Source organism: Staurois parvus, unplaced genomic scaffold (genome assembly GCF_062004578.1).
Source record: "Staurois parvus isolate SC_StPar_1 unplaced genomic scaffold, SC_StPar_1.0 ptg000176l, whole genome shotgun sequence".
Lineage (NCBI taxonomy): Eukaryota > Metazoa > Chordata > Amphibia > Anura > Ranidae > Staurois > Staurois parvus.
In genome coordinates, this window is record NW_028317972.1 from 3370629 (window position 1) to 3658986 (window position 288358).

At 43.6% G+C, this 288358-nt stretch overlaps 4 protein-coding genes and 2 pseudogenes across 4 annotated transcripts; 3 read left to right on the forward strand and 3 right to left on the reverse strand.

Moving 5' to 3' along the window:
- Positions 1 to 4122: 4122 nt before the first annotated feature.
- On the forward strand, positions 4123 to 32890 carry SURF4 (surfeit 4). The gene is made up of 6 exons (XM_089677063.1): positions 4123 to 4277; positions 22496 to 22682; positions 26441 to 26517; positions 26928 to 26971; positions 29543 to 29729; positions 31747 to 32890. The coding sequence occupies exons 1-6, from the start codon at positions 4230 to 4232 to the stop codon at positions 32011 to 32013; spliced, it is 810 nt and encodes a 269-aa protein (XP_089533189.1). The 5' UTR covers positions 4123 to 4229; the 3' UTR covers positions 32014 to 32890.
- Positions 32891 to 33747: 857 nt separating this feature from the next.
- Positions 33748 to 53000, forward strand: LOC149462351 (uncharacterized; annotated as a pseudogene).
- Positions 53001 to 64951: 11951 nt separating this feature from the next.
- Positions 64952 to 127214, forward strand: LOC149462352 (beta-1,4-galactosyltransferase galt-1-like). Its single transcript, XM_089677065.1, has 2 exons — positions 64952 to 65065; positions 125548 to 127214. Exon 2 carries the CDS (start codon positions 125607 to 125609, stop codon positions 126969 to 126971), a length of 1365 nt encoding a protein of 454 aa, XP_089533191.1. The 5' UTR covers positions 64952 to 65065; positions 125548 to 125606; the 3' UTR covers positions 126972 to 127214.
- LOC149462353 (uncharacterized) lies at positions 101370 to 102010 on the reverse strand (annotated as a pseudogene).
- Positions 127215 to 154532: 27318 nt separating the features above from the next.
- Positions 154533 to 156290, reverse strand: LOC149462354 (beta-1,4-galactosyltransferase galt-1-like). Its single transcript, XM_089677072.1, has one exon. The coding sequence runs from the start codon at positions 156177 to 156179 to the stop codon at positions 155007 to 155009; it is 1173 nt and encodes a 390-aa protein (XP_089533198.1). The 5' UTR covers positions 156180 to 156290; the 3' UTR covers positions 154533 to 155006.
- A 98816-nt stretch (positions 156291 to 255106) lies between these two features.
- On the reverse strand, positions 255107 to 265356 carry LOC149462355 (uncharacterized). The gene is made up of 2 exons (XM_089677073.1): positions 265161 to 265356; positions 255107 to 256710 (listed from the first exon to the last, which is right to left on the reverse strand). Exon 2 carries the CDS (start codon positions 256695 to 256697, stop codon positions 255396 to 255398), a length of 1302 nt encoding a protein of 433 aa, XP_089533199.1. The 5' UTR covers positions 256698 to 256710; positions 265161 to 265356; the 3' UTR covers positions 255107 to 255395.
- Between the last annotated feature and the right edge of the window lie 23002 nt (positions 265357 to 288358).

Consider the following 288358-nt stretch of genomic DNA (forward strand, 5'->3'; position numbering starts at 1 on the left):
CCTTGGACTTCGTGGCTTGGTTTATGCTCTGACATGTACTGTTAACTGTGGGACCTTACATAGACAGGTTTATGCCTTTCGTAATCATGTCCAATCAACTAAATTTCCCACAGGTGGACTCCAGTCAACTTGTGGAAACATCTCAAGGATGACCAGTGGGAACAGGATGCACCAGAGCTCAATTTTGAGTGTCATGGCAAAGGCTGTGAATACTTAGGTACATGTGTTTTTTTTTCCAATTTTTATTTTTAATAAATTGCAAGATTTCAAAACAAACTTCTTTCATGTTGTCATTATGGGGTATTGTTTGTAGAATGTTGAGAAAAAAAATGAATTTAATAAATTTTGGAATAAGGCTGTAACATAACAAAATGTGGCAAAAGTTAAGCGCTGTGAATACTTTCTGGATGCACTGCATATATGTAAAGAGCAGGGGTGGACTGACCATTTGGAAACTCGGGCACTGCCTGAGGGCCCGAGGTCAGTAGGGGGCCCCATGAGATGCCCCAGTACCTTTTTCATAGGTTTTTTTGAGTTTCGGCAAGGACACAGGAGCCCCATGAGTTGTCAGTCCGCCCCTGGTAAAGAGCACTATATAAGTACCTGTAATAATATTATACTTACCTGATCCTCCCTGTATAAGACCTGTCCCTCTAGCTCCTGAACCCCCACGTTCTACCAGTCTTGAGAAGTGGACTGTCCCTGACGTCATCAAGCCCAGCGCAGACTCCACAGACCTGCTTTAGATGATGATAACGTCAGGAACATTCCACCACTGGGAAATGACATTTGCCGGTAGAATGGAAGATCAGGGGAGTATAACTACCCCTTCCCGGACAAAATGAGCAGTTAACCCTTGCAGTGTGGGCACAGCCCCACTGCAAGCTGAAACTTTTCTTTAACCAGACTTGGACAATAAATATACTTTCCCTGCTATCCCCGCTCCATCCCCAACACACACACACACACACACCTAGGAGACCACCCTAGGAAAAAATCCACACATGATGCTGAGCCTCCATGACTGAAATAAAAATAAATCCAATGTATGGAAGGGACAGGCTAGGGACAGTAAGGATTTGAAGAGCTATATAATCCTGGACAGCCTTCAGCTAGAAGATTAGGTGGGCTCTGCCTGACTTGCTGCAGCTTCCTTTTACACACAGGGTCCGTCTTTCAGTTTTACAGGTGGACCTGATTGGATGGCCCATTCAACCCTATGGGCTGCTGGGTGTAAACGGACTTATGTCCGTTTACACCCACCTATCTTCGGGTCTGAGAGGTGAGGTCCACTAAAAGCAAACGGAAGGCGATCAGTCCACTTCAGTTTAAGTGGGTTGGATTGGAAGGTCATTGGGTGTAAATGGACAGGGGAGCTAGTTTACCGTTGGCTGCCTATAGAGCAGAGTGGACTCTGTCATGTCCACTTTACATAAACTGAGCGGACATGGACCTGTCATCCACCCGCTCTGCTGTGATCAGCAGACAGATCCCATGCTGATCAATCGGAGGCCACACTGTGTGAAAGGGGCCTAAGGCTGGAGTCCAGCTTTAATGTATGAAAAGTCGTACACAGGGGTGGACTGACAACTCATGGGGCCCGTGTCCTTGCCCAACCTCAAAAAAGCCTATGAAAAAGGTACCAGGGGCATCTCATGGGGCCCCCTACTGACCCAGGGCCCTCGGGCAGTGCCCGAGTTTCCAAATGGTCAGTCCGTCCCTGGGCATACAATACAGTGCGCTGTTATCCACTGTGAATGAGCTTTAAAGCCAACATGTTCTTAAATGCTCTCCTCATTAGAGCCACATATTCACCTTTCCTTAACCGCTTAACCACCACTGTATAGCAGATATACTGCTACATGGCAGCACAGGTGCACAAAATTAAGTATACAGTATGTGATTTTGCATTTCTGGGGGCGCACGCAAGCACCTTACCCGTGCCGCCATTCGCAGCCGTGGATGTCAATCACCAGGTCCCGACCGGTGATTAACTGCCAGTGCCCAATGATTACGGACAATCATCGAAGGGGAGGAGGACTGTTTTGTTTACAAACAGTATTCCTCCCTGTCAGCTCGGCACACTACTCAGGATGACTGTGCACAGCACAGTCATACTGATCAGTGTGCTTACAATAAAGCACACACCCCCGCCCCCTAGTAAAACACTCCCTACACACCATTAACCCTTTGATCGCCCCTCACATTAACCCCTTCCTGCCCAGTGTCAGTGCTGTCTTTTAGCACTAATCACTGTATTGATGTCACTGGGGATGTCAGTGACACCAAGTTAATCCCCCCCAGTGTCAGAATGCCCGCCACAGTCTTGCTAAAAGTCGCTGATTGCTGCCATTACTAGTAGGGAAAAAAAATCCCAGTATCTATACCGCCATTTGTAAATGCTATTTCACGTAAACCAAATAATTTACACATATTGGGATTTTTTTTTTTTAGCAAAGACATGTAGTAGAATACATTTTGGCCTAAGTTCATGACGAAATTTGTTTTTTTTTTTTTACTGGACATGTTTAATAGCAAAAAGTCAAAAATATTGTTTTTTTTCTCAAAATTGTAGGTCTTTTTTTGCTTATAGCGCAAAAAATAAAAAAGCACAGGTGATTAAATACCACCAAAAGAAAGCTCCATTTGTGAGAAAAAAAGGACGTAAATTTAATTTGGGCGCGCTGTTGCATGACCACGCAATTGTCAAAGTAACGCAATGCTGTAACGCAAAAAATGGCCTGGTCAGGAAGGGGGGTAAATCCTCTGGAGTGCAAGTGGTTAAAGATGTTCTGTGCTGACAGAATCAGCAAGTAATGACAACACAAATAGTTATTTTTGATCCAATAAAAGCTTACTTGAACAACCTCCTTTTATAGACAGCTCTGCCTGTCTGTTGGTCTTCTCTTCCTGCAACTTCCTGGATTCCCAGCATGCTTTGCAGCTTCTCCTTTAGGCCTTGTTCACACCATACATGCAGAAAAACTGATGGAATATGATTTCACTTGCAGAGACATCAGTTCACACCAGTTTTCAAGTGCGCCTCAATGAGTTTTCTACACGTTGCAGATTCCTGCTCAGAAAAAATCCACAGGTGATACCAGTGTTGTGGTGTGAACAGGGCACATAGAGAACAATGGATCTTGTTGTGCCCTTGCAGAACGCATGCAGAAAAAGTGACGTCTCTGCACCATGGTGTGAATGAGCCCTCACGGTTTACTTTCAAATCCTGTATAATAATAATTTACAATGACTACATATCCCATGGTACCTTGCTGCCTACAAACTGATTTCTGTGCTGACTCCGCCTCCTGAAACTCCTCCTCCTGCGTTATATGAAACTATTAAAATAGTTTTTCACATTTTAAAATGGGGTGTCTCAAGACTGTCCATAATTTTAAAGGGTGTTGTGAATGAAAAAAGGTTGAGAAACACTGATCTAAGTGACCATAAATACACGTAATACATGATGATTTATGTGTGTAAACGGACAGGATGCCAGAGAAAAGTCCTCTTTACACAGATACCACTTCCTGGCCAAAATGCTGGGCTGCCATTTCATTTTATGGTTCAAGACTTCTAAAGTCTTGCTCATATTTTACAAGCGCCCCCCATCCTCATCCAGTACCTCCTATACCTCTTCCAGTACCCCTTGTACTCCATGCAGTACCTCCTATAACTCTTCCAATATCCCATCCAGTGCCCCCTGCACATCTTCCAGGACCCCATGCAGTACCCCTGTAATCCATTCAGTACCCCCTGCACCTCTTATAGTACCCGCTGTACCCTGTCCAGTACCCTTTGTACTGCTTCCAGTACACCCATAAACAGTACACACTCATCTTCCTTCAAGCTTCGTATACATCCTTTCCTTAGCATATACCCCTCCCATGTACCCCTGCTCTCAGTGTATACCCCTCTCTTCTCCCCTCCCATACACAGTGTATGCCCTTTCATCTCGTATACAAAGTATGCACTCCTCCCCTCAGCCTCTAATCTCTCCTCTCACTAGAACTCCCTCCCCTCAGTGTACGCCCCGCCTTTCCTATCCTCATTTTATCTCCTAGATATCTCCCAGATACCTCCTCTTCCAGGCCACGCCCATCTCCCCAGCCTACTCCGTCCTCGCTCCTCCCCGGCCCCGCCCTCGGTGGGTCTGATACGTGGCAGGCGGTGGAGCGGGTCGCTTTGCGGAGGGGGCGGGGCTGTGCCGCCACTCATCTCTCATCATGGGACAGAACGACATGATGGGTGCTGCCGAGGACTTCGCCGACCAGGTGAGACAGAGGGGACCGGGACCCCCCGGGGTTCTCCATGTAACCTCCACGTGTAATCGGGATTCTCGTGGCCGCCCCACCTGATCGCCGGGAGAATTGATAGCCCTGGCTGGGTCACCTCAGGGTGGGCTCCATCTCCCACCATTGGGGCCCCCAGACTATGTACACACCTGTATAATGGGGGCCCTACTGCACGCCGTGTATATGGGCTACGCCTGTGTACCGAGGGGGCCCACGATCCCTAAACCGAGCAGTCCATGGGCCCTCACATGTCTTCTATACCCTGGGGCCCCTACTACATTCCCTGCTCCCCCCCCCACATATCCTCTGTGCACTGGGGCCCCTACTACATTCCCTGCTCCCCCCCACTTATCCTCTGTGCACTGGGGCCCCTACTACATTCCCTGCTCCCCCCCCCACATATCCTCTGTGCACTGGGGCCCCTACTACATTCCCTGCTCCCCCCCCCCCACACACACACACACACACACACACACACATATCCTCTGTGCACTGGGGCCCCTACTACATTCCCTGCTTTCCCCCCCCCCCCCCACACACATATCCTCTGTGCACTGGGGCCCCTACTACATTCCCTGCTCCCCTCCCCCCCCCCCCCCACATATCCTCTGTGCACTAGGGCCCCTACTACTTCCCCCCCCCCCCCACATGTCCTCTGTACACTGGGGCCCCAACTATATTCCCTGCTCCCCCCCCCCCACATGTCATCTGTACACTGGGGCCCCACTACATTCCCTGGGCCCTCACACCTATAATCCATACACAGGACCCCTCAATACATTCCCTGGGCCCTCACATGACATCTGTACACTGGGATCCCACTACATTCCCTGGGCCCTCACATGTCATCTGTACACTGGGGCCCCACTACATTCCCTGGGCCCTCACACCTATAATCCATACACAGGACCCCTCAATACATTCCCTGGGCCCTCACATGACATCTGTACACTGGGATCCCACTGCACTCCCCGGGCCCTCACATGACAGCTGCACACTGGGGCCCCACTACATTCCCCGGGCCCTCACGTGACAGCTGTACACTGGGGCCCCACTACACTCCCCGGGCCCTCACGTGACAGCTGTACACTGGGGCCCCACTACACTCCCCGGGCCCTCACGTGACAGCTGTACACTGGACCCCCACTACATTCCCCGGGCCCTCACATCTATAATCCGTACACTGGGAATCATAGTCCATGCGCTGGATGCACATATTTTGATGCCCAGACTGAAGTGACTGCACATGTAATGTGACCCTTGGTATCTGCTCTGAGTCCATGATTGGCTGAGTTCATGTATTGCTGGTTCTCCACTGAGTGGACAGATCTGCTGTACATAAAGTCACTCTGACTGACACTTCACACAATGATCGCTGTCATGTCTACCAGCCAGTGTGGGGCCCCTGTGCCATCAGCCACCTGACAATGGGACTGGCCTGGACCGGGTGGGCATCTCGGTCTTATGTCCTGTCTATAGGGGTGTGTTGGCAGTGTGGGTCCCCCAAATGGTGTCACTGCTCTGTGTTCAGGGACTTTTATGTGCTGGACTACCCTGACACTACGGTGCCCTGAAAGGCCAATCTACGGCCATTGTGATGACAGACCAGGGAAGCAGAAGAACTGAATCGTGATGGAGGTGCTAAGAGGGAAAGGCTGACTAAAGTTTTCGAGAGAGATGGGCACACGTAGGAATGTTCTAGAGAGATGGGCACTCATGAGAAGGGCTAGGTGAGGCTATAGAGCAATGGGCACATATGGGAATGGTGAGTGAGGTTATAGAAGGACAGATACATGAGAAGTAAAAAGCCTTCTGGGTGCAGCTTTCCCCTCAGCCCCCCCTTATATTTACCTGAGCTCCATCTCAATCCACCAATGTGCATGAGAGCTGGTCTCATTTCTCCTCATTTTCTCATACAGCAGCAGGAGCCATTGTCTCATTCTGCTGTTAGTCACAACCAATGAGGATAGAGCAGGGGCCAAGCCACTCTGTGAGGGAATGGACTATGTCCATTCAGAGGAGGATGGCTCAGGAGTGAGCTTGCTTGAGTGCCCTCATAGCAAGAGTCTTGCTATTGGGGGCACCCAGAACAGGGGAGGAGCCAGGAGTGCTAGCGGGGGATCCAAAAAGAAGAGGATCAGGGCTGCTCTCTGCAATACCATTGCACAGAGCAGGTAAGTATAACACGTTTATTTATTTGTTTTTTTTTAAATCACAACCTTTTGAATCACTTTAACCTCTTGTTCACATCTGTGCGGGTGGTGCTGCTGCGGAACCCACACAAATACCTGCTGCACCACCCCTGCAGAAGAATGCAGGACCCGCAGGCGGGTCCCATTAGTTCTAATGGCACGCCGCCTGCACTGGAAATTGCAACCGTAATGCTGGGACTTATTTCCTGCATGTCCCGGAATACTTGAGTCCATTCCCCCCCCCCCCAACCTTGGCTGGGAGTCAATGGCTCCTGCTGCTGTGAGTTGAATCCTGTGAGCAGAGAGCTGGAGTGGGGCCAAACCATGCACCGTGTGTGTCAATGGACACACATAGCCCAGCTTGAGAGCATGCATGTCTGTTCCCATAGCAAGCTGAACGCTGTGGGGGCGGACACAGGAGAGAAGGAGCAGGGAGCTCCAGAGGGGACCCTAGAAGAGGGGGCTGGGGCTAACTGGGTGCAATACCATTATACAGAACAGGTAAGTATAACATTTATTATTTTAAAAAAGGAAAATTGAATATAGAAACACTTTAGGTTATAGAGAGATGGGCACACATGAGAATGGCTGGGTGAGGTTATAGCAGGACAGGCAGTTGCATAATTTTAAGGCAGAAAGTAAAGTTGTTTAGCAATTGGCACAGCATTCTAGTGACGGGTGCAGGAAAAACGAGTTTATTCGTTAGAAGCAGGATCGGCTTCTCTAATGTGGTTGTTTTTAGGGATCACCTAATGGTAGACAGAGTAGGAGATGGCTGGACAGATTGGGGTAAGGGGTTCCAGAGGATGGGAGAGGCTCTGGAGAAGTCCTGGAGGTAAGCATTGGAAGAGTTGATGAGGGAGTTAGAGAGCAGCAGGTCTTGTGAGGACCAGAGTGGTTTGGTTGGTACTTTGAGACTAGGTTAGTGATGTAGCTGGGGGCAGTGTTGTGGATGGCTTTGTGAGGTGTTAGTATTTTTAATTGTATTCCTTGGGTGAGCGGGAGCCAGTGAGGGATTGGCAGAGTGGGGTAGTGGACACTGAGTGGTTGTCAGGTGGGTGAGTCTGGCATCAGCATTAAAGTGGGTCTAAAGACTCAAGGTGTTTTGTACCTTCATGCATTCTATGCACGAAGGCAAAAAACCTTCTGTGTGCAGTGGCTCCCCCCCAATCCTCCTTACCTGATCTCCCTCCGATCCAGCGATGTTCATCATATCCTCGAGAGAGTCTTATGGACCCATAGAGCAGTGGCTCGGGAGCGAGCATGCAGCGGTGCCCCCAGGGCATGGGGCTTTCTCTGGGGTCATTGCTCAAGGGTGAAGAGCCAGGAATCTGGTGGGGAGATGCAAAGAGAAGAGAATCATGGCTGCTCTGTGCAAAACTACTGCACAGAGCAGGTAAGTATAAACATGTTTGTTATTTCGAAAAAAATAAAGTATCACTTTAATGATGGACTAAAGGGGAACAGCTTGTGTAAGGGCTTATGTGCACTGCAGCTGCTAAACTGACGTTTAAGAGCAGTTGAGTGTTTTTTTTCAGCCCCACTACCCCAAAGCTGACCTGGCCTGGTATGGTTCAGGAGGGGGTGGTTGCTCGCTTGCCCCCCCCCCCCTTTCCTGACCTGCTGGCCTGCATGCTCAGATAAGGGTCCGGTATGGATGTGGGGGGAACCCCAAGCTTTTTTTTTTTTTAACTAAATTTTGGAGTGGGGCTTCCCCTCAAAATCCATACCAGACCTGAAGAGCTTGATATGGATGGAGGGGGGACCCCACACCATTTTTTTATTTTATAATTGCCGGCAACTTTTTTTGGGGGGAATCCCTCTTGACAGCGGAAACATTCGCGCATGCTGACGGTTTTAGCCTACAATTTCTAGCAGTCAGTTTCCAGTGGTCAGAATTGTTTTTCAAACACCCTGTGTACATGAGCCCCAAAGGTAAGCCAATGAGGAGGGAGTTGCAGCCAAGATATAACCAGGGAGTGAATTAGCTTTGTGATGTCATTGGTTAGGAAGCAGCATACTTTGGAGCTGTTGCGGCAGATGATTTGAACAGTGGTTGGATGTGGGGCTGAAAGGAGAGCTCAGAGTCCAGGATTACACCCAACAACTTGACGTGTGGGGACGGACTGACAGTTGTGCCATCAACAGTTGGGTGAAGGGGCGAGTGGGGGAAGAATTGTTGGGGTCAAATACCACATGAATTTTTGAGTTAAAATAACTTGTGGTATTTATTTCAAAAGTAGTCAATTCACTAAAAAAAAGTGTTATTTACCCAATGTGTTCATAATTGTTTTTGTATTTTTACATGTTATCTCAGAAGACATAAATGTACACAGAAATGTGAAACTGAAAACCTTCTAGTGTGTTTTTATTCACAGCACCATCTTCCCCTGGTGAAATGTTACAATTTATTTCCATTCCTGAGCTCAGGGGAGAGCATTTCCACACTGATACATTGTATACTTTTCATTTACTTTGTATTTTGCTAAAATACCGACTGCCTACTGGTAGGTGATACATAACGACTCTGTCCTCGATTTCAAACTGCTCTGCTGAAATGACATCACAGAACTGCATGTTCAGGTGCCATTCATTTTAATGGCACCTGAAAACAGTGCGGTTCTGACACGATTGTCTCGCTGCAATCGCCGCAAACCACATCACGGAAAGCATGTTGCCCAAAAGAAGTTCCTGACCTTCTGTCTGCGATTCAAAACACCCAAGTGTGAATGTAGCCTTAGTAAAGTGACTTTAATTTCTTTTTTTTTTCCCGGTATTTAACTCGCATTCAATATTTTACTTTGATCAATTGACTTTTGTTATCTCACACGATATTTCTTAGAAATAGATCACGTGACCTTCATAACCTTTGGTAACCTTTAGTGAACTGACCCCATTGTGAGCTACGTTTTGAGGAAACAGTGTGACATCTACAGGTGAAACTCGAAAAATTAGAATATCATGCAAAAGTTCATTTATTTCAGTAATGCAACTTAAAAAGTGAAACGAATATATGAGAGAGACTCATTACATGCAAAGCAAGATAGTTCAAGCTGTGATTTGTCATAATTGTGATGATTATGGCTTAGAGCTCATGAAAACCCCAAATCCACAATCTCAGAAAATTATAATATTACATGCAATCAATAAAACAAGGATTGTACATAGAACAATATCGGACCTCTGAAAAGTATAAGCATGCATATGTACTCAGTACTTGGTTTGGGCCCCTTTTGCAGCAATTACTGCCTCAATGCGACGTGGCATGGAAGCTATCAACCTGTGGCACTGCTGAGGTGTTATGGAAGACCAGGATGCTTCAATAGCAGCCTGCAGCTCTTCTGTATTGTTCGGTCTCATGTCTCTCATCTTTCTCTTGGCAATGCCCCATAGATTCTCTATGGGGTCCAGGTCAGGCGAGTTTGCTGGCCAATCAAGCACAGTAATCCCACGGTCATTGAACCAGGTTTTGGTGCTTTTGGCAGTGTGAGCAGGTGCCAAGTCCTGCTGAAAAATGAAGTCAGCATCCCCATAAAGCTTGTCTGTGGAAGGAAGCATGAAGTGCTCCAAAATCTCCTGGTAGACGGCTGCGTTGACCCTGGACTTAATGAAGCACAGTGGACCAACACCAGCAGATTACATGGATCCCCAAATCAACACAGACTGTGGAAACTTCACACTGGACTTCAAGCATCTTGCAGTGTGTGCCTCTCCATTCTTCCTGCATACTCTGGGTCCTTGGTTTCCAAATGAGATGCAAAAGTTGCTCTCATCAGAAAAGAGGACTTTGGACCACTGAGCAACAGACCAGGTCTGTTTTTCTTTAGCCCAGGTAAGACGCTTCTGACATTGTTTGTTGTTCAGGAGCGTCTTGACAAGAGGAATACGACATTTGAAGCCCATGTCCAGGATCCGTCTGTGTGTGGTGGCTCTTGATGCACTGACTCCAGCCTCAGTCCACTCCTTGTGAAAGTCCCCAACACTTTTGAATGGCCTTTTCCTGACAATCCTCTTCAGGCTGCGGTCATCCCTGCTGTTTGTGCACCTTTTTCTTCCACACTTTTCCCTTCCACATAACTTTCTATTAATGTGCTGTGATACAGCACTTTGGGAACATCCAACTTCTTTTGCAATTACCTTTTGAGGTTTTCCCTCCTTATGGAGGGTGTCAATGATGGTTTTCTACACAACTGTCAGGTCAGCAGTCTTTCCCATGATTGTGATTCCTACTGAACCAGACTGAGAGACCATTTAAAGGCTCAGGAACCCTTTGCAGGCGTTATGGCTTAATTAGCTGATTAGAGTGGGACACTTTGAGCCTAGAATATTGCACCTTTTCACAATATTCTCATTTTCTAAAATTGTGGATTTGGGGTTTTCATGAGCTGTAAGCCATAATCATCACAATTATGACAAATCACGGCTTGAACTATCTTGCTTTGCATGTAATGAGTCTATCTCATATATTAGTTTCACCTTTTAAGTTACATTACTGAAATAAATGAACTTTTGCACAATATTCAAATTTTTTCGAGTTTCACCTGTATATTGATCAGTCTGTTTATCTTTTATTTATTTCAGGTATATTCACATCTGTCCCTAACCCTCAAGGAGCGTACAATCTAAGGTCTCTGACATTCATACATACACATACTAGGACCAATTTAGACAGGATCCAATTAACCTACCAGCAGGTCTTTGGAGTGTGGGAGGAAACCGGAGTACCCGGAGGAAACACAAGCACAGGGAGAACATGCAAACTCCAGACAGGTGGTGCCATGGTTGGGATTTGAACCAACAACCCTAGTGCTGCCAGGTGGAAGTGCTAACCATTTAGCCACTGTGCTGCCTATTAGTAAATTGGTGATGTGTGATGGTACTGATTGGGTGAACTGAGGGGTAGAAAGTTCGATTTGGGTGTCATCAGTGTAGACATGGTTATAAAATAAGTATTGTTGTGGTAAATGAGTGTATGAATTATAGAGACTCCTTCACTATTACATATGCTAGTGATGGTGTGAAATGTGATGTTTTCCTCTTGGGGTGGAGTAGCCCTAACTTGCCTGTGCCTGTTACAGTGGAGTCGTCTGCCATTCTCTGTTGTGCACTATGGCTCCTATGTTAGCTGCTGCCAGAGATGCTGAGATTGTTACCAACATAGGGAAACGCCTCTACACATGTACACCTATGGCAGCTGATCACCTCCTCTCATTGTTTTCAAACAGCACTTGAGGAATCTAATTAAGATGGTGTGGTGTGCAGTGCTGGAGGTAATTCAGGTCACTAGGACACCTAAAATGTACAGTTGGAAATTTAACTTTTTAGTTTGGGTAAATGACTCCTTAAAGTGAAACTTGAGGCCAGAATTAAAGCTGGGCGAACAGGCAGGCATTGTAATGTAGAAGAGACATACTTTGCGTTACTTACCTCCCTGTCCACCCTTGTACAGTGAGCTGCGCACATGCAACTCACTGTACAAATTTTTGGCAATGCCCATTCTAACTGAACTTTTGCGCATGCGCGACATCCCCAACCAGCCAGTCACAGTGGCTGGCGGTCAAGACTCGAGCATCCACCCAGAGATGTCAGTAGCCAGGTGGGGAGGTCAGGAACGGCACATCACTGGAGCCGAGGTGAGTATAGTTCTGCTTTAACAAATGACCCTTATGAAAATAAAGCCTAGTACACTGAGAAAATCAGGCTAATGATCATCTGATTTTCCACGAAGGTGCATAATCGTGATGTAACAAACAATGGATTCATTTATACGAAAATTCTCGGCTTACGTAGACAAATTTTTTTTGTTATTGTTTTTTTGTGACCTCTGTGCATAATCATGATGTAACAAACAATGGATTCATTTATTCGAAAATTCTCAGCTTACGTAGACAAATGTTTTTTGTTTTGTTTTTTGACCTCTATCTTGATGCCAGCTTCTTCCAGGTCGTTCTTTGCTTCTGATCATACACATTTTTTAAAATTGGAATATTTCTGTATGACTACTATAGACATTGAGCGACAATCGGACATTGTGTTACGTAAAATAAAAATTTTCTAGCTTGCACCTTTTTTGTTTTTTTACTCAGTGGAATCAGCTGACGAAAGCACTGTACTAACAAACCGATAATCAGACGATCTTTCCTCGTATGGAAATTATCGTACAATATTATTATCGTGTGTACGGACCTCAAGACTGGTAGGGTGATCCTACTATCTGGCCAGTATGTCCTGATACCAATCTCCTAAAGAACCACAATCCCCCAATGCTATTTGTAAAAGAGGTCAGGGACTGATTTCTAATTGAGTTAGAAACTCATGCTGCAGAACATATGTAGGCTATTATTGCTGCTGTCATAAAATTCTAGTTGTTTGGCTGCAGATCCATTGGCTTTCATATATTGTTGCTCACTGGGATCCAATATGCAGATCAGTGATTCTGACTCGGCTATATGCTTGTTTTAGGTTGGAGAAAGCCAGAAAACTTTGTATGCAAAGTTTACCGATTGGTTCCTGGGGGGTTCCCCATGATGCTTAGGCATTCCACATGTTCCTGTGGCAGGAAGTCCTCCACCATGTGTAAGCTCCAAGTCACCAATTGGAACTTACAGAGGACTATCTCTTCTGGCTCTCCATGTCCAAATGTATCATCAAAGGGAAGACAACTAGAAGCTTTGGCAAATTTCAGGCTTTCATTAAACCCTTTTCAGTGTAACTTTGGGTAGGGTGTCCAGTAACTTAAGACAACATTATGGCACATTGGAAAATGTTCATGAAAGTGTGGTTTGTCTCGTTCAGTTTGGAGAGAATCTTCCCATTGTGTGATTGTCTGACGATTAGACTAATTTGTGTGTACACATTGAATTCACCATAGTGGATGGTTGCAGTATTTAAGCTGGCCATACAATCCGTAATTTTAGTCTGGTTCCTAATGAATATGCTGCATTGCATCCATTTCTCGCAGGCAAACCCTTTCAGAAATTCAACAAAGAGTGGCTTTTTGGTGGTTAATTTTCTTATCACTAAATATTTATTTTTTATCTTTGCTGACTGGAGGCAGATGTTCTCTATGGCGGTTTCCTGGAAACGGCACTGACTCACTGTGTCTTTACAGGGCACTAATGAGCGAAGGAGAGCTGTTTTCTGGTTTTTAAGCAAAAACCAGTTAATTTGATTGTTGAATGTTTGTATTCTACTGGGAAAAAGGAAAAAAAAATATTCATTTAGGTCCTTTTTGTTTAGAGGTTAGAAAGGGTTACTGGTGGATAAACTATTAAGTACATGCTATAAAGCTATATTTTATTAATTTTTGATATTTTATGTAACGATATTGTGTTTCATAGATTAATTTATATGTTACAATCTAGTATGTACTCTCCTGCTTGGATATGTCTCTTGATGTATTTAATGTTTAAGATTGTATATTCCACTAATTGCCATGTATATTTATTTCTGCACACTAGATGGCAGTGTGTATACAAATTCCTCCTTTTTTACATATAATTTGTTGATTTTGAGCAGTAACCTTGGAATCTGATCTGGACAATTAAATTTATTTACATGATTTTCATTCATAAATTTATGGCCATACACAATTTGGCCAGTTACTAGTAGTGCACCAAAATGAAAATTCTGGTGCTGAAAACGAAAATTCAAAATACATTTGGGCGAAAACCGAAATGCGCAGTTTTTAAAAATTAATATATATTTTTGGGGAAAAAATACTTTGATTAAAAAAAAAATATATATATATATATATATCTATATCTATCCCTATTGTTTTGTAAAATATGTAAGAGGACGTTACGGCAAGTAAATAGATACCCAACATGTCACGTTTTAAAATTGCGCACGCTCGTGGCATGGCTTAAAACTGCTGTACTTAAAAAATCTCCATGGGTGATGCTTTAAAAACTGCTACAGGTTAGCTGTATAAAGTTAAAGGAGGTCTTGTGCAATAGTTATTGCTCTTACTCCGACGTTCATGGCGATAGCTCACATGTGTGGTTTGAACACCATTTACATGTGTGGGCATGGCCTACGTATGCGTTCACCACTACGTGCGCACGGGGCACTGTAAACTTTAAAAAAAAAACATTTAATTTTTTTGGCACTGTTCCTTTTAAAAAATAAAATTGTAATCACTTTTATTATCACAACAAATGCATGCATCCCTTGTGATAGGAATATTTAGTGACAGGTCCTCTTTATGGAGAGATGTGGGGTCAATAAGACCCCACATCTCTCCTCCTAAAATGTAACGCATTAGATCAAAAAAAGCATTGATCTAGTGCTTTTAAAAAAAAAAGATGGCCTGAACCAGAAGAGACATCGCTCCGGTCCTCCAAGGGCATAGAGATCTTTGGCAGCCATCTTTCCTTCACCCATCTCTATGCCCAGCGCCGGGATCGATGGTTTCTCAGGTAAGACTGAACTACCGGGCGGCAGGGAGGTTTTTTTGGCACCTGTATCATCGGTGCTTTTTTTTTTTTTTTTTTTTTCCATTTCCGCGGACAGCTGAAAGGGGTGTTTTCAGCCACCGGAATTTCGGTGCATCCCTACCAATTACATATGTGTCCATCATTCATGTCTTTTATTTTTCATATTGAGGCTTGGTTTTCATACTGGCCTCTTCTGGTATTACACATTGAAGGATAGGATTGTCAAATTGAGGCTTGGATTCACTTCCTGTATGGACATTGTTGATCTAGATGTCCCTATGTCAGTGTGGCCATTTTTCGTAGATTTGGCCATTATGAACAACCTTTTGATTTTCAAGTAGAGGTCAGGTTTGCAAGTTGATTCCTTTTTGCTAATGGCTAAACAGAAAATGGAATTGTTGAAACTGAGGCTTGTGGTCACTTCCTGTGCCATCCACTTCCGGTGATCAGTTTCTGCTGATTGTGCTCCCAGATCGAGGCTTGGATCTTTCTTATTTAAAGCGCGATGGTAGAGGGTGGCTCTGTAGCCCCTAGAGGACGTCTTTTGATGACGAAACATGTCGGGCAGAGCCTCCCTCTGATGTTATCGTGCTGTTTGGCCATCTTGGATATGCTGTTCATGTGAATGCTTTAATTGTTCTACAGCTGGTAAGTAGGCTCCTATTTGCGCAAATAAAGAAGTTTTTGATACGTATTGCACTATGAGAGGCATGTTTTTTCTTTCATGACCTTGTCTGGCACTACACTTTGTGTTTACATTCAGGTTGGATTCCGAGAAATTCCATTGGGACATGGGAAGCCTGCCAGTGCTCTACATTATAAAGCTGGTTGGGACCTCCTGTAATTTAGGGGTCTCCATTTCTGGTAAGCCTCCATTTGTTACTTTGGTGGTGGTGTGCACTCTGGTGACCAGTTGAAGCAAGTTTATTTGCATTTACAGCATTGTCTACAATAATACCATCGATTGTGGAATTTTCTTCTCATACTTCTGGACTATGGTTTATGTCTATATGGACTTTTTGTTATTTTGTTTTTGAAATTTTTCTACTAACCTTTATGTATATTTGAGGTGAATTTTTTTGCACATGGAAATTTGACCTATCCTCAACCTCGATTACTCTTCAGAAGTGTGAGGGCCTTCATAGGGCTCATAGATAATGCATGAGATTTTAGGTTAATTTGACCACATATTACAGTTCCTTTCATGCATTTGATTACTGTACTCACTCAGTTTATACAATTTTTGTTTTTCAAATTTTGATTGCCCTTCAGAGGGGTGAGGGTCTTCATAGTGTATATGTTTGCACTTATTTAGTTTAACTATTAGTGTTTTATTTTCACTTTTTGATCGCTTTTCAGAGGTGTGAAGGTCTTCATAGTGCTTACAAAGTTTTAAGGGTTTACCTAGTGCAGTATCCATTTGAATTAGTCTTTTAAGAGATGATCTCCTCTTATATACTTGCAGCTTTGTGACTTCTGTTGATTGGGGATTTGCGCGGTTTGATCTTACGTATAAAGTGATACAGGCCTATAAAAGAATATAAGAACGATTTCAAAGTGTATATCAAGTTGTTGTTTTTTGTTTTGTTTTTTTTCTTGGATGGAGCTGTGCGGGGTTAGAATGTTCGTTTGCTGTCTTTATCACCATGGGGGATTTTCACTGTCTTTATTTGTCTAGGTGACCACTGTCACCGGGACTGAAAGTGATGGAAACCCAAAATTTGGAGTTGTCACCAGAACAAGATGTGAGGGTATATCTTTCAACGGGAACATGTTTCAACAACTGGCTAAAGCATTTTTATTTTTTTACTCCCTATGCATGTTTTGTCAAAGTGAATGACCTGCAATATGCCTGCTCTGCCTCCTGGGATATGCCCATCACATATTCCAGGAGGCATATTCCTTCACTGAGAAAGCAGTGGAGTGGTCATATCGACTCATTATGATGAGGCTCGGCGAATGAACCTGAAAGAGCCAGCGGGCCTAACACAGAAGATTCTATAGTCGGGAAGAATTCTGAGAGAATTCTGCAGGACACCGCTGGATCTGCTGGGTGTGTGAGTATCTGAAATGGTTGCAAACTGCAAGAAAGTTTGCATTCGGCTGAAAGAGAAAAAAAAGGCAGTGGGTAGAGTGGAGATCTGCTTTTAAAGAGGATTATCCAGAGGGAAATATTCCTATAGGGACACTTGTTCTTGTGACAACTATCCCAAAAAGAAATCTCCCCAATTGAGAAACCTCAATAAAAGCTACTCTAATAAAAAGTGTTTTTTTTTTTTTTTTTGTAGCATAGACTCCCCCTTACTTTTGGTCTTTCGGTCCTTCTGCCTTGGTGTCCTCACAACAGGATGTGATGGGGAAATCTTCGCAGTGGAAACACAGAACAAAACCCAGATGAAGGCTCTGTTCTCGCTGACTTCAAAACAGGAAAAGAGAAGTTCTGAGAATTTTAGAGTAGAACAAAGTTAGATTCTCTGTATTTTTTGGTGTCTCAGTCGGGGAAGATATTCCTGTACTTCTGTCTACTTAGACCTACAGGAAATGATTAGAAATCTCCCCAATGTGAAGTGAAATCCCACTTGTGTTTGTCACTGGAAGATGTATTTCTGTTGGATGATTACTTCTTCACTCTTCTTCTAATTTTGAGTTCCCCTTTCTACCCCAGCAACAATTGTTCTCAGGACTTTGGTGGACAATGGTTATGTCTCCCCAATGGGAACATAAGTTGTAGTGATAATCTTACAAGAGTTCTAACCCTTCCAAAGTCCATCCAAAACTAGAAAAAAGTTCTTGGATGGAGTTATCCTTTTAATGGCGTTGTGTTCAGAGATCAAACCGCTTTGCTGTCAGATACTGAAGAAAACGATTTGTGTAGATCAGACTTCCAAAAGAAATGTCGGCATGTTTTGTATCATACGCCTTTTTTCTACAGTTTTTCAGCTGAAAACTTACATCCTTCCTTTCTCTCTCTTGCAGGCTGCAGCGGTTAGTTACTCAGTGTCTTCGGAGTGCTAAGTATTAGTCTGCTGCATGCTGTGTGTGCTTTGTCTTGTACACCAAGTGCATAACACACACTGCTGATGAAAATAGCTGCAGCCGTGACCCTAGAGAGGCCTTGAAGATGACAGTTTGTGCTGTACTGAGAAAGCGTGCTGTAATTCTCTTTTGGAACACTAGGGGCATACACATTCACATTTAGGCCTTGCTTTTATCCCTTGACTATTTCATAATACAATTCAATTTGAGTGAAAAAGGAAACCATTCTGTTTAATTTCTCAGGTTTTGTGCGGACTGGCGTTCAGTTTAAGCACATGGCAAAATGGTTCAATTTCAAAGTGTTTCCAGCCCAGTCCTAAAGTATTTGGAAATAACCTCACTAGAAGGCAGTAATGTAAATGCTGCGATCCTGGTCATCACTCACTCATAAACACAGTGGTAACAGGTACGCACACTTGTGTGGGGAACTTTTCTTTGGAAATTGAAAAACAAATTTTAAGCTAGCCTTTGTGGAATTTACAAAATTTCTATCCAGTGGGACTTTCCTGCACTGCAAGGGTTAAATGCTTGTTTTTCTGTAGGGTAACCTTTATTTTTAAAAAGCAGTTTTAACTTACTTTATCTCTCACTCCTGCAGGCTTCTCCTTTCCATGCAATTGGAATCCCAGAGCTGCTTCTCTTCAGCACTGTCTGTCGGTCACACTCTTGAAATCATGTAATGCAGGACACAGCAGTGCTGCATTGTAAGTGAGGACATTGAGGTACTGTCCCCAACCCACAGTGTCGGAGTCCAGCTCCAGCTGCCAGGACATCGAGTGGTAGGGCACGGTGCTTTGCAATGTATTTATCCCCCTTTGTTTGACCTGTTAGGCTGTAATACATCAAAACATTAAAATAGTTTTTTGGGCTTTGTACTATGCAATGTACACAACATGCCTATGACTTTGAAGGTGCAAAAACAGTTTTTATTGTGACACAGAAATAATGATGACGAATAATGGAGGTTCGCCTATGTGCAATCAAAATGTCATTTGGGGGGTTTATTTACTAAAGCTGGAGAGTACAAAATCTGACTCACTTCTGTATATAAACCAAGCAGCTTCCAGGATTTATTGCCAAAGCTTAATTGAACAAGCTGAGGTTGGAAGCTCGTTGGTTTCTGTGCAGAAGTGAGCCTGATTTTGCGCACTCCAGCTTTAGTAAATAAGCCCCATAATGTAAGTTATAAATGCAATGTACCTATTCTGAAAGGCCCCAAGTGCAACAACACTGAGCAAGCAACACAAAGACCAAGGAGCTCTCCAAACAGGTCTGGGACATACCTGTGGAGAATTATAGACCAGGGTGGGTTAAAAAAAAAAAAAAATTCCAAACTTTGAACATCCCATAGAGCACCAATCCATTGTAACAAAATGGAAAGAATATGGTATGACCAGGGGCGGACTGACCATTTGGAAACTCGGGCACTGCCCGAGGGCCCGGGTTCAGTAGGGGGCCCCATGAGATGCCCCTGGTACCTTTTTTCATAGGCTTTTTTGAGTTTGGGCAAGGACACAGGGGCCCCATGATCCCCTGTTGCCCGGGGGCCCCATGAGTTGTCAGTCCGCCCCTGGGTATGACTACAAAACCTGGTGATGTGTCTAGACACTTTCTGCCTGCCGCTGACATCTTTGGCTGGTCTACTTCCAGGTTTTGATCTTGGACAGGTTTGATTGACGTCACTCCTGCGCATGGCTTGGATTTCATTTATCTCCGTAGGTGCTAACATTTTAAAGTTTACACTGAGCTGCATGTGTGAAAAGGTAAGCTGCAGAAGAGCACATGTGCATTAAAAAGCCTGCCTGTGCTCAATTTTTTTTTTTTTTTTTTTTTTTGAGTATAGTTCCACTTTAAAGTTTTGTAAACCAAAAAAATTGTGTTGCACTGTTTCTTTAATGGATTTCTATGTGCTTTTTTCTGTTAATAATGTTTTAGTCCCTGCTGTCTTTTTTAATTACCTGGTTGATCCTTCTTGTGTTCCTCCTGCTGATGGCAGTTGATCCATGGCTGCATGGTCAGTTTACATCCTCTGTCATCTCACTGTTAGATACAGGCACACAGAGCACAGTGCGCCTGTATCTTCCATGGTCAGTGCAAAGACACACCTCCCACTGCTCCTTCCTGTCCACCTGACCACAGCTTCCCAAGCCAGCCATTCCACACCTCTCATTGTGAAACCTTGCTAATGAGGATGCTAAGTGGTAAACTTCCTACAATGATGTGCCCTGCTCTGAACACGACCACCTGCCAGGCTGTGAATCACTCTGACATGAACAGCGATCACGTGACCTGCCTTTGCAAGCTGGAAAGCATGTAACTGCCAAGTTTTTTTTTTTTTTTTTTTTTATAAATATACAGATGGATTTATAAACAGAATATATTTATGTGCTCAAAAATGTGTCTGCGATATCTAAACTTTACAATCCCTTTTGTAAGATCCACAGAGTGGGTCTTTATGGAAGTGTCTAGAAAAAAACAAACTATTGCTTAAAAAAAATAAAATAAGCATACACATTTGGAGTTTGTCAAACGGTAGTTGGGAGACTTTCCAGAGACTTGAAAACCTGTTTCAGTCTGCCAGAGATTTGATCCTGGAATGTAGAGTAGCACCGATACCAATATTCGTATCAGTGCCAATACTAAGCTTTTGCATTAGTACTTGTGCAAATGCTCTGATACCTGAAACCAGTTCGGACAGGAATTACACCGCATTCCTGTTCAAATTGCATGCGATTCTTTACAGTGCGATTTGAGCCCATACAAATGAATGGGCTCAAATCACACTGCAAAGGTATCTGTTAATACTTGAGCACAAGTATCGGTACTCGGACTCGCCAATAAAACAAAAAAAAAAGCGATATTGGTGCAACCCTACTGGGATGGAGGACCTTACTGCAGGATAGTGATCCTAAACATACTGGTAAAGGTACATTGAAGTGGTTTGAAGGAAAACATTTACAGTAAAAGTCTTGAAATGGCCTAGTCAAAGCCCAGATCTCTGTTCAAAGATCTGTGGCTTGCCTTAAAGATTGCTGTACACAAATGCAACCCATTTATATCAAGGAAGCTGGAACAGTATTGCCTTGATGAATGGTCAAAAATCCCAGTGACTTGATGTGCTAAGCTAATAGAAATAGCCTAAGACAGGGGTGGGCAACTGTGGCCCTCCAGCTGTTGGTGAACTACAAGTCCCATCATGCCTCTGCCTTTGGGAGTCATGCTTGTAACTGTCAGTTTTGCAGTGCCTCATGGGACTTGTAGTTCTACAACAGCTGAAGGGCCACAGTTGGCCACCCCTGCCCTAAGAGGCTTGCAGCTTTAATTGCAGCAACTGGTTCTACGAAGTATTGACTTTTTTTGGGGGGGTGGGGGGGAAGAAGGGAATATCTAGGCAAACTCAGCATTTTTTTTAAGCAGCAAAAGTCATAGGCATGTTGTGTATATCACATGGCACAAAGCCAAGAAATCCTTTTTAATATCAAGATGTATTGCAATAAAACAGGAAACCGCCAAGGGGAGCGAATAATTCTCAAGGCACTGTAAGTAAAACGCCTTGTTTTGTAGGTTACCCTAGACAAATATGAACATTTAACCATTGCAGTGTGGGGGACCCCCTACTTCAAGTGTAGGTATGTAATTTTCCTGGAGCTCAGCTTTAAGTTGTCTCTCCAAGCGCTCCCTGAGCGCCTTTTTAGATCATTTGTTTTTGCTGTCCTGCTATTCATATTCCTCCTCTTCTGAAAGACGGATTTAGTAGGGATGAATGTGCATGGTTGTGGTGTGTTTTTAAAAGGTGTTGAATGCCCTTGAGGTACTGTAATTGCAAAGAAAAGCTTGTTGCATTAGATTTTGTTTTTCACTAATCTAACCTCTCCAGTTCTATTGGGGGGGGGGGGGGAGGGGCGGGGGTTGGGGGAACCAAAAGTGCGATCAGTGTTTGGCTAACCCATTGGTAAACTATGTATTGACCGTCTTCTCAGCTGTGTCTTCAATGTTGCTTTGCTGGTGAATAATCCAAGAAAGATGGAATTCTCCAGTCACTAAATATAGCCACTTAACACCTTTGCTTACATTTCTAGCATTGAGAGAGCCTCTAATTCACCGTTTGATTCCTTGTATCCTCACAAGCTACATGTCTGTCCACCACCCTGCCTTATTATGCTAATTGACAGCCCAGCTCATGTTGGTGCAGAGACTAGGAACATGACTGCACGTTGGGTGAAAATTGTTCACCTAACATTCAGAGACCATCTCAATTTTTTATTTTTTTTTTTAAATGTATAAAGTAATGTGACTTATAAAAGGCTGATGCAGAATGCATTGTGGCTATTTTCGCTACAGATACCACTTTTTTTTTTTTTTTATTCTTTTCACAGAAGTATTGCATGATGGGTGTTCTTTAGGGTGTGGGACATCTGTGACCTGCGCAAAATAGGCTGTGAGGGAGGCAGCAATTTTTTTTAGATAGCACTACAATAATCACTAAACTAAGCCTAATGTGTCCTGTATCACTTGCCTTTTTTGTCTGCAGTTTTTACGGGTTACGAAGCAGTATCTGCCACATGTTGCACGTCTTTGCCTCATCAGCACGTTCCTGGAAGATGGCATCCGCATGTGGTTTCAGTGGAGCGAACAGAGAGATTACATCGAAGCCACCTGGAGCTGTGGCTACTTCCTAGCCACCATTTTCGTCCTTGTTAACTTGTTGGGGCAATTGGGTAAGTCTGATTTTCTTCAATGTTGTTGGAGCTTAACGAAATGGTTGCAGGTTTCCATGTTGGGAAGGAGGAGCTTTTTTTATTGGGTAGAAAGTGATCAATGGATGTGCACACTTGGGGCTCGAGTACATGTATGTGCGCTTTTTTTTTTTTTTGACTCGGGGCTTTCTCAATACGGTTAATTCCCCTAGGGACTGAACACTTGTTGAGACCAGTAGGTTCCCACCACCCCTGCTGGATTTGTAGTTATTTTATATTTATATTTTGTATTTTATATTTCGGAGAATGTGGGAGAAGGTGCTAGCACATACAAAGGTGGGCGGGTACCTAGTGGACAAGAACAGAGTTGGCAGATGTTACTGTTGGAGCACCTCCAAGGCCAGACTCTCCTTGGCCTGGTGGTTCTCCCATCCAATACTTCGGTCAAGGGAAACCAGGACTCCACCTCAGCCTGATGTGGAGTTCTTGATGCCCTCTCTGTGCAATGAACTTGGCCATCAGAGGATACTCTGTTTTGCCATTATTGTCTTGGAAATGAGGGCCTTTCAGCTGCCCATCCAGTGCTGGACTTCTCAGCTGCAAGATCACTCAACCAGAATCCAGTCTAACATTGCCACAGCAGTAGCCTACATCATTCCTGCCCTAGCTGCTGTTCACATCACAGGCCTCATCTAATATTTATTTTGGGGCATCAGGTGCTTCAAGTTGTTCCCTGAACCCTGGGGAGCCTTGCCTTACCCCTGTTAGCATTTTTTTTTTTTTTTTGCTGTGTTGTGTACCGATCATTTAACGATCTTGTGGCTGGTAAAAAAGAAATGGTATATTTTTTACTTTCCTGTAAAATCCTTTGTTTGGAGTACAGTACAAGACACAGGCCCCTTTCGTTCTGTATTGACCCCCACTATTGCTTGCTGGAAAGGGGAGAGGCTATATAATTGATGTCTATGCAGTGTCCTGTCTCCTGAAGGTAGCTGCCTAATAGAACATGGTTATGTACAAGGATCCTATATTTTTGTAAATTAATACCTAGAAAATGATTTAACAGGCAAGTAAAAATCCTATTTTTCCAGCACTGGCAAAATTTATGTGTTACAAAATTTGGTGTTTTTGGCAGGACCTGTTCATACCCACATGGTGTGTCACAACATGCTGCATTTGGCACTTGCTGAATTTGCTTTTTCCTGCTGAAGTAACCTGATCGCTGTGATGACCTGGTAACTCACTACACTTGACTGATCTAGATAGGCACTAGAAGTATGTGAAATATGGTAATGAAGCTGTGTAGTTCAGATGTTAAAGCTGGATCACAAATTACTTTTAGGTGACCGTTAGTAGAATTTCAGCTTTCATATCACTTTAAATAGTTCTTTGGGTCAAGATGACCCAAACAAATTTATTTACATGATGATGCGGCCATTGTGTGTGCTGTAACAAACTGTTTTAGCATTAGCTACATAGTGTGCTGCGTTGTGTTCCGATCACGGTATGGGCACCTTCCCTTCTGCTGCTGGAATTTTGTGACTTGGGCTGAGTGCTTCTCTGCCATTCAGGAGAAGCCTTGTATTTTTTTAAATAAATTCTTTATTTCCACTAAAAGAAAGACAGGGTGAATATCCAGGTGTTTCAAAGCAAGTGTAGATTCACAGAAGGAATGTATTTCGTAAGCAGTATGGCTGAACAAAATTGAACGAAGTCTTCCGTGTCATGGTCGTTTTTTCTTAATTTTTATGGGGAAAAGGTAGAAAATAGGATAAAAGAAAAGAGTAACGATAACTTGGCTTCACATTGGCGTCTTCTAATTGTTACCATACTAACAGGTAACTTTTTAGACCTGGAGCTGATCATTGGCTGAGTCCTTGCCATTTTGGCTATTTGATTAATTTGAATGGTTGTTTTCCATTCTCTTCTGCGTCTTTCTGGTTTGGGTTGCCATTTTAAAGCATTTGAGATCATTTTAGCTGAGCAGCCTATCATTTTCTGCACTTTATATGTTTTCCTCTCCAATCAACTTTTTAATCAAGGTACGCTGTTCTTCTGAACAATGTCTGGAACAACCCATTTTCCTCAGAATTTCAGAGAGAAATGCACTGTAACCAGCATGTACAACATTTGCTGCCTTCCTTCCTTAAATAAGGGCAATAATTGCCACCTGTTTTTCAAAGAATGAATGACCTCACTAATAGAACTCCACACTCCTATTATTTTGAACATGCCCCTTTCAATTAGTGATTCAATTACACAGAATCAGCAGCATGCATGTCATGACTGTTGGGTGTGTTGGTTTTCTATTACTCTACTATGCCTACTAGTAAATTATTTGCCTTGTAGAAATCTAATTTTTGAAAAAAAAGTGATCTGGTTAGTGATGTTAGACTATTATTTTGAGCACAGCTGAAAAAATAGAGTAGGCAGATGAGAAGGGTGAAGGGGGATAAGTAGGAGCTGCCTCCCTCTGAAGCAAGGGAGAGAAACGCAATATTAATTTTCTCAACTCTCTGGAACCGTGAGATTGGAAGTTAGAGAGTCCTTCTATATCAGCCAGGGCTCCAAATTTTGAAACTCTTTTTCTGATTGCTACTTATACAAGTGATGGAACAACTCACAGCTTGTCTAACTGAAAAATAGCATTCCATTGCTCTAAGTTAGGTGGTCCTGGCTTGTTCTACATAGTAGGACTACAGGCCTTGGCAGTGTTTTAGGAAACATTTAATAAGTGAGTTCTTATATCATTTGAATGCATATCATGGAGGTGATAGGTGGCTGGTTTGACTGCAAGAGACCACCTGGTCAGTTTTGATGGCATTATCAACCCCTGTCAATACAGGGCAGTCCCAGAGAATATATAGGAGTGGTCCTTCCAGTTTCTAGCATCTCCAGCAAAGAGTTGACATTTTAGGGTTAATTTTATGCAGTACTTAAGGTGTTTTATACCACCTAGCCAGCATTTTGTGTCAGTTTTCTTGTGTTCACCAATGAGGTCTTGTGAGCAAAAAGAATTTAATTCTTTTTGGGCCTGGGAAAAGGTTCCATGTAGTTTCTGCTCCCATTTTTGTAATGAATTGGGGTCTTTAGTATGCTCCTTCCAAGTCAACGATTAAGACTGAGAAACTGCATGTCAAACGGGCAATGTGTTTATGCAGAATGTTTCTAAAGGAGTGAGCACTTTGGCTTTCTGGTAATCACCAAGAAGAGATCTAAGAAAAGATTTTAATTGCATGCATCTCATAAAGTCTAGATCAGATCCTTCGGAAGAGCTGATGTGTTTCATTCATGGATTTGTTTTGGGTGGTAAAGCCTTTTATTTTTCTCAATGAATAAAAGGGTTCCTCCTATTGGCTGAGGTGGAAATTGTGATGTCATCTGCATGCTTTTGCACCTCAGCCCATCAGAGGAAGTCTTGTATTCATTGATAAAAATACAATTCTTTTCCTGAATGGCAAAGAAGCACTCAGCCTGGCTCTTTTTAATTCTGTCAGCTGAAGGGAAGTCTGAAACACCACGTCGGATCATTTATGTAGGTAATGTTACAACAGTGTGTTACAACGCACACAATGGCTACATTATGTAATGCAAATGGTTTTTTGTTTTAGCCTACTTGGCCCAATGAACTATTTAAGTCGATAGGAAAGCTGGAATTATGAAGTTGCATTCGCCCAACACACAATGGATTACATGTTCATTTATGCCCAGATAGTAACAGGTATATAATTGTTAGCATGAGGGATAGTCCTTCTCTGATGGCCTCCTATTGTTTGCAGGTGGTTGCATCCTGGTCCTTAGTCGGAACTTTGTACAATATGCCTGCTTTGGCTTGTTTGGAATAATAGCAATGCAGGTGAGATTGATTTCCCTTCTTCAGGAACCCAATAATCCTATATATTGTATGTCTTGTAGTCTGGTTGCATTTGAAAAAACATAAAAGTATGAGAGCAGCTGTGTGAAAAATGTGGACATTTTCTGTGTGTGTGTGTGTCCTTCATTTACTTTATGCTTCCTCTATTGTCAATAATACATCTGATTACATAAACAGCAGCATGTTCCTATTGTTTAACCGCTACCTAGCAGGAAGGTGGGAGCGAAGCAGCTATGTGATGAATAATCTATATATAAAAATGTTTTGGTTTTTTTCTCTTTCGTGTGTGCGTTCGTTCTCTCTTCGTGTTTGTATGTGGTAATAAATATATAAAAATATGTATATTTGTGTCTGTGTTCCTAGTTTTAATTTGTAACGTGGTTTTATTTCAGACTATTGCATACAGTATCTTGTGGGACCTAAAGTTTTTAATGAGGTAAGATTTTGGAGATTTCCTAAACAAAAATGTTTTTTTCTGCTGTATAGTGCTGTCCCTTCCTTGCTTTTGTTACATAATTGCAATGGAGAAAGGTGACATTTTTCAGACACTGCACTTCTGCAGATTGTATCATTACTCTGCCTCCTGTCTGCTATTTGGACTACTAGTGACATCAGCCCACTGGTGGCGCCCACACAGCACTCTCATCCTCTTGTAAGCCCAACTAAGTACTTCCACTCCCAGTTTACGGAATAGGTTCACCCACTGCATGGTTGATTTTAGTTGCCATTAGGCCTTTCATTATAAAGATTTTATTGATTTTACTGGCTTTAAAGGGTATGTAAAACCTAATGATGAAAACACATTTACAGTATATTAACTTTTATAAGCATACTATGGTTTTCTTTGTGTCGTCTTCTTCTTCTTCTCTGATGATCCTGCCAGTTCTTTTCACTTCTTTCTGCCTTCTGACTACATGAAGCAAGCATGCTAGTCAATTTCCAGCTTTCTGATGAAAGCTCCAGGACCGTGTACCTGAAATTTTTGAAATTGCCTGGTGTGATTTTTTTTTTTTTTTTTTTTCCCTCAATGATTCACTTCACATGTGCCAAATGTTAAATCTTCCTACCTAAAAATGCTTGAGGCAGGTTTAAAAAATCCTATGTATAGGTTTTGCTGCTGCAGGTGCACTTTTTAAAATAGCTTGTTTTCTATTTAAATTTGCATGAGGATGAACTTGCCCTGATATTTGAGTTGGATAACTGTTTCCAAATGCTGTCACCTCTGACCCTGGGGCACACACTGGTTCATATGTACTCATATGTGGGTTTGGTGCTCATGTAATGTCCGAAAAAGTCTTTGAGGTTGCCCTGTAACCTGAACCACCAAACTATTTAAAGGACCTGTCAACCTAAAACAAAACGTTACTGTAAAGAATTCAGAGCTATGTATGCAGAAGTGCCAACACCAATATAGAAAATGAGATTTCACTTTCCTGTATGTTTTAAATGCATTGTGTGTCAGCTGCTATTTTTGGCTAAAGGAGGCTTTCCTGAGACAATTGGCAGATTTCTGTTATGGGATTACAAATAGGAAGTGAGCTGTGTACTGAAAAATGCCTTCCTTGCTGGGCCTTGGTAAGCTCACACCCTTCATGTTGATGTCACCCAAATATGCGGCCTCACAGAACTGGGCTTTTTTCCGTGGGGCTGCATATTTGCGTACCTGTCTCTGTGCTGGGAGCACTCCGCACAGCGCGCTTCCAGCACAAAGACCGGGGTGTCACTGAGAGCCCCAGGTCCTGTTCTACCGATCAGGGCCCTACACTCCTGATTTCGGGTCACATGATCGCTGTGATAGGCAATCAGAGGCTATCACAGTGATCAGTCAGATTTTTGACTGATCACAGTGATCAGATCGTGTGTGTGGTGTTTTTTTTTTTTTTTCTCTGAATGGAGGCGAGAGATGCATTGGATCTTTCTCCTTGCAGAGAGAAGAAAAATCTGTTTGTAAAAAAAAAAAAAAAAAAAAAAGATAAACATTAAATACCTAGATCAAGGTTTGACCTAGTTCAGTGCCAGGGTTAGTGTTTGGGTCAAGGTCAAAGGTCAGGATCCCCCCCTTTTAAATTGTTATTCGTGTCTGTGTTTTAGGTAAGAAAAACAAAATGTGCACTATTGTTTCTGGGCTGTAGTACAGGTACAAATAACACACATATATGGTATCGCTGCGATCATCAAGAGCTGGAAAATTTTTATTTTGGGTTGTTTGTTTTTTTTTTTGCTGGTAGATTATGGTAGTAACAAGAAACACACAGCTAAATTTAAAAACAAGAAGAAAAATCAGATATCCATGACCATTTATCACCAAATGGAAGTCCAATTTGTCCTGAGAAAAGGGTATAACTCACCTGGAAAAAAAATAAAAATCCCAGTGGTGAATAAATACCACTAAAATAAAGCTTTATCGGTCTCCAAAAAATGCTAAAAAATTCATATGGGTACAGTGTTGCATGACCGCGCAATTGTCATTCAAAGTGTGATAGCGCTGAAAGCTGAAAATTGGCCTGGACAGGAAGGGGGTAAAAGTGTCCGGACTGGAAGTGGTTAATGATCCTTACCAAAAAAGTGTACCCTTTAGAAGGTCAGAGTTCACATACTTGTTTCAGGCCACTAATTTCTAAATTTTAGAGCCGGATACAGCAAGGACTAAAGCATTTTGGCTGTGTACATGTTTCTCTCGGTATAGATGTTCTTAAAATCCATATGGGATGGGGAAGCATCATGACAGGAGAAGTGACAGGCTGGGTAAGCTAGTGGAAGCAGCAGAGTCCTTCAGCAGTGTTTCAGGAGAGGAGAGTTAGACAGGGTACTCTGCTGCTTCCACTATCCAACTTTCCTCACTTTACAGAGTCCTATAACCTAGAAAATTTAGGGAGAGCTTAGCTGGCAGAAGAATCGGGATCCTTCAACAGTACAGAGTATTTGAGAAGAGGAGAGTTGGTGCAGTGCAGCGTTTGTCAGGGAAGTGTATTTTTCTAATGACACAATTGTGGGTTTCTTTTTCTAGGAACTTGGCTCTGGGTGGAGGGTTACTGCTTCTTCTGGCGGAGTCTCGATCTGAAGGAAAAAGCATGTTTGCAGGTGTGCCCACCATGGGGGAGAGCTCTCCTAAGCAGTACATGCAGCTAGGGGGCCGTGTACTGCTTGTCCTCATGTTCATGACCCTTCTCCACTTTGACGCAAGCTTCGTCTCTGTAAGTATTTGAAAACCACCCACTTTCCTTCTATTTTAGAAAAAATGTCACAGAACTGTGTTCGAATCTTTCAGATTTCAGGATATGCACTTTTTGTTTTCAATCTAAATCAGAAGGTAAATGATAATGAGTTACTGATTGCCACAGATCCTGCACAAAAAACTGAGCCAGCAATATCTTCTCCCATTTTTCTTCTGACAGCTCCCCTTTAATTTAGAAGGGATGAGTATATGATTGCATCATTAACTACTTGCCAACCGCAGATAGCCGAATGACGTCTACACTGCAGCTGGCCAGTTCTGGGAGGGCGTCATATGATGTCCTCCCAGAATGCGCTTTCCTGCGCACCCCCGGCGATCTCCATGATTGATGTGTCCTACGGACACAGCTGATCACGGGATGTGGTAAAAGGCCAATCACAGCGGCCTTTTACCATGTGATCAGCCGTGTCCAATGACATGCTGATCACCGGGAAATGCAATTGCCGATTCTTGGCTGCACTTTCCTCACGCTGTCAGATCGTGAGGAAAGTACTGCCGAGAACTGGCAGTTGTCAGAGCAGGGATCGGCACCGATCATCAGGACACTGATCAGTGCCCTGATGATTGGTGCCCAGCAGTGCCACCCACCTGTGCCCAGCAGTGCTGCCAATCAGTGCCCAGCAGTTGCGCCCGTCTTTGCCGCCTATCAGTGCCCATCAGTGCTTCCTCATCAACGCACATCAATGAAGGAAAAAAATTACCTGTTTGAAAAATTTTATAATAGAAACAAAGAAACTTTTTTTTTTTTTTTACAAATTTTTTGCACTTTTTTTGTTTATAGTGCAAAAAATAAAGTGCCCAGTGGCGATTAAATACCACCAAAAAGCTCTATTTGTGAGAAAAAAATGCTAAAAATGTCATGGGTACAATCTTGCATGACCGCGCAATTGTCAAAGTGCAACAGCGCTGAAAGCTGAATATTGGCCTAGTAAAGAAGGGGGTATAAGTGCCTGGTAGGCAAGTGGTTAAGTATGCTGGTCTGTGGCCTGTTTGTTTGTCTAGTAATGAACATCTGATGCTACATTAACCACTTACTGCTTGGTCATAGCGTGATTTTTGTCATCCAGTGTCAGCCAATGATTTATGGCAGAGACTTGTCAATTGGCTATGCCCAATCACAGCACAGAGATCTGTATTTACAAACAGAGGACTCTGTACACAGAGCAGCGATCTGGCTGTTTCTTCTCCCTGCAAAGCAAGGGAGAAAAAACAGCCAGATCTGTTAGTAAAAGCAGCACACATTACACTTGTTAGGCACATAGTTAATATCTTGATTGCCCCTAGATGTTAACCCTGTTCCAGCCAGTGTCATTAGTACAGTGACTGTGTACAATATTTGATGTATCAATGTCACTTTTGGTGTCAGTCAGGGTACCTCCTAGCGAAGGTCTCTTAGTGTCAGGATTGCCCGCCACACTATCACAGTCCCACTATAAGTCACTGATCACTGCCATTGCCAGTGTAGTGTCATAGCTGCGGAAATTCCATTGTATATACTATAGTTTGTAGACACTATAACTTTTGCACAAACCAATTAGTACACACCACCTTTTTTTTTTTTTTAATATATATATATATATATTAAAGACGTAGCAGAATACCTTTTGGTCTCAATGTATTAAGAAATTAGATTTTTTTTTTTTTTTTTTTTTATTGGATATATTTTATAATCTATAGTTGAAAATATTGTGCTTTTTTTTTTTTTTTTTTCTCTAAACTTTCAGCTTTTTTTGTTTTGTATAATAAAATATACCTAAACGGTGATAAACTACCACCAAAATAAAGCTCTATTTGTGTGAAGAAAATTATATAAATTTTATTCAGGTACAGTGTTGCATGACTGAGCAATTGCCAGTTAAAGTAGCACAGTGCTCAATAGTAAAAAAAAAAAAAAAAATATGCCCTGGCCATGACAGGTAAAACCTTCTGGAGGTCAAATAGTAAAACCAACATTTTTTTTTTTTTTCATCCTACAGATCCTACAGAACATCGTTGGTACGGCTCTCATCATCCTGGTGGCCATTGGCTTCAAGACAAAGTTGGCTGCTCTGACTTTGGTGGTGTGGCTCTTCGCCATTAACGTCTACTTCAACGCCTTCTGGAACATCCCTGCCTACAAGCCCATGCATGACTTCCTAAAATACGATTTCTTTCAGACCATGTCGGTCATCGGCGGACTGCTACTGGTGGTGGCCTTGGGGCCTGGTGGGGTGTCCATGGACGAAAAGAAAAAGGAGTGGTAGTATTACTGGTGCCTGGAGTCTTTTTAGAATATTCTGGATGAGTCTTGTTCAACATCTCTTCCCCTTCACATCTCCTTGGCACAACCACCTCCATCTTGTATCCTCCCAGCCAGCTGTATTATGAACCATCTCTCGCACACCACCAGCTCTGTGGAACTGGCTTTGTGGTTCCATTACAGGCCGGTTTAGAAAATGTTACAAGATAGTTGTAAAATGCAGTATCATGAGTTTTAAGGAGAGACCTCTGCTTCTCTTTAATGTAGTAGTATTGTTTTTTTCCAATTTTTTTTTTTTTTTGTTAAATGTGAATTTTTCAGTCAAATCTTTTTTGCAGCCATGTTTCGCCTCTGGTTCTGAAATGCTTACATAATCTTTCATGTGACAGGCATCCATTTTGTGCAGTACTAAGATATGAACGGTTATCATGCTTGGTTTCTACACTTCGGTTGGAGTACAAGTCTCTGGTTAATTTAACCCCTTGTTTGTCCCAGAGGCTGACGCCGTATTTTGTGTCCCTGGACTCTGAGCAATTCTTCCCAGCTATCTGTGCGTCTGGCCAATCAGAAGAGATTTGTGCTGTGAAGTATGTCATTAAATTTAAATCGTACCTCATCTTGAACCAAGCACCTTTTTTTTTTTTTTTTTTTTTTTTTTTTTTTTTTTTTTTTTTTTTGTTTAATTTTCAGAGTAGGTGGCCATTTTTTTTCCCTTTCTCTTACCCTTAGTGTTTGGCCACTCTACTACAATCACAGTTGCCAAAACATGAGTTTCTTAGTAATTTCTGGAAGTTTATTTTGTGTTTTCATTTTGTCTTCTAGGCTTATTTTATAGTAAAATGTCAACGGTTTGGCGTAATATGAAATTTCTTAAATTCTGAGTATTGCCTTTCCTCTGTTCACGAATGCATTTGCATCCATATTGAACACTGCTCCCTACTTGATTTTACGACAGTGGCAGCCTTTATCACTGAGCCCTTATTTAGCGTTTTGTGTCCATGCTTCTTAATATTTTGAAATATGTAGGGTACAGAGTGATACTGTTAATCTGACTACTTCTCTGTCCAGGCTCCTGACCTACTTTCTATACCATGGCTTCTGCTAATAAAGGCTTGGGGTTAGAATGACAGCGATTTGACTAGCATTTTCAGAAGGACGTCGCAATGCTAGCCTATGCCAGTTTAACCAATTCTGACATACATTTTTTTTTTTTTTTTGCTAGAAAATTACTTAGAACCCCTAAACATTAAATATATATCATATAAGCAGAAGAGGCCTTAGAGAATAAAATTTTTAGTGTTTTGTTTTTTCTTTATGGAACACAATATTTTTACAGCAGTTTTTCAATCCCAAGTTTTTTTGGGGAAAGAAATCACGTTAATGAATATTGGTGCACACAAACACAAAATAATATCCATTTTGATGTAAAAGATGTCATGCTTTAAAATTGCGTGCCCCCATAGAATGGCGACAAACTACGGTACGTGAAATTATCAATAGGCGACTTTTTAAAAGCCTTTACAGGTTACCAGTTTAAAGTTACACAGGTGGTCTGGTACTAAAATGATTGCTCTTGTTCTAATGATCATATATGTTCGCATTTGTGCGTGAGCATGGAGTATTTATTTTTATTATTTATAAAAAAAATTTGTGGACTGTAAATTTTTTTTTTTTTTTTTTTTTGTCAAATTTTTTGCTATCACAAGGATGGAGAACATCCCTTGTGATAGCATGGGCTATGACTGGTCCTCTCTTCTGGCTTCCAAAGCAAACCATTCACCTTGTTGCTTCCAGTTTCCGACTTCACAGAAAAGAGGCAGAAACTTTCATTTCTGCTACTCTTCTCAGTAAATACAACCTGGTTGCATCATTACTGCGCTTCCTGATGGGACTAAAGGTAGGTAAGGGGGGGGGGGGGGCAGGGAACTCCATTCCACCACCTGTTAAAAAGGATCCAGCAGCTGTATAGCCGCTTGAAAAACTGTTACTTGAAAGAGAACCCCACTGGCTCTAAAAAGGAGGAAAAAATAAAACGTACGGGGATAATAGTTGCAGCCTGAACCATGATCACGGTATAACCACCTCAATATGAGGCCCTATTTTTACTTGAGGTGGTTAACATGACAAATTTCCTTTAGTGTGAAGCAACATGCAAACATCCAAATACCCAGATAAATAGTTTATGGAGCTATTTTGCCTGCCAATAGATTTCCATTTCTGTCAATTTTTAGTCCTTAGATTTACAATTTCCTTCCATACAACACAGCCAGGAGGATGATTCCAGTTTCTTAAAGTTAATGAATACAGTGGTGACATGTCCATCCAGTGATTCGACCGTGAAGGTGCATCATTCATCCCTATGCTCTCTCTTCCTGCCAACTTGCTCCTCATTAGCACTTTTGCATGCAGCAAGTCTAATTGACTACTAGAGCTACCTCTCCTTCCCCATCCTGAGAGTTACTATAACGGGGACTGCAAGAGACTAATGCCAAGCCAAATTCAGGTACTTATACTAGTTGAAGTGAAAAAATACATTTAATAATTTATAAATAAATTCCTAGCTGTATTAATTTTGTGTCTGCTTGTAGTTCAGCTGGCCTGATTTAAGAATCCTGGTATCATATTGGTTGGTTTGGTCTACATTTACGTCTGCTTGTAGTTCAGCTGGCCTGAATTAAGAATCCTGGTATCATATTGGTTGGTTTGGTCTACATTTACGTCTGCTTGTAGTTCAGCTGGCCTGAATTAAGAATCCTAGTATCATATTGGTTGGTTTGGTCTACATCTAGCAAATGAATTCCCTGACATTGCTGCAAGCTAAATATGTGTTCTAGCCCTCTTTGACCTAATAGTTTTTGACAGTATAGCTTATGCAGAAGCAGAGCAGGGTAAGTTGCCTTTGATTCAGATCTCCTAAGCTATAATGCACTGATGAGTTAGTGTGGTTGCACACAGATAAAAAAAAAAAATGTATGCCCATACAAGCCAGTGCTTGCTATTTTTTTGTATCTCCACACAAAGGTTATTTCTTGATTCTACAGTACACAAGCAGATTCACAAATGACTGGGTTATAGTAAGGTACCATCAGGTGATTGGACACTGCCAAAAATAAATAAGCTGTGAGGACCCCCTCCCATGCTCCACAATACCCAGTTATTTGGTTGTGTCTTAAAGGATAAGTTCACCTTTTAACACAAAATAAATAAATGCACTTTTTTTGCAGGTTAAAAAAAAATGTGCTGTTATTTTTTTTTGTTTCTGCAGCCTCTAAAACATTGCACCAGAGATCAGCAGATTGCAGATCCTGTAGACCTGTCAGTGGATCTGTGTGCCTGTACATCGTACAGGCAAGCAGATACATATGCACAGGAAGACTCTGAACTACCACAGCAACCACAAACCAAAGCTGCAAAGGCTGACAGAACTTGTAGTGTTTTCATTCACAGAATAAGTGATGTGGGCGGAGCCCCGCATGGGCGTGTTTTTTTAAATGGTGACCGAAAGCGGGAGAGGATTCCCCACGAGCTGTCACATCAGGGGTTACGGGGGCTGGTCCATTTGTAACATGTTATGAAAGGTGAATCTGTCCTTTAAGGTGTTTACTTGCTACCAGTGTTACATTTTACTATATTTCTTCAACCAGCTTTCCTCAATACACTGTGGCCTTAGCAGCATCTTGTGCAGTTTTCAGATTGGTGTTCCACAGGGGGAACCTCAGGGATCATACCTGGACCCTATTGGGGAAGAGATTGCTTTTGGTGCGGAGTCCTGCGTTTAGGTACCTACCTTGGCACTTAGTGCAGCACCTTGGGTTAGCCACGGTGCTCTACAGGTCCTGGGCAGAGATGATCCAAGCTGGCGTGACCCAGTCCCTGAAGATCCCCCTCGCCAAGGGTGTTTGCCCTTTTGATGTGAATGCAGTTGTGACCCTGTGGGATCACTTAAAGGAATTCCAGTGATGCTCATGGCCCCAAACATGGATATATTCTAATCTCTGGCAGATGTTCCATGGCCATTACCAGACCATCCAGATCTACAGTCTGTGAGTCTGGTGTTGCATCCTGTTTCTTAGTCGCTGACTTTGATGGCTTGACTGTTGAAGCTCAAGTCCTGAGTGATGGAGGCCTGGCAAATTCAGTCACCCTGAAGCTTTTAAAGTGTTACTAAAACCACAACAGTAAAATCAGTCTGTATATGCATTAAAGCATGCTTGATATACTCACTGTGGAACCTAAGGGGTTAACCCTCTGCATTGTGTAAAAATGCTGTTTGGTCTTGACTTCTCTGATCCTCCCTTTCTTCCAGTGTCCCCCTCTTATCTCTGATAAAACATATCACGTGTAGACTTTCTGCACATGCTCAGTTTGGTGTGTTTTTTTTTTTTTTTTTCTTTGGCAAGTGCATGTGATCAGCACACGACCAGTCAGCACTGTTCAGACAGTCAGGGGTTCTGTATCCTAGAGCAGAAAGAACTCCTCCCACAAGCCATAACCACTGCTGAACTCGACTGCTCCAACTGCTGATGAGAGAGGAATTTTGCAGTTTGTTTACTAAAATTGTTGCATTTCTGTTTTCTGTGTACTGTTGGAAAACAGCTATAGTGAATGCAGGGTCCTGGGTTTGGTAACATTGAGTGCCAGAAAACTAACTTCTAGAAAAGTCTTTCACTGCACCTGGAAGGCTTATTTTGCCTGGTGTAAACAGCGGAAGGTTAGACTTGCTACTTCTCTATGGGACATATCCTGCTCTGCAGTTGGAACTGAATCAGCGGTTGGCCCGGAGTACGGTCAAGGGCCAAATTTTAGCCTTAACTATTTTTCAATGGCCATTGATATCTCACTCTCTGAAGGTATTTGTGCAGGGGATAGCTCATATGGGTTCCCCACAGACATTCTCTGTGTGACTTAAAGCGGAGCTCCACACAAAAGGGGACTTTCCGCTTTAAGAACTCGTCCCCCTGCTCCTTATTAAGGATTGGCACCTTTGGGGAGCAAGGGGGGTGTTTACCTGATTTTGATAGGCTGTGATCGGAAGCGAAAGTTGTCCTCGTTTCCCGTAGTCGTCTGGGACACAGAAGACTACAGACCATTCACAAGGTACTGCACCACTGCACCACTTGTACATGCACTGTGGGAACCTGGCTGTGAAGCTGCAGGCTGTGCAGTAAGGACACAGCTGGATCAAAGGACAGGTGAGTGTCTTTTTTTTTTTTTTTTTTTTTTTTTTTTTTTTTTTAGCTGCTGACTTTTATATTTTATTTTATTTTTGACATATTGATTAGAGCTCCACTTTAAATTTTATTCTTTTTGTGCTGCCATCTTTTTCATTTGCACCCATTAGGGATATACCCTTGACTGACCTACTTGCGAGGTGTTTTCTGATTTGCTAACCCTTACGAGCCCTTCCTGGTAATTCACAAGTATAAGGTCCTCATTCAGTATCCATTTTACCTAAATTGGGAATATCTTTTCACCTCAATCTAGACATTGTACTTCCATCCTCTAGTCCTCTTCCGAAACACCCTTGAGTGTGATGCTCTGCTTTTTGATGTAGTTTTGAGCAGGAATCAAGGCCATGCAGTGAGGTAGATTGAGACAATTGGACTCCCTCTTTGTGCTTTTGAATGGATCTTGCAGGAGGCTCCTTGTATTTTGTTCCACCGTTTCTAGTTGGACTCATCTAGTTGTGGTTAAGGCCTACTCTAAAGGATGGGGTTCTTCCAGCCAAATGAAGGCTCATTCTATTTGAGCCATTAGTGCATCCTGGGATTTTCAGCATCAAGCTTCTGTGCTGCAGGTTTTTAGGGCTGCCACCTGGTCTTTGGTTCATCCATTTACTAAGTTTTACTGGGTAGATGTTCAGGCCTTGGCAGCTGCTGCTTTTGTCCACATGGTGCTTCAGGTGGTTGTTTGAATTGAGTCTGCCTCTTCTTTTTTGTTTGTTCTGAGGGGTGTGTTGTCTAGTTTTGTTTCTGTTTTTACCCTCCCCTCATTGGTATTGCTTGGGGATGTCCCACACATCTCTCAATCTGCCTTTGTCCTGTATAGTCTAGAAATGGGCTTTTTCACTTACCTGTAAAAAATCTATTTCTTGGAGTACAGAACACAGCCTACCCTCCCCGCTGTGGTCTTGATTGCTTGCTACAGAACTGAGGATTGCTGGGGGCCAGAAGGGTTATATAGTAAAGCTTTTTTATTTTTTTTTTTTGCGCCAGTGTCTAGTCTCTATCTATAATTGAGTCATCTCTGAATTTGTGTGTCTGGTACTGTACTCCAGGAAATGAATTTAAAAAAAAAATTCCATTATTTTCCCTTTATAATGTTACATGGCAATTTTACCTAGACATATTGTTTTGTGTGGGTTTTCTTGTGCACTCATTCATCATGTAAATCTCCCAGGTAAGTTAAAAAAAAATGCACAACAGCGAACTTGTCTTAACCAGAGCTATATATTTGTGTCACTACCCACTGAGTCATTGACCTGTAATGTACTTCTTATAGATTATCAATTTACTAACAACCAGAGTAATCTCCTGTACATAAATGCAACAGCCTGGTAGGTATAAAGAGTATTCCACGTTGCATGCAGATAATCTCATAAAGTCTTTTTATCCTCTAGCATGACTATTTTGGAGCCTTCAAAAGCAAATCAACAATGGAAGATTCTGTATTTCTTGAATGACTAGGCAGAATTGTCCTCATACATGAACCTCACAACAAAAAATTGTTAATATAGCATGAGTATTTTGATTTTGTACTTAATCATCTCAAGGACGAGTGTTCTGTCCTATCTCAAGAAAATGGAAATGAGCACTTCAGTTGGAGAAAATGAGTACCTGAAAAGCACAGAAGTCCAGAGTAAAATAATGTGTCTTCTAAAGGTCTTAGAATAATTGTATGAAGTTTGTACAGTGGAACTCCATTCAATATTACGTCTTAAAAAAAATAACATTAGCTGAAGTGGGAAAGGGTTAGACCCCTATGGAAGCCAGCACACCAGGAATGCATCAGTCAGAATAAACATTACTTGCATGATATACCAACATTGGGGGAGACTGGTGCACTCAGAATCTGGTACACCTGTGCATGGTACAAAGGAAAAGTAATGTTTATAACAATTCTGGGTTTATCCAATAAATATGCAAAACCATTCGGAATTTATATGCAAAAAAATTAAGGACAAGATGGGTATGTGTCCATTGTGTAAATACATTGTACTAGAAGGTATCCTTTCGCATCTCGGAAAGTTGAGAAGTATGGTATATATCAATAGAGCCTGGGTGGGAATGCCCTGGCCTCCGTTGTCTGGTAGGAACAGACATTAAAAGATGGTTGGTGAAGGTACGATCGGTTTGGGTGAGCCTGAGGTATACTACCTGGTGCTTTAGTCTCTGGGCTTGCACTATGGCTTGTGTGTTAGTATGCTGCAGTACCATACATTTTGAATGGCTACACTAAAGTGGGCCATAGAAAGATGGAGGGGAACCTTAGCAGCCCTTTTGCAATCACTGGTTTGCCCAGACATAATTGACATTATTGCAGTAAACAAGTGTGGACCCACTAAGAGAATAACCAGCAGTCCGGGGCAGCAACTTGCAAGAATCAGATTCTTGACAGTGGTTCTGAAAATGCCTGCATGCATTGGCGTTGATTTACTAACACTGGAAAGTGCAAAATCTGCTGCAGTTCTGAATAGAAACCAATTAGCTTCCAGGTTTTATTGTCAAGGCTTAATTGAACAAGCTGAAGTTGGAAGCTGATTGGCTGCTATGCGGAGCTGCACCAGATTTTGCACTCTCCAGTTTTATTAAATTAACCTCAGTGTGTGAGACCAGCAGTAGCTGTTTGAAGCAGCTGTCAGATTTGTGCCTTGTAAGAAAATTAGTAACCAGTACTGTTTGCATGCAACTGCACAGCTGAGCCCTTAGAAGAGAGCCTATGACCAACCCTAGACGTGCAGAGTTTTGGCTGCACACAAACTGGCTGCAACTAATGGGCTAGTTTGTGTGCTACCATAGCACAGATTATTGCTGTATCCTGTGGTGCCGTTTAGCCACCTCTGAACACTGCAAAATATGCACCCTTGACCACCCTTGTGAATGTAGTGTGAGCTAAAGAAGATGCATGTAAACTGGAAGGGGCCAGCAGCACACATATTGATTGTCGGTAGCTGAGTAAGGATGAACTACTTCAGCACACACTGCTACTAGTTTAGTGATGGGCTGTAGTTGGTATGCCAGTTCCATGCCCTCAAGTTCTGCCCTGTCCGATCAGCTGTTTGGCTACCTGCCAGACCCAGTCTTTTGCTGAGTCTCACCCATTTCCTACCTGTCATCAAGACAGAACACCCCCCCCCCCCCAGTAGCAGGCACTACAAACGCTGGAGAGATGCACATTGATGCAGCCTTGAGGGAGGAGGGCGAAGTGGAAGCAACAGCTTGGCCCAAAGTGTCGTAAATTGCATTCAGCATGGTTTCTGTTTTGTCTTGCCTGAGGCTGCCATTTTGCTGAAGCCCAGAGCCCCTGATCAGCAGTAAGGCTTTCAGGAGATCGGCCTCTACATTTTTGGCACTCCACAGAAAAATAGAGAGCAACAGAGTATGTGCAAAGTAGGGTGAGACAATGTATTGTGAAAAATATATAAACAGTAAGTTCTGCCCTGCCCTAAAAGGGTATCAATCTCTATTCAATATATGTGCAAAGTAAAGTTTAATATACAAACATAATGTTCTTTGGATGAGTAATTTGCATGAGAAACTAACACGATGACCATATAAAACCAATAGTTATGTGCAATATCTGTGAAAAAAGTCCATATGCATTTACAAATATTTAAACAGTCCCAAATGTGCTGCTTTATTCGAACAAAGCAAAACAGTGAATTCACTTCTTTTCTATTTCTTCTTTTCTTTCACTGCCACCAATGTGAAAATCCCCCAAGTAATACTAAATAAATTCACCAGAGGCAAATGCTGGTATGTTTAACCACTTGCCCTCCAGAGGATTTACCCCACTTCTTGACCAGGCCATTTTTTGTGTTACGGTTCGTTATGTTAACAATTGTGCAGTCATGCAACACTGCACCCAAATTAAATTTACATCCTTTTTTTTCCCCACAAATTGAGCTTTTTTGGGTGGTACTTGATTGCCTGTGCATTTTTTTATTTTTTGTGTGATTTAAAAAAAAAAAGATTGCCAAATTTGAGAAAAAAAACTATAGTTTTGACTTTTTGCTATTAAACATGTCCAGTAAAAAAAAATGTAATCAAATTTTGTCATAAATTTAGGCAAAAATGTATTCTGCTCCATGTCTTTGCTAAAAAAAAAAGTAATCCCAATCCGTGTTAATTAATTGGTTTACATGAAAGTTATAGCATTTATAAATGGTGGTGTATATATACTGTGCTGAGCACCGCCATCCAAAGCAGTGTGCCCAAACTGACAGGGAGGAGAACTGTTGCTAAAGAAAGCAGTCCTCCCCATTGCAGATGCTTGGTAATCACCGGCTGGGATGTGGTGATTGATAGCCGCAGCTGCAAATGGCAGCTTGGGCAGGGTGTGCACGCAGCTCACACCTGCCCCCTACCTGGAAATGCAAAATCGTGTGTGTGTGTGTGTGTGTGTGTGTGTGTGTGTGTATATATATATATATATATATATATATATATATATATATATGTGATTTTGCACACCCGTGCCACCCTGTTGCAGTATTTCTGCTACAGGGCGGTCGGGAAGTGGTTAAGACCAGCATGCATTGCATTCCCCTCTAGGAGTGATAAACTGAAGATTTGGCTAGATCCTCAATGTATGCTCACGATCATCTGTAATACCATGACCACCAACCAAGGGAAGAGAGAAAAGATCTTGCATAATATAAGTTCCTTAAAAACATTCATCTAACATCATTACACTCACATTGCAGTGTGTCTCCACTGACACAAGCATAAAACTATAAACTGGGCTCGCCCTGATCTGACTCCAAGCGTATGTCAGTGTGCATGGTGCAGGGGTGGACTGAAAACTCATGGGTCCCCTGGGCACTAGGAGATAATGGGGCCCCCTGTGTCCCCACCCACACTCAAGCCCCACCTACATATTGCAGCTCAGCTGCATAGAGCGGACCTTTAAATATCTACTGCAGCATAGCATGTCTGGATGTTCTTGGCTTCTTTCTGCAGAAGCTGCTGGGTACTTCTAGGTTTAAAGATGGCCACCACATGGCAGCCATCTTTATGACACACTCAGGGGTGTGTTATGAAAGAAGCCTGTATGCAAGATCATAATTTGGGGCTTAATGACAAAGAAAAAAGTGCTGCTCAAGCAGCACATGGCAACAAAAATTGGGTGTGGTTGTCAGGGGCTGGTTACATAGATGCCTGAAGATTGGGTTAATTGCCTTGTGTGGCCCTTTGACTCCAACTCGGCTCCTTCCTGTTAGGTTTGCCAAGCCCCCCACAACTTTTTTTTTTTCTTACACAGTAAGGAAACATGGAATATCTTCTGACTGAACACCTACTGAGAACGTGATATATGACAGAAACTCATTAGAAACTAAGAGGGGGAGGGGGGAGAGAGAGGAGGTGAGAAGGGGAAGGAGTGAGAGAGGGGTAGGGGAGAAGGGGGAATGAGTGAGTGGGGGGATTTAGATAACGTGAGTGGGTAAAGGAGAGAGAAGAGGGTAAAGGAGAGAGAAGAGGGTGAAGGAGAGGGGGGGTGACACACAGGTGCTGGGGGTGTGAGAGGTGAAAGAAAAAAAGGGGGTGAAAGAGAGGGGGGGAGGGTGAAAGGGTGAGTGAGAGGATATATATATATATATATATATATATATATATATAGTCCTCTCCATCCAAAAGGCACACATGGGGTTCCCTATTATAAAGTGCAGAGTGGATCCCTCATTTATAAGGCACACAGAAATCCCACTTAGGGCAGAAAGAGTATCCACAATTGTAAAGCACAATAGATCTTAATTCTCAGGTCAGAAAGTTTGTCCCTCCGTACATGGTATACAAAGCCTCCATTCCCAGGTCATACAGGTGGTATACTCAATATAAAATGTACTGAGCTCCCCATCCTGACGGGTCTCTCAAGAGTGCAGCCCCCCATTCACATGACATGACATCCTTCATTATGAGTATGCTGCCCCCACTCAGGATGCACAGGGGCACCCCATTATATATACAGTGCTCCCCCATACACACAGGGTCCCCCACATGTTTTATCACTGTACCCCCCTGTTCCATCACTGTACACATGTTCATTCGCTGTACCTGTTCTGCACATATATTCACAATTGATGGTATACAGCAGGGGTCTCCAAACTATCTAAACAAAGGGCCAGTTTATTGTTCTTCAGACTTTAGGGGTGCCAGACTGTGCCAGCAGGAGTGGCTATTTTCCTAGCAGCAGTGGGAGTAAACATTGTCTCATTCAGTATTAGGGGGGAGTATTAGTGCACCATCACTGGTATCATTGGGCGGAATATGGCCCCAATATTGGTGTCAGTGGGAGAAATGGGGAACTATTTTGTTGGTATCAGTTGGTAGAATAGTGTGTTTTATCAGTGTAAGAAATAGTGCCCCAAGGGCCGGATAATGGCAAGCAAAGAGCCACATCTGGCCCCAGGGCCACAGTTTGGAGACCACTGGTATACAGGGTTTCGTGTAAAACTCTGACAAGAGGGGCTACTGGCTCTTCCCAGCCTTTTTCCAGCAGACATTTAATTCTCTAGGCAGCATATTGTACTTCCCACACAACTTGGACTTTGGAAGGCGGCAGGTGCAGCACTGAGTGACAGGGCAGCAGACCAATCCGCTTCCGCTGCATTCAGGAGAATCAGCAGCCTACCTGCTGGCGGTGCTGCTAAACCTTTGCTGACCCCTGCCCTGAGTTCTTTTGCAGGTTTGGATAGTGTCCTCCTCCACCTTCCCAGGCTCTCTCTTTCCTCTCAGAATCAGACCCAGAGCACGCTTACTTCATCTTTACCACTCCATCCATCCCACCCTGTCCTCTCAGGAGCTTCTAACGGGGCCCCCCTGGCTCCGGGCCCTTGGGCATTGCCCGAGGGCCTGAATGGTCAGTCCGCCCCTGGCGTAGTGATGTCAAGTCTCAGCCCCACCCTACACGTTTCATCATCTGATGTCCTCCAGGGGCGGTAGCTATTTTAAATACTTATTTTATAGAGGCGCACATTTTTATTTTTTTTTAGAGGAGCACATTCTTCACATGGTATTATTATAATTACATACGTACTTTGATAGGGAGGTTTGTGAGTAACCAAAAACGTGGTGTGGCACACTTTATTTCAAGTTTTTTTTGTGAAACAGTATATTACTGGATTACTGGAGGCACTTATTTTTAACGGTTTGCATAGCTATGCCTGCAAAAGGGGCCAGCCTGAAGTGATCTAGCAGGACTTAATTCTCTGACTAAAGTTCCACTTTAAGGTAAAAATGGTCAACTATATATAAGTATCCAAATCTGTCACCACCAAGGGTCCAGGGGCCACACATAGGCATACCTGGGAACTTACTGGATTCCACCCAGCAATACTGGAATTTAGCTTAGTTGCCAAGTTGTTGCTAGGAGAGGAGGAGGAGCTGTGTGGGAGCAAATTGAACCAGGCATGGGTAAGCTTTCCCCATCACTGAACACAAATGATGCTGCCACCACCCCAGGGATACAAGTGAATCAAAGATGCCAGCAATACCATCAGAGAGGTAAGTGTTTGATTGTGTATGCAAGTTATACAGTCATGGCCGAAATTGTTGGCACCCTTGATATTTTTCCTGAAAATCAAGTATTTCACACAAAAAAGGTATTGCATTAACACATGTTTTGCTATACACATGTTTATTCCCTTTGTATGTATTGGAACAAATATAAAACAGAGGCAGAAAAGCAAATATGACATAATGTCACACAAAACCCCAAAAATGGGCTGGACAAAAGTATTGGCACCCTTAACTTAATATTTGGTTGCACACCCTTTGGAAAACATAACTGAAATCAGTCGCTTCCTATAACCATCAATAAGCTTCTGACACCTCTCACCCGGAATTTTGGACCACTCTTCCTTTGCAAACAGCTCCAGGTCTCTCTTATTGGAAGGACACCTTTTCCCAACAGCAATTTTAAGATCTCTCCACAGGTGTTCAATGGGATTTAGATCTGGGCTCATTGCTGGCCACTTCAGAACTCTCCAGCGCTTCTTTGCCATCCATTTCTGAGTGCTTTTTGACATATGTTTGGGGTCATTGTCCTGCTGGAAGACCCAGGATCTTGGACGCAAACCCAGCTTTCTGACACTGGGCCCTACAGTGCGACCCAAAATCCTTTGGTAATCCTCAGATTTCATGATGCCTTGCACACAGTCAAGGCACCCAGTGCCAGAGGCAGCAAAACAACCCCAAAACATCATTGAACCTCCACCATATTTTACCGTAGGTACTGTGTTTTGTTCTTTGTAGGCCTCATTCCGTTTTCGGTAAACAGTAGAATGATGTGCTTTACCGAAAAGCTCTATCTTGGTCTCATCTGTCCACAAGACGTTTTCCCAGAAGGCTTTTGGCTTACTCAAGTACATTTTGGCAAACTGTAGTCTTGCTTTTTTATGTCTCTGTGTCAGCAGTGGGGTCCTCCTGGGTCTCCTGCCATAGCGTTTCATTTCATTTAAATGTCGACGGATAGTTCGCGCTGACACTGATGCTCCCTGAGCCTGCAGGACAGCTTGAATGTCTTTGGAACATGTTTGGGGCTGCTTATCCACCATCCGGACTATTCTGCGTTGCAATCTTTCATCAATTTTCCTCATCCGTCCACGACCAGGGAGATTAGCTACAGTGCCATGGGTTGCAAACTTCTTGATAATGTTGCGCACTGTGGACAAAGGCAAATCTAGTTCTCTGGAGATGGACTTGTAACCTTGAGATTGTTGATATTTTGCCACAATTTTGGTTCTCAGGTCCTCAGACAGTGCTCGTCTCCTCTTTCTGTTGTCCATGCTTAGTGTGGCACAGACAGACACACAATGCAAAGGTTAAGTGAACGTCTCTCCTTTTTATCTGCTTTCAGGTGTGATTTCTATATTGCCCACACCTGTTACTTGCCCCAGGTGAGTTTACAGGAGCATCACATGCTTGTAACATTCTTATTTATCCGCAGTTGTGAAAGGGTGCCAATACTTTTGTCCAGCCCATTTTTGGAGGTTTGTGTGACATTATGTCGAATTTGCTTTCTTTCCTCCCTTTTTTTGTTTTGTCCCAATACACACAAAGGGAATAAACATGTGTATAGCAAAACATGTGTTAATGCAATACGTTTCGTGAGAAATACATGATTTCCTGGAGAAATATCAAGGGTGCCAACAATTTCGGCCATGACTGTATGTATATACAGTATATTGTGTGTATGTAGCGTGCTTTATGTTGTATGTATGTGCATATGTGGTACTGCTGTACTACAACTATATTGCTAAAAGTATTGGGATGTCTGCTTTTACACGCACATGAACTTTAATGGCATCCCAGTCTTAGTCTGTAGGGTTCAATATTGAGTTGGCCCACCCTTTGAAGCTATAACAGCTTCAACTCTTCTGGGAAGGCTGTCCACAAGGTTTAGGAGTGTGTCTATGGGAATGTTTGACCATTCTTCTAGAATTGCATTTGTGAGGTCAGGCACAGATGTCAGATGAGAAGTCTTGGCTTGCAGTCTCCACTCTAATTCATCCCAAAGGTGTTCTATCTGGTTCAGGTCAGGTCTCTGTGCAGGTTAGTCAAGTTCATCCACCCCAAACTCATCCATGTTTTTATGGACCTTGCGCACCGGATTGCCAGATAGAAAAGTGTGATTGGTCACTCCAGAGAACACGTCTCCTCTGCTCTAGAGTTGCTGTTGTTCCCAGTTGCTTCCACTTAGTTATAATATCACTAACAATTAGCCAGGGAATATTTAGTAGCAAGGAAATTTCATGGATGGACTTATTGCACAGGTGGCAACCTATCACAGTACCACGCTTGAAGTCCCTGATAGTGACCCATTCTTTCACAAATGTTTGTAGAAGCAGTCTGCATGCCTAGGTGCTTGGTTTTATACACCTGTGACCATGGAGCTGATTGGAACACCTGAATCCAATTATTTGGAGGGGTGTCCCAATACTTTTGGCAATATAGTGTATGTCTGAGAGGGTGGTGTTGATAAGAATCACAAAAGGTGCTGTCTACTGGGCTGTATGTATTTCTGATTCCTAAACTGTATATGTTACATGCACCTGACCCCTGCATTCTGTGCATTACCCACTCCTGAACCCACACTATGTGACCGCTATACACGTGACATCTTCAGTTTATATGTTACCCATCACAGACCTTTTCACTGTGTATGTTGCCCACCCCAGACTCCTGCACTATGTACAGTCAGGTCCATAAATATTGGGACATGGACACAATTCTAACATTTTTGGCTCTATACACCACCACAATGGATTTGAAATGAAATGAACAAGATGTGCTTTAACTGCAGACTGTCAGCTTTAATTTGAGGGTATTTACATCCAAATCAGGTGAACGGTGTAGGAATTACAACAGTTTACATATGTGCCTCCCACTTGTTAAGGGACCAAAAGTAATGGGACAGAATAATAATCATAAATCAAACTTTCACTTTTTAATACTTGGTTGCAAATCCTTTGCAGTCAATTACAGCCTGAAGTCTGGAACGCATAGACATCACCAGACGCTGGGTTTCATTCCTGGTGATGCTCTGCCAGTCCTCTACTGTAACTGTCTTCAGTTCCTGCTTGTTCTTGGGGCATTTTCCCTTCAGTTTTGTCTTCAGCAAGTGAAATGCATGCTCAATCGGATTCAGGTCAGGTGATTGACTTGGCCATTGCAGAACATTCCACTTCTTTCCCTTAAACTCTTTGGTTGCTTTTGCAGTCTGCTTTGGGTCATTGTCCATCTGCACTGTGAAGTGGCGTCCAATGAGTTGTGAAGCATTTGGCTGAATATGGGCAGATAATATTGCCCGAAACACTTCAGAATTCATCCTGCTGCTTATGTCAGCAGTCACATCATCAATAAATACAAGAGAACCAGTTCCATTGGCAGCCATACATGCCCACGCCATGACACTACCACCACCATGCTTCACTGATGAGGTGGTATGCTTAGGATCATGAGCAGTTCCTTTCCTTCTCCATACTCTTCTCTTCCCATCACTCTGGTACAAGTTGATCTTGGTCTCATCTGTCCATAGGATGTTGTTCCAGAACTGTGAAGGCTTTTTTAGATGTCGTTTGGCAAACTCTAATCTGGCCTTCCTGTTTTTGAGGCTCACCAATGGTTTCCATCTTGTGGTGAACCCTCTGTATTCACTCTGGTGAAGTCTTCTCTTGATTGTTGACTTTGACACACATACACCTACCTCCTAGAGAGTGTTCTTGATCTGGCCAACTGTTGTGAAGGGTGTTTTCTTCACTAGGAAAAGAATTATTCGGTCATCCACCACAATTGTTTTCCGTGGTCTTCCGGGTCTTTTGGTGTTGCTGAGCTCACCGGTGTGTTCCTTCTTTTTAAGAATGTTCCAAACAGTTGTTTTGGCCACGCCTAATGTTTTTGCAATCTCTCTGATGGGTTTGTTTTGTTTTTTCAGCCTAATGATGGCTTGCTTCACTGATAGTGACAGCTCTTTGGGTCTCATCGTGAGAGTTGACAACAACAGATTCCAAATGCAAATAGCAAACTTGAAATGAACTCTGGACCTTTTATCTGCTCGTTGTAATTGGGATAATGAGGGAATAACACACACCTGGCCATGGAACAGCTGAGAAGCCAATTGTCCCATTACTTTTGGTCCCTTAACAAGTGGGAGGCACATATGCAAACTGTTGTAATTCCTACACCGTTCACCTGATTTGGATGTAAATACCCTCAAATTAAAGCTGACAGTCTGCAGTTAAAGCACATCTTGTTCATTTCAAATCCATTGTGGTGGTGTATAGAGCCAAAAATGTTAGAGTTGTGTCCATGTCCCAATATTTATGGACCTGACTGTATGTCACATGCTTCTGACTCCTGCACTTTGTATGTAGGCTCAGTTTTTCAGGCCCCTCCCTATTACACTGCAATGTTTGCCACACCCACCATTCACCATGGCTCATTATATGTGCCCCTATTAGCCACTCCTTAATCCAGACCATTCTGAGGAATTCTGATTTTCAAAAAATAGCAAGGTATGTACTTATGTCAGTGTGATGCCAAATGAATACGGAATTATTCACTGAGCTGTTCAGCTCTTTCAGCCATGGTGGCTGGGCGCACTTGAAGGGCCTCAGCAAAAACACTCAGTGAGTGTTACTCACTTTTGGCCACTTGAGGGCAGCAATGGATCCTAAACTAATAGAGTTGAGATTTGAACTAGTAATGAGAATTGAAACATTACATAACATGAAATTTGCCAGCAAATTAGACTTAGCCAGAGTAGTTATAGCAACTTCCAAAATCATACTATACATAAGAAAAACAAATAAATGCAGCTTTGAATCAAGCTTTTTTTTTTAAAAAAAAAATGCAAATAAAAAGTGAGCTCCCACACCCCTGACCCTTTGCACTGACTTTGTTGCTCTTTAAAAACTGAAACCAGAGGCTTCCTGTACAGCAAACAGTTAATACCTGTCCTGCTGCCCACACCACCAGTATCTACAGAACAGAAGAGAAAAGCTTGCTGAAACATGTTTAACTTCTGGCACACTTCCAGGAGGCCGGGTCCCTCGCTGCACTCTGTGGTTCCTATTTTTCACCCTAGGCAAGACCAGCTACTTGCGCCCCCCCAAAAAAAAGATAAAACTTTTTAAAAAACATAATAAATCAACAAAACATGAAACTGCTAAATTTCTTTAATTTACAAAAAGAAGTGCCATAAGATGCCACCAGCACTAATATTAGGGCTTGTTCACACTTGACTACATTTCTAACTCTTTACAAAAGCTTCTATAGCATTAGTATGGGCGTTAGACAGGCGTTAATGAGCTTTAGTATGGGCATTAGACAGGCGTTAATGAGCTTTAGTATGGGCATTAGACAGGCGTTAATGAGCTTTAGTATGGGCATTAGACAGGGGTTAATGAGCTTCAGTATGGGCATTAGCGAGCTTTGGTATGGGCATTAGACAGGTGTTAATAAGCTTTAGTATGGGTGGTAGACAGACGTTAATGAGCTTTAGTGTGGGCGTTAATGAGCTTCAGTATGGGCGGTAGACAGACGTTAATGAGCTTTAGTATGGACAGTAATGTGCTTTCGTATAGGAGTTAGACAGGCGTTAATGAGCTGTAGTATGGGCAGCAGACAGACGGTAATGAGCTTTAGTATGGGTGGTAGACTGGCCTTTTTCAAGCGTTAAAAACGCTTTCCAAACGCCCTATGCATGGTTTTGATGCATTTTACAAGCGTTTTGCAAATGTTAAAAACGCTCCACAAACGCCTTTTTTTTTTTTTGTAGGAAGTGACATAAAAGTGACATATGAGGAAATAAGCAATTTGAGGTCTGGTTTGTCATGGTGAATGTTTCCTGTGCATTCTCCATCAGGAAGGCAGCAGCATGGATTCCTTTACCATGCTTTATCTCATGTTTGGCCTCCTGCAGATGATGCTGATGTATGAGCAAGTGGCTGAGCAGAGGAAGAGGAGAAGGGACATCCAGGCGCTATTGGGTACATCCAATTGTCTCTCAGAGATATTCTAATGTGCACTTTCATGTCCTGTATCATGATTTATGCACCTACCCTTAGAAGTTTTACGACTATGCCCACATGAGAATCACATTCTTTGATGCACTGCTGGAGATTCTTAGACCCTGGTTGATCTGCAGCAGAAAAAAACTGAGGCTTCCAGTGTCTCCAGAAGAACGTATCTTAGTCACGCTGTGGTAAGTAATCCAAGGTACCACAGTTGTGTACACATTGCTGTATTTTCTGCCATGTACAAGATTAATGTTCAATGTATCAAAAGTGGACAAGCCAGAATTACTAGCAGCTGTGCTTGGCCAAAAATCAGCAGTACTGAGCAACCTAATTTTTGACCATATACAGCTGCTACAGCTTTGATGACCCCTGCCCCACACATACACTGAATTCCCTACTGTATATATGATAAAAACATAAAGGAATTTGAATTACTAATGACATTTATTTTTAACAGATTTTTGGCAACTGGAGAATCCTTCTCTTCCCTCCACTTCCATTACCTTCTGGGCAAAGCCACAATCCACAACATAGTTCATGAGACATGTGATGCAATATGGAACGTACTAAAGGGAATCCTAATGCCAGAACCAACAGAGGATTGATGGTTGGAAATCAGCAATGAATTCAAGAAAAACAGCAACTTTCCTCACTGCATTGGAGCAGTGGATGGCAAACCCATACACAAATGCCCCCAAACAGTGGCTCCAAGTATTTCAACTATAAAAAGTATTTCTCCATTGTCCTGATGGCCATTGCTGATAGCAACTACAATTTAGTTGCAATTGATGTTGGTACTTATGGAAGCTCTGCAGACTCTCAAGTGTTTCGCAATTCAACCATGGGAAGAAGGATAATGGAAGGAAGGTTCAACATACCATCCCCTCGGCATATAACAGAATGGACAGCACATACCAAATGTGCTAGTGGCTGATGAGGCATTTTCACTGTCTAGTTCACTAATGAAACCATATCCTAAAAGAGGCCTGGATTTGAAGAAGAAAGTATTTAATTATCGGCTAACACAAGCTAGATGATTTGTGGAGTGCGCCTTTGGCAAATTAACAAGTGAAAAATCTTTAGAGGTGCAATGGAATTAAATCCCGCTAATGTTGACACTATTGTTAAAAGTTCCTGTGCCACTCTACAATTTTGTCCGTCAAAGAGAGGGGATTAATTTGGATGAACCACTTGTGCATGATCTGCAAGGTGTTGATTGGCATAGTGCAGGAGGTACCCACCAGGCGTCCAATATCAGGGAGGAGTTTGCCAATTATTTCATGTCACCAGAGGGAGAAGTCCCATGGCAATATTCAAAAGTGTAAAACATTACTTGTCTCTACTCAGCTACTGAAATAGTTTTGTCAAGTTGTTTAAAGTGTTACTAAGCCCACAACAGTACAATCAGTCTGTGTATGCAGTAAAGCATGCTTGTATACTCACTGTGGAACCTAAGGGGTTAATCCTCTGCATTGTGTAAAAAAGCCCTTTGATCCTTTCTTCTTTGTTCCTCCCCTTTTTTAAGCGACCGCCTCTTATCTCCTGATAAGACAGACTGAACCTTAGGCATTTTGCACATGCTCAGTTTGGTGTGTATTGTTAGAGAGGTTTGTTTTTTTGTTTTGTTTTTTTCTTGTGAGAGTGTATGTGATCAGCACAGGGCCAATCAGTACTGTCCAGACAGAGGGTCAGGGGTCTTGCAGCCTCATATAACAATCAGGGGAGAATGAAAACTCCTCCTACAAGCTTTAGCTAGTCATTGGCTGAACACTGATAGAAATCACAAGATTGCTCTACTTGCTGATGACCAGCTTCCAGGTTTTATTGCCAAAACGTAATTTGAACAAGCTGAAGTTTGAAGCAGATTGGCTACCATGCACAGCTGCGCCAGATGCTGAGTGAACCAGCTTTAGGAAACCGCCACCCAATTTTTTTTTCCTCTTCGCTACAACAATTTTCATCTGCTCTAGGCATAGTACTACTACACATAGTGCTATTAGACATAGTATCATTTATACAAAAATATATGTTCAAATAGTGCAAAATATTACAAACATTTTTGTTGTTACAAAACATAGAAGACAATTTTTTAAAATGTAGACCCGTATGCTCTAAATGCATAATAACATCAACTTATCACTTATATGTGGAAATTTTTCTTCAAGCGTGCCACTATTTAGACATTTGTACAATCTTGGAATTGGCGCAAAGTACAAGTACAGAAAAAATAAAAATAAAAAAATTTTAAAAACCAAAAATAGTTGTAGTTTTTTTGTTGTTTTCGAGTTACTGTTCTACTGTTACGATTTTATTGTTAACTATCGCTGTTTTCTATGCAGAAATGCCATTCAGCTGCAGCACCGACCTGTTTATTCTGACAGCAACAGAGTCTTGCTCTCAGAATATACATAAGCAAGTGTGTGCAGCGCTGTTGGATGAGATTTTTCATCTGCAGTTAAAAAAGAGCATATATGCCGAAGCATGGGGTCCTGGGGTGGCCAGTGGGCGGATGGCCCCTGTGCTTCGGTATATATTTAAAAAAGAATTTGGGGGAAGAGACTTCTGCGTCCACCGATGTGAATAGAGAATGACAAAATAAGAACATTTAATGTGTGCCCACCATTAGAAGTGGGTGGATGCAGGGCGGTATATTCTAATAGGGCTCTAACATAGGACCCTAAATAATGGATAGTAAACATAATAATAATCCAAAAATAGTCACACATGATCATGATTGTGAACTAATGAAGAAAATCCCTTCATAAATACTTGGCTTAAAATTAATGAGCCATGATATTATTCTCTTAATAGATGATAAAAAGGTGATATAAAACATGAAGAGAGTAATGATAATGATCTCCATTTCTAATGAAGTATTTATTTATTTATCCGAGCGATCAAGTTAATAACAGACATCATGCAGGCTATGTGTTCATATATTTATCATTCATTATATATATTCTTTAGACAATATATATATTTGTCTAAATACACACACACACACACACACACACACACACACACACACACACACACACACACACACACACACACACACACACACACACACACACACACCTCAAAAAATTAGAATATCGTGCAAAAGTTCATTTATTTCAGTAATGCAACTTAAAAGGTGAAACTAATATATGAGATAGACTCATTACATGCAAAGCAAGATAGTTCAAGCCATGATTTGTCATAATTGTGATGATTATGGCTTACAGCTCAAGAAAACCCCAAATCCACTATCTCAGAAAATTAGAATATTGTGAAAAGGTGCAATATTCTAGGCTCAAAGTGTCCCACTCTAATCAGCTAATTAAGCCATAACACCTGCAAAGGGTTCTTGAGCCTTTAAATTGTCTCTCAGTCTGGTTCTGTAGGAATCACAATCATGGGAAAGACTGCTGACCTGACAGTTGTGCAGAAAACCATCATTGACACCCTCCATAAGGAGGGAAAGCCTCAAAAGGTAATTGCAAAAGAAGTTGGATGTTCCCAAAGTGCTGTATCAAAGCACATTAATAGAAAGTTATGTGGAAGGGAAAAGTGTGGAAGAAAAAGGTGCACAAGCAGCCGGGATGACCGCAGCCTGGAGAGGATTGTCAGGAAAAGGCCATTCAAAAGTGTTGGGGACTTTCACAAGGAGTGGACTGAGGCTGGAGTCAGTGCATCAAGAGCCACCACACACAGACAGATCCTGGACATGGGCTTCAAATGTCGTATTCCTCTTGTCAAACCAATCCTGAACAACAAACAACGTCAGAAGCGTCTTATCTGGGCTAAAGAAAAACAGACCTGGTCTGTTGCTCAGTGGTCCAAAGTCCTCTTTTCTGATGAGAGCAACTTTTGCATCTCATTTGGAAACCAAGGACCCAGAGTATGGAGGTAGAATGGAGAGGCACACATTGCAAGATGCTTTAAGTCCAGTGTGAAGTTTCCACAGTCTGTGTTGATTTGGGGAGCCATATCATCTGCTGGTGTTGGTCCACTGTGCTTCTGTCACGGTCTGGGTCAGGTTCAGAGACCAGTTGCTACAGCAGTGTAAGGCTTACCTGAAACCAGCAGGATTGGTACACCAGAGGATCACCCTGGGAATGATGCAGGCTCACTTGAGGTGCCGGGTCTAAGTATTAACCAGTTTTCCCCAGAGCTCCTAATGATGGAGATGGATTTGGCTGTGTGCTAAAACCAGGTCGCAGAGCTCAGGATCACCCCACCAGGGAATGAACAAGCTGGAAACCAAAAGCGGATCAAACAGATTAGGGATCAAACAGAAGCGGAGTCAGTCACAAGCCAAGGGTCGGTCACAAATGGTAGTAGATAGGATGAGGCAGAATCGTAGTCAGTAGCAAGCCAAAGGTCGGTAACGAAGATGTAGACAGCAGCAGGAACGATGAGCAGGATATTGGCTGGGAAGGCACAATAATCTGGCAAGGAGGAAGTGTATGGACATGGCTTTTATAGGAAGTTCATGGGAGGAGCAAAGTGTTCAAGGTTCAAGACAAACAGGTCCATGGCAGGATCATCCAAAGAATTGTCAAGGGAGCTGTCCCGCATTCCAGGTGGCTCAGTGAGAAGAAACATTGCCTCTCACCGCAGAAGGCCCAGGTTCAATCCCAGGCTCTGACAGGGTCAATGTAGCCGTCTACCAGGAGATTCTGGAGCACTTCATGCTTCCTTCCGCAGATGAGCTTTGTGGGGATGCTGACTTAGTTTTCCAGCAGAACTTGGCACCTGCCCACACTGCCAAAAGCACCAAAACCTGGTTCAAAGACCGTGGGATTACTGTGCCTTATTGGCCAGCAAACTCGCCTGACCTGAACCCCATAGAGAATCTATGGGGCATTGCCAAGAGAAAGATGAGAGACATGAGACCGAACAATGCAGAAGAGCTTAAGGCCACTATTGAAGCATCCCGGTCTTCCATAACACCTCAGCAGTGCCACAGGCTGATAGCTTCCATGCCACGCCGCATTGAGGCAGTAATTGCTGCAAAAGGGGCCCAAACCAAGTACTGAGTACATATGCATGCTTATACTTTTCAGAGGTCCGATATTGTTCTATGTACAATCCTTGTTTTATTGATTGCATGTAATATTCTAATTTTCTGAGATTGTGGATTTGGGGTTTTCATGAACTGTAAGCCATAATCATCACAATTATGACAAATCACGGCTTGAACTATCTTGCTTTGCATGTAATGAGTCTATCTCATATATTAGTTTCACCTTTTAAGTTACATTACTGAAATAAATGAACCTTTGCACGATATTCTAATTTTCGAGTTTCACCTGTGTGTATATATATATACATTTATTTATTTATTTATTTATTTATCGAGTTTATATAGCGCCAAAGGGTTTGCTCAGCGCTGTACAATAGAGGGGGGACAATACATGAAACAGTACAGTAACATCAAACAGCACACAAGGGGTAAGAGGGCCCTACTCTTTCGAGCTTACATAAATATAAATATATATATATATATATTGCATATGCACACACAGACTTTTTCTGAGCACGGTTTTATGGTCATGTTTATGTGTGTATTTATTTATATTTGCTCTGTGACTTTGTGACACTGTCTACCCACCCCCCCATGATGTGAATGTCCTGCCCATATGGCCTTGTGCTATATATAGAGGATAGTATTCTCAGACTGACTAGCTCTGAGGAAGAAGGGATCACCCTTCGAAATGCGTCAACTTCATCCTGAGAGTCTCCCCTCTATATGGGACCCGCACGTGTCTGCTGATGTTGGATTTTTATATGCTTTTTATATTGCTACTATGGTGAGTATACATCTTAACTTAATAAATTTACCCTTTACTCACAGAGGTAACGAGCAAGGTTGGTGCACTTTTGTTTTTGTTCTTTGTTACAGCTGTTATTGGTCTTCTCCAGCCTTGAGTTAGAACTGCACAACCTTTGAATTGCCACTGAATGAACTTTCATATATGGTTCAACCTGCTGCTTTCTGATCTGGGTCTCTGAGCGCAGAGGTTTTGTTTCTGTTTCCACTAAAAATCTAATTGCCAGACCTTCTGGAAGAGGTGAACTCCATGTACTACTTAAACATTGTGCCCACATCCAATGCTTGTGGTGACTCTGATGTTTCACTTTGGACATGCTGGAAGGACAATGTCCTGAGCCAGATGGTAATATTTTTGCATGATGCTGATGAAGTGGTTTTATAACAACCTTGTTTGGAAAATGTTAGCAATAAGTGGTTTACAGCCTGATGTTTGGATATCTGATATCCTCCTCCTGGACATGATACCTGTAAGAAAAACTGCTTTCAACGTCACTTTCCATATTGAGGAAGTCTGATGGAGGATGAGACAACATCTCCAGCTCAATTTGTAAACTCCAATAGGGAATGAACAATTTTCTTGGAGGGTGAACTCTTGCACAGCCTTTTAAGAATTGGTTCACCAGGTTATGAGACAGCCATTGTATCCCAGGAAGTGAGGACAGGACCGAGACCCAACTAACACCTAAGCCCATACCAAAGCCTACTTGCAGGAAATTCTTATTATCTGTTGCAACTGTCTCATATGTGGGGTCAACATGATTCTCTGGTACAGAAAGTGACTTATTTTTTTTACTAATCCTGTTTATAATGCTCACAGTCTCCAGAGAACCCATCTGACCACATGGATCATTGCAAACAACTTCCTTATCACCTCAACACCACAGACAGGATAAGAGCCATAACCTATCCCAAGTGGAATATTATTACTTTTGCCTTTATTGAGGGAAACTGTACAGTATTCTTCTGAGTGTCCAGGACTGCTCCCACAAATGTCCTTATTTGTAATGAAATGAGCTGGCCTTTTCCCAGTTGACGAGCCATCTAACTTGATGAGAGTCTGAAACTTGTGGATATCTAGCTATCAACAGGATGTTGTTCAAGTATTGGAACCCCTGTAACCCTTGTCATGCAAGGTGGCAATGAATGGAAGTAGTGTTCTGGAGAATGGGTATGTGAAAAAGCCAAAAAGCTGTCATATGAATTGGAAAGATTGCTCTCTTGTAACAGCATTTGGTAATATGTGCATAGAGTCTGGAGCTTTGATTTCTTCAAGGAACCTTGGTGGGAATTAAGTTGGTTGGAGAATGGGAAAGAAAATCCCAACAATGTCCTTATTGCACTATTAACAGGTTCCATGGTTCCTGAACATGTTCTGCCCATATTTGCACAAACTCCTGCAACCTGATATCTACTGGACAAGTTTGAGTCCATAAACCCTTAAATGTATCTTGCTACTCCTAGGTAAGAGCAGACATGGATACAGGCAAATGAAAAATAATGCTTATGGATTCTTCTATTCTCTTCTATAGCCCTCTTCAGGTCCTTAACGCCTCCATATCTTGTTTCCTTTTGCACACCCACTGGGTGTTAGCAGCTAATTGGGATTAATCCCAATTTTGATAGTGCCAAAAGTTCTTCTGCCACCTTTCTGCCAAGATAGAAATTGACTTGGGTGTTGCAGTGAGCTCCGACACTGGCCCACAAAACACTACCCAAAGGCAGTATAGATTTTCTTTATTTTCATATCCACTGTCTTGTCCAAGTACAATGCATCATCTGTTGGAAGGGTGACACACCTGGCCAACTGCTTCTGAGGCTGATCACGGATGCAATGTTTTACAGGCTCCCAAGAAAAAAATAATAATAAACGCACAATTTTTTACCTGCAAAAATGTGCATCTATTAATTTGTTTGAATAAAGTGAACTTATCTTTTAATGCACCATAGGAAGAAGCCTTAGCTATGTAAGAAATTACAGACATCTGAAAATCTCAGTTTATGCATTTTAGAACTACAGACACTAGCTACAGTGCCTTGAAAAAGTATTCATACCCCTTGAAAGTTTCCACATTTTATCATGTTACAACCAAAAATGTAAATTTATTTTATTGGGATTTTGTGTGATAGACCAACACAAAGTGGCACATAATTGTGAAGTGGAAGGAAAATGATAAATGGGTATCAAACATTTTTACAAATAAATATCTGTAAGTCTTTTTGGGTATGTCTCTGGGTGGAGAGCATCTGTGAACAGCAATTTTCAAGTCTTGTCACAGATTCTCAGTTGGATTTAAGTCTAGACTTTGAGCCATTCTAACATATGAATTTGCTTTGATCTAAATCATTCCATTGTAGCTCTGGCTGTATGTTTAGGGTTGTTGTCCTGCCAGAAGGTAAACCTCCACCCCAGTCTCAAGTCTTTTGCAGATTCTAACAGGTTTTCTTGTAAGATTGCCCTGTATTTGGCTCTATCCATCTTCCCATCATCTCTGACCAGCTTCCCTGTCCCTCCTGAAGGAAAGCATCCCACAACATGATGCTGCCACCACCATGTTTCATGGTGGGGATGGAGTGTTCACGGTGATGTGCAGTGTTAATTTTCTGCCACACATAGCGTTTTTCTTGTAGGCCACAAAGTTCAATTTTGGTCTTATTTGACCAAAACACCTGCTTCCACATGTTTGCTGTATCCCCCACATGGCTTCTCGCAAACTGAAAACAGGACTCCCTATGGATTTCTTTCAACAATGGCTTTGTTCTTGCCACTCTTCCATAAAGGCCAGATTTGTGGAGTGCATGACTAATAGTTGTCCTGTGGACAGATTCTCCTACCTGAGCTGTGGATCTCTGCAGCTCCTCCAGAGTTACCATGGGCCTCTTGTCTGTTTCTCTGATTAATGCTCTCCTTGCCCTGTCAGTTTAGGTGGACAGCCATGTCTTGGTAGGCTTGGAGTTGTGCCATACTCTTTCCATTTTCGGATGATGGATTGAAGAGTGCTCCGTGAGATGTTCAAAGCTTGGGATTTTTTTTTATAACCTAACCCTGTTTTAAACTTCTCCAAAGCTTTATCCCTGACTTGTCTGATGTTTTCCTTGGCCTCCATGATGTTTGTTCACTAATGTTCTCTAACAAACCTCTGAGGGCTTCACAGAACAGCTGTATTTATACTGAGATTATGCTGAGATTTATAATGAGATTATATTACACACAAGTGGACTCTATTTACTAATTAGGTGAGTTCTGAAGGCAATTGGTTACACTAGATTTTAGTTAGGGGTATCAGAGTAAAGGGGGCTGAATACAAATGCATGCCACACTTTTCAGATATTTATTTGTAAAAAAATGTTGAAAACTATTTGTTATTTTCCTTCCACTTCACAATTATGTGCCAGTTTGTGTTGGTCTATCACATAAAATCTCAATAAAATACAATTACGTTTTTAGTTGTAACATGACAAAATGTGGAAAATTTCAAGGGGTATGAATACTTTTTCAAGGCACTGTATAATATTCTATATGCAGGGCACTGACAAAGTCAAAAATAGACAGAAATTGTAGACAAACAACAAGCCAACAAGGATTCAAATGTGTGATGCCTGCTTTGAGCAGTAAAATACATAACAGCACATGCCTGCAAGCAACTCTTAATAGAATATAACATCATTGTGTACTGTGGTCTTGTACACCAAAGTGTGCCTTACTGCCTGAGTTGCATAGGCAGCATGGTGTCCAATGGATCTCCAAATGTGGTGCCATGGTGGAAGAGGCACTTGTGTAGACCCTAGAGACCAAAAACCTATAACCGCTAGTGATGGGCTGAACACCCCCGTGTTCGGTTTGCAGTCGAATGTTCGAACCAAATGAACGTTTGACTGCGAACTTCGAACTCAATGCAAGTCTATGGGACTCGAACTTGTAAATTCTAAAGAGCCCATTTTGAAGGCTTATATGCAAGTTGTTAGCCATAAAAGGGGTATGGAGACTCGGGTACTGCCCTAAAGAACATGAATCGGTGAAAAAAAATTATTCAAAGGGGAAGTAATTTTACATTGCTTAAAGTAAAGCACAGAAAAAGAAAAATCCCTTTAAATATCTTGCCTGGGGTGTCCCTTTAAACTACCTGCGAAGTTGCACATCTGTACAATGTATAGAACCTGCTGCAGCAGGACTGACATTTAAAAAAAAAAAAAGTGTGGCCCTCCCCCCCATTCCTTACCAGACCCTTTAGGTCTGGTAGAAAGGTTAGGAGGGACTCCGCAGTAAAAAATAAAAGTGTATGGCGTTTCACCTAAAACCATACCTGGCCCTTTAGGCCTGGTAGGACTTTTAAGGGGAACCCCACCCCAAAAAAAGGGGGGAAATAGTGTGGGATCCCCGCTAAACTCCTACCAGACCCTTGATCTGAGCACAGGCCTGGCAGGGCAGAAAAGCGGGGGACGGACGGACGATCGAGCGCCCCCCCCACCCCACCCACGGCTTACCAGGCCACATACCCTTGGCATTGGGATGGTGTCCCATGCCGATGGGGACAAGGGCCTCTTCCCCACAACCCTGGCCGGTGGTTGTAGGGTCTGCGGGCAGGGGCGGTCATTAGCATCAGGGTGCCCCTATAAATAAGGAGGCACCCTGATGCTGCCCCCGCTTGTGAATGGGTAAAGGGTACTTTTACCCCTATTCATTCACTAAAGGGTTAAATTCAGTAAAAAATAAAGAGTCCAGTCTTTTTAAACATTCCTTTAATTGAACAACAAACAAAACAACAGATTTTGACAAGTCTTTTAATTAAAAAAAAAAAAAAAAGCCAAACAAAATGGTTCCATCGTTGTCAATTATGGCGCCCAGCGCTGTCATGATGACTCTGACTCGCTGAAATAAAAAAAAAAAACTGACGCCTGCCGACCCGTCCGGACTTGCTGAGCGCTCACCGCAATATAACAGGTCTGACATTTTCAGGTCAGATGTAAATAAATAGGCATGGCTAGCGATGACATCACCGCTAGCTCCATCCAACTTATGTTCAACTTGAACATCAAGCCCAACACTACAGGAACCTGTAAATGGGAGAGGCTTCCCCAGCACAACTGGCTGAGACGAGTCAAACAAGTGAATGCTGCCTCTTTGTGGGTGTTTAATTTTTGGTATAACCAAGCCTGTAATTGGGTGCTGGGTAAGGGGGGGGGGGGGTGAATATATGTATGCATGTATACAGTCATGCTTGTGTCAGGAAAGCTGGCCATAGATAGTTTTTTTTTTTTTTTTCAGTCAGAGGGTTGAACGAAAAAGAAAACAAACTAACAAGATATGGACATCTAGTGGTGGAAATGAGATACTGTGGGGGGGGGGGGGCAGTGCTGATGATGTTACACTTTTTACTTATAATTTGCTTAGAGCTGAGCTTTAAGAGGTAACCCTAACCCATCCTAATCTGCACCTACCTTCTCCTGGCGTAAAGTAATAGGGGGTTCTGCTCTTGCATTTAAACCAAAGGCAGCCTTCTCCTTGCCCCAAAACAGGGCAGTGCCCACATAGAAGTGTCTGCAATCACCCCTTTGTGTTCACCTTTCTACATAATTATTAAGCTATAATTCTACATTACCTGTACATGCACAACAAAACAGTACAAATATATATTTCTAAAAGAAGCAAAAGCTACTGCAAAATCGATTGATAAGGTCAATTTTCTTTGTTCCAAAGCCACATACAGTATAACCAAATGTAGCTGCTGCCTATCAGCTAGTATATGATATTTGTCCACATTATTATTGTTACTCATGGCACAACCTAATAGACTTGTCTTATTCTAGACCTCTAAACCCTAAAATTGGGACAAAATTCTCATTTTAGAATGGATATTAGCAGATAAAATCAGCCACTGGCTTCTTATATCGCTACAGTGGAGAGATTGCTAAGTCTGATGCCCAACTCTTCTCTCCTCTGTATACTATTAAAAGGAGTCTCATGTATTAGGAGCTACATCACAAAAACCTTGCCACTTATTGAAGCTATTCAGCCCTCCAGACCCCCCCCCCTTTCCCCATAACTGATCAAAATGCTCTATAGTAAGCTCTACCCCCAGTGGTGTTCCTATGTCAGCTCTGCCCTAGTAGTGCTCCAGTATCCGTTCTTCCCCCAGTGTTGGTAAAGTGTCATTATTATCCCCAGAGGTTCATAGAGAATCAGTTCTACCCCCAGTGGTTTTCCAGTGTAATTTTTGCCCCCAATGATGCTGCCTTTTTAGTTCTGTTCCCAGTGGTGCTCCAGTTTCAGTTTTGCCCCAATGTTATGTCATTTTTGTCTGCATTGGTTCTTCAAGTGTCAATTAATTCCCCACTGGTGCTCTAGAGTCATTTTACCCCCTAGTGTTGGTCCAGTGTCAATATGTCCCCATTGCTGGTCCAGTGTCAATTCTGTCTCCAGTGTTGTTCCAGTGTCATTTCTGTCCTCACTGTTGGTCCAGTGGCAGTTCTGTCCCCAGTGTTGGCCCAGTGTCAGTTCTGTCCTCATAATTAGTTTAGCGTGAGTTCTATCCTCATTGTTGGTCCGGTGTCAGTTCTGTCCCCAGTGTTGGTCCAGTGTCAGTTCTGTCCCCAGAATTAGTCTAGTGTCAGTTCTATCCTCAGTGTTGTTCCAGTGTCAGTTCTGTCCCCGGTGTTGATCCGCTGTCAGTTCTGTGCCCGGTGTTGGTCTGGTGTTAGTTCTGTGCCTGGTGTTGGTCCGGTGTCAGTTCTGTCCCCGGTGTTGGTCTGGTGTTAGTTCTGTGCCCAGGGTTGGTCCGGTGTCAGTTCTGTCTGCAGTGTTGGTCCGGTGTCAGTTCTGTCCCCAGGGTTGGTCCGGTGTCAGTTCTGTCCCCAGGGTTGGTCCGGTGTCAGTTCTGTCCCCAGGGTTGATCCGGTGTCCGTTCTGTCCCCAGGGTTGGTCCGGTGTCAATTCTGTCCCCAATGTTGGTCCGGTGTCAGTTCTGTCTCCAGGATTGGTCCTGTGTCAGTTCTCTCCCCAGTGTTGTTCCAGTGTCAGTTCTGTTCTCAGTGTTGGTCTGATGTCAGTTCTGTCTCCAGTGTTGATCCGGTGTCCATTCTGTCCCCAGCGTTGGTCCGGTGTCCGTTCTGTCCCCAGGGTTGGTCCGATGTCAGTTCTGTCCCCAGTGTTGGTCCGGTGTCAGTTCTGTCCCCAGTGTTGGTCCAGTGTCAGTTCTGTCCCCAGGGTTGTTCCCATGTCAGTTCTGTCCCCAGTGTTGGTCCGGTGTCAGTTCTGTCCCCAGTGTTGGTCCGGTGTCAGTTCTGTCCCCAGGGTTGGTCCCGTGTCAGTTCTGTCCCCAGTGTTGGTCCGGTGTCAGTTCTGTCCCCAGGGTTGGTCCGGTGTCAGTTCTGTCCCCAGGGTTGGTCCCGTATCAGTTTTGTCCCCAGTGTTGGTCTGGTGTCAGTTCTGTCCCCAGTGTTGGCCCGGAGTCAGTTCTGTCTCCAGTGTTGGTCCGGTGTCAGTTCTGTCCCCAGTGTTGATCCGGTGTCAGTTCTGTCCCCAGGGTTGTTCCCATGTCAGTTCTGTCCCCAGTGTTGGTCCGGTGTCAGTTCTGTCCCCAGTGTTGGTCCGGTGTCAGTTCTGTCCCCAGGGTTGGTCCCGTGTCAGTTCTGTCCCCAGTGTTGGTCCGGTGTCAGTTCTGTCCCCAGGGTTGGTCCCGTATCAGTTTTGTCCCCAGTGTTGGTATGGTGTCAGTTCTGTCCCCAGTGTTGGCCCGGTGTCAGTTCTGTCTCCAGTGTTGGTCCCGTGTCAGTTCTGTCCCCAGTGTTGGTCCGGTGTCAGTTCTGTCCCTAGGGTTGGTCCGTTGTCAGTTCTGTCCCCAGGGTTGTTCCCATGTCAGTTCTGTCCCCAGTGTTGGTCCGGTGTCAGTTCTGTCCCCAGGGTTGGTCCGGTGTCAGTTCTGTCCCCAGGGTTGGTCCCATGTCAGTTCTGTCCCCAGTGTTGGTCCGGTGTCAGTTCTGTCCCCAGGGTTGGTCCCGTATCAGTTTTGTCCCCAGTGTTGGTCTGGTGTCAGTTCTGTCTCCAGTGTTGGTCTGGTGTCAGTTCTGCCACCAGTGTCAGTTCAGTGTCAGTTCTGCCTCCAGTGTCAGTTCAGTGTCAGTTCTGTCTCCAGTGTTGGTCTGGTGTCAGTTCTGCCACCAGTGTCAGTTCAGTGTCAGTTCTGCCTCCAGTGTCAGTTCTGCCTCCAGTGTCGGTCTGGTGTCAGTTCTGTCTCCAGTGTCAGTTCAGTGTCAGTTCTGTCTCCAGTGTTGGTCTGATGTCAGTTCTGCCTCCAGTGTCAGTCCACCCCCCCCCCTCCTCCCCCAGTGGTGGTCCCCGGTCAGTGCTGCCTTCCCCGGGCGGAGTCTGGTCCTCCCTTGGACTGGCAGCATTGTACAGACTGGAGATCTCCACTGACATGGATCAGGGATCAGAGCTGATGAAGATCTCATAGAGAATCTCTTCTGAATTCTGGGATCTAGTCTCTTCCTTCTGCTGAGGTTGGTGTGTGTGTATGTGTGTGTGTGTGTGGGGGGGGGGGGGGGGGGGGGAGCTCACAGTGGGGGGATTAGGAGTCTGAAACAAATCCGGAGCTCCGCTGCCCAGAGACAGGAGAGCTCTGCTGGGGGACCTCTGCTGGTCTTCCCAGGACAGACTCATCCAGCTTCTGGACTGCCAGGCTCTCTTGCTGGTCAGAGTGATGGGTAGGGGAGTCACTGTGGGGTGGATTTACTAAAACTGGAGAGGGCAAACTCTGGTGCAGCTGTGTGCATTGCAGCCAATCAGCTTCTAACTTCAGCTTGTTTAAATAAACTTTAGCAATAAAATCTGGAAGCTGATTGGTTTCTGTGCAGTTTTAGAAAATGAAACCCCAGTATGTCTGGTCCTATCAATCATGGCTCATTGAGGTTCCATCAGTAATAATCATTCGATATTATATTGGCGCTGTGCTCTGTGTACAAATCCTGGAAAATAAATCCATTTCTGTTATCACTCGAGGGTCACTCTGGAATAAATCCTTTTCTGATTTCTCTGTGGCATAACACTTTCAAGCCTAGCACACATGGGCTGAATGTCGGGCGGCATCGGCAGGTTCAATAGAAATTGGCTGACATTCAGGCACATGTGTACGGCAGCCGATCCAATAGAAGCTGGCTGTTCAGCCGGCTTCTGTCAAACGGACATGACTGAAAAGCGAATGGCTAAGAGCGCTGACCAGAGTGTTCTGGTTGGGGAGGTAATCTCCCCTTTTTGAGCACAATAGCCCAGGAAGATTGCTATACTAACATTGGAAAGGTAGTGCAGCTGCTCCCCCTGAGCTGTCAGGGTTTTTTTTTTCGTTCATCCTGCTGGGTTGAATAAAAAAAAAAATGGTAGTGTGTTCTAGGCTTAAGGGGGTCTATAGGGATCAATGGAATAAATTCAGGTCTGCTTTCTGTAAATTGGGATACACACCAGGACTGTTCACACTCAAAAAGATACACCCAGTTTCTGAGTGAAGGGAACCATACACAAGTTGGGAAATTTTTCTTGATTAGTGCCTGCAGCCGCTGATCATTGTATTCTAACAGCAATGACTGCCGCTGTCTGAATAGCTGGCAGGGGGGATTCCTCCATCCAACTTGTGTGAATTGAGGAATTTGTTATGCCTAGTACACACGAGAATACACAGTACATGAGGATATTAGAAGAATGATCGTCTGTATTTTTGTTTTTGCGCGCTAGTCTCATATCAAAAATGATGAGGTTACTAAAGTTAGGAGAATTCTCGTGAGACAGAATACAACTTTGGAAGTGATGTAATGTATTGTGTTGTATGGTAATGTATTCTCTTGTTTCTGAGTATGCGCAGTCTTGGTAACTCGATTTTTTACGAATGAATACAGTACTGATTAAACCAAAAATCGTTCATTATCTGTTATCTTACGAGAAAATGTTTGTGCTTGTCTCTTCGGATAATTTCACATGAAGTGTCGTGATCGGCTCTTGAAAGCTGTGTACTGACAAATATATTATAGGGCTGCACAAAATCACATATATATACCTGATTTTGTATCTCCGGGTAGGGTCGGGCGTGCTCCCTTCCATCACCACCATTGGTGGCTTCAGCTGTCGATCACTGGGTCCCAGCCGGTGAATTCCCGCTGGAACCTGGCGATTGCCGAGTATCACTGATGGGGGAGAGGTCTGTATGTAAACAATACAGATCTCTCTCCTATCAGCTCCAGCACACTGCTTTGTATTGCTCTGCATAGCAGAGCAATACAAAGCAATGTCCATAAACAGTAAAGCACAGCACACAGTAAAACACACACAGCACACAGTTAACCCTTTGATCTCCCCAGATGTTAACCCCTTGCTGCCCAGTGTCATTAGTATGCCCCTTGATGACGTCGGTGTGACGAAACCGGTTGGGCGTGGCATACTCGATGCGGACTTTAGAGAGCCTTGTTGTTCCGTGCTGTATGGGAGAGATCCGCGGTGAGCGGTAACTGTATCTCACCTTGTTTTGCGATTGAAGCTGGTGTCTGTTGGACACCTTGTTTGTGAGTTTCCTTATACCTTTTTTTATTAAAGAGATAAATGAAAAAAACGTATTGCACCATTATGTTCTCTTTTTTGTCCCTGAGTGTACTGCATGCTCTCATGGAGATATGAGAGAGTGGAGAAGTTCATCATAAGAGCTTGGGCTGCAAAGTTGTTTGTCTGTGATTATTATTATCTGGAAGTATCTGAAACATCACCATATCTATTTGGACATCGGGTTCATTGCTCCCAGAGCACAAGCGCTGTTGCTGGTTTATAATCTGACCAGCCATTAACTCTGGTTAGTTCATTTAATCTCCTTTGGTGGTGGATTTTTCACAATTGGTTCAAGTCACTGAAGATATATATATATTTTTTGGACACTAATTTATGCTTGGACACTATAATTTATTTTAAACACTAACTGTTTTTGGATGATGATATACACCTTTGTATAAGTTTGTTATTAGGGCATACCTTTTAATTAGGATCATTAGTACAGTGTCAGTGCTTTTTATTAGCACTGATCACTGTCTTAGGCTACGTTCACACTAGCTTTGTCAGCAGGCGTCAGACAGGTGTTTGGGAAGCGTTTTTAACACTTCTCAAACGCCTCTGAAAATTCTGCACATGGCAGCACACAGTGCTGTTCACATGCAAGCGTTAGCGTCTCAGCAAAACTGACGCCTCTGGTCCAGTCAAGAGGAGTTGAAGCTGTCCATTGAAGTCTATAGTGCCGCTGCGAGGCATTTGCGGAGCGTTAATGCCATTTAAACTTCATTATGGGAGTTTGTGGTGCAGTTTTAACGCTTGGCGAACCAACTTCCTCAAAACCGCGCATAGGGCGTTTTGGGAGCGTTTGAGGAGCGTTAAAAATGCTTCACAAACGCCTATCTAACGCTTGTCAAATGCTATAGGGGCATTTGGCAAGAGTTAGAAATAAAGTCAAGTGTGAACAAGCCCTTAGTGTCACTGGGGATGTCAGTGACAGTTCCTCCCAGTGTCAGAATGCCCACCGCAGTCCCACTATAAGTCGTTGGTCCCTGCCATTACTAGTATATAAAAAAAAAAAAAAAATTCCAGTATATATACCACCATTTGTAGACGCTATAACTTTCATGTAAACCAATTAATTTATGCAAATTGGAATTTTGTTTAGCAAAGACATGTAGCAGAATACATGACTAGTGTAGAATAGATGGTCTTAGACCTTATCTACTGAACCATGCTCCTACACAACTCTCTCTCTTTCACACCATATTCCCCTGCTGAACTCTAATTATACCAATGAAGGAGACCAAACCACTGTTGGAGTAAAATGACCATCACAGTCTTTTATTAACAATTCAACTTAAACAACACAAAACATTCCTTAAAACAGAAACATAACAGTAAAAGGTTGTTGGTCTTAGAAGGCACAAAACAATACGGTTATCCCCCTAAGGAACCTTAATCATAATATTAATACTAAGCCTCCTCCAGCCGCAACGCACCGGCTCAGAGACAAAACACACAACCCATAGTGCACAACATCCACCTTCCAGTTAAACCTTGGTTAACCGGAATGCACCCAGACACACCATACCACTGATGGGTCCTAGCCATTCACTTTAGCTTCAAATTATTTGCCACCTCCAAAGACCAACAACCGCCCCCAAGCCAGAACAAACCGGGAACTATCAGACCCAAAGAACCCCAAGCGAGGGTGGGAGGGAAGTTTCTTCTTCCGCTGCCACTCCTGTACTGGATCATCCAACCCTACACCACTCCCAAAGGTGCTGAAGACCCACCCTGCACTACCAATCAGGTAAGCCTAACATGTTTTACAACTTTTCCGCCTTTCCTTAACCCCTTACTGTCTGTCCTACCCTATTCACCTAGTCATGTCTGCCCTCTGTTATTGTTTTTTTTTTTTTGCTACGGGTGCCACTTTTTTTTTTTCCTGGATATGTTTAATAGCAAATAGTCAAAAATATTGGTTTTTTTTTTTCAAAATTCTCATCCTTTTTTTGTTTATAGCACAAAAAATAAAAAGACACGGGTGATCAAACTCCCAAAGGAAGCTCCATTTGTGGGAAAAAAGGACATCAATTTAATTTGTGTGCAGCATTGCATGACCGCACAATTTTCAGTTAAAATAACACAGCGCCGTGCCGCAAAAAATGGCCTGGTCAGGAAGGGGGGTATCTTGAGGGAAAGTGGTTAAAATACAGAGCAGGATAAGGTTACATTCACACTTGTGAATGTGCCTGACAGAGTTTACATGCAAGAACCCCGGTGGGGATTGCTGCCAATCAGCTGTGGGAGGCGCCTTATTGAAATCAATGAGAGGCTGACGACTCCCACAGCTAATCACGGCTGCTCACATGTAATTGCTATGCAGCGATCACCTGCGATCTCCTGTGAGTGATTGCCTCTGGATGCAGATAGATAACTAATCTCCGGGAACCCGCACTGGGGTTCATGCATGTAAATGCTGTTGGGCCCATTCACAAGTGTTATAATGGCCTAAAACAATGCAGATGTTGATTTATTTTTTTATTTTATTTTTTAAAGAAATGTTTATTTCGATCTTTAGGAAGGGGTACAAATCATGGCTTGTTATTATTATTATTATACAGGATTTATATAGCGCCAACAGTTTGCTCAGCGCTTTACAATATAACGGAAGACAGTTCAGCAACAATACAGTTCAAGGGCGCTTATAATCTAAGAGGGAGAGGAGTAATCAACAATCATCATATGAAGGTGTCAAAGTTTTATTTAAAACAGCATATAGACAGTATTCACCAGGACTTCAATAATCATCCTGGCCAGCCCCCTCCATCCAATATCAGATTAAATTATTTATTATAAAGGAAGTAACCAAACTAGTGCCCTCCGAATGTCAGGTACAACAGTGGACAGAGTAATCGGTACACATACTGCACAACTAAGCTCCATTCACACCAATGCGTTTTTTTAGTGCTTTTTGCAGAAATGCACTGCAGTCCATTTAACATGTTCACATCTATGCGTTTTTGAGCTGTTGTGTTTTTGGAAAGCGTCATGGACTTTTTTAAAATTAAGAAGCAGCATTTTTGCTACAATAGAGTTTAATGGAGAAGCTGCCGAAATGCATGGTAGTGCATTTTTTGCAGCGTTTTGCATTTTTATTCTGTCCAGCAACAGGAAAAAAAATTCCACTTTGAGAAAAAAAAAAAGAGCTCAACAAAACGCAGCAAAAACGTGTGTAGAAAAACACAAAGCAAACTGCAAAAAGCTCTGGAGAAAGGGTCAAACAAAATGCAGATATGTGAACGGAGCCTAAGACCCGGAAGTACATGCACACATTTTAAAGCATTACACTAGGGTACAGACTAAGAGAATAACTGAATAAGTAAGCAGAGAGGACTTTGAGGAATGAGAGTCAAGGAGAGACAGACAGGGAGGGAGCAAGGAGAAAAAAAAAAAAAAAAAGAACCCTTGAGAGGGGGAAGGGAATGCAGAAAAGCAGAGAGTCTATATGGTGTAGCAACATACAGGACACTGAGGATGCCTACTGGAGAGAGGTCTGTGCCATCTTGGCCGAGATGTAGGAGCTATGTTCCTACGTAAACCTAGAAGTCTGCCATTAATTCCAGGTTTTGTGGAAAAATTAATTTTTACGTTGCAAAGCAGCAGTCAAACGTTCCATATAATTTTGCCTGTTCACTGATATCCATTGTCCAATTATGGGGGAGTCAGTCATTTTCCACTTCTGCAATATTCAGACTCTAGTGGCATTAAGCAAATAGATCAGGAAAGATTTCTTGTACCTACGTTTCAAGAGCGGAGTTATATGCAACTGATATGCCTCTGGAAAGTCTTTCAACGAAATGTCGATACAATTAAATATCAAGCACAGAATTTCATCCCGACAGGGCTTTATTAGGTGACACATCCAAAAAATATGTAACAGAGTGCCATGCTCCCATTGACATTTCCAACAGCTAGAACCATGGGGAAGATCTTATGGAGGATGGTGTGCACCCTGTACCACCGGGGTAGATGTGGATTTCACCTTTCAGACGCTGCCATTGTCGAGGAATCAGCAGTGGAAAGCTTTTGCTGTTTTCATTTCAAATTCTGAACTTGGAATCAAAGTGTATCTGAATCCCAAAAAATGTTTTATATACAGTATACTGCAGATTACCAGTCCCTAGATGTGGTAGCTTCTTTATCCTTTATTTTCATCTGGTGATTCTGCCAGTAAGGCCCCCATGACGTTTGGAAAACACTTCTGAACGATGCAAACTGACTGCTGGAATACGTAGGTGAAAAAATGTCTGTTTAGCTGATTTGAATATCACGTTTATGCGTGTTTATGAGCGTTTGCGTTTAAAAGGGTTTTTTAAAGCTAACCTCAGGAGACCTTCTAAAATGCCCAGAATGCACTGAAAAACAGTAAAAAAATTAACAATTTCAGACATTTTGAGAGAAATAGAGGAAGCAGAAGCAGAAGCAGAGAGAGCAGTATGTGTTGAGATTAGCTGTCTTTTTTTGTGTGTGGTGTTTGGATGTGTTCCAGCTCATTTCTGTGTAGAAATTATTGCATCAGTGTCTAACATATTTTCTTTCATGCGAAACCTCAAAGTATGGTGTACCAGGTCCATATGAGTACCAGGAAAACACTTTCCATGCATTTTTCATGATGAAAAAAGGCTCTGGACAGCATCTGGAAATGGAGTTAAAAAAAATTCCAAATGCTTATAAACACTGATAAAATCTGCTCCTGAACACAAGTTTGGTGAGTTAAAAAGAACGACGATGTGTACATGGACACATAGGAAAACATTAGGGAGAGTTCAGGGGCTGCTGAAAAAAACTGCAGAAAAGCTCCTGAACGTGAGTTTATCAGCTGAAGTGTACATGGAGCCTAACACCTTTCCAGTCCTAGGAAGAAAATGTACTGTATCAAGACAAAAGAAGGACTACAATACCCCCCCCCCCTCCTGTTGTCCATAACATAAATCCTTTATCTCAGTAACTTCAGTGGCATGAACTGAGATCTGGCATAATGTTATCAGCTTTCTCAGCTTCTACAAAACACTGCCCTTCTAGGTGATGAATATTGGGAGTGGGGGAGATGTTAAAGTCCAAATTACGAGAGTAGCTAAAACAAGCCGTACAGTAGATTAGTGGTCTTCAAACTGCGACCCGGGGGCCAGATGTGGCCCTTTGCCTGCCTTTATCTGACCCTTGGAGCACTATTCCCCCCACTTATATGACACACTATTCTGCCAACTGATACCAACAGTGGGGTACCATTTCTTCCACTAACACCAATAATGGGGCACTATTCCTTCCAATGACACCAGTAATGGGGCAATATTCCTCCCAATGACACCAATGATAAGGCACTATTCTTCCCAATGATACCAATGATGGGGCACTATTCCTCCCAGTGACACCAATAATGGGGCACTATTCCTCCCAATGACACCAATAATGGGGCACTATTCCTCCCAATGACGCCAATAATGGGGCACTATTCCTCCCAATGACGCCAATAATGGGGCACTATTCCTCCCAATGACACCAATAATGGGACAATATTCCTCCCAATGACGCCAATAATGGGGCACTATTCCTCCCAATGACACCAATAATGGGGCACTATTCCTCCCAATGACGCCAATAATGGGGCACTATTCCTCCCAATGACACCAATATTGGGACAATATTCCTCCCAATGATGCCAATAATGGGGCACTATTCCTCCCAATGACGCCAATAATGGGGCACTATTCCTCCCAATGACACCAATGATGGGGCACTATTCCTCCCAATGACATCAATGATGAGGCACAATTCCTCCCAGTGGCACCAACAATGGGGCACTATTCCTCCCAATGACACCAGTAATGGGGCACTATTTCTTCCAATGACACCAATGATACCAATGATTGGGCACTATTCCTCCCAATGATACCAATGATTGAGCACTATTCCTCCCCCTAATGCCAAACGTGGTGATGTTTACTCCCACTGATACCAGAAAAATTTCCACTATTGCTGGTCACAGTCGGGCCCCCTAAAGTTTGAAATTCAATAAACTGGCCCTTTATTTAGAAAGTTTGGAGACCCCTGCAGTAGAAGCAATTTTCTTTTTGGCAACCATGATTTGCAGGAAAGAAAATCTTTCGATTTTGCAGATCAACACAGTCAGTGATAACTGGGGAATTCCTCCTGCAGCACTCTTGTGTTCTGCAGGCGGGGAGCCTTCCGGCTATAACCACAGGCAAAAATCGCATGCAAAAAATCTGACAGGCTGGTTGTACTAAAGTCGATCGATGGATGTACTTCAATACAACCAACCTGCCCATAGATGAATCAAATCTCGGCTAGTCCCTGCTGAACCGTCCGAGATTCGATCCATCTATGGCCAGCTTTAGAATGACACTTCTGCTCCTTCCTACAGTACGTAGAAACAGTGTTGTCACCCTAACACGGAAAGTGTGTTTTTGGCACGGTCACCAGATGACAATATAGGAAAAATAAAGAAAACTAAAGTAGCCGCCATCCTGAGGACTGGAAAGTTGCAATATATATTGCATTTTTTTTTTGGTTTCAGATACGCTTGAGGATTTAGCAGCCTGGCAGGTGATAGTACATACCTACAAAACTGTGTATGTTACCTTTAGTCTTCAAGTGGCTGTTTTTGGCTTTTTTTTTTTACAGCCAGTAAACTCCCCAGCATGTTATCCTATGTGTCCATGCACACATAGGCTTTAAAGTGTTACTAAACCCAGCACCCTGCATTCACTATATCTGGTCTTCTACAGTACACAGAAAACAGAAATGCAATTATTTTAGTAAATGCACACTGCTAAATACCTTTTCTCAGCAGTTAAAGCAGTCTTGTGACTTCAACCGAGCACTGGTTAAAGCTTGTAAGAGGAGTTTTCTTTCTGCTCTAGGAGGATGCAGAACCCCTGACCTGATTGGCCCTGTGCTGATCACATGCACTCTCCCAAGAAAAAAAAACCCTCTAGCAATACACACCAAACTGAGCATGTAAAGAATGGCTAGGGGTTCAGTCTGTCTGATCAGGAGATAAGACTTAGACATTTGAACAAGAGGAGGGGCAGAGAAGTCAGGATCAAAGGCCTTTTTACACAATGCAGAGGATTAACCCCTTAGGTTCCACAGTGAGTATAACAAGCATGCTTTACTGCATATACAGACTGATTTTACTGTTGTGGGTTTAGTAACACTTTAATCATGTTTTTTGTCTGGAAGAAAACCCCAGAACTAGTGGGTTTCTAGAGGAGTTTTTTAGATGCAAAAATGCTCTAACACTGATAAAAGCTGAAAAACGCTAAAAAATATAGCTATCCTGCATTTATGAGTGTTTTTGAGCCTCAAGCTTTTGTGGGAAAAAAAGATGAAAAACGCTAGTGCAAAAATGATGAAAAACGCAGTAAAATGCAGCAAAACGGCACTTTTGGGCATTTTTTTTTTTAGCAAAACTGTTTTCTTGCGTGTGATAAACGCAAGCGTGGAAAAACGCAGCTAAATGCTAATGCAAAAATGCTCAAAAGCTTTACCCAGCTAACACTACCAGCGTTATAAAACGCCCCGTGTGCACGGAGCCTTAGTGAAACACCTAGAAAAGCAATTCACAGGTTTCTAAAATAAATTAACAGTTCAGGGAAAAAGGAAAACAGTGAGAGTTTAGAAAGCTCCCTGGCTCAAGGCGATGTGGAAGATGCCAGAACAGAGGGAGGGGGTGCCACGGTGAAAGAGTTTGTGGTCCAGGGATTTATTTTTTTTTTAACAGAGAGGAGACGTGGAAGGAGCTTTAATGAAATGTCACAAGGAAAACATGTAGAGTGATATAAATCCTAGTGCTGTGTTTAATGCACAGGGGGCAATTGGATGTACAGGCATTATGGTAGAGGGACCGGTTGTGTCAGGAAATGTAGCAGTTTTCAATAAAGTTTTTTTTGGGGGGCAGGGGGGAACGGGTACCTGGTTTTGACAGGTTCCTGCTCCCACTTCCGGCTCACTTTGGATGTTCGGCCCCCTCCTTCCTCCCGCAGTCTCCTAGGAACCTTCACAGGTTCCAGAAGACTGCTGGACCAATCGGAAAGCGCAGCGCGACTCATGCATGCTTTTCTCAACCTTTTTAACATGGAGGAACCCTTGAAATACTTCCAGTCTCAGGGAACCCCTGCTAACAGTTACTGTTTTTTGGGGCAGCACAGTGGCTTAATGGTTAGCACTTCCGACTAGGGTCGTTGGTTCAAATCCCAACCACAGTGCCATTTGCCTGGAGTTTGCATGTTCTCCATGTGCCTGTGTGGGTTTCCTCCGGGTACTCCACTTTCCTCTCACACCGCAAAGACATGCTGGTAGGTTAATTGGCTCCTGTCTAAATTGGCCCTTGTATGTGTATGTATGAATGTAAGTTAGGGACCTTAGATTGTTCACCCCTTGAGGGTTAGGGACTGATGTGAATGTACAATATATATGTAAAGCGCTGCGTAAATTGACGTCACTATATAAGTACCTGAAATAAATAAAACATTTTAAGCTCCTTACCAGGGGCGGACTGAGAACTCATGGGGCCCCCGGGCAATAGGGGATCATGGGGCCCCTGCTTCCTTGCCCACACTCAAAGCACACCCAAAAAAAAGCCTATAAAAGGTACCAGGGGGCTTTCATGGGGCCCCCTACTGACCTCGGGCAGCGGCCGAGTGCTCCAATGGTCAGTCCGCCCCTGCTCCTTACTATTGTGGCCAATAAGAAAAAATTCTCCCTTACAGATAGCTAAGTAATACTGATGCCAGTGGTACCTTATCTGAGAGGCAACCTCTGGAGGAACCGAGGAAGCCTACTTTAGATCCTCTCTGCTGCAGGACTGCATTATCAGCCTGCTCTACTAGTGTGTATGCTGGCCATACACAGCTTGAATTTCAGATGATTCCTGCTGAATTGGCTGAAATTTGAGTCATGGGTGGCATTGTCAGCACCTCCCAGTCTGAAAATCAAAGAATCCAGGTGGGAAAATTATTAGCTGAACAGTGACTACATCCAATCAGATGCGGTCACTGTTTGAGTATTCTGACAGCCACGACAGCAGTGGCTGTCAGAATACATTAGCTGGCAGGAAAGATTCCTCCATCCATGCTGTTCAGCACAGATTGATAGATTTTTACTTTTCTGCCTGATGGAGCTGATTGAGAGAAATCTTAACACGTATGGCTAGTCTTTATAGTCTTCACGAGAAGGGAGCAAGGATGAGGAGGGGGTGCCTGCCAGTGCCAGAAAACAGTGTTGCTAAGCAAGGGTGCTTTCAGGCTGCAGGCTATAGGGTGGTTTCCCTGCAGCGTGGGTGCAGCGCAGTGTACCCACAGTTTTCGGGAGGGTTAGCCGCGTTTTCCCATAGACTTCTATTAGATTTGGCATTTTTGCAGAAACACCATTTTTGCAGTAACCCACAAAGCAAACCACTGCACTGCACCCACGCAGCGGGGAAACTCCACTGGAGCAGTGTGAAAGTGCCCTAAAACGAAAAAAATCTTTCTTATGCGTAGTTCATGCTGTCATTAATGAATAGTCAGCAGTGGTAAAATCACTGCATTGTCTGCTTAATCATGGCTTTGGTGGTTTTATTATTATAGACATTGACAGACACATGAGTGGAGATTTAAGCCCCGTACACACTATGAGAATATTGGACAAACGATCGCCCGTTTTTTTTTCGCCTGCTAGTCTCACATCGAAAGTGAAAAGGTTACTAAAGATTACGAAAATTCTCGTACGAAAGAAAATAATTTAGAAAGTGATGTCATGTATTTGTATTGTATTTTAGGACGACTACTGCACTGATTAAATGAAAATTGTACAATCTGGTATTGTACGAGAAAAATTTTCACGCTTGTCCCTTCGGATATTGTTGCATGAATTGCCGTGATCGGCTCTCGAAAACTGTCTTATCTGATTATCGGACGATCGGTCCTTGTACAAAAATTTTCGGACGATTTTCTTATAGTGTGTATGGGGCATTACTAAAAGTGGTGCACACAGAGTCTGGTGCAGCTGTGCATGGTAGCCAATCAGCTTCCAGGTTTTATTGTCAAAGCTTGACTGAACAAGCTGACGTTAAAAGCTGATTGGCTACCATGTACAGCTGCACCAGATTTACTAATACACCAGTATTAGTAAATCCCCCCCATGTATTGTAATTAGTGGAGTATCCATACTCTGCCTTTGCGATCCCCTTTTAAAGTGTACCCCAAAATGAAACTTTCTTTAGAGCGGAGGAAGGGTTAGAATCCCGTCAGGTCTTTATTGCTGTCTATAGCCCCATTGGGCAGATTTTTCCATACATTCTGTCCCAAGGACCAAACCACATTATAATCAGGGGAAACCAAAGGTTGACCGTTCTATAATACGATAGATTTCCCATCACTTTGTGTCCCAGTAATAATGGTTGCCAGGAAAAATGGATAAGGTGAAACTTTCCAGCAGGGACACCATCAGAAGAAGAAAAAAAAAATTGATAGTGCCTCTAACCCCTCTCCACCCCTTCTAAAACTAAAACACATTTTGGCTGGAGTTCTACTTTAAGGCTCCATCTTCTGGTATGTGTGAAGTTTGGAGTGGATGTGTTCCTGGACTGTACATAGTTATCCTGCCTCTGCTGAGACATTTTTTCCCTCCGGCTTGTGGCCGCGACGGCCTGGTTGAAGTTTTGTTTTTTCGGAACCCCTGCCAGGAAAAAAAGGAGCACGTGGTCGGCACCAAACTGGATGAGGAATATAAGACAAACTGGCTATTATTTACCAGTAGGGAGACATGGTGAGGGAACAGCTCAGGAAAACAGACACTTTTTTTGGTATTTCTCAATTCTTTCTCATCTGTTTTTGGGTCGTATTTATAAACCGATTGATTTTCAACACCAGATGCCTGCTGAAAAACGACATGCATTTGTGAATCCCATTGGCCACCTGGATCTGCGCCCTCGTTTATCGGATTGAGTCTCTTCTGGCAATGATCATGGTAACTTTTGCTGACCTCTATGCTTCTAAATATTTTCAAATAGCAAATTCTAATTAAAGCTAAACTCTGGGATAAGAGAAATATGTCTGGAAGTGGCGCATCTGCACTCCAAGGGTTAACAGTTTCTTAGGTCTAGGGCATCAAACTGGAGGCCCTCCAGCTGTTGCTAAACTACAAGTCCCATGAGGCATTGCAAGATTGACAGTTACATAGCATGACTCCCAAAGGCAGAATGGGACTTGTAGTTCTGCAACAGCTGGAGGGCCACCAGATGGACATCCCTGCTCTAGAGGAATTATTTATTTCAGGCACTTATATAGCGCTGTCAGCACTTTACATATATATTGTACATTTACATCAGTCCCTAACCCTAAAGGGGCATACAATCTAAGGTCCCTAACTCACATTCATACATACACATACTAGGGCCAATTTAGACAGGAGCCAATTCACCTACCAGCATGTCTTTAGAGTGTGGGAGGAAACCAGACTACCCAGAGGAAACCCACACAGGCACAGTGAGAGCATGCAAACTCCAGGCAGGTGGTCCCGTGGCTGGGATTTGAACCAACAACCCTAGTACTGCTAGGCAGAAGTGCAAACCATTTAGCCACTGTGGAATAAGGTGAAATGCTTATACTACTCCTTGCTCTGTCGGACTTCCCCGCTCTGTGCGGCCGGTCCCCTGCAGCCTCTTCTATACAGTGCTCTGGCCAACTCTCTGATGTCATCATGTACAACGCAGGAGCAATAGTCCTTCATTGTATGTGGGCCCACCCACAACCCAGAGCGTCAGAGAGCCTTTAACTCTACCCCCCCCCCCCGACTTATTGTGCATTTAACCTTTGTGTGTGGGACATCGCAAGGGCATTTTTCTGAGTAATTCAACCTCTTTTCACAAATATGCACCTTTATATTGAGTTGCTACAAACAAGATGGAAGTTGAAATCAGGCTTGCAATAAGAATTGCCCTTTGTTACTTGCATATGTGTACCTGTCAGTTAGGGGCATGGGATCAAGCTGACAGCTACGTCCTGCAAAGTACACTGGGAGATAGTGACCCTCCTCGTGAAGCTAATAGCCCTTGTAAACAGAGCACAGCACTTGGCTGTCATGAAGCTCTGATGAGTACACAGGGAGAGCCATGTTCTTCCTTTGTGATCTGCAGGATTGATTTTGACATTGATAGTTTGGGTCCTACTCTGCACCCATTTATGAAGAAAAGCTACTATTGTAGCTCTCATGAATTGCTTTTATGTGTAAATAAAAACACCTTTTTCAGCCTGGGTTGACACTGATGCAGTGCGAAATTTGCACCGGATTCTGTGCGATTTCCGCACCGCATCATAATCGCACTCTGTTCACACGAACCATTGCAGGTGTGTATTTTAAGTTAACAACACCTCGAAATCAGTTCGCCAAACGTGGTGCAATGTGCAGAATCGGATCACAAGGGTGTGAATACCCATGCGATTCAATTCTAATGCAGACCAAAAAAAGGGTCCTGCACCTTTTTGGTGCAATTTGAGCCATACAAATGTATGGCTTAAATCATGCCGCACAGAATTCGCATATGATTTGCACAGGAATGCGCTGCAGTTCCTGTGCGAATCACACGCGGTATGTTGCACTGCATCAGTGTGAACTTAGGATTAATGCAGCGTTTTAGCTCCTTATTGTTTTTATGAAAGACCAACTCCAGGAATTTAACCTCTGGAAGGTTTTACCCCTGCGGGTCAAGCAAAACTGTATGCAAATAACATTTATATTATCTTTTCACACAAATAGAGCTTTCTTTTGATGGTATTTGGTGTGTTTTTTTATTTTTTATTATATAAATGAAAGAAGACCGAAAACGTTGGAAAACAAATATTTTCTTTTTTCTGTTTTAAAACATATCCAATAAAAAAATAAAAAATTCAAATTTCTTCATAAATTTTGGTGAAAATGTATTCTGCTACATCTTTGGTAAAAAAATCCCAATAGGTGTGTATTAATTGGTTTGTGTGAAATTTATAGCATCTGGATACTATGGTATATACAGTCAGGTCCATAAATATTGTGACATGGATACAATTCTAATATTTTTGGCTCTATACACCACCACAATGGATTTGAAATGAAACGAACAAGATGTGCTTTAACTGCAGACTGTCAGCTTTAATTTGAGGGTATTTACATCCAAATCAGGTGAACGGTGTAGGAATTACAACAGTTTGCATATGTGCCTCCCACTTGTTAAGGGACCAAAAGTAACGGGACAGAATAATAATCATAAATCAAACTTTCACTTTTTAATACTTGGTTGCAAATCCTTTGCAGTCAATTACAGCCTGAAGTCTGGAACGCATAGACATCACCAGACGCTGGGTTTCATCCCTGGTGATGCTCTGCCAGGCCTCTACTGCAACTGTCTTCAGTTCCTGCTTGTTCTTGGGGCATTTTCCCTTCAGTTTTGTCTTCAGCAAGTGAAATGCATGCTCAATCGGATTCAGGTCAGGTGATTGACTTGGCCATTGCATAACATTCCACTTCTTTCCCTTAAAAAACTCTTTGATTGCTTTTGCAGTATGCTTTGGGTTATTGTCCATCTGCACTGTGAAGCGGCGTCCAATGAGTTCTGAAGCATTTGGCTGAATATGAGCAGATAATATTGCCCGAAACACTTCAGAATTCATTCTGCTGCTTTTGTCAGCAGTCACATCATCAATAAATACAAGAGAACCAGTTCCATTGGGAGCCATACATGCCCATGCCATGACACTACCACCACCATGCTTCACTGATGAGGTGGTATGCTTAGGATCATGAGCAGTTCCTTTCCTTCTCCATACTCTTCTCTTCCCATCACTCTGGTACAAGTTGATCTTGGTCTCATCTGTCCATAGGATGTTGTTCTAGAACTGTGAAGGCTTTTTTAGATGTCGTTTGGCAAACTCTAATCTGGCCTTCCTGTTTTTGAGGCTCACCAATGGTTTACATCTTGTGGTGAACCCTCTGTATTCACTCTGGTGAAGTCTTCCCTTGATTGTTGACTTTGACACACATACATCTACCTCCTAGAGAGTGTTCTTGATCTGGCCAACTGTTGTGAAGGGTGTTTTCTTCACCAGGGAAAGAATTCTTCGGTCATCCACCACAGTTGTTTTCCGTGGTCTTCCGGGTCTTCCGGTGTTGCTGAGCTCACCGGTGCGTTCCTTCTTTTTAAGAATGTTCCAAACAGTTGTTTTGGCCACGCCTAATGTTTTTGCTATCTCTCTGATGGGTTTGTTTTGTTTTTTCAGCCTAATGATGGCTTGCTTCACTGATAGTGACAGCTCTTTGGATCTCATCTTGAGAGTTGACAACAACAGATTCCAAATGCAAATAGCACACTTGAAATGAACTCTGGACCTTTTATCTGCTCATTGTAATTGGGATAATGAGGGAATAACACACACCTGGCCATGGAACAGCTGAGAAGCCAATTGTCGCATTACTTTTGGTCCCTTAACAAATGGGAGGCACATATGCAAACTGTTGTAATTCCTACACCGTTCACTCCTGATTTGGATGTAAATACCCTCAAATTAAAGCTGACAGTCTGCAGTGAAAGCATGTCAGGAATGGACTTGCCAATGGTGGTGGGACTCACCTGCCTTGTGGGCTGCAGTACCAGGGCTGGCCTGCAGGTGCTCTCAGCAACAAGAAGCTCACTCCTGCAGTCAGCCATCACCTGAGGCTGATTGCAGGAGGTGTATTTAAGGAATGGCCAGACCTGCAGTCAGTGCCTTGGTGTATGTTTCCCGTGAGCCCCTGTACCTGCATCCTGTCTGCTTCCTGCCTGATTCCTGATTCTGCTTGATCCTGACCCTGAATGAACTCCACCTGTCCTGACTTCGGCTATTCCTGACCACTCTCCAGCCTGCTCCTTTGGTACCTTGTATGCCTGATTGTTCCCGACCTGGCCCATCTGACTACGCTCTGCCTACTCCTTTGTGTCTTGTCTGCCCGATGATTCCTGACCCGGCCCGCCTGACAACTCCACCTCACCAGCCCTGACTGCTCTTATCTGTGTACATTCCGTTATCAGTTGGAGGTTTGGTTTTGTTATATTGTGCGTTATATTTGTGTATAACCCTTAATAAATTATATTGTTACACCATACTTGAGCCTGCGTTTCCCTGTGTCAGTTCACGCATCTCTGGTCTTACCGGGAGCCCTGACAAAGCACATCTTGTTAGTTTCATTTCAAATCCATTGTGGTGGTGTATAGAGCCAAAAATTTTAGAATTGTGTCCATGTCCCAATATTTATGGACCTGACTGTATACTGGAATTTACACAGCTCTGATGCTATACTAGTAATGGTGGTGAACAGCAACTTATAGTGGGACTGTCATATTGTGAGAGGCAATCTGGTGCTAGCTGGGAGGTACATTACCTGAGTGGGAAGTACACCAATGCAGGCCATAGACGGGTCTAACATCGGCCGATTTTTTGAAAAAAACAAAAACAAAAAATCCGTAGTTCGTTCGGCCGATGTTACCACCAACGGTAAAAAAAATCGGCCGACCAAATCATAAATTTCACCCCATAACTTCTGTCCCTTGCAGGTCACGGCTCATGCGCAGATTTTTTATCGGTAAAACAATCGGCCGATTTGCCCATCATTGCCAGGAAAATGACCAATAAAAAAACTGTGCAAAAAACCCGAAAAACAACCGACCATTAACCGATTTTCAACCCGTCTATGGCTGGCATAACTGACCAGCTGGGAGGTACACTTACTGACTTACTAACTGACATCACTAGTGACACTAATACAGATATCAGTGCTAATACTGTACACTGTCACTGTATTAATGACACTGGCTGTGAATGGGTTAACATTTGGAGCAATCAATTGCACATTTGTGTGCCTAACAATGTGTAATGTGTGTAATATGTGCTGCTTTTATTTTATTATCTGGCTGTTTTTTCTCCCTGCTTCGCAGGAAGAAGCAACAGCCAGATCGCTATTCCCTGTACTCAGAGTTCTGTGTTTTCGTAATGTGACTGAACACAGCCAATCAACTGAGTTCAGCCAAAATTATTGGTTCAATTCAGCTGTCAGACTCATGCTTTGTCCCATTGAGTGTACCGATCTCTCACTGTGCTCATTCATAACTGATGCATAGTAAACTGTGGTTTTTTTTTGGGGGGGGGGGGGGATGGACTGTCAGATTGGCTATATGGGACCCTGTGGTTTCTAACAGCAGCCTTGCTGGTGCATGCTCACTCCTGAGCCCTGCTCTGTGTCCATAAGACACATAGAGCCGTGGCTTAGCTTTGCCCCTGCTCTGTCCTGATTGGCTCACTTGTGAGTGACAGCAGTGGGAGCAAATGGTCCCGTGCACATTGCTGGACTTAAAGGGGCCTCAGATGAGTATGACGAGGTGGGAGGGGGAGATGCACATGCATCGTGCATAGAATACATGAAGGTAGAAACACCTTCAGCCATTAACCGCTTGCCTACAGGGCACTTATACCCCCTTCCTGCCCAGGCCAATTTCCAGCTCTCAGTGCTGTCACACTTTGAATGACAATTGCGCGGTCATGCAACACTGTACCCATATGAAATTTTTATCATTTTTTTGTGACAGATAGAGCTTTATTTTGGTTGTATTTATTCACCTCTGGGTTTTTAATTTTTTCTTCAACAAACTAAAAACCGCTGAAAATTTAGAAAAAAAAAAGTTTTTTCTTAGTTTTTGTTGTAAAATTTTGTAAATAAGTGATTTTTCTCCTTCACTGATGTGCGTAATGAGGCTGCAGTGATGGGCCCTGATAGGCTGCACTGATGGGCACTGATAGATGGCAAGAACCACCTTGCACTCATCATTGGACTATATGGCGGGCGGGAGGTGGTTAAAGTCACTTTAATGCATTCTCTGCATTAAGGTAAAAAAATACCCACTACTTGTTCTCCCCTCTCATTCCTAAACAGTCACCAACCTCCTCTCACTGATCCAGTGCTGTCCCATCTTCCTGGTCTCAAAGGAGACACAGGCTGCAGTGGGAGCTGTCAGTCAAGATCCTGTGTGGAGTGAGAGGGGGTGGGGCTATCCTACTCTGTGTGTGTCTATGGACGCACATAGCCCAGATCAGAAGCATGCCAGCACAAGGCTTGCTGAGGGGACATCCAAAGGAAAAAAGAGTGGACAGCACTGGCAGAGAACTCCTGAAGAGCAAGTAAGAGACTGTTCTGCTCTACCATTGCACAGAGCAGCCAAGTGTAACATCTTTTTTTATATGAATTAACAAAAAATGTAGCCTTTACAGTCACTTTAACTGCATTCTCTTCCTTTAACTTTTTCTTTTCTTTTAGTTTTTGTGGTGCCAAATTAAAAAGCTCTGTGGGGGAAGGGCACACTTTGGCTTCCGCACCTTGGAGAAGGGAAATTTCTCCAGTGAAGACAGCAATAAAACTTGACATAAGCTCTGATTCTTACTCACCCTATCAAAAATGTAAACACATTTTTTGGCTTGAGTTTGGCTTTACATTCTAGCGGTAGTGCCAGCAGCGGGCAGCCTGGGAGGTGTTGGGTAGTTGGATGAAGGAAAGGAGAGTGACAAAGCCCAGAGGGAACGAGGCCAGGAAATAAGCATGCTGCTATTGTTGGTACCGATTATCTGCCCTGGTTTGCAATTCCAGATGGATTCGCCGTTCAGTAAAAGCTTTGGGCTTTCCAGAAAACACTGATGATTGCTGTGAGTCCCTTTCAGCAGTCTGTTGGTATTCCAAAACCCTCCCAGATAAATGTGCTCGGATTATGTTTCTGCTGATAATATTTTTGCATCACAGTTGTCAGGAGCAATGGGAAGACAATGTGTTAGCTTATGCCAACCCAGTAAAAATCAAAAGAAGAGGACAAAATATAATATACATGATGTCCTGCCTCAGTACACTATCCTTATCAATGTATGTGGTTATTAGCTGAAGGTTCAAACATATACAGTAGGCAATCACAGTACTCACTTTTCCATTTTCTTCCTATATTTTATTGTAGCTTATGTAGCATACATAATATACAGTGCTGTGAAAAAGTATTTGCCCCTTCCTGATTTTTGTTGGTTTTTTTTTTGCATATTTGTCACACTTAAATGATTCAGATCAATAAACACATTGTAATATTACACAAAGATAACACCAAGAAAATACAAAATGAAGTTTTTAAATTATGCATTTATTTATTAAGGGAAAAAAGCTGTCCAAGCCTGCCTTGCCCTGTGTTAAAAAGTAATTGCCCTCTAAACCTAATAACTGGTTGTGCCACCCTTGGCGGCTACAATGGCAATCAAGTACTTTCAATACCTGGCAATGAGTCTTTCACATCGCTGTGGAGGAAATTTGGCCAACTCTTTTTTTGCAGAATTGTTTTAGTTCAGCCACACTGGAGGGTTTTCCAGCATGAACTGCCTGTTTAAGGTCATGACACAGTATCATTTAGATTTAAGTCTGGACTTTGACTAGGCCACTCCAAAACCTTAATTTTTGGGGGGTTTTCAGCCATTCAGAGATGGACCTGATGGTATGTTTCGGATCATTGTCCTGCTGCATAACTCAAGTGCGCATGAGCTTGAGGTCACAGACTGATGGCTGGATATTCTCCTTCAGGATTTTCTGGTAGAACGCAGAATTCATGGTTCCATCATTTATGGCAAGTCATCCAGGTGCTGACACTGCAAAGCAGCCCCAGACTGTCACGTTACCATCACCATATTTGACTGATGGTATAATGTTCTTTTTATGAAATACTATGGTAGTTTTACACTATTGTAACAGATGTTACGGGACACACACATTCCAAAAAGTTCAACTTTTGTCTTATCAGTGCACAGAATATTTGCCCAAAAGTCTTGGGGATAATCAAGATGCTTTTTGGCAAATGTGGGACAAGTCTTTGTGTTCTTTTTTGGTCAGCAGTGGCTTTCACCTTGGAACTCATGGATGCCATTTTTACCCAGTCTCTCTTATTGTTGAATCATGAACAATGACCTTAAATGAGGCAAGTGAGGCCTGCAGTTCTTTAGATGTTCTGGGTTCTTTTATGACCTCCTTGATGAGTCATCGTTGTGCTGTTGAAGTAATTTGGCATGCCGGCCATTCCTGGGAATGTTCACCACTGTTGCAAATGTAGCACTGCCCACTTAGGAGTTGCTGAAGATTTGGTTCCCCCTATAGTCCTGCACAGCCAGGCAACAAGCCTTTCCTTCCAGCCTTGCACTCCAGAGACAGTAAACAGTCCTTTAACTTGTTTTTTTGTTTTTTATTAGGGGATGATAACTTGGATGGGGATGAGGGACACATGGGATGCCCAAGGGACTGAGGACAACTTCCTGGAACTATGTACAAGTCCTCAGAAGAGTTCTCTTCAATTCTTGGAGAGCTATCCAGCTTCTTCTGGTGTAGAAATCCCTGGACAAACGGGTCTAGAGTCTGACAATTTAAAAGCACAGTCCAGGTGGGGCTAGTTGGATTTCCAGCCCAAATGCCCTCTCCTCTACCTCCGTCTAGGAGGTGAAGAAGTACTCACTGTCCCTGCTCTGTAAGCTGCAGGTTGGTAGCTGCTTTCAGGCTTCTTGCAGGGTTATATCCTTTCTCAGCTCCACAGATGGTCCTCTCTCAGGGGGCCAGTGATGTTCATCTTTCCATCTTTCCTCATCTCAGCACTCTCCTGGAGGCATGCCCCTTTCCTGGGCCTCCTCCCAGGCTCTACTCTCCAGCTCCGGCTCTCACATCTTCCACATGAACTCACCTCCTACTGAGCAGGTTCAGCTATGCTTAAATGCTGTCTCAACTCCTTGCCAAGCCTCCTGCTTGGGGATTGGTTGAGATCCTTTAGGCATACAGACCAGCCACTCCTCACTCCCACCCACTGAGTTCTAGAGACTTCTCCAAGTCTCTATATCAGGGGGAGGTTTCAAAGAGCTGATCTGCAGAGCCTCTCAGCCCCGGCTCAAATTTGACCCTCTGACAATTGCACCAGGTTGCCATTCAGCCTATGACTAAAAAAAATTATTAACTAGCTTACCCTAACTAACTGGGTGGGTGCTACACAAGTTTTCTTCATTTGTGGATAATGGTTCTCACTGTGGTTTGATGGAGACCCAGTAAGCCTTAGAAATGGCCTTGTAACCCTTTCCAGACTAATATATATCATTTGCTTTGTTTCCCATCTGTTCTTGAATTTCTTTAGATTGCGGCATGATATGTTGCATTTTTAGATCTTTTAGCTTGCTTCACTTTGTCAGACAGCTTCTAATTAGGTGATTTCTTGATTCAACAGGTCTGGTAGTAATCAGGCCTGGGTGTGGCAAGTGAAATTTAACTTAGCTTTCCACCAAAAGTGGTTAATCACAGTGTGACAAATATGCAAAAAAAAAAGAAATTCAGGAAGGAGGCAAATACTTTTTCACAGCATTGTGTGTATATCTATCTATCTATCTATCTATCTATCTAATCTATCTATATATATATCTATCTATCTATATATATATATATATATATATATATAAAATATATTTTATATATATATCGTGTGTGTGTAATATACACACACACATATATATATATATATATATATATATATATCTATCTATATATACAGTATGTATATGTTCAGGATAATGAATTTCACTGAAAAATATTGGTAGATGTAAAATGCTTCTTTTCATTTTTTCTTTATTTAGAGGTTGCATAATCTGAAGACTATATTTAGGAAGAGTATTTCTTTTTGTGTTCTTTGTATCTATTCTCTTCTTTTTTTATTTTTTTTTCTTCTTTTTCTTTTATTTTTTTAATTTAATTGTAATTTGTATTGCAATTTTAATTTAACATTTTTATTTCACTTGTCCCACTGCCTTTGCTTTGTTGGAAAAAAAATTAAAATAATGACACTATTAAGAGTGGGAGGGTTGCCCTAAAAACATGTTCAGGTAATGAATATTAGACTTTATTTTTCTCATATGATTACATGCTTATTTGACATATTTATCACGATTGTATATTTATTTTATTGTCTTTGAATTATTCATGGTGACGTTTATTTGTGAACAAAAGTTCAAACAAACTTTAAACTTTTAAATTATATGTAAACCCTCACATTGTAAAACAACCCATTTAGTTTAAAATAGTAATAAAAGGCAAAACATATGTGTATAAATATTAAAACATTATAAATACCTTTTTTCTCCTCTTTATAAGTGATCACATACCCTCAATTCTCAGCTACCTAGAAAACTGTGGGGGGGGGGGGGGGGGTGGGAAACCACAGCATACTAATCTTCCCAGTGAATGGCTATGCAGAGGGGGCATGTCAGTAGCAGTCTGATCATTGGAGGACAGCACACTGTCATTGTGGTCAGTTTTTAATAGGAAAGCAGAGGGACTGGCAGGAACACCAGGGATTTAACACAAAGGAAGCAATACAAAGAGAACAGGATACTTTTTCATACAAGAACGTGGTACAGCAGGCACATACCAGGAATATGAAATGTTGGGTTTACATATTTCTTCAATTGAAACTTTAAATAGAAAGCACAACACAGGTCATCACTTTTATTAACTCAAGGTTTTGATTCCATTCCACTAAGTGTGAAGTTTCACAGTATTTATTTAGGTTCAGGATAGTTAAATGTTGTTTCTGTAATCCTCAGGAGCTATGTAAAGACCACTGCATCCTTAATAACCACCATAAATACTACAAACGCCTCTCCTAATGATTTGTCAAAATGGTAAAAGTTTTCCAAAATTGCAACATTTTTATAAATGAAAACCATCAGTTTTGCTAATCTCTACATGCTTTCAGATATTTCTATTTTGAAAGCAGGTAGAAATGGTCCAATTTAGTAAATCTCAATAAATCTTCCTTTTTTAAGACACAATTTTCAGTTTTATTTAGATCAAATGTAGTGCATTTCTACAAATTACAGAATGATCTGGTACATCTCAGAATGCATCAAATGTAGATGAACAGTAACAGGCTTTGTTCTCTGTTTCATGTGGAACTTTGCCTTTTTGGTCAGAGTATTTCTGGTATGCTGGCCTGTCTCATGGTGTTTTATAGTAGCGTGCTGTTACTTGTACCTTTAACTGCCTAGTTATGATCAGTTAATGGCCGATGGCAAATTATAAATCAGCTGTCAGCCACCATTTATTCTTAATGGATCTGGAGAATATTCGTATGCTAACGGAGTATGTGGTTCCTCCAGCATCACCTTGACAGTTGGCAAGCTTCCCTGTTGAACACATTATATAAAAAGAGTGGTAAGTAAGGAGTGTCAGCAGAAATTGGAAAAGTATGAGCTTTGCAGGCACGGGAACAGCCAAGTCTATATTTAGAAGTTACATTTAGAAAATTTTAACTTTTCAAAGGGCCAATCCACTTGAAATTGATATTTCTTTTCTTCAAAGATGTTGGAATGTTAATTCAGCCCAAGTTACTTATTATCTCCCGAGGACTGCAGTCCTAAGGGATGACACTAATAGACTCCTCTGCAAACTAAAATGTCACTTCTTGGGGGGGGGGGGCGTGGCTTGGCGCATGGTGCGTTAACATTCTAAAAGAACCGGCTCCCGTCCACCCAGGTCTGTCAGTGGCCTCTGACGCCTTGGAACGCCAAGCAGCTTACACTGATGGAGAAGCACGGCACCAGGGATGGCAGGAAGGGTAATAACTCTACTCCTATTAATACTTACTTCACCCGTTCTGCCTCCCATCGTCAGTGGCCTTCCAAGATGGGGCCGGCGCCATTATCCCATAACTCAGCCTCACAGGAACGGTCTCTGCGCCGCTCTCCCTCACCGCAGGGCTTTCTACCCACTCAAGAAGTGCCTCTCCGACATCAGCATGCTTCAGGGATGGCTACAACATCGAGACCTATCTAAAATTACTGCCTACTAAGCGGGACTTTGACTCACTGGTCGCCAGACTTGAATGCACCTACAAACAAGAGATTGCTGATCTTAACCGCTTGCCGACCCGCTGCAGTGTTTTTACTGCGGCAGGGCGGAACCTGCACGCGCAGTGCCATCTTTTAACGTCACTGTGCAAAACAGGTGGGGGGCGCGCGTGAGGTGCGTGCCCGCCCTACCCATCCTGCCGATCGTGGCAGCGGTTGTCCATTACCGACTCCCGGCGGGTCATTTCCCGTCAGGTACCAGCGATTACAAATAATCACTGTTTACAGTTGCAAGAAAAAGTATGTGAACCCCATGGGATTACGTGGAGTTTTCCATGAATTGGGCATAAAATGTGCTCTGAACGTCATCTAAGTCACAACAATAGAAGAACACAGTCTGCTGTCTGCTGTACATAATACTACACAAACATTAGATATTGCCATGGTTTAATTGCACATAACATGTAAACATTCACAGTGCAGGGAGGAAAAAGTATGTGAGGCCCTAGCTTAATGACTTCTCCCAGAGCTAATTGGAGCCAGGAGTGAGCCAACCTTGACTCCAATCAATGTGATGATATTGGATGTGTTGCTGACAGCTGCCTGCCCTTAAAAAACACACACCTGTTTTGGGTTTACTGGTTTCAAGAAGCACTCTCTGATGTGAACCATGCCTCACAGAAAAGAGCTATCAGAAGACCTACGATCAAGAATTGTTGACTTGCATGAAGCTGGAAAGGGTTACAAAAGTATCTCCAAAAGCCTTGATGTTCATGTGTCCACAGTAAGACAGACTGTCTACGAATGGAGAAAGTTTAGCACTGTTGCTACTCTCCCTAGGCGTGGTCGTCCTGTAAAAATGACTGCAAGAGCACAGCGCAGAATGCTGCATGAGGTAAAGAAGAATCCCAGAGTGTCAGCTAAAGACCTACAGAAATCTCTGGCACATGCTAACATTTTTGTTGACACATCTACAATAAGGAACACATTAAACAAGAATGGAGTACATGGGAGGACACCACGGAGGAAGCCATTGCTGTCCAAAAAGAATATTGCAGCACATTTGAAGTTTTCAAAAGAGCACCTGGATGTTCCACAGCACTACTGGCAAAATATACTGTGGACAGATGAAACCAAGATTGAGTTGTTTGGGAAGAACACACAACACTATGTGTGGAGAAAAAAAGGCACAGCACACCAACATCAAAACCTCATCCCCACTGTAACACATGGCGGAGGGAGCATCATGGTTTGGGGCTGCTTTGCTGCCTCAGGGCCTGGACGGATTGTTGTCATTGATGGGAAAATGAATTCCAGAGTTAATCAAGACATTTTGCAGGAAAACGTACGACCATCTGTCCGCCAACTGAAGCTCCGCAGAGGATGGGTGATGCAACAGGACAATGACCCAAAGCATACAAGTAATTCAACAAAACAATGGCTGCAACAGTACAGAATACGCCTTCTGAAGTGGCCCAGTCAGAGTCCTGACCTCAACCCGATAGAAATGCTGTGGCATGACCTTAAGAGAGCGATTCACACCAGACATCCCAAGAATATTGCTACACTGAAACAGTTTTGTGAAGAGGAGTGGTCCAAAATGACTCCAGATCGTTGTGCAGGTCTGATCTGCAACTACAGGAAACGTTTGGTTGAGGTTATTGCTGCCAAAGGAGGGTCAACCAGTTATTAAGTCCAAAGGTTCACATACTTTTTCCTCCCTGCACTGTGAATGTTTACATGTTATGTGCAATTAAACCATGGCAACATCTAATGTTTGTGTAGTATTATGTTCAGCAGACTGTGTTCTTCTATTGTTGTGACTTAGATGAAGTTCAGAGCACATTTTATGCCCAATTCATGCAAAACTCCACGTAATCCCAAGGGCTTCACATATTTTTTCTTGTAACTGTTTGATTCTCTTTTCCTCTCCCCCTACACACCACATACCATACAGTTGTTCTTTTTATCCAGTTGGACAGGCCATGTTATGTGCCTTCTATTCTCCCACATAGGCCCATGGGTTTGCTTACCAATTGTCATTGTCTTTTAAGGGTTTTACCCTAACATATTTTTTTCACTGCCCTGTGTTGATACTTCTCACATTGTTGGGGTCTCTATACTATTATATCGTAATTAGTTTTACGTGCCAGATACTGGCTTATACCATCTCCATGTGTTTACATATGCTTATTGTGACCTTTTTTTCATTTCCTTTCATGGGGTAAATCTGGAGTCCTCTCTTCAAAAGGTTTATATTGCTGTATTGATTTCTCATCGCTAATGTACATTCATCATGGTCTTCTCCTAATTATAGAGGGTTTAACGTCCCAGAGAAGAGGCAACAAATTCTGTATCATTTCCACAAGAGCAAAACTAAGATCTTTTTTTGCAGGAAATGCATTTCCGTAAAGGGTCTGTACCGACCATTAATTTTAAATATTATCCTTTGTGGTTTCATAGTACTAACCCCATGTCCAAATCTAAGGGTGTGTCGGTGGCGTTCCACAAATCTTTCATTCCTGAAGTTGTTGACTCACTCATAGATGAAGGGGGCCATTATATCTTTCTTAAGTTGAAAGTGGATGAGATTTTTTATACGTTAGCTACTGTTTATCTTCCAAACCAGGACCAAATGTGTTTTTTCACCACCATCACCTCGAAACTCAAGACCTTTGGCACTGACAATCTACTATTGGGCAGAGACCTGAATTTGGTGTTGGCCCCAGCGGTGGATTCTACTTTGGGTAGGTCTTCCGTTTCCTGTTCCTCATTGCAACAATTTAGGACCCTGTTACATAAACTATATTTAGTTGACGTGTGGCGTATTTTACAACCCTCTTACCAGGATTACAGTTATTATTCCCCCTCTCATAACACCTACAGTAGGATTGACTATTTCCTCATTTCTCAAGCTTTGCTCGATTCATCCCCCTCTGCCAGCATATTGCTACGATTGTGGTCCGATCACGCTCCGGTCTTGCTCACTTTTGGTAAATTATCCCCTGCAAGCGGCTCTTCCTCTTGGCATCTTAATGACAATTTATTGCCCGATTCAGTATGTGTAGCGGACGTTATACAGACCATCCATACCTTTGTAAGCACTCATGCTCAGGATGACACTCATGCTTTGATTAAATGGGAGGCTCTTAAATGTACTGTCCACTGGGTATTTATCAAACATGGAGTGCGTTTGAAAAAACAACGAGCTCATAACATTTCCTCACTTCTTTCCACTATATCTAGCTTGGAAATCCTCCATAAAAAGGATTGGACGTCTGCACTTTACTGGCACTTTCTAATGCTCGTTGTGAACTTTTACGTCTTACTGAACAGTACTCTTTAGCAGCTAGAGCACGTAAAACTCATTATGCCCTATCTAATAAATGTCATCAACCTTTACCTAGGATTTTACATCCTAGACATCCTAGGACTTTGATCCCGTACGAATACTAAAATACACAACACGGCTGCCATATCAGAGACATTTCGTCGGTATTATTCTTCTCTATATAATCTCTCTGCGCCACAACCTCTTTCATCTACTCAGCCTGCTTCCAACGTCTTGTCGTCTTATATACAGGAAACAGCATTCCCCATCATAGCTCTAGAACAGGCTGAAGAACTGGAATGTCCCCTTTCCATTCCGGAGTTTCTTCTCACTATTAAATCCTTGAAAAATGGTAAGTGTCCGGGTCCTGATGGGTTTACTCCTCTGTTTTATAAAAAATTTATGGATCTTCATGCTCCTATCATAACCCAGGCTTTTAATTCCACCAACGATACATATTCTCCATCTTCTCAACTACTTTCAGCCAACATAGCATTAGTTCTTAAACCAAGGAAGGACCATTCTAGCTGCGGCAGTTATAGGCCCATCTCCTTATTGAACATAGACATGAAATTTATTCAAAGATATTGGCGTCAAGGCTCTCACCTCTACTTCCTAAGCTTATTTATCCTGATCAAGTCGGTTTTGTCCCTGGCTGCGAGGCCAGAGATAATACGACTAAAACTCTGAACCTCATATGCTTTATCAAAAACATAATCTCCAATCCTGTATCTTATCTTTTGACACCGAGAAGGCATTTGATAGGGTTAGTTGGCCTTTTCTACATCTCTCTTTGGAACAAATTGGTTTGGGTCCCACTTTCATTACCAAAATCATGGCTCTATACTCTTCTCCGTCCGCGTCAGTTTTGGTTAACGGGACGTGCTCTAAACCTTTTTCAATAGCCAATGGCACCCATCAGGGGTGTCCTCTTTTTACCCTCTTATTTGTCCTTGTTGTTGAACAACTAGCTCAGGCTAGCCAACAAAACCCTTGTATAACTGGAAAACCCATATCTAACAATCACTGTAAAATTTCTGTTTATGCCGATGACATACTCTTATACATCCAACACCCACATACTAGCCTATCATCTCTTTTTCGTGAATTTCGGCGTTTTGGTGCCCTATCTAACTTTAAGCTCAATATTTCTAAGATGGAAGCCTTAAATATCTCCCTCTCACCCTCTGCTATTCGCCTACTTCACATCAATTTTCCGTTCCACTGGTCCAACCGCTCAATTAAATATTTGGGAACTGCGATCCCTGCCTGCTTGATAGATGTGTTTTTGCTCAATTTTAGCCCGATGCTGTCCCAACTTCGAAAGGACCTGGACACTTGGCACATTCGACCAATCCTATGGTTTGGCAGAGTAAATACTCTCAAGATGGATATGCTCCCCAAGCTTCTTTATCTTTCAAACCCTTCCTGTTGCCCTCCCTTCGTTTTTCTAAATACTCTGCACACTTTCTTCCCATTATGTCTGGCGTAACCAAGCCTCTAGAATTATTCTTTGCACCCTCCAGCTTCCCAAACCCAGTGGTGATGTTGGTCTCCGGGGTTTCGACCGTTACTACGCTACTGTGATGTTAGCACGTATTCTGGACTGCTTTTTGTCTTCATCCACTAAAGTCTCCCCAGCCATCAAGGAGGAATTATCCCCTTTTGATCTTAGGGCTACGAGAAATCTTATTCTTCCTTTTTCGGCCCTCTCACCGCTTACTGCAAATACCCTACACATTTGGTACAAATTTAGATTGGTCCATAATTTATCGACAGATCCTAGCCCACGATCTCCACTGTTTGATAATCCCACTTTTTAAAGGGGCTGTTATATACAGACTATGAGGGGTTTCCAAAGATCTACATGGCCTCAAGCTTGTCATATTTTGTCCTCTCCCCTAGTGGCTGACATACGCTCAGGGCTAGATTGGTTAACGTAACATCAGTTCGGAACATTTCTCAAACTGCTTCACTCCTCTTTTCAGGAAGTATCCCCTTTTGATCTTAGGGCTATGAGAAATCTTATTCTTCCTTTTCGTTCCTCTCACTGCTTACTGCAAATACCCTACACATTTGGTACAAATTTAGATTGGTCCATAATTTATCGACAGATCCTAGCACACTATCTCCACTGTTTGATTATTCATCTTTTCAAAGGGGCTGTTACATACAAACTATGAGGGGTTTCCAAAGATCTACATGGCCTCAAGCTCGTCATATTTTGTCCTCTCCCCTAGTGGCTGACTTACGCTCAGGGCTAGATTGGTTAACGTAACATCAGTTCGGAACATTTCTCAAACTGCTTCACTCCTCTTTTCAGGTGCGACGCTACCTTACAGAATTTGAACAGCTGTGTTCTCTTGTGGAGCCTCCCAAACACACATTGTGTACAATCTATAAGATTCTTCAACCTTTGGACTCCTTGCCCCCCCCTTCCTTTGTCGTAGAAGCGAATCGGGACATAGGCCGAGAGTTGGATTCTACCAAATGGGTCAAGGCCTTTCATTTCACCCATATATCTTGTGTCTCCTGTTATGCTCAAGAGAAAAATGATAACATTCTTTCTAGATAGTATAAAGATCCGGTTGCTCTCCACCATATTTTTCCTCAGGTCTCTGAGATGTATTGGCAGTGTAACCTTGCTAGGGGTACATACCTTCATATATGGTGGGACTGTTGCAAAATCCAACTGTTTTGGGCGAAAATGTATAATATTTACAACAACATATATGGTGAGTCACTCTTCCTTGCTCCTGAGATTGCTTTGTTATCCCTTTTACCGGGGTCAATACGTCAACAAAATAAGAACTTGCTTCGTTTTTTTATGTCTGCTGGTCGACAATTGATACCCTTCTTGTGAGATCCTCTGACACACCATCTCTTGTACATTGGGTACACGTTGTGAATGACATATGTGAATGGAAGAACTTTTAGCTCAGGACTCTGAGACCTTGAAACAGTTTTTTGCTCTTTGGAAGATATGGATGGTCTATTCTTCTTGTGCTGCGTTTACTAGACATATCCATGAAACGAATTGAGAAACAGCTTTTTTTTGCCCTTCACTATACTTCAATTGCCACAGTTGCTGAAATCATTCCCTGAGATCCTTCGGATACCCCATTAGTCTCTTTCTCTTCTCTTGATCTGCCTATTTCTCTTGTTTCTCTTTTCTTTTTTTTTCCTTTCCCACTTATTTCTTATTCATCTCTTTTTTCTTTGCTTTTATGTGATACTATCAATGGATCGAGATTTCGTCGGGTACCCGCTGTAGATCGGCCCTTTAATGGCCATAATGTGGGGGTGGTAGCTAAACCTATATTTATCCCTACTCTGAAGCATGAATAAGACATCTGCAATTGACCTATCTACCATTATGTACAGAAAATGGTTTTGTGTTAGTACATTTATATGGCTATATGATTGTTACGTTTTATTGATATCTGTCATCTCAGGGCCTGACTGTTTGGTCTTTTGACACATATGTACCACAGGTTTTACTGTAAACCATACTAATCCTATGTTTCTCTCTGTATTTTCTAAAGAAAACTATCTAATAATAATAAAAATATATTCAACATTAAAATGTCACTTCTTGATGGACACTAAAAAAAGTCCAAATTTAACATTATTTTTCACATTCCAACTATAATTTCCAAAATGACTTTGTTATACAATTCTGTCTATTTGAAAATATCTTCCTATGTTGTGCCACAACCTCATGCTCCTATATCCTAATGAATGGCTTCAGTAACTGTCAAGTTCGCATGTTGGGTGATGTTAAGAGATGAGCCATGCAATATTAGAGAAAGGGTAATGAAGGAAGAGTGTGTTACACAACACAGCTAAAAATGGGATTGTCTAAAAAACAAAAATATAGCAAACAATCAAAAATTGCATTGCGTTTTGCTGTATTTATCAATAATTACTTAAAGGCTTAGTCACCCTTTAAAGAATTTGATGTGGAAAAAAAGTGCAGTCACTTTTGAGAACATTTTTGGAGTTAAGTTTTCTATTGCAGAAGGTTGTTTACTGCAAACAGAGCGCACAGCAAACTATCTTTGAATTTTCTAACTCTGTCTATGTAGCTTCCAGCTCCACTTTCTAACCCTCACTAACCCTCAACCCCTGCTGAGCCTCAAATTCCGTGACGGCATGCTAAGAGAAGTCACTTCAGGACTATATGCCCAGTTTGCTGTGAGGAATGGTCATCATGGCTGCACAAGCTTGCCTTTTTGCACCCCTACACCACCTCATCAGCATTAGTGAACAGACAGTCCCGTGGTCTGCCACTGATATGGTTGACAGGGGCCCCTCCAGGAGGCATTTGGGCAGCAATTGTCATCTCCTACTTTCCCTCCCTTTGACACTTGTCCATATTCATTGTTAGAGGCACATGAAGAATCTCTGGCTGTATACATGGAAAATAATTTCTTTTAATCTTTAGCGGTTTTCCTTATTCCTCTTACCCCTATACGGGGCTATGCGTCATGCATTTTAAGCACTTCTGAAGAAGAGATTGTGATTGGTGTCGAAACGCGTCAAGTCCAATTCATGTATGACTTATCTCTACATCTTCACCAGAATATCATTTTTGACGGTACTGCTACACTTTGTATTGTAACTTACATGTATATTTTAAGATTGTAAAAATAAAATTGCATGTTCTTTTAAACTGTTGAATTGTCAAGTTTACCATTCAATAGAATTGTGCCGTTAAAGTCCCACCAATAAGAGGACCTTTCCACTGTATCCCACAATGATTAGGTAACTAGGTAAAGTTGACAAAAAACGAATCCCATCATGTAGGAACCTCCAGGAGGGTTAGCCAACAGAGAGAAACAATATGTGACTCAAATAACAATGGGAGAAAGACACAACAGTAAGCACATAACACCTTAATAAACAGATTACATCAGGAGACCCCAGCATCAGGTTATTTTGAGCTAATCAAATTAACATCTGCTCTGAATCCAGGAGGGGGTTGAAGCAGTCAGTGCTGGTTTGCGTTGTCTCTACACCAACAAAACACAGAGGCCCCAAATTTGTATCCAGGTCTTCCAGTTCTCAGAGTCTGTGTGTTTTGGGGAAACATGGACTTGAATCTTCAGTAAAACTACTCCAAAGGTCCCCTGGGCACACACCTTCCAAAGAATAAAGCCCTCTTAAATGCCAGTGCACATGATCAGTAAGCAAGAGGCTAGCCTGCAGAAGCCCCTGTCCTGTTGGGTCTGTCACGCTATGGACCTACTGCTAAAGCAATAGTTTGCACAAGCCTTGCTATTACACCCATGATCTATTGATCTTGGGTGAAATGTTTTGCATGCTTCAGTGCAACACTTAATAATCAATGTGAGTGCATTTATTGATTTATTGGGGGGAAATGTTGAAGTAGCCTTTAAATGCTCTTGTGCATCAAACAAAGCCTTATGACCATACGTTATTGCATATCTGGATCTGGCTGTTTGAGTCTTGATTTCTAATCATTGATCTTCTTTTAATTGGAAATCCCTATAAAAAATGCTTCTTCTATACTTCTACAAAGTGTCAGCTCCAGAATCTTGAATTGTGGCTTAGCACATAACAGTGTGACCTTTACACAAACATTGGTTTATCCAACGGCAGGATAAAAATTTTGTGTCCATTCCATGCTGAAATTTTCATTTTATAAGAAAACTGGCTTCAAATTCCATGTCCTTTATCCAAGTAGATCTGTTTTACTACACTACAAGGAGCAGAGGAACATGGTAAAGCCATTCAAGACAGGAAGCTTTGGTGCTTCTCTCTGCCAGATGTATTGGATAATGGTAGGCATTGTACAGAGCTGACATATTCCACACAGTATTTAGGCGTGTTGCAGAGCCTTCTGCTGTTTTTATATATATATATATATATATATATATATATATATATATATAATAATGCATGTGTAGCACTACCCCTGCAGGGGCCAGTGGCAATAGCTGGTTCTTCCCTTACAGAGGCTGCCCACACCACAAGCACTGGTCCATACACTATGACTCCAGTAACACAGGCACAGGAATCAGTTCAGGGTCATTACTGACACATCCCCAGCTGACACCTTCCAGTTTCCTTCGGATATAGTCCAGTGAGAGAGACAATCTTTCTCTAGACCCGATGCCTTCTCCAGACCCGATCCCTATAGGGAAGTCCCACAGCCAACTCCTCAGAAAGTTCACTCCAGGCCAGGGGCGGACTGACAGCACATGGGGCCCCCGGGCAATAGGGGATTATGGGGCCCCTGTGTCCTTGCCCAGACTCAAAAAAGCCTATGAAAAAGGTACCAGGGGCATCTCATGGGGCCCCCTACTGACCCCGGGCCCTCAGGCAGTGCCTGAGTTTCCAAATGGTCAGTCCGCCCCAGCTCCAGGCCCTTATCCCTGACATGACTGAGGCTTCAAGAACAGCTTTACAGTCCACAGGCTACCTCAGAGGGGCTGGCGAAATCCTAAACAGACCAGAACAATCACTGCTCCTTGGACCACAGAAGGAGCCAAAAACAAAATTTGCTTAGCATCCTACCTATGGCAAAGATTTCCTGAATGCACTCCAAATAATGTGTAAGCATTACACTTGCTTGTATTTGTAACCTTTCATGGAGATGAGAGTACTCCCCTTAATAATGTGTTCCTCTGCTTTCTTTCCAGCAGGATGGAACCATCTTCATTCAGGCATTATCTAGAGTCAATATTTCATATTCTAGACGTTGACTCGGTGATCACATGGTCATGCAAATCCTGGTGACTGTGCCATTCTTTGCTGTGTTATAAAATGCCTGAGACAGATCAGCCTGTGCTGCAGCCTCTCTCTGGATAACTTGCTACAAAGTTACAATGTATAGTCTAACCTCCGGGGAAGAGGTGACTGAAGAAATGCGTGTTTTGTCCTGCAGGTTTCTCCGCTCTGGTAGATTGTTCCCTGCAACCTATTCTTCCCCATTCACCAATCGTCTAAGGTCCTCTGCTGTCATCAAGACGAATACAAGGTCCACAGACCTGGATGCAGGGATGCCATCTACCATATGCCATCTGCCATGGTAGCGGAGGACTGGGTATATAAAAGTGTTTTAGTGCCCCCCTAGACTAAATGAGCAGTTAAAACTTGCAGTGCAGGCACAGCCCCACCTCAGGAAAATTTTTATGTTTCTGGGAGTTGGGCTTTTATGTTTATCACATTCATGTATATACTCAAAAAAACCCTTTTCACAAATTCAACAAGGTCAATTGTTTATATTGCAAAGATAATAGTAGATTCCTCCCATGCTTCTGTACATATGAAGCAATTGTGCTTTAAATGAATGGGAGATGTTTCATAAGTACTGTATATGCCCAGAGCTGGAGTTCCAGTGCTCAGCATGAATGAATACAACCCAACAGATTTGTCAGAAAACCTTTACTTTCCTTTCAGAAGCAACATTTTCTATGGGACACTATACTACAAAATACTCCCACAAATGCGGGCCATTGATTGCAAACGAGATTTGTTAATTTGCACACACAAAAAAGTATTTTTCTTAACAAATTCATTCAAGACCATGTTGCAAAAATGAATACACCCCAATGAAAGTCTTAGGAGCAAAGCTACAATTTAGACAACAAAATTAATTAACAAGAATTCAACTACAGGTGAGGCTAATTATTTATTAATCAGGTGTCCAGCAAACAGTTGATTATAAAAGGGCGTTACTAAACAAAGAAAACCCTCTTCCCATTTCATGCTGTCAGCAATGGCAACACATGGAAGAGAAATGTCACAAGGCCTGAGAAAGAAAATCATTTCTTTACACAAGAAAGGTGAAGGCTACAAGAAGATCAGCAAAGCTTTGTTTATCAGTCAGAATACTGTAGCAAAAGTGATACATAAATTTAACAAAGCTGGAACTGCAACCATCTCACAGAGACGTCCAGGACGTCCAAAAATGTTAACACCTCGACAGGAGTGTCTTCTGATGAGAGGGGTTGAAGAAAATTGTCATGCAAGTTCACTGCAGTTAGCTAAAGAAGTAGAAAGCCAAACTGGGATGATTGTTTCCTGTGACACAATACGGAGTACACTGCAGAGGAATGGCATGCCTGGGTGTTGTCCATGAAGGAAGCCTCTCCTAAAGCCCATGCACAAAAAAGACCACCTAAAATTTGCCAGGGCCCATGCTAAAAAAGAAGACGACTAGTGGGACTCTATACTCTGGAGTGATGTGACCAAGATAAATGTATTTGGAACTGATAGCTTCAAAACTGTATGGCGTTGCAAAGGTGAGGAGTGCGCAGAAAAATGCATGGTACCTACAGTGAAACATGGTGGAGGCAGTGTCCTTCTGTGGGATTGCATAAATGCTGCTAGTGTTGGGGAGCTGTATTTCAATGATGGTATCATGAATTCACAGATGTAATGCTCTATATTGAAAGAGAAGATGCTACCATCACTCCATGCCCTTGGTCGTCGTGCACTTTTCCAACATAACAATGATCCAAAACATACATCTAAGGCCACTGTTGCATTTCTGAAGAAGAACAGGGTGAAAGTGATTCAGTGGCCAAGTATGTCTCCTGACCTGAACCCAATCGAACACCTATGGGGAGTTTTTAAGAGACAAGTTGAGCATCACTCTCCATCCAGCATCCAGGCTCTAAAAGAGGTCAACTTATTCATTCTATGCCAAGAATCATGGAGGTCATACAAAATACTAGATGTAGTAGTTTTTGTTGTGGGATGTATTCATTTCTGCATCAATTAATTTGAGTAAAACTGAAGATTTTGTAATGTAAGTTATATTATTAACCTTACCTTCATGTAAACAGCTAAGCAAATGTTCTATAAAAATTTTGTTTAGCTGTTTACATGAAGGTAATGTTTTGTAAACATTTTGGAAATTGTTCTTGTGTTCATTGAGATATTGATTAAAATCTTACTTTTCAAAAGGGTGTACTCATTTATGCTGAGCACTGTATATCAATCTTGGTCATGCAGGGTGTGCATTCCTTGGAGTGTGAGAAAACGGCAAATGCAGTGTCTTGTCACAGCTGTAGTAAAGCTTCCTAATGAACTGAACCTCTGAAACCCGATTTCCACCATTGCTCTCTGAAAGCCACCACAAAATACTCAGGATACTGTGTGCAGATCTGAATGGTCAATTACCAAACCCATACATTGTCACATGAGGGAGGGGCTGATAATATTCAAGAAACTTATGGTGGCAATTAGAGATGAGCGAATTATTCAAAAATTCGATTCGGCTGATTCACCGAATTTTCGGAATAAATTCGATTCGATACGAATTTATTCGCTGCGAATTTAACTTATTAAAAGGGTTTCTAGGCTTCAGAGAGCCTTTATATTAGTGCAGAACACTGTACCTTTAATTTAAATGCCCTTGGAGTCTGCTGGGGAAGAGAAATAATACTGTCAGTCAGTATGACATGCAGATGAGTGCCGTCGATCTTAGAATCACCGCACACTTCACTCATTTGGGCAGTCACGGGGCACGACGAAGAAGAAGAAGAAGAAGAAGAAGAAGAAGAAGAATGAAAAGAAGAAGAATGAAAAGAAGAAGAATGAAAAGAAGAATGAAAAGAAGAATGAAAAGAAGAAGAAGAATGAAAAGAAGAAGAAGAAGAATGAAAAGAAGAATGAAAAGAAGAAGAAGAAGAATGAAAAGAAGAAGAAGAATGAAAAGAAGAAGAAGAATGAAAAGAAGAATGAAAAGAAGAAGAAGAAGAATGAAAAGAAGAAGAAGAATGAAAAGAAGAAGAAGAAGAATGAAAAGAAGAAGAAGAAGAAGAATGAAAAGAAGAAGAAGAAGAATGAAAAGAAGAAGAAGAAGAAGAATGAAAAGAAGAAGAAGAATGAAAAGAAGAAGAATGAAAAGAAGAAGAAGAATGAAAAGAAGAAGAAGAAGGAGAAGAAGAATGAAAAGAATGAAAAGAAGAATGAAAAGAATGAAAAGAAGAAGAAGAAGAATGAAAAGAAGAAGAAGAATGAAAAGAAGAAGAATTCCAGTACAGCAAAAAGTGTATCTGCAGAGAGCTCCGCTATTTCTGACAGTTCTCTGACAGTTCCTTCACATTTACAGCGGTTGAAACATTGTATCTATTTGTTTCCGAATAAAAACATCTGTATCCTAAATGGAAACAAATAGATACAATGTTTCAACTGCTGTAAATGTGAAGGAACTGTCAGAGAACTGTCAGAAATAGCGGAGCTCTCTGCAGGGACACTTTTTGCCGGCTGTAGAAGGGATGAAAATCGGCCGATCGGGAAAAATTCGATTCGTGCATCCGAAGTTTGCTAATTTTCGGATTCGGTGCGAATCGAATTTTTCCTAATATTCGAAATGAATTCCACTTCGCCAAGTTTGATTCGCTCATCTCTAGTGGCAATAGATGTTCAGATCTCATCCAGTTCAGCAGAGATCATACGAGATTCAGACCATCTAAGGACAAGCTGATTGTACCCAGTTCATATGTTGTACAACTTGGGTACATTCAAACTATCAGATTTTTCATGCCATTATTGCCTCTAGCAAAAATGACTGTGTTTTCCTGGCAAGGATGGCTCCACCCTGCTGGTAGAACACAAAAGCTCTGTGGGAGGGATTCCCCCATGAACACTGACAGTGTTGATGGGGGAATTGAGCAATTTTCTTTCCTGCAACCCATGGTTGCAAGAAAAAGAATCACATCATCTTACGCTTTACACTTCTGTAGAGGATGGAATGGTGGGGAATGTAAAAATAATTTCATTGAAGAGGGGGGGGATCTATCCCTAAAAAACCCTCCCAACAAAAAAAATCACAGACAATAGAATTTTTTGGCAGAAGATACTTGCAAAGTCTGTTTTGTCAATAAACATTTTCCCTTACTCCTGGTAGTTTATTTTCTGTCTTCTGTGTGCACTGCATGGTGCATGGATCTCAGCTTTTTTTGGCATGCTGCTAAGTAGCCATCCAGTGGCCAAGAAGGATTGTTGCTGGACCTGAAAGAAGTCGCAGTGGAGATGGTGCTTGCAGGTGCCTGAACCATTCATCCCTGGAGGACAACATAGAGGGAAGTAGATGTGATGTGTATACTTACAACTTATGGTGAGAGCTCAACCCCACCAACCAAAGTTTGTTCTTCTTTACGTTCCATGTACACTAGCATTTTTTTAAGCTCCTAGAAGCTGTGATCAGCTTTTTTTCTGCTCCTAGAAGCTAATTAGTATTATCCTATGTGTTTTTATTTTATACTATTTTACTTTTATATTTACATACTAATTTATTTTATTTTATTTTACACACTATTTTAGGCTAGTGGTGTTTTTCAAACTTCAGCATTTAGGAGCAGAAAAAAATTGTTTTTGTAGAATTTTTAGGAGCGTTTTTCTAGCAGGAAAAAACGCTACTAAAACACTACTAACAGCTTTTTTCTAGCTTTGTTTTTTTTTTCCTACATATACTGTAAAAATGCTAATAAAACGCTAATGCTCCTAAATGATACTAAAATACACTATTACCAGCATTTTTTTTATCCAGCATATTTTCCAGCATTAAAAAAAATGCTAGTGTGCATGGAGCCTTAAAGTGTTTTGGAATACCAGGATTTGTTGGACTCTTGTATAGCCAATTCAGATTTTCTACCTTGTCCTTTCCCATTACAGGGCCTTGGGACTGGCCAGTGCCTTTGTTGATCGATGGGGGGAGGGATGTGAAAAAGCCACATGAAAAACAGTTCTGAGGGAGAAAAGTGCTGAAACTCTAAAGAGCCATCTGTACTGAACAAAAGCAGATTTGGGGGGGGGGGTTGGGGTTGGCTGAAAACAGGAAATGGCAGTTTAATTGCTGTGTCCTTTTAATTGGCAAATTTGTATTGAAGGTAGCTGGCAGTTTGATGCTGACTGTATACCAAGGTCCTTTGATGGAATAAAACACCCATAGATTAGCAGGGCAACACTGATGATTCCTTTATCTATGTTTGTACTGTATGTGCCTTAATATATTTGGTAGCTGGCAGGGGTTAAGGGAAGATAGTCACTGTTTTTTTGTCTTTGCCATTGTAACTAATTTGCCATAATTTTAGGTGTACTTCTTCCTGCAAATAAATATAATACGTATCTTTTATTTTGTTACCTTTTATAGCCAAGTTTTTTTTAAGGAAAACTTTTATTTTTTTCATGTCCATAGACATATCTATGTCATGTATTCTATTGTTCCAAATAGAAGGAAGTTTATTTATTATTATTTTTTTTATTACAGGTGCCTATATAGAGCTGTCAATTTACGCAGTGCTTTACATATACAGTATATTGTACATTCACATCAGTCCCTAACCCTCAAGGGGTGTACAATCTAAAGTCCCTAACTCACATTCATACATACACATACCATACATACACATACTAGGGCCAATTTAGACAGGAACTAATTAACCTACCAGCATGTCTTTGGACTGTGAGAGGAAACCAGAGTACCTGGAGGAAACCCACGCAGGCACAGGGGGAACATGCAAACTCCAGGCAGGTGGTGCCATGGTTGGGATTCAAACCAACGACCCTAGTACTACCAGGCCAAAGTGCTAACCATGTAGCCACTGTGCTGAAGTATGTAGGATTCTTTGGATAAAGAAGATTTATTCAATTACAGATACCTCAGAACCACCAACAAAAGAAAACAGAAAATCACCAAATGTATCAAGATAACAGTAAGCCCAGAAAAGCAAATGCTACCCAAAGTGGACTTTTCAGTATTTTTTTACCAGTTCACTTAAACACATGAATTCCTGTTATGTCACAATGTACAGAAATGGTGTCATTGTTTTTAAAGCTACTTTTTAGCTTTAAAAAATAAAAACATATATGAGCCCCAGTGAAATACCTTTGCTTTGGTTGAGAAGATATCTTCAATCTGTTTTAGGGTTCAGCCACACTTGCGAATGCACCCGCAGTCCGATTAAATGCAAGAACCCCAGTGGGGCTTCAAACGATTTAGTGCAAGAGACTTCCTCAAGGTAAGTTTTGGCAAACTCCAATCTGGCTTTTTTATGTTTCTGTGCCAGCAGTTTGGTCCTCCTGGGCAGGGGCGGACTGACAACTCATGGGGCCCCTGGGCAATAGAGGATCATGGGGCCCCTGTGACCTTGCCCAAACTCAAAAAAGCCTATGAAAAAGGTACCAGGGGCAGCTCATGGGGCCCCCTACTGACCCCGGGCCCTCGGGCAGTGCCCGAGTTTCCAAATGGTCAGTCCGCCCCTGCTCCTGGGTCTTCTACGATAGAATCCCTTTTCATTCAGATGGCGACGTATAATGCAAGATGACACAGTTGTATCCTGTGCCTGAAGGTCAGCTTGAGTTTTTTATATTTAGCATTTATTAGGTACAAACCCAATATACTCATATATGTATTATTACAACATAATCAAACCGTTATTACATTTTCCACAATACCCCCACCTCCCTTCCACTTTCCCTATCTTTTCCCTTCTAATAGTTTTCATTCACAGCTACTAATTTCCTCTTAGTCAGATATATCTTCTTATCATTATATAAACTTTTATCCCTAACTTCTTATTTCTATATTTCCTTTTTTCTTCTACTCCATCAATTCTGCAAATCTCTATGTAGTTTTAAATTATCCCCACATTTCCCATATTTTCCTGAATTTATCTATTTTATCTTCTCTACTAAAATAAAGTTCCTCATTCTTAGATATAGATTCCATTCTCTCTAGCTAATCCTTCATTTTTGGGATCTCTTGAGTCTTCCAAAACTTAGGAATCAGCCCCTTTGCTGCGTTAATTAAATGGGGTATGATCGTGTTCTTGTATTGTTTTGTTGTTATGAAATAAGCTTACCCATGGATCTTTTAATATACTTTCCCTCGTAATCTCAACTATTTGATGCATTATCTCCTGCCAGTATTCCTGAATTTTGGGGCAATCCCACCAAATATATTTTACCTTCCATCCATCATTTCCTCCAACAATACATAGAATTTTCTGGGTGTTGTTTATGGGCTCTACTAGGTGTAACATACCCAGCAATTTATAGTTCATCTCTACCGTACTCAGGGGTGGACTGACAATAGGGGATCATGGGGCCCCTGTGTCCTTGCCCAAACTCAAAAAAGCATACGAAAAAGGTACCGGTGGCATCTCATGGAGCCCCCTACTGACCCCGGACCCTCGGGCAGTGCCGAGTTTCCAAATGGTCAGTCCGCCCCTGACCGTACTCACATCCACCGCCCCATTGGGTCAGCTTGAGTTTGTCTGGAAGATAATTGAAGTTCTTTATCCACCAGTCGAACAATCCTTCATGGCAATCTTTGATAAATGTTTCTCTTTTGTCCACGTCCAGGGATATTAGCTATAGTGCCATGGGCTGTAAACTTCTTGACAGTGTTGTGCACAGTGGACACAGGAACATTAAGATCTCCGGAGGTGGACTTGTAACCTTGAGATTGTCCATGCTTTTCCACAATTTTTGCTGTCATATCCTAAGACAATTCATTGTTGCTCTTTCTTTTCTCCATTCTCTATGTGACACACAGAGAAACACAACAGAAGGTTGAGTCAATTTTTCGCCTGTGTGATTTCTATATTGTCAGCAGCTGGTAATTGATACAGGTGAGTTTAATTACAAATGACAAGAACATCACAAACTTGGAATGTAATTATTTCTTACAATTTTGAGAAGGTGCCAATATTTTTGTCCAGTCGGTTTTGGAGGTTTTGCATGAAATGTCAGATTTGGCTTTTTGTTTCTCCACTTTTGTGTCATTCCAATACAAACAAAAGAAATAAACATGAGAATGCCTAAACATTTGTAATTGCAACACCTTACTGGGAGAAGTGGTGCATTATCTGCCAGAAATGCATGGGTGCCGATATTTGTGGCCATGACTGTATGCATAGCACTGCATAAATTGACGGCGCTATATACAGGTAAGTAACTGAAATAAATAAAATGTAAAAACCTTGGTTTGCAGCATTTGCAGCCGCACCCAAATCGCTGCCTCAGGAGGCCAAGGTTTGAGAAGTGAGGAATCATAATAGAGGGGAACGTGATCCATCCAGGGCTGCAAAACTTTCATATATTTACGTATTCTGACCTGTAGGTTAGCTTCAACCTCGGTGTGAACCATAGCATGTGTAATTCTATTCAGACAATGGGGGTTATTTCCTAAAACTGGAGCATGCAAAATCTGGTGCAACTCTGCACAGAAACCAATCAGCTTCCAGGTTTTATTGCTAAAGTTTAATTGAACAAGGTGATGTTAGAAGCTGATTGGCTACCATGCACCGCTGCAACAGATTCTGAGTTCACCAGTTTTAGGAAATCTGCCTCAAAGTGAAGGTGTCTTCCAGGCTCTGGTTATCATTCATTTAGAACAGGGGTCTCCAAAACTTCTCAATCAAAGGGCCAGTTTACTGTACTTCAGACTTTAGGGGGGCCGGATTGTGGCCGGTCAGGGTGGAAAATGTCCCGGGCCCAGCATTAGTGAGAATAAACATCACCTCAGGGTTGGAGGTCAGTAGGAGGATGAGTAGTGCCCCATCATTGGCATTAGTAGTGACCCATCATTGGTGTCATTGGCAGGAATAGTGCCCCATCATTGGTATTAGTGGAAGGAATAGTGCCCATCATTGGTATCAGTGGGAGGAATACTGCCTCATTATTGGTGTCAGTGGGAGGAATTGTGTCTTGTGTCATTCAGAGGTATAGTGCCCCAAGGGCCAGATAAAGGCTAGAAAATGGCCGCATACTGTCCTCAGGAAACAGTTCGGAGACTACTGATCTAGAAGATGTAGTTATTTGGAGTAATAATTTGAATTGTCTCAAATTCGGCTCTAGAGGGTGCATGCTTAACAAAGCTACCTGATGATCCACTGCATGGAATTTTTTAACCATTTTTTTGCATTTGCTCCCAGGGCACTGCCAAACTCCCATGATATTTTTGACACCCTCTTGCATATTAGCCCAGAAATTGGGTATTTTTCATTTGAAAGATTTGGCTCTCATTGATTTCAAAGGGGTTCTACAACTGAACTTCTTTGAATTCCAGTGAACCCCTGCCAAAATAAACTCAAGGCTGTTTGGCTTGTCGCTGTTCTTCAGGAACCGGCCAAAAGTCACTCTGTGTATGTTCAGCTTACTGTATGTATTGGTTGCCTTTTACTATATGTGGCCAACTGTTTGACTGGCTTATCAGTTCAGTCCGATCAATAACAACCTGGTGGGCAATACATTCCTTCTATTGTTTCATGCACTGAAGCAGTGGAGTTGTGTCAGGAAATCACTCTATAGGTTCTATAAGGAAAAGTTACTCTGAACTGAAGGAAACAGCTGATGGTCTTGTATGCACCAAAAGAATGGCTTTACGGAAATAAATGCTCCATGGTCAAAAGTGACATCCTTATTTAGTACATAAAGGAGAACAAAAAACTCCAAAGAAACAGCTGTGTTTTTAGAGTCAGCAGTTTCCTCTCCTTAATTAATAATCCAAGACAAAATGGGTCCCTCTTATTCATCTAAGCATGTTCACTGGTAATCTTTTTCCTTTTCATAAAAACATTGGTTGACAACATACCTCAGCCATCTGTCAAGAAAGTAAATAGCTACTTTTTTTCAAATAAAGGATCTTGCTATATACAGGAACCCCAAAATTAAAAAGGTATAAAACTATGTTAAATTATCTGATGAACTAAGGATGAGGTTTGGGTACACTGCTACCATGTATTCGAGGTAAATCACATGGGTTCAAAATTCAAGGTTCTGGTGAATTCATGCGCAGATTTGCATGGACTGCATGCATGGACTGCATGACCTTTAAAGAGGAGCTCTGGTCATTCGTACAAAAATAAAAAAATGAGCAGTTACAAATACTGTAGCTGCTGATTTTTAATAAACAAACTTACCAGTCCAGGGATCCAGTGCTGTCATCACCTGGGCTGGTTCTTTGCTGGTCTTAAGGTCCTCAGCACCACCATCTTGCTTGTGGAGATACGGCTGTGACTTCCTTTGGCTTCACAGCCAGCTACCTCCGTGCATGCTCCAGTTGTGCTGTGCTTTCTGAATGGACCTGCAACCTCCTGGGACATGTGACATGTTCCAGGAGGGTGTGGACAAGGTAGGGGGGCTTAGCAGAAATGGGAATGAGTACCTGTCAGAAAAGGGTACTTCCCTTTTTAGGTGAAATTCTGCTTTAAGCTATGGCCAAAAAACCTGAAATGGCCAACAAAGGGGATTTGGATAAACCAGCCCCTCACTAAAAAAGCAGCATAGGGCAGCCATAGGGGGAGATTCACTAAAACTGGTGCACTCAGAATCTGGTACACCTGTGCATAGTGACTAATAAGCTTCGAAATTCAGCTTGTTCAATTAAACTTTGACAATAAAACCTAAAAGCTGATTCCTCACTATGCACAGCTGCACCAGATGCTGTGTGCGCCAGTTTTAGTAAATCTCTCCCATTATGTGATTGTATTGGAAGCTGTTGTAAGGGAAAGGATAGGAAAAGCTGATAACTGCACAAGGAGAGATTGCTCTAAATTAGGAAGCTCTGCCTTTTTTGTTTCATTATTGTTTTTTTTTTTTACTTTAATTTTATTTTAAGGTTAATATGAGGTCAGCAGTTACTTTTAGCCTTTGCTCCGTTCATAGCAACCATTTTTTTGCTGTAAGGTTTCCCTTTAAAATTAAAAATATATATATTTATTATTTTGGGGTATTTTGGTGTTTATTGTCTGTGAATGTTCTCATTTATCCAGGTCATAGTATAGCCAGTAATGGTTACCCATGTAGCACTACCCCCTTAAGGGTTGCTTAGTAATTTTGGGTTCCCTGTCAATCTGAACCTCTGGTTGAAAGCCCCAACCTCTGCTGACACAACTGTAAAATGGACTCACACACAAATTAGTAAAGGCCAGCCTTTCTCAACCTTTTCAACATGGAGGAACTCTTGAGCTAACTTTCCAGACTCGGGGAACCCCTCCTAAAAAATAGCTTTATCTACAACTTATGATACATTAGTGTGATGGTCATTGGGAAGAATTCCCTTTACAGTTGTGGTCATTGGAAAGAATGACCCCCTTACAGATGCTAAAAAAGGTCAATGGTGTCAGTGGGAACTCATCTGAGAGTCAGAAATTGCTCATTGCTCAAGGAACCCCTAGCAACCTCTGGAGGAACCCTAGTTGAGAAACCCCGGTATAGACCAATATGCCATTTATATTAGAAGCAAAGGTAACTTGGTCAAAAAGTACAAAATTACACTGATACTGCATATGCAGCAAATTTAATCACTCTGGGTAATTGTGATCAATAGTAACGACATTCACCATAAAGCAACAATGACTGTTAGCAGGCCTGCTTTCAGAAATCACTCACTGCGGGCCCTCAGAACAAGATGATAAGGATTAAATGTGCATTAAGAGAATTCTTATAAGAAATTAAGCAATGTCCCTTTAAGAGCACTACAGTGTCTCCTGCGCACTTGTTGGGGCTCAGTTGGTATGAAGCTGAGTTGAGGTGTGGAATCTAGTTCCTCAGGATGGCAACATGAAAATAGTGAGGGGAAAAAAAAGGAAGATTTAACACTTTTCTTTGTGATGGTAGCGAATTACTGTGGGGGTCCCCTTTAAAGCACTAAACATAAGGCAAGCCTGAAGTAATGAATAGCAACAATTGGTATACATGTCTATGAAAAAGGACAACTCCCTCTGAATATCAAAGGCAAAATGAACAGCAGTAGGAATCTGTTTTTTGAAATAGGAAACTTGTTGTCTCAGTTGGCACTGCTGTATCCTGGCCTGCAACTGAATGTCCTGCGGTCAGCTTGTATGATGAACTGTACTGCAGATGTATCCCAACAATGGCGGCTTGGGGAAATATGCTGAAAACTGGGGCAACTATATGTAATGTTCACAACTATGTGTAGGTAGATAGCTGAGGTGGCAAACTGATTCACTTGATTAGTGGGTGCATGGGTCTCTCTCACCCGATCAAAGTAGTCCAGCAGATTGTAGCGGTCTGTCTTTCCCTGCAGACGGGGCCAGTCCACAGACTCTCCGGCTCAGACTCGGCATCCTGTCTGGTCTCCTGCTGTCAGAATGGCCTGCTGGGCAGCGTGGCAGAACGGGTGGTCAGTAGGCTCTTTCCACTCTCTCTCTCCAACCCTGGCTCCATGGCCTAATTCAGCACTTCAGCCGTCAACGCACTTCCTTCTCCTTTATTCCCTCCCTGCACTCTTCTGGCCAATCTACCAGGCATTTTATATGCCCCCGCCCACACGCTATCCTTCCTGGGAAATGTAGTCCCCTACTGCCCTGCTCACCAGGGTCCTGACTGCCCTGCTCACCAGGGTCCTGCTATACAGCATACAAGTTCCAGAGGGCTGTTCTGTCCATGTGAGTGACCCTGAATGGCAGGCCACCATCATCTAATGTCCATTTTATAGTACTGCAAGTAACAATTAAATGGGTTACACTCTTATTCAACTGGACTTGTTCCGTAATGTTGAAGATGTTTGGTAGCTTCTTCAACCCACTTCTTCAGATACAGTGAATATCAGGAAGATACACCAGCATTTATATTAACACAAAATTCAAAAATATAAAAATCAGCACAAGGGACATAAATTACAGTTAGTATTATGCATCACTTCTAGTGTGGCAAGCATTAATACAACTAAGGAGCTGTCAGGACATCTCATCAAGAGAGCTTGACTATGCCTGCCCTTTCCCATCAGATCCACCATTCATAGAAGCTGAGAAAAAGGAGAGAAGCGCCTCTAAGTGCAATAAGTCTTTTAATTCAAGTCTAAATGTAGAAACACTCACATGTGTGAAGTAATCATAAGCATAAAAACCGTGGTTAACAATAGTTAACGGTGGGGTGGTAACCCGGGTGAAGAACCGTCATCTCTCTGCGATGTGGGGAGGTCAGCTCTCGGCTGGAACAGCGTGGTGGCTGGAGGGGGAACAGCGGTGAGGCCGGCCTTCATGCACGTCCTCCCTCAAAGCCGGATGGAACGCACGCTGGAACGTACCGGCGGCGTGGCCGTGATGACGTCAGATCCCAGGGTGCACTGCGACGCGTTTCGGAGCATGCACTGGCCGTGGAAGGCGGAAGTGCACTCCTTTTTCAAGCAGGGGGAAGTGGATGAACAGGGGTGAATATATAGGGAACGTGAGTCTAATTGATCAATTAACCAATTAACCAGTGATTGACCATTGCTATCAGGTGAATAGTGTAAAGTCATGGATGTTAACTGGGGGGTAAAAGGAAACCAAATGGAAAAAAGAGAGGATGTAATAAATAAGAAAACGGAAGACGAAAGAAAAAAAAAAAAAAAAAAAAAAAAATTATGTTCTGGGAGATTAGTGGGGTAAAATGTTCACCTTGCAGCACTGGCACATCAATTATGTAACAGTAGTGAGCAGATATTTAGTGGTAATACAGCGTGATTGCAAGATGATACAGCATGATTGCAAGATGATAAACATATTGGTAATAATACATGCAGATGACATTATAAAAAGTAAATTACATTGTAAAAAATTGTAAAAAATTGTAAAAAATAGAATAAAATATAACTAATGAACAAAAGGTTATAAATAATAAACTAAAAATTGGATAAAAAAAAAAAAAAAAAAAAAAAAAAAAAAAATTCGATAAAAAATTTGATTAAAAAATTCGATTAAAAAATTCGATAAAAAAAAAAAAAAAAAAAAAAAAAATTAATAAAGAAAGGGGGGGGGGGGAAGTATCATTGTGAGTGTTGAGTGGCTGTGAATGGGAAATTGTAGTGTTTATAGTATAGTGTTAATGTCTAATTCCTCGTTGAGTCCGCCTGGGGACAATGTATCTAATGTAAATATCCAATAAGTTTCTTGTGAACAGAGTTTTTTGAAACGATCAGACTCAGAGAGATTGTTGTGTATGGATTCTAAGACCCATACTTGTAGGCCATCAGTGGATTTTTGGTGATATTCAAGGAAGTGGCGGGGGACGCTATGTTTGTCTTTACCATCTTCAATAAGACGTCTGTGCTCGCCAAACCTGGCGCGGAGGGGTCTGATGGTTCGTCCCACATATAGGAGGCCGCAAGGGCAGGATATACAATAGATCACATGATCAGTGGAGCAGTTGTAAAATTCTTTGAATGAATAGGTTTTTCCTTTTGTGGTGAAGTTTTTTTGTCCGTGTTTAACGAATTGGCAAGTTTTGCATAGCGCTTTGTTGCATCTATACATGCCGACAATGGGTATGAGGCAGATTGTGTTGAGTGTGTTGGTGGGTGGGTTGTATTTGCTGGGGGCAATCTTGTTTTTAAGGTTGATGGCTTTGCGGTAGGTGTATTTTGGTTTTTTATCTAAGATGTCTATTAAATGTGGATCCTGTAGTAGTATCGGCCAATGTCTATTGATGATAGACTCCATTTTGTGAAAGTTGTTGTGGAATTTGGTTATAAATCTGACCTGGTTGGGAGGCTCTGTGTTATTGTGTGTTTGGGGTCTACCCTTGTGGTAGAAGGAGTGGGCCTCATCTACTAGCTTGTGTGGGTAACCTTTGTCTAGGAATTTCTTTATTAGAATGTCACTCTGGAGATTGTAATCTGAATCTGTGGTGCAGTTTTGTCTGAGACGACAGAATTGTCCTTTAGGTATATTTTGGATCCATTTGGGGTGGTGGCAGCTGTTGAAGTGGAGGTATGAGTTGCCAGATACGGGTTTGAAGTGGTTTTTTGTTAATATTTGGAGATTGTCATGGTATAATTCGAGATCTAGGAATACAAGAGTATGTTTGTGGTGAGTGGAGGTGAAGGACAGTCCAAAAGGATTTGAATTGCAATGGGTTACGAACTGGTCTACGTGTGATATTGGTCCATCCCAGATGACGATAATGTCATCTATGTAACGGCCGTAAAAGATGATGTGGGCGGCAAAGGGATTGTTGTGCCATATGTGTTTGTCCTCCCAGAAACTCATAGTCAAGTTGGCATATGAGGGTGCAAAGTTGGCTCCCATGGCTGTACCTTGAGTTTGTAAGTAGAAATCGTGGTTGAATGTGAAGTAATTGTGTTTGAGGCAAAATGAGGTGGCGTCTACTATAAAGGAAGATTGTTTGGGGTTGAGTGATGGATCCAAGGATAGATAATGCTGGATGGCGGTGATGCCTACATCATGGGGTATCGAGGTGTATAGGGAGCAGACATCTAACGAGACCCAACAATAGTCGGGTTCCCAGGAGTATGTTTGGAGTAATTCTAGCAAGTGTCCGCTGTCCCGGATATATGAGTGTTGAGCCTGTGCAAGGGGTTGTAGGAAGTGGTCGATATATTGGGAGAAACCGCTGGTAATGCTCCCTGTGGCCGCTACGATTGGTCTTCCTGGTGGATTATTTGGATTTTTGTGTACTTTGGGGAGAAAGTAAAAATACGGGGTGTTGTAGAAGTCTTTAGATAGAAAAGAGGCTTCCTGCTTGGTGATGACACCATCAAGTAAGGCTGTGTTCGTTAGTAGTAGTGCGTCCTGTTTGAATTCGGGTAGTGGGTCTTTAGTTAATTTGGTATACGTGGATGTGTCTGAGAGGAGTCTGAGGGCTTCGTCTATGTAGTCAGTGGTATTAAGAAGTACAATGCCGCCGCCTTTATCGGCGGGCTTGATAATAATGTCCTTATTGTTTGATAAAGTGGTAATGGATTTTTTTACAGTGTTTGGTAGATTAGAGGCGGAATGGAGCTGGTTGGGATTGCACAATTTGATGAATTCCGAGTAGACTACTCTATAAAAACTTTCCAGGTAGGGGCCCTTAGAATGTGTGGGATTGAATACTGATTTGGGTCTGAGCGTAGTGTGTGCCACAGGTGGGGGGTATAAAAGTTGTGAAGTGAGTGTAAAATCTAAAGGTGGGCCATCATCAGGGTGAGACTCAGCAAATAATTGTTCTAATATGTCTAAGGCGTCTGAGTCAGATGGGGTTGAGGGGTTGATATTGTCTGTGTCAGGTGAAATGGCTGTAGGCTGAGTTTTTTTGGATTGAATGTGAAAGAATCTTTTTAAGGTGAGATTGCGTATAAATTTATTCAGGTCTTTGAATAGTGTGAATAAGTTGGGTGGGGAAGTTGGGGCAAAGTTTAGACCGTGATTGAGCAGAGAGATTTCAGTTTGTGATAGTTGATGGTTGGATAAGTTGAAGATTTTTACAGTTTGCGGTGTTTGTGTTTGGTGTGTGTTGCGGTGTTTATTTCGTCCCCCCCTACAGCCTCTGTGTGTTTTCTTTTTCCGTGGGGGGGATTTTGACCTAAAAAAGACGGTGAGGTGTTGGTGGGGGAGTGGTGAGCAGAAATGAGAGTGGGGTTAAGATGATTGTTCGAAATCGGAAGGCCAAGGGTGATGACAGTATGGGCATCGAATTAAAAAATTTGATTAAAAAATCGAATTTTTTAATCAAATTTTTTATCGAATTTTTTTTTTTTTTTTTTTTTTTTTTTTTTTTTATCCAATTTTTAGTTTATTATTTATAACCTTTTGTTCATTAGTTATATTTTATTCTATTTTTTACAATTTTTTACAATTTTTTACAATGTAATTTACTTTTTATAATGTCATCTGCATGTATTATTACCAATATGTTTATCATCTTGCAATCATGCTGTATCATCTTGCAATCACGCTGTATTACCACTAAATATCTGCTCACTACTGTTACATAATTGATGTGCCAGTGCTGCAAGGTGAACATTTTACCCCACTAATCTCCCAGAACATAATTTTTTTTTTTTTTTTCTTTCGTCTTCCGTTTTCTTATTTATTACATCCTCTCTTTTTTCCATTTGGTTTCCTTTTACCCCCCAGTTAACATCCATGACTTTACACTATTCACCTGATAGCAATGGTCAATCACTGGTTAATTGGTTAATTGATCAATTAGACTCACGTTCCCTATATATTCACCCCTGTTCATCCACTTCCCCCTGCTTGAAAAAGGAGTGCACTTCCGCCTTCCACGGCCAGTGCATGCTCCGAAACGCGTCGCAGTGCACCCTGGGATCTGACGTCATCACGGCCACGCCGCCGCTACGTTCCAGCGTGCGTTCCATCCGGCTTTGAGGGAGGACGTGCATGAAGGCCGGCCTCACCGCTGTTCCCCCTCCAGCCACCACGCTGTTCCAGCCGAGAGCTGACCTCCCCACATCGCAGAGAGATGACGGTTCTTCACCCGGGTTACCACCCCACCGTTAACTATTGTTAACCACGGTTTTTATGCTTATGATTACTTCACACATGTGAGTGTTTCTACATTTAGACTTGAATTAAAAGACTTATTGCACTTAGAGGCGCTTCTCTCCTTTTTCTCATCTACAGAAGTTGCTACAGCTTATTTGGAAGCCTTGCCCTCAGTGCCACACGGAATCCTACGCTCTTCATACAGTAGCCACTAATACCACCATCACCCATACTACCATTTCCCAGGACTTTGCAGTGTTTGCGCTGTTACAACCCTTCCTCATTTTTTCTGAATCATTTTGTGCTCATGTAGCAGTACCAGCAGCATCCACTCACTTAGTCCTCCACATGTACATGCCTGTGCATAGGTTGGCAAACATATGTGTGTTTAATGTGCATATATGTGTACATGCATGTATACCTAGACATTTATTTGTAGTATTTAGTTATTTGGTCGTTTTCTGTAATTTGACCATCATTATGATTTAATATTTTTTAACTCATTGTATTACCAACACTATTTTACTCATTCACTACTCCATAACTAATTGTCAATTAACCACTCTCTCCTTCCCCTTTTTTTTTTTTTTTTTTTTTTTTTTTTTTTTTTTTTTTTTCCTCCTCTCCTTTCTCTCAAACAATTTTGATACAATCTATTTTTGACACAATTCAATTTTAATTTTTTTTTTTTTTTTTTTTTTTTTTTTTTTTTAATCGAATTTTTTTTTTTTTATCGATTTTTTTTTTTTTTTTTTTTTTTTTTTTTTTCCTTCCCCTCTCTCATACACCACTGAATACTTATCCATCTATTCACCTTCATCATGGAGCTACTCCATGATATTGAGGCAATCAGATACGATATCCTAGACAATTTCTTTACCCTCTTTCCATCTGATTTATTTTCTGATCTTGTCATATTACCAAGGAAGACACGTTATCTCTTTGGGGGCAAATTTAAAAAATTAGAAAGACTCATTTCCATCGCCAACCACCAATGGTGGGACAAATTCTTCCTCAATCAATATCTTACATACAAGATTACCCCTAGAGGCCTGAGAATCTTAAAGGCCTGCCCCTTCTTGGATCCTACAAACCACAAAAATTGGCAAAATCTCTCTGAATTTTGTACCACCAAGTGGATAGAAGTCATCATCTCCCAAAGAGAGAACAAATTCCAACAGCATACACATCACATCCAAATCATGTTACAAGAATTCCTAGACAGCGGACACAAATTACCCACACAGTGGCTAAAAACTCTAAAAAAGAACACCAAACATCAAGAGAACCTCATAGTATCAAACAAAATTGCCAAATTTAAAAGAGATCTAGATGACTATAACCACAATAGAGTTTTCACTTGGAAAAATCACAGCATCCCCGCCCTCATGGATTTAGTCCTCCCCCGCACATCTAGAACACCACAACAACATACCACACCACGACAACCCATCCCCCCTCTCATTCAAACACGATTCACCAAATCATATCCCACACAACACACCAATCACTTCAACCACAAAAGCTTGCACAATAAAGACACACCCAAGTCTCGCCCCAACACTAAAACACCTCCCAATAACACTTCCACAAACCAACAACAAAAAAACCCTATAAATATACCTCAGACCATCACCACCCCTATACCCATAACTGGTGACACCACACCTAATGGCACTCAGATTCCCATCACCCACACAAACACCCCTCAACCCATATCCCCATCCACCGATGCCCATACTGTCATCACCCTTGGCCTTCCGATTTCGAACAATCATCTTAACCCCACTCTCATTTCTGCTCACCACTCCCCCACCAACACCTCACCGTCTTTTTTAGGTCAAAATCCCCCCCACGGAAAAAGAAAACACACAGAGGCTGTAGGGGGGGACGAAATAAACACCGCAACACACACCAAACACAAACACCGCAAACTGTAAAAATCTTCAACTTATCCAACCATCAACTATCACAAACTGAAATCTCTCTGCTCAATCACGGTCTAAACTTTGCCCCAACTTCCCCACCCAACTTATTCACACTATTCAAAGACCTGAATAAATTTATACGCAATCTCACCTTAAAAAGATTCTTTCACATTCAATCCAAAAAAACTCAGCCTACAGCCATTTCACCTGACACAGACAATATCAACCCCTCAACCCCATCTGACTCAGACGCCTTAGACATATTAGAACAATTATTTGCTGAGTCTCACCCTGATGATGGCCCACCTTTAGATTTTACACTCACTTCACAACTTTTATACCCCCCACCTGTGGCACACACTACGCTCAGACCCAAATCAGTATTCAATCCCACACATTCTAAGGGCCCCTACCTGGAAAGTTTTTATAGAGTAGTCTACTCGGAATTCATCAAATTGTGCAATCCCAACCAGCTCCATTCCGCCTCTAATCTACCAAACACTGTAAAAAAATCCATTACCACTTTATCAAACAATAAGGACATTATTATCAAGCCCGCCGATAAAGGCGGCGGCATTGTACTTCTTAATACCACTGACTACATAGACGAAGCCCTCAGACTCCTCTCAGACACATCCACGTATACCAAATTAACTAAAGACCCACTACCCGAATTCAAACAGGACGCACTACTACTAACGAACACAGCCTTACTTGATGGTGTCATCACCAAGCAGGAAGCCTCTTTTCTATCTAAAGACTTCTACAACACCCCGTATTTTTACTTTCTCCCCAAAGTACACAAAAATCCAAATAATCCACCAGGAAGACCAATCGTAGCGGCCACAGGGAGCATTACCAGCGGTTTCTCCCAATATATCGACCACTTCCTACAACCCCTTGCACAGGCTCAACACTCATATATCCGGGACAGCGGACACTTGCTAGAATTACTCCAAACATACTCCTGGGAACCCGACTATTGTTGGGTCTCGTTAGATGTCTGCTCCCTATACACCTCGATACCCCATGATGTAGGCATCACCGCCATCCAGCATTATCTATCCTTGGATCCATCACTCAACCCCAAACAATCTTCCTTTATAGTAGACGCCACCTCATTTTGCCTCAAACACAATTACTTCACATTCAACCACGATTTCTACTTACAAACTCAAGGTACAGCCATGGGAGCCAACTTTGCACCCTCATATGCCAACTTGACTATGAGTTTCTGGGAGGACAAACACATATGGCACAACAATCCCTTTGCCGCCCACATCATCTTTTACGGCCGTTACATAGATGACATTATCGTCATCTGGGATGGACCAATATCACACGTAGACCAGTTCGTAACCCATTGCAATTCAAATCCTTTTGGACTGTCCTTCACCTCCACTCACCACAAACATACTCTTGTATTCCTAGATCTCGAATTATACCATGACAATCTCCAAATATTAACAAAAAACCACTTCAAACCCGTATCTGGCAACTCATACCTCCACTTCAACAGCTGCCACCACCCCAAATGGATCCAAAATATACCTAAAGGACAATTCTGTCGTCTCAGACAAAACTGCACCACAGATTCAGATTACAATCTCCAGAGTGACATTCTAATAAAGAAATTCCTAGACAAAGGTTACCCACACAAGCTAGTAGATGAGGCCCACTCCTTCTACCACAAGGGTAGACCCCAAACACACAATAACACAGAGCCTCCCAACCAGGTCAGATTTATAACCAAATTCCACAACAACTTTCACAAAATGGAGTCTATCATCAATAGACATTGGCCGATACTACTACAGGATCCACATTTAATAGACATCTTAGATAAAAAACCAAAATACACCTACCGCAAAGCCATCAACCTTAAAAACAAGATTGCCCCCAGCAAATACAACCCACCCACCAACACACTCAACACAATCTGCCTCATACCCATTGTCGGCATGTATAGATGCAACAAAGCGCTATGCAAAACTTGCCAATTCGTTAAACACGGACAAAAAAACTTCACCACAAAAGGAAAAACCTATTCATTCAAAGAATTTTACAACTGCTCCACTGATCATGTGATCTATTGTATATCCTGCCCTTGCGGCCTCCTATATGTGGGACGAACCATCAGACCCCTCCGCGCCAGGTTTGGCGAGCACAGACGTCTTATTGAAGATGGTAAAGACAAACATAGCGTCCCCCGCCACTTCCTTGAATATCACCAAAAATCCACTGATGGCCTACAAGTATGGGTCTTAGAATCCATACACAACAATCTCTCTGAGTCTGATCGTTTCAAAAAACTCTGTTCACAAGAAACTTATTGGATATTTACATTAGATACATTGTCCCCAGGCGGACTCAACAAGGAATTAGACATTAACACTATACTATAAACACTACAATTTCCCATTCACAGCCACTCAACACTCACAATGATACTTCCCCCCCCCCCCCCCCCCCTTTCTTTATTAATTTTTTTTTTTTTTTTTTTTTTTTTTTATCGAATTTTTTAATCAAATTTTTTAATCAAATTTTTTATCGAATTTTTTTTTTTTTTTTTTTTTTTTTTTTTTTTTTATCCAATTTTTAGTTTATTATTTATAACCTTTTGTTCATTAGTTATATTTTATTCTATTTTTTACAATTTTTTACAATTTTTTACAATGTAATTTACTTTTTATAATGTCATCTGCATGTATTATTACCAATATGTTTATCATCTTGCAATCATGCTGTATCATCTTGCAATCACGCTGTATTACCACTAAATATCTGCTCACTACTGTTACATAATTGATGTGCCAGTGCTGCAAGGTGAACATTTTACCCCACTAATCTCCCAGAACATAATTTTTTTTTTTTTTTTTTTTTTTTTCTTTCGTCTTCCGTTTTCTTATTTATTACATCCTCTCTTTTTTCCATTTGGTTTCCTTTTACCCCCCAGTTAACATCCATGACTTTACACTATTCACCTGATAGCAATGGTCAATCACTGGTTAATTGGTTAATTGATCAATTAGACTCACGTTCCCTATATATTCACCCCTGTTCATCCACTTCCCCCTGCTTGAAAAAGGAGTGCACTTCCGCCTTCCACGGCCAGTGCATGCTCCGAAACGCGTCGCAGTGCACCCTGGGATCTGACGTCATCACGGCCACGCCGCCGCTACGTTCCAGCGTGCGTTCCATCCGGCTTTGAGGGAGGACGTGCATGAAGGCCGGCCTCACCGCTGTTCCCCCTCCAGCCACCACGCTGTTCCAGCCGAGAGCTGACCTCCCCACATCGCAGAGAGATGACGGTTCTTCACCCGGGTTACCACCCCACCGTTAACTATTGTTAACCACGGTTTTTATGCTTATGATTACTTCACACATGTGAGTGTTTCTACATTTAGACTTGAATTAAAAGACTTATTGCACTTAGAGGCGCTTCTCTCCTTTTTCTCATCTACAGAAGTTGCTACAGCTTATTTGGAAGCCTTGCCCTCAGTGCCACACGGAATCCTACGCTCTTCATACAGTAGCCACTAATACCACCATCACCCATACTACCATTTCCCAGGACTTTGCAGTGTTTGCGCTGTTACAACCCTTCCTCATTTTTTCTGATTCATAGAAGCTGAACTGTAGCTTCTATGAATGACATGGTATCTTTGAATGGATGGGAGCGAGCTATCAATCACCCCCATCCCCCAATTTCTTTCCCGTGGTTGCAGGAAAGAAAATTGCATCATCTATAGCCGGTTGTAGGCTTTTAATCCAATTACCATGGAATTGTAGATGTTGATTTTTCAGGAACAGGACGGGAGGTGTGATAGCTGTGTCCTTGTTAAAACTACCTTAAAATAATTGAAATACATCAGTTTGGGTTACTGCTGCTGTAAATAAAGCAAGCTAGTTATAAAAGAAAAACAAATCATAGATCAAATTCAGTTCATATTTGTATATATACTGTGTATATATATATATATATACACACTGTATAGGTTGTAAGCTGTAATGAGCAGGGCCCTCTGTTTCCTACCGCATTAAATTGTATTGTAATTGTACTGTCTGCCCTCAGGTTGTAAAACGCAGCGCAAACTGTTGGCACTATATAAATCCTGTATAATAATAATAAATAATATACTGTATAATACTTTATATTTTGCATTTGGCTTATAGATTTAGTAAAAAAAATATAGTGTGCAATTCCGAATTGTAGAGCTCTTTTATTTTTATAAGAATTGGAAACTTTGGCACTCCAAGTAGCATAGCTAAGGCTAAAATCCAGGGACTGAGGCTCTCCAGCTTATAATAACAGCTTGTGAAGGAGTACCATATGTGACGTTTGACTTAAAGGCTTATCGAAAGCTTTTGCACTCTCGGGATCTGTAACAATCTCTCGCTCTCTGCCGTCAAATGGAAGCATATTTTCCTGCTGGCCAGAGCCTTTTTTCTTTGGAACTTTTGAGGACAATTGTTGGTCAAAGTATATGTCCAGCCAGAACTTTTTGTTTTTTTGTTGTAGATAGAACGGGGAAGGATTCCAATTTTTATTCCAATGACAACAGTTTCACCAAATGGGAAGCTAAGGATTACCTACAACAGTAAGTCAGGCAGAAATAAAAATGCAGAATAGAATACATGTTAAAAGTGACCAAATGCGGGATGTGACAGACACGAGGCAGCAGTTCCATGTGAGAACTCACAGATTTAACTGATCTTGCTATGGACATTTCACTTTTTGCTGCACTGGGGAACAGAGACAGTGCATTGAGTCACTACAAGAAAAAGAAAGTTGAAAATAGTAGGGACAAAGGGAGGGAAATGGGGACAGAGGTGGAAGTGCTAAGAGAAAAAAAGAAGCATGACAGAGATTAGCTTTTGCACATGGGAGTGCAGTGTAGCACATAGGTAGGGTTGCCTTGATCTGGGCAAGAAAAGATTAATGCAGAATACACACACCAGAAATGTTTCTGGAAGTGGGGTTATGGCACAGGAAGGAAGAACTGCCAGCTCAGAAAATGTGGTTTCTCTCAATGACTGAAAGCAGTATTAAACCCAAAAGCAAACATTTATTATATTGCAGCTTACCAATTCTTAGATATGATGGCTGCATTAGTTTTCTTTTTAGGCTTTCTTTCTTCTATTTTCATCTAGTAATCCAGCCAGCAAGTCTGTTGTTTTTCAAAACCTCAAGCTCTCCAGCAGAATGTGCCAGTTTACATGGATGAGACAAACTACTTAGCACTGACAGCGGTTATTAAAATGATCAGCTTATATTTAGTCAGGCAAAACCTATATACCAAAAGAAAAAAAAACTGTTTACTGTGACTGATTATAAAGTGTGAGCTATAGTTTGGCTTTAGTTTGTTAGTGTATCTAAATTATTATTTATTTCAGGTACTTACATAGCGCTGTCAATTTATGCAGCGCTTTACATACATATTGTACTTTCACATCAGTCCCTAACCCTCAAGGGGCGTACAATCTATGATCCCCAACCTACATTCATACATATACTAGGTCCAATTTAGATCTGCTGTTACATTTAACACTGCCCCCCCGACTGACAATGCTGCTGTCAGTTGTGCCTCCAATGCTCAGTCCTCCAGAGTGGTGTCTCACTAATACAGGATATGTGGTACTGGCCAGATCAACAGGTGAAAACAGGGGAAAAAAAGCCAAAGAAAAGAAAACTTATGCAGCAACCACATCAAATAATTTGTAAGCTGCAATATAATACATTTTTGGTTTTGGATTTAATACCGCTTGAAGTTCCTTTAATCCCCACCTATCTGATTTTGGATTAAATTTGAAAGTTTCAAACTTTAAAGGTCTTATATTTCAGGCACTCCAGGAGGCAAATGGGCAGCACACAACCCAAGCTTTGATTAGTGACCACACATCTCGACATTCAGAGCAAATCAGCCATGTATAATGGGAGATAGTGGGAGTAGAGCAGAATCTTTGAGGTCTAGAAATATAATGACTAACTCATTCTGCTTTTTTTCATTCTTCCTTTAGACTGTGCCTTTTCATGGCGTAGAGAAGGTAATGTGTCTTATTTCATCCTCCAGCCAGGAATGAAGCCATGTGCCTCCATCAAAAAACTTTGCAAAGTTTTCTCCCTCATTTTCTCAACCTTCACGGTATTGTATTTGATATATATTGTGGTGTTGATGAAAATTGCCTTGCCCGGCAGCGCTTCTACCTTCCCACTTCTGAGGTGGAGAGAATCAGAAGATTCAGTATGTAAACACAATGTGACTCAGGACACTATCATCAAGGTCAAGAACAGCAGGACGTACCTGATTGCGGCCTACTTGGACTTACGAAGTGGTAGAACTGTCCGCATCTTAGGAATCACAAACCGCTATGAGCAGGATGTGTTGCTTTGTGACTTCTGTTTATCAGGAACTAATAATACAGCCCTTGTGGAGTTTCAGATCCATACTGACCACTTTGATTTTCCCTATGGGACCACAGACCTTCTCTGTAAGCTACCTGATGAGAGGATTCCAGACTATGTTTCCATCTACCAGACGGATGAGACTTCACAGACTTTTCTAAAAATCCAGAAAACTGAAAAACAGGACCAAGAGATACCTACTACATTTCAGTATGAGTTTCTTGTATGTGTTTCCACAATGTTTGGCTCATACAACAACATTTTGCAGTTTATCCAGTCCATGGAAATGTACCAAATATTGGGGGCCAAGAAGGTGGTTATTTATCACACAGATTCCAGCCTACTCATGAAGAAAGTTCTGTCCTACTACAGCAAATTGAAATTAGTAGAACTTGTTCCATGGCCAATCACTTCTTTTATAAATGTCTCTACTGGTTGGCATTACCCTGAGCATCCAGGAGATCTCCATTACTATGGCCAAACAGCAGCTTTAAATGACTGTATTTATCAAAACAGGTACAGAACCAAATATATTGCACTGAATGACATAGATGAGCTGATTCTACCCATCATGCACAAAGACTGGCCGGAAATGATTGACTCTCTTTTGAGGATTGATTCAACCGCAAGTGTCTTTATCTTTGAAAATCATGTCTTCCCAACTACCTTACGAGACAAGACAAATCCTTTAACACCACCTGAATGGGCCTCTGTTCCGGGACTCAACATTCTCCAGCACATCTATCGAGAGCCCAACAGACCCAGTGAAATCAACCCAACAAAGATGATACTGAATCCCAGGAATGTTGTACAGACCTCTGTTCACGTTCCTCTAGAATTTGTAGGGGAACAGTACGAGGTCCCTGGTGATATTGCTAAACTCTGCCATTATCGAGAGCCGAAACAAAAAGATCTGGAAAAGGATCTTCTCATTGAGGACAAAATAATGTCAAAATACGAAGCAGTTTTGGTACAGAGGGTTAACAGGTTATTAAGCAAGCTTAGACTGATCAAAAAAACAACAGCCAAGGACCAGTAGTCACGTTTGCCTCTTTCCACTATAAAATTACAACTAGTTAATCATAACAGAATTACAGTGCCTTGAAAAAGTATTCATACCCCTTGAAATTTTCCACATTTTGTCATGTTACAACCAAAAACATAAATGTATTTTATTGGGATTTTATGTGATACACCAACACAAAGTGGCACATAGTTGTGAAGTGGAAGAAAAATGATAAATGGCTATAAATTTTTTTTACAAATAAATATCTGAAAAGTGTGGCGTGCATTTGTATTTAGCCGCCCTGAGTCAATACTTTGTAGAGCCACCTTTCACTGCAATTAGGCTACGTTCACACTAGCCTTGTGTGCAGGCGGCAGAGAGGCGTTTGGGAAGCGTTTTTACCGCTTCCCAAACGCCTCTGCCAATTCTGCACATTACAGCACATGGTGCTGTTCTAACGGGAGCGTTTGCGTCGCGTTGCGTCGCGGCAAAATGGACGCCTCTGGACGAGTCAGGAGGCTTTGAAGCCTCCTATTCTCGTCTATGGTGCCGCTCCGCAAACGCCCGGCCGGCGTTTGCGGTGCGGTTGCGACGCGGTTGTGGGGCGTTTGCGGAGCGGTAACACCACTCAAACTGCATTATAGGCGTTTGTGGGGCGTTATTAACGCTCGGCAAACGCCTAGCAACCGCTGCTAAACCGCGCATGCGGCGTTTGCGGAGCGTTTGCCGAGCGTTAAAAAACGCTCCGCAAACGCCGGACCAACGCTTGCCAAACGCTATAGGGGCGTTTGGCAAGCGTTGGCAAAACAGCCTAGTGTGAACGAGCCCTTAGAGCTGCAAGTGTTTTTGGTATTTCTCTACCAGCTTTGCACATCTAGAGAGGGACATTTTTTGCCCATTCTTCTTTGAAAAACAGCTCAAGCTCTGTCAGATTGGATGGAGAGCATCTGTGAACAGCAATTTTCAAGTCTAACCACAGATTCTCAATTGGATTTAGCTTTGGGCTTTGACTGGGCCATTCTAACACATGAATATGCTTTGATCTAAACCATTCCATTGTAGCTCTGGCTGTATGTTTAGGGTCATTTTCCTGCTGGAAGGTGAACCTCCGCCCCAATCTCAAGTCTTTTGCAGACTCTAACAGGTTTTCTCCTAAGATTTCCCTGTATTTGGCTCCATCCATCTTCCCATCAACTCTTATCAGCTTCTGTGTCCCTGCTGAAGAAAAGCATCCTCACAACATGACGCTGGCATCACCATGTTTCACGGTGGGGATGATGTGTTGGGTGATGTGCAGTGTTAGTTTTCCTCCACACACATAGCGTTTTGCTTTTAGGCCAAAAAGTTCAGTTTTGGTCTCATCTGACCAGAGCACCTTCTTCCACATGATTGCTGTGTCCCCCACATGGCTTGCAAATGGGACTTGTTATGACTTGTTATGACTTTCATTCAACAATAGCTTTCTTCTTGCTACTCTTCCAGGGCAGATTAGTGGAGTGCACGACTAATAGTTGTCCTGTGGACAGATTCTCCCATCTGGGCTGTGGATCTCTGCAGCTCCTCTAGAGTTACCATGGGCCTCTTGGCTGCTTCTCTGATTAATGCTCTCCTTGCCTGGCCTGTCAGTTTAGGTGGACGGCCATGTCTTGGTAGGTTTTCAGTTGTGCCATACTCTTTCCATTTTCAGATGATGGATTGAACAGTGGTCTGTGAGATGCTCAAAGCTTGGGATATTTGTATATAACCTATTCCTGCTTTAACCACTTCCCGTCTGGCCGTTGTATATAAATGGCCGGATGGTGGCAGTGCAGGGTCGGTGACCATTTATAAACGGCCTCCCTGATCTCTGCTTGTGCGCACTCCTTTGGAGCGCACAGCACCGCGATCTGGTGCCAGCTGTGTCCTCCAGACACAGTGGAACACCGATTGTTGTACGGGACCTCTATGCGAGTTCCCGATCATGTGATCACTGATTGGCCAATCAGTGATCACATGCAGAGTAGTAAGCAAGATGTCACTTGTGACATCATTGCTTACTACGTGTGAAATCGGTGAATGATCACAGAGGTCACATGGTACAAGGCTATTCACAACAGCCTTGCACCATGTGACAAGATGTGACCAATCACAGCTCACACAGTATTTCTCAATGGCTGCAAGAATGCAGCCAGAGAGAAGGAGACATGATTGCTTTTACAGCCTTTATGGGTGTAAAAGCAATCAGTGTAAAAAAAAAAAAAAATCTTCATCACCCCCCACAAGTAGTACAGTGTCACCATGGTGACATAGTACTGCTAGGGTGACAGTATGTAAATAAAAAAAAAAACAAAGAAACCATAATAATATAAAAAAAATAAAATAAAAATGTGAAAACATTTTTTTTTAATTATAATTTTTGGTTATAAACTAATTTGGGTTATTTTTTTTTTTTACTAAAAAGATAACTGAATACATTTTGGCCAAGATTTATGAAGAAAGATTATTTATTTGCAAAATTTTATAAGAAAAACACTTTTTTCAAAATTTTTGGACTTTTCATTTATATAGATAAAAAAAAATCCCAGTGGTGAATAAATACCACCAAAATAAAGCTTTATCTGTCTCAAAAAAATGCTAACAAATTCATATGGGTACAGTGTTGCATGATCGCGCAATTGTCATTCAAAGTGTGATAGCGCTGAAAGCTGAAAATTGGCCTGGACAGGAAGGGGGTAAAAGTGTCCGGACTTGAAGTAGTTAAACTTCTCCACAATTTTATCCCTGACCTGTCTGGTGTGTTCCTTGGCCTTCATGATGCTGTTTGTTCACTAATATTCTCTAACAAACCTCTGAGGGCTTCACAGAACAGCTGTATTTCTACTGAGATTACATTACACGCAGGTGGACTCTATTTACTAATCAGGTGACTTCTGAAGGCAATTGGTTCCACTAGATTTTAGTTAGGGTATCATAGTAAAGGGGGTTGAATGCTCACCACACTTTTCAGATATTTATTTGTAAAAAATTTTGAAAGCCATTTATCATTTTCCTTCCACTTCACAATTATGTTCCACTTTGTGTTGGTCTATCACATAAAATCCTAATAAAATACATTTACGGTTTTGGTTGTAATATGAGAAAATGTGGAAAATTTCAAGGGATATGAATACTTTTTCAAGGCACTGTAGCTGAGTGCTGTCCATTACAGTTCTGTCCAGTACTTTTTTTATTTGCACTGACTTACAATCTTTCAGGGTACATCCCCTTCTTCAAGGTCCAATCAGTACTAATAATACACAAAGTTTTAAGAGAATGTTGAAGAAAGATCTGAGGGGAAAAAAAGCCCAAATGTGCACAGCAATGGTAAATAAACTAGGATAGTTAAAGTGTTCTGCTGGTGAGCAGTGGCGGAGGATGGTGGCGATAAGGGGGTGGAGTGTGATGGTGTTGGGTGCTGTTGGGGGGACGCCCGATTCTTGTGTTGCCTAGGGCAGCACAAGAAGTGAATACACCACTGATGGAAGACCTTAATGTTTTAGTTCTTAACCACTTGCCTACCGGGCACTTATACCCCCTTCGTGCCCAGGCCAATTTTCAGCTTTCAGCGCTGTTGCATTTTGAATGACAATTCCGCGGTCATGCAATATTGTACCCATATGGAATTGTTATAATTTTTTTCTCATAAGTAGAGCTTTCTTTTGGTGGTATTTAATCGCCGCTGGGTGTTTTATTTTTTGCACTATAAACAAAAAAACAGCAAAAAATTTTGAAAAAAAAAGGTTTTTCTTTTTTTCTATTATAAAATTTTGCAAACAGGTAATTTTTCTCCTTCACTGATGTGCATTGATGAGGCTGCACTGATAGGCAGCACTGATGGGCACTGATAGGCAGCACTGATAGGCACTGGTGAGGTGGCACGGATAGGCAGCACTGATAGGCGGCACTGAAAATGACGCAACGATCACAGACTTCATATGACATCCTCACAGAACTGGACAACCGCGCTGTAGCCGTCATGCGGCTATAGCGTGGTTGCCAAGTGGTTAAAGGGAATTTAAAAATCACTCAGGAAAGGAAAACTTTTGAACTGAGAATGATATTTCTATTTGACACAAGAGATAATGGGCTGAATTTTGACCTGGGTTTTTTGAATCATTATCCAACAGTTTTACGGCCCCCTCTGTGACTGTCACTTCCCCTCCCCCCAGTCTATAAGTCGCTGTCAGTTTTTTCTCATTATCCTAGTGTAATTACTGTTGCTGTGTATGTTTGTTTGTGGGGTTTTTCCCCTCAGAGATTGTCTTACTTCATTTCTGATAAAACTAAAGAAGGGGACATACCCCAAAAGCTTGTTGTGAAAAATTGTATGTTGGTGCAAATTAAAATATCACAGACAGTACTCAATTGTTTCTGTCACAAGTGCATTCATACGGCTACAATCACCTCATAGCAAGATTAAATTCTGGTCTGAAGAGCACAAAAAGATGTATATTGATTGTGTTCATTGTCTCCCAAGAGGAAATACGCATTTGCTAAGTGCCTCTAAATTCAAAGTCAATATTTTAATGCCAGTAATGGGCTTTTAAGTCTTTTAGAAAAAGACTAGCAGGTAGCTATTGCTGTGTGCGGTTTCTCAGACTTAGAGGCTGATCATATACTATGTTATTAAAGAAGACCTGTAGTTAAAAGGCAAGTGTTTCTTATAAAACCTTTGATAATATGCCATTTTTATCTAGAAAATAGCACCCTAGAAAAGCAAATCTGAGCTCCCCACATAACATGGAGGCCGAGATCACACTAGCTGCAACTTAATACGGTTTTCAAAGCTATGTTTTGGTTTTGGTGCGTTTTTTAGATGTTTTTATGCTACATGCTTTTTTGTAGGAGAAGAATGGATTTTATACACCTAACTCTGCTATAAATACATGTGCATACATTTATATGCGTTTTTCAGGCATTTCCATTTAAGTCTATGAGGCCAAAATGGTACTGCAACTGCACCAAAGTAGTACATAATAATGTGTTTTGCATTGTCATGCAATTCTGTGCAACTGAAGTTGCAACTGAAATTGCACTAGTGTGAACCAGGCCGGATTGTGAGTTTTTTTTCCTGGATTTTTTCAGTTAAGACATTTAAAGTGTTATTAAACCCAGGACCCTGCATTCACTATATCTGGTCTCCCACAGTACACACTACATGGAAATGCAATATCTTTAGTAAATATAAACTGCTAAATACCTTTTCTCATCAGCAGTTAGAGCAGTTTTGTGACTTCTATCAGTGTTCAGCCGAGCACTGGTTAAAGCTTGTATGAGGAGTTTTCTTTCTGCTCTAGGAGGATGCAAAACCCATGACCTCTGTCTGAACAGTGCTGATTGGCCCTGTGCTGAACACATGCACCCTCCCAATAAAAAAAAAACCTCTCTAGCAATACACACTAAACTGAGTATGTGCATGTGACTATGGGTTCAGTCTGTCTTATCAGGTGGACATTTGAACAAGAGGAGTGGCAGAGAAACAGGTTCAAATGGCCTTTTTACACAATGCATAGGATTAACCCCTTAGGTTCCACAGTGAGTATAACAAGCATGCTTTACTGCATATACAGACTGATTTTACAGTTGTGGGTTTAGTAACACTTTAAGAGATGGAGTCACCATTTGCAGAAACAAAATTCAATTTTTATACATATTTGTGACAAATAGAGGCTTGAGCATACCACACTTGGTATCACTTTAACCTCCTTGGCGGTATGATTCTTTCCGATTTTTGGTGCTGAAAGTGGTACCATTTTTTTGCATGGAAATATGTAGTTTTTTTATTGTAGGCCTGTAATTCTTAGGAATAACTCACTGAAATCTGTCCGAACAAGAGTCTAGTAAACATCCCGGGTAGGATAAAATTTGAAACACATAATCATAAATTATAATTTAATAAATAATCATAAAAATAATAATATAATAATACATTTAATTCAATAATATAATCAAACCGAAAACACTGAAATGTGAAATATAGCGCCAAGTTAGCACATTGCTGAGCAAAGTCGCAAAATCATTTTCAGTGTCTGATGACGAATTTCCCCCACAAATCATTATCACTCAATTCTGCAAGTGGTTCTGATTTACTATTGCTGTTCTCCTAGCTGATCTAAACCGCTTTTGACCTAAAGGGACACTTTTTGGATGCCATGGACATTTCTCAGTTTCCAGGCAGAAAGAACAGACAAAATGCAGGCAGGGCGCCGGACAAAGCATTAGGGACAAGATGTATGTGAAATTGGTTGAGACAGCAATGTTTTACTATGTAAAATGTAAAAAAAAAAAAGACATTTTTAAAAATTTTTACATTTCCCGCGCCAGTGGCGCCCGTACGTCCCGACGTCACAGGGACAGGACACAGAAGCCGGATGCTGGCATCGGCCGGAGGAGATGGCCGGGGACGCTGCAGGGGACACATCGCGGGAGCGCAGGGTAAGGTAAGTGAAGAACAAATGCCGGAGCAGTGCCGCATGGTATTCCCGAGTGTAGCTCGGGGTTACCGTTTGTGGTACTGAAATGTTACCCCGAGCTACACTCGGGAATACCGCCAAGGAGGTTAAGCAAATTTGTTTTTTTTTAGCTTTTTACAGAGTGGAGAAGGTTTTTTTTATTTCTGTCCCGAGTCCCCAATGGTTCCCCCCACTTCCTCTATGGTGTGCAGGACAACAAGTGAGGGAAAATCTGCCCCAATAGAGGCACAGACAGCATTAAAACATGGCAGAGGATATCATTCTTCTCCACTGCTCTCCAAGCTTTCCTATAATGGCCATTTTGCATACAAAGGTAGCACTGAACAGAACTCCCTAATGATATCTCTTTATGTCTTTCCCAGCCTTTCACTAGATAGTGTAGCACTACCCCCTTATGAGTTGCTGAAGATTTGGGTCCCCCCTATAGTCCCGCTATAGTCCCTCACAGCAACATGCATTTTTCACAGACTTGCATTCTGGAGACAGTAAACAATCCTCAAGCTTGTTTTTTGTACATTTTATTAGGGGTACTGAACTTGGATGGGGTTGAGGGGTGTATGGGATTCCCCAGGGAAATGCAATTGAGGACAACTTCCTGGCAACTATATACAAGTCACTTTACAGCAAAGTCTTCTAGGAGAGTTCTACAGCCTCTCCTGGTGTATCACCCAGACCCCAGATGAATCCTCTTCTCATCCAGCTTTCTGGAGGAAATCCCTGGGCAAAGGGATCCAAAGCTGCCACTTTAAATGTAACAGTCCCGGGTGTAGAGCTAGTTAGGTTTCCCACACTCTCCCCTTGTCTGGCCCAGGGGTGCAGGATTACTCACTCAGTCCTTGACTGTGAGCTGGCTGGGTTGGTGACTGCCTTTAGGCCTTCTGCTGGGCTGGCTCCACAGGTGGTCCTCCCTCTGAGGCTGAGTGATCCTCCCTTCCAGGTCCCGGCCTGTAGGTAGGCCCCTTCCCACTGGGCCCCCTCCTAGGCTCCTGCATCTCAGCCTTCCTCACATCTTCCACCCGAATTCTCTTGCTGCTGAGCAGGCTCAGTCATACTTTAGGGCTGTCCTGACCCCATGCCAAGCCTCCTGCCTGATTGGTCAGGATCCCTTAAGTATGCAGATCAGCCCCTCCTCCCACTGCTTCTAGAATCTGCTCCAAGTTTCTAGGGCAGGGGAGGTATCAAGGAACTGATCTGCAGAGCCTCTTAGCCCTAACCTAAAATTGACCCTCTGCTACTTAGCCTTTCTAGCTGCAAAAAAAACAACTAGCTAGCTCCCCCTAGCTAACTAAAGGGGTGCTACAATAGCATGATTACTGAAGTGGATAGTGGAGTCAGTAAAATAGCTGCTGAAGCTGGTGCCCATTCAATTAAATTAAATGTAATTAATTACTGGTCTTTTATTGTAAATTTGCAGACCTGTAGATCAGAGTGGCAGGTACCAAGAGCTATATGTTTCACTTTTCAAAATAAAGTATATCTAAATCCAAAACCTTTCTTTTTAGTTTTTTTGATGGGGAGTGTGAAGGGCTTGAATCCCTGGTTTGTTTGTGAGGTTTTTTTTTAGTTTTTGTTTTCTGGGTCCCTGCAAGAAAAACTTCACTTCCAGTTCCATAGATACAAGGGACAAATATTCCCATCATGGTTGTTTTTTTTCCTACAGAAAAAGTGGCTACTTTGAGAGAGGACAGATTGGGATTCCATCATCCATTCAAATGCTGGGATCTAAGAAATGACAAAACCTGACGTTGCAGTGTGCGGAGGCACACCGTAGGAGATGAGCAGAGCTACAACTCCTGGTTGAGGGTCAAGGAGATGGCATTTGACAGGACCACATCAGGGCACCTGGCTTTTAGATGCTATGCACTTCATGCAATTCTTTCATAACTTTAAAAACCTGTAATTGATTTATCTTATTTTAATATTACATTTATTGATTGTATTTTGATTTTTTTTTTAATGCAAGTTTGGTTCTTTGTAATTATTCTATGTTACACATACTGTACATGTAATATGTTGTTTAACCTTAGGGGTATTGAACTTGGATGGGTTTGAGGGGTGTATGGGATGCCCAAGGGAACTTCAACTGAGGACAACTTCCTAGGAGAGCTCTCCAGCCTTTCCTGGTGTACCATAAATAGTAGAGTGCAGCGCTAATAATAATACATAAATAGTCCGTATAAATAAAATATGAAAGATAAAATGATCCAAAAGTGACAGTCTGTGCAGGTCTAAGTGAAGCTAGCATCAATCAAGATCCAGTGTCGGTGCTCCCAAATAGTGTCGAAGAAATACGCACTCACCAGATGTGTAATGTTAATACGCATTGAATAAATCAGTAGAGGTCCCCTTTAGGAGGCGGATATGATCCTGGTCAAGGATAATCCTCCCTCTGGAAACAGGTGGTGCTTTCGTAGCTCACTGATGGTAATGGATCCAGTCAGCCAGAGGCCCCTTTAAGGGGTGGGTGGATGTGGAAGCCTATATGCCAGGAACTCCCTTCTCTAGATACTGTTGTGGGCTGGATCAGGAGGGCTCTAAAAATGAATCAGTGTCCAGGAGAAGGCAGAACTAAGCTCTGTAACTCTAACTGTAAGCTCTCTATAGAGCTTAGTTCTGCCTTCTCCTGGACACCGATTCATTTTTAGAGCCCTCCTGATCCAGCCCACTACAGTATCCAGAGAAGGGAGTTCCTGGCATATAGGCTTCCACATCCACCCACCCCTTAAAGGAGCCTCTGACTGACTGGATCCATTACCATCAGTGAGCTCCGACAGCACCACCTGTTTCCAGAGGAAGGATTATCCTTGACCAGGATCATATCCGACTCCTAAAGGGGACCTATACTGATTTATTCAATGCATATTAACATTACGCATCTGTTGAGTGTGTATTTCTACCACACTATTTGGGAGCACCGACACTGGATCTTGATTGATGCTAGCTTCACTTAGACCTGCACAGACTGTCACTTTTGGATCATTTTCATTTTATCTTTCATATTTTATTTATATGGACTATTTATGTATTATTATTAGCGCTGCACTCTACTATTTATATTATTGATGAGGTTTTTTATTGGTTACCTTTAGTGCTATAGCTGCTACCCCTAGAGCGCTCACTTTTATATTCCATTTTTTCCTGGTGTACCACCCCAGACTCAAGATGAATGCTCTTCTCATCCAGCTATCTGGAGGAAACCCCTGGGAAAAGGTATCCAAAGCTGCCACTTTAAATGTAACAGTCCAGGTGTAGAGCTACACATACTGTACATATAATATGTATAACCTTAGGGGTATTGAAATTGGATGAGGTTGAGGGGTGTATGGGATGCCCAAGGGAACTGCAACTGAAGACAACTTCCTAGGAGAACTCTCCAGCCTTTCCTGGTGTACCACCCCAGACCCCAGATGAATCCTCTACTCATCCAGCTATCTGGAGGAAATCCCTGGGCAAAGGGATCCAAACCTTAGAGAGGATTTCTGGTGCAGGCTTGTGATTTATGCACATTCTGAATGTACAAAGTTTGAAAAACCTGAATGTTAGATTCATTTCAACCTACAAACCTATGCAAAAATGAGTTCTGAGAATACAAAATAAGTCCACAGTACATATTGTCCTCGTTATTTCTAGGTACACTCCTGAGGTGATTCTGTGTTGGAAAAAAACTTGCTTCCATGCTTTGTGTTAAATTAATTCTGGTAACTGTAAGCTTGTAGAGCCACCTACTAATATGATCTTCGGCCAGCCATAGACTGTTCCTTCTGAACCGGCTGAGATTCACACCATCTATGGGCAGGCTGAATGTACCGATCGATCAACCTAGGTACAACCAGCATGTCAGACGATGATCACTAGTAGCTGTTATAGCCCATGGCAATAATCACCAGCTTCTGCCAGCGGCTCCCTATACTGGGAGAACACAATGGCTTGGTGGGAGGGATTCCCCTGTCAACAATGACTGTGGTTGCAGGAAAGAAATTTGCACCGTCTCTGACTTGCCTTAAGCATTCAACATTGTCAGGTGGGTTAGATGCCTGTGACCCCTAGTGCGCTGTGTGGGTCATCATGTCAGCTACTACATCAGTAGTGTGTCCAGTGGCCTGTGGGTCATACCATTGCATGCAACATGAAATGAAGGCATCTGATGCACCTGAACGTATAGAGTTCAATGCTTAAAATCCTAGTGGAAGGTATAGCTTTAAAGTAAAGACAGAAATCACGATAAGCTGGGATAGTAACCTGCCCTGGTGTATTGTGAACACAGGAAGTTGCCCTTTTGGTATGGGTGCCAGGTTTGCCAACCTGCCAAAGCAAAATTTACTGACACAACACAAAAAAATGTACTGACAGAGCCCATTTTTTTACTGACAGGTCAAAAAATTAGCTAAAAATTAGCTCTCAGCGCAAATATCAATATTTAACCCCTTGACGCCGAGCGCACGCAAATATGCAGCCTCTCAGTGTCTGGGCCTTGACCTCGAGTGGCTGCATATTTGCGTGCAATTAGAAAATACATATGTGCTGAGAGTGCACGCACCGCGCGCTCTCAACACATATGTCCGTTACTCACGGAAAGGTTCCAATCTCCCCTTTCGATCGGGACCTTTTCTGATCATGTGACCGTTGTGACCCTAAAACCCCGCCCGCCTCCCGGCTTCTGAAACTCTTAAAGGGTCGGGAGGCGCCAGCGCAAAGTGGTTAAGCTAGAACCATGTAGCTAGTGCGATTAGCAATGTGCTTAACCACTTCCTGCCCCCTATCAGTACATTTACTGCTAGAGGGCAACACAACCAGGCATGTACGGGTACATCACAGTGAACTTCCTGATTTTCAGGTACACATACACCTCCCTGCTGACCTGTGCTGTGATTGGACACAGCGCACATTTGTCAGCAGGTTGCAGCCAATCATTTTGGCTGCATACCTGCTGATCGGCTGTGGCCAATCACAGTACAGAGTTCAGTGTTTACAAACACACAAAACACCAGACACAGAACAGCAGTTTACCCATTTCTTCTCCCTGAAATCAACTCAGACAGCCAGATCCTGTGAGGAAAAGCAGTACACATACACTTGTTAGGCACACAGTTAACCCCTTGATTGCCCATGTGATCACCCCTGTCTCCCACTCAGTGTCATTAGTACAGTGTAGAGCAGGGATAGGCAACCTTTATGAGATGGAGATCTGCCTGGATAACACTGAAGAGATCAAAGACCACCGGGGTGCAGCACCCCCTTTTTTAATAGAAATTAACTAGCAATCCCCAAATAAAAAGTAAAGACAGAATGAAGAAAACCTAGAAAAATCTAATAAAACTAATGTTATTGTAAAAATATAAACTTACCCTACCATAAAAGGTTGCTTCAGTGAGAAACTCTGCATTCACTTTCATTTAAATTTTTTTTCATGTCTGGGGAGTAATAGGTTACCCCCACAAGTCTGATGCCAGAGTTCATCATGAAAGCAGTAGTAGGATGTAGGACAGTGTACAGAGGTCAGTAAGATGTAGGGCAGTGTTCAGAGGTCAGTATGATGTAAGGCAGTGTTCAGAGGTCAGCATGATGTAGGGCAGTGTACAGAGGTCAGTAAGATGTAGGGCAGTGTTCAGAGGTCAGTGTGATGTAGGGCAGTGTTCAGAGGTCAGCATGATGTAGGGCAGTGTTCAGAGGTCAGCATGATGTAGGACAGTGTACAGAGGTCAGTAAGATGTAGGGCAGTGTTCAGAGGTCAGTGTGATGTAGGGCAGTGTTCAAGGTCAGTATGATGTAGGGCAGTGTTCAGAGGTCAGTATGATGTAGGGCAGTGTACAGAGGTCAGCATGATGTAGGGCAGTGTACAGAGGTCAGTGTGATGTAGGGCAGTGTTCAGAGGTCAGTATGATGCAGGGCAGTGTTCAGAGGTCAGTATGATGTAGGGCAGTGTACAGAGGTCAGCATGATGTAGGGCAGTGTACAGAGGTCAGTAAGATGTAGGGCAGTGTTCAGAGGTCAGTATGATGTAGGGCAGTGTACAGAGGTCAGTAGTATGTAGGGCAGTGTACAGGGGTCAGTATGATGTAGGGCAGTGTACAGAGGTCAGTAGTATGTAGGGCAGTGTACAGGGGTCAGTAGTAGGTAGGGCAGTGTACAGGGGTCAGTAGTATGTGGGGCATTATACACAGGTCAGTAGTATGTAGGGCAGTGTACAGAGGTCAGTAGTATGTAAGGCATTATACACAGGTCAGTAGTATGTGGGGCAGTGTACAGAGGTCAGTAGTATGTAGGGTAGTGTACAGAGGTCAGTAGTATGTGGGGCATTGTTCAGAGGTCAGTAGTATGTAGGACAGTGTACAGAGGTCAGTAGTTTTTTGGGGCAGTGTAGAGAGGTCAGTAGTATGTAGGGCTGTGTACAGGGGTCAGTAGTAGGTAGGGCAGTGTACAGAGGTCAGTAATAGGTAGGGCAGTGTACAGAGGTCAGTAGTATGTGGGGCAGTGTACAGAGGTCAGTAGTATGTGGGGCAGTGTACAGAGGTCAGTAGTATGTGGGGAAGTGTACAGAGGACAGTAATAGGTAGGGCAGTGTACAGAGGTCAGTAATAGGTAGGGCAGTATACAGAGGTTAGTAGTATGTGGGGCAGTGTACAGAGATCAGTAGCATGTGGGGCAGTGTACAGAGGTCAGTAGTATGTAGGGCAGTGTACAGAGGTCATTAGTATGTGGGGTAGTGTACAGAGGTCTGTAGTATGTAGGGCAGTGTACAGAGATAAGTAGTATGTAGAGCAATATACACAGGTCAGTGGTATGTAGGGCAGTGTACAGAGGTCAGTAAGATGTAGGGCAGTGTACAGAGGTCAGTAGTATGTGGGGTAGTGTATAGGGGTCAGTAATAGGTAGGGCAGTGTACAGAGGTGAGTAATAGGTAGGGCAGTGTACAGAGGTCTGTAGTATGTGGGGCAGTGTGCCGAGGTCAGTAGTATGAGGGGCAGTGTACAGCGGTCAGTAGTATGTGGGGTAGTGTATAGGGGTCAGTAATAGGTAGGGCAGTGTACAGAGGTGAGTAATAGGTAGGGCAGTGTACAGAGGTCTGTAGTATGTGGGGCAGTGTGCAGAGGTCAGTAGTATGTGGGGCAGTGTACAGCGGTCAGTAGTATGTGGGGCAGTGTACAGAGTTCAGCAAGATATAGGACAGTGTACAGAGGGCAGTAGTATGTAAGACAGTATAATAGATAAGTAGGACGTAGGACAGCATACAGAGGTCAGAAGAATGTAGGTCAGTGTACAGAGATCAGTAGCATATAGGGAGGTGTACAGAAGTGAGTAGTATGTATGGCAAGGGTCAGAAGGGCATATGAATGGGGAGGTCAGGAGGGCAAGGTATAGAGGGTCAAGGGGGCATGGTGCTGGCGGGTCAGTAGGGCATGGTGTAGGGGGGTCGGGAGTGAGGAGTGGGGGGGGGGGGTGTCAGGAGAGCATGGTACTGGGAGCTTAGAAGTAGAAGGATACTGCGCAAGGGTGTCAAGAGGGCATGGCACTGGGGAGACAGGAGAATATGTTATTGAGGGATCAGGAGGGCTGGGGTGTCAGGAGAGCATAGTACTGAGGGGGGCAGGAGGGTGTGGCATTGGGGCTGATCAGGTGGGCTGGGGTGTTAGGAGAGCATGGTGAGGGTGGGGGGCGTGAGGGTATGGTATTGGGGGTCAGAAGGGAACGGTACTGTGTTCTCAGGAGGGCATGGTGCTGGGGCATCAAGAGGCTGGAGTGTTGGGAGAACATGGTGCTGGGGCAGAGTGATGCAGGAAGGTGCAGTGGCGCTGATCCCTGCAATTCTCTCACCTTCCCACATAGTGTCATCCTTAAGTTCCTAAGATAGGGGAGGAGGACCGGTGGTGATGAGCGCACAATAGAGAAATAGCTCAGGCTTGTTCAGAGAAGCTTGGACCTGCTCAAACTATTCCGGAGGCTTTTCCCGCCCCGCAGCCACACATATGCAAGTGGTGGTGTCTGCCTCTGCAGCCTTGGATTGGGTGAGCATGTGCATGCACCACTCTGGAGCTCTGGGCAGGGACCAGGTCAGCAACAGTGAGACGTCTTCGCGATCTACCTGTCACCTGTTGGCAGTCGATAGGTAGCTCATGATCAACAGGTTGCCGATCCCTGTCGTACAGTATTATCACTGATCACTGTATTAGTGTCACTAGCAACGTAAGTACTAGTTAGTGTCCCTTCCAGCCAATGTCAGTTAGTGCCATATTGCCCGTCACATTATCACAGTCACACTATATGTTGCTGATCACTGCCATTACTAGTATAGCATCTATAGCTGCATAAAGTCCAGTATACAACATAGTTTGTAGATGCTATAACTTTCACACAAACCAATTAATATACACTTACTGGGATATTTTTGTTTTTTTGTTGTTTACCAAAGACGTAGCAGAATACATTTTGGCCTAAATTTATGAAGACATTTGATTTTATTGGATATGTTTTATAACAGAAAGTAGAAAATACTGTTTTATTTTTCAAAATGTGCAGTCTTTTTTTATTTATATAATAAAATTTAAAAACCTAGTGGTGATCCAATACCAAAAGCTCTATTTGTGTGAAAAAATTTTTATTAATTCAATTTGGTTACAGTGTTCAATGGCCGAGCAATTGGCAATTAAAATAGCAGTTAAAGTAGAACAGTGCTGAATAGCAAAAATTGCCCTGGTCATGAAGAAGGTAAAACCTTCCAGAGGTCACGTGGTTAAAGTATAAGAAAAGGCAAAAAACATTTCTCCTTTTACATGAAGGTCAGGTTAAGATAATCCAACACAGAGTTCCTCCTTACATCAGAGTCTGCAGGTCCCCGTTTACAGTGCAAGGGGATCTCTGCAGGCCCTGATGTAAAAGAGAACACTGTGGACTCTGATGCATAAGAGGACTCTGATGTACGGGGGAATGCTGGTGTAAAGGGAAACTCTGATATAAGGGGGTCTTTCGTCACCAACCCTACACAAGATTCCACAGAGCTCCCCTTAACATCATAGTCCTCCCTTACATCAGACTCTACAGGGTTCTCCTCTAGAACACAGTCCACAAATTTCTCCCTAACATTAGAGTTCCCCCCCCCTTACATCAGAGTATGCAGGGCTCCCCCTTACTGTGTAAAAGGGGACCCTTCCAACCCTTATGTAAAGGGGAATACTGTGGACCCTGAAGTAAAGGGGAATGCTTCAGACCCTTATGTAAAAGGGAACTCTGATGCAAGGGTGTCTCTGGTCACCACAGCCCCCCCCCTTACACAAGAGTCCAGAGACTTTCTCTTACATCAGAGTCCTTACAGTGCAAAGGGGAACTCTGTGGATCCTGATGTAAAGGGGAACTCTGAGGTAAAGGGGAACACTGTGGACTCCCTAGCTCCCCCTCCAGTAATTTATGAAAGGTGTCAAGCAGTGCCACGATGTCTCCTGCATGTTCACTCCCCATCAAATCCCACCCTAGCCCTACCTGAGCCCATCTGGCTTTGGACCTGTGCATGTACAGTTCTGAAGCCTGCCCACGGCCATATTTTTTATGTACAGGTTTTTACAAACTGTCCAAACTGTCCACAAATGTACAGACGGTTGGCAACCCTGATGGGCACCATTCACAAAATGCTTTGCATTTTCCCAAAGAATGCAAAACAGTTTCAGATTGGATGAATGGGAGAGCGTGACATCACCCTGCCTCTCCACCTCTTCCAGTCAGAGAATGCTCTGAATGGTGCCTGTACTGAGCTGGTGACCTCCTGTGTTACATTTTTAAAATTTTCATGTATTGCAGAAAAAAAAAATTGTGCTTTGCTGGGTTTTTTTTTTTTTTCTCTGGATCAACTGTGGGTATAGGATTATAACTTTTTTTTCTATGGTTGAACTGGATGGACTTTTGTCTTTTTTCAGCCAGACTAACTATGTAACAATGCAGCAGAGTAGCCGCTCAGCACAGGACCAGGGAGCTAGTGCAAAATCACCGGAGTAGCGGTGTATACTACATTGATTTCCAGCAAGGATCCTGCAGATATGGTATGTACATAGTTACATGTGTTCAAGCTGGACCAATGTAACTACCAGGGGTGGACTGACCATTTGGAAACTCGGGCACTGCCCGAGGGCCCGGGGTCAGTAGGGGGCCCCATGAGATGCCCCTGGTACCTTTTTCATAGGCTTTTTTGAGTTTGGGCAAGAACACAGGGGCCCCATGATCCCCTATTGCCCAGGGGCCCCACGAGTTGTCAGTCCGCCCCTGGTAACTACTTCAAAATATTCATACTAGGAGTTCACATAATCAGATAATTGACTAAAATTGTATTTTACTATTGTGTAAACAAAAATATTTGTCAGTAATCAGTACCTATTACACACAACTTGCTTTTTTTTTGGATTTATTGAAGATTGCCAGTAATAATGATGAAAAGCGTGGCTTTTTCCCCAAGTATCTTGAAATGTATACAATGCGAGACATTTTATGTAACATCGGTCAGTGTTTTGAAAGCAGTGATACAATGGCACTCCAAAAAAGGGAAATGTCAGAACTTTTTAAGGGAAAGGAAAAACATAAAAAAGTGTGTAAAATGTTCATCAATAACATAATGCATAGTAACATGTAAAATGTGCCTGAAAACCACACTGCGTGCAATTCCAGTTTACAAATACGACCCAGGCTGCAAAGAACTTATTGACACGAGGGGGTGGATGCCTCGCACGCGTGCTCCAGCACATCTGCCTGTTGATGAACCTCCAGTTACTTTGGTTCCACTTTAATTAGCCTAAATATTACCAAGTCAAATGATCTCTTATGCTTGTGGCCTTTTATTTGCACCTGAGCTGCATTACTTCCACATACAAGTAATTGTGAATACAAGATCAACTCAAAGCAGATCTGTTCAAATTAGAAGTACCTGGAATAATATTGCATTTGAATGGCTTCCCAATCTGATGTCTGTGTAAGGCTCTGTTCACATCAATGCGTTTTTTAGCGCTTTTTGATTTTTAAAGAAATGCACTACAGTCCATTTACCATGGTTTCCTATGGAACATGTTCACATCTATGCTTTTTTGAGTTGCTGTGTTTTTGAAAAGAGTTAGAGACTTTTTTAAAAACAAAAAGCAGCGTTTTTGCTACAATAGAGTTCAATGGAGAATCTGCTGAAATGCATAGTAGTGTGTTTTTTGCTGCAAATTTTTATTCTGCCCACTTTCCACTTTAAAAAAAAAAAGCTGAACACAACGCAGTGAACCTCGGCAAAACCACATCAAAAACGTGTGTAGAAAAACGCAAAAAGCAATGCAAAAAACAAGCTGCATAGGTGTGAACGCAGCCTGAAAGAGCTCTCTGGGTCTAGTAGAATTTCTGTTCAAATGCCTCCCTCTAGTGGACAATATGCTAAGTGCCAACATTTCACAGAAAAATGAAAGAAATATACAAGCTGGCATTGCTGACCCTTTTGGTTTCCATTCCCTCAGTGTTGGATTTATAAGGAGGCAAAATGGGCAACTGCCCTTAACAGAAGGGGCCCCCGCTCTATACAAAAATAATGAAAAACAATATTAAAAAAATCATATAAATTATATAATAAATAATAATGAAAAATTACTTTCTTTTATGAACTGTATCTTGGGAAGTAATATTTTACCTGCCATCATCTGTAAAATCTGTAAGTGCTGATTCACACATGTGTGGTGCGGATTGAAGCTCAGGCTTCACAGCTAATGGATACAGTAGTTGTTCAGCGATTCAGGGCAGGTTCAGGACAGGTTTTGATCAGATCCAGGTCAGGATTTTACCCTGTTCATAATTGACAATGTGCAGTTTAGAAATGGTTCTTATAGAAGTCAATAGCCTGTAATCCGCACCTGAACTGGCTCGCACTGCTCAGAAATTAGACATGACTCTTTTTCAATCCACACTGAACCCGCACTGCCAGTGCACCGGACATATGTAAAAAGGCACCATAGAAAGCAATGTTAAGTCATATGTCATGTGGACTGGATGCGGTTGAAGCCGCATCCAATCCACATATATGTGTACCGGCAAAGTTTTTACTCTGGACTGGTATATTGTATAATTTTTACAAATTAATTTTGGCAGTTCAAGTGAACCACCCATACAGTGGTTACACTCTTAACCACTTCCAGTCCGGACACTTTCACCCCCTTCCTGTCCAGGCCAATTTTCAGCTTTCAGTGCTATTACACTTTGAATGACAATTGCGTGGTCATGCAACACTGTACCCATATGAATTTTTTTAGCATTTTTTTGAGACAGATAAAGATTAATTTTGGTGGTATTTATTCACCACTCGGATTTTTTTTTTTTTTACTATGTAAATGAAATGTCCAAAAATTTTGACAAAAAGTGTTTTTCTTATAAAAGTTAGCAAATAAATAATATTTAATCATAAATCTTGGCCAAAATCTATTCCGTTATCTTTTTTGTAAAAAAAAAAAAAATTAGTTTATAACTAAAAATTATAATTTTTAAACTTTTTTTTTACATTTTTATTTTTTTTATATTATTATTTATGGGTTTTTGTTTTTTTTTACGTACTGTCACCCTAGCAGTACAGTGTCATGGTGACACTGTACTACTTGTGGGGGGTGATGAAGATTTTTTTTTTTTACACTGATTGCTTTTACACCCATAAAGGCTGTAAAAACATTAATTTCTCCTTCTCTTTGGCTGCATTCTTGCAGCCATTGAGAACTACTGTGTGATCTGTGATTGGTCACAGCTTGTCACATGGTACAAGGCTGTTGTGAATGGCCTTGTACCATGTGACCTCTGCGATCATTCACAGATTTCACACATAGTAAGCAATGATGTCAGAAGTGACATCTTGCTTACTACTCTGCATGTGATCACTGATTGGCCAATCAGTGATCACATGATCGGGACCTCGCACAGAGGTCCCGTCCGACGATCGGTGTTCCACTGTGTCCACGGGCTCCCAGGGAGAGCGCACAAGCAGGGGGCGGGGAGGCCGTTTATAAACGGCCACCCAACCCATGCAGTGCCATCGTCCGGCCGTTTATATACAACAACCGGATGGGAAGTGGTTAAGGAAGCTGGTGGATGGGGCTCGGGGTGTCCCTTTCCTTGAGTTACGCAGTGTCCTCTGATTGACTTACGCAAAGTGGTCATACGGGGCTTTTGAGACTCATTGGGATTTTGATTTCAAGACACTTTTTCTAGTTAGCGTAGTTGACCATTACTACACGTGGAATACACAGTGTCAAGTTTCCACTCGGAAAAAAGTCCTCCCTGTCGTGGGGTGGTGCACAAAATTCTGGGTGAGGTTGGGAATATTCGAGGCCTTGAGAAGGACAGGTGGTGGCCTGGATGAAGGCGTGGAGGTCCCCATAGTTGCTCTCTGTCAGTCTCTGGGTGTGTGGCTTTTCTTTCTGTCATTTCACGTCCCCTAGATTTTATAAGATCAGATTTTTGAAAAAAGGCTGCATGCATAGGATCAATGTTTAATCGTTTCTTAGCCTGAGGATGTGTTTATGTGGAGGTAGGGTTTGTTGAGGTGCATTATTATGATAATAATGACATTTAAATATGTTATGGTATGTATATTTTGTTTTTTTTGTATGTTTTGTCCTGCCAAAAAAAAAGACATTTCCTGTTTTCTATCATGAAGTAAGCTGTTTTTGTGTGTGTATATATATATATATATATATATATATATATATATATATATATACTGCTCAAGAAAATTAAAGCAATTGAAAATACTTCAGACCTCAATAGGGAAAAATATCATACAGGATATCTATACTGATATGGACTGGGTAATGTGTTAGGAACATAAGGATGCCCCATTGTTTGGTGAAAATAAAAATTATCAACCTACAGAGGACTAAATTCAAAAACACCCCGAAAATCAAAGTGAAAAAATGATGCAGCAGGCTAGTTCATTTTGCTTAAATTTCTTTGCAGCAACTCAAAATGGTACTGAGTAGTTCTGTATGGCCCCCACATGCTTGTATGCATGCTTGACAACATTGGGGCATGCTCCTAATGAGACGATGGATGGTGTCCTGGGGTATTTCATCCCAGATCTGGACCAGGGCATCACTGAGCTCCTGGAGAAGGTGTAGAGTCTGACAATGGGTCCAAGGATTTCATCCCGATACCTAATGGCAGTCAGGGTGCCATTGTCTAGTCTGTAGAGGTTTGTGCGTCCCTCCATGGATATGCCTCCCTAGACCATCACTGACCCACCACCAAACCGGTCATGCTGAACGATGTTACAGGCAGCATAATGTTCTACAGACCCTTTCATGTTTGTCACATGTGCTCAGGGTGAACCTGCTCTCATCTGTGAAAAGCACAGGGCACCAGTGGTGCATGTGCAAATTCTGGTGTTCAATGGCAAATGACAATCAAGCTCTATGGTGCTGGGCAGTGAGCACAAGGCCCACTAGAGGATGCTGGGCCTTCAGGCCACCCTCATGAAGTCTGTTTCTGATTGTTTGGTCAGAGACATTCACACCAGTGGCCTGCTAGAGGTCATTTTGTAGGGCTCTGGCAGTGCTCATCCTGTTCTTCCTTGCACGAAGGAGCAGATACCGGTCCTGCTGATGGGTTAAGGATCTTCTACAGCCCTGTCCAGCTCTCCTAGAGTAACTACCTGTCTCCTGAAATCTCCTCCATGCTCTTGAGACTGTGCTGGGAGACACAGCAAACCTTCTGGCAATGGCACGTATTGATGTGCCATCCTAGAGGAGCTGGACTGCCTGTGCAACCTCTGTAGGGTCCAGGTATCTCCTCATGCTACCTGTAGTGACACTGACCCTAGCCAAATGCAAAACTCGTGAAAAACAGCCAGAAAAGATGAGTAGGGAAAAAATGTCAGTGTCCTCCTCCTGTAAAACCATTCCTGTTTTCTTGTTCATTGTTGCCCATCTAGTGCACCTGTTGTTAATTTAATTAACACCAAAGCAGCTGAAACTTATTAACAACCCTCTCTGCTACTTAACTGACCAGATCAATATCCCAGGAGCTTAATTGTTAATTATTATTTGGCTTAATAATTTTATGCTATACTCCTAATTAAAAAGTGTTAATTTTTTGACCTATATATATATATATATACACACTATATATATATATATATATATATATACACACTATATATATATATATATATATATATATATATATGTGTTTTTTATTATTATTATTTTTTTATTTTTTTTATTCGGTATATATGTAAATATGTTTTTATTATGTTGTTTGTATGTAAGATTAGTAAGAACCTATGACTGTGTGTGTGTGTGTGTGTGTGCATGCTTGACATCAGAATGACATTGTGTCATGCATTTTGAAAATTCTTTTAGAATGTAAACCAACTCTGTGTATGAAGGGCTCCACATATGCAACTGAAAAATATATAATACACATGGAATTATTTGGGGTCAATTATAGTGCAGCGCTCTGTTAACCTAGAACCCCCCCAAATAATGCACATCCAAAAAATAAATATAAAATGTGCCACAAAAAATAAATATAAATATTTCACGTGACCTAAAGTCACCTTGGTGCTCTATATTCAGTGAATAATACAACAAAGTAAATCATGTGACACCTTAAAAAATAATATATAATATAACAGCAGATCCCTCATGCTAAGGTATACTGCATGAATAGGGGACTTTCAGATTCCTCAAAAATTACTTCCTTGACGACCCCGAGGAAGTCACAAGGGTGGTGACGTAACGTGTAGGTACGATGTGATGCAGCTTCCAGAGCATGGTGACACACTTCCGGCGTCGGACGCCATTTTTGAGGAATCTGAAAGTCCCCTATTCATGCAGTATACCTTAGCATGAGTGATCTGCTGTTACATCTATAGGGAAAAGTGAGTGGGCATTTTTACTGTTTAAAATAAAAGGATTACGTTTTCACCTACTACACTATGGAGGATCTTTTTTCTCTCACCCTGTGGGGTGTGAGATATAGTTAACAGAAAATCTTCCTGTGAGACCTGGTTTAAGTTGGCGAGGAACTACAGGTCTCAGAACCACCTGCCACAGTTGGAGTAGGATCCAGGGAGATATTGAAAGTGAAGTAGCCCGTTGGGTTGCTGAAGGGAGGTGAGGAGGCAATCTAGCCATTGAGGATTTGAGTGTGCTGACACATTCACAGATACTTTCACCACACTATGCTGCATAGTTTTTGAAGCACCATTGTATGGACATTTTATTTTATGAAGAATTTAGTGTGTTTGATCACATTTTCACTTTATCACTATATTCCCTGGCATAGGGGTCCTTATATTATTTTTTAAGGTGTCACATGATTTACTTCGTTGTATTATTCACTGTATATAGAGCACCAAGGTGACTTTAGGTCATGTGAAATATTTATATTTATTTTTTGTGGCACATTTTATATTTATTTTTTGGATGTGCATTATTTGGGGGGGTTCTAGGTTAACAGAGCGCTGCACTATAGTTGTTTGTGTTGTTTATCACTGATAAGGTATCAGTTTGAGTGACAGCTGCTAATCTCTAGGTCACTTCCTTTAGCGCAGGAGGATTCTTTATTATTATTTGTGGTCAATTGTTTCCCTTATTCCTATACAGCTGGGGGATGTGATTCCCTTCTCATTCGGTTTTGCATGGTAATGTTGGTTCCTTGGCGGTCCTTGGAGCACAGCCATGCTAAACCTCGGTCCTCTATGTTGATGTTGAATGACCTTTTTTATGTTCTCTGGCAATTCAAGTGTTACAAATGAAATGTGAAGTAGAACAAGATAAGCATGATTTTAGCATCCTACTGTTTTCGTCTCTTTTCTCATTATAGGTACTAGAGATGAGCGAATCGAACCAGGCGAACCGGAATTCGAGTCGAATTTCAGGAAATATTCGATTCGCGGCGAAACCGAAATTTTGCCTACTTCGGGTGCGCGAATCGAACATTTCCCGATCAGCCGGCAAAAGTGTCCCTGCAGTGAGCTCCGCTATTTCTGACAGTTCTCTGACAGAAGGAACACATGTTTAGCGGTTGAAACATTGTATCTATTAGTTTACATTTAGGATACAGATGTTTCAACCACTGTTCATGTGAAGAAGCTGTGAGAGAACTGTCAGAAATAGAGGAACTCTGCACATACACTTTTTGCCGGCTTGGAATTATTCTTCTTTTCATCCTACTTCTTCTTCTTCTTCATCTTCATCCTCAGAAGAAGAGGATGAGGATGAGGATGAAGAAGAAGAAGAAGAAGAAGAAGTAGGATGAAAAGAAGAATAATTCCAAGCCGGCAAAAAGTGTATGTGCAGAGTTCCTCTATTTCTGACAGTTCTCTCACAGCTTCTTCACATGTACAGCGGTTGAAACATCTGTATCCTAAATGGAAACTAATAGATACAATTTGTATCTATTAGTTTCCATTTAGGATACAGATGTTTCAACCGCTGTACATGTGAAGAAGCTGTGAGAGAACTGTCAGAAATAGAGGAACTCTGCACATACACTTTTTGCCGGCTTGGAATTATTCTTCTTTTCATCCTACTTCTTCTTCTTCTTCTTCTTCATCCTCATCCTCATCCTCTTCTTCTGAGGATGAGGATGAGGATGAAGAAGAAGAAGAAGCAGTAGGATGAAAATAAGAATAATTCCAAGCCGGCAAAAAGTGTATGTGCAGAGTTCCTCTATTCTGCAGATACACTTAGAGGAGCTCTGCACATACACTTTTTGCCTGTTTGGAATTAATCTTATTTTCATCCTACTTCTTCTTCTTCTTCTTCTTCTTCTTTATCCTCATCCTCAGAAGAAGAAGAAGAGGATGAAGAAGAAGAAGAAGAAGTAGGATGAAAATAAGAATAATTGCAAGCCGGCAAAAAGTGTATGAGCAGAGTTCCTCTATTCTGCAGATACACTTAGAGGAGCTCTGCACATACACTTTTTGCCGGCTTGGAATTAATTTTATTTTCATCCTACTTCTTCTTCTTCTTCTTCTTCTTCATCCTCATCCTCATCCTCAGAAGAAGAAGAAGAGGATGAGGATGAGGATGAAGAAGAAGAAGAAGAAGAAGAAGAAGAAGAAGAAGTAGGATGAAAATAAGAATAATTCCAAGCCGGCAAAAAGTGTATGTGCAGAGCTCCTCTAAGTGTATCTGCAGAGCTCCTCTAAGTGTATCTGCAGAATAGAGGAACTCTGCACATACACTTTTTGCCGGAAACCGCTGTATGGAGGGAATGTCATGGAACTGTCAGAAATAGACTATTAATGACAGTTCTGGGACTGTCCTTCCATACAGCGGTTGAAACATTGTATGTATTTGTTTCCATAAATGGATCCATTTATGGAAACAAATACATACAATGTTTCAACCGCTGTATGGAAGGACAGTCCCAGAACTGTCATAAATAGTCTATTTCTGACAGTTCTATGACATTCCCTCCATACAGCGGTTGAAACAGCTGTATGGAGTGAATGTCCCAGAACTGTCAGAAATAGACTATTTCTGACAGTTCTGGGACATTCACTCCATACAGCGGTTGAAACATTGTATCTATTTTTTTCCATAAATGACATTCTGCAGATACACTTAGAGGAGCGCTGCAGATACACTTTTTGCCGGCTTGGAATTATTCTTATTTTCATCCTACTTCTTCTTTTTCTTCTTATGAGGATGAGGATGAAGAAGAAGAAGTAGGATGAAAATAAGATTAATTCCAAGCCGGCAAAAAGTGTATCTGCAGCGCTCCTCTAAGTGTATCTGCAGAATGTCATTTATGGAAAAAAATAGATACAATGTTTCAACCGCTGTATGGAGTGAATGTCCCAGAACTGTCATAAATAGTCTATTTCTGACAGTTCTGGGACATTCACTCCATACAGCTGTTTCAACCGCTGTATGGAGGGAATGTCATAGAACTGTCAGAAATAGACTATTAATGACAGTTCTGGGACTGTCCTTCCATACAGCGGTTGAAACATTGTATCTATTTGTTTCCATAAATGGATCCATTTATGGAAACAAATACATACAATGTTTCAACCGCTGCATGGAAGGACAGTCCCAGAACTGTCATTAATAGTCTATTTCTGACAGTTCCATGACATTCCCTCCATACAGCGGTTGAAACAGCTGTATGGAGTGAATGTCCCAGAACTGTCAGAAATAGACAGAAACTGTCACAGAACTGTCCTTCTTCTCATCCTTCTTCTTCTCATCCTTCTTCTCATCCTTCTTCTCATCCTTCTCCTTCTTCTCATCCTTCTCCTTCTTCTCATCCTTCTCCTTCTCCTTCTTCTCATCCTTCTCCTTCTCCTTCTTCTCATCCTTCTCCTTCTTCTCATCCTTCTCCTTCTCCTTCTTCTCATCCTTCTCCTTCTCCTTCTTCTCATCCTTCTCCTTCTCCTTCTTCTCATCCTTCTCCTTCTCCTTCTTCTCATCCTTCTCCTTCTCCTTCTTCTCATCCTTCTCCTTCTCCTCATCCTTCTCCTTCTCCTTCTTCTCATCCTTCTCCTTCTCCTTCTTCTCATCCTTCTCCTTCTCCATCTTCTCATCCTTCTCCTTTTCCTTCTTCTCATCCTTCTCCTTCTCCTTCTCCTTCTTCTCATCCTTCTCCTTCTTCTCATCCTTCTCCTTCTTCTCATCCTTCTCCTTCTCCTTCTTCTCATCCTTCTCCTTCTTCTCATCCTTCTCCTTCTTCTCATCCTTCTCCTTCTTCTCATCCTTCTCCTTCTCCTCATCCTTCTCCTTCTCCTCATCCTTCTCCTTCTTCTCATCCTTCTCCTTCTTCTCATCCTTCTCCTTCTCCTTCTTCTCATCCTTCTCCTTCTCCATCTTCTCATCCTTCTCCTTCTCCTTCTTCTCATCCTTCTCCTTCTTCTCATCCTTCTCCTTCTCCTTCTTCTCATCCTTCTCCTTCTTCTCATCCTTCTCCTTCTTCTCATCCTTCTCCTTCTCCTTCTTCTCATCCTTCTCCTTCTCCTTCTTCTCATCCTTCTCCTTCTCCTTCTTCTCATCCTTCTCCTTCTTCTCATCCTTCTCCTTCTCCTTCTCCTTCTCTTTCCTCATCTCCAAGGGCATTTAAATTAAAGGTACAGTGTTCTGCACTAATTTAAAGGCTCTCTGAAGCCTAGAAACCCTTTTTATAAGTCATCTTCGTAGCGAAGAAATTCGCATCGAATCGAATTTCACACTGGAATTCGCCGAATCAGCCGAATCGAATTTTTGAGAAATTCGCTCATCTCTAATAGGTACCTTCAAATTCTCCCTGATGAAGATTATATATTAATCAAAATGCGTCAGAGATAGACTGTATATTATAAGTACATTTAAGTGACTCATCCCATATTGTTATTTGTAATTCAAGTCCAGAGGCGCAAGTTGCTTAATTGTATACAGCTCCAATGTCAGAGCCAAAAATATTTTTTATTGGCATGGTTTTTAATGGAACTCGTATCAATAAAATCTTTTTTATACATTTATGTTTATGTGTATGGCTGCATTAAAGTCCCATGAGAGAATCCTTTTTGCAATAAAAAAGTGTGGGACAAAGATGGTGAACAAGGAAATACTATGGAGGTGGGTTTGTTTGTGGGACATTTATTTACTAGTATTGATGTGTTTTACAACTTCATGCACTTCCATTTTAACAATTAACTTAACATGCCTATTATAATTAATGCTGATCTTTCATTATAGTGATGCATTCTTTACAGTTTTACAAGATAAGAAAAAGGGACATCATTTAGCTCAAAGTATGTTGGCAAAGGAGACCCTGTCATGCTCCCAGTTAAATGGACCATGAAGGATTAATACACAATTTTATACAATTTTTACAGGCTTTTCAAAGTAACAATTGCAATAAAATAGAGTTTGAATGAAATGTTTGGTGTAGTATAGTATGTTTGTTAGTTAAATAGTACATTTTGTTAGAGGTCTATACATCAGACCATTACAAACTACTGATAAGAAAAAAGGGACAAAGGGAAATATCAGACATTTAAAACATATGTTTCAGTCTCCAATCTGCTTTAAGGCCAAGGATGGTCCATCAAAAGCTGGGGATAACTTGATTATACACAACCCTGTGTGGGAGGATCAGACTCAACACAGAGGCAACAAACATCCAACTCTTAAAAAAAAAATCTGTTTATTCCAACAGTACTAAAAATACAGCATAATCAGACATCCATGCTGAAAATAAAGGCACAATTGAAAAAACAAGCATTTAATTAATTGAGCTGAAAATATGTTAAGAGGCTAGGGGGAGGAAGAGAATGGCATCAGCTTTCCATTTTGGGCGAAGGTAAGGTTCACTTTAAAGAACCCAATCACCGAACATACACTTTTCCAGCCAGTAATACAGATTACACAGTCACCATGTTACACCTGCTATAGAGAACGGATTGGTACTGGTAGTTGGGAAGGTGTCAGTGATGATCTGTAGAACAAAGATGGCATTATATCCACTTTTCCAAAATAAGATATGGTGTTCCTGTTAGCATGAAAATTTCAGCCATGTCAATAAGTTCAAAATATGTGAATATTTAAAATATTTTGGTCAATAGATTTATTTTATAGTATTGCAAATGTATTTTCTGTTATTATTAAATAAAATGAAGCTGTTTCAAAACTTTATTAACGTTGTTAATTAGTGAAACATTGTATTTCCAGATGGTTGTGTCTCTTATCAATGATGTTACTGGGAGGTTTGGTTGCTTTGGTAGTCGGGTATGGTGGAGACCAGCAACATCATTGGGAACATCAACATTCCCCTTGTAAGCTTTTAACACAAAATGAACTGATGCTTGAATGACCTCTCTTGGATTGACAATCATTTTGTGGCTGTTCCACACGTTTGGCTGCTCAGGCTCATAGTGGATATGTTGCAAAATGTTGGTTCCCGGTACATTTTTTGGAAAAGCTCCTTGAAATGTGGAGTCTGTGACATTAATTGGATAGTAGTGGTTTTCGATGAGAAACACAGCTTTGTTGGGGTATTGTTTCTCAAGAGCTTCCATCATTTCATTCCAGTCTTTGTGCATTCTTGGCAAAATGATCTCATCAAGATCATTGAATGTCACATATCGACTTTTGTACATGTTCCGATACATACAATCGTTCAGTGTCACAAGTTGACCATAGTAGCCAATCTGGTTGGAAGAATTCATGTCTTGGTGCCAAACATCAGATGTCCGAAGATACTTGTCTATGGGCCAATGAATTATCTCTACTAATCCCTCTGTGACATAGTAATCAAAAACCTTTCCCATAGTCTTGCTGCAGCTGTTCTGATAGATAACAACTTTCTGAGCTCCGAGCAGCCGGTACATCTCGATAGCTTGTATAACTGGCAGGACATACTCACTCTTTCCAAACATGGTTGAGATACACACAGTAAAGTCAACCAAGAAAGACTGAGGAACCCGATTTTTTATTTCAAATATGGGAATGGACTTTCTGTCCTTTGTCGTAGACCAATGGACTGAGATATACCTTGAATTACAATTCAAAGGTTCTGTACACACCACATCCGCTGGGCCATAATGAAAACTAAATCTTAAAGAATGTACATCAATTTGGGCTTTAACTGGAATATAGTCATCAAAATTTAAGCAATAAAACCAACAATATAACTTCTTCACATCTTCATCATGAAGAATTGTAATCACTCGCACTCTCTTAGTCTCTCTACCATCATAATAAGCTGATATGACAAATGTTTTATTGTCTTCCAGGGGTGTGATGGTGCCATCATTAACATTAGGTAGAACATTCATGGCTATTTTTGACTTTTTGGATTTTTGGAAATGGGTAAAAGAAACCAAAAAAATTATTAAAGAGACAACCAGCACTTTTTCAATTGAGATTCTGATGAAGTGCCTTACGAAGCTGACCATCTCGAACTTCTGTAAATGAAAGAGAAACTAATTACCAATTTATTTTGATGCATATTGTTTATTCCAATCTTTTTTCACAAATTCTGAGTAATAAGCATTCAGAGCCAGCATGGGTGCTTGGGCTTTCAACATTTTCAGACTAATTGCCACACGAAAATGGAACCAGGATAATGGTGGCAAATTGTCCATGGGTAAAAAAATGTAGACCTTGTTGTATCACAAAATTGCAGCACAGCTGCCTTTGCTATTTATATAATACACTGGAAGCTGAACTTTGAACAGTGGCCAAAGTCGTTTTTACATTTTGGGTGAATTAATGAAGAGTTAAATCAGGAGTTCATTTAGGAGTTTCATCCTTGCCTTTTATCCTGGTAACCATAACAGAAAGTGAAGGGAAATTGCTCAGTGATGGAATCTATTCATTGTTACTACTGTCAACAGTGGAATCTTTCCTCAGTTTATGGAGAACTTCCCTCATGGCCTTTTGCATCCTCAGGATAGGAAGTGATTAAAAAAAAACTCTCCAGGGGGACATAGGGAATGCCGGTAGAGTTTTTATTTTGTTTGGGGATTTTATGCAGCACTGCTTATCTTGCTTTACTGTAAATGCAATTTTTGTGTTTTTAAGAGAAGTCAATCAGTTTTCATACTATGTGGAGCTACTGTTCTTCTCTTGTCAGTACTTACCTGCACACATGGATTCTTAACAGGGAGGTAAGACCTGTGATGGTATTACCCCCAGCAGGAGGATTACCTTTACAGATGGGGACGTTTGGAGGATGGGAGTGTAGATCTGTATGCAATTCCAATCAGTGGTGTATTTAGGTTTTGTGCTGCCCTAGGCAACACAAGCATCCTGTGCCCTCTCGGACACTGACCAACACAACCCCCGTTCCCCCTCCCTCAGAGGGAGCCTGACATTGACAAACAACACCCCTACCCCCCACCTGGAAAAGCCTTCTACTAACACCTCCCGCAGTGATAGAGAAACACTCATCTTCATAACTCTGGACATCCCTGGAAACAAAAGTCAGGCTCTACATACAACATCAAGCAGTCTCTCTCGGATCTCACTTGGTTCCCACAATACGCATGTCCGTCCCTTCTTTCATCCCTTTTTCTGGGGGGAGGTGCTGCCCCCTCAAAAAATGCCGCCCTAGGCAAGTGCCTTGTTTGCCTTGTGGTAAATATGCCCAATTCCACTGTGTTATATGACTCTGTATGACTCTTTAGTCTACATGCATACTGGACATTTTAATAACGCTGGTAGCATTAGCTGTGTAAAGACACACTAAAGATGCAAGTTTTTCAGCATGTTTTTGTGTTTTTGCATTAGCGTTTAGCCATGTTTTTCCTTGTTTGCATCTTTTTAGCATCTTTTACACAACCCCCCCCCCCCCACTCACACACACATTTTTGCTCAAAAAATGCCCAAAAACACTGGTTTGCCGTGTTTTACTGTATTTTACCACATTTTTCTGCATTTTTACAGCTAAAAAACTCCTCTAGAAACCCACTAGTTCTGGGGGGTTTTTCCAGCCAAAAAACACTTATTACAGTTAATGTGTGCATGGACACATACCCTGATTTACTATTGTGCCTGGGCGCATTTCCGTGGGCGAATGTTTTTTAGTGGTGACCGTCTACTTTTACCCTGCTAAGAGATTTACTAAAGAGAAGCATCAACAATTAGACGCCAAATCGAATTTACTAATGAGACACAGACCAGGAATCAGACTCAAAAAGCAGACTTGCTAAGAGGCATGTCTAACACCATGAAAAATCACTGCAGAAACATGTAATTTTGAAATTTGCTTTGCCAAATATCAGGACTTCACTTTAAACAATATGTGCCATTTCAAAAAAAATGTAAAATGTGTTAAAAATAGTTTTTTTTAAGCAAGTCAACACAGTGAAAAACTAGACGCTCGTGCAGCGTCTTTAGCTGATATAAATGCACATGTGCAGAACACATTTTAGACGTCCTCTGTGGGCGCTTGCTTTTTAGCTGCTGTTCAATAGTAAATCTCTGGGTGGAGTCCTCTGACAGCCGTCACTCTTTCGCGTCTACTGTGTTTAACAAACAGCACTAGGCATATCTTTATGTACTCTAATTTGATTTCCTTAGTTCTATTGATTCTATTTTTGTTTCTTATCCTTTATAATTATTTCTGTAATGATTTTACTTATTTCGAAGGTCTAGATAATATTTATTTTGACAGCTGAATGTAAAAATAAAGGTCTGCAATAAAAAAAAATGCGTGGGGTCCCCCCTCCCATCCATACCAAGCCCTTCGGGTCTGGTATGGATATTAAGGGGGAACGCCACGCCAAATTAAAGAAAAAACAGCATGGGGTTCCCCCAAAATCCATACCAGACCCTTATCCAAGCATGCAGCCCGGCAGGTCAGGAAAGGGGGGGGATGAGCGAGCACCCCCCCCCTCCTGAACCATACCAGGCTACATGCCCTCAACATGGGGGGGTGCTTTGGGGCAGGGGGGCTCCCCCCCCCAAAGCACCTTGTCCCCATGTTGATGGGGACAAGGGCCTCTTCCCCACAACCCTGGCCGGTGGTTGTGGGGGTTTGCGGGCGGGGGGCTTTTCAGAATCTGGAAGCCCCCTTTAACAAGGGGGCCCCCAGATCCTGCCCCACCCTACGTGAATGAGTCTGCGGTACATGGTACCACTACTAATTCACAAAAAAAGCAAAAGTGTAGTGTAAAAAAAAACAGTACAGGGTCTTTGACAAGTTCTTTAATAAAACAATGTCCCCCGAAGTAGATCCAACGTCAATCACGGCGACCCGAAAAAAGAAAAAAAAAAGCTCCGCTCTAGACAGAGGCTACTAGCCTTATGCAGTGAATCTCTCTCTGACAGTTCTTAAAGAGGTAAGGGGCGGGGCCAGCCGGGGACATCATCCAAGTGACCCCGCCCCATGCCACATGCTTGATGTCCCTGCCTGGCCCTGCCCCTTACCTATTTAAGAACTGTTAGCCTGTCTCCTGCATAAAGCTAGTTAGCCTCAGTGAAGAGACAGCGTGACAGTTCTTAAATAGGTGAGGGGCGGGGCCAGCCGGGGACATCATCGAAGTGACCCCACCCCATGTGACATCATTGATGTCACATGGGGTGGGATCACATGCTTGATGTCCCCGGCTGGCCCCGCCCCTTACCTATTTAAGAACTGTCAGAGAGAGACTCACTGCATAAGGCAGCTAGCCTCTGTCTAGAGTGGAGCTTTTTTTTTTCTTTTTTTCGGGTCGCTGTGATTGACGTTGAATCTACTTCGGGGACATTGTTTTAATAAAGGACTTGTCAAAGACCCTGTACTGTGTTTTTGCTTTTTTTGTGAATTAGTAGCGGTACCATGTACCGCAGACTCATTCACGTAGGGGGGGGGGGCTGGGATCTGGGGCCCCCCTTGTTAAAGTGGGCTTCCAGATTCTGATAAGCCCCCCGCTCGCAGACCCCCACAACCACCGGCCAGGGTTGTGGGGAAGAGGCCCTTGTCCCGATCAATATGGGGACAAGGTGCTTTGGGGGGGAGCCCCCCTGCCCCAAAGCACCCCCCCATGTTGAGGGTGTGTGGCCTGGTATGGTTCAGGAGGGGTGGCTCGCCCCCCCTTCCTGACCTGCTGGGCTGCATGCTTGGATAAGGGTCTGGTATGGATTTTGGGGGGAACCCCTCACTGTTTTTTTCTTTACTTTTGGCGTGGAGTTCCCCCTTAAAATCCATACCAGACCCGAAGGGTTTGGTGAGGATGGGAGGGGGGACCCCGTGCCGTTTTTTGTTTACATTTTGGTGTGGAGTTATCCCTTAATATCCATACCAGACCCAAAGGGCTTGGTGTGGATGGGAGGGGAGACCCCATGCCATTTTTTGTTTACATTTTGGTGTGGAGTTACCCCTTAATATCCATGCCAGACCCGAAGGGCTTGGTGTGGATGGGAGGGGGGACCCCACGCTGTTTTTTATTTATTATGGTGCTGGTTTTTAAATGTAATTCTCCCTTTTTTTTCTTCACTATAGCTCAGAAATTCACCTGTCACTTCCCCCAGCTAAAAGAGAAAGTTTTCTTGGAATTTATACCCCTAAAGGAAACAATGTTTACTTTGAGTTTATTAAAAGATACAAAGTTTTCTGTAACTTCGGGGAAAGTGACTTCTAAGCTTGTGAACTATATTGAAGAAAAAAAAAGGCTGGCATTTGCATTTGAAAATCAGCGCCGACATACACTTTGTATTGCGAAAAAAAATTATTAACAATTGTGTAAACCGAGGCATTATTTTCAATGGATTTTCATTCATAAACCAAAAATTCCGTTAACCGAGGTACGCCTGTATTAGTATTGCAATCCTTTGTATTGGGATGCATAGAACCAACGTACATCAGAATTGGCAACATAGCACAACATTTGTGTCACATTGGAGATATTTGGCTAGTTACACTGACCTTGCCCAGGGACCTAGGATTGATTCACACCACAGAAATACAGGCAGAGTTAGTGTTCAACAGCTCTGTGGATTAGTGGTTAGCACTGCTGCCTCACAGCGCTAGGGTTGTTGGTTTGAATCCCAACCATGGCAATGAATTTGGATGATCTCTGTGTGACTACCCTAACATACGTGTGCTGGTGGCAGCATCTTTGCTTTCTGTCTAAATGATCCCTGGAATGTGAATTAGAATGAGGCCTTGTTTGTTCAAACACCTTTAAAGTTGCACCTTATGTGAATGTCAAATGATGGGATGAGATAAGGGCCTGGACTAATGATTGATTTGATAATGCTGGTTTGCACTCCACCTCCTTTTGGGAAAGTTTGTCAAACCATGAGTAGAGTGAGCAAGAGAGAGAAAAGGATTAAAAAAAATTAATAAAATAATGGCATGGAGTCCCCCCCACCAAATCCATAACAGACCCTTATCCAAGCATGCAGATACCGCATGCCTTCAAAGATTTATTTCCTTTGTTGAATTGCCTGCTTGGTTCACACTAGATGTGATTTAAAATTGTGCTTTTTGTTAGCAATTTCACCATATTTTCTGTAGATTTACCTATGAGTTATTGAATTTTCAATTGTGTTTTGCATTGCGGCTTCTATTGTAGTCTATATATGAAATCGCTACAAAATGCTGAAAAAGGTAGACAAGAACGACGTTTGAAATTTTGATGCAGCAAATCGCTTATGTTAAGACACTTACATCCACATTCATTAGATTCGATATCAGGTACAATTTCAATTCCCAAATCGCACCTGAAATCGTGCACCCTGGATGCAACTTGGAATGCGATTTGCATGACATGCGAATTGCAAATCGTATGCCAAGTCGCACCCTATTGTCTGCTATTAGAGCAGTCATATGGGTGCGTTTCCGACACTGATTTCTAAAGTAGTACATGTACTACTTTTGTGGCGATTTGCATAGATATCTGTGTCAGATGTCTTGCAAATCGCAAGGAAATCGGCATCTTCACTGTACGTCGCACAATTTTCAAATCGGCTTTGATGTGACCGGGGTGTAAGGCCGCATACTAGCAATGCCACATACTAGCAAAAGTGAATTGACATTTTCAGTATTGCATGCGAGATGTGGTCATGTAACTGCCTTAACTCTCCTGCTCTGATTCTCCTGCTTTACCCCATACGTTCTGACCTCCTGTTGATGATACCGGCCTGCCTGACGACGCTTGCATTGTATGTTTTGTTATCTGTGGGTGGTTTGGTTGGGTTCGTTTGCACTGTGTTATGTTTTAGTATTGCACTGCGTTTATGTATTGTTAGTGTTAATAAATTATATTGTTTATATCATATCTGGAGTCTGCGTTTCCCTGTGTCGGTTCACATACCTCTGGTCATACCCGGGAGCCCTGACATTATCTGTGGTGGTTTGGGGGAGGAAGAGATATTGTAGTGAATTGCCCCAGGCCACACTCACGCTGTGTTTTGATGTGGGCTGTAAATGTTTTGCATGTTCTTCCTTCTAAGGTGTGTTTGGGTTATTATACAATGATTGTGTTTATTATCTTTGCATTGTAATCCTAACACATGTCCATTGCTCTGCTCTTCCAAGTTTGCTTTATTTAGAATGAAATGCAGTTTTCAGACAAACATGATGAGAAATGTATGTGTGGGGGATTTGGGGAGGTAGGAGGTGTTATTTTGGCACGTATACATGTTTATATTGATATTTTGATCTGCAGCTTGTTTTGTGGATAAGCCTAAGTGATTAATATTAACCGTTTGTTTCCTGCTGTAACCTGTGAAAGCACAGTCATTAGAAGTATAGTCTTTTAGATTGTAAGCTCTTATGAGCAGGACCGTTTTATTTTAGCAACATCAATCCTGCTTTTTTTTTTTCACCAAGATATTAAATGTACCTACGTATTGTTGCTGTCCAAATAAATGTGGAATGTGTATTTGATCAATAAACACTGGGACTATGTATTTTTGGGGGATTATTTCATACTCTAGTTGAATGTAGCACAGTGGCTAAATGTTTAGCACTTCCACCTGGCAGTACTAGGGTTGTTGGTTCAAATCCCAACCATGGCCCCTCCTGCCTGGAGTATGCATGTTCTCCCTGTGCCTGTTTCCTCCAGGTACTCTGGTTTCCTCCCACACTCTAAAGACATGCTGGTAGGTTAATTGGATCCTGTCAAAATTGGCTCTAGTATATGTATTGTCATGGAAATTTTGTATTGTTGGTCGAACTTTAAATGTGTCATATATGAGTGTTATTCATATGTCTCTCGTGTGGCTTAATTAAAGCTCTGAAGGCTGCAATTGGGCCATGCGCATGTACAATGTATGTATTACAGTACTCAGCTCGGTAATGGATGAGATGGCGGATCTGCGCTTATAGACCGGCGTGTATACCACCACTGCATTCGATGCGAATGCCGCTGGCAGTAGACTGCGGGCCTGTATCCACATATCAGCAGCATAGTACCACATGGACTTCATAACGCAAGGCGCAAGCGGTACGAACTCCGCGTGTAGGCTTATGCATATCTTACAACCCATTACCAACTTGAAACTGTATCTTGGATGGATGTGTTTTAATAAAGATCGTACCGGGCCCATCCAGGTACAGACTGGTGTTTAGCTTAGGGAATGCTTGTACAAAGAATTTACATACCAATAGGAGCTAGTAGGACAGGAAATATGTCCTCCATAGAAGGCTCATGGGGGGGAAGGGGAGGAAGTTTGCTGACCTCAGAAGGCTCATGGGGGAGGACCAGTGATAGATAATAGGAAAGGCTATGCTCCAATTGGAATGTATATCCTGTGTATAGGCACTCCCCATTGCATTGTTTGGTGGGAGGGGATTGACTTTATTCATGTGGGGGGCATGTGTGTGCTTGTAATAAAACCGGGGGCTGAGTCTGAAGCCGGCCCTTATGTGAATTGCAACACTAGCCTTAGAGTGTCGTGTGATGATTCTAGGGTAACGGAGCTCCATCACCCACATTTCAACAGAAGCTAACCAATTTGGATGGGCAGGAATCGTGTAATTTAGCTGCAGTCGTGGTAAGCGAGATTCGCACAGCTTTATGGGGGATTTCTGCTCATCCAACTGCGAGTACTCACGGTAAGGAGAAATTCGTTAAAGCGAATTTCCAAGACAGTTTGGCGAGCCTGGTGGATACTAACGCGTATTCTGGGATAGCTAACCAAGCACGAGGGGGGAATGAGCCATCATGAACTAGCAAAAAGTATGCCGGCACATTTCAGGTCTCTCTGCCATTAAGAGGATCGTTTTTTGCGCGTTCGTGTGGCTGATTTCGCTCTCTGTTAGCTAACAAGAATTACCGCTTAGCAAGGACCTTTGTCCTAAAATCTTGATCTGTGGGTGAAAGACAAGGGTTTTCTCTGCTGAGAGCAGCAGAGGGGTGGGTTTGGTTGGCTGGATTTGGTCAAGTTTAAAAATCTTCCAACCAAAAATTAAACGGGTATATGTTTTAGTGGGTAAAAGTTGTTGCATAGTGTTAGGTAAGTATTTGCGGGTTGTAGGTACTGTGGTGATTGCTCTACCCCCCTCCACGTGAGGTAATTATTACAGTGCTGAAAGGCTTAGGTTAATTGTTAACTTTTGTAAGATCTTTGTGTGTATGTAGTCTGTGCAATGTTTTGTGGTACTACTGCTCCCAGCAAGCATGCAGCAGGGGGTCCTTTCTGTTACATGTGCATGTTAGTGTGATATGTTGGTGTTTTATGTCCGTTCTGTGATCGTACCAAATTGTGTTGTATGTGTGCTGTGTATTGTTGTGTAATTGTCCAGTGTATGTTCTGTCCAAAAGTCTGTTTTATGTAAGAGGTTAGAGGCAATTTTGAGGCTAGTGTCTACCATGTGCTCCTCTGTGGGGGGCCATTCTAGTGTCTACCATGTGCTTCCCTGTTGGTGGCCATTTTGTTGACTACCACATGTGCTTTACCTGTTGGTGGCCATTTTGTTGACTACCACATGTGGCTTCTCTGGTGGCCATTTTGTTGACTACCACATGTGCAGTAATCTCTATGCAATGTGCATGAAGTTTCCTATATGCATTTGACCCATTTTGTGTTTTTAATCCAAATTTTTACAGTTTAAGTTGTTTGCTTTTAGCTTTAAATTTGCGTATTGCCAGCCAATTTAAAGTGTGTTAAGCGAGTTTTCCCCTCTCGTGTTCCACATTTTAGTGAGCGCGGTGAAGTCTGGGTTTTTGCACATAGATTTCTTGTATAGTGATTATGTTTTTCTTGTTAAAAGTAGTTCCTTATTGTAAAGCGGGTTTGTTTTAAAGCTGCTGCGTTGCGTGTTTCGCATCCAGCAGACTTTTTGTGTAAACGGTTTTAGGTGATTGCAGCGAAGATTGCGTGTGTAACGTGGATCGTTTAGCGGCGCTGGTATGAGTGATTTTTGCGTCAGCAACAAGGTTACTTTTGGCGCAGTTTTTCGGTTTACCTCTGTGTAATTGTTTTACTGCGAAACGTCCCGTGTTTTTCATAAGCATCCACTTTGTCCTTTTTAACGGTTTTTCAGGTTGAAAAGGGGTTTTTCTGTGTGTATTAGGAAAGTTTTTTCTTTACACAAATTTCCTAAAGGTCAGTTAGCAGGTTTCCAGCCAACCAGTGACCCCTAAGTAACATCCAAGAACCCCTCTTTTTGTTTTGACTTGTGTTAGCTACTGTGTGCAGGGAGAGAAAAGCCACTTTCATCATTGTGCGGTGTGGCCTGCCAAACACAGTGGGTGATGAGAACCACATAAATTACGCTGTGCGAGTGGGCGGTCCAGGGAAGTGTAACGCTTAGCCTGGTTACCACAAACACTTCGGGTGGTCAGGATCACATAAATTGCGCTGTGGGAGTGGGAGGTGTGCTCTCAGTCTGACCGCCAATTGATGCGCTTCGGGTGATCGATAAGAATCACATAAATTACGCTGTGCTGGGAAAGTGGTGGAATCAGGCCTCTCGGTAGGATCCCACAGAGTGCTCCAGGGGGTAAACAGGTACCCGGACGCGGGATATATACCAGTGACTAGTCACGATGGGCAGTAGTCAGTCCATGAAGAGAGAGGGGGAAGCAGCCCTCTTCAGGGTAAGGACAGCTGCACAACTGATGAAGGTGAGTTTGGGGGGGAAGTCTACAGAACCCCTCAAAAGGTGGAATTAATGGTCGAAGGGTACCAGATGGGAGATTCCCCGGGAAGGTACATTTGACGCATGGAGGTGGGAAAAATTCATCTCTGAATTTGAACCACGGATGCAGGCGTCAGAACTAGAGATCGCACAGCTATGGCTTCACAGGTCAATCCAATTAGGGAAGCAGGGCATACATAAACTGGTGTCTGTCCGGAAGAACCAGGTGATGTATACCTGGCCTCCAGAGGGAATAAAACAGGAGGATCCGGTGTCAGAGGTGGAGGAAGCTCTTTCAGGGCTGACTCTACTTAGGCAGGCAGGATCAGGGTCTGCTGGGGTTCCCGAACAACCAACAGTGGCTGAGATAAGTATAACTGCACCTGTCTCTTCTGCTAGTGGCGTCACTCTTGACGTACCTTTCGTGTCTTCTGTATCTATGCCTCAGCCTCTACCTCTCCCTTCTCCCTGCTTCACCCCAGCTCCTTCTGTTTCCAACTATGAAGCCTACTCAACAACCGATTTGCAGACTATCTGTGAATCAAGGGGAATAGACACCCGGTTAAGAAACAGGGCAGATTGCATCAAAGCGCTACGAACCACTGATCAGACCCCTGCCCCCCAGCTATACCCTGATCTGAGGGACCTCAAACCTGAAGGCGCAGTAAGCGAGGTGGTTAATCTAAGCCCACCGATGAAGCTGGGCCAGCCCTTGCACTCTTCCCGGACCGAGGCCTATCCAGTCAGGGTGCAGCAATTTGAAGGTCCTCCCAATGCACAGGGGGAACGGACTTTAGGGGAACAGGTAGTTTGGCATGTCCCCTTCACCCCGGCAGAGATCCGCACTATTCTGGCTGAGCTCCCGGACTATCGAGTCAATCCGAGAGGATTTGCTCGAATGTTTGGACAAAACCAGTTCAGCTATGGTATGAGCGGGTCAGATTGTGCGCAGATCCTGCGGGCAAAGGTGGGCATGGAAGTGGCCAGTACAGTGATTGCAGGGTGCTCTATAACCACTCATGAGGAGATGACTTCAGGGGGCAAAGAGTTCTGTGCACAGCTAAAGGCAAAGCTTCCAGAAATGTATGGTGCTACCTCTACTACGGACATGATGAAGCTCACCCAGGGTCCTAATGAGGAAAGCGCCTGCTTCTGGCGGCACTGGATGCGGATCTGGAAGTTGGACCTGATGCTCCAACTGAAGGGGTAAAGGTGACCGCGACGCACATTCTGTTGCGGGCCAAATTTTTGGAAGGCATCGATACTAAAATTCGGGAAAGGCTGGTTCTGGCCCGACCCGAATATAATGAGATGTCTATCCCTGCTATCCTTTCCACTCTTGCGGCAATAGAGAGGGAAATGGATAGAAGAAAACAGGACAAGGCCAAAGTTCTTATGTCCCAGACCCCACACGAAAAACCAAGGGATCTGGGTCACAGGAAGGATAGGCCCCCACCCAGGTGCTTCCAGTGCCACCAAACGGGGCACATGAGGAGGAGCTGTCCCCAATTACCTAAAGGTCGGTGGCAGTTCATTCCTGATGAGTCCTCCGCCCCTGTGACCACATGGTAAGTAACTCCTATGAATTCTCATAGGAAGTTGACAAATCGGTGTCGGCCCAGATCCATCTTTTTCTAGAGGAATTAAAATATCCCCTCCCTTGCCTCACCGACACCAGTGCAGCAAGAACGGTCTTGCGAAAACAGGACATCCAAGGCAAGGTACCCCTCTCAGGGGAAAGCCCTCCTAACCCCCACTAACCTCACTCTCAAACGATGCACTATTCTTAACCCAGCTTCTCTTCTTCCTGTGTTGGAAGATGAGAAGGGGGGGGGGGGAAGACAGCAATGACAGTGCTGAATTTTGCAACACGACTAACAATACTAACACCTCTTCTGCTAACATGTCTTCTTTGTCCACTACTAACCTCTCTTCCAAAGGACACGACTGCATTTCTTTGGTGGAACTGGAGTCAGCGACGACACACCCCATATCACCCCGAGAGTAGCGGTAAGGTTGAACGTCTTAACGGAATCCTTAAAAACAGGATCCCCAACATCATGGCCGATATCCAAAAACCTTGGCCTGAGTGTCCCCCCATTGCCCCCTATTCCATCCGGAATGCCCCTCGGCAACCACATGGGCTGTCACCCTACGAGGTGTTGTTTGGGGGACCTCCCAAAACAGGGTTGTACTTTCCTCAACAGTTGTCCTCTTTGCATTCACAGCTTACAGGTTACGTGCAATCTCTGCAACGGGAGCTGCAGAAGATACACCATCGGGTTCGCGAATCGCTCCTGGATCCAAATGCAATAACAGGTGTTCTTTCTATTGAGCCAGGTGATTGGGTCGTCCTAAAGAAACATCAAAGAACCGGACTCGAGCCACGGTTCACCGGACCATACCAAGTCCAGCTGACGACACCTACCTCACTCAAGCTCGAGGGACGAGACAACTGGGTGCACGCAAGCCACTGCAAGAAGCTTTTCAGCTACACCAGAGAATGAGGGGTGTCATTTTCCTTTTTCTTTTTGTTTGTATGTCTTACATGTGTGTGAACGGAGGAAAAGACGGCAGATACCCCAACCTTTTATTTAAAATGCATCTGCGTTTAGCCAGAACCGCCAACAAAACCAACTGTTGGGTATGCTCTAAGCCCCCACCCAGTCATCACATGTCTGCAATGGCCGCTGTTCATGCCCTATATGACATCCGCGTCGGCATGAAAAAGCAAGAGACCCCTGGTCAGCCCCCACGTAGACATTTGTCGGTAGAACTTAATGACACATTTTTTGCAGGTAACATCAGTTTTAGCACCAATATTCGCTCTAGCTCCTGTAGGACCCTCGTCAGTCCATTATGGGTAACTGGACAGCTAGGCAGCCCTCAGGTGTGCTTTAACATCAGCTTTGGCACAGGTAACAAGTTTGTTGGGACTACCACCTGTGAGGGAGGTATAACTGTCAATCTGACTAACCAGACTTCCCTTCTGAGTAACCACACTGACCGACCAGACCACGTGTGTTGGAAGGACGGATGTGATGTGCAGACTGAGGGAGCAATCCCCCAGTCTGTGCAACTGTTGCTCAGTGCCAGAGGCCGAACGAGGAACTCCTCCTGCTCTGCTCTGACAGGTCCATACTATTTTCTGTGTGGTTCGGCAGCCTATAGAACATTTCCCCAGAACGCGAAAGGTTCGTGTGCCCTCATAAAGCTAGTCCCCGCATCCTATGTAGTGATGGATCATGAAGAGTTGATGGTCCACAAGAAGGTAAGGATGGCAGGGAGAGTTCGCAGGGAACTGTTCTCTGAGGGTGACCAGGCATGGGCTTGGTTCCCCTCATGGACAGGTTGGGGAATAGAACTTATGAAGCTCCTGAACAATTTTTCTGTCATCATGGATAGTATGTTTAACGAGACTGTAGAGGCTGTCAGAGAAATTGCCCAAGAACAACGGCAGATGGTAATTTTAGTGCTTCAGGAGAAGATGGCCCTTGATTACCTTTTAGCCGCCAAAGGGGGGTTCTGTGAGTTCATCGGAGAGGATTGTTGTACTTGGATAGAAGACACCGATGACAAGGTCCAGGCCCATATGAACAAAGTTAGTGAACTACAGGGAAAAGCTAGAGCTATAGCTAGTGAGGGTTGGAATCCGTTCAAGGGTTTGGGAGGATTGGGAGATTTCCTGTTCTCCATCGGATCTTGGTTGAAGGAAGTGGGAGTGTATGTCCTGATGCTTCTCTTTTTCCTCTGCCTCTTATATGCCGCGGTGAGATGTTCCTGTTGCCTCATCGACCGTGTAAACCAAGCTCGGGCAGATGACCACATCTCCATGCCCGCTCCTGGGATCCCGCTCCAACCACTGATCGGAGGAAGACCTCACCAACCAACCACCTTCTCTGCAGATTACGTCCTGGCTTCCCTCTAATTTATCTCTCTGAAGACCACATTCTCCAAGACCTCCAAGCAAGCTTCAAGCCTCATCATGGTTTGTGTCTGCGATTTGGAAAACTGTCTGGGTCGAGACCAGCCTTGTGTGGCCCCGTCTGCAGGGGCAATTTGAGAATCTGTTGCTGGATCTCCCCAGACCACCGTGGGATCACAAGCCTTATTCATACCACAAGTCTGTTTGTGGTTTTTGCAAGAGCCTTCCTGTAGTGAAGGCTCCAACGCTCTTGAGGATCATCGCTTCAATCAAGCCTGTTTGCGTCGAGTCTTGTTGTTTCAGGTACCCCGTGGAGCTTTATTCTCAGGGACAACTACAGGAACTCTGGTCTAAGACCAACTCTTTGAGGTTTTGAGACTACACCCATCAAGCTGAAGAAGATCAAGAAGGGACACGAGGAGAATATGATAAAACAGGAGGGAATGTCATGGAAATTTTGTATTGTTGGTCGAACTTTAAATGTGTCATATATGAGCGTTATTCATATGTCTCTCGTGTGGCTTAATTAAAGCTCTGAAGGCTGCAATTGGGCCATGCGCATGTACAATGTATGTATTACAGTACTCAGCTCGGTAATGGATGAGATGGCGGATCTGCGCTTATAGACCGGCGTGTATACCACCACTGCATTCGATGTGAATGCCGCTGGCAGTAGACTGCAGGCCTGTATCCACATATCAGCAGCATAGTACCACATGGACTTCATACCGCAAGGCGCAAGCGGTACGAACTCCGCGTGTAGGCTTATGCATATCTTACAACCCATTACCAACTTGAAACTGTATCTTGGATGGATGTGTTTTAATAAAGATCGTACCGGGCCCATCCAGGTACAGACTGGTGTTTAGCTTAGGGAATGCTTGTACAAAGAATTTACATACCAATAGGAGCTAGTAGGACAGGAAATATGCCCTCCATAGAAGGCTCATGGGGGGGAAGGGGAGGAAGTTTGCTGACCTCAGAAGGCTCATGGGGGAAGACCAGTGATAGATAATAGGAAAGGCTATGCTCCAATCGGAATGTATATCCTGTGTATAGGCACTCCCCATTGCATTGTTCGGTGGGAGGGGATTGACTTTATTCATGTGGGGGGCATGTGTGTGCTTGTAATAAAACCGGGGGCTGAGTCTGAAGCCGGCCCTTATGTGAATTGCAACACTAGCCTTAGAGTGTCGTGTGATGATTCTAGGGTAACGGAGCTCCATCACCCACATTTCAACAGAAGCTATCCAATTTGGATGGGCAGGAATCGTGTAATTTAGCTGCAGTCGTGGTAAGCGAGATTCGCACAGCTTTATGGGGGATTTCTGCGCATCCAACTGCGAGTACTCACGGTAAGGAGAAATTCGTTAAAGCGAATTTCCAAGACAGTATGAATGTACGTTAGGGCCCTCAGTACACCCCTTGAGGGTTAGGGACTGATGTGAATTTACCACATATATATGTAAAGCGCTGTGTAGATTGACAGCGCTATATAAGTATCTGAAATAAATGTACTAGCACCCCTAACACTTATTTTGCTAGCTATATAATATGCCCAAATCTTCCTTGTTAGAGCGCACATATGCAAGTATGTCCAAACTAACAAACCAAAAGCCCCCTATTGCACCAAGACCAAGTTATGTACCAATGAATAGGTCATGTTCAATGTCCAGCTAGCTATTCTTTTTCTACAGTCCTCTTAACAGTAATAAATTGGGCCCCCAATTTGTTGACTTTGGACCTTTACTGCCAAATATATATTTGCCAATGTCATATACACAGTAGAGCTGCAAGCATAAATTCACCAATGCCAAATCCACAATAGAACTGCAAACATATATTTGCGAAAGTCATATACACAATGGAGCCGCATGTAAAATTGCTATGGTGCACAAATAAATGCCAAGACGGCTGTTGGAGGAGGCACTAGAGCAGCTGTCATACCTGAAATACGTCATGACGTTGGCGGAAGGACGTTTGCACACACCCGGAAGTGGTAGTGGGGAGTGTTAGTGGATGGGAGTGTAGTTAGGAGAGTTTAGTGGTAATTTGCAAGTCTATTTTTTAGTTTTGTGAATTGTTCTTTTGTGGAATTCCAGACCACATCTGGACATGGCGAGATCGCTGTTCTCCACCAAGGAGCTGATCCTAATTTGCCGGGGAAACATTACTAATAGTATTTTCAGTTGAAAACATGTCCAATTCCTAGATCCATTGAGGTACATAGGAAGAACCTTGAACCTCTGCTAACTATACAGGTGGCACAGACACAAGCATACACCCAGGGCCACTGTTAGATATCATGGGGCCCAGTACAGCATACCTGACAGCCCCCCACCGCCAGAGAAAATATCCAAATTATATTTATGGTAAAAATACACTAAAAACATTATTAATTGACATAATCCCAACCATATTCCTGTGAAATCTAAATGATAAAACTGTACTCAGTTCATAAATAAAGCTGTGTGTGTAATTGAGGTCTTGGGGCTCATGGGTGCTGTGGCCTGTAGAGTGGGAATCAGTGGTTTGTTTTTGTGGCTATCGCCATTTGCAGGCAACCTATGTTACACAATGGAAATGCTGCAGGTTATAATTTGAGAAGCACATGGGTGCAGGTGTACAGCCCTGAACACTGACAGTGAGCATTCAGGGCCACTTCCCCATGCCTTCACACCTGTCAGATGACAACCTGTGTTCATACAGCTGCTGTGTCCCCATAGTGTAACAGGTGGCTCCAGCCACATGAACAACCCACTCATTTATGCTGTACAGGACAGGGGACCTGTGTGAATGGGGCATTTTTTACTTTTTTTTCCTCAGCTCATTAATTTCAATGGGCTGCCTAACGTGTGGGAACATGCAAAAATACTGCAGGCATATTATTGTAAAAATGTGTTGCACCTAACCGCACAGTAGTGTGGTGCCATGCGATTTGGTGGCTGTGAATGCATCTGTGTTTACTAGACATGTGGAGGTGCAATTAGGTTTTCATCATGGTACCTGGGCACATCTGCAGAGGGCATTGCATTTCTTTGCTGTGCTGGACAATGCGTGCTCTTGCATGCGTTTCTGCACCACAAATGGTGTGAACAAGTCCTAAGGGCCAGTTCACACTATAGAAACAGTCTAGATGTGTTCTAGATGCGTTTTTGCATGCACTTTGTTGATGCATATTTAGCGTGTTCCAGAGCATTTTGGATGCGTTTTGATGTGTTCCACTGCATTTTGGATGCGTTTTTTGTGTGTTCCAGTGCATTTTGGATGTATTTTTGCTGTGTTCCAGTGCAGTTTGGATGTGTTTTTGACATGTTCCAGTGCATTTTTTTATGCATTGCAGTTAATTTTTTCCCCTCTCTTTTTCTAAAATTTAATTAGGGACATGTGCGTTCCAGGGCATTTTACTGCGTTCCAGTACAGTTCTATGCATAAACAATGCAGCCTGTTTGACTTTTTTGGCAGCACCTGCAACACACTGAAAATGCAAGCGCTGATGTGAACTATGACATTGACAACCATATAACCTTCTTTCTGTGCGTTTTGGATGCAAAAAAAGCAACTGAAACACATGTAGTGTGAACTGGTCCTAAAGGTTATTATAGGTCAGGGAAAGGGACTGACCAGGAATTGTGAATTCAATCAGACTAGTGGTGAGATACAATCAGGAATCCCATAATAATCCCAGATCTAAGCTGGAGGTGATAGGAAATGAGACACATTAACAAGATCAATAAATAAATAGTTAAATAAAAAGAGTGGGGCGGGGATACATAGATTTGCAGATGGAACAGGTGATGACGGGGGGTGGGGTAGGAGGTCAAGTTGTATAAGGAGAGAGGTTTAAGGGCTCGTTCACACTTGACTTTATTTCTAACTCTTGCCAAACGCCCCTATAGCGTTTGACAGGTGTTTGGGAAGCATTTTTTACACTCCTCAAATGCTCCCCAAACGCCCTATGTGCGGTTTTGAGGCATGTGATAAGCATTTACCAAGCGTTAAAACTGCACCACAAATGCCTGTAATGAAGTTAAATGGTATTAACGCTCCGAAAATGCCTCACAACCACACCGCAAGCATCTGCCAGGCATTTGTGGAGTGGTACCATAGACTTGAATGGGAGGCTTCAACTCTTCCTGACTCGACAGGAGGCGCCAGTTTTGCCATGATGCAATGCTAACGCTTCAGTGTGAACAGCGCTGTGTGCTGCCATGTGCAGAATTTTCATAGGCATTTGAGAAGCGTAAAAAACACTTCCCAAATGCCTGTCTGATGTCTGCTGACAAAGCTAGTGTGAACGCAGCCTTAGACAAAATAAAGTTGTAATGAAAACAGAAGGAAAATTGAAAATTTCAAACTTGTCAGAAGAAAAGGATGCAGGTAAGATTCACTCCCTTTCCACTTTCTAGTCAGTAGCCAAAATCTTAATTAATTGATCTATATTCCTGGCACTGACAGAACCTTGGAAATTGATCTCCATATTTTGGGCATTCACAAATGTCAAGGAGCTTACAATCTAATGCAGGCCATAGATGGGTCGAAAATCGGCCGAAAAAAAAAAATCGGCCAATTTTTACACCGTTAGTGGGTTAATCGGCCGTTTAATCGGGGTTTTGGCACATTTTTTTTTTCTATTGGTAAAGTTGGGAAGAAGAAGAAGAATTCCAGTCCGCTATTATATTTTACATGAAAAGTCTTGCGGTTGCAACAATGTATCTATTTGTATCCCAATAAAAACATCTGTATCCGAAATGGATACAATGTTGCAATACTTTTCATGTAAAATATAATAGCAGAGCTCTCTGCAAGGGACAGAAATAAAAATGTCGGCCGTAGACGGGACGAAAATCAGATGCTTTTTTTGCTGTTGGTGGTAACGTCGGCCGATTGAACGACCAATTTTTTGTTTTTTTACATATACTAGGCCCAATTAACCTAACAGCATGTCTTTGGAATGTTGGCAAAAACACACCCGTGCAGAGAAAGCATGCAAACTGAGATGCAGACAGGTGCAGTCATGACTGGGATTAGAACCCATGACCCACATGCTGTAAATTCTGAGTTCTAACCACTAAGCCACTGAGGGAGACAGAGTTTGAGCTGCAATGTAGAATAGTTATATTGTTTAAAAGTAATGATAAAGTGAGCACTGGTCAAATTATATAGACTACTAAAATGGTATTACACAAGATCAATATAAATCTAGGTATAGATATGAAGGTAGCAGCTAGCACTCAGGGTATTGGCAACAGTCCCAGAATAGAAATATGTTAAAGTAATAGTGCAGTGCTATAAATGCATGTTATCGTCATAAACGCATGTAAAATCCAAAAAGTGCAATAATTTATTTTAGGTACTTTTATAGTGCTGTCAATTTATGCAGTGCTTTACACATATATGCACATTCATATCAGTCCCTAACCCTCCAGGGGTGTACAATCTAAGACCCCTAACTCACATTCATACACTAGGGCCAATTTGGACAGGAATCAATACACCTACCAGCATATATTTGGAGTGTGGGAGGAAACTCATGCAAGCACAGGGAGAACATGCAAACTCCATGCAGGAGCTGCCACGGTCAGGAATCAAACCCATGACCCATTTACTGCAAGGCAGATGTGCTAACCATTAAGCCACTGTGCTGCCCATTACTGATGATGTAAACTGGTAAATGGTGCTAAAAAAAAGTTCATATAATCATTCCTGAATAATGGAATGTCCTTCGTGTCAGAGTACCAATTCAGAGAGTGCCTATGAATGGCACGTGTGGTTTCTCCGTGACGAACAGTAGTGCATGAACTCGTGAAAGATAAACTACCCTTGGGATGGGTGTATTACACTATTAAGCACCTTTCTGGCTCCTGTGGCTGAGCTAATTCCTCCCCTTACCTTTTTGGCACCCACCCTGATGGATGGATGGATGGATGGATGGAGCTGGATGACTAATCCATAGCTGCCAGCATACTGCTGCACCCCCAGATGTGTGATGTGTATGACCCATGCGCATTAATACCTTAACATAGAATAGTTACATGATTAAAGAGAAGGAAGCTATATCATTATATTGGGAACTTAGAACTAGACATTCCAAATTATTTGAGATATAAGTGTGAAAATGTTTAAAATTTGAAAATAGAATGTATGACATTCATTAGTAAATGCATTAGTTGTCTGATCATTTTGGAGAAACAGCAAAAAAAAAAAAAAAAATTATAATATAGGTGTACTTTTTATGTTACATTCTAAGTATTCTCTTATGCAAACAAAAAAACGCCAAGGGTACAAAGCCCGCGCTTGTGCACCATCTAGCGAGCATATACGGTATTGCACCTAAAAATGTGCCAGACGCAATTCCACATTTACTAATAGCAAAGTAGACGTTCGTCAATGAAATTGATAGACGCCTCTCAGGAGACTGACAGGTCTTGATTGATTTAATTAAGTCTGCCTGAATGTTCAGAGTCTGCTGGTAGACTCAAGTCTTAGTAAATCAGGGCCATAGGATCAGGGGCAAACTGATCATTTGGAAACTCGGGCACTGCCCAAAGGCCGGGGTCAGTAGAGGGCCCCATGAGATGCCCCTGGTACCTTTTTCATAGGCTTTTTTGAGTTTGGGCAAGGACACAGGGGCCCCATGATCCCCTATTGCCTGGGGGCCCCATGAGTTGTCAGTCCGCCCCTGTAAAGGATAACGTGCTGGGGAGCAGGGGCAGACTGACCATTTGGAAACTCGGGTACTGCCCGAGGGCCCGGGGTCAGTAGGTGGCCCCATGAGATGTCCCTGGTACCTTTTTCATAGGCTTTTTTGAGTTTGGGCAAGGACACAGGGCCCTCATGATCCCCTATTGCCCGGGGGCCCCATGAGTTGTCAGTCCGCCCCTGCTGGGGAATTCACTGGCTGTAGAAAAAAAACACCAAAAGCCAAAAACAGAAGCTGTAAAAACATCCAGTGTGCATGAGGAATAAAATATAGAGTCATATTTATTTGGTGGGCAGATTTGAGTCTTCTTTTTGGTGGTGGTTAACATGCAGTGGTGGTTATGTTGAAGACTCTTCCCCTGTGATTTTATGTTATTTTAAGGTATATTTTGTAGTGCAGCACTGAATGTATATATGGACATAGAGAGTGGTATGGTCAATAAAATAGTAGACTTTGTTTTTCTGGGAGGACTGAAGTTTTCTTTCAACTACAATTTTGATTTAATGTGAACTTAAAAGAAATGCCCTGCAACTGTATGCAATGCACACAGTTTCAGCATGGTTGTGTGGGATTTCAAGTTATAAAACAGGCACTGAGGAGGCAACATATCCACTCCAAGCAGCCTGTCAACCGCAGTTTAAAAAACAATCCACCTCAGATAGCTTCTCAGAGTGGCAGAAAGGGCATGTGAGCCCTTACAGTGGTATTAAACCCAAAAATGTGTATTACATTGCTGCTTACCATTTCCTATATATTACTTTTCTATTTTAGGATTTCTTTCTTGGATTTTCATCTGGTGATCCAGCCAGTAAGTCTGTTGTTTTCTGGTACCATAGTTTTTATTGAAAAAATAATGTCTTAAAATACACACTGTGCAAATTATTCTCACTCAGCCGATCATTGTAAATAGATAAGCAAACAATTGCAAAATAACAGGTTTTGGGATGTTTAAGGCAATATATAAAGACATCCGACTTCCAGTGCCGGACGTGGCATGAGTGTCTGGGCACAAGAACACAGAGCTGTTAGGAGGGGTAGGCCCTCATCCCCTTTGTGCACTTTATGGCTATGAAGAGATACATGGCACAGCCCCACTGCATGGGAATAAAAAAAATTCCTGGAATTCTTTTTAATTAAAAGATAAGTATGCCCAAAGCTTTTTAGCCATACTTCTCTTCTGGGTCATGGGAGTGCACTAGAATCTGTACTCTTGATTCAGTCGACAGCTTGCTTTAGCTTGGACCCAGCCAGTCCATGCTCTACAGGGATTCTGACAATAATGTCAGGATTCACCCAAATGCCTGACTGGCAGCTGTTTTCACCTCTCAGTGTGACACTGAGAGCCTGAGCCAGCTGCTCCCATCCCCTGAACAGCCTGGCATTCCAGTGAGAGCTGGAGGGGCAGAGCAAAGAGCCAGTGCCTGACAGTCACCACTCTCTGCTCAGTGAAGACTGAGAACTAACCGCTCAGCGGTCATGTGATTGCTAAGTTCTCAATCTTAGAATTGGCGGGGGACTGCTGCAGCATCAAAGGGCAACAGCCATCTAGGTGAGTATGTATGTGTAGCGCTACCCCCACAGGAGCTGCTAGAAGGATGCCCAGGAATCTTTTTCCAATAGTTGCCCTGAAGCCAGGCACATGGTCACAGTCACTCTTTTTGCTCAATGAACAGTCCAGGGGTATTCTATTTATGGGTAACTTGGATGGGGATAGGGAACTGAGTGGGATGCTCCAAAACTATGTACAAACAGGAGGACACTTTCTCTTCTGTATAACTATAAGCTCAGTCTTTGCACAAGTAAGGGGGTGGACTAGGCTTTTAAGCAGCAACTTGAGGAGATTAATCTTCCTCTCTGGACAGTCCAAGCAAAGTCTTTTCACTAAGAAATAAATAGACTGAGCTCTTCAGGACACTGGATACTATGTCCCCTTTAAACATACCGCTGACTCATAAACACCAGGGGGGTGGCAACAGCACTCAGTCTCTAGGATCTCTCATAACTGACAATCATCTTCAGACGATTGGCTGCCTCTGTTCAATGCCTTCCAGACACTTTCTCCCTGTGTTACCAAACTAGATCCACAGATGACAGGCCCCCTCAGTCAGCTCCAGCAACTTCCAGCATAAATCCAATGATCAAAAAACACATGGCAGGTGACCTGGGGGGCAATCATCCCCCCCCCATCCCCAGCTATGATCTCCTCAGGGACAAGACAGTTCTGTTCCAGGTCTCACACTATTTATACACTTTCCCAGCATCCCTCTGTGCCTCCTTCCCACAGGGATTGGATGACACAGTATAAATATTCATGCTGCTCTTTTGCCCACACCGATGTTCAAGAACCATCCAGAGTGTTCTAGAAGGCAGGAGAAGTAAACAAATCTGCAGCCTGTGAAACAAAAAACAAAACTAATCACTAAATCAGAACCAGCCCCACTAACAAACAAAATTTACCTGACAACAAATACAGCTCCACTGGATCCAGTGAGCCAAAAATAAATGTATCTAATCCTAGCATCTATCTAGGAGGGTGCTACATATGTTTATTTTTTCCAATCCCACATTCCTCTTTAAGAATTCAGATAAAAAATCTGTTCAAGTTGAATCTGCTGCAGTCCCTGGCACTTCCAGCCATCTGCAAGAGATCTCCAGTGGACTGACACAGAGAGCTATTCAGATGTGTAAGAGGAAAGGATTTCATCAGGTTTTGGCTTTACTTTGGTAGAACCATTTGCAAAAACTGTTAAAGAAGCAATAACTGGGAGGAACTGATAGAAGCTCCACAGAAATATAGCTTAAAGTGGATCTGTAGTCAGAAAATTAAGTCTTGCTAGTTCACTTCAGGTTGGCCCCTTTTGCAGGTATAGCTATGTAAAACGTTACAAATAAGTGCCTATACTGTTTAAAATCCAGTAATACACTGTGTCACCATGCTCTGCACATGCTCAGTTGTTTTCTATTTTTATGCAGTGTGCCAAATTTGTAGAGGGTGATCTGCTGAGCCTAAAGATTTTATTTATTTATTTATTACAGGTACTTATATAGCGATGTCAATTTATGCAGCGCTTTACATATATATATTGTACATTCACATCACTCCCTAACCCTCAAGGGGCATACAATCTAAGGTCCCTAACTCACATTCATACATACACATATTAGGGCCAATTTAGACAGAGGCCAATTCACCTACCAGCATGTCTTTGGAGTGTGGGAGGAAACCCACGCAAGCACAGGGAGAACATGCAAACTCCATGCAGGAGGCACCATGGGCGGGAATCAAACCCATGACCCATTTACTGCAAGGCAGATGTGCTAACCACTAAGCCACTGTGCTGCCCCAGATTTACTGCTTCTCAGGGGCTCTGGGCTTCAGCAAAATGGCAAGCTCAGGCAAGAAGAAACAGGGACAATGTTGGAGGCAATTTACAGCACACACTAATTTTGGTCGCATTAATTTTTTTTTGTTTACAAACTTTTGAGAATATACCACATACAAATAAGATGGCGCCAAGAACCCCCAAAACGGAATAATACATGAAACAGTATATGTACAGCAGAGACTTGAAACCATTAGTCGAATAATAACATATAGAAAAAGAATAAGCTTATGCCAATTTCTGATTTACAGAAGCCAAGAATGGAGGAATGACATAATATCATTCAAATTAAACAAGTTATTAAATTAACATTCTACAGTCATCCCAAGTCTCCCAATGTTTGTGGAAAAGGGGCGTAGTGCAATGTAAAGTATGATAAATCCATTCCATAAGCATTATGGGGTTTAATCTATTTCTGATAGACACAACTGGAATACCTGTTGATTTCCAGTGGAAGGCTTGTGACCACACAAGCAGTGTGTATCAACCTTTCAGAAGAGTAAGAGGTGTCAGGTATGGGACCAAAAAGCAAACAGTTTGCCATAGAAAGTTTAAGAGGCTTACCCACTCGCTTAGATGCCAACTGACCAATGTTGCACCAGACTGGAGCTATCTTGTTACAGAACCAAAATATATGTACAAAATTACCAGTGTGGAGGTAGCCTCGGAAACAGTTCTGAGATACTGTAGGGTAAACAGTGCTACGTTTAGCGGGGGTTAGGTACCATCTGGTAAACAATTTCATAGCAGCTTCTCTTTATGGGTGGGATCATCATTGGTCATGTCCTTATATAAATCAGAGTTGATGCCTTTGCCTCTCAGGTGTTTCTGGTAGATACAGTAGTTTCATAAAGAGTTGAAGGAGAGGCTCTCATGAGTGAGTAATGAGTGGAGTAAAAGTGTTTAATTTGATAGAATTGTAACTGTTCAAAATATGGAAAACTCCTCCCCTTGGTGAGATGGGCAAAAGTCGCAAAAGAAAAATGTTGTATGCTAGCCCAGGAAGTAAAGTTTTTTACCGATCCACCAATAAAATTGTTCAGGCCTATAGAAAGCTGCCAGGTATTTAGGGTCTCCAAGAATGGAGGCTTGTGGGGGCATTGATGACCGTAACACATATTTTGGATGATTACTAGACCAAAGTTTCAATGAATTAGCAATTATTGTGTTATAAGGGTAGTAGCATGATTATTCATGTGGAATGAAAGCTCTTTGCTAAAAAACATTATTTTTTAGCAAATTGTCATGGGTAAAGTTCCACGTTAAGAGGCAGCAAGCATCCTTTTACTTCATTGAGGAAATTGAAGAGTTGATATAGGATGAACGAAAAAAAAACTGGAGAAGAATCCTTATATTAATAACAAGTTAATAATCTATACTTTTTAAAAGAATCAAAATATAGCCCACTCATGTAACCTCCTATAGATGCTTCACTGATGAGACTGGCTAGGCATGCTACTTTGCCAGTGAAGGATACTGTGACATTTATTTATACTCGAGATATAATAAGATAGATCTAGACCTAAAACAAGCTCATATGGCAGAATGGGTGCTTGTAGGGCTGCAGTAACTCTGGCAGAAGATGGAAGAGTGATCACCAGCTGGACAATTAACTAAGAGAAAGTACTTTTGAACAATGTAGATCAGGACAAGATAGTAATGGTCCATCAAGAGCTAAAATTAGCAGGTGACTCCATAGCTGAAGCATTAGTGGATATTATAAATGGCTCAGCCTGGGTCTTCAGTACCATCTAGTAGAGTACTGTGCCTAATGCTCTAGTTGGTGGATCTGGCCTCTATTTCGGACTGGTGTAATTTCCATATGATGCTTGAAATCTCTGTGGAAGTAAGCTGGATTCTGCAATTTTAAAGATGATTGGGGACTATTCAGGGTTAATTCCAATGAATAAAATAAAAGGCATCAAAATAGGTTTTCAGAGAGGTGCTAATTGCCAGACTGACACAACTATAGTTAGTGTTAGACGTGCCTGGGCCATATGGGCCAAAAAACTCCTAATCAGGTGGGCTGACTGTGTGACATCATTTTTAAGTCATATGGCCCACTAAGGCACTAAGAGAGGGCCTGATGGGCCTGAACCATACAGTCCCAACAGAAGGGTTATAGCTAAGGAGCTAATGATATAGACTGTGGTTAGCCAAACTGATAGATGACTGACAAAGGTAGACAAAGGGGACTAAGATTGTAAGAAAAAAAAAGTTGTGTTACCAAAAAAAAAAGGTAAAGACCCTCATTTGCCAGACTCATATCGTTCCATATCACTGTTAATAATGGATATAAAAATCTTTGCGAAAGTGTTAAATATAGTTATCAACACCGTAGTGCATCAAACTGGTGTCAAGACCCTTAAATCAACAGCCCATAATATTACATGCAGGGCTGCAGATAAGGGGGTACCACAGAGCCCCCCTGTTGAACCGATGGGGCACGAGCAACTGACAAGCAGAAGGAAGGGGAAGCTGTACAGGAGGGTCCATCTGTGTGATGGGGGCGGCATTTACAGAAACTGTTTCTCTGTGTTGCTCACCCTGCAGCAGATGAAAGCCAGCTTCTCCTACTCTCCTTTCAACTGCTGCAGGGAGAGCCACATAGGGAATTGGCCCCCGCTGCACAGATCACCCCTCCTTACAGGTTCCCCTTCCTTCTGCTGTCCAGGCCTCTCTACATGCCCCACTGATCGCTGCTGGCTTCCCTCCTCTCCCTTCTGCCGGCTGCTTTGGGGCATAATTTCAGGATTGAGAGTTAGAAAGGGTCAGGTAAATATGTTATATTTACTGTCCCCTTCCTTCTCTGAATGAACACAGTGAGTGATCAGTACTGATCACTCATTGGGAGTTATTTATTAAAGCTGGAGAGTGCTAAATCAGGCTCACTTCTGCATAGAAACCAATCAGCTTCTAACCTCAGCTTGCTCAATGAAGCCTTGGCAATAAAACCTGGAAGCTGATTGGTTTTATGCAGAAGTGAGCCTGATTTTGCACTCTCCAGTAGATAAAACCCATTGTGTTCATTCATAAGTGAAGCATAGTAGGTATATGTTTACTATGCTTCAGATTGTGGATGAACAGGAAGACTGTGCAGAGCTCTTCCTGTTCATTCATTCTGTGCAGCTAGGCACCTGATATTTCACCAATGCCCTCCTGTTAAAAAAAAGTTATAAAAAAAAAATAATAACATTGCGAAAAAAAGTAAAAATAAAAGACACATAATTAAACAGAGAGGGCCACACCGGGGTCCCTGAAGGCTGACGTGTTTTAAAGGAATATCCTTCTTCCTCATAAGAAGGAATATTCTATCCTTCCTCAACGTATATTCCTTCTAGACGCGTCAGCCTTCAGGGATCCTGGTGTGGCCCACCCTGTGCTTGGGAGACTGTTTCATTTGACCACGGAAGTGTGGCCTGATGAGCGTATTTACTTCTATGCTTGTGAGTAGTTTTATTTTGGATTTATATTAAACATCTTTTGGATAATGCACATTTCACAGTTCATCTGGGGTTTTCTCAGTTGATTTTCCTGGTAGTTGATATTAAGGATAGCATGTGGTCACAATTGCCTCCCCCCCAGTATGTGGTTGTCATATGTGCATCAAACAGCATGGTTCTTCCACTCCCACATAGAGTATGGTTCATCATTTCTGCAACCCTGTTCTATTCTGGGTTGTATGGGATAGTAGTTTGAATTATTATGCCATGCTTTCTGAGAATCAACTGTGTGTTATCACCTGTATATTCAGTTCCATTGTCTGTGCACAATACACTTGGCATTTTGCCAAATGTGTTGCTTACTTGAGCCAAATACTGTTCAAGTCTCTCTGGTACTTTACTTTTGTTGAGTAACAGATATAGTTTAGAATACCTGGAGTAATCATCTATAAAGTGAGAAAATACCTCTTCTTTCCTGCAGTTAGTTTTTCCATTGGACTACAAAGATCAGAATGAATTAAGCCCAGAGGTTTTTTTTTTTTCTAGCTCTGCTGGTACTCTGATTTGGAAAGGCTTTTATTGTAATTTTTCCTTTTATATACTGTAGCGGGTGCATTTCATTGTTTGATCACATGGACTAATTTATATTCCACTTGAATAGTCATTCTCAGTTAATTTCTTTATTATGTCAGGACTTTGGTGCCCAAGTTGATGATGCCATGTGTGAATGCAGTTTGAATATTTTTCCTCCTTGGCAATATTAACCACCCAATTGCAGTTCAGCTGATACAGTTCATCTGTAATTTTAGCATTTGCAAGTACAATATCCCCTTTTGTGATGGTACTACTGTCATCTTTGAAGGTCACTACATTGCCTTGTTTTGTGAGGTTCTTCACAGTTCAGTGTAGCCATAGATGCAGCTGAGGAGAGATGCCAACAGCGTCTGTTTAGAGGGTGAAGTGTGGCCTGGCTGGTCCGGTCCCAAGATGCTTCTATCAGGTTAGCGCATCCCTAGCCTTTACCTCCTCATCAGGAACCTGTCCCTACCGCTAATTACTCTCCTTGACATGTGGGATCTCTCCCCCTACACTAGCCACTTGCACAAAGCGTGCCAAAACTCAGGGGCAGGGACTTAAATAGACCCTGCTGACACATGATGGCCAACAGGGGTTACATGGCTGCAGCATAGCCAACCGTAACACTGCTCCATTGACCCAGGAAACCATAGAGAATACATGTTTCCCTTGGACTTCCTCTCCAGGCCGTGGTACCACTTGGGTTGAGTGCCACCTACAATGCAGAAAACAGACTGCACGTGCCTACACGTTGATCGACTTAAACCACATACTGTATATAATCAGTTACCTTAGGGTCATTGCGAATCACATTAAGAAAAACAGTGCCAGGCAACTGGCAATCTCTTCAAGATCTGATGATTAAATAGGTGTCAAAAACCACAATGGCAGCAGCAGTGGGGTTCTTTATTTCAGGTCATGTGATTAAACGCCAATAACCTAAATGTTGGCAGCAGTGGGATTCTTTATTTCAGGACATGAGCTCAAGACCTAGCACTATGGTGTTTTTATCTCCTTTCTTATGAGGTGCCTCAAAATTCATGCAAATCCCACCATTTCCTGTAAAAACCAATTTGTTTGTGCCTCTCTCAAATTCTTTAGCCTCTCTATTGGTCTTTTAATATTATCTTGGCAACAATGGCCAATAGGAAGCTTGGAAAACAGGAAAAGTTGTGATTTGCATAATATTTCAGCTTCCTATCTCTGGATCTGCTAATATCTTTAACACATGGTTTCCACTGAAGTTAAACTCTTCTTTTGTATGTTTTTACCATATGCTCAGTTTGAATTGCTCAGATTGTTGACAGGTTCACATTAAGCACCTTTTCTCGGATTTCCAGATCTATGGATTGTTGGATCAACTGCATTGCAACCAGCTTGCCCATAGATGAATCGAATCTCAGCTGATCCCTGCTGAACCAGCTGATATTTGATCCATCTGTGTCTGGCTTTAGATGCACTAGCAGATTTAAATACACTATCAAATTGAAGAAAAACTTCAGCTAATACTTTGTAAGCAGTTACATCAAACTGTTTTTTCCTTTTGGGATAAAAGTCTTACATAAATAAATAAAAGCTGATCATTGTAAGCACCCCTGTCAGTGGTAAAAGGTTTGTCCCAACTATCTAACTGCTACATATACAGGCCAGCTTGTTCTGTTGAAAAACAGCAGACTTACTGGTCAAAAAAAGGAAAGAAAGCCTAAAAAAAGCTAATGCAGCCATCACATCTAAGAATTGGTAAGCTGCAATGTAATAAATGTTTGTTTTTCAGTTTAATACTGATTTAAGCATCCAGCAGGCACTTATGCAGCTCTGCTGCCTTTGCACAACCTGTCACCTTGTTTACTTCTGCTTCACAGGCGGGGAGCAGTGAGTTGACCAGGCTGTAATGCATAACAGCAGAAAAGAAAAGCTAATCGCTGACCTGTTTGGATTTTCTGGCAGGACTGTGTAAATGTTAGGAATGGATGAACAAAATGACAAATCCTTTGGAAGATAATAGAGCCGTACTATATATGTCCATTAGGGCACAGGTGTCAAACTGGTGGCCCTCCAGCTGTTGCCAAACTACAAGTCCCATGAGGCATTGCAAGATTGACAGTTACAAGCATGACTCCCAAAGGCAAAGGCATGATGGGACTTTCGCAACAGCTGGAGGGCCGCCAGTTTGACACCCCTGCATTAAGGAGTTCAAATGTACTATATAAATTATAACTAAAAAAGGGTCAATTGTGAAATCAAATAGGGACAGAGGAATCTGGGTTCAACAAAGGGATGGTGGCTTTAAATGGGGACAGTGAGGAGCTGAGAGGGTATAGTGGCAATTTATTATAAGAAAAGATAACAGTTATTTACACTAGAAAATGTTTTAATGAACTTTAATTTTCACTTTGTGTGGATTTAATTGTGTTTTTATTGGATCTGATTTCGATTTTTTAGCTCAACTTCAAGAGGATGTTTTCACCACTTTGTTCCAAGAAGTCATGGTGACAGTGTTTACACCAGGGGCTTTCTAGGGATTGCATTCTAATGATGTCTCCTGCTGATGGAAGACTGGGAGTTCAATTCCCTTTGCAGGTAAAGGGAGGTGTGTACAGCGTCTCTCATACCCATAATGTACTTAGCATATCGCTGTCAGTTTATATAAACCGCTTTCACATGTACATTGTTTTTTACATCTAAAGTTGTCTCTGTAGATACAGAATAAGTACAGAAACTGAGATTTACACCCATAAGAACAGATAATGAGAATTATACCCAGTGTACAGAGGAGAAGTGCACTCATACCAATTTAAAGAAATGAAGACTGGCTTTACAAAACACAAAACACCCTCCCTTCTCCTCCTCAGACCCCCCCCCCCCCACACACACACACACACACACACCTCTCCTCCTCATACACCCCACCTCCCCTCCTCAGACCCCCTTACATATCCCTTCACCTCTTCAGACCCCCCTCCCCACACCTCTCCTGTCCTCTTCAGACCCCCCTCCCACACCTCCCTTTTCCTCATTAGACCCCCCCCCCCACACCTCTCCTCCTCAGACACCACACCTCCCCTCTCCTCCTCATACCCCCTTCCCACACCTCCCCTTTCCTCCTCAGACCCTCCTCCCACACCTCCCTTCTCCTCCTCAGAGCCCCCCACACCTCTCCTCCTCATACACCCCACCTCCCCTCCCCTCCTCAGACCCCCTTACATATCACTTCACCTCTTCAGACCCCCAACCCCACACTTCCCCTCTCCTCCTCAGACCCCCCCACACCTCCCCTCTCTTCCTCAAACCCCCTCCAACACCTCCCTTCTCCTCAGACCCCCCCACACCTCTCCTCCTCAGACACCCAACCTCCCCTCCCCTCCTCAGACCCCCCCACATCTCCCTTCACCTCTTCAGACCCCCCTCCCACACCTCCCCTCTCTTCCTCAGACCCCCCTCCCACACCTCCCCTCTCCTCCTGAGAACCCCTTCCCACACCTCCCTTCTCCTTAGAGCCCCCCCACACCTCTCCTCAGACACCCCACCTCCCCTCCCCAGACCCACTTTCATCTCCCATCACCTCTTCAGACCCCCCTCCACACCTCCCCTCTCCTCCTCAGACCTCACTCCCACACTTCCCCTTTCCTCCTCAGACCCCCCCTCCCACACCTCGCTTCTCCTCCTGAGACCACACCTCTGTTCTTCAGACACCCCACCTCCCCTCCTCAGACCCTCTTACATCTCCGTTCACCTCTTCAGGTCCCCGTCCCCCCACACCTCCCCTCTCCTCCTCAGAACCCCCTCCCACACCTCCCCTCTCCTCTTCAGACCCCCCTCCCACACCTCCCTTCTTCTCCTTAGACCCTCCCCCACACCTCTCCTCCTCAGATACCCCACCTCCCCTCGCCTCCTCAGACACACTTACATCTCCCTTCACCTCTTCAGACCCACACCTCCCCTCTCCTCCTCAGACCCCACTACCACACCTCCCCTTTCCTCCTCAGACCTCCCCCCCACACCTCCCCTCTCCTCCTCAGACTCCACTACCACACCTCCCCTCTCCTCCTCAGACTCCACTACCACACCTCCCCTTTCCTCCTCAGACCCCCCTTCCACACCTCCCTTCTTCTCCTCAGACCCCCCCACACCTCTCCTCCTCAGACACCCCACCTCTCTTCCCCTCCTCAGACCCCCTTACATCTCCCTTCACCTCTTCAGACCCCCCCGCCCCACACCTCCCCTCTCCTTTTCAGACCCCCCTCCCACACCTCCCCTCTGACCCCACTTCCACACCTACCTTCTCCTCCTCAGACACCCCTCCCACACCTACCTTCTCCTCCTCAGACCCCCCACACATTCCTTCTCCTCCTCATGCTGTAGGCCACACAGTACTGCAGAGAGCTGGGGAAGAAAGACATGCACATTGAGCAATGATTCCACAGCAATTCCCCCAGGCACTGGTACACTGAGCCACACATCCAGTAATCTTACGCTGCAAGCCTGCCAAGAACCTTGATATTCTCTCTGAATTCCAAACTGACCACACCAAGCCCTCTGCATTCCCAACTTACCAAAAAGACATGAATATTTACCTATTCTGAAGCCACTCCAGTCTGGTCTTCAGCAGTGGCTTCTGTGTAGAGGAGAGATCGCTGACAATGGCTGAAATGATTAGGAATGATGTCACCTTTAGACTTAAAATTGGGCATTCATTGTTGGCTGCCCCTCCTCTACACAGAAGCCACCTATGACAGATGATCCTGGGGCCAGATTGGAGCAGCTTTAGAATAGGTAACTATAGGGATCCTTTCATTACAGGGCTAGATAGAGTAGCCTTAGAATGGGCGTGGGAGTAGGTTTAGCCTTAGGTTTTGCCTGAACTTCCACATTAACTCATTGTGTGTCTTCATTTTTTACAAAGGAGCTGAATTTCTGGAATTCAGCTTTAAAAACACAAGTGCAATAAAAAGTCAGACCACTGCTATGAATGAATGTAAAAAACTATATGATTACAACAACTGTCAACTGATCAGTTCAGACGCTGTGGTAGAACTGATAATAATAATAATAATAATAATAATAATAAAGAATACAAAGGGAGGTATTCACTACTAGACTGAATGAAAAATTAATACAAAAAGTACGGTTTCTGTGGTTCAAATAAAGAATGAATAAATTGTTGAATTAAAAAATAGTTACACATAGAGATATTGTGTGTTAACTGCAGACAAGAGAAAAGCGTAGTAATGGAGGACTGAACAAGAGTTGGAGTAACTAGAAAGAACAACTCTGAAACCTGGTGGAGCAGCAATAATATCCACTGGTGTAGCTTCAGGGGTCGCTGGTGTTGCAATGGCAATGACCATGCTCCAGGGGGCCCTTACAGCTGGTAGAGAATGGTTGACAGACGAGACTGAACTCACCATCCTCAGCTGGAAGTGAGGGACCTCAGTCTGACTGCAAATGCACTCAGCAAAGTGAAATCAGTGGAAGGGGGAGGGGTTTTCCCGAGTGTATTGTGCTCATTGCCACCCCCTACAGTGCAGTACCTGCCTGTATGAGTGAAGGTACTGTACTACTGATTTTTTTGAAAGTATATATATATATATATATATATATATATATATACACACACACATACAGTTGTGTTCAAAATAATAGTGTGTTGAAAAAACTGAATAAAGCTCAAAATCATTCTAATAGCTTTTATTTCCAGACACACAAATGCATTGGGAACACTACACATTCTATTCCAAATCAAAACATGAAGAAAAATATATAAAATTTGTGTTGTTCCTCTAAAAAAATTGAAGAAAAGTGAATATTAGACTGTTCAAAAAATAGCAGTGTTTGTATTCTTCTTTACAAACTCAAACATTCACTATATAAACTGAAAAATGTTTGAAGATTTTGCTTTCCTTTGAATCACTTAATGAATATTTAGTTGTATAAGCACTGTTTCTGAGAACTGCTGTACATCTGTGTTGCATGGAGTCAACCAACTTCTGGCACCTGTGAACAGGTATTCCAGCCCAGGATGATTGGACTACATTCCACAGTTCTTCTCTATTTCTTGGTTTTGCCTCAGAAACTGCATTTTTTTATGTCACCCCACAAGTTTTCTATTGGATTAAGATCCGGGGATTGGGCTGGCCACTCCATAACGTCAATCTTGTTGGTCTGGAACCAAGATGTTGCACGTTTACTGGTGTTTTTGGGGTCGTTGTCTTGTTGGAACACCCATTTCAAGGGTATTTCCTCTTCAGCATAAGCAGCATGACCTCTTCAAGTATTCTGATGTATTCAAACTGATCCATGATCCCTGGTATGCGATAAATAGGCCCAACACCGTAGTATGAGAAACATCCCCATATCATGATGCTTGCGCAACCATGCTTCACTGTCTTCACAGTGTACTGTGGCTTGAATTCAGTGTTTGGGGGTCGTCTGACAAACTGTCTCCGGCCACTAGACCCAAAAAGAACAATCTTACTTTCATCAGTCCACAAAATGTTGCGCCATTTCTCTTTAGGCCAGTCAATGTGCTCTTTGGCAAATTGTAACCTCTTCAGCACATGTCTTTTTTTCATCAGTGGGACTTTGCGGGGGCTTCTTGCAGATAGCTTGGCTTCACATAGGCGTCTTCTAATTGTAACAGTACTCACAGGTAACTTTACACCTTCTTTGATCTTCCTGGAGCTGATTGTTGGCTGAGTCCTTGCCATTTTGGCTATTCTTCTATCCATTCGAATGGTAGTTTTTCGATTTCTTCCATGTCTTTCAGGTTTTGGTTGCCATTTTAAAGCATTTGCGATTATTTTAGCTGAGCAGCCTATCATTTTCTGCACTTCTTTATATGTTTTCCCCTCTCCAATCAACTTTTTAATCAAGGTACGCTGTTCTTCTGAACAATGTCTGGAACGACCCATTTTCCTCAGAATTTCAGAGAGAAATGCACTGTAACCAGCATGTACAACATTTGCTGCCTTCCTTCCTTAAATAAGGGCAATAATTTCCACCTGTTTTTCAAAGAATGAATGACCTCACTAATAGAACTCCACACTGCTATTATTTTGAACATGCCCCTTTCAATTAGTCATTCAATTACACAGAATCAGTAGCATGCATGTCATGACTGTTGGGTCTGTTGGATTTCTATTACTCTACTACACCTGCTAGTAAATTATTTGCCATGTAGAAATATCATTTCTACCAAAAACAGTGATTGATCAGGTTAGTGATGTCTGACTGCTATTATTTTGAACACAACTGTATGTATATATATATATATATATATATACTGTATGTATGTGTGTTTTTATGTGTGTATGTGTTTGTATGTGTGTTTTTATATCTGTTTATATGTGTGTTGATATCACGGGTGGACTGACAACTCATGGGGCCCCCGGACAATAGGGGTCCCCTGTGTCCTTGCCCAAACTCAAAAAAAGCCTATGAAAAAGGTACCAGGGGCATCTCATGGGGTCCCATACTGACCCAGGGCCCTCGGGCAGTGCCCGAGTTTCCAAATTTTCAGTCCTCCCCTGGTTGATATGCATGTATGTGCGTTTTTATATCTGTCTGTATGTGTATGTATATATGGTTGTATGTGTTTGTGTGTGTGTTTATATATTTTTTTTATGTGTGTTTTTTTTCAATCTGTTTGTGTGTGTGTGTTTATATCTGTTTGTATGTGTGTATATATGTGTATATGTTTGTGGTTTTTAATCTGTGTGTGTGTATGTATGTGTGTATGTATGTATGTAATTATATGTGTATGTATGTTATTTTTAATACTGACCCTTATTCCAATCAGAACTGCTTTTTTTTAGGGCTTATTCGTAATAGTAGCTTTTAAAATCACTTTAAATGGAACATACCCTGAGAGAATCCCTAGTGGATTAGGACACAGCTCCCGAGCCAAGGACTCTATGTTTACAAACACACACATCCATGGACGCTTTTTATCTGAGGACAACCTCCTGAAAATAGGGTCTGTTGATGAAAAATTAGGATGTCTGGTCAGCTGACTCTAAAGTAAAACAAAAAAGCTAAAGTGTGACCAGTCCTGGTTCCTAACTTCATGGGTAGATTTCCTTCATACATATATAATGAACCACAAATTAGTATGGCCAAAAGGTCATTTATGACTAAGCAGAGGTAGTTCTGTCCATATATGTATTTATTTTACTAGCTTTTTTAATGATAGGATACATACAGTATATAGTTTTGTCTAGGATTAATTGGTTGTGACATGTTGAAGTTTGTCCTTTTTTAGACTTAACTAGATGATAAAGAAATATAATTATCACTCTTTGTAATGGTTTCATGGCATGATTTAATGTTAGGCTCCTTATATAACAGGTTCCCTAGTCAGAATTACTTAGCAAAATGATATGTTTAGAGCAAATGTTTTGTTCTCTTGATCCCTGAAGTGTCTTGTTGTTAACATGGTTGTATAGGGTTATTTTTTTTTCTAAACTAATAAAAATGTTATACTTATCTGATGTGTGCAACAATGGAATTACAGAGGGGCCCCAAACCTCCTCTTCTGTTGTTCCCCGCACTCTGGGCTCCTCATCTTCCACCATAGCAAGCCTTATGCTATGGGAACAGACATGCAGGGTCTTGAGCCGAGCTGTCTGCGTCCATAAGCACACGCAGAGCATCTCGGCACTGCCCGCCACTTTCTGCTCACAGAATTTGATTGACAGCAGCAGAAGCCAATGGCTCCAGCTGTTTCCTATCTGTCCCGGAAATGGAGAGAAGAGAGTGCTGCTACAGATGTAAAGCCCTGGATTGAATGAGGATTCAGGTAGGTATTTAGGGGGTGAAGGGGCGATACTGTTAGTGGGACATTTTTCTTAGTCTTGGCTTTAGAACCACTTGCAACCACTTGCAAATATGGAGTGAGTAAAGCTAACCATACACCAGCAGGTTTTTCAATTAACGTTTGTATGAATATCTGTGTGAACATTGGTATAATAATTCTTTGTACATTCAATGACAGGATGAACATCATTTGAAAGTACTTCAAAAGTTTGTTTGCTTTTAACATTCTATTTGGGGATAAATTTAATTTCCGGAATGAAGACCACATACACTGTTAGAAATGAATTTGTTTGAGAAAATGTTTCCATCCTGTTCCCTCGAATTTTCTCACCACCATGATTGAAAACAAATGTCTATTTGACCTCACTAACATTCTTAAAGTGATATTAAAGGCAATTTTTTTTTAAAATAAAAAATAATAAACATGTCTCACTTACGTGCTCTGTGCAGTGGTTTTGCACAGAGCCCCGATCTTTCTCTTCTCAGGCACGCTGTCGGAGCTCCTGGCCCCTTCCTCCTGCCAAGTGCCCCCAGAGCAAGCAGTTTGCTATGGGGGCACCCAAGCAGACTCCCTCCCGAGCCACTGCTCTGTATGTCCATGCCGAGGCTTTTATGCATCATGCTGGATCACGATGTGGCTAAGGTAAGTATTGGGGGGGGTTGCTGCACACAGAAGGTTTTTTACCTTCATGCATAGAATGCATGAAGGTAAAAAAAACCCTTAACCTTTACAACCACTTTAAAAAAAATTGAAATAAATTCCACTAGTTTATAGCCAGCTTTAGTTTTCTTGCTCTACAGTGAGGTATTTGGTGTTCTAGAGGTCTGTCAAACTGAGAAGTGTTCTGAGAACGCTGAAGTTACAGGTACTTATATAGCGCCTTCAATTTACACAGCACTTTACAAATATATTGAACATTCACATGTACCTAACCCTCAAGGGGTGTACAATCTAAGGTCCCTAAATTATATTCATACTTACACATAATAGGCCCAATTTACATTTACAGAAGATAATTCACCTACCAGCATGTCTTTGGAGTTTGGGAGGAAACTGGAGTACCTGGAGGAAACCCACACAGGCACAGGGAGAACATGCAAATTCCAGGCAGTTGGTGCCATGGTTGGGATTTGAATCAACGACCCTAGTACTGCCAGGAGGAAGTGCCAACCATTTAGCCACTGTGCTGCCCACAACTTAATGTCACATGTAATTAATGATGCGCTCCTTTTGCAAAGTCCTATTAAATATGTAAAATGTTTGTGTTTTAGAGGGTCCTTCATGGCAACTGTCCAGGACTAGAGCTTAAAAGCCTCTGGTTTTGATGAAGAGGTCAAATCCTTGGCAAGTGCTGCATGCTAATTACTCTACCTTCTAATCACTATTTTTACCATGTAGGTCAGGGGTAGGCAACCTTCGAGAGGTGGATATCTACCTTAGCTCACCGGGGTTCTGCAGGGGTTTATTTTTTTTTTTTTTTATAAGAAATTAACCAGCAAGGCCTAACTAAATAGAAAGGATGACACAAGGAAAACTTATAATAAAGGAAAAATATAATAAAACTAATTTCACTGTAAAAATATAAACTTAGCCTACCTTAAAATCCAACTTCAGTGAGCTACTCATTCACAATTTTTCAAATTTGGAGAGAAATTGGTCACGACCACAAGTCTGAAGCAGGAGACTATCTTAAAGGCAGAACATCTGGTACTGCAGGCTGACTTGCTCGACTATTTCAGGCCTGAATGCAGAGCAGTGTACTGTATAGAGATCAGTAATAGGTAGGACGGTGTATAGGGGTCATTGATAGGTAGGGCAGTGTATAGAGGACAGCAATAGGTAGGGCGGTGTATAGCATTCATTAATAGGTAGAGCAGTGTATAGAGGTCAGTAATAGGTAGGGCAGTGTATAGAGGTCAGTATTAGGTAGGGTGGTGTATAGGGGTCATTAATAGGTAGGGCGGTGTATAGAGGTCAGTAATAGGTAGGGCAGTGTGGAGGGGTCAGTAATAGGTAGGGCAGTGTATAACGGTCATTAATAGGTAGGGCAGTGTAAAGAGGTCATAATAGGTAGGGCGTTGTATAGAGGTCAGTACTAGGCAGGGCAGTGTTTAGAGGTCAGTAATAGGTAGGGCGGTGTATAGAGGTCAGTAATAGGTAGGGCGGTGTATATAGCGGTCATTATTAGGTAGGGCAGTGTACAGAGGTCAGTAATAGGGCAGTGTACAGTGTATAGAGGTCAGTAATAGGCAGGGCAGTGTATAGCGGTCATTAATAGGTAGGGCGGTGTATAGAGGTCAATAATAGGTAGGGCGGTGTATAGCGGTCATTAATAGGTAGGGCGGTGTATATTGGTCAGTAATAGGTAGGTCAGGGTATAGGGGTCAGTAATAGGTAGGGTGGTGTATAGCGGTCATTAATAGGTAGGGCGGTGTATAGGGGTCAGTAATAGGTAGGGTGGTGTATAGCAGTCATTAATAGGTAGGGCGGTGTATAGAGGTCATTAATAGGTAGGGCGGTGTATAGAGGTCCGTAATAGGTAGGGCAGTGTATAGAGGTCAATAATAGGTAGGGCGGTGTATAGGGGTAATTAATAGGAAGGGCGGTGTATAGGGGTCAGTAATAGATAGGGCAGTGTATAGGGGTCAGTAATAGGTAGGGCAGTGTATAGAGGTCAGTAATAGGCAGGGCAGTGTATATGGGTCAGTAATAGGCAGGGCGGTGTATAGGGGTCAGTAATAGGTAGGGCAGTGTATAGGGGTCAGTAATAAGGAGGGCGGTGTATAGAGGTCTGTAATAGGTAGGGCAGTGTATATGGGTCAGTAATAGGCAGGGCGGTGTATAATGGTCATTAATAGGTAGGGCAGTGTATAGAGGTCAGTAATAGGTAAGGCAGTGTATATGGGTCAGTAATAGGCAGGGCGGTGTATAGCGGTCATTTATAGGTAGGGCAGTGTATAGGGGTCAGTAATAGGTAGGGTGGTGTATAGCAGTCATTGTCTAAAAGGTGTTGATTAATGAAGTGATATCAAGTGGTGGGTGAATCCGTGACAATTCTTCCTCCTATGTACTCACCAGAAGCACAGAATAAATGAGCATTCAAATAGGAAATCCTCCAGAAGGTGAAACTTTTCCACAGCCAGAATGGGTATGTGATATATACAGCTCGAACTCTATATAGAAATCCCTGTAGAGAGACAGATGACTCCTCTAGAGTACGGCTCGATCACAGATCCAATATGGCCAAACCCTCTGTCAGGTTTCCATGTCTGCAAGTGCGGTGCAACAGAAAGCTCATGTCAGCTCCAACAAATTTGAATGAATGAATATAGCTGGCACCTGCAGGCTCATGCGTATCAACCCTCAGTAGGGCTATGATTAAGATCCACTGAGGGTTGATACGCATGAGCCTGGAGGACTATATGTTGTATTCCCTCAAGTAAATAAAGTATTGCAAGAGCTACAGCAGGTGCCAGCTATATTCATTCATTCACATTTGTTGGAGCTGACAGGAGCTTTCCGTTGCACCGCACTTGCAGACATGGAAACCTGACAGAGGGTTTGGCTATATTGGATCCGTGATCGAGCCATACTCTAGAGGAGTCATCTGTCTCTCTACAGTGATTTCTATACAGAGGTATACAGTTCAGTAATAGGTAGGGCAGTGTAGAGGGGTCAGTAATAGGTAGGGCAGTGTAGAGGGGTCAGTAATAGGTAGGGCAGTGTAGAGGGGTCAGTAATAGGTAGGGCAGTGTAGAGGGGTCAGTAATAGGTAGGGCGGTGTATAGAGGTCAGTAATAGGTAGGGCGGTGTATAGAGGTCAGTAATAGGTAGGGCGGTGTATAGAGGTCAGTAATAGGTAGAGCGGTGTATAGGGGTCAGTAATAGGTAGGGCGGTGTATAGGGGTCAGTAATAGGTAGGGCAGTGTATAGAGGTCAGTAATAGGTAGGGCAGTGTATAGGGGTCAGTAATAAGTAGGGTGGTGTATAGGTAGGTCAGGGTATAGGGGTCAGTAATAGGTAGGGCGATGTATAGGGGTCAGTAATAGGTAGGGCGGTGTATAGAGGACAGTAATAGGTAGGGCGGTGTATAGAGGTCAGTAATAGGTAGGGCGGTGTATAGGGGTCAGTAATAGGTAGGGCAGTGTATAGAGGTCAGTAATAGATAGGGCGGTGTATAGGGGTCAGTAATAGGTAGAGCGGTGTGTAGAGCTGACGCGTTTCAAAGGGCATCCCTTCTTCCTCAGAGCTCTGAGGAAGAAGGGATGCCCTTCGAAACGTATCAGCTGTTCTGAGTGTCTACCCCTCTGATGGGACTTGCGCAGGCTGCCTAATGTTCACGTCCCTGTGAGGACTTAAATGCTTGAATTACTTCGCTGTTTGTGAGTATCATTCTGTATTGAATAAAATTTGGTTACTGAGGTAATGCGCAAGGTTGGTGCGCTTTTTGTTTTGTTTTGCTTTGCAGTATTGGTCGGGCTTCCCCAGCCTTGTTTGGAGCTGCACAAAACTATATGCACTGGTGGTCGAATTTTTCCAGTTCTGGTTCCATCTATCCGCCACCTATCTGGGTCTCAGAGCGCAGGAGAGTTCATTTCTGGTCACAATATAGGGGTCAGTATGGCAGAGAACGAGGTCAGTAGAACAGAGTAAAGGGGCCAGTAGAGCAGTGGACAGTGTCAGTAGGGCAGTGAACAGTGTCAGTCAGTACAGCAGTAGATGGTGTCAGTCAGTAGGGCAGAGGATGGGGTCAGTTAGTAGGGCAGAGGATAAGGTCATTCAGTAGGGCAGTGGTTGGTGTCAATTAGTGGGGCAGTGGATGGTGACGGTTAGTAAGGCAGTGGATGGTGACGGTTAGTAAGGCAGTGGATGGTGACACTTAGTAATGTAGGAGATGCTGACACTTAGTAGGGCTGAGGATGGTGACAGTTATAGGGCTGTAAATGATGTCAGTTAGCAGGGCTGTGGATGATGACAGTTAATAGAGCAGTGGATGGTGTCAGTTAGCAGGGCAGTGGATGATGAAAGTTAGTAGGGCAGTAGATGTTGACAGTTCGTAGGGCAGTGGATGGTGTCAGTAAGTGAGGCAGTGGATGGTGACAGTTAGTAGGGGAGTGCATGGTGTCAGTTAGTAGGGCAGTGGATGGTGACAGTAAAGAGGGCAATGGATTGTGTCAGTTAGTAGGGCAGTGGATGGTGACAGTTAGTAGGGCAGTGGATGGTGTCAGTTAGTAGGGCAGTGAATGGTGACAGTTAGTAGGGCAGTGGAAGGTGACATTTAGTAGGACAGAGTATGCTGACACTTAGTAGAGCAGTGGATGGTGTCAGTTAGTAGGTCTGTAGGTGGTTACAGTTATTAGGGCAGTGGATGGTGTCAGTTAGTAGGGATGTGGATAGTGTCAGTTAGTATGGCTGTGGATGGTGACAGTTAGTAGTGCAGAGGATGGGGTTAGTTAGTAGGGCAGAGGATAAGGTCAGTCAGTAGGGAAGTGGATGGTGACAGTTAGTAATGCAGTGGATGGTGTCAGTTAGTAGGGCAGATGATGGTGTCAGTAAGTAAGGCAGTGGATGATGTTAGAAGGGGAGTGGATAGTAACATTTAGTAGGGCAGTGGATGTGTCAGTAGGGCAGTGGATGGTGTCAGTAAGTAGAGTAGTGGATGGTGACAGTTAGTAGGGCAGTGAATGGTGTCAGTTAATAGGGCAGTGGATGGTGTCAGTTAGTAGGGCAGTGGATGATGTCAGTTAGTAGGGTAGTGGATGGTGACAGTTAGTAGGGTAGTGGACGGTGACATTTAGTAGGACACAGTATGCAGACACTTAGTAGGGCTGTTGATGTTGTCAGTTAGTAGGGGAGAGGATGGTGTCAGTAAGTAAAGCAGTAGATGGTGAAAGTTAGTAGGGTAGTGGATGGTGTCAGTAAGTAGGGCAATAGATGGTGACAGCTAGTAGAGCTTTGGATGGTGTCAATTAGTAGGGCTGTGGATGGCGGCAGTTAGTAGGGCAGTAGATGGTGACTTAGCAGGGCAGAGGATGATGAAAGGTAATAGGGTAGTGGATGCTTTCACTATGTAGGGCAATAGATTGTGACAGTTAGTAGGGCAGAGGATGGTGTCAGTATGTAGGGCAGTGGATGGTGACTTAGCAGGGCAGAGGATGATGAAAGGTAATAGGGTAGTGGATGCTTTCACTATGTAGGGCAATAGATCGTGACAGTTAGTAGGGCAGAGGATGGTGTCAGTAAGTAGGGCAGTGGATGATGAAAGATAGTAGGGCAGTGGATGATAACAGTTAGTAGGGTTGTGGATGTGTCAGTGGGGCAGTGGATGATGTCAGTAAGTAGGTTAATGGATGGTAAAAGTTAGTAGGGGAGTGGATGGTGACAGTTGGTAGGGCACTAGACGGTGATATGCAGTAGGACAGAGCATGCTGACACTTAGTAGGGCAGTGGATGGTGTCAATTAGTAGGGCTGTGGATGGCAGCAGTTAGTAGGGCAGTAGATGGTGTCAGTAATAGGGTGGTGGATGATGAAAGTTATTAGGGTAGTGGATGCTGTCAGTAAGTAGGAGCAATAGATGGTGACAGTTAGTAGGGCTGTGAATGGTGGCAGTTAGTAGGGCAATGGATGGTGGCAGCTAGCAGGACAGAGAATGGTGTCAGTACGTAGGGCAGTGAATGGTTTCAGTTATTAGGGCAGTAGATGGTGGCTGTTAGCAGGAAAGAGGATGGTGAAAGTTAGCAGGGCTGTGGATGGCGGCAGTTAGTAGGACCAGGGGCGGACTGACCATTTGGAAACTCGGGCACTGGCCGAGGGCCCGGGGTCATTAGGGGGCCCCATGAGATGCCCCTGGTACAATTTTCATAGGCATTTTGAGTTTGGGCAAGGACACAGGGGCCCCATGATCCCCTATTGCCTGGGGGCCCCATGAGTTGTCAGTCCGCCCCTGAGTAGGACAGTGGATGGTGTCAGTTAGTAGGGCAGTGGATGGTGTCAGTTAGTATGGCAGAGGATAGGGTCAGTTATAAGGGCTGTGGATGGTGACAGCAAGTAGAGCAGAGGATGGTACCAGTTAGTAAGGCAGTGGATGGTGTCAGTTACTAGGGCTGTGGATGGTGACAGTTAGTAGGGCAGTGGATGGTGTCGGTAAGTAGGGCAGTGGATGGTGACGGTTAGTAGGGCTGTGGATGGTGACAGTTAGTAAAGTGACAGTTAGCAAGACAATGGATGGAGACAATTAGTAGGGCAGTTGATGATGACAGTTAATAAGGCAGTGGATGGTGTCAGTAAGTAGGACAGTGGATGGTGACAGTTAGTAGGGCAGTGGATGGTGACAGTTAGTAGGGCAGCGGATGGTGACAGTTAGCAGGGCATTGGATGGTGACAATTAGCAGGGCAAAGGATTGTGTCAGTAAGTAGGGAAGTGGATGATGACAGTTAGTAGGGCAGTGATAGTTAGTAAGGCAGTAGATGGTTTCAGTTAGTAGGTCAATGGATAGTGACAGTTAGTAAGACAGTAGATGGTGACAGTTAGTAAGACAGTAGGGGGTGACAATTAGTAAGGCAGTGGATGGTGACAGTTAGTAGAGCAGTGGATGATGTCAGTTAGTAGGGCAGTGGATGGTGACAGTTAGCAGGGCATTGGATGGTAACAATTAGCAGGGCAAAGGATTGTGTCAGTAAGTAGGGAAGTGGATGATGACAGTTAGTAGGGCAGTGACAGTTATGCAGTAGATTGTTTCAGTTAGTAGGTCAGTGGATGGTGACAGTAAGACAATAGATGGTGACAGTTAGTAAGACAGTAGAGGGTGACAATTAGTAAGGCAGTGGATGGTGACAGTTAGTAGGGCGGAGAATGAGGTAAATCAGTAGAGCAGTGATGTGTGTACAGGGGCTCACAGGAGAGCAGAAACGTTCTTCACATGCAGAGAATGAAGTCAACTCCTCACGCTGATTCTGGCTGGCTCTCCTCTCTTCTCCATGTGATGTCATACACAAGCGATTGGGATGGACATGACTGAATGGCCGATCGCCTTCAGTGCAGCATACAAGGTAGTTCCTTTCCTGTGCCGCTCTGCAATGTGGAAGGGGCAGTCCAGGGTCGGCAAACTGGGATTACCTATCTACCCGTCACCTGGGATCGATGGGTAGATCATGATCGATGGGTTGCCAACCCCCCACACAGGCCCATCAAAAAAAATTTATAAAGATATCTGAGGAAGAAGCGAAAGCTTTCAAACGCGTTACCACCCACATCCACAAAGTCATGTCATCCCGCTGACGTCACCTCTGGTCCAACGCCATCTTGTATTCCAGGCTGCATTCCAAGCAGGCCATCGTGGCGGTCAGCAGCTTCCTGACACTCCACTACCACCGCTTGTTTTACTGTGATTATTGGACACACTAGGACCACAGGGGAGATGCACTGGGATTAAATAAAAAATTGAATACACCAGGATTCCCAAGGCTCAGGGTCAAAAAATTACCAAATAGAGATAATGACCCAGTTATAAATAATGCTGAATCACATAAATATATATGTATGTGGTGTCCTCGGGACCCTGATCATGAATGGGAAAGTAAAAGGGAAGGGCCAGAGGGTAAAGAACCCTGAGGCCAAAGGGGGTCCAAATGAGGACAAACAGCAGCTTTATGAAACCAAATAATAGACAAAAATAATTTAATTGATTTGCAGTAAAAAAGTACAGATATCAAAAAAGTATGTTTGGCATAAAAAGCCAAAACATACATGCATAATTACCTCACCACCACCCAGGGGGAAAAAATTGAAGAACAGAATGGCAAAGATCAACCTGGACAGCACGAGGCATGCAAAAAGTCCCATAAAGGTGTGATGAGCAATAGACCTGTGATAGATAGAAGGGTCCAAGAGTAAAACAGTTGGATAGAAATGACAAACAGATAATGGTGTGAATAGCTCAAAAGGGTATGCTGAGTAAATTAAAGTCCACAAAAAATGCAGATATAGTAGAGAGCTCATGTCAAACCTGCAACAGCTGATAATCCTCAACCGACCCGTAGCCCATACAGGGATAATTGCTGAAGTCAGTGGAGATGAGTTAGCAGGTGAAGGTCCTCCCGATATGGGGAAAGCTCTACTGGGTCAGACTCCTGTTGCCAGCCCCAAACGTGCCATAGTGATAGGCAAAATAGATGTATAGCATACCGCATGTAGCGGTGCAGTATGGCGGCTAAACATAGCAGCCATACACGCTGCAAGGAAAGCCGTGGCTCCGCAGGAAGGATAAGGGTGTCAGGTCCGGCAATCAAAACAAGCCGCTCCGCGTCAGCGTGTCCAGGAAGTGACGCTGACGCGTTTCGCCCACTACGTCACATGGGCTTCTTCAAATAGAGACAGCCATGTTAATGGAGTCCTTATATTATTATTATTATACAGTATTTATATAGCGCTAAAAGGTTTGCTCAGCGCTGTACATTATAGTGGGGGACAGAACATGAGACAATACAGTAACAAAACAAAACTTCTCTGTACATTGGGTGTTCTTTTCATTATCTGTTGTTGTTAATATATATATATATATTATTATTATTATACGGTATTTATAAAGCGCCAACAGTTTGCTCACCGCTGAACATTACAATGGGAGACAGTACATGCGACAGTACAAAACAATACAATGTGATACACGAGGGGTTCAAGGGCCCTGCTCTTTCGAGCTTACAATCTAAGAGGGAGGGAATAGTGGTACAGGAGGAAGTGGCTGTGGGGGATGGAGTGGTAGGAGGAGTGGTGGAGATAGGCTGTTAGGTGAGGGCGGGGTAGGCTTCCCTGAAGAGATGGGTTTTCAGGGTGCGCCTAAAGGTGAGGAGGGTAGGTGACAGTCTGATGGATTGGGGTAGTGAGTTCCAGAGGATGGGGGAAGTCCTGGAGAAGTCCTGCAGTCGGGCGTGGGAGGTGGAGACCAGCGAGCTAGAAAGTAGGAGGTCTTGTGAGGAGCGAAGATTACCGGTTGGGTGGTATTTGGGTATCAAGTAGGTGAGGTAGTTTGGGGCAGCGTTATGAATGGCTTTGTATGTCTGTGTTAGTAGTTTGAATTTAATGCGTTGGGCAATCGGGAGCCAGTGGAGGGAATGACAGAGGGGGGTGGCAAGGTGGTAAGGTGGATGAGTCTGGCCACTGAGTTCAGGATAGACTGAAGCAGGGATATTCTGCAATGAGGTAGGCCAGTGAGAAGGGAGTTGCAGTAGTCCAGACGTGAGATAATAAGGGAGTGAATGAGTTGTTTAGTAGTGTCTGGGGTTAGGAACGAACGTATTTTGGAGATGTTGCGGAGGTGGAGCCTGCATGAGTTTGCCAACGATTGGACATGGGGTTGGAAGGACAGGTTTGAGTCTAGAGTGACACCTAGGACTTTGGCTTGTGGGGTGGGACTGCTGGTGGCGTTGTTGGTCGTGATGGAGAGGGTGGGGGGGCACGGGCTGGGGGGAAAATCAGGAGCTCGGTTTTGGAAAGGTTCAATTTGAGGAAATGGAGCGACATCCAGTCTGACATGTCGTTCAGTAGGTGGGTGATACTGGCGGAGACTGAAGGGGTGAGGCGAGGGGTGGAGAGGTAAATTTGCGTGTCATCGGCTTAGAGGTGATAGTTGAAGCCCTGGGAGTGTATCAGTTTGCCGAGGGAGGAGGTGTAGATGGAAAAGAGAAGGGGCCCAAGGACCAAGCCTTGGGGGACCCCAACAGAGAGGGGGAGAGAGGGGGAGGTGGTAGCGTTATAGGTAACGCTGAAAGAGCGTTGGGATAGATAGGAGGAGAGCCAGGAGAGAGCGAAGTCTCTGATGCCGAGGGAGTGTAGTTTGTTAAGGAGGAGGAAGTGGTCGACTGTGTCGCAGGCCGCGGAAAGGTCGAGGAGTAAGAGGACTGAGTAGTGGCCATTAGCTTTGGCGGTTAGCAGGTCATTAGTGATTTTGAGTAGGTGGAGTGTAGGGGACGGAAGCCAGACTGTAGTGGATCGAGGAGGTTGTTGTCAGTGAGGTGGGCGCATAGGCGATTGTAGACTAAGCACTCAAGGAGCGTGGAAGTAAATGGCAGCAGGGAGATGGGTCTAAGGTTGTTCAGGTCGGTGGGGTCCAGGGAGGGTTTTTTGAGTATGGGGTGATGTGCACGTGCTTTAGGGGGAAGGGGAATGCGCCAGTAGATAGGGAGAGATTGAAGATGTGTGTGAGGGAGCGTAGGATGGAGGAGGAGGGTGACCGGAGGAGTTGTGTGGGGACAGGGTCAAGGGGGCAAGTGGTGAGGCGGGCTTCTGAGAAGACCTTAGTGACCTCCTCAGTGGTAGCAAGGCTGAAGGAGTGGAGTGTTAAGGAGGTTATAGTGTGCAGGACTTTAGGTGTGGTGGGGAGTAGGGCGGTTGTGAGGTCAGAGGAGGGGAGAGTTGGTGGGGTTATGGTGGGAGGGAGGCTAGGTGGGGAGGTAGGTTGAGCATTGGCGATGTCCTTACGGATTGCGTTGATCTTATTTTGGAAGTGATTGGCAATCTCATGGGCGGTGAGTGAGGTACTGGGTGGGGGTGGGGGGGGGAGAGAGTAGGGAGTTGAAAGTGGAGAAGAGCTGGCGAGAACAGGTGGAGAAGGTGTTGATGAGGGTTACGAAGTAGGCTTGTTTGGCGGCATGGAGGGAGGAGGTGTAGGTGAGGAAGGCAGAGTTGTAGAGGGAGAATGCTCGAGGAGATCTGGTTTTGCGCCATAATCGCTCCGGCGCACGACTGCGTCGTTTAAGATTTTTAGTGTGGTCGTTCTGCCAGGGTTGAAGCGGTCGGGGTCTAATGCTACGTGTGGTTAGGGGTGCTAAGGAGTCTAAAGCAGCTGACAGTGAGTCGTTGTACGCAGTAGTGGCCAGGTCAGGGCATGACAGTGGAAGGATACTGTCGTACAGACGGTCAGCTGCAGAGTGGAGAGGGGCTGGGTTCAGGTTGCGGAGGTTACGGCTGGTGATGGTTTGACATTTGGGGGAGGAGGCGTTATAGGACGGGGACATGGAGGACGTAATGAGGTTGTGGTCACAGAGAGGGAAAGGGGTGTTTGTGAGGTTGTGGAGGGTGCAGAGATGGGAGAAAACGAGGTCCAGGGTGTTCCCATTGGTGTGTGTAAAATATCGTATTGACTCGATATTTTATTAACTTGTATTGATGAGAAATGTTCAGATAGAAAGTCCTTCCACTTCTTGTATAAACTCAAAAAGATGATTTAATAATAACGTTGCATAAAATTAGAAATAAAATATTGGCATACAGAATGTTTAAATAATGTCCAAAAAATATAGTTAAGTTCTTGATAATAAGATTGTATATATGTATATGTGTGTGTAGTGTGTGTGTGTCTCTCAAGGCTTCTAGCAATGTGACTAAAAAGTCTTTGTTTCTACTCTTAAAAGAGCAATCCAGCCCCCACCAACCTAAAAGTGGGTTGGTATTCTCTTGTAGTCCCACTAAGATAATTGACACCAACAGATGTGTATATATATAACAAACCCTCCAGTCTACTTCTCTCAAAGTCTGAGTGTAACTTTATCTCTTACATAGATGGGGGAGGATGGGGGAAGGTATAGCTAATTGCTCTCATATGTGGCTTGAATGTAAAGGAAAAACCCAAGAAATATGTTCATATGTATATTCACAGACTATGAAGTCTAATTCCTTACTTTTCCCAATCTAGAACAAATATAAATATAATAACTCAATTATTCTATTAAGATCCAACTCATTCATACTTATGTTAGTACTGTTAATAAGAAGATATTAGATATTGGGTTAAGGAAAGCTTCTAACAGTGTGGGTGGAGGACTGTGTGCACTGTGTGAGTGCAAAAGAAGAGGTTAAGTGGAGGAGTTGGGATGTAGCCCGATTGTTGACATTGATAGGGATATTAAAGTCTCCAAGGATGATGGTGGGTAGCTCAGAGGAGAGGAAGAAGGGCAGCCAGGCGGAAAAGTCGTCAAGGAAGCGGGATACAGATCCAGGAGGCCGATAGATTACTGCAATCCTCAGAGGGGTGGGAGAGAAGAGTCGGATGCAGTGGGCCTCGAAGGAGGAGAAGGATAGAGAGGGGGGGGTTTGGGAGGACCTGGAAGGTGGTCAGCGGTGACAAGAGCACACTGACCCCACCACCTCTACGGCCGCTCGGTCTGGGTGAATTGAGTCAGTGGCTTGGATCCAGGTTTTGGTGACCGCTAGGAGGTTGAGGGAGTGGGAGATAAAGAGGTCATGGATGGTGGTGAGCTTGCTGCAAACCGGTCGGGCATTCAGGAGTGCAACTGAGAGTGGAGGGATGGATGCGGGGAGGAGGGGGACAGGTATAAGGTTGAGGGGGTTGCGGCAGTTCATGGGGGTAGGAGGGTGACCAGTGGGTGAGTGAGATGGTGAAGGACCAGGGTTTGGGGAAATATCCCCAGAGGTTAGGAGAAGAAGAAGTGTGAAGAAAGTAACATGGGAGCGGGATGTACACAAGCTCACATGCCTTCCAAGCCTGGTGTTTGGGTCAGCAGGAGAGTGAAGTATCAGCAGGAGGTGATGAGAGCAGTAGTAGGGAGATGGTAGCAGTGAGGGTGAGATGTACAAGTTTTGGGGTGGAGCAGAGGGATAAAGAAGTGAGATTTTGGGAACACAAGATAGTGATATGAAAAGGAGGAGTAGAGGGGACATATTAAAAAGGTACTCGGAGTGGCACTCAGAGTTGTAAGAGATGTTTCCCGGGGGGGTTTGCTTGCAGTCTGTCCAGCATGCAGTAGAGTTTCTTGCTGTTGTGTCTTCCTGCTGCTTGAGTTCAACTGCTGTGTTTAACTGCTTCTTCTTAGCACTCCATCAACGCAGCACTCATGCAATGCAGCACCCCCATCAGAGACTGTGCCCCCCCCCCATCAGTTATCTCCCCCCATGAGCTGATCTAAATTTATAGGGAGATGCTCAAATAAACATTCAACTCCACCCCAATTAGAAGCTGATAAGGATCACATGAATAGTGGGGGGTGTTTCTCAGGAAACAGACTACAGTCATAAAACGGGTGCAGCTAGAGGTGAGAACTGGGCAACATATACACAAATATAAATACACTATTTGTTCTGAATTTAACAGGAATCAATGTGTTTCTTAGTTAAGAGTGGAGATAGGAGATAGGTGCATTTACACAGAGAAAAGCAGCAGGAATCAATGCGTTTCTATAAAGTAACACAAAGCCCCATGATGGACAATGAGTGTATTCATTAAATTTAACAATGGCTGAGGGGGAAAAAAAGGATCAATGACATTCACCAATATATTCAATTTACAATTAAAAAGAAGGAAGAAGGAAGCAAAGGATCAAATTATATCATAATTGTGTATATCCACCATCAATCAGCCATAAATAAAAAAACATATATAGATGGCTGAAAAAGGTAAATAAAATCAAAATCAAAACAGTCATTTCAATAGAAAAAGGGTGGAAGACAGAAAATAAGGGATTTGGCACGCCCAAAAAAAAAAAAAGAAGAGGGGGAAAGGTTTATGTTGGTGCCATGGCACTCTAGAGGCAACAAAGTTAAGGCTTCAAAAATGCCTGGAGGCTGAATTCATTATTGAGGCCAAAAGGTACCATGGATCCTAATTTAAAGACCCATTCCTTTTCTTTTTGAAGGAGAACAGTGTCAAAGTCTCCTCGTCTTGAGGATAATTTAAGCACATAAATGACCTTAGCACGCAGATCAATCGGGGAAGATTGGTGTTTTAGAGCAAAATGCTCAGCCACTGGGGTACGGTCTGTATTATTAGAAATACTGCTGATATGTTCCCCTATGCGTATTCTAAATGATCGCTTTGTCTTCCCTACATATATCTTATCGCAAGGACAGGATAACATGTATATTACACGTGTTGTTGCACAGTTCGCAAAATGTTTAATGTAATAAGACTTGATTCCACCAGCATCTCGGAAAATGTCAGTCAGCAATGGCCTTTTATGTACCTTTGGTATAATATAAATGGTAGGAATATTATAATTAGAGATGAGCGAATTATTCAAAAATTCGGTTCAGCTGATTCGCCGAATTCGCCGAAAAAATTCGCTTCGAGCCGAATATATTCGCTGCGAATTTAACTTATAAAAAGGGTGTTTCTAGGCTTCAGAGAGCCTTTATATTAGTGCAGAACACTGTACCTTTAATTTAAATGCCCTTGGAGTCTGCTGGGGAAGAGAAATAATACTGTCAGTCAGTATGACATGCAGATGAGTGCCGTCGATCTTAGAATCACCGCACACTTCACTCATTTGGGCAGTCACGGGGCCAAAACCAGAGTGTGGAGCCACAGTGTGGCGGTGGAGGCAGCAGCAATGGGAGGCCATACAGCACCCTATGACAAAATGGAACCCACCAGCAGTGTGAGGAGACCTGAAAGTGGCACATGGCAGAGTGTGGCGATGGAGACAACAGCAATGGGAGGCCGTACAGGGACCCATGACACACTCTGGACCTGGCAGCAGCATGAGGAGGCGGTACAGGGGCCCATGACAGATTACGGGCCTGGCAGCAGCATGAGGAGTCGGTACGGGGGCCCATGGCAGATTACGGGCCTGGCAGCAGCATGAGGAGGCGGTACAGGGGCCCATGGCAGAGTGGCGGAGCGTAAGCAGCTAAAATTGAAGGCCATACAGAGGCCTATGTTAAAAAGTCCCCCCAGCAGCAGCGTGGGGAGACGACTATCAAGAGTCCAATGGCAGAGTGGCGGAGCAGAAGCAGCTTCAATTGAAGGCCATACACAGGCCTAGGTTTAAAAGTCCCTCACAGTTAATTCCAATAACGAACTCTACTCCTCCGTGCAATCTACTTACGAGACCCTGGGCAGGTCTGGGTCCAATTTGTGGTAGAGACTGGTTTTGTTCAGCCATGCTTGAGCGAGTAATAACAGGTCTGTGCTGCCCTTTGGTGTCTGGCTTAATGCGCACAACACTGAACGTCCCAGCGTTTGTCAACGATTTGCCGTTAAGTGATGCAAACCCGTTGAACCACGTTCATGAGGAGCCGGTACAGGGGGCCATGAATCAGTATGGACCTGGCAGCAGCGTGAGCAGACGACAGAGGCACATGGCGCAGGGTGGCGGTGTAGGCAGCATTATTCTGAAGCCATACACAGGCCTAGGTTAAAAAGCGGAAGCCGTCAGCAGCGTGAGCAGACGACAGAGACACATGGCGCAGGGTGGCGGTGGATGCAGCAGTATTCGGAAGCCAAACACAGGCCTCGGTTAAAAAGCGGAAGCCGTCAGCAGCGTGAGCAGACGACAGAGGCACATGGCGCAGGGTGGCGGTGGAGGCAGCAGCAATGGAAGGCCATACAGCACCCTATCACAAAATGGAACCCACCAACAGTGTAAGGAGACCTGAAAGTGGCACATGGCAGAGTCTGGCGATGAAGTCAGCAGCAATGGGAGGCCGTACAGGGACCCATGACACACTCTGGACCTGGCAGCAGCAAGAGGAGGCGGTACAGGGGCCCATGGCAGAGTGGCGAAGCGTAAGCAGCTTAAATTGAAGGCCATACAGAGGCCTATGTTAAAAAGTCCCCCCAGCAGCAGTGTGGGGAGACGACTATCAAGAGTCCAATGGCAGAGTGGCGGAGCAGAAGCAGCTTCAATTGAAGGCCATACACAGGCCTAGGTTAAAAAGTCCCCCCAGCAGCAGCGTGGGGAGACGACTATCAAGAGTCCAATGGCAGAGTGGCAGAGTGGCGGAGCGGAAGCAGCTTCAATTGAAGGCCATACACAGGCCTAGGTTAAAAAGTCCCCCCAGCAGCAGTGTGGGGAGACGACTATCAAGAGTCCAATGGCTGAGTGGCGATCCGGGAAGTCAGCGTTGTGATTGCAGATGCAATGCAGAAATTCTACGAAGTAATGCCGTGGGTGCGAAGAAGATCATATACCGTCGTACTTCCATCCATAAGACGGAACAACCTGCGAACCGGGAGCTTTATTGCCCTGACCCGCTGAGCAGCTTCTGGGATACCCAAGAGGCCCATGGCAGAGTGGCGGAGCGTAAGCAGCTTCAATTAAAGGCCATACAGAGGCCTATGTTAAAAAGTCCCCCCAGCAGCAGCGTGGGGAGACGACTATCAAGAGTCCAATGGCAGAGTGGCGGAGCGGAAGCAGCTTCAATTGAAGGCCATACACAGGCCTAGGTTAAAAAGTCCCCCCAGCAGCAGTGTGGGGAGACGACTATCAAGAGTCCAATGGCTGAGTGGCGATCCGGGAAGTCAGCGTTGTGATTGCAGATGCAATGCAGAGATTCTATGAGGTGATGCCGTGGGTGCGAAGAAGATCATATACCGTCGTACTTCCATCCATAAGACGGAACAACCTGCGAACCGGGAGCTTTATTGCCCTGACCCGCTGAGCAGCTTCTGGGATACCCAAGAGGCCCATGGCAGAGTGGCGGAGCGTAAGCAGCTTCAATTAAAGGCCATACAGAGGCCTTTGTTAAAAAGTCCCCCCAGCAGCAGCGTGGGGAGACGACTATCAAGAGTCCAATGGCAGAGTGGCGGAGCGGAAGCAGCTTCAATTGAAGGCCATACACAGGCCTAGGTTAAAAAGTCCCCCCAGCAGCAGTGTGGGGAGACGACTATCAAGAGTCCAATGGCTGAGTGGCGATCCGGGAAGTCAGCGTTGTGATTGCAGATGCAATGCAGAAATTTTATGAGGTAATGCCGTGGGTGCGAAGAAGATCATATACCGTCGTACTTCCATCCATAAGACGGAACAACCTGCGAACCGGGAGCTTTATTGCCCTGACCCGCTGAGCAGCTTCTGGGATACCCAAGAGTTTGGCTTCTGTGGGGAATATGGTTGAAAACTGAAACTTAAAGGCATGTTGACGGAAGGGCACCAGTGTCAGTGCTCCGGAGGGAATATAGCTTCAAAGCTGACACTTAAAGGTATATCGACGGTCAGAGACCACAGGAAGTGGAGCTTGCATCTTAAATCGACTGAATGTGGCAGACGTGAAACATCTACGGGCCGTATATGAAACGGGTTGTTCCTCTTTCTGGAATAAGTGTTGGAAATGGCCACTCTTTTTGGTGTGGCGTTTTGTCTATTTAATTCCGATAACGGACTCTACTCCTCCGTGCAATCTAGTTACGAGACCCTGGGCAGGTCTGGGTCCAATTTGTGGTAGAGACTGGTTTTGTTCAGCCATGCTTGAGCAAGTAATAACAGGTCTGTGCTGCCCTTTGGTGTCTGGCTTAATGCGCACAACACTGAACGTCCCAGCGTTTGTCAACGATTTGCCGTTAAGTGATGCAAACCCGCTGAACCACGTTCATGAGGAGCCGGTACAGGGGGCCATGAATCAGTATGGACCTGGCAGCAGTGTAAGGAGACCCGAAAGTGGCACATGGCGCAGGGTGGCGGTGGAGGCAGCAGTATTCGGAAGCCATACACAGGCCTAGGTTAAAAAGTGGAAGTAGAGATGAGCGAAGTATTCAAAAATTCGATTCGACTGATTCGGCGAATTCGTGGAAAAAATTTGATTCGAGTCGAATATATTCGCTGTGAATTTAACTTAAAAAAGGGTGTTTCTAGGCTTCAGAGAGACTTTATATTAGTGCAGAACACTGTACCTTTAATTTAAATGCCCTTGGAGTCTGCTGGGGAAGAGAAATAATACTGTCAGTCAGTATGACATGCAGATGAGTGCCGTCGATCTTAGAATCACCGCACACTTCACTCATTTGGCCAGTCACGGGGCCAAAACCAGTGTTTGGAGCCACAGTGTGGCGGTGGAGGCAGCAGCAATGGGAGGCCATACAGCACCCTATGACAAAATGGAAACCAGCAGGAGTGTGAGGAGACCTGAAAGTGGCACATGGCAGAGTGGGAGCAATGGGAGGCGGTACAGGGACCCATGACACACTGTGGACCCAGCAGCAGCGTGACGAGGCGGTCCGGGGGCCCATGGCAGATTTGGGGCCTGGCAGCACCTATGGGAGGCCTGTAATCTGCCAGCAACCTATGACAAAATGGAAACCAGCAGGAGTGTGAGGAGACCTGAAAGTGGCACATGGCAGAGAGGGAGCAATGGGAGGCGGTACAGGGACCCATGACACACTGTGGACCCAGCAGCAGCGTGACCAGGCGGTCCGGGGGCCCATGGCAGATTTGGGGCCTGGCAGCACCTATGGGAGGCCTGTAATCTGCAAGCAACCTATGACAAAATGGAAACCAGCAGGAGTGTGAGGAGACCTGAAAGTGGCACATGGCAGAGTGTGGCGATGGAAACAGCAGCAATGGGAGGCCGTACAGGGACCCATGACACACTGTGGACCCAGCAGCAGCGTGACGAGGTGGTACGGGGGCCCATGGCAGATTTGGGGCCTGGCAGCACCTATGGGAGGCCTGTAATCTGCCAGCAACCTATGACAAAATGGAAACCATCAGGAGTGTGAGGAGACCTGAAAGTGGCACATGGCAGAGTGTGGCGATGGAAACAGCAGCAATGGGAGGCCGTACAGGGACCCATGACACACTGTGGACCCAGCAGCAGCGTGACGAGGCGGTCCGGGGGCCCATGGCAGATTTGGGGCCTGGCAGCACCTATGGGAGGCCTGTAATCTGCAAGCAACCTATGACAAAATGGAAACCAGCAGGAGTGTGAGGAGACCTGAAAGTGGCACATGGCAGAGTGTGGCGATGGAAACAGCAGCAATGGGAGGCGGTACAGGGACCCATGACACACTGTGGACCCAGTAGATGCGTGACGAGGCGGTCCGGGGGCCCATGGCAGATTTGGGGCCTGGCAGCACCTATGGGAGGCCTGTAATCTGCCAGCAACCTATGACAAAATGGAAACCATCAGGAGTGTGAGGAGACCTGAAAGTGGCACATGGCAGAGTGTGGCGATGGAAACAGCAGCAATGGGAGGCCGTACAGGGACCCATGACACACTGTGGACCCAGCAGCAGCGTGACGAGGCGGTACGGGGGCCCATGGCAGATTTGGGGCCTGGCAGCACCTATGGGAGGCCTGTAATCTGCAAGCAACCTATGACAAAATGGAAACCAGCAGGAGTGTGAGGAGACCTGAAAGTGGCACATGGCAGAGTGTGGCGATGGAAACAGCAGCAATGGGAGGCCGTACAGGGACCCATGACACACTGTGGACCCAGCAGCAGCGTGACGAGGTGGTCCGGGGGCCCATGGCAGATTTGGGGCCTGGCAGCACCTATGGGAGGCCTGTAATCTGCCAGCAACCTATGACAAAATGGAAACCAGCAGGAGTGTGAGGAGACCTGAAAGTGGCACATGGCAGAGTGGGAGCAATGGGAGGCGGTACAGGGACCCATGACACACTGTGGACCCAGCAGCAGCGTGACGAGGCGGTCCGGGGGCCCATGGCAGATTTGGGGCCTGGCAGCACCTATGGGAGGCCTGTAATCTGCCAGCAACCTATGACAAAATGGAAACCAGCAGGAGTGTGAGGAGACCTGAAAGTGGCACATGGCAGAGTGGGAGCAATGGGAGGCGGTACAGGGACCCATGACACACTGTGGACCCAGCAGCAGCGTGACGAGGCGGTCCGGGGGCCCATGGCAGATTTGGGGCCTGGCAGCACCTATGGGAGGCCTGTAATCTGCCAGCAACCTATGACAAAATGGAAACCAGCAGGAGTGTGAGGAGACCTGAAAGTGGCACATGGCAGAGTGGGAGCAATGGGAGGCCGTACAGGGACCCATGACACACTGTGGACCCAGCAGCAGCGTGACGAGGCGGTCCGGGGGCCCATGGCAGATTTGGGGCCTGGCAGCACCTATGGGAGGCCTGTAATCTGCCAGCAACCTATGACAAAATGGAAACCAGCAGGAGTGCGAGGAGACCTGAAAGTGGCACATGGCAGAGTGGGAGCAATGGGAGGCGGTACAGGGACCCATGACACACTGTGGACCCAGCAGCAGCGTGACGAGGCGGTCCGGGGGCCCATGGCAGATTTGGGGCCTGGCAGCACCTATGGGAGGCCTGTAATCTGCCAGCAACCTATGACAAAATGGAAACCAGCAGGAGTGTGAGGAGACCTGAAAGTGGCACATGGCAGAGTGGGAGCAATGGGAGGCCGTACAGGGACCCATGACACACTGTGGACCCAGCAGCAGCGTGACGAGGCGGTCCGGGGGCCCATGGCAGATTTGGGGCCTGGCAGCACCTATGGGAGGCCTGTAATCTGCCAGCAACCTATGACAAAATGGAAACCAGCAGGAGTGCGAGGAGACCTGAAAGTGGCACATGGCAGAGTGGGAGCAATGGGAGGCGGTACAGGGACCCATGACACACTGTGGACCCAGCAGCAGCGTGACGAGGCGGTCCGGGGGCCCATGGCAGATTTGGGGCCTGGCAGCACCTATGGGAGGCCTGTAATCTGCAAGCAACCTATGACAAAATGGAAACCAGCAGGAGTGTGAGGAGACCTGAAAGTGGCACATGGCAGAGTGGGAGCAATGGGAGGCGGTACAGGGACCCATGACACACTGTGGACCCAGCAGCAGCGTGACGAGGCGGTCCGGGGGCCCATGGCAGATTTGGGGCCTGGCAGCACCTATGGGAGGCCTGTAATTTGCCAGCAACCTATGACAAAATGGAAACCAGCAGGAGTGTGAGGAGACCTGAAAGTGGCACATGGCAGAGTGGGAGCAATGGGAGACGGTACAGGGACACATGACACACTGTGGACCCAGCAGCAGCGTGACCAGGCGGTCCGGGGGCCCATGGCAGATTTGGGGCCTGGCAGCACCTATGGGAGGCCTGTAATCTGCCAGCAACCTATGACAAAATGGAAACCATCAGGAGTGTGAGGAGACCTGAAAGTGGCACATGGCAGAGTGTGGCGATGGAAACAGCAGCAATGGGAGGCCGTACAGGGACCCATGACACACTGTGGACCCAGCAGCAGCGTGACGAGGCGGTACGGGGGCCCATGGCAGATTTGGGGCCTGGCAGCACCTATGGGAGGCCTGTAATCTGCAAGCAACCTATGACAAAATGGAAACCAGCAGGAGTGTGAGGAGACCTGAAAGTGGCACATGGCAGAGTGTGGCGATGGAAACAGCAGCAATGGGAGGCGGTACAGGGACCCATGACACACTGTGGACCCAGCAGATGCGTGACGAGGCGGTCCGGGGGCCCATGGCAGATTTGGGGCCTGGCAGCACCTATGGGAGGCCTGTAATCTGCCAGCAACCTATGACAAAATGGAAACCATCAGGAGTGTGAGGAGACCTGAAAGTGGCACATGGCAGAGTGTGGCGATGGAAACAGCAGCAATGGGAGGCCGTACAGGGACCCATGACACACTGTGGACCCAGCAGCAGCGTGACGAGGCGGTATGGGGGCCCATGGCAGATTTGGGGCCTGGCAGCACCTATGGGAGGCCTGTAATCTGCCAGCAACCTATGACAAAATGGAAACCATCAGGAGTGTGAGGAGACCTGAAAGTGGCACATGGCAGAGTGTGGCGATGGAAACAGCAGCAATGGGAGGCCATACAGGGACCCATGACACACTGTGGACCCAGCAGCAGCGTGACGAGGCGGTCTGGGGGCCCATGGCAGATTTGGGGCCTGGCAGCACCTATGGGAGGCCTGTAATCTGCCAGCAACCTATGACAAAATGGAAACCAGCAGGAGTGTGAGGAGACCTGAAAGTGGCACATGGCAGAGTGGGAGCAATGGGAGGCGGTACAGGGACCCATGACACACTGTGGACCCAGCAGCAGCGTGACCAGGCGGTACGGGGGCCCATGGCAGATTTGGGGCCTGGCAGCACCTATGGGAGGCCTGTAATCTGCCAGCAACCTATGACAAAATGGAAACCATCAGGAGTGTGAGGAGACCTGAAAGTGGCACATGGCAGAGTGTGGCGATGGAAACAGCAGCAATGGGAGGCCGTACAGGGACCCATGACACACTGTGGACCCAGCAGCAGCGTGACGAGGCGGTCCGGGGGCCCATGGCAGATTTGGGGCCTGGCAGCACCTATGGGAGGCCTGTAATCTGCCAGCAAACTATGACAAAATGGAAACCAGCAGGAGTGTGAGGAGACCTGAAAGTGGCACATGGCAGAGTGTGGCGATGGAAACAGCAGCAATGGGAGGCCGTACAGAGACCCATGACACACTGTGGACCCAGCAGCAGCGTGACGAGGCGGTACGGGGGCCCATGGCAGATTTGGGGCCTGGCAGCACCTATGGGAGGCCTGTAATCTGCCAGCAACCTATGACAAAATGGAAACCATCAGGAGTGTGAGGAGACCTGAAAGTGGCACATGGCAGAGTGTGGCGATGGAAACAGCAGCAATGGGAGGCCGTACAGGGACCCATGACACACTGTGGACCCAGCAGCAGCGTGACGAGGCGGTCCGGGGGCCCATGGCAGATTTGGGGCCTGGCAGCACCTATGGGAGGCCTGTAATCTGCCAGCAACCTATGACAAAATGGAAACCATCAGGAGTGTGAGGAGACCTGAAAGTGGCACATGGCAGAGTGTGGCGATGGAAACAGCAGCAATGGGAGGCCGTACAGGGACCCATGACACACTGTGGACCCAGCAGCAGCGTGACGAGGCGGTATGGGGGCCCATGGCAGATTTGGGGCCTGGCAGCACCTATGGGAGGCCTGTAATCTGCCAGCAACCTATGACAAAATGGAAACCATCAGGAGTGTGAGGAGACCTGAAAGTGGCACATGGCAGAGTGTGGCGATGGAAACAGCAGCAATGGGAGGCCATACAGGGACCCATGACACACTGTGGACCCAGCAGCAGCGTGACGAGGCGGTCTGGGGGCCCATGGCAGATTTGGGGCCTGGCAGCACCTATGGGAGGCCTGTAATCTGCCAGCAACCTATGACAAAATGGAAACCAGCAGGAGTGTGAGGAGACCTGAAAGTGGCACATGGCAGAGTGGGAGCAATGGGAGGCGGTACAGGGACCCATGACACACTGTGGACCCAGCAGCAGCGTGACCAGGCGGTACGGGGGCCCATGGCAGATTTGGGGCCTGGCAGCACCTATGGGAGGCCTGTAATCTGCCAGCAACCTATGACAAAATGGAAACCATCAGGAGTGTGAGGAGACCTGAAAGTGGCACATGGCAGAGTGTGGCGATGGAAACAGCAGCAATGGGAGGCCGTACAGGGACCCATGACACACTGTGGACCCAGCAGCAGCGTGACGAGGCGGTACGGGGGCCCATGGCAGATTTGGGGCCTGGCAGCACCTATGGGAGGCCTGTAATCTGCCAGCAACCTATGACAAAATGGAAACCATCAGGAGTGTGAGGAGACCTGAAAGTGGCACATGGCAGAGTGTGGCGATGGAAACAGCAGCAATGGGAGGCCGTACAGGGACCCATGACACACTGTGGACCCAGCAGCAGCGTGACGAGGCGGTCCGGGGGCCCATGGCAGATTTGGGGCCTGGCAGCACCTATGGGAGGCCTGTAATCTGCCAGCAACCTATGACAAAATGGAAACCAGCAGGAGTGTGAGGAGACCTGAAAGTGGCACATGGCAGAGTGTGGCGATGGAAACAGCAGCAATGGGAGGCCGTACAGGGACCCATGACACACTGTGGACCCAGCAGCAGCGTGACGAGGCGGTACGGGGGCCCATGGCAGATTTGGGGCCTGGCAGCACCTATGGGAGGCCTGTAATCTGCCAGCAACCTATGACAAAATGGAAACCATCAGGAGTGTGAGGAGACCTGAAAGTGGCACATGGCAGAGTGTGGCGATGGAAACAGCAGCAATGGGAGGCCGTACAGGGACCCATGACACACTGTGGACCCAGCAGCAGCGTGACGAGGCGGTCCGGGGGCCCATGGCAGATTTGGGGCCTGGCAGCACCTATGGGAGGCCTGTAATCTGCCAGCAACCTATGACAAAATGGAAACCAGCAGGAGTGTGAGGAGACCTGAAAGTGGCACATGGCAGAGTGGGAGCAATGGGAGGCGGTACAGGGACCCATGACACACTGTGGACCCAGCAGCAGCGTGACCAGGCGGTCCGGGTGCCCATGGCAGATTTGGGGCCTGGCAGCACCTATGGGAGGCCTGTAATCTGCCAGCAACCTATGACAAAATGGAAACCAGCAGGAGTGTGAGGAGACCTGAAAGTGGCACATGGCAGAGTGTGGCGATGGAAACAGCAGCAATGGGAGGCCGTACAGGGACCCATGACACACTGTGGACCCAGCAGCAGCGTGACGAGGCGGTACGGGGGCCCATGGCAGATTTGGGGCCTGGCAGCACCTATGGGAGGCCTGTAATCTGCAAGCAACCTATGACAAAATGGAAACCAGCAGGAGTGTGAGGAGACCTGAAAGTGGCACATGGCAGAGTGTGGCGATGGAAACAGCAGCAATGGGAGGCGGTACTGGGACCCATGACACACTGTGGACCCAGCAGCAGCGTGACGAGGCGGTCCGGGGGCCCATGGCAGATTTGGGGCCTGGCAGCACCTATGGGAGGCCTGTAATCTGACAGCAACCTATGACAAAATGGAAACCAGCAGGAGTGTGAGGAGACCTGAAAGTGGCACATGGCAGAGTGTGGCGATGGAAACAGCAGCAATGGGAGGCCGTACAGGGACCCATGACACACTGTGGACCCAGCAGCAGCGTGACGAGGCGGTCCGGGGGCCCATGGCAGATTTGGGGCCTGGCAGCACCTATGGGAGGCCTGTAATCTGCCAGCAACCTATGACAAAATGGAAACCAGCAGGAGTGTGAGGAGACCTGAAAGTGGCACATGGCAGAGTGTGGCGATGGAAACAGCAGCAATGGGAGGCGGTACAGGGACCCATGACACACTGTGGACCTAGCAGCAGCGTGACGAGGCGGTACGGGGGCCCATGGCAGATTTGGGGCCTGGCAGCAGCAATGTGAGGCCCGTAATCTGCCAGCATCCTATGACAAAATGGAACCCAGCAGCAGTGTGAGGAGACCTGATAGTGGCAAATGGCAGAGTGTGGCGTTGGAGATAGCAGCAATGAGAGGCGGTACAGGGACCCATGAGACACTGTGGACCTGGCAGCAGCGTGAGGAGGCGGTACAGGGGCCCATGGCAGATTAGGGGCCTGGCCGCAGCAATGTGAGGCACGTAATCTGCCAGCATCCTATGACAAAATGAAACACACCAGCAGTGTGAGGAGACCTGAAAGTGGCACATGGCATGACACACTGTGGACCTTGCAGCAGCGTGAGGAGGCGGTACAGGGGCCCATGGCAGATTAGGGGCCTGGCAGCAGCTATGGGAGGCCCGTAATCTGCCAGCACCCTATGACAAAATGGAACACACCAGCAGTGTGAGGAGACCTGAAAGTGGCACATGGCATGACACACTGTGGACCTGGCAGTAGCGTGAGGAGGCGGTACGGGGGCCCATGGCAGATTAGGGGCCTTGCAGCAGCTATGGGAGGCCCGTAATCTGCCAGCACCCTATGACAAAATGGAACACAGCAGCAGTGTGAGGAGACCTGAAAGTGGCACATGGCAGGGGCATGATTCATGGCGGATTTAGTCAGTTGTGTCAGGAACTGGTGGTTTGAAATCCAGACTAATCCACGCCTGATTCATTTTCACAAACGTGAGTCTCTCCACACTTTGGGTGGACAGTCGTGTCCTCCACGGAGTTACAATATCTCCTGCCGCACTAAACACGCGCTCCGATGCCACGCTCCTGGCTGGGCATGACAGCCTTTCAAGGGCAAATTCAGCTAGTTGGGGCCAAAGGTCAAGTTTCGTTGCCCAGTAGTCAAGGGGATTGTCTACCTCGGTTGGCAGGGTGCTGTCCAAGTAGGCCCAAGCCTGTTGTTTGAGCTCCTGCTCCAGGTCCACCTGATGCTGCTGCTGCTGCTGCGGCTGGTTAGTAGTTTCCTCACTGCGCTGGTGAAGAAAGCTACTCATCATCGACTGCAGACTGAGGCAGCCGCTGCTGGTGGAGCTGCCACTGCTCCTACCACCCCACCCCTCCCCTGCTGCCATGGCAGCGGAACGCGAGCGCACAGGGCCCACAGTGTCTGAGGATGGACGTTGGCGCAGAAAGGCAGAGACCAACTGACTACATAGGTGGTTTTTATAGTACGTAATTTTGGCCTCCCTCTCAGCAGGTGTGAAAAAGGCCACCATTTTGGAATGGTAGCGAGGGTCCAACAAGGTGGACAGCCAAAAGTCATCCCTCTGTCTGATGGTTATTATTCGGCTGTCGCTACGCAAGCAACCGAGCATGCTATGGGCCATTTGTGCCAAGGAATGCGAGGGACTCCCTGCCTCCATCTCCACAGCATACTGCCACGGTGCGTCTGGGTCCTCTGTCTCCTCCTCCTCCTCCTCTACCAGATGCTCCTGCTCCTCCACTCCTGTCCGCTGAGTGGAAAAACCACCCATTTCACTCAATAATTCCTGAGCACAAATGTCCTCCTCTACCTCCTCCTCTTCTTCCTGTCCTGCCCCCACAGGGGTCATGTGGCGTTGAGATCTGTGCGCCACGTCTACCGCACCCTGACCAGCCATTGTTAACAGCATTTGTTCCAGGACGTGCAACAGAGGAATGATGTCGTTCATCCCATAGTCCTGCCGACTCACGAATAGCGTGGCCTCCTCAAAGGGCCTGAGCAAGCGGCAGGTGTCACGCATGAGCTGCCAATGGCTGACATCGAAGTTACACAGGGGAGTACCTTTATCCGCTTGTAACATCAGGAAATCGGTGATGGCCTTTCGCTGTTCGTAAAGGCGGTCTAACATGTGTAGGGTTGAATTCCACCTTGTTGCAACGTCGCAGATCAGGCGATGCTGTGGAATTCCGTTCTGCCGCTGCAGCTCAAGGAGGGTGTGCTTTGCGCTGTAGGAATGGCTGAAATGCATGCAAAGTTTACGTGACATTTTAAGGATGTCTTGCAGTGGGATGGTGGATTTTAGGAACCGCTTGACAACCAGATTGAACACGTGAGCCATGCATGGCGCATGGCACAACCTTCCTTGACGCAGAGCAGACACCATGTTCTTTCCGTTGTCGGTCAACATGGTTCCGATTTTCAGTTTGCGCGGAGACAGCCATCTGTCGATTTCTCTGTTCATTACACTCAGAAGTTCCTCCCCTGTGTGACTACGTTCGCCAAGGCATACCAGGTGCAGCACAGCGTGACACCGTTGCGCCCTGCACATGTGATATGCCGGTCGGGTAATGGGACTTGGCACGGGGGTGGCGGCTGAGGACACGGCGGAAGAAGAGGTGGTAGAGGCGGACATGTTTGCTGGACCAAGGACGTGCAAACGTGGAGGCAAAAGCGTCGTGACCTGTCCAAGTTGCTGGTGCGGCTGTGCCGGCACCACGTTCACCCAGTGGGCCGTAAATGACATGTACTGTCCCTGACCGTAGTTACAGCTCCACACGTCGGCGCTGCCGTGCACTTTGGCAGAGACCGACATGCTCAAAGACTGGCCCACCATCTCTTCTACATGTGAATGCAGGGCTGGCACTGCCTTTTTGGCAAAGAAATGCCGGCTTGGCACTCTCCACCGCGGCGCGGCACAAGCCATCATTTCTCGGAAAGGTGCTGAGTCCACCACTTGGAAAGGGAGGGACTGCAGCACCAGCAACTTGGACAGAAGGACGTTCAGCTTTTGCACCGTCGGGTGCGTGCTCGCAAACTGTTGTCTCTTGGAAACGGATTCCAAGAAAGACTGCTGACGGAATCCGTGAAGAGGAGTAGCAGGAGAAGGAGCATCTGAATGAGCGGAAGATGCCAACGAGCGACAACTCCCCTCAGCAGAGGTGTTGGAGCCTTGACTGGCTGATAAAGGGCGATTGACGTCGGGTGACGGAGCAAGTAACGGAGCGGGTGATGGAGCGGGGGCTGGGTCAGGCAGAACCGCCGTATCTTTATCACGGTTTTCCCAGGCCACCAAATGGCGACGCTGTAGTCCCAACATGGGCCCCCTGGCCACGCTTGACTTTCTGGCCACATAGTCGACATACGGCTACGTTTACTTCCTCGGGCGGCTTGACGAAAAATTGCCACACCGCCGAGTAGGAAACTTTGCCCCCGCTACTCCTCACTGGCTGACTGCTACTTCCTCCGTGCACACCGGCACCACTACTGGCCGTGGTGGTAGGCTGCAGTGGAGCTGGTGCTCTACTTCGTGGCCGTTTGGCTCCACTGACACTGCTGCGACCCTGCTGCCTCCTGGGCAACCCACCGACTGTTTCGCTCGCTGCCAAGCTGGCACCCTCTTCTCCTGATGATGCGGAAGAAATTGCCTGACGACGACGAGGCTGCCAAGTGCGATCAACCTCCTCATCATCAAGTAGGGTCTCCGCCTCACTACTAGCCCCCTCGGCTGCGTCTGGGTCAGGAGACAGACCTGTCTGTAGACCGGCTACCGAGCCACTCTCCTCGCCAGTACTTCTTCGCCTGGCTGCTGAAGAGGCGGATGTCTCCCCCCCGTTCCTGACCGCCCTCTGTTAGCTCTTCCTCACTGTACAGTGGGGCTGAGCCCACAGCATGCGATACTTCGCTTGGTGAGGGAACAGCAAAGGACAGGGGCAGGTAGAGGACACGTGATTTCAGTGGGCTTGCTCCCGGGCCATGCCAACTAACGGTTGTGTCTGACGTACACACCGACCGTTGGCTGTAGGTGTCAGAGGTGACCTGGGAAGAGGAAGACGACCGAGTCAACCAATCGATGACGGCAGGGTTGTCGGTGGAGACACGACCGCTGGATGACACCGGGAGCACTGGCCTCTGGCTGCGACTAGTGCTGCCTCAACCCCTTCCTCTGCTGCCACATCTGCTCGCTCCTAAAACATTGCCTCCTCTGCCACTCCTCTGCATGTTCTCTGACATACTCTTTAATTCAACGATTCTGTGTCCCTGAGTAACAATTCTGTGTCCCTGAGTAACAATTCTGTGTCTGTCCCTGAGTAACAATTCTGTGGCCCTGAGTAACAATTCTGTGTCCCTCAGTAACAATTCTGTGTCCGAGTAACGTTTCTGTGGCCCTAAGTAACGGTTCTGTGGCCCTCAGTAACAATTCTGTGTCCCTCAGTAACAATTCTGTGTCTGTCCCTGAGTAACAATTCTGTGTCCCTAAGTAACGTTTCTGTGGCCCTAAGTAACGGTTCTGTGGCCCTCAGTAACAATTCTGTGTCCCTGAGTAACGTTTCTGTGGCCCTAAGTAACGGTTCTGTGGCCCTCAGTAACAATTCTGTGTCCCTGAGTAACAATTCTGTGTCTGTCCCTGAGTAACAATTCTGTGGCCCTAAGTAACGGTTCTGTGGCCCTCAGTAACAATTCTGTGGCCCTCAGTAACAATTCTGTGTCTGTCCCTGAGTAACAATTCTGTGTCCCTAAGTAACGTTTCTGTGGCCCTAAGTAACGGTTCTGTGGCCCTCAGTAACAATTCTGTGTCCCTGAGTAACGTTTCTGTGGCCCTAAGTAACGGTTCTGTGGCCCTCAGTAACAATTCTGTGTCCCTCAGTAACAATTCTGCGTCTGTCTCTGAGTAACAATTCTGTGGCCCTAAGTAACGGTTCTGTGGCCCTCAGTAACAATACTGTGTCCATGAGTAACAATTCTGTGTCTGTCCCTGAGTAACAATTCTGTGTCCCTGAGTAACGTTTCTGTGGCCCTAAGTAACGGTTCTGTGTCCCTCAGTAACAATTCTGTGTCCCTGAGTAACAATTCTGTGTCTGTCCCTGAGTAACAATTCTGTGGCCCTAAGTAACGGTTCTGTGGCCCTCAGTAACAATTCTGTGTCCCGGAGTAACAATTCTGTGTCTGTCCTTGAGTAACAATTCTGTGTCCCTAAGTAACGGTTCTGTGGCCCTAAGTAACGGTTCTGTGGCCCTCAGTAACAATTCTGTGTCCCTGAGTAACGTTTCTGTGGCCCTAAGTAACGGTTCTGTGGCCCTCAGTAACAATTCTGTGTCCCTCAGTAACAATTCTGTGTCTGTCCCTGAGTAACAATTCTGTGTCCCTAAGTAACGTTTCTGTGGCCCTAAGTAACGGTTCTGTGGCCCTCAGTAACAATTCTGTGTCCCTGAGTAACGTTTCTGTGGCCCTAAGTAACGGTTCTGTGGCCCTCAGTAACAATTCTGTGTCCCTGAGTAACAATTCTGTGTCTGTCCCTGAGTAACAATTCTGTGGCCCTAAGTAACGGTTCTGTGGCCCTCAGTAACAATTCTGTGTCCCTCAGTAACAATTCTGTGTCTGTCCCTGAGTAACAATTCTGTGTCCCTAAGTAACGTTTCTGTGGCCCTAAGTAACGGTTCTGTGGCCCTCAGTAACAATTCTGTGTCCCTGAGTAACGTTTCTGTGGCCCTAAGTAACGGTTCTGTGGCCCTCAGTAACAATTCTGTGTCCCTCAGTAACAATTCTGTGTCTGTCCCTGAGTAACAATTCTGTGGCCCTAACTAACGTTTCTGTGGCCCTAAGTAACGGTTCTGTGGCCCTCAGTAACAATTCTGTGTCCCTCAGTAACAATTCTGTGTCTGTCCCTGAGTAACAATTTTGTGGCCCTAAGTAACGTTTCTGTGGCCCTAAGTAACGGTTCTGTGGCCCTCAGTAACAATTCTGTGTCCCTGAGTAACGTTTCTGTGGCCCTAAGTAACGGTTCTGTGGCCCTCAGTAACAATTCTGTGGCCCTCAGTAACAATTCTGTGTCTGTCCCTGAGTAACAATTCTGTGGCCCTAACTAACGTTTCTGTGGCCCTAAGTAACGGTTCTGTGGCCCTCAGTAACAATTCTGTGGCCCTCAGTAACAATTCTGTGTCTGTCCCTGAGTAACAATTCTGTGGCCCTAACTAACGTTTCTGTGGCCCTAAGTAACGGTTCTGTGGCCCTCAGTAACAATTCTGTGTCCCTGAGTAACGTTTCTGTGGCCCTAAGTAACGGTTCTGTGGCCCTCAGTAACAATTCTGTGTCCCTCAGTAACAATTCTGTGTCTGTCCCTGAGTAACAATTCTGTGGCCCTAACTAACGTTTCTGTGGCCCTCAGTAACAATTCTGTGTCCCGGAGTAACAATTCTGTGTCTGTCCCTGAGTAACAATTCTGTGTCCCTAAGTAACGTTTCTGTGGCCCTAAGTAACGGTTCTGTGGCCCTCAGTAACAATTCTGTGTCCCTGAGTAACGTTTCTGTGGCCCTAAGTAACGTTTCTGTGTCCCTCAGTAACAATTCTGTGTCCCTCAGTAACAATTCTGTGTCTGTCCCTGAGTAACAATTCTGTGGCCCTAACTAACGTTTCTGTGGCCCTAAGTAACGGTTCTGTGGCCCTCAGTAACAATTCTGTGTCCCTGAGTAACGTTTCTGTGGCCCTAAGTAACGGTTCTGTGGCCCTCAGTAACAATTCTGTGTCCCTCAGTAACAATTCTGTGTCTGTCCCTGAGTAACAATTTTGTGGCCCTAAGTAACGTTTCTGTGGCCCTAAGTAACGGTTCTGTGGCCCTCAGTAACAATTCTGTGTCCCTGAGTAACGTTTCTGTGGCCCTAAGTAACGGTTCTGTGGCCCTCAGTAACAATTCTGTGGCCCTCAGTTACAATTCTGTGTCTGTCCCTGAGTAACAATTCTGTGTCCCTAAGTAACGTTTCTGTGGCCCTAAGTAACGGTTCTGTGGCCCTCAGTAACAATTCTGTGTCCCTGAGTAACGTTTCTGTGGCCCTAAGTAACGGTTCTGTGGCCCTCAGTAACAATTCTGTGGCCCTCAGTAACAATTCTGTGTCTGTCCCTGAGTAACGTTTCTGTGGCCCTAACTAACGTTTCTGTGGCCCTAAGTAACGGTTCTGTGGCCCTCAGTAACAATTCTGTGTCCCTGAGTAACGTTTCTGTGGCCCTAAGTAACGGTTCTGTGGCCCTCAGTAACAATTCTGTGTCCCTCAGTAACAATTCTGTGTCTGTCCCTGAGTAACAATTCTGTGGCCCTAACTAACGTTTCTGTGGCCCTAAGAAATGTTTCTGTGGCCCTCAGTAACAATTCTGTGTCCCTGAGTAACGTTTCTGTGGCCCTAAGTAACGGTTCTGTGGCCCTCAGTAACAATTCTGTGTCCCTCAGTAACAATTCTGTGTCTGTCCCTGAGTAACAATTCTGTGGCCCTATCTAACGTTTCTGTGGCCCTAAATAACGGTTCTGTGGCCCTCAGTAACAATTCTGTGTCCCTGAGTAACGTTTCTGTGGCCCTAAGTAACGGTTCTGTGGCCCTCAGTAACAATTCTGTGGCCCTCAGTAACAATTCTGTGTCTGTCCCTGAGTAACAATTCTGTGGCCCTAACTAACGTTTCTGTGGCCCTAAGTAACGGTTCTGTGGCCCTCAGTAACAATTCTGTGTCCCTGAGTAACGTTTCTGTGGCCCTAAGTAACGGTTCTGTGGCCCTCAGTAACAATTCTGTGGCCCTCAGTAACAATTCTGTGTCTGTCCCTGAGTAACAATTCTGTGGCCCTAACTAACGTTTCTGTGGCCCTAAGTAACGGTTCTGTGGCCCTCAGTAACAATTCTGTGTCCCTGAGTAACGTTTCTGTGGCCCTAAGTAACAGTTCTGTAGCCCTCAGTAACAATTCTGTGTCCCTCAGTAAAAATTCTGTGTCTGTCCCTGAGTAACAATTCTGTGGCCCTAACTAACGTTTCTGTGGCCCTAAGTAACGTTTCTGTGGCCCTCAGTAACAATTCTGTGTCCCTGAGTAACGTTTCTGTGGCCCTAAGTAACGGTTCTGTGGCCCTCAGTAACAATTCTGTGTCCCTCAGTAACAATTCTGTGTCTGTCCCTGAGTAACAATTCTGTGGCCCTAAGTAACGTTTCTGTGGCCCTAAGTAATGGTTCTGTGGCCCTCAGTAACAATTCTGTGTCCCTGAGTAACGTTTCTGTGGCCCTAAGTAACGGTTCTGTGGCCCTCAGTAACAATTCTGTGTCCCTCAGTAACAATTCTGTGTCTGTCCCTGAGTAACAATTCTGTGGCCCTAACTAACGTTTCTGTGGCCCTAAGTAACGGTTCTGTGGCCCTCAGTAACAATTCTGTGTCCCTGAGTAACGTTTCTGTGGCCCTAAGTAACGGTTCTGTTGCCCTCAGTAACAATTCTGTGGCCCTCAGTAACAATTCTGTGTCTGTCCCTGAGTAACAATTCTGTGGCCCTAACTAACGTTTCTGTGGCCCTAAGTAACGGTTCTGTGGCCCTCAGTAACAATTCTGTGTCCCTGAGTAACGTTTCTGTGGCCCTAAGTAACGATTCTCTGTCCCTAAGTAACGTTTCTGTGGCCCTAAGTAACGATTCTCTGTCCCTAAGTAACGTTTCTGTGGCCCTAAGTAACCTTTCTCTGTCCCTAAGTAACGTTTCTGTGGCCCTAAGTAACCTTTCTCTGTCCCTAAGTAACGTTTCTGTGGCCCTAACTCTGTCCCTAATACAGAGAGGTCTGCCTCTCTTGAATGACTGGAGGCAAATGCAGAATTCTAAAATGGCCGCCATTTATAGCTCGACCATTACACAGTGCTGGCTGGCTGGCTGCTGATTGGCTAATGCGATCACATGTCATTAATGAATGCATTATGGGTCAGAGCGCCTTGTCTGCGCGCCTTCCCAGACATCCCCGCTCTGTCGCCACACATGTCGCCGCCATTTTAGGAAAAATTTTGATTCGCGCATCAGAAGTATGCTAATTTTCGGATTCGTCGCGAATCGAAATTTTTCCAATATTCGAAACGAATTCCACTTCACCTACTTCGATTCGCTCATCTCTAGTCAGCAGCGTGAGCAGACGACAGAGGCACATGGCGCAGGGTGGCGGTGGAGGCAGCAGTATTCGGAAGCCATACACAGGCCTAGGTTTAAAACTGGAACCCAGCAGCGTGAGCGGACGACAAAGACGCACATGGCAGAGGATGGATCTGGCAGCAGTATGAGAAGGCGGTACAGGGGCCCGTGGCACAGTGTGGTGATGGGGGCTACAGCAACTGGATGCCAGAAAGTGGCCGATAGGGCTATATACTGCATGGAATTGTAAAGTTGTAAAGACAGCGGCCTATAAGGCTATACACACTATAACAATCATGACTTGATTGACCATTGGCCTATAAGGCTATACACAGCATGAATATCATGACTTATTCTGAGAGTGGTTTGGAAGGCTATATACAAAAAGTAATTCATGAGCTGTCCGGACAGCAGACAATAAGTACATATATACAAATCAATTCATCAGCTGTCCAGCCAGCGGCCTCAAAGGCGACACATATAGAAAGCAATTCATGAGCTGTTCAGACAGCGGCCTCTAAGGCGACAGATATACAAAGCAATTCCCGAGGTGTTCAGGGAGCGGCCTGAACGGCTAGGTTATTACTAAATATATTTTTGTGGCCAAACATCGGCCTATAAATAGATGTCTACACAGTGACAAAAAATTATGTCGCCAGACAGCGGCCCCTAAGGTGACAGATATACAAAGCAATTCCCGAGGTGTTCAGTGAGCGGCTTGAACGGCTAGGTTATTACTAAATATATCTTTCTGGCCAAGACTTTGGCAGAGACCGACATGCTCAAAGACTGGCCCACCATCTCTTCTACATGTGAATGCAGGGCTGGCACTGCCTTTTTGGCGAAGAAATGCCGGCTTGGCACTCTCCACCGCGGCGCGGCACAAGCCATCATTTCTCGGAAAGGTGCTGAGTCCACCACTTGGAAAGGGAGGGACTGCAGCACCAGCAACTTGGACAGGAGGACGTTCAGCTTCTGCACCATCGGGTGCGTGCTCGCAAACTGTTGTCTCTTGGAATCGGATTCCAAGAAAGACTGCTGACGGAATCCGTGAAGAGGAGTAGCAGGAGAAGGAGCATCTGAACGAGCGGAAGATGCCAACGAGCGACAACTCCCCTCAGCAGAGGTGTTGGAGCCTTGACTGGCTGATAGAGGGCGATTGACGTCGGGTGACGGAGCAAGTAACGGAGCGGGTGATGGAGCAGGGGCTGGGGCAGGCAGAACCGCCGTATCTTTATCACGGTTTTCCCAGGCCACCGAATGGCGACGCTGCATATGCTGACGCAACGCTGTAGTCCCAACATTGGCCCCCTGGCCACGCTTGACTTTCTGGCCACATAGTCGACATACGGCTACGTTTACTTCCTCGGGCGGCTTGACGAAAAATTGCCACACCGCTGAGTAGGAAACTTTGCCCCCGCTACTCCTCACTGGCTGACTGCTACTTCCTCCGTGCACACCGGCACCACTACTGGCCGTGGTGGTAGGCTGCAGTGGAGCTGGTGCTCTACTCCGTGGCCGTTTGGCTCCACTGACACTGCTGCAACCCTGCTGCCTCCTGGGCAACCCACCGACTGTTTTGCTCGCTGGCAAGCTGGCACCCTCTTCTCCTGATGATGCGGAAGCAATAGCCTGATGACGACGAGGCTGCCAAGTGTGATCAGCCTCATCATCATCAATTAGGGTCTCCGCGTCACTACTAGCCCCCTCGGCTGCGTGTGGGTCAGGAGACAGACCTGTCTCTAGACCAGCTACCGAGCCACTCTCCTCGCCAGTACTTCTTCGCCTGGCTGCTGAAGAGGCGGATGTCTCCCCCCGTTCCTGACCGCCCTCTGTTAGCTCTTCCTCACTGTACAGTGGGGCTGAGCCCACAGCATGCGATACTTCGCTTGGTGAGGGAACACCAAAGGACAGGGGCAGGTCGAGGACACGTGATTTCAGTGGGCTTGCTCCCGGGCCATGCCAACTAACGGTTGTGTCTGACGTACCCACCGACCGTTGGCTGTAGGTGTCAGAGGTGACCTGGGAAGAGGAAGACGACCGAGTCAACCAATCGATGACGGCAGGGTTGTCGGTGGAGACACGACCGCTGGATGACACCGGGAGCACTGGCCTCTGGCTGCGACTAGTGCTGCCTCAACCCCTTCCTCTGCTGCCACGTCTGCTCGCTCCTGAAACATTCCCTCCTCTGCCACTCCTCTGCGTGTTGTCTGACATACTCTTTAATTCAATAAGCACCCCAAAAATAAAACCGGATTTAACTCTTTGAACGTACAATAGTGGTTGTGAAGCAGAAAGTCAGTTTATTTAGCACAATCGGTCAATTGCAGCTTGCCGTTGGCTGTAAACTGTACGTTTATGTCACTGGAATGCACTAATCACCCAAAAAATATTACCGCCACCCGGCGTGTATATGGATTTAACTCTTTGAACGTACAATAGTGGTTGTGAAGCAGAAAGTCAGTTTATTGTACACAATCGGTCAATTGCAGCTTGCCGTTGGCTGGAAACTGTACGTTTATGTCACTGGAATGCACTAATCACCCAAAAAATATTACCGCCACCCGGCGTGTAAATGGATTTAACTCTTTGAACGTACAATAGTGGTTGTGAAGCAGAAAGTCAGTTTATTTAGCACAATCGGTCAATTGCAGCTTGCCGTTGGCTGGAAACTGTACGTTTAGGTCACTGGAATGCACTAATCACCCAAAAAATATTACCGCCACCCGGCGTGTATATGGATTTAACTCTTTGAACGTACAATAGTGGTTGTGAAGCAGAAAGTCAGTTTATTGTACACAATCGGTCAATTGCAGCTTGCCGTTGGCTGGAAACTGTACGTTTAGGTCACTGGAATGCACTAATCACCCAAAAAATATTACCGCCAGCCGGCGTGTAAATGGATTTAACTCTTTGAACGTACAATAGTGGTTGTGAAGCAGAAAGTCAGTTTATTGTACACAATCGGTCAATTGCAGCTTGCCATTGGCTGGAAACTGTACGTTTATGTCACTGGAATGCACTAATCACCCAAAAAATATTACCGCCACCCGGCGTGTAAATGGATTTAACTCTTTGAACGTACAATAGTGGTTGTGAAGCAGAAAGTCAGTTTATTGTACACAATCGGTCAATTGCAGCTTGCCGTTGGCTGTAAACTGTACGTTTATGTCACTGGAATGCACTAATCACCCAAAAAATATTACCGCCACCCGGCGTGTAAATGGATTTAACTCTTTGAACGTACAATAGTGGTTGTGAAGCAGAAAGTCAGTTTATTTAGCACAATCGGTCAATTGCAGCTTGCCGTTGGCTGGAAACTGTACGTTTATGTCACTGGAATGCACTAATCACCCAAAAAATATTACCGCCAGCCGGCGTGTAAATGGATTTAACTCTTTGAACGTACAATAGTGGTTGTGAAGCAGAAAGTCAGTTTATTGTACACAATCGGTCAATTGCAGCTTGCCGTTGGCTGGAAACTGTACGTTTATGTCACTGGAATGCACTACTCACCCAAAAAATATTACCGCCACCCGGCGTGTAAATGGATCTAACTCTTTGAACGTACAATAGTGGTTGTGAAGCAGAAAGTCAGTTTATTGTACACAATCGGTCAATTGCAGCTTGCCGTTGGCTGGAAACTGTACGTTTCTGTCACTGGAATGCACTAATCACCCAAAAAATATTACCGCCAGCCGGCGTGTAAATGGATTTAACTCTTTGAACGTACAATAGTGGTTGTGAAGCAGAAAGTCAGTTTATTTAGCACAATCGGTCAATTGCAGCTTGCCGTTGGCTGGAAACTGTACGTTTATGTCACTGGAATGCACTAATCACCCAAAAAATATTACCGCCACCCGGCGTGTAAATGGATCTAACTCTTTGAACGTACAATAGTGGTTGTGAAGCAGAAAGTCAGTTTATTTAGCACAATCGGTCAATTGCAGCTTGCCGTTGGCTGTAAACTGTACGTTTATGTCACTGGAATGCACTAATCACCCAAAAAATATTACCGCCACCCGGCGTGTAAATGGATTTAACTCTTTGAACGTACAATAGTGGTTGTGAAGCAGAAAGTCAGTTTATTGTACACAATCGGTCAATTGCAGCTTGCCGTTGGCTGGAAACTGTACGTTTAGGTCACTGGAATGCACTAATCACCCAAAAAATATTACCGCCACCCGGCGTGTAAATGGATTTAACTCTTTGAACGTACAATAGTGGTTGTGAAGCAGAAAGTCAGTTTATTGTACACAATCGGTCAATTGCAGCTTGCCGTTGGCTGTAAACTGTACGTTTATGTCACTGGAATGCACTAATCACCCAAAAAATATTACTGCTAGCCGGCGTGTAAATGGATTTAACTCTTTGAACGTACAATAGTGGTTGTGAAGCAGAAAGTCAGTTTATTTAGCACAATCGGTCAATTGCAGCTTGCCGTTGGCTGGAAACTGTACGTTTATGTCACTGGAATGCACTAATCACCCAAAAAATATTACCGCCACCCGGCGTGTATATGGATTTAACTCTTTGAACGTACAATAGTGGTTGTGAAGCAGAAAGTCAGTTTATTTAGCACAATCGGTCAATTGCAGCTTGCCGTTGGCTGGAAACTGTACGTTTAGGTCACTGGAATGCACTAATCACCCAAAAAATATTACCGCCACCCGGCGTGTAAATGGATTTAACTCTTTGAACGTACAATAGTGGTTGTGAAGCAGAAAGTCAGTTTATTTAGCACAATCGGTCAATTGCAGCTTGCCGTTGGCTGGAAACTGTACGTTTATGTCACTGGAATGCACTAATCACCCAAAAAATATTACCGCCAGCCGGCGTGTAAATGGATTTAACTCTTTGAACGTACAATAGTGGTTGTGAAGCAGAAAGTCAGTTTATTGTACACAATCGGTCAATTGCAGCTTGCCGTTGGCTGGAAACTGTACGTTTATGTCACTGGAATGCACTACTCACCCAAAAAATATTACCGCCACCCGGCGTGTAAATGGATCTAACTCTTTGAACGTACAATAGTGGTTGTGAAGCAGAAAGTCAGTTTATTGTACACAATCGGTCAATTGCAGCTTGCCGTTGGCTGGAAACTGTACGTTTCTGTCACTGGAATGCACTAATCACCCAAAAAATATTACCGCCAGCCGGCGTGTAAATGGATTTAACTCTTTGAACGTACAATAGTGGTTGTGAAGCAGAAAGTCAGTTTATTTAGCACAATCGGTCAATTGCAGCTTGCCGTTGGCTGGAAACTGTACGTTTATGTCACTGGAATGCACTAATCACCCAAAAAATATTACCGCCACCCGGCGTGTAAATGGATCTAACTCTTTGAACGTACAATAGTGGTTGTGAAGCAGAAAGTCAGTTTATTTAGCACAATCGGTCAATTGCAGCTTGCCGTTGGCTGGAAACTGTACGTTTATGTCACTGGAATGCACTAATCACCCAAAAAATATTACCGCCAGCCGGCGTGTAAATGGATTTAACTCTTTGAACGTACAATAGTGGTTGTGAAGCAGAAAGTCAGTTTATTTAGCACAATCGGTCAATTGCAGCTTGCCGTTGGCTGGAAACTGTACGTTTATGTCACTGGAATGCACTAATCACCCAAAAAATATTACCGCCACCCGGCGTGTAAATGGATCTAACTCTTTGAACGTACAATAGTGGTTGTGAAGCAGAAAGTCAGTTTATTTAGCACAATCGGTCAATTGCAGCTTGCCGTTGGCTGGAAACTGTACGTTTATGTCACTGGAATGCACTAATCACCCAAAAAATATTACCGCCACCCGGCGTGTATATGGATTTAACTCTTTGAACGTACAATAGTGGTTGTGAAGCAGAAAGTCAGTTTATTGTACACAATCGGTCAATTGCAGCTTGCCGTTGGCTGGAAACTGTACGTTTATGTCACTGGAATGCACTAATCACCCAAAAAATATTACCGCCACCTGGCGTGTAAATGGATCTAACTCTTTGAATGTACAATAGTGGTTGTGAAGCAGAAAGTCAGTTTATTGTACACAATCGGTCAATTGCAGCTTGCCGTTGGCTGGAAACTGTACGTTTCTGTCACTGGAATGCACTAATCACCCAAAAAATATTACCGCCAGCCGGCGTGTAAATGGATTTAACTCTTTGAACGTACAATAGTGGTTGTGAAGCAGAAAGTCAGTTTATTTAGCACAATCGGTCAATTGCAGCTTGCCGTTGGCTGGAAACTGTACGTTTGTGTCACTGGAATGCACTAATCACCCAAAAAATATTACCGCCAGCCGGCGTGTAAATGGATTTAACTCTTTGAACGTACAATAGTGGTTGTGAAGCAGAAAGTCAGTTTATTTTGCACAATCGGCAAACTGCAGCACCAACTGTGCACGACAGCCACCAAAAAAAAAAAGGGTGTATGTCACTTTAAATTTTCAATTCTTTGATAGCTGTGGCCCTAAGTAACGATTCTGTGTCCCTGAGTAACGATTCTGTGTCCCTGAGTAACGATTCTGTGTCCCTAAGTAACGATTCTGTGTCCCTGAGTAACGATTCTGTGTCCCTGAGTAACGATTCTGTGTCCCTGAGTAACGATTCTGTGGCCCTATAGTCTCTGTGGCCCTAACTCTGTCCCTTAATACACACAGGTCTGTCTCTCTTGAATGACCGGAGGCTAATGGAGAATTCTAAGATGGCCGCGATTTATAGCTCAACCATTACACAGTGCTGGCTGGCTGCTGATTGGCTAATGCGATCACATGTCATGAATGCATTATGGGTCAGCGCGCCTTGTCTGCGCGCCTTCCCAGAGATCCCCGCCCCATCTTCTCTGTCCATTTTCTCCGTCGCCACACATGTCGCCGCCATTTTTGGGAAAATTCGATTCGTGCATCCGAAGTTTGCTAATCTTCGGATTCGTCGCAAATAGAATTTTTCCAAATCTTCGGAACGAATTCCACTTCGTCATGTTCGATTCGCTCATCTCTAATTATAATCTTTAACCTGAAGATATTTGCACACATTATGAGAGATGAGACCAGCTTCACATGCAAAAGTTAATTTCCTATTCAATGGGGTACAGTGCATACCATACTCAATAAACACTGGCATATACTTACTCAGACACCAGAACTGTCCACTATTGTGGGTCCTCGTCCACTTTTGGTAGCTAGAAGAGCTGCTAATTTATCAGACAATCTTGTCCATTTAGAATTTACACGTTCTACTCCCAGAACCTGGTTGACTTCCCTTTCCCCGCTCCGCGGCATGTATCCGTGTGGCCATTGCTGTGTATGCAGAGTCGTTGACCGCACTGACACTTTCCGAGATGCTGGTGGAATCAAATCTTATTACATTAAACATTTTGCGAACTGTGCAACAACACGTGTAATATACATACGCATAGGGGAACATATCAGCAGTATTTCTAATAATACAGACCGTACCCCAGTGGCTGAGCATTTTGCTCTAAAACACCAATCTTCCCCGTTTGATCTGCGTGCTAAGGTCATTTATGTGCTTAAATTATCCTCAAGACGAGGAGACTTTGACACTGTTCTCCTTCAAAAAGAAAAGGAACGGATCTTTAAATTAGGATCCATGGTACCTTTTGGCCTAAATAACGAATTCAGCCTCCAGGCATTTTTGAAGCCTTAACTTTGTTGCCTCTAGAGTGCCATGGCACCAACATAAACCTTTCCCCCTCTTCTTTTTTTTTTTTTTTTTTTTGGGCGTGCCATATCCCTTATTTTCTGTCTTCCACCCTTTTTCTATTGAAATGACTGTTTTGATTTTTAATTTATTTACCTTTTTCAGCCATCTATATCTGTTTTTTATTTATGGCTGATTGATGGTGGATATATACAATTATGATATAATTTGATCCTTTGCTTCCTTCTTCCTTCTTTTTCATTGTATATTTTGGTAAATGTCATTGATCCTTTTTTTCCCCCTCAGCCATTGTTAAATTTAAAGAATACACTCATTGGCCATCATAGGGCTTTGTGTTACTATATAAGGACTCCATTAACATGGCTGTCTCTATCTGAAGAAGCCCATGTGACGTAGTGGGCAAAACGCGTCAACGTCACTTCCTGGACACGCTGACGCATGTGCAGTCCCGAGGAGTGGCTTGTTTTGATTGCCGGACCTGACACCCTTATCCTTCCTGTGGAGCCATGGCTTTCCTTGCAGCGTGTACGGCCGCTACGTTTAGCCGCCATACTGCACCGCTACACGCGGTATGCTATACATCTATTTTGCCTATCACTATGGCACGTTTGGGGCTGGCAACAGGAGTCTGACCCAGTAGGACCTGCACCTGCTAACACACAGGACTCATCTCCACTGACTTCAGCAAATATCCCAGTATGGGCTACGAGTCGGTTGAGGATTATCAGCTGTTGCAGGTTTGACATGAGCTCTCCACTCTACTATATCTGCATTTCTTGTGGACTTTAATTTACTGGGTCTTTATCTGATAACCCCCTGTGCTTCAATCAATCAAGGCATCTATATATCATGCATAATAGCGGGCTCTATGAAGGAATTACGCCACCTGTATGATTCATGTCTCCACGATTATTATTATTGACTTTTCAAATGACCTTTGTGATACTGGGCATATTATGTTACATATTGCCATTATCATTCTATCATTTATTCAACTATTCCTGATATTTCGGAGACGTTTTCTACATTACTTTGCATCACATGCCTAACCGCATACTTCTGATGAGAGATCTGCAATATTGTTATACATCACCTGATATTTGTGGAATGACTTCCTGGTTCTTGACCTTATATTAGGGATTATGCCAATTATTTTTGATGGTTGTATCAAGGATTATGTTTATTTAGATTAATTATTATGCACCTTTTTTCTTGTGTATCTCTATATTTATGCGATCTATACACGAGTCATTTGTCCTTGGTACTCATCATACCCTTTTGAGCTATTCACACCATTATCTGTCATTTCTATCCAACTGTTTTACTCTTGGACCCTTCTATCTATCACAGGTCTATTGCTCATCACACCTTTATGGGACTTTTTGCATGCCTCGTGCTGTCCAGGTTGATCTTTGCCATTCTGTTCTTCAATTTTTCCCCCTGGGTGGTGGTGAGGTAATTATGCATGTATGTTTTGGCTTTTTATGCCAAACATATTTTTTTGATATCTGTACCTTTTTACTGCAAATCAATTAAACTATTTTTGTCTATTATTTGGTTTCATAAAGCTGCAGTTTGTCCTCATTTGGACCCCCTTTGTCCTCTGGGTTCTTTACCCTCTGGCCCTTCCCTTTTACTTTCCGAGATGCACCGTGATGCTATTACACGCCTGTTCATTCTATTTTTGATTGAGTTGCCAATTTTCTAGTTTTAATAAATATGATTGTTTTAATGCTGCACTTAGTCTGGCGTCCCTCTGTGTTCTTTTTTTTATATACATACAGAGCTCCCAGCTTCGCTCTATAAGGGTGCTGCCGCCTGTGCTGTATAACACTACTGGCCCAACTAGCTATAAGACATTGAACTTTTAATGGACTTTCCTGTTTGTATTTTCTCCCAGGACTAAGCAATTTTTTATTTCTTCTGCACCTTCCATCTTTCTAATTCCAATCAAAAAAAATGAAGCTGCTTTGAGGCCTCTGATCACAACACCTCACATTTTGATGGAACCACTGGTCCCCATGCACTGGCCACATGTACTTGCTGGTAAATTTTTTAAAAAAGTTACCAACATTAAACAAACACGTACATACACCTGTTAACCAGAAAGTGTATACCACCGTGGCACTGTCCACATAATTCTCAAAGTACAGTGAGGAGCAAAGACTTGCTAGTATTAGTGAATAGGCTGCCACAATCTGCCAAATCAGATACAACGCAGAAGTTAAAAGGGTCTATCTCAATCACCTCAGCATAGAATATAATCGAAGAAACACACTGGATAAAAACGATGGATGCAAGAACTAAATGCATTGTGACCTCCGGGCTTGATTACCCTCATATTTATTTAGGCAGTGATTGTACCTGTCCAGCAGATTGTGCTCTAACACCAGAAATTCATATTTGTGTCTCTGGAAATAAATTTGGATTTTCATAAGATCAGTTAACCTTATCTGGGACATTATATTCTTATCCATGAGTTAATTCCAGATATATTACCTTCATAATGGTATGGATGAGATCCCCGGTATGGAATATTACTTGTGGTCTTATATCTTTAATGTTCCCTCATTTTAATCATGGAAGATTTGCAAATGATGCGTGACTGACGAGGATATCAGTTTTGAGGTATTAATTACTAATCCTCAAAGGATATCTTGGCAAGAATCATGTCATAATTTTCCCCTCTCATTTCTGAATCATTCATACTATTCAATCATAATTGTTTCCCATTTTTTAGTGTTACAATAATACATATTTTTGATAAAATTATTCTTTCATGATTCAGTCCTTCATATGGTATGATGCACAGTAGCTGAGTAAATTGGAAAGTGTTTGAATACTTCTATACTATATATAACTATATTCCTGTCTTAAATTTAGAGATGTTTAAGACATCATCTTGTATAGAGAAACATTTTATCTTACCTTGTCCTTTGGGACAATGACCGTCAGTCTGCAGAACAGTGATGTTGGCTAACTGGCTGTTCCAGAAATGAATTTTTATAGAACCAGGCTTCTCTTCATTTATATGGCAGTTATAGGTGGAATTTCGAAGGTGTAACTTCATAATAATTGATAGGTGTCCTTGCCCATGACCAGAGTACTTGCTTTACATAATGATTGCATTTAGTCTCCTTAGAAGACTCATCCCTATAATCATGTGACTACCAGGGAGGTTGACAATAGTAACAGGGTGTCTAATAACTCAGTTGCCTAACTTAAAGTAATACTAAAGTCTTGCTTTTTTTTCTTAAAAATAACAAACATGTCATACTTACCTACTGTGTGCAGTGGTTTTGCACAGAGAAACCCAGATCCTCCTCTTCTCAGGTCCCCCGCCAGTGCTCCTGGCCCCTCCCTCCTGTCAGGCACCCCCATAGCAAACAGCTTGCTCTGGCAGCACCCGAGCAGGCGTTCTGCATGTCCATTCACACATAGAGTCGCGGCTCAGCTCCCCCCCTCCTGATTGGCTCACTGGCTGTGATTGACAGCCAATGGCTCCTGCTGCTGCCTCAGCCAATCAGGAGAACCGAGGCTCTCGTGGACATTGCTGGATCAAGAGGAAGCTCAGGTTAGTGTTAGGGAGGGCTTGGGGGCTGCTACACACAGAAGGTTTTTTACCTCTTTGCATTGAGACTTTAGAACCCCTTCAGGCTTTAGCCATGATGCTGTCACAAGTTAGCTTGCAATCTTTTGTGTGTTTACTCTTACATCCTTGCTGCTCTTGTTTCCTTCACATATGTGTTTGTCTGTGCTTACCTGTGGGCGTTGTCTGCTATTCCCTGGGATTTATGTCCTTCCCTTTCATCACTTCCTGGGCCTCCTCCTAGCTGGCTTGTCTATTTAAGACATGCTCAGTCTGTCCCACTTTGCATGAGCACCTTCGTGTTGTTGGAGCTCCGGTGTGTTTCTGCTGTAAATCCTGTATTGTCTATCTGTGTACCGAGCCCGGCTTCATTCCTGACCTTGCTAGTTTTCCGCCTGTCCTGACCTCGGCTTTCCCATTGGATTCCCTGTGTCTTCTCCCTTGCATCCTGCTCCCGCTAGCGGTCTCCTCGACCTCAGCTGGGTGTACCTGGGGACCGGGACCTGGTCCCAGCCTGCTGCAAGTCAGCTGTTTGTATTACCTAGAGGTAATGTTCCTAAATGATACGATTACATGAATTCCAGTGTCAATCAGACCAAAAACAGGGTTATTGATTGAATCTGGCAACTCCACTGACACATAACATCTCCCATCAGATTTTAGGAGATTACAATATTACATATACAGTGTTTGATAAAAGGATTCTTATTATAATTCGGTCCTTCAATTGACACTGAACACTTAGTGGTAAGCCACATAAAATGACAGAACGGGGGAAACAAAGCAGGGAGAAACCTAGCGAATAAAATTAAATCCCTGCATACTAGAATTAAAATACCGGATCTTATCAACCCATAAGATAAAACTAAAATCACTAATCCTCAAGAAATAGCAAATTCATTTGCTAGTTACTATGATTTGCTTTATAACCTAAATCAAAACAAATCCACTCTCCAACCTTCTATAGAAAACATACAAGCATTTTTATCACAAATTTGCTTACCCACTCTTTCAAAATCACAATTAAGTATATTAAACTCCCCTATCACAATCAATGAAATAAACAGAACAATAGAAAAACTACCCAATGACAAAAGTCAGGGACCAGATGAATTTTCCAGCAAATATTATAAAATTTTAAAAAATACCCTGAGTCATCTAAACCAACTATACTCTTTCTTCCGCCTCATTACCTACCAAAATGCTACAAGCATTAATCGTAACAATCCCCAAATCAGGTAAAGATCCAGACAACCCACAAAATTTCAGGCCTATTCCTTTATTAAATACTGATATTGAGATTTACGCAAAAATTATAGCATGCAGACTGGCCAATATACTCCCAGATTTGATCAAGCCTGATCAGTTAGGCTTTACTAAAGGTAGACAAACATCTGACGCAACCTGGAGATTAATCAACATAATTCATTATACAGACTCACAAAAAATTCCCTCCTTATTACTTGCTCTGGACACCGAAAAGGCTTTTGATAGGATACACTGGACATACATGTTTCAAGTACGGCATACATTTGGATTTTCAGGAACAATTATTAATGCTATTGCAGCACTTTACTCAAATCCCAAGTATATGTATCTAACATGCTATCCAAACCATTCTTAATTACGAATGGTACCAGACAAGGATGCCCATTGTCACCACTAATTTTTAACCTATCAATTGAACCTCTTGCTGAAACTATAAGAAACAATCCAGATACACATGGCTTCTACAGTCAGGTCCATAAATATTGGGACATCAACACAAATTTTACATTTTTGGCTTTATACACCACCACAATGGATTTGAAATGAAACAAACAAGATGTGCTTTAACTGCAGACTGTCAGCTTTAATTTGAGGGTATTTACATCCAAATTAGCTGAACGGTGTAGGAATTACAACAGTTTGCATATGTGCCTCTCGCTTTTTAAGGGACCAAAAGTAATGGGACAATTGGCTTATCAGCTGTTCCATGGCCAGGTGTGTGTTATTCCCTCATTATCCCAATTACAATGAGCAGATAAAAGGTCCAGAGTTCATTTCAAGTGTGCTATTTGCATTTGGAATCTGTTGCTGTCAACTCTCAAGATGAGATCCAAAGAGCTGTCACTATCAGTGAAGCAAGCCATCATTAGGCTGAAAAAACAAAACAAACCCATCAGAGAGATAGCAAAACCATTAGGCGTGGCCAAAACAACTGTTTGGAACATTCTTAAAAAGAAGGAACGCACCGGTGAGCTCAGCAACACCAAAAAACCTGGAAGACCACGGAAAACAACTGTGGTGGATGACCAAAGAATTCTTTCCCTGGTGAAGAAAACACCCTTCACAACAGTTGGCTAGATCAAGAACACTCTCCAGGAGGTAGGTGTATATGTGTCAAAGTCAACAATCAAGAGAAGACTTCACCAGAGTGAATACAGAGGGTTCACCACAAGATGGAAACCATTGGTGAGCCTCAAAAACAGGAAGGCCAGATTAGAGTTTGCCAAACGACATGTAAAAAAGCCTTCACAGTTCTGGAACAACATCCTATGGACAGATGAGACCGAGATCAACTTGTACCAGAGTGATGGGAAGAGAAGAGTATGGAGAAGGAAAGGAACTGCTCATGATCCTAAGCATACCACCTCATCAGTGAAGCATGGTGGTGGTAGTGTCATGGCGTGGGCATGTATGGCTGCCAATGGGACTGGTTCTCTTGTATTTATTGATGATGTGACTGCTGACAAAAGCAGCAGGATGAATTCTGAAGTGTTTCGGGCAATATTATCTACTCATATTCAGCCAAATGCTTCACAACTCATTGGACGCCGCTTCACAGTGCAGATGGACAATGACCCAAAACAGACTGCAAAAGCAACCAAAGAGTTTTTTAAGGGAAAGAAGTGGAATGTTATGCAATGGCCAAGTCAGTCACCTGACCTGAATCCGATTGAGCATGCATTTCACTTGCTGAAGACAAAACTGAAGGGAAAATGCCCCAAGAACAAGCAAGAACTGAAGACAGTTGCAGTAGAGGCCTGGCAGAGCATCACCAGGGATGAAACCCAGCGTCTGGTGATGTCTGTGCGTTCCAGGCTTCAGGCTGTAATTGACTGCAAAGGATTTGCAACCAAGTATTAAAAAGTGAAAGTTTGATTTATGATTATTATTCTGTCCCATTACTTTTGGTCCCTTGTCAAGTGGGAGGCACATATGCAAAGTGTTGTCATTCCTACACTGTTCACCTGATTTGGATGTAAATACCCTCAAATTAAAGCTGACAGTCTGCAGTTAAAGCACATCTTGTTTGTTTCATTTCAAATCCATTGTGGTGGTGTATAGAGCCAAAAATGTTAGAATTGTGTCGATGTCCCAATATTTATGGACCTGACTGTATATAGGTAAAAACCACCACAAAATAACGCTCTTTGCGGATGACATAATTTTAATGCTAATTAATCCCTCTACTTCTTTAGCAGCAATTCAACAAACTCTCAAACAATTCAGTAATATTTTATATTATAAAATAAATGCATTCAACTCACATTCTAAAAATGCACCTCCAAAACAAATTTCCCTACATCTGGGAAAATGAAGCCATTCCTTATCTTGGAATTTTGTTGACAAACAAAAACTCTGACCAAGGAGCTCTCAATTATTCAAAATGCATTCCAAAAATTCAAACCCACCTTTATCAAATGGCTAAACATTAACTATCCTGGTCTGACAGACTGGCCACATTTAAAATGTTCATATTGCCATATATTTTATATCTATTCAGATCAATTCCAATCCCAATTAAATCTTCATATCTAACAAAACTACAATCTATTCTTAAAAAATACGTCTGGGGAAATATGAGACATAATATATTAATCAAACACAAAAAAATAGGAAAAATGGGATTTGTTGACATTAGGGACGATCACAAAGCATCATTATTAGACCAACTCAAACATTGGTTTATAGTTGAAGGTGATACAAAATGGGGTGACATTGAAAAAACTCAAGCCTCTACTACAGATTTAAGCACCATACTACTAGCGAGTTTGTGGCAAAGGATTCCCACTAGTAAAAACAACACCAACCGTACGAGCCTCAATTGAAGCCTGGAAATCCTTAAGCTCCATGCCTATAGATCCTCTCCGAATAAGTCCTCTTCCTATACCTATAACAGCCTTAGAAGTCCTAATGCCTAGCATAGATATCTCGAATTGGAAACATGATGGCATATGCACAATACAAGATATTTGTGTTAAAAACTACATAAATTTTTTTTAATTCCTTATGAAATAATTTAACCTCCTCCCTTCTAAAGAATCAATCCGCTACTCCTAAATCAGGTGGTATAACCCTATTGTATAACCTTCTACAATGTAAATCAGAATTTAACAAGACTACTCCCTTAATCAAGTGGGAAAAAGATTTAGAGATTAAAATCTCTACTGAGCAGTGGGAATGTGCATTCGGGAATATGTTTTCAGCTACTAGATGTGTTAACCTTTGGGAGCTAACGCACAAAATTTCCACAAGATGGTATCTAACTCCTTACCAAATGGCCAAATTCTCAGAACAACATAGTCCTCAATGCTGGAGAAACTGTCAGATTGGTACTCTATTACATATATTATGGACATGTAAAAATATTAGAAGCTATTGGTATAAAGTTTTCGACATCATATCAGAAAGTACTGAGATATTAAAACAACCTGATCTTATCCTAGTCATTCTTAATATAAATATAGACACATATCCAATCCATTATCGACTTTTAGTGACACATATTCTTCTAGCATCAAGACTTACCATTACTAGACACTGGAAAAAAGACTTAGCCCCTTCATTGAGCTAGTCCAAACCCATGTCATCTATGAGAAATCTTTAGCTTACCTAAATGATAGAATTACCAAATTTGACAAAGCTTGGAAACCCTGATCCAAATGGTTCAGAACTGTAACCTAAGATATTATTATTTTTTTTGAACATTCTTTATTTATACAGCTTTTTTACAGTACAAACATATACAAAAATAAGGCGAATGAGTGGATGCCAGCTGATGTTCAGGACCAGGTGCAGTCCAAAAGATATTATTATGTTTAACCTTTTCTTGGATACTCTAAAATGACTCTTTTGTGGAACTAATAGGATTGTTAGGAATTATTCAATACTTTCTTTTTTCTCTTTGTTAAACTTTACCGCAGCACCTATACTGTGATATTGTGTAGCTTTTCACTGTCCTATTTTTGTTTTAACTTTTTTTGTTGTTGTAACTATATTTGTAAAACCAAATAAAAATTTATTATGGAAAAAAAAATTACAGAGTGGGGTCAGTACATGCTGAAGTGCACACTGCGCAGAAGTCACGAACTTTCTGTACGGTCAATAGCTAAAGACCTCCAAACTTGGTGTGGCCTTCAGATTAGCACAGCAACAGTACATAGAGAGGTTCATGGAATGGGTTTCCATGGCAAAGCAGCTGCATCCAAGCCTTACATCACCAAGTGCAATGCAAAGCGTTGGATGTAGTAGTGTAAAGCACGCCACCATTGGACTCTAGAGCAGTGGAGAAACACACTTCTCTGTCTGGCAATCCAATGAATGTGTCTGGGTTTGGTGGTTGCCAGGAGAATGGTACTTGCCTGACTGCATTGTGCCAAGTGTAAAGTTTGGTGGAGGGGGGATTATGGTGTGGGGTTGTTTTTCAGGGGTTGGGCTTGGCCCCCTAGTTCCAGTGAAGGGAACTCTTAAGGCATCAGCATACCAAGACATTTTGGACAAGTTTATGCTCCCACCTTTGTGGGAACAGTTTATAGTGTATGTGCGGTTTGTTTCATTCTGAACTGAAATTCTGACAAATTTTTCATACAATGGTAACATATTTAAACGAATCGGAATGAAATATTAATGAAATTCATTCAATTCATTCGGATACAAATGAAACGATCGATTCTAATACATTTAATAATAGCTGGTTGTGAAGGAGCCAGATGGCCTTAAAAACCAGCTGAAAAAAACCCAGGTCTGTTCTTGTCACTGTTTCCCGCTGTCTGACAGCTCCAATTCCCACCAATGGTAAATAAACAAAGGGGCGTGATCAGCAGATGACAGGAGACTTTACCACTTTATTTATCATCAGCACCGAGCTGTCAGTTGGCTGGTCCCTCGTGCGGCTAAATAAAAGGACAGGGCCACCCACTGTCACCAGAGACAGGAGGGGGGATTACGGTATGGGGTTGTTTTTCAGGGGTTGGGCTTGTGTCCACAGTAGCATTTGCGTAGGCAGAGCAGAGTAGGACTGGCCATAGAGGGATTACTTTGACGCAGTTGGCCAGCTTAAACATGTATTGCAATATGCGTAAACCAAATATCCCTATTTATTGCAGAGTCTGTGCAGAGGACCCCTCAGAATTTCTACTGCAATTTTTTATGTCACGATTTTTCAAACGCAAATGTTTTGAAAAAAATAAAAAATTTTTACTTTAAATGCACAAAACACAATATATTGGCCAATTATTTGGTAAAATATAAAAATTATGGTAAATAGATACCAAACATGACATGCTTTAAAACTGCACATGCCCTGTGCAATGGCGAGAAACTGCATACAATTTTAATATCCATAGGCAATGCTTTAAAAGCCTTTACAGCTACCATTTTAGATTTACAGAGGAGGTCTAGTGTTAGAATTACTGCCTTTGATCTGATGATACTTCACATGCATGGTGCAACTTCTGTTTACATACTGGCACAGGGTCAATGCTCACGCACGCAGCTATTTTTTTTTTTTTTATTATTATTTTGATTTTTTAAATAATTTTTACACTGTCCCTTTCCTTTTTTTATCACTTTTAATGCTATCATAGGAAATGCAAATATCCTCTATAACTTCGATGGGCATTGTCATATATTCTTTTTTGAGAAATCTGGGTCTATCTGCTCATAGCTTCCAATTATTTAGACTATCGAGATGATTGGCACCATTCTGGTCTTCAATCAGCTCTATAGTCAGCTGGCAGAAACACCGGCTGCATTCTCAGGTTCCCCTGACGGCACGGGACTGCCCGAGAAGACGTGGAAGGCAGCGGGGGGCATCTTCTCCCGCTGCTGGTAAAAGCAATCCTGCAGCTAATTAGCCACTAGGATTGCTTTTACATGAAAGCCCATTGCTGGCTGAAAAAAAACCATACCAGGATGATGCCTGCAGCTGCAGGCATCATCCTGGTATAACCACTCAGTGATGTCCAGTACTCAGTATAAGTCCAGTGATGTACCAGAACGTCGCTGGTCCTTGAGAAGAAATCTCTGCCAGAAAAAGTGTGTGGTATGCCCACCATTAGAATATGCCACCCTAATGGTGGTCACACAAGAAATGTGCCAAAAAATATTACAAAATATATATGCCAAAGCATAGGGGCCATCCACCCACTGACCACCCCAGCCCTCATGCTTTGGCATATATGCTCTTTTTTTAACTGCTGATGAAAAATCTCATTCAACAGCACTGTATACACCTTCTTATGTATATTCTGAGAGCAAGACCCTGTTTCTGTCAGAATAAACAAGTCAGTGCTGCAGCTGAATGACATCCTCATTTCTCAAGCAGGCTTTTTCCCACTTTCTAAGACGGGTATTTACAAGCTGTTGGGGTAAGCCCCGGCGATTAGGTTGCACGGTGCCACATGCACCAATTCCAAGATTGTACAAATGTCTAAATAGTGGCATGCTTGAATAAAAAATGTCAACGTATAAGTGGTACCCCATATGGAAAAAGGATGACACCAAGTCCCAAACTATCTTGCCACTGCTCCCCATGTAGTCTGAGTATTATGCTCAGTGTTATTTGGACTTTGTTTTTTTCCTTTCATGTCATTTGAGCAGCGCAACACTTTTACACATATTTTAATATTGTTTAGATGAGCACTCACTTCATGTGTTTGCAGCAGCGTATTCACATCTGAGTTTTATCTATTTATCCTTTTTGGCAGCGCACAATTCTTATTTATTAGATTCTACAACAAGCCTGGAGAGTCGGAGAGCTGGAGTTTGACGGAGCCCCAGTTCACCTACACCCCGATATTTACAAAAAAACCCGGATGATGTGCAGGGCCCTAAAGCCTCTACTAGACCAAATCCTGGAGCTGGGGATGACATACAAATGGGGTCACCCTTTCCACCTAATTGTGTGTAAAGGCAATCGTACCTTTCCAGTACGACAACCATCCAATCTGCTATTTGCCTTTGCTGAAATGGACCCCTTTCGGTTCCCAACTGGCTTACCATTAATGCCAACCTGGACCCTCCTGAGCAAATAGTCCAGAGCAAGCCGCAAAGAGTCCATGCAAACCGCAGACTCAAAAGAAACTGACAACAAGCTGCACAGCAGGACGACCAGCACTGACAACCCTGGGGCTAACTGGTAAAGCCTTTCTTCTAGTGGGCTACTCCCTGGGTAATCTGTTTTAGCACATATCCTCCTCACACAAGCACTGTACAACTTTTCAGCCCAGCTGATTGTTACCTTCTACACTGAACGTTTATATCTGCTACCAGAGCGGTCTTGATATTGGCCTTGGACAGGCTCCTGAGGCTTGGTAACTAGACTCTTCTTCTGCTTAGTCACATGATTCTTGGCTGTTCCAGTTCGCTGTGGCTCACTGTTACCTATGTTGGACATACTGAGATAGTTGACTTACACAATGGTACCATAAATGGTTATTCACATTATCTTTTTGTTCCAATATGAGTTCACTAACTTGTTCGATTTATGTTTTTGTTATGCATTGACTGCACCTCTGGATTGCTCTGCGCTCCCATGGTCTTGTAGAGGGAATAGACCACCTTCAGTAATTCTGTGGGTAGTCCACATTATGCCAAAATTACTAAGCCCATAGGATCAATAGAACTGTTCACACCCCTCTTTCTATGTCTCTTCGGGACCGTGGGTGGGCCATACACTTCCAGAGATTGGAACCCGGAGAGGGGAGCTCTGATTACAGCTTTAACGACTCTATATAGAATATTGTTTGCAACTTGGTTTCCTGACACACTTAGATGCATATTATGTTTACATTTCTTCAGATAGCATGCAATGCTTAATATCATGATTTGTGACACTACCCATACCCGGTCTTGTACCTGGGGGACCCGCGGTGTTGTGATAGCTATCCCCATCAGTCAGTTCCCCCTAGTGCAATCCCTAGATTACCACCCAAGCAAGAGTACCTCTCAGGAAAAATACAAAGGAGATGCTAGTATACAATCATCTAAGGATGTCTGATCCTGACCACTCATTTCTTCTTCGGGATGGAGATTTCATAGAGGGATTTGACACTGCTAGGTCATTTCTAGTACTTCCATGGGCACAGGTGGGGGCCCCCTTGGGTCAGGGCTCAACTTCTGACTGTGCCTTACCACTTCCCCCTTTAGGTATTCTCTGCCCGGGTGGCAGTAGAACAGCTCATTCAAGCTCTAACCTATAGGACCCTCTCTTCCAGCTACTCTATTTTTTTGCTTGCTTTTTCTTACCTTTTCTCTTCTCTACTTTCTGTTCAGCTCCTTCCCAACACCGTTACTTTTTGTCCACTTCTCACCCTCCTTCTTCCCCCCTCTCCCCCCCTCCTTTTTTTTTCTTCTCTCTCTCCCCCTTTCACCACCCATCCTTTCATCTAACCACCCTTCCCACATTTGAGGTTGTGTTATAACTATACTCAAATTCCGAAGGCTAGGGAGGTGAAATTTGTTTCATGGAACATCAATGGATTAAACTCCCCAGAGAAACGAACTAGCTGTCTCACCGAACTTTGGAGACTGAGGGCTCATGTAGTCTTTCTACAAGAAACTAATTTCAGAGTTGATAAACTCTCAAGGCTTACTAACAAAAACTTCTCTACTGTGTATCACAGCCCTTCACCATCTTCTAAATCCAAAGGAACCAGTATACTGATTGCTAAATCAATCCCCTAGCAGTTCCTGGATGAGTACCATGACCCAGAGGGCAGATTCCTCCTGCTGAAAGGAAAAACTGGTACTCATACGTTCACTCTGGTGAACGTATATCGCCCAATACCAACCAACTGCCGACTTTTAAATAATTTCTCTCCACTCTTGATTCCTTTTTGGAAGGCACCCTTATACTTGGGGGAGATTTTAACCTGACTATTGACCCTCGTATGGACTCCTCAGTGGGTTCTGCTGCCCTTCCTAAATGACTGAGACTGCGTCTCAAAGATTTCCTTCACTCACGACACCTAGTCGATATTTGGAGGATATCACCCCCGCGAATGAGTCTACACATACTTTTCTCCTTCTCATGGGTCTTATGCTACAATCGACTTCTTTCTTGTATAAAATTCCTCCATCTCTCTGACCTCTAAAACTGATATAGGCCATATCACGCTCTCCGATCATGCTCCAATCTCCCTAGAAATTGCTCCCCACCAAAGATAACCAGAGACACCGCTCTGGCGCCTTAGCAAGTCCTTGCCAAAAAAGACCGTGATATAGCAGCTGACATTATACGCAAATTGTAAAATATGAAAGTACAGCGCTAACTTAAAACAATGATTACACATATGATAGATCCCATATGAATGTGGATCGGCAAAATGACGGCGTCAGTTCATCAGATGTGCTAAATACGTATACAGTCTCCAACGCGTGAGGAGCCAGAGATAGTAGATATCAGAAATGATAAAGAATAGCCAAGTAATGCACTAACCAGATAGCGCATGTTAAAGCGCATGGGACATTTAAGACCTGTCCCTGGTACTCAGCCACTGTATCACTGGAGCAAGGCGGTGTCATCTATAGGGTGACCACTAGATTATACGCAAATTAGATGTTTATTTTTCCATGCGCTCCGGATCAGTTGCCAACCCCCTCTCTTTGTGGTCGGTACATAAGTGCTACATCTGAGGTATCCTCATTAAACATGGACACGCGGCCAAACGACACAGACTAAAATCCCTAACTAACTTACTTACTAAACTTCATACCCTAGAAGGTATGCACAAAACTTACCCTTATCCAGCCACGGAAGTGGAACTCCACGAAGGCTAAACACGTCCTTTTGAGGACACGCCACTCTAATTATGAATATAGGGACAAATACGGTCGCATGCTGGCTAGGGTATTGAAGACCCAGAATACCCGATCATTTGTCTCTGCCTAAATTCTACATGGGGCACAAAAATTCATTCCACCCCGGAGATAGCCAATGCTTTACGTACATTTTACTCTGCCCTTTACAATCTACGACCCATATCCTCTGCCTCACATCAGGCGACCCAACTTTCAGACATCGCTAATTACTTAAGAGAAGCCCAACTCCCTGTGCTTACACAAGATGAACGAGAATTCCTGACACAACTGATGAGCTGGCAGCAGCTGTAGTGACTACTCAGCCAGGTAAGGCCCCTGGCCCTGATGGCTTTATCCTTGCATATTACAAGGTCTTGCTCCCTCACCTCACATTCTGAACACATGTAATGCTATCACAGAAGGTCAGGTGGTTCCTTCTGACCTCTTATGGGCCAGTATCTCTGTGATTCCGAAGCCCGATAAAGACCTGCTCCTCTGTGCCAGTTACTGCCCCATTTACCTTCTGAACTGCGATGTCAAATTGTTCACCAAAGTTCTTGCGACGAGACTGAATGCCATACTATAACGCCTTATCTGCCTAGACCAGATGGGTTTTATACAATCCAGAGAAGCACGGGACAATACCACCAGAACAGTGAACATCATAGCATCGGCCAAACGACATAATACCCCTTTACTGCTCCTGTCAACCGATGTTGAAAAGGCGTTTGACAGAGTTGACTGGACATTCCTTACTTAGACTCTTTAAACATTTCGGCATGCCTACCTCGATACTATCCTGGATATCAGCTCTTTATACGACCCCTTCGGCTACTGTGTGAGTCAATGGCTTTAATTTTGATCCGTTTAATATACAGTATCTAATGGCACCAGACAGGGTTGCCCACTTTCACTTGTCTGGAACCCTTCAACATATCCGTCTTAATCCAACCATAAGAGGAGTACAGGCCACTACTTACCATCATAAAATTGTGACTTATGCAGATGACCATCTTTTTTATATCTCGGAACCGCTTACCTCCTTGCCTTCCCTGCTACAAGAACTTAAGATTTACGGTTACATAGTTACATAGTTAGTCTGGCTAAAATAAGACAAAAGTCCATCCAATTCAACCATAGAAAAGAAAAAAAAAAAAGTTATAATCCTATACCCACAGTTGATCCAAAGGAAGGCAAAAAAAAACAGCAAAGCATGATCCAATTTGCACCTGCTGGGAAAAAAATTCCTTCCTGATCCTCCGAGAGGCAATCGGATATTCCCTGGATCAACTTTACCTATAACTGTTAGTATCCAGGTATATTCTGTGTATCTAAGAAACAATCCAGGCCTTTTTTGAAGCAATCCACTGAGCTGGCCAGAACCAACTCTTGAGGGAGTCTATTCCACATTTTCACAGCTCTCACTGTGAAGAAACCTTTCCGTGTTTGGAGATTAAATTTCTTTTCTTCCAGACGTAAAGAGTGCCTCCTTGTCCTCTGTGATGACCTCAGGGTGAATAAATCTACACCGAGTTCACTATATGAACCACTGATGTATTTATACATGTTGATCATATCCCCCCTTAATCTCCTCTTCTCAAGAGAGAATAAATTTAGTTCCTCTAATCTTTCCTCATAGCTTAGCTCCTCCATGCCTCTTATCAGTTTAGTTGCCCTTCTCTGTACTTTCTCAAGTTCCCCAATATTCTTTTTGTGAATTGGTGCCCAAAATTGAACTGCATATTCCAGATTAGGTCTTACTAATGATTTGTACAGGGGTAATATGATAATTTTAATAAACTAATTTTAAAGTGAACCTCCAAAAATCAGAAGCCCTCAATATTTCTCTTTCCAACTCTGTTCTTTCTGGATTACGGCCTAATTTCCCATTCAAATTGGAGGCAAATTGTATCCAATATCTAGGAACGAAAATACCTGCGAACTCCTAACCAGATGGAATCATTTGGTCCTTTCATGGTTTGGACAATGTAATGTACTTAAAATGAACGCAATGCCCAGATTACTATACCTCTTACAGGTCTTGCCTATTAAGATCACGCAGACATACTTTCATTCATTAAGGTCAACTTTTGCTAATTATGTGTGTCATGGGAGACCGCCACACCTTAGCAGATCGCTCTTTCTGCGGCCCAAATTGTAGGGAGGTATGGGATTCCCAGATCCAGCTTTATACTACACATCAGTCCACACGACTAGAGTAGTGGACTTGTGCAGACATAACACATGCAAACTTTGGGTCTCTTTGGAACAGGACTTCGCGGGGGTGCCCTTAATGGGGATACCTTGGGCAGACAATCAACACACCGCATATTTATCTTCCCACCCACTGATCCATGCTACATTGACGGAATTAGGAAGACTGTACAAACTCTCTTCTTTACAAAGCTACCCGATGACACCAATAATAGGACACCTGTCTTTCGCCCCTGGTCTGACAGACTCCGCATTTCTCCAACACGCTCATCAAAAATGTCTACGGTCATCCTTTTTTCTGTGGCCCACAGGGTGGGTGCTGAGCAGCATTATTTTTGCTCAAATAGGATCCAAAATCTTAAACAAGCCTTTCAGTTATCACATTTCTTGAGCACTCTTCCCAAACCACATCTCTTTCAAACGCCACTTGCCACAATTGAGGAAATTTGTCTGGGACAAGAGCCAATCCGAAAATCATTATCATTGTCTTACCAACATCTACTGACCTTACATGCACAGTCGGATCCTCCTTTCCCAACAAAGTGGAAAATAGACCTACAAACCACTTTCTATGGACATCAAAAGGATCAGATTCTCTTCTTTGCACACAAATCTTCATTGTGCAGTAAGTATCAGGAAACAACTTATAAAATAGTGACCAGATGGTACAGGACCCCATTGGTTCTGGCCAGATTGCTCCCATAGGAAACTGACCAATGCTGGAGATGTGATGCTCAGTCAGGTACTCTTCTCCACATCTTCTGAAAATGCCCTGTAATTCGCCCATACTGGCAGCAAGTCCTGCATTTTATGCATAAATTCATGGACATCTTCCTGTCATATGACCCAGCAGCAATTCTCCTTAACTTGACTCCTCTCTCAAAGAAAAAATACCACAAATCTCTACTTAAACATTTACTAAATGCAGCAAGAGCCTGTGGTTCACCAGAGTGAACGATATAGAAAGCATGGAGCATCTGACCTCTGCTATTCAGGGAAAATTGGAAGAACACGGGACTAGGTGGTTCTACTGGGATCAGTTTTGCTTCTCTGGCGACTATTCTAATTGCGTCTAAATCCTTGTTCTACTGCTAATGCTCGATCCAACCTCATGCCATATACAACCTCTGTTGTTCTCTTCCTTGGTCCCCATGTCTTCCACCTCACCTCCCCCCCTTTTTTTATCTCACTCTCCCCAAACATCTCCTCTTTGTATTTGTGTTTGCATACACTTCGCCATTCTACCTTAACCATGTTAAAAAATGGCTAAGATTTATTGACGATGCCCTCATTGTCTGGAGAAGGGTGTGTGGATAGATTAAAAGAGTTAATTGATGAACTCAAAAGTAACTTACTGAACATCAGACTGACTTTTATATGTGACAAACATGAAATTTCATTTCTTGATCTCAATATTAAGATCAATGATGGTAGGGTGTTTACTAGGACTTATCATAAACCTACCGGAGCAAACAGTCTCCTTCAAGTTTAAGTGTGGCAGGTGTCCAATCTGTAAATATGTAGACTGTACAGACACTTTCTCAGACCCATGTCTGCCCATGTAATAAAACTTATATCGGCAAAACAAAAAGACAGTTAAAAATAAGGATAGGAGAGCATTTTAGAGACATAAAGTCTAAAGAACCCAACAGTAACCTAACCCAGCATTTTTTTTAAATGCCATGATAGCAAACTGAATGGAGTCAAAGTGAAAGGGTTCAATACCTTTAGCTTTCTAAAAAGAAGAGGAGATTTTGACAGAAAACTATTAAGGCATGAAAAATTGTGTATTTATAAATTGGATACTTTAAGCCTGAATATGGAACTAAATCTCTAGGTATTTTTGGAAAGTTAAGTAATGGCATGGAATGATAGTTATTAATAGTAAAAGGTTTCCTGCTCTGATTTTTAGAATCTGCAGAGATGTCCAGGTCTATATTTAATGCCATTGTGGACCTATCAATAAGCAATAAGTGGTTGATGATATAGTATACTAGACGTAAGTCATATTGTAAAACTCAAAATATATACCACAGCTCATATGGTCCCCATTTATATATGTATACCTGGTCTGCTTTTAGAAACTTTGATTAACATAGGCGGGAAGAGCTACTGCTATAAAGTATTGTACAGCAAAGAAGCCCATTGGTCCTGACGAAGCTGAGAAAGATATGCCCATCGGTGAAACACATTGACATCACAACGTCAGTGATGTCACAGATGGCTACAGCACCCACGGAAGTAACCAGCTGATAATAGGAGGATCACATGCGTACTGTACAGACCGAGGCTGAGTGGTCTTTGGGCAACGGCCCATAAAACCAGAGAGCACAAGCAATGAGGCCAAAGGTATACCAACATGGTTTATGGCATCACATGTCAGTTTAAGAAGAGATAATGCCATTGGTCATTGGCCGTTAGAGCACAGCAACAGCAATTGAGGGGTATGCAATTTTGTTGGAGATTGGGTGAGTCTGTATACAACATCCAATGCACGGCCGTGTGGATGAGTAAGTGCATTTGACTGCCTGTGTAACATCTCTATAACTCACCTATGCCCACAACCTCACCAAGACTTGTGAACTGTGCTGGACTTGCTTTGCATTACTGCTTACCCCCTGTGCTTTCTATCATCCAGTTGTTTACTAGCCTCTCTGCATAACTTGACCTTTCTTCCCTGGCCGCAACATACAAACCTCTGCTACTCTACTGTCTGCAGTCACATGACTCTACTATTGCTTTTTAGCAACAGAATTATTGCTGCTATTCATACAGATCCATACAGACTACAGCCCTTCCAGCTATATGCTAGACTGTTTATATACAAGCACCAGAGTTCTATTAAGTTCACTCGCATCATTAGCATTTGTTAGTGTTAGCCTGTTGGGTCTTTACTGGGAGATGGTTGGATTAGTGAGTTTTTCGCAATCCAGCCATACACTCACACTTTAGTGGCCATTTATTGACGTCTAATTTTTTTTATTGGGGACAGACAAAGTTTTCTGAGGTGGGGTGATGGATGTGGTTGAATTATTTATTATTATTTTTGTATATCTTGTTTGCATACAATAAATTTCATAATTTTGTAATAAACTCAACCTGGTATACTGCATTGGTCCTTCTAGGTAGCCACTTTGTGGTGGACTCCTTGTTCACAAAGCTTTTTGTGTAGATGTGTAGGGTTACCTAGAGTAGTGTGGGTGAATACCATTAATGTCATAGCTCCTAATCGTTTTCATATTCTTTACTTCCAGGATTTGTACACTTTGTTTGCAAGATATACCTTTAGTCTTAATGTCAACTGTACTGTCACAATAAAGTTATTTGGTTCAATACTGCATTAACATTGCTAATCAGTGATGCATTATATCGCCAGACAGTCTTATCTTCAATCAAAGACGTTCTAGTTAGGTTCTTCTGCAGAGGCCCTCGGCAGTGATACACCAAGGCTGTCTCCAGAGGGACCATTATTGACTCTCCAAATCCCTTTAAAACAGAATGAACTGAAGTCTGAATGACTTTCCTTGGATTGATAATCATTTTACGAGCGTTAAAATAATCCACTCGATCAGGCTCACGATGAATGTATTGCAGTATGTTTGTGCCTGGGATGTCTTTCCATGATGCAATATTGGAAAAGTTACCATCAGTGGCAGCAGTTTGTGGGAAAATGTGATTTTCAAATAGGAATATCCCCACGCCTGGGTTTTTTTGCTGAAGTTCATCCATTAGGGTGCCCCACGTTTGGTGTTGGAATGGTAAAATAATCTCATCAATGTCATTGAGAAGGACAAAATGACTTCTGTACATATTTCGATAGATGCAGTCATTAAGCGTGGCTAGTTGACCATAATACCCAATATCCTTGGCGTCCAAAGAATAGTGCCAAGCTTGGCCAGGTCTTAGGTATTCTTGAATTGGCCATGGTACTACTTCTAAGGTTCCTTGTGTTATATAATAGCTCATAACTTTTTCCACTTGAGGGCTGCAGTCGTTAAGGTAGATCACAACTTTTTGGGCACCAAGTAGCCGGTACATTTCCATAGTCTGGATGAATTGCAGGACATTACTATAATTTCCAAACATTGTGGATATGCAAACTGTGAAATTTGCTGTAAATGGTTGCAAGTCTTTGTGTATGTGGAAGAGAGGAAATTGTGTCACATTTGTGGATAAAGAGGTTTGAACTGATAGGTATTTAGCATGGCAATCTAGAGGCTCTGCACACAATAAGTCTGTAGTAACATAGGGGAACCCAAAACGGTCAGCATGCATGTCTATATAAGCTTTCGAAACCTGTAGAGATTTGTTGGTGCTACAACAAAACCAGCAGTATAAATCCTTTACCTCTTCGTGGTGGATGATGCTGAGAACACGGACCAAGCGTCTACTGTGTCCCCGGGGGTCATTATATGGTGCTATGATAAATGTTCGATTGTCTCTCAAAGGCGTGATCGTGTCAGTGGTTAGTCTACCATTACAACACGTACATGAAGGTCTTCTTTCTACAAAGGACATCACTGGAGGCTTTTTAGTCAAAAATCCCAGAAAAAAAGTGACACACGATAGCAAAACCATACAAGCGAGAAGTCTCCAAGACAATATGGCCATTGCATAAGTATACCTAGAGGAAGAAAAAACAAGAAAGTGAAGAAAGAAGGCAAAACATATTAGGCTCTTTTGAATTGGAGCTTTTATTCTTTTATATAGATGGAGGGAAAAGAGATGACAGCAAACAACTACCCCTTTTTAATTAACCTCCCTAGCGGTTTTCCCGAGTGTAGCTCGGGGTAAAATTTCTATACCAAGAGCGGTAACCCCGAGCTACACTCGAGCTTACCATGCGGCGTTGCTCAGGGGGTCCCTGCAGCACTTACCTTGTCCTTCGCTCCCACGATGTGTCCCCTGCAGCGTCCCCGGCCATCTCCTCCGGCCGATGCCGGCATCCGGCTTCCGTGTTCCGGTCCCTGTGACGTCGGGACATACGGGCGCCGGAACCGGCGGGAAATTTGAATTTTTAAAAAAATTTCATTTTTGCTGTCATTGCTGTTTCAATGCATTTCACATATATTTTGTCCCTACTGCTTTGTCCTGTGCCCTGCCTGCATTTTGACTGTTCTTTCTGCCTGGAAACTTAGAAAAGTCCATGGCGTCCAAAAAGCATCCCTTTACGTCAAAAGCAGTTTTAGAACAGCGATAGTAAATCAGAACCACTTGCAGAATTGAGTGATAATGATTCGTGGGGAAATTCGTCATCAGACACTGAAAACGATTTTGCGACTTTGCTCAGCGATGTGCGAATTTGCCTCTGTATTTCAAATTTCAGTGTTTTTGGTTTGATTATATTATTGAATTAAATTTATTATCATTATATTATTATTTTTTATGATTATTTATTAAATTATAATTTATGATTTTGTGTTTCAAGTTTTATCATATCCGGAATGTTTACTAGACTCTTGTTTGTACAGATTTCAGTGAGTTATTCCTAAAAATTACAGCCTACAATAAAAAACTACATATTTCCATGCAAAAAAATGGTACCGCTTTCAGCACAAAAAATCGGAAAGAATCATACCGCCCAGGAGGTTAAAGCAGAAACCTAATCCGCTTATGTATTGCCTTCCCTGGTTCCTCCTCCCAATCTGGAAGAGTGTGTGTGTGTGTTAGATTTTAGTGTAAGGGTGTTTTGTGTGTTTAGTGTGTATGCTGTCCTACTAAGGGTTAGCCGACGGATAACTAACAAAACTGACAGATGCAGTGTTGTGTTTCATTCCAAAACTGAATTTACTTCTGTGAATAGTTCTGTAAAAACTGCTATACAATTACATAAACTGAAATTACAACATGTTTGTACATATGTCTATTACAAATGCATCCAATGCATACATTTCTTACAAACAGCTACCTACAAAACACATAAAATATATTGAAATGCGATCTAGCTATGTATGTGACTTTAACAAGCACAATGGTTGAACTTACAGGCATATGTGTATCAAAGGGAGAATGGAGGAGACCTTCACTGGTGTTCTTTTAGAAGCTGAATGGCTGCAGTGGTTTATGGAAAATCTTTATTCTTAACAACATGAAACGCTTCCTGTTCTTTATTGATAAGGGTGTAATAATAAAAAGAGGTGCAGTTGCAGTGAGTGCCCAATAGATGGCCCCCTATCACTGATGATATACAGAATAGTGTGAATGTGAGTTAGAGCTACACTGCAATACTTTTTGCTAGCAACAACTCCCCTGGAACAGGATCACTATGCAGATAAGAGAATACTCACCTCACTGTCAAAATAAGTGTGCCACTGCTTGATTACCAGTGAAAACAATGCAGGAAGTTACTTGTCGCTGATCCTGCCAGTGAGGAAGTGACATGTGGATCCAAGTGAGTATTTAACTGCTCTGCATAGTAATCCTGTCGCTGGTGATTGTGCCCTGATAACCTAAAACTCCCACTGATCACCCATGAAGGGGAGTATTCTTCTTCCTACTAACCACCAATAGGTTAGGTTCACACTTGTGCGAGTCAGGAATACTCACAAAATTATGGATGTTCCCAACTGACAAGCAATGTGTACTGCTCTTTAGCAGATGCACAGGGTGCCATTAATTCTTAATGGCACCCCCACGCATCAACAAAATGGCTGCACTTTTGTGCTTTCAAAGCTGCATACCAATGCAGCACAATGCAATTCTACGCAGCGTGATTTAAAAAAAAAAGCGTCTACTTCTACTGATCACCAACGTAAGGGGACATTCTGTCTTCTACGAACCACCATAATAAGGGAGAATTCTCTCATTTACTGACTACCAACATGATGGAGCATTTTTCCTTCTAATGCCCACCAGTGTAAGGGAGCATTCTTCCTTCTACTGACCACCAACGTTAGGGAGTATTCTGCTCCTATTGATCACCAATGTAAAGTGTAATAAGTAAATGATAAACCTCCCAGAAATACTATTACTAGGCTGCAGCTAGAGGGAGCTCTAAAGGTTTGTACTGTGAATTCAGGAGACTAACGCCAACAAGCTCACATTAAACTTGGAATGAGCAAGTGAGCAACATGTGTTTTGTGTTCTCCTCTTGATACAGGCTAGTCACACCTGGTTTATGCTGTCTTTGTTCAGTTTTGTGTTTGTTCTGTCTGTTTATATGTTAGTAATGGTATTTCTCTAATACAAATTCATGTGCTTTTCCATGTGGCCTATGCTGCCTCTATAAACAAAGTAATTATCTGTAAAATGTGATCCATTTCTGTTTAACACATTAAACTCGGAGTGAGCAAATGAAGATGTGTTTTGTGCTCTCCTCTTGATGCAGATACTGCAGGCTGCATCTTTGTTATACCTCGCACTCCGATCACCAATAAACCTGTAACAATAGGAGCATTCTTCCTTCTATTGATTATATCTAGTCTGATTACTTTGATTGTGATCAGGAACTCTTGATATATATTTTTTTGCAATCTTAAAACATATTTTATCTTGGGATTATCTGTCTGTATTTTTGCTTCTACATAATTGATATAATTTTAATATACACTGTATATTTTTTGTTGTTTTTTTTCCATATATTTGCTTTTCTGTATATTTTTCGTACTCGTTCAATAGCCTTGAAGAACGGTACTCTTTCCTTCCGAAATGCGTTGGTTTGATGTACTTGTCATTATTCTCAATAAATGCCTCTTAACCACTTCAAGTCCGGACACTTTCACCCACTTCCAGTCCAGTCCAATTTTCAGCTTTCAGCAGTATCACACTTTGAGTGACAGTTACTCAGTCATGCAACATTGTACCCATATGAAATTTTTATCCTTTTTTTGAGACAGATAGCTCTTTCATTTGGTGGTATTTGATCACCACTGTGGTTTTTATTTTTTGCTATATAAATGAAAAAATACCGAAAATGTTGAAAAAAATAAATTTTGCCTAGTTTTTGTTATAACATTTTGCAAATAGATAATTTTTCTTCATAAATTAGGCAAAAATGTATTCTGCTACATATTTGGGGTAAAAATAACCCAAAACAGTTTATATTAGTTAGTCTGTGTGAAAGCTATAGAGTCTACAAACTACAGGATATATATTTTAAAATTGATCAGTTGAGATCCTAAAATTCTGGATGCTGGTATGGCATATGGCAGTGATCAGGATGGTATGGGGTATGGTGATGATCAGGACATTAGCATGAGGTATGGCAGTGATCAAGACGCTGGTATGGCAGTAGCCAAGATGCTGTTATGGGGTATGGGGGTGATCAGGATGCTGGTATGGGGTATGGCTGTGATCAGGTTGCTTGTATAAGGTATGGCGGTGATCAAAATTCTGGTATGGGGTATGGCAGTGATAAGAACGCTGGTATGGTGTATGACTGTGATCAGGACGCTGGTATGGGGTATGGCGGTGATCAAGATGCTGGTATGGCATATGGGGTGATCAGGATGCTGGTATGGGGCATGGCAGTGATCAGTATGCTGGTATGGCATATGGCAGTGATCAGGATGCTGGTATGGGGTATGGTGATGATCAGGACATTAGCATGAGGTATGGCGGTGATCAGGACGCTGGTATGGCAGTAGCCAGGACACTGTTATGGGGTATGGGGTGATCAGGATGCTGGTATGGGGTATGGCTATGATCATGATGCTGGTATAGGGTATAGCAGTGATCAAAATGCTGGTATGGGGTATGGTGATGATCAGGACACTGGTATGAGGTATGGTGGTGATCAGGATACTGGTATGGGGTATGGCAGTGATCAGGACGCTGGTATGGGGTATGGCGGTGATCAGGACGCTGGTATGGGGTATGGCTGTGATCAAGATGCTGGTATAGGGTATGGCAGTGATCAAAATGCTGGTATGGGGTATGGTGGTGATCAGGACACTGGTATGATGTATGGTGGTGATCAGGATGCTGGTATGGGGTATGGCGGTGATCAGGACACTGGTATGAGGTATGGCGGTGATCGGGATGCTGGTATGGCATATTGGCATATGGGGTGATCAGGATGCTGGTATGGGGGATGGTGGTGATCAGGACACTGGTATGATGTATGGTGGTGATCAGGACGCTGGTATGGGGTATGGCGGTGATCAGGATGCTGGTATAGGGTATGGCGGTGATCAGGACACTGGTATGGCATATTGGCATATGGGGTGTTCAGGATACTGGTATGGGGGATGGTGGTGATCAGGGCACCTGTATGGTGTAGGGCAGTGATCAGGGTGCTGGTATGGTGTATGGAGGTTATTAGGGTGCTGGTATGGCATATGACAGTGATCGGGGTGTTGCTTTAGGGTATCGTGGTGATCAGGACACTGGTATGGCATATGACAGTGATCAGGGTGTTGCTTTGGGGTATGGTGGTGATCAGGACACTGGTATGCCAGTGATCAGGACATTTGTATGGTGTATGGGGGTGTTTTGTACGCACTGGGACAGGTGACAGGACCTCCCTGCATTATTTATTATTGATATTGTGGCTAAGTGATCAAGGACACAGGGGCACTGAGGTGGCTGGCATTGCAGTGTGTAAGTGTACAAGCAGCCTGACAGACTGCTGTACACTCATACATTGCAGTATCGCTGCTCTCTGCTCTCACGCTGAGAGCATAAAGAAGCAATCTTCCCCCCCACCAAGATGCTTTTTTTAGCTCATATCACGCTACTGACCTTTTCGCAATTAACCTAATTATTTGCTCAATGTTCTCCCAGCTCTTTCTTTGTTATTACCACTTTACCACTTACTTTGCCAGCTTTTTGTTGCCCCGCACCAAACTGTTTGGAGACATGTTGCTGCCAACAATTTCAAAACTGCCTTATTTTTCTCTTTACATGGTACATATTCTCAGTTTAAACAGTTTGTGTTTTCTATGTTCTATTTTGAATAAAAGATGGGTTTATGAGATTTGCAGATCAATGCATTCTGTTTTTATGTAGATTTTACACAACATCCCAACTTTTTTGGAATAGGGGTTGTACTTTAAACTTCCAGTTACTGCTGTTCAGTTTGGGCACTTTTAACTTCTGCACATCATTCCTCATACAATCCCAGAGAGCAAAGTCCACATGTTTTAATAAAATTTAAAAACTTCACTTTCATGCATTTAATTACATTTTTTATTGGATCTGATTTAGATTTTTAGCTATGCTTGCAGAGGACATCTTCACTACTTTGTTCCAAGAAGTCATGGTGACAGTGTTTACACCAGGGGCTTTCCAGGGATTACATTCTAGTTATGTCTCCTGTGGAGGAGTTCAATTCCCTTTGCAGGTGAAGGGAGTTATGTACAGCATCATCCATAATGTACTCTGTAAATCATCATCAATATATATAAACATACAGACATAATTTCAGACAATAACTATAGATGAGATTATAGGGGCTTCCATCCAGAGTGACAGGTGGCATTATGACCAGGTTTCACAGGTACATGTTCATCTAAAGTTGTGTCTGTACATACAGAATAAGTACAGATACTGAGAATTACACCCATAAGAATGAATTATACCCAGCATACAGAACAACATGAAAGTGATACTGTGCTGCGTCTATAAATAAATAAATAAATACCACCAAGTCCCTCACCAAGGTCTTCTCTAATGCCCGCCTCACCACCTTCCCCCTCGACTCTATCCCCTCACAACTCCTACGACCCCCCTCTTCCTCCATCCTACGCTCCCTCACCTACATCTTTAATCTCTCCCTCTCTTCCGGCGCATTCCCCTCCCCTCTGAAGCACGCGCACATCACCCCTATTCTTAAAAAGCCCTCCCTGGACCCTAGTGACCCGAACAACCTTAGACCCATCTCCCTGATGCCATTTACATCCAAACTCCTCCAGCGCTTAGTCTACAATCGCCTAAGCTTCCACCTCAACCACAACAACCTCCTCAATCCCCTACAGTCCGGCTTCCGTCCCCTACACTCCACCGAAACTGCCTTACTCAAACTATCCAACGACCTGCTAACCGCCAAAGCTAACGACCACTACTCAGTGCTCCTACTCCTCGACCTCTCCGCAGCCTTCGACACAGTCGACCACCCCCTCCTCCTCAAAAAGCTACACTCCCTTGGCCTCAGAGATTCCGCTCTCTCCTGGCTCTCGTCCTACCTATCACAACGCTCCTTCAGCATTACCTATAACGCTACCACCTCCCCCTCACTCCCCCTCTCTGTTGGGGTCCCTCAATGCTCTGTCCTCGGGCCCCTTCTCTTCTCCATCTACACCTCCTTCCTTGACCAACTCATATACTCTCATGGCTTCAACTACCACCTCTATGCCGACGACACGCAAATCTATCTCTCGACCCCTTGCCTCACCCCCTCAGTCTCCGCCCAAATCACAAGCCTACTGAATGACATATCAGACTGGATGTCGCTCCACTTCCTTAAACTGAACCTCTCCAAAACTGAGCTCCTCGTCTTCCCCCCAGCCCGCACACCACCCCCCATCGACTTCTCCATCACGTCCAACAATGCCACCATCAGGCCTGCCCCACAAGCCAGAGTACTTGGTGTCATACTTGACTCCAATCTATCCTTCCAGCCCCAAGTCCAATCACTAACAAACTCTTGCAGACTCCACCTCCGCAACATTGCCAAAATCCGCCCATTCCTAACTCCAGAAACCACTAAGCAGCTCATCCACTCCCTCATCATATCACGACTCAATTACTGCAACTCCCTCCTCACTGGCCTGCCTCGCCACAGGCTTTCCCCGCTTCAGTCGATCCTGAATACGGCAGCCAGACTCATCCACCTCACCAACCGCTCTGTTTCCGCCACCCCCCTCTGCCAATCCCCCCACTGGCTTCCGATTGCTCAACGGATCAAATTCAAACTGCTAACACTGACGTACAAAGCTGTCCATCATACTGCCCCAAACTACATCATCGACCTAATATTCAAATACCACCCAACACGCACTCTCCGCTCCTCACAAGACCTCCTTCTCTCTAGTTCCCTGGTCTCCTCCTCCCATGCCCGCCTCCAGGACTTCTCCAGGGCATCACACATCCTCTGGAACTCCCTACCCCAATCCATCAGACTATCACCTACTCTCCTCTCCTTTAGGCGCACCCTGAAAACCCACCTCTTCAAGGAAGCCTACCCCACCCCCTGCTAATTGCCGACCTCCTCCACTCTTCCTACCACTCCATCCCCCACAGCCATTTCCTCCTGTACCAATATCCCCTCCCTCCTAGATTGTAAGCTCAAAAGAGCAGGGCCCTCGAACCCCTCGTGTATCACATTGTATTGTTTTGTAGTGTCGCATGTACTGTCTCCCATTGTAATGTACAGCGCTGAGCGAACTGTTGGCGCTTTATAAATACTGTATAACAATAATAATATATATATATATATATATGAACAACAACAGATAATGAAAAGAACACCCAATGTACAGAGAAGAAGTGCTACTACTGTGCAACATCCAAATATACAGAATCAGACCAAATACTGAAGACTACACCCACAAAACAAAATTAAAGCAATAGCACTGAACTAACAATCCAAAAAAATGCAGTCTGGCTTTACAATACACAAATCAAATCCGATAAAACACAGGATCTGTGGATAGAATATTTATTGGTGACGTGGGAAGAATTACTTTTTTTTTTAGTTTACTCTCTACACTTATGCTCTTTTCTCTCCTTTCTTCTTCTACTGAGTTCACCCCTGTCCACTTTTCTGTCTTCTATTGCTTTAGAAAATGCTGGAATGGCATTTTTGAATTTCTATCTAATTGGGGAATTAACTTTGTATAATGGAATGAAACGTTTCTCAATATATATTAAATGAAGCTGACAATTTGTACCTTTAGAACAGTGAAGAAGTGTTCCCATTATGTAAGATTGACACAGTGTAAGAAAAGTTAGATTTTTTTTTTTATTGCTATAGTGTTGCATATATTGATATTTTCATTCCATATGGTTGCAAGTTTTTTTTATACAAAATCTAACAAAGAGTTAAATATAAAGAAACACAGACTAGGCAAGCAGGAGAGAGCAGATTTAGGGATCTGCCACACACATACAATATATAATGTTATATATACATACCTGATCAGCAATGTATGCAGTCCAGAATCTGAAGCTATGTATTATGATAAAAGGCAGACTCACTCACCACTTGGACTTTTTTCTGCTGTCACTCTTCTATATTTCTTTGATAATTCTGCTATATGGTGAAATCATTATTGAGTCTATGTAGAGTTTGCTCGGCACTGTGACACCCAGCAAAGCCCTGATGAAAAGCTCTGACTGGTTGCTCACCAGTGTCACCTTTCCTTTGTCTTGTACAAGGAAACTGCTATATTTAACTGCTGATTAAATCCCTGATGTGCAAAGCTATGACAAAGTGCATCTCATTGCTACTTATAGGGAATCAATGTTTTAAAATAATGTGGCTTCCAGGAACAGTCTTGCATTTTTCAAAGTTTTTGGGTGGAATTTCATATGTTTCTGGAAATGTCCACTGTTTTTAAAAACGGTATCATAGAGTATTCATAGAGTCTTGTACTATATTAGCCATCAATTCATGCTAAAACGTTAAGTGGTACCTTTCACTAATTAAAGGAGCAGTACAGCCAAAGCTCTTTTGGCTGTACTTCTCATGTGGATCAAAGAAGTGCAGTTCGTTCTGCACTCCTGTGAACCGTTTTCAGCTGACAGTGGACTGAAGTCAGCTGTCAGCTGACATCACCCAGCCGGTCCAGACTGGGGAAAGATGCCGACTTCACAGTTGGGATCCACCCCAGAATCTGGAGCGGCACCTAGCTCAGCTTCTCAGAAAAGTGCTGAGAACCTGAGCAAGCCGTTCCCACCCCCTCCACAGCCCACGCTACAGGGAGCGCTGGGGGGCTGAGCAGAGAGCAGTGACTGACAGTCACTGCTCAGAGCAGAGAGGAGAACTCAGCGATCAGCAATCATGTTGATCGCTGAGTTCTCACCCTCAGAGCCAACAGGAGATCGATAAAGTATCGGACCGATGCTTCATCCACCTAGGTAAGTATAATGGGGGGGGGGGAAATTAACCCCATACTTCTCTTTTAACTTAAATGAATTAAAGATAATAAGAGTATTTAAAGATGTCAGGTTTTTGGGTCCATTAGGTTCCTTCCTCAGGTTTTAAACAATTCTGAAAATTTTTCTCAAACTCACATACTTACATTCATTTTATGTTATATTTTCTTGACACACTTGACAAGTAATTGCTATTGTAAAGGGTTAGGCTATAGAGATATAAAGCCCAAGCCTTTACAATGGACATTACTACTCAAATGTGTCAAGAAAAAGGTTTAAATGTATTAATATTTAAATGTAATTGCTCTGTATGCGATTGCTCTTCTTTGTCACTCTGTGTATAAATATATGGGTTTCAGAACCATTTTCAGAATTATAGAAAGGGTGTAAGGGGTCCTAAAAGCTTGCATTTATAATAACTGAAAGTACTGTATATGTCATTTCTAACAATATATATGTCAGGAACATCAATTTAGGGCCCTCTTCTTCTCATACAATGACATACAATTCAAAGTACTTTGGGAACACTGCGACACAAATACCTAGATGTGCGAGGCAGAATTCAACTTCTTTATTATTGATTAGACCTTAAGTAATAAATGATAACAGTACATATTTCAGGTGGTTTCCATAAAGCACCAATCAGAATACAGAAAAAAGATCTCAGTAAACTTCTATATGGCTAGTCATAACAAAATGTAACAGAATAATAACTTCTGCAATTTCTCAAGGAAAAATGGGTGCATAGATAACAGCATTTAAATGTCAAGGGAACATCTTGAATAAAATAACCAGTTAGTAGGCTCAAAGCAAAAGTTAGTTAACTATTAACCCTTTCAATATATATATATATATATATATATATATATAATTTTTTTTGTTTTTGTTTTCTTTCGTCTGTTAGATGTACCATGAAAAGCCTTTGTATTACATCTGTTTGACAAGTACAAAAAATATCAATGATCTGTTAGCATTGTTCCCTGCTATCTCCATGGAGTACAAAACACCTCCCTCTGTTATTGAGAATAGAAGCTGTTATGTAGTCCTAACACACTCCACGTCCTGAGGGGGGCAACACTGATATGTAAGTTTTTATCCTAAGACAATAAGTGTGTGGCAGAACTACCAGGTTAAAAGTGTTAAAAAAAATTAAATTAAAGCAGTCGTCACATCTGAGGAGCTATAAGGTGCAATACATTGAATTTTTGCTCTTGGGTTTTGATACACTTTAGGTTAGCCAGTAAAGGGCACAACTTAAGAAGACTACAAACTTTCTCAAAACTGTGCCATAAAAACCTCCTTCTTCACATAAAGATTTCATTATTGACACCAAATAATGGTATCATCACAACTCTGAAGCTATGAAGTGCACTATTCATGATAGTACTGATATAATATTGAGGCTCTGCACTCAAGGAGCCGAATAGGAAACCCATATACAAGGCAATGCTGGATTGTTTTTGCTTGTTTGTACAAAATGTATTATTTGTACAATCTCATAAACACTGTTTTGGCGGTTTTCCTACCCACACTTATTTACTTGGTTCTATACAGATTATAAATGTAATAAGTGATTATAACCCTTTGTCTATACCTGAATTTAGCCAATAGTGTTAATATTAAAAGATAACCACTGTGCAAAAAATAAACATCTAATTTATTTACAAAGCAAGGAAGCTTTCTATTAATAGAATACAACAAAAATATAATACAGAATGTTACCAATACAAAGCCTCCAAGAAAGAAATAGTTACAAGAAAAAGACAGAGCAATGGTGATACATTACAGCGATCCTGATGTTCTGAGGTTTGTGCTCATGAAGGCACATGGCACGAAAGGGGCAGGGCTCTTTTGTTTTTGTTGTTTTATACACTTTCCAAAAGACCATCCCTAAACCCACCCACCCAAGTAAATCACACCTCAAATGGGTGGGCTTCAGAGCAATGGTTAGTTTAAATAAATGAAAGAACAGGAAATTCAAGTTGCCTTCCATCCCCCTCAGCTCCATTGAGTCTTTTGTAGTGTAATCCCCCAACAGTCAATAACCTTCATGAAGATGTAGGCCCAAAATTGCCATTACATTTCCCCCTCAAGTTCATTGGAGAACTTTTGCCCTCCCTCAATGATTTTGTACCCACCCATGACCACCCAGAAGGCCCAACCCCCCACCACCACTGCGGCCTCCTCTTCTTTCTTGATCAACGGAACTCCTTATCTGTCCTGAGTAAACAAAGAAGGCCTGGTGCCTCTGAGACCTCACATTCGGACCATGAATGCCTGTGCTGCGATGTTTCCTCGCCCCTCTGCCTTGGAAGGACGGAACTCCAACATCGATGGCGGGATCCTGGTATCTTTAGTTCCGTAGCTTAGGAACACTGTGCAATGTTTGCAGAGATTGGATCAGACCGCAAAATGGCAATATTCAGCATGGCAAAAGATAGTTGAGGAAGGTCTAGCTTTTGCACCCTTGTCTCTAGAGATGATGTGGTGGTTGTCGTTTCTTCAGGTGGTGGTAGGGCAGGCCTTCAGACAATCATACATGGATACAAAAAAAGAGAAGGAGAATGTTATTGGGGGGAAATCAAGCATGAAGCAGCTGTTTGGCCTTTAAGGTTGTTAACCATAGGGGGTCTTAATGTGGGCAAGTGAAGTGGGATCCCCACAGGATGCAGAGTCTGAGCAACAGCCGGTATTTACCAGAGCCCCTGAAGGTGGGGATGGCCGATGCTGCATGCTATTGTCAGGTCTCAGTCCCTGGGTTCTCCCCACCCACTCACAGGGCTCGGGGTGAAACTATATACAGATTGAGGGATGTCTGCAGGAAGCAATTCTAAGCCTGTGGATCCCCATCGGACTCTTGAAACTGAGTCGGGCACAAATGCCACAGCCTTATAATTCAGGCTAAAAAAATTACATGAAACAAGGAAAAAGAGAGAGAGGAAAGAGTAATAAAAGCCAAAGCATAAACAAAATGATATAAAAATAAAAAGGGTACAGATTTAATGCTCCTCCAACTACGACTTTTACTTTAGGATGGTGAAGAGCAATGAATCTGTATTCATACAAAAAAAATTAAAAATGAGAAAAGGTGAAAAAAAATAATATATATTGTGGATATATAAAGTCGCCTAGGAAAACTGCATTAAAACACAAAAACATTGCAAAAATTGCAGCAGTTACTAGACAATAGACAAGTCCTCTGCCATACTATAATCAACAGTATATTTGCAGGTCAGGTACACAAAAACGGGGAGAGTAAAAAAAATTTGATTGAAAAAAACTTTTAGAATTTAGATAAACCTGACTGCATTTTATTGCTCCAATTTAGAGGCTTCTCCCTAAAACAAACCAAACCAAAAAAAAACAATAAAAAAGGGGAAAAAAAGAAACACAGAACATCAAGAGTTTCCTTTTCCTTTATGTTGTTTTAGGGTCCTCTCTTGAATGTGCAAATTTCTTTTGTGTGTATCGGATCAGGTTCTTTAGAGAGCAGTTAATGGCCTCTCGGTTTCTCTATAGGAGATACCTCATTGAGGTACACCTTCTTATAAGTTTGGTGATCATTTTCCTGACAGTGATGCACATTATTAATTGCATCAGGAAGAGCAACAGGGTTACGCAAATCAGGTGAAGAGGGTGGAGTAAGATGTTTAAGAAAGCTGTGGCTTTAGGACTGTACCTGAAGAAACTCATCAGCATACCTTAGCATCTCTCTACTGTGTGTGTTACTTGGATTAATCAACTTCGATCCAAAGGTAACACTTAAATTGACCACTCCACTCCTTCTAATACATCCTGATCTCCAGCTCCCTTGTTACCTCCTCCCATGCTCATCATCAGGACTGCTCCAGAACCTCTGGAACTCCCCTCCCCAGTATGTCCAGCCAACTTCTACCCTGTTCACCACTAGGTGATCCCAGAAAATTAATTTATTTAGGGAAACCTCATCTGCCTCCACCTAAAAACTATACCTCAGCCAGCTCCATCACACCATTCTCCTGCAGCTATTACTTTTTGTACCACCCCCTCCCTTTAGATTATAAGCCCCTTGAGCTGGGCCCTCCTGTTGATGCTCTGCACAAACTGTTGGTGCTATCTAAAACCGGTTGCCCAAAACCAAACGTTTTAACTCTTCTTCAGATTCCAAAGGAAGTTTCTGTAGGTGTATGGGGGTGTCAGGTTTGAGACCAAGCCTTTTCCCTGAGGTAATAGGGGTATATCCCTGTGTCTCTGCTATTCTTTGTGCCAGCATTACTGTCTCCTGTAAAGCCCCAAGCCTAACAGAACACCCTCCTTTCTCCAGCACCCATCAGTATCAATCATCTGAGGATGTCCGGACTCATAAACCATCAAAACATGATGGACTCGGGGATATAACACAGTAAAGTCCGACAGGATAGTACCCAAATTGACTGCGGTATACGCACGCTGTTCAGTCCCTGCAATGGGACACAGGAATGAGACAGTGCAAGTCAGGCATTGATAGCCAAGGAACTGAGCCATCCATCAATCCTTATGACTCATAGCAAACTTGGATACTACCCTACCTGTGTCTTTTCAAAGTGGAAATTATCCCACTGAGAAAAAAAAAACAATCATTCCTCCGAGGTCCTGGGACACCTCTGATTGTACCTGGGTACCGGACAGAGCAAGTTGGGTTTCCTGATCCCTTTACCAACATGTAGCAGACCTCCCAATTTGGTTCTGAGTATCTCCAGATCCGTATTGTAATATTAATTGAGGTACACTAGGAGTCTAGGACAGGAAGGGCACCTATGGGTACTACCTGTGGAGACTACAGCATACCCGCATGTATCACAAGGTGAAGGGCTCTTGGAAGAGCCGAGGCACAGTGTTCAAGGATCTGCAGCTATTGGGAACAATTGGCCAATAAACAAATAAGAATCTCTTGCAGCGCCGAGGTGCTGGGATCACTAAACAGGGGGTAAAATTCAATTTGACAGGTGTGCATAGAGACACACAGATACTAGGGACAAATACACAAAAACACATAAAAACAGCCATGCAAACAAACAGAATTCTCTAGAAGACAGGTAGAGGTACACTGAGACACTGGACAGGAAACAGGCTTAAAATAAAATTGGGTACACAAAGGCAGGCTGCTAGGAACAATAAGGTGACAAGCCTATGGTAATTAGGCAAGCTTGAAAAGAGATAGCCTGCTGGGGGGTGGGGGTGTAGCTAACTGAATTAACAGCAGGAGGTTAACCAGTCTACAACACAAGTTTTGTGAGACAACAAGGATCAGCCAAACCTTACAAGTTAAAGCCATGGCACTACATATACTATCATACCTACTGATCCTTAGGAATATCTTCACAAAACACAAACACAATAGATGTAGTAACACTTTTTAGCGCTGTTCTAATCAGATTTCCATCTGAAAACTGGCTTTACCTAGTCACCAATCAGTGGAGCAAAGAAACTCGTTCATACTTGAGCTCCATACATGTCAGATTAGGACATACAAGCGTACAATCCAAACGCACACGTTCCTGCATTACCAATGGCGGTGTGTATAAGTGGGTGCTGCAGCGACCGTCTGCTGGAACCGAACAGAATCAACAAAGCAAATTGTCACCAGCACACTGAGGATCACCAATATGGGGCAAAAAGTTTTAATGAACGATCACATGGTTACAACAAAGCAATTAGAACATACAACACACGCCTAGACCTGAACAGTAAGACACAACCTGACTGACAAACTCAAACAAGCACCATCTAACTAATGGGGGGTGAAACTCATAAACATGGACACCTGAAAACAGACAATACAGGAGAAAGATAATTTTGGAACGAGATGATCGCCTTCTGTTCGGAAAGCCCTGAAAGCCAATGACAAAACCTGTGAGGTAAAACACCAATAAAATTTAGAAATAAAACATTACATTTCCACCTAAAAAATAAACAACCAATGGTTAGGGCTTTACAACAGCAACACAGCTTACAGTGAATATTAAAAAAAAAAACATTTTCTCAGATGTTTAAAGAGTGCACTTTTTGTATTATAAAAAAAATTGTTGACGTCAACTAATTATTACCACGTGGATTTTGTTTATGGTATACCATTAATATCCAAAAAAAAAAAAAAAAAAACATTGTTCACCATGGTTAAAATAAAAATGAGCAGCTCAAAACAAACATTTTAGTGTTACCATTCATTTACAAAATGTTGTACTTCACCAAAGAAATTCTTCAAAACTCCTCTTTCTAGAAAAACAAACACAGCATAGTGAATACAGCTCAGTACATTTGCATATGAATAGGGTAATTTCCACTCACAGACCTGGCTATACAGGAGGGGGGGGGGAACAGTTGTTGGTGGGCTGTCAGCAACTGAGACATTAGATTTTTTGAAGCTCTAACACACACATTACATTCACCTTCAGACAAGACAACATAGATTCCATAAACACACTCTTACAATTTGTTATCTTAAAGAAAAACTCTAGATACCATCATGTCTTCTCCAATAACCTGGACTTTTTCTTTTTACTTCCATAAAATCCATTTTGGAAGTTTGAGATTCCTTTAATGATTGTTCCCTTTTCAGTAGCTTATTCTCTGCCTGTGTAGATGCATTCTCTACCTTCATCTGCTGGAATGGGACCCGTGATCTCGGCCGTTCATACTTATTACACTTCGGCCATGTTCCAAAGCGTGCTGAATAAACTTCCACATCACGTCTCATTGTCCTGTATGGATTTTGTTTCACTACCTTTCCAGCAGAAGAGGGTCGACAAAATCGTGCAATGTGGCCAAATAATCCACATGCATAACATTTGATCTTTTCTAAGGTGGTCCGGCATCTATGAACTAAAGGCTTTGTGTTAAACTGAGAATATTCAGTAACTGACACCTGATTAGCAACTTTTTCTGGCTGCTTACAAGATGAAGGAGCAGCTTTACAATCGCCCCCACCATCCAGAGATTTACAGATGTTCACACAGACACTAGGGGAGGATGATTTTTCACTGAATTGACAAATACTTAAATCAGTCTTTTTATCATCTAATCTAACGGGAAAATGAGCGAGCTGCTTCTGGCAGTCCACAGAAAATTGATTCAATTCACTTTCTGCATTCTTCAATTTTTCTACTAACTGATCAATTTCCTCCTGTAATCTTTTGTTATCTCTTGTTAGCTGTTGGTGACTAGCATCAGAATTGGTTACAGAAATTTTTAAACTACTCAGGTCGCTTTTGGATACTTCAAGAGCTTCCTGTAGTGATTCGTTTTGCAACTTCAGATGCTCATATTCCTTAGCCATCCAACAGGCAGCAAAGATCAGTGGAGTCTTTCCCACACGCTTACTATAACTTTTCCCGCTAGGTTTTGATTTTGTATCTTCTTCTAACTCCAGTCTGGCCTTTCCCTAACTAACTTCTCTGTTTTCCTCATTCTGTTCCTGTTCCTCACAGTCTTTTGGCCTTACCTTGTGGCTCTCCCTTTTCATCAACTGCTGATAACAGTCCATATCAGTGCTTGAGAATTCCACTGGCAAGGACTGGGTAACTGCATAAGGCCCCAGTCCTGAAGATTGCTCATTGTCCCCCTGTTCATGATTGCCACAATTCTGGGGTTTAGACTTTTGTGACTGTTCCTTTATACATTTACTTTCAAGTGTTTGGAATGCGTTCTCATGGAATGATTCCATATTAAAAACATTCCCTGCTTCCCTACTCATTGACTCTAACAGCCATATACTCCAAGCATCTCTTTCATTTGGGCGTGTCATCTTTTTACGATGATCATACCAGAGGTCTTAGGCTTAAAAGTACCTCTTTTAGAATACTTCATTCCAGTCCAGCGCTCCCAATCATGTATATATTCTACCACCCAGGGTCCATATTTACCGATCATCTCTTCCCTTGGGGTCAGTTGGCAGGGTTTGCCACACTTAGACGCCCTCCTTGAGTTGATGCTGTTACCCATCCTTACGGATACTGGACCCTGGAATAATTCCCAACCTTAAGCGGTTGCCCCAACCTTAAGCGGTTGCCCCCAGAGGTAGCTAATCTCTGGCCAATGATTGGGTTGACAGGTTCTGCCCCTGTCACCGTTGCTGCTTTTCACTACTTGTAATATAGTCCTTCAAGCAGCCTAGGGATCACCCGAACTGTATAGTTCAATTCCCAACGTGGAAGTTTCTGAAGTATTCTGACAGATTTTTTCCTAAATTGCTCCTATTATCCCAAGAAGGATTAGAGCAAACTTAAATAATCAAGATTTGAGTGCTTGGAGTGCATCAGGCAGTTAATTGAGGCACAGCTACTTGCAGTATGGTGTGTAGTAGTTACAATAGAGCTGGTTCTCACAGATCTAACTACACGCTTACAATCTACAGTTACTAAATTACAAAGAGGATAGATTCATACTCACACCCCGCTGCAATAGGTGCAACCCAGCAGTTATGATGTTTCCTTATACACTCTCAGTACAATTTTAATTCAATTATACTGTTCATAATCAGTCTCATCAAAATATTAGTAAAGACAAAAGGTAAAAATGACATTCGACAAAGCTTACTAGTCTAGGTATTTTAGACAGAAATGGAAGATAGACATGAAAACAAAGAAAGATGTAAATAATTATCTATTCCACACAAGAAGTAACATTTACCTAAACATTCAGACTTCCTCACTAAAGGGGCACCATTTGTTTTGGCGGTTTTTCCTACCCACACTTATTTACTTGGTTCTATACAGATTATAAATGTAATAAGTGATTATAACCTTTTGTCTATACCTGAATTTAGCCAATAGTGTTAATATTAAAAGATAACCACTGTGCAAAAAATAAAGATCTAATTTATTTACACAGCAAGGAAGCTTTCTATTAATCAATTACAACAAAAATATAATACAGAATGATATCAATACAAAGACTACAAGAGATAGTTACAAGAAAAAGACAGAGAAATGGTGATACATTACAGCAATCCTGATATTCTGAGGTCTGTGCTCTGGAAGGCACATGGCACGAAAAGGGGCAGGGCTCTTTTGTTTTTGTTGTTTTATACACTTTCCAAAAGACCATCCCTAAACCCACCCACCCAAGTAAATCACACCTCAAATGGGTGGGCTTCAGAGCAATGGTTAGTTTAAATAAATGAAAGAACAGGAAATTCAAGTTGCCTTCCATCCCCCTCAGCTCCATTGAGTCTTTTGTAGTGTAATCCCCCAACAGTCAATAACCTTCATGAAGATATAGGCCCAAAATTGCCATTACAACACAATACTACGACAACCACATAGTGGTTAGCTATAACAATCTCCTCAAAGATTGGCAGGTCAGATGTACAATACAATAATCAAAAAGGTACAATGAGCATATGAATCAGTATCAGGTCCAAAAGTCCTCCTAGACAGCCTCCCATTTGAGGAGTTACAAGAGTAGGATTCAGAGGATCAAATTGAATGTCAATGGGGGATCTAGAGAAGAGACAGAAAAGAAGAGCTACAGGAAGAACAAGAGACAGGAATGAAGAGAAGAGGGTAGAGCATCCAAAGGACGGGTCTAACCAGCTGTTTTTAGTGATTGACATTGCCAAATTAATTTCTAAGGAAAGGCAAGACTTCAGGAGAATAAGCAAAATCAATCCATGAAAATGACAAGTCTCAACATTTTGTGAGATTTGTATTAGCAATAACCAGCAGCTTAACCATTTGCATAAGGGCCCTTTCACACTGTGGAAAGAAAAGCTCATGAAAAAATGCTTCCCTATGTATGTCTATGTATGCTTTCACACTGGGGCGTTTCGCTTCTGTTGCAGTGTAAAAAATCCTGCTTGCAGCATTTGTGGAGCATGTTTGTTCAGTTAAAAGAAACCACACCTAACAGCAGTTCCCGATTGCAATCAATGGAAAAAAGAACGTCAACAACGCCTCAAAATCGCACTTGAGATGCATTTTTGGTGCAGTTTTGAGTGACATTTCCGCAAGCATGGCAAAAGCACAGTAAAATGCGGCAAAAATGCATATGCGTTTTTGCGGCATTTTTGCAGTGGATCAGTGTGAAAGTGCCCTACTGGAATTCGCTGGATTGTTTTTATTGTAAAATGTAGAATATCAAATCAAAATAATTTAAACTTTTTTTGTTCAAATACATTACATGCTGTGAACAATACATTTATCAGTTGAACTGGAAGAGGATGGCAGGCTACTTGCTCTTCATTGGCAAGCAGGTAGGTTTTACATAATACTTTCTCCTGGGGTTCATCAAGAACCTCCCACAGAATCCTCCCTAATGCTGAAGGGCAGGTGGCCTAGTATCAGCTGTACATTCTGCCTTTTTGAAAACTCTTGTTGTAGTATATCAGGGTCTCCAAATTTTCTAAACAAAGAGCTAGTTTACTATCCTTCAGACATCAGGGGGTAACTGTCAGGAATGGACTAGCCAGCAATGGTGGGACTCACCTGCCTTTTGATCTGCAGTACCAGGGCTGGCCAGCGGGTGCTCCCAGCAATCAGAGACTCAACTTTGCAGCCAGCTAACACCTGGAACTGATTATGCTGGGGTATTTAAGGGATGGCCAGACTTGCAGACTCTGCTTTGGTGTTGTGTTCTCTTGGGCCCTGTATCCTGTTCCTGCTCTCTGTTCCTGTCTGATTCTCTGCTGACCCTGCTCTGATCCCTGGCTTGTCTGACCATTCCTCTGCCTGACCCTCTGTACTACGCTGCTTGCTACCTGTTCTGATCCCTGGCTTGTGACCCTGACCATCCCTCTGCCTTACCCTCTGTACTACACTGCTTGCTACCTGCTGAACCTGGCCTGTGACCCCGACCAATCTCCGCTTGCTCCCCCTGTACCTACCTGCCCTATTGATATTGACCCGGCCTGCCTGACGACGCTTGCTTGTATGTACTGTTATCTGTGGGTGGTTGGTTTGGTTTGGTTTGGTTGCACTGTATTATGTTTTAGTATTGCACTGCGTTTATGTTTGTATTGTTAGTGTTAATAAATTATATTGTTTATAACATATCTGAGGTCTGCGTTTCCCTGCGTCAGCCACACACCTCTGGTCACACCTGGGAGCCCTGACAGTAACGAATTGTGGCCAGTGGGAGTAGAAAAGTTGCCAGCATCAGTGGAAGAAAACAATGTCTCAAGGTTGGTGGTAAGTGGGAATAAAACAACTGGGTTGTGGCCAGTCAGGGGAGGAATCATGCCCCATCATTGATATTAGCTGGAGGAATTATGCCCTATTACTGGTATTAGTTGGAGAAATAGTGCCCCATTGTTGGTATTGGAGGAATAGTGTCCCATCATTGGTATTATTTGGAGGAATAGTGCCCTGTAATTGGTATAAGTAGAAGAAATAGTGCTCGTCATTGTATTCCTTGGAGGACCAGTGCCCCGTCATTGGTATAAGTTGGAGAACCAGTGCCCCGTCATTGGTATTAGTTAGAGGAATAGTGCCCCGTCATTTGTATAAGTTGGAGTAATAGTGCCCCATCATTGGTATTAGTTGGAGGAATAGTGCCTAAATTATTGGTATCAATGGAAGGGAAAGTGCCCCATAATAGTGTCAGTGGCAGAAATTATGCCCCGTGTTTGATGTCCAGTGGGAGGAACAATGCCTCACAGCAGCGGAAAGAATAGTGCCCGAAGGGCTAAATAAAGGCAAGCATATGACCACATCCCATGGGCCACAGTTTAAAGACCACTGTTGAATATTATGACATCGGGAAGATATTCACGCAGATGTGTACAGTTAACCTTAGATCCACTTGAATTTACAGCTAAAGCAGACTTGTTATTTTATTGCTGTCAGGGAAGGCCTGCCCGTAGTACAGGTGAAGCTCCACGGCACACAAATATGCACATGCGCAGGGTTCTGGCAAGCTGAGCAGATGTGCGGGCGCCTAGACAGAGGCGCGCGCAGTTGCGCTCATGCATGCGCACTCAGACACGCGGTCGCGCGCCTCATTAATGCTGGTGCCAAGAGGGCTATTTAAACTGGCTGCTGTGGTTTTCTCATTGTCGTATGGTCTTTTCCCCCTGCTTGTGTTTCCTCACTTCCGTTTTTGATTCCTGTTGCCAAAACCAGCCTATTCCTGACTTCTGCTTGATTGCCTCCTGCCCCGACTTCTGGCCTGTCCTCGGATTATTCTTCTGCCTGCTCCTGTCTGATTGACCTCCTGTTACTGAACCCGGCCTGTGACCCAACTATTCTCCTGCCTACCGTTCAAGCCTGATCTGTCTCGTCTAATATCGAACCCGGCTCGTCTGACTCTGCTTCTTCAGCATACGGTGCTCCAGCATCCATCCATCCTGCATGGATACATCTGCACCCTGCTCTGGCCTGCTACTCATCAGTCCAACAGATGTCGCCAGACAGATCTCAGGTCCTCATACCCCACCGAGCTCCAGCGACCGCTGTTCCACTCTCAGCAGTCCTTGAGCCGTTGTTGTACAAGAGGTCTGCCTCTTCACGTCAGGCTCAATACCCAGGTACGTGACAATTGTAATACTTTTTATCTTCTGATTCTAGTGTTATATCAGGAAGTGTGGGGGTTAACATAAAAAATGGTCAGGGCTTCTATGTGGGCTTGGATCAGCCATGGAAACCAGCTGGATAGCAAGAGTGGGTGGGTTCAAAAAGAAGCAGCCAAAAGAAGAATGCTGAAAAGAAGAAAGAATTGTAATTCAATATAGATGAAGAAAATAAAGACTAGAGATTACATCATAAGTGATACCATTGATGTGAATGTACAATAAGAAAGGCGCTGAGACAATTTGGATCTTAACGCATCGTATTAAAGTCCTCTTAATCTTCATGAAAACAAATCTTGAAATGTGACACTTTTTTCATTAAATGTTAATGATCTCCTGGAATTTCATCTCAGATGTTGATTGTTCGCATTGTGAAGTGTCTCATGTACAATGTACCTGTATATTATGGTAGAGGAATGAATTGTATTGTGTGCACGTCAAACCATTCAAATGAAATTCCAGTTTTAAAACTGTGCAAATCAGCACTTGGGATATTTGAAAACTTATATTTGTCCCCAAAAGAAAGTATTATCCCAGCTGCTGAAATCCCAAAAAGGTCTCAAAATAATAGTCATTCTCAGTGCTAGAATATCCACATGTGCAGAATTCCTTAACCTCTTCATGTCCAGCCTATTGTAATATGATGGCTGGGTGAGAGCCCTATTATCTTGGGAGGCCCAATATTGAGACTCACGCACACCCCATGGGTTGTGCTTAGGCGTGACACAGCGATGACAGATCTCTGTACGGGGCCGCTGTCACTGATCACACAGTGGCCTGAATGGCTGAGGTGGAGATCATGACGTTGTCCTCCTGCCTCTAGACCTCAGCTAACCAGGGGAAGTCTTGTAATCACTGATAAAAAATACAAGACTTTCTGTAAATAGCTGAAAAAGCAGTAAGTCAAACTTGATTTTGTTCCAACAGCAGATGATAAGTTCCTGTACCTCTGCTGGAACACTGTGCTGTATACTGTATGTTGGTCCCAGCAAACTATTTAAAGTGAAAGGAAAATGGAGTTAGGCTTTGAGTAATATAGCTTCTTCTGATACCCCTAGACGTAATGAGTTTTTTTCCTTTTCTCCTCATTTTCTTTCCTTGTAACAATGGTCACATAAACAGATAAGGTGAATCTCTTTACAGTGGACCGACACAGCAATAAATGCCCAGCAGTGGCTCTAGCCTTTCCAGAAAATCCAACTCTGGGAATTAGGCAAAATCTACCTTTGCAATGCCCCTGCCCAGCACTGCAAGGGATAACTACTCACTAAGTCTAGGGTTGCAGGAATAAGGAGGAACACTTACCTTACTCCCCATTTCTGCAGGCTCCCTCCATCTATGTGATTGGTCTATGATACCACTTCTGTAAGCCATAGTTGCAAGCTTTCTTCCTCACGTACAATGCAGGATCTATAGCCCTGCATTGTACGCGATGACGCAGATGAACCGCCCACAACCCAGAGCATGAAGCGAAAAGAAAACATCGATTAAAGTCTGCTGGAGAAAGAGATGGCAATGGCAACGCAGGTCCTGAATCTTGTGGCACAAAGTATAGGGCATAAGTATTGAAATAAAACCCAATGAGGCCTGGTCAGTAAGATTTTCCTCCAGCACAGGTCCAAATTTCATGTTTTTGCTATGACTCCTATCCTAGTATGTACATATATATTCACTTGCCCTCTGGAAAATGTACCCCCTTCCTGACCAGGCCATTTTTTGCTATTCAGCACTGCGCTATTTCAACTGGTAAACTGGTCAATGCGGTCTTGCAATACTGTACCTAAATGAAATGTATGTCCTTTTTTCACACAAATAGAGCTTTATTTTGGAGGTATTTGATCACCACTGGGGTTTTTATTTTTTGTGGCACAAATGAAAAAAGACCGAAAATTTGTAAAAATATTTTCTACTTTCAGTTACCAAAAATATCCAATAAACTCAAAGTTAGTCATTAAATGTAGGTCAAAATGTATTTTGCTACATGTCTACATGCTACATGTATATTAATTGGTATATATATATCCTATCTTCCTAGCCTTCACCCCCAGGTAATGTAAAGAGCTCGGCAGATAACACAAGCTTCTATATAATAATCCTGAGAGATAAAAGAATGATGAAGCTGAAGAGGTTTGACAACAGAAATTTAAGTCTTCTTCAGCTTATCAGGTAAAAAACGAACCACCTTGGTAAAAGACTTTCATGTATGCGGTGCTTTCATACAGCACGCAATTTATGAGTTAGGTTCAGAGTTCTGCTGTTTCAGTCCTGGAAACAAGGGCCAGAACTAGGGGTTTGTGGGGTGGGCTGTGCTCCCCCAAGATTTTGTGCCTCCTCAGGTCTCTGAGCGTGCATGAGGCAGTCTGATGCATCTCCTGTACTATAGTAAAAAGAGAGATGTAAACGAGCGCACCTATAAAGAATAAATAGCAGCTGAACATAAGGTAACCAAACCCCCTAAAAAACCAATATATCATAAAAATGCAGCGCTATGGGTAGATGAGGAACTGATACATATACAATAAATAGAGGAATTAGTCCATGTAGCAGTTGATAATAATAAATATAAAGTGACTTCAAGTGCTCTCCTTTAATTCGTATTCAGGCGTTGTGCGGAATGGTGCAGAAGAAATGCACACTCACCAGAACGCACAGATAAATGAGCGTTTGTATAACATATTCCCCTCTGGATCACTAGGAAAAGGTCTGTGATGCGATAACCTCCCTCCAGGACTCCTGGGTGCTCCTGCCTGTTCCCTCAAAAGGTGGCTTGCGGACTTCTCCTTATAACACGCCCTTGTCCAATGAATGGATGAGTGGCTGAAAAATTGATGCTCCCAAGGGGAGTCAAGACAAGGACATACCCATAGTGTAGTAGGTGATAAAAGAATTTCCCCCAGACGACGTGCGTGTGCACGAAACGCGTAGGAGGAGCCAAGAACGCCGTGACGTCACGCCGTCGGAGCATCGTGGAGCTCCGGCGGCCATCTTTTAATCTGGACGGTTAGTCCATAATTTGCTTTTATATACAGCTGTATATCATCGAGTAGCTTACTATACAAATAAATTCTTTTATCACCTACTACACTATGGGTATGTCCTTGTCTTGACTCCCCTGGGGAGCATCAATTTTTCAGCCACTCATCCATTCATTGGACAAGGGCGTGTTATAAGGAGAAGTCCGCAAGCCACCTTTTGAGGGAACAGGCAGGAGCACCCAGGAGTCCTGGAGGGAGGTTATCGCATCACAGACCTTTTCCTAGTGATCCAGAGGGGAATATGTTATACAAACGCTCATTTATCTGTGCGTTCTGGTGAGTGTGCATTTCTTCTGCACCATTCCGCACAACGCCTGAATACGAATTAAAGGAGAGCACTTGAAGTCACTTTATATTTATTATTATCAACTGCTACATGGACTAATTCCTCTATTTATTGTATATGTATCAGTTCCTCATCTACCCATAGCGCTGCATTTTTATGATATATCTCCTGTACTATGTCCGCAGTCTCTGGTCATCCCCTGTACTGTGTCCGCAGTCTCTGGTCATCCCCTGTACTGTGTCCGCAGTCTCTGGTCATCCCCTGTACTGTGTCCGCAGTCTCTGGTCATCCCCTGTACTGTGTCCACAGTCTCTGGTCATCTCCTGTACTGTGTCCGCAGTCTCTGGTCATCCCCTGTACTGTGTCCGCAGTTTCTGGTCATCTCCTGTACTATGACCACAGTCTCTGGTCATCCCCTGTACTGTGTCCGCAGTCCCTGGTCATCTACTGTATTGTGTCCGCAGTCTCTGGTCATCTCCTGTACTGTGTCCGCAGTCTCTGGTCATCTCCTGTACTGTGTCCGCAGTCTCTGGTCATCTCCTCTACTGTGTCCGCAGTCTCTGGTCATCTCCTGTACTGCCTGCAGTCTCTGGTCATCTCCTATACTGTGTCCGCAGTCTCTGGTCATCCCCTGTACTGTGTCCGCAGTCTCTGGTCATCTCCTGTAGCACGTATGCAGTCTCTGGTCATCCCCTGTACTATGTCTGCAGTCTCTGGTCATCCCCTGTACTGTGTCCGCAGTCTCTGGTCATCTCCTGTACTGTGTCCGCAGTCTCTGGTCATCTCCTGTACTGTGTCCGCAGTCTCTGGTCATCTCCTGTACTATGACCGCAGTCTCTGGTCATCTCCTGTACTGTGTCCGCAGTCTCTGGTCATCTCCTGTAGTACGTATGCAGTCTCTGGTCATCTCCTGTACTGTGTCTGCAGTCTCTGGTCATCCCCTGTACTATGTCCACAGTCTCTGGTCATCTCCTGTACTATATCTGCAGTCTCAGGTCATCTCCTGTAGTATGTCTGCAGTCTCTGGTCATCTGTACTGTGTCCGCAGTCTCTGGTCATCTCCTGTACTATGTCTGCAGTCTCTGGTCATCTCCTGTACTGTGTCCGCAGTCTCTGGTCATCCCCTGTACTGTGTCCGCAGTCTCTGGTCATCTCCTGTAGCACGTACGCAGTCTCTGGTCATCCCCTGTACTATGTCCGCAGTCTCTGGTCATCCCCTGTACTGTGTCCGCAGTCTCTGGTCATCCCCTGTACTGTGTCCGCAGTCTCTGGTCATCCCCTGTACTATGTCCGCAGTCTCTGGTCATCCCCTGTACTGTGTCCGCAGTCTCTGGTCATCCCCTGTACTGTGTCCGCAGTCTCTGGTCATCCCCTGTACTGTGTCCGCAGTCTCTGGTCATCCCCTGTACTGTGTCCGCAGTTTCTGGTCATCTCCTGTACTATGACCACAGTCTCTGGTCATCCCCTGTACTGTGTCCGCAGTCCCTGGTCATCTACTGTATTGTGTCCGCAGTCTCTGGTGATCTCCTGTACTTTGTCCGCAGTCTCTGGTCATCTCCTGTACTGTGTCCGCAGTCTCTGGTCATCTCCTCTACTGTGTCCGCAGTCTCTGGTCATCTCCTGTACTGCCTGCAGTCTCTGGTCATCTCCTATACTGTGTCCGCAGTCTCTGGTCATCCCCTGTACTGTGTCCGCAGTCTCTGGTCATCTCCTGTAGCACGTATGCAGTCTCTGGTCATCCCCTGTACTATGTCTGCAGTCTCTGGTCATCCCCTGTACTGTGTCCGCAGTCTCTGGTCATCTCCTGTACTGTGTCCGCAGTCTCTGGTCATCTCCTGTACTGTGTCCGCAGTCTCTGGTCATCTCCTGTACTATGACCGCAGTCTCTGGTCATCTCCTGTACTGTGTCCGCAGTCTCTGGTCATCTCCTGTAGTACGTATGCAGTCTCTGGTCATCTCCTGTACTGTGTCTGCAGTCTCTGGTCATCCCCTGTACTATGTCCACAGTCTCTGGTCATCTCCTGTACTATATCTGCAGTCTCAGGTCATCTCCTGTAGTATGTCTGCAGTCTCTGGTCATCTGTACTGTGTCCGCAGTCTCTGGTCATCTCCTGTACTATGTCTGCAGTCTCTGGTCATCTCCTGTACTGTGTCCGCAGTCTCTGGTCATCCCCTGTACTGTGTCCGCAGTCTCTGGTCATCTCCTGTAGCACGTACGCAGTCTCTGGTCATCCCCTGTACTATGTCCGCAGTCTCTGGTCATCCCCTGTACTGTGTCCGCAGTCTCTGGTCATCCCCTGTACTGTATCCGCAGTCTCTGGTCATCCCCTGTACTGTATCCGCAGTCTCTGGTCATCTCCTGTACTGTGTCCGCAGTCTCTGGTCATCTCCTGTACTGTGTCTGCAGTCTCTGGTAATCTCCTGTACTATGTCCGCAGTCTCTGGTCATCCCCTGTACTGTGTCCGCAGTCTCTGGTCATCCCCTGTACTGTGTCCGCAGTCTCTGGTCATCCCCTGTAATATGTCCGCAGTCTCTGGTCATCTCCTGTACTGTGTCCGCAGTCTCTGGTCATCTCCTGTACTATGACCGCAGTCTCTGGTCATCTCCTGTACTGTGTCCGCAGTCTCTGGTCATCTCCTGTACTGTGTCCGCAGTCTCTGGTCATCTCCTGTAGTACGTATGCAGTCTCTGGTCATCTCCTGTACTGTGTCTGCAGTCTCTGGTCATCCCCTGTACTATGTCCGCAGTCTCTGGTCATCTCCTGTACTATATCTGCAGTCTCTGGTCATCTCCTGTAGTATGTCTGCAGTCTCTGGTCATCTCCTGTACTGTGTCCGCAGTCTCTGGTCATCTCCTGTACTATGTCTGCAGTCTCTGGTCATCCCCTGTACTATGTCCGCAGTCTCTGGTCATCTCCTTTACTATATCTGCAGTCTCTGGTCATCTCCTGTAGTATGTCTGCAGTCTCTAGTCATCTCCGGTACTGTGTCCGAAGTCTCTGGTCATCCCCTGTACTATGTCCGCAGTCTCTGGCCATCTTCTGTACTATGTCCGCAGTCTCTGGTCATTCCCTGTACTGTTTCCGCAGTCTCTGGTCATCCCCTGTACTGTGTCTGCAGTCTCTGGTCATCCCCTGTACTGTGTCCACAGTCTCTGGTCATCTCCTGTACTGTGTCCGCAGTCTCTGGTCATCTCCTCTACTGTGTCCGCAGTCTCTGGTCATGTCATGTACTGCCTGCAGTCTCTGGTCATCTCCTATACTGTGTCCGCAGTCTCTGGTCATCCCCTGTACTGTGTCTGCAGTCTCTGGTCATCTCTTGTAGCACGTACGCAGTCTCTTGTCATCCCCTGTACTATGTCCGCAGTCTCTGGTCATCTCCTGTACTGTGTCTGCAGTCTCTGGTCATCTCCTGTACTGTGTCCACAGTCTCTGGTCATCCCCTGTACTGTGTCCACAGTCTCTGGTCATCTCCTGTAGCACGTACGCAGTCTCTGGTCATCCCCTGTACTATGTCCGCAGTCTCTGGTCATCCCCTGTACTGTGTCCGCAGTCTCTGGTCATCTCCTGTACTGTGTCCGCAGTCTCTGGTCATCTCCTGTACTATGTCTGCAGTCTCTGGTCATCTCCTCTACTGTGTCCGCAGTCTCTGGTCATCTCCTGTACTGCCTGCAGTCTCTGGTCATCTCCTATACTGTGTCCGCAGTCTCTGGTCATCCCCTGTACTGTGTCTGCAGTCTCTGGTCATCTCTTGTAGCACGTACGCAGTCTCTTGTCATCCCCTGTACTATGTCCGCAGTCTCTGGTCATCTCCTGTACTGTGTCTGCAGTCTCTGGTCATCTCCTGTACTGTGTCCACAGTCTCTGGTCATCCCCTGTACTGTGTCCACAGTCTCTGGTCATCTCCTGTAGCACGTACGCAGTCTCTGGTCATCCCCTGTACTATGTCCGCAGTCTCTGGTCATCCCCTGTACTGTGTCCGCAGTCTCTGGTCATCTCCTGTACTGTGTCCGCAGTCTCTGGTCATCTCCTGTACTATGTCTGCAGTCTCTGGTCATCCCCTGTAGTATGTCTGCAGTCTCTGGTCATCTCCTGTACTGTGTCCGCAGTCTCTGGTCATCTCCTGTACTATGACCGCAGTCTCTGGTCATCTCCTGTACTGTGTCCGCAGTCTCTGGTCATCTCCTGTACTGTGTCCGCAGTCTCTGGTCATCTCCTGTAGTACGTATGCAGTCTCTGGTCATCTCCTGTACTGTGTCTGCAGTCTCTGGTCATCCCCTGTACTATGTCCGCAGTCTCTGGTCATCTCCTGTACTATATCTGCAGTCTCTGGTCATCTCCTGTAGTATGTCTGCAGTCTCTGGTCATCTCCTGTACTGTGTCCGCAGTCTCTGGTCATCTCCTGTACTATGTCTGCAGTCTCTGGTCATCCCCTGTACTATGTCCGCAATCTCTGGTCATCTCCTTTACTATATCTGCAGTCTCTGGTCATCTCCTGTAGTATGTCTGCAGTCTCTAGTCATCTCCTGTACTGTGTCCGAAGTCTCTGGTCATCCCCTGTACTATGTCCGCAGTCTCTGGCCATCTTCTGTACTATGTCCGCAGTCTCTGGTCATCCCCTGTACTGTTTCCGCAGTCTCTGGTCATCCCCTGTACTGTGTCTGCAGTCTCTGGTCATCCTCTGTACTGTGTCCACAGTCTCTGGTCATCTCCTGTACTGTGTCCGCAGTCTCTGGTTGTCAGGGATCCCCTCGATCCCCGCCGCGTTGGTCCCGGCGCAGGCGCAGTATGCCGCCCGGCGCAGGGACTCGAGCACTGGTTCCGGGCCGGCCGCGGCGTTCGAGTTCGCGCATGCGCAGTAGAAGCCGCGGCCGCCCGCTGGGCACCAATGGCAGCGCAGGGCGGGATATTTAAACGACCCTGAGCTGTCATTCAGTGCCTTCTGGTCTTTCCTGCATTCTGAATCCTGTGAACCTGTACCCTGTAAGTTATTGACCCGGATTGTACCTGACCTTGCTGTTTTCTCCTGTTCTGACCCTTGCTTTGCCTGACCTCTCTCCTGAATGCCCCCTATTGGATTTGACCTGCTGTTGCTGACCTGGCGTGTGACCCGACCATTCTATGCCCGCTGCCTTGTACCTTGCCGCCCTCTCTGTTACCGACCCGGCCCGTCTGACCCTGCTCATCCATCCATCCATCCCGTGCAGTGGGGTCTTCTGACCTCCTCACATCAGACTCTTCCCCGTGGGAGCCCCTTGCGCATACTACTACCACTGACGGACGCACCCGGTAGTCACGACCTGGTCTCAGGGAGCTCCAAGTCCATCCCCACCATCAGGGGCCCTGGTGAACAAGCACCCTGGGACTTAGACTCCGTGCGCTGGGGACGCCTATTCAGTGGAGTGCTAGTAGTACCGCCGGGCGGTCCCTTACAGTACCAGAAGGCCATGACTGAGTCTAGAGGAGGTCCCTCGCCGCTGGAGGAGATCTGCAGGCACCTATCCAATTCGACACAGGCCGTATCGGCCCTGCAGGATAGATGTCAGCAGATTGAAACTCAATTCCAGGCCTGCACTATATCCGTTCCTGCCCCACAGGCCGCGGTCCCCACACCTCCAGCTGTAGCAGTCCCTGTGCTGGTGTCTGGGGCATCCGCACCACTCCCGGCGGCCGACCCCCGAGTACCCTTACCAGAACGTTTCCACGGGGACCGCACTCGGTTCAGATCATTCCGCGAGTCCTGCCTCCTCTATTTTGAGCTTCAACCCCGAACCTTCGTGACTGAATCCGTGAAGGTGGGGTTCGTCATATCCCTCCTGCAGGGTGAACCCCAAGACTGGGCCCATCGATTACGGGGAAAAAATGACCCTCACCTTGGTTCGGTTGACAGTTTTTTTGATGCTATGGCCATCCTTTATGATGACCCGCAGCGGGCAGCTTCTGCTGAAGCTACTCTGTACACACTCCGGCAAGGCCGCCGAGCGGCGGAGGAGTACGCATCTGAATTTAGGCGGTGGATGGGGGATACTCGCTGGAACGAGTTCGCACTCCTGCATCAGTTCCGTGTTGGCCTATCAGACGGCCTGAAAGACGAGCTCGCCCGGGTGGAGGTACCTGAGACTTTAGAGGACCTAATAGCACTGACCATTAAAATTGACCGTAGACTGCGGGAACGCAGGTTTGAGAGGTCCGGCCAGGGTCACGGAAATCCCTGGGGATCATTTCAGGGTCCCAGTCAAACACCTAGGCCAGTCATCCAAAACCGGCCACCTGGAGACAACCCCGAACCCATGCAGCTCGGCCTGGCACGGCCTAAACTATCCCCAGAGGAACATCTGCGCAGACGATCCCAGAACCTGTGCCTCTATTGTGGAGAAGCTGGTCATATGGCG

Bases quoted from the DNA above. Each gene is read 5' to 3' on its own strand.
- LOC149462354 (XM_089677072.1), bottom strand. From the start codon at position 156,179: ATGAATGTTCTACCTAATGTTAATGATGGCACCATCACACCCCTGGAA.
- LOC149462355 (XM_089677073.1), bottom strand. From the start codon at position 256,697: ATGGCCATATTGTCTTGGAGACTTCTCGCTTGTATGGTTTTGCTATCG.
- SURF4 (XM_089677063.1), top strand. From the start codon at position 4,230: ATGGGACAGAACGACATGATGGGTGCTGCCGAGGACTTCGCCGACCAG. The intron at 4,278-22,495 runs GTGAGACAGAGG...TTTTGTCTGCAG, and splicing joins CCGAGGACTTCGCCGACCAG to TTTTTACGGGTTACGAAGCA. The intron at 26,518-26,927 runs GTGAGATTGATT...GTTTTATTTCAG, and splicing joins TTGGAATAATAGCAATGCAG to ACTATTGCATACAGTATCTT.
- LOC149462352 (XM_089677065.1), top strand. From the start codon at position 125,607: ATGAAGCCATGTGCCTCCATCAAAAAACTTTGCAAAGTTTTCTCCCTC.